Source organism: Calonectris borealis, chromosome 9 (assembly GCF_964195595.1).
Source record: "Calonectris borealis chromosome 9, bCalBor7.hap1.2, whole genome shotgun sequence".
Taxonomy (NCBI): domain Eukaryota; kingdom Metazoa; phylum Chordata; class Aves; order Procellariiformes; family Procellariidae; genus Calonectris; species Calonectris borealis.
The window spans coordinates 28,360,117-28,645,077 of record NC_134320.1 but is presented as its reverse complement, the minus strand read 5'-3'; the positions used below and the strand labels follow the sequence as shown (position 1 = coordinate 28,645,077).

Below are 284,961 nucleotides of genomic sequence, written 5' to 3'. Positions count from 1 at the left end.
CAAAATGCTGGCGGCACGCACGGGGACCATGGGGAATAAAAATGCCGAGGAAGCCCTGAAGCTGAGGAAGCAGTCGGTGCTTTCCCTGGGGAGCAGGGAGAGAGCCCTGAAGAGCTCCTCGGAAAGCGGGAAGGAGGGCCGAGCCCGGGCCGGGCAGCCGCAGCAGCGTGCCCGGCGGCTGGCTCTGCTGCGGGAGCTGGAGATGAACTGGTACCTGCGGGTCTGCGAGCTCTCCCAGGAGTACACCATCGCCTACACCACCGGGATGCCCCACAGGTACGTACCCCGCCGGGCCCAGGCAGCAGCAGTTTGCACTCCAGGAACTGGTGGTGGTGGTGACAATAACAATAGAAAGCTTTTTGGCTTTACGGGTCTGACTTTTCTGATTATTTGGGTTTTTTTTTTCCTGCACCACGATGGATGTGCATTACAGAGCTGAAAATTCTGCAAATTTGCTTCTTAGTTTCCTTTCTTAACTCCTTCGGCACAAACTGCATGTGGTTATTCAGCCTTATTTCTCACGAGCTGTTTTGTCCAAGTGACTGTAGTTTCGTTTGAATTTAGTTGAAAAGTTGCTGCTGTTGTGCAGGGGCTGTGTGGGTGACAGGCGCAAATGGCAGGACGGCCTTTGCTGGGTGCCGCTGGCCCCGGGTCCCCGTCTCCCCTTCCCTCCCTGGGAAGCGGGGGAATGACCCGCTCGGGAGGGGAAACCTGCAGCTGCCAAATTTCTCATTTCATCCGTCTTAAATGTCGCAGCCTCCAGAATCTGATCTTGCTCCTTTAAAAAAATATAAGGGGACCTTGGTATTAGTGGAAATTAGACGTGCGACTCTGTAATCTCCCGTGCTGAGTAAGACCCTTAATGAAATAGGGACCTAAATACGGATTGCCTGGCGTTGCTGTCTCAGTCCCGCCGTCCCCGAGGAGCAGCATCGTGGGGACGGGGCGGCTGCGCTCGCTCAGGGCGCTTTCGGGGACTGGCACAGGGAGGCTGTCTATTCAATTCACCTCGAGGGACGGGGCTGCTTCCGAAGGGGTTTCAGCATTTTGTCCGGCCCTACACAACTGCATCAGTAACAGCGGGGATTTCAGCTGAGAAGTCGGGCAAGATCTTCCCTAATCCCAGACAGACGGGGGACGCCTGAAACGCCTGGCACAAACCGAGATCCTGCAGACACGCTGGGATTAGAAATTAATAAAAATGTCCTTAGAATAAAAACTAGAAACAGGATAACTGAAAGGAAAACAAGATAAAACTACAAGAGGTGGAGCAAGTAGCTATTAAGCGCAGAAACGTCTAACGAGCACAGTGAAGGGAATGCGAGTGGGTCTGTAGACTACGACTGAGCAGTTCTTGGGCACGGTGCTCCTCGGCCCCGCCAGCCCCTGCTCGGGCACCTGCGGTGTTAAACGGCGCTGTAAAAGCAAAGCACTGGGAATAACTTTTGGGAAAACTAAGCTTCTAATGATGCTGATCTGTTCTAGCCCCTAAAACTCCAAACCAGTGAAACTCTTATGTCTGAAAAATTCAGAAAAGCTTGTGGAAATATTTCTCTGCCATTGGTTCACCTTGCATTATAGATGAGCAGAGAGCTGGATCCGACAGGAGGTAAAACAAAAGGGGGATTTATTTTAGGAGCCAGGGATGAGAGTGAATAAAGGGAGAATTCAGGAGTTCCAGGCGGAGGAACCGTGCTCAGATAAAGCGTGTTGCCGCAGACCTGTCCACGCCTGCTGCAAGGCTCAGCCTTCGGTGTTAGACTGCCGGGCAGGGAAACCACGGCTCCCAGGAGGCCGGCGTGGCTGCAGCCGCCGGGCGCCTTTCCCTCCATCGCGTGGGCTTGTGTTGCAAAGGGTCGGGCTTGAAAGCACCGCCTGCACCCCACCATTGAGGGTTCGACTGGGTCAGCACCGTGAGAAGAGGACCCCCGTCTTCGGGCAGCAGTGTGTCAGGGTACCACGGGGCTGGGGGGCCCTGGGGGGCAGGGCAGGACCCCTCCCACCGCCCCAGCCTGGGACATAGGGACATGGAGGTCCATTAGTGTCCTCAGGGCCCTGGCACAAGAGTTGCAGAGAAAGAATAACCGGGTAATCCGAACATCCATGCCAAACTCCCCTCTGTGACATTGAATTATAATCTTTTAAAATATGTTCTGGGTTTGGAATCAGCCTTTGTTTATCTGCTTTGAAAGATTTAAGGATTAGTTGAGTTCGTGATACATCCATCACTTGATTATTTAGCTTATTTTTCTAATGTATCAGGGATTGAAATGACATTCTGAAAATGGGTTGAGTTTTTAAAATAGAAGAGCCTCAGAGATCTGCCTCCATGGTGCGTGTCATACATTGTCACGGCGCGTCCGCTGTGAGCTGGTGTTGGCCAGAAAAGGTTACCATGGACCTCCTGGATGTTCTCTTGACCGGAGGGCGCTGGATGCCCTCCTGCACTGGCTTTGGTGATGCCGCGAAACCTGTGCTGTTTCTCCCATCGCCCCTCAGGGATGAAGACCCTGAGAACCAGAGACGTTTTGTTTGTTATTTAGCAGTGCTGAAATAACTCTTTGTTGGTTTGGTACATTTATTTTTAGGCATAGTGCTCAGACGTCTACCTGTGGCCGCGCCTGCTGGCGAGGCACCCGGTTCTGTGGAGCTGGAGGTTTTGTAGCGGCTGGTGGCATCTCGGGGGCTTTGCCGGCTCCCCTCCCGCAGCCCCGCTCCGTCCACGCACGGGCTCCTGCGGGGCACGCGGCCTCCCGAGGGCTGGCGCTCCTTCCCTGCCCCGGCTGCGGTGCCCATAGCGCATTCCTTTCTCAAGTATTTCCCTTGTCTGTTTGTTTTTAGGTTATTTTTTTCGTCTTGGCGTTTGACTGCTCCGTAGCCTTTGTTTTCTAATTAATTGTCGAAGCCCCAGGAGGCTGCAGATACTGGGGAAGTTTACAGAGCGGGTAACTTGAGCGGTGAGAGTTCACAATGGGCTGTGAGAAAACAGAATGTTTTAATGACTTGCCTAAGAGATGCTTGCAGCATTCATCTGCCCAGGCCAAGGCCTGAAATAAAGCCTGTGAGAATATTTGTTTTACGTTTATGGGCCTTGGATTGAATCCCAAACAAATATTTGTCATTATCTAAATATAAGACCTGGGAAACGGGGTCGGTGCTCTATTCCCACTGGCACCCTTGGAGCACTTGACCATTATAGGCTTCAGCAGATGAACCAAGATTGCTGATCTTGGCCAGAATCCATCCTGGGCATCAATTAAAATGAGCCAGTTGCAATAATATAAAGAATGGCGGGGAAAAAAATACTGCTCCGTAGCCCTGTGGTCCTCTTGGGCGACACAACCCAGCTCATACCGTCTCGTACTGGTGGGAGTGAGATGGCACCGGGCTCTCCTCTCGGCAGGCTGCAGGGTGGAAGCTCCTGAGGACCCCGCACTCCAGCATCTGCTGGGCACCCAGGGCCTCTCTTTGCAGCTCCGCGTGTGGACCATGCATTTGTACAAGCCCGCGGATATCCCACCCCACAAGCCAAGCCTGCAGAAGCCGAGCGAAGCGCTCCTGAAAGGTAAAAAGCAAAGTGCGGCTCCCAGAGCCTGCCCTCCGGCCGCGGGCTGGCCGGGGAAGCTGAGCCCAGCCGCCGAGCTGAAGCAGCTGGAGAAGTTCCTGCACCTGCACGGGCTGTCGCTGCAAGAGACCGTCCGAGCCGAGACGGGAATGAAGTACAGGTACTGCTGCGTGTCCCTTGCTGGGTACCTGGGGGCTGGCCGTCCCGCGGCGAACAGCCAAAACTACGGGAAACTTGGCCGAGCGACCTGTGCACACCTTCAGGCAGGCTTACAAAATCCGAAGACGTTGTCTGCTTCGGTAGCTTTTCTCCTCTAAGTTTTCCGAGCACCGTAAGAATCAGCACGACTTTGAGCAAAGCTAAATGCATGTGATCTATTCTCTTAAAACTTGGGATTTGATCTTTCTCTTCTAAACATTAGTTGTTTGTGTCTGTCTACTGAACAGCCTCTTTCAAATTTGGGTAAAAGTATTTACTCTTTCTGATGTTTTAATGAAAACTCATTTATTTACATGCATTAAAAGGATCACGGCTGAACAGCAAAACAGAAAACATGGAGAATAGAGGCGTTTTGACTGTGGCTGGTGCTTCCGTGTACTGTCTGTCCCTGCTCTGCCCTAAAACTGGAGCAAATGGGCTGAAAGCCCGAGAACCAAACTCTGGCTGCGTTCAGGCTGTGAAATACGCGGCCTGTGTGTTAGAAAGAGCGTGCGGGGAGAGGACCTCATCCGTGCAGGGAGCTGGGACAGCCTGGGGAAAGAGGGTGGAGGCTGGGGGACGAGGGGGGAAGCAGACATCGGTGTGCTTTGTCCAAGGGTTGTCGTTCTGGTTTGTTTCAAAAGAGATTCATTTTAAAAGGATGACATCTCCTGTGGAAAGGAGATACATTCTCTCTGCTTCTAATAAAAGAAAAATTTCTTCAAAATGTTTTCTTTCCTGAGAGATTGACTTTTGCCCATGGCCGGTCTGAGCTTAAAATTGAAATAAGACAACACGTTTACTAGTTTTATGGAAACAGCACAATTGTGTCACAGCTTTAGCCACTGGCCGGGGAAATTTGTTGTTGTTTGGAGACGCTGTCCAGGGAGGACCGAGTGTGTAAAAGAAGTGCTTTGGAGCCAGCATCAGAAGAAACGGCAAAGGGCTTCGTACCTCTGCTCTGCTGGCACCGGCTGGGAATCCTTGGAGCAAGCTGGGGTTACGCAGCTTGAAAGCCGATGTAAGTGAGTAGAGAACTGCGTGTCCGAGTGATGAAAAGGGAGAATGTCCAAAGGCAGTGGAACGGCATCCCAGGGATGCCGTGCTCCGAGCAGAGCTATGATAGAAGTAATCCCTGGCGTCACTCTGGGTTAGCAGGAGCGATGCTGTCCCTGAGCGAGATGCTCTGATTAACTGGGTTTTTCAGATCTGGCAGCTTGCCTCCCTTCTAATGAGAAGTTCTTTTGCTCCCCTTCTGATGATCCTAATCCCACGTGGCAGTCGCCTTTGAAATGGTTGGTTTTAGTACACACATGAAAAATCCCGTTTATCTTATTTCTCTGCTAATTCCGCACTATCTACGGTGTTGGTCCACTCCAGACATCGTTTAACAGGTACTGTGCCCTCGCTGAGAGGCACAAGTAATGTCGCAGTCACAGCGTGTTCCCATAAAGCAGTTACGATCTGGTGTCTAAAGTCTCCTCCGCAGGAGATTATCCTGCGGGCCGCCCTGATGGACAGACACCTCCCTGGAACTGAATCTGGCTGCTACGGAGTCAAAAATGCATTGGCCAAAACTCGCCGGCAATGTTCATCTCTGCTTGCTGCTGCACAGAAAATGAGCCCAGCCTGGAGGAGAAACCTGCAAAGAGGCTGGAGAGAAAACTTCTGTAGGGATGCACTGGAGACTGAGTTTTTAAGTCACAGAAAAATGTAATTAATGAGATATTCTGGGACTGTCTTCTGCTCCTGAGGTAGTTGGTGTTGGCCTTGAGGCTTTACCCAGTGCCAGGGACTGTGGTCGCGTGCTCAGCTCTAGCACGGGCGCTGTGCAAATCGCTTCATATAACTCTCTTTCTGGGTTTATAAAATGGAATGGTCTTCATTCGTCAGAGCCTTTAGTCATGGTAAAATAAAGCATACGCTTAATTTCTATTGAAGCTGATGGATTCAAGCATATGCTTAATTTTAAGTATGTGCATTTTTCATAGTTGACAGAAACAGCTATAAAATAGAGCGTTTCACATATATCATACCCAGGAGAAGGAGGACTTCTGCAGGAGAGAGGGCTGTGCAGAGGGCTCTGCTGCAGGGCGGCAGGGATTTTCCAGCAGTCATCACCTGCTGCTTTCTGTAGGTTTTTGCTCTTCTAGCTTTAGAAGTACAGAGGTTCTTCTAGTTTTATTGTGAGCTTGAACATTTTCTTTTCCAGCATGGCTTGTTTTGCCTTCCAGACATTTCTTCAGATATCCATAGGTCTAGTCTAAAGACAGCCCAGTAAAACCTCCTTTTTTATTAAGAGCTATTTAATTATGTGTGGAAAGTAATGAATTGTTAACAAGAAACACTTACTAAATACGCATAAGCTGGTTTATTTATAGGATGATTAGTTCTTTTTCCTTTTATTGCTTTAGCAAATACAGCTTAGTTCAGCCTATTACTGAATAACTGCAAGTGCAGCAGCACATGGGCTTCGTTTGTTCCTGACGACAATAGTATTTCTCTCAGATGAAACGCCATTTGCAAAGCCAATTTGGTGGCTTATTATCCAACGGGGTGTTTGTTGCACGGCTTCCTTCCGTACACACTTTGCTGGGGTTTGAGCTCTTAGAGACCAAACTGTGTGGGCTGGGTCTGTCCTCACGCTGGGAAGCTGTGACTGTAAAACTTATCAATATTCTGCTTGTGCGTGGCTAAAATAGTGTCTCTGTGCTTGGGCAGCTGCAGTTTGAGAGCCCGAAAGTGAAATGTTATAGGTATATAGGCAACTTTTGCAAAACATGCTGCTGGCAAATGTTGTAGGTGGAAAGAATTTATGGAGGTTATGGACTCCTGAGGCACTGCCGGATTAACCCACGCAGCAGCCTTCTGAGCTGGGGGTATAGTTTTCTATTCATATTTTACCTATTTTATATTTAGTTGTGGTTTTGTTCAGGGAGGGTGAATTCTTCCCACAGCACACGAGCCCCTGGCAAACTTGGTCCTTTGGAGCGAGCCCCCTGAGGCTGTCCTGCAGGAGCTCCGGCATCCCGAGAAAGCGCTGGGATGCTCTACCCACTTTATGTTGCTTTTGTTGGTTAAGCTAACTAAAAACTTGAAATTTAGGATTGTCACGCTGAAGCTCTTGTACGAAGACTGGCCAGAGGCAGAATGGGCGGCTTTTTCTTTTCTTTTCCGATTGCAAAGGGCAATGTCACTATCGCAGAGCGAGCGCTCAGCCGGTGCAGCACGGAGTGGGGCACGGTGACCGCGGGGAGGAGAGGGCACCTGCAAATCGTCAGAGACAAACTGGTGGTAAAACCCACCCTCACTCAGCTTTTCCTTTTTCCCCAAATCACTTGCAGTCTTGTCTGATGCGGGAGGAGGAGGAGGAGGTGGCTTGTGCTGGTGCACGGCAGGTGGAGGTGCTGGCAATAAAAGTATTGCTGTGACCAGATAGCCACTACCTCTTAATTCTGAAAAAGGAAAATGCTTACTGTGCTAAATACAGCAAGAGGAAATACCGGAGGGCTCTAGGGACAAACTGATGGCAAAAGGGCTGTGATTTGTGTCTCTAATTCGGTGTGTGTCTTACAGGGGTACAAGTCCGTGTCAGGAAAAGCAATAAGGGAGTGAAATACGCCGTCTGCAGCGCCAGAATGAATGCTGTTTTTCACCTACATTGTTATTTACTTTCTAAGTATTATTAGAGATCAAACACGCTAAACCTACTGGAAAGGCTCTCCAGTTTGGTAACCTCACTGAGGCAGTTACGGCGCTTGGGTAACAGGTTCAGATCCTGAAATAGCAGAAGGCTTTTGGTGAGCACCAAAAACCAGGGTTTTGTGGTGACCCCTGAGGGCACTGACCAGCACGGGCAAAAAGATAAAATACTCCTGCAGAAGAACTATTGCCGAAAAGTGTCCCCCATCCCTGAGTTATGTCAACTTGTGGTAGACACAAAGGCAGACACCATGTTAGAAAATGTAACGTGCTTAACAGTAAGATACTGGGGATTTTTATAAATTTCTGGGAGGTGACATTTCAAATCCTGCAGTCAGCGCTGGCCATCCCTTTCCAAAGCTGGGCTGCAGAAAGCAGAGGGCTCTGAGGGATGGGATTGTCCCTGCACCGCGTGATTAAACAGGCTTTTAGCTTAGGAAAAAGATGATTGACAGGGATTACAGCAGATGTGTTTAAAACCAGGAACAGCCTGTAGCAAGTAACTCACAGTCTCCCATAAGGCAGGAACCAGGGGGAATGCAAATGAAATTTCTGGGCAACAGGTTTAAAACACAGGAAACACTTTCCCCCCGTCTTGTAATGAAACTGGGGGACTCACTGTCATGGGATGCTTTGGGTGCTGAAAGTATGACCATGTTCAAAATGTTAATAGGTATCAGGCAAGGGCACCAAAAGCTATTAAATACAAAGGGGTGGATTTAACCTCTAGCACAGCAAATTTTTAAATGGCAGATGGCAGAAAGCCAAGATGGTACGTCGAGAACGGCGTCACTCTGTTTTTGTTCAGTTCCTTATAATCTTTTCTCAGCACCTGCTCCTGGGCATTGTCTGGGCTGTGTGGCTGATCCGCAGGGATGCTTTGCTTTGGGCCGGTACGGCTGTGCTTACGCTGTGCGATGAGCAGGGGGTGAGCAGGCAGATCGCACTCTTCAGCCCTCGTCCCTTCTTCTGCGGTCGTGTTGATATCCACAGATAGCCACAGGGCTACTACAGGGAGGGGAATTTGGGAATGATCACCTTGCCATAGCTGCTTTTCCAGGCTCCCTTGGTCAGGCTCACTTCATCCATCGAAGCTTTAAAATATCTAATCTTTAGATGGCAAAATCTATGAGGGCACTCGATGTGGTCCTATAATCCTGCACTGTAATCCTGTCCTAATCTGCTCAGTTCAGAGCACAGCTGCATTATATTTATTGGGATATAGCTTATAGTGTTAATGTTTTCCCTATTTCCTGTGCAGATTGATCTATAAAGCCGCATCCAGCTGCGTCCTTTTTTTAATAGCCAGCGTAATTTTTCAGAAGTGGGATTTTTTTACTTTTTTAGTCTGTTCAAATTGTAGTGCCTGCTAGCTAGTGCAATGGTGATGGCAGATATTCCCATGTCTATCCTTTTTCCAAATGATTTCAGTTTCCACTTGCTCCTCGATTTTTGTGTTATTTTTGTAGGGTTCTTCCCATACCATGCACTAATGGGGGAGGACGGGATGAAAACAGGGGACATGTGTGGGTTAGGATGTGAGCAGGGTGTCCGCATGTCAGTGTGGCATTTGTCGCGTGGTGTTTCCTCCTTGAAGTAAAAAATCCATTCTAGTCCTTCAGAAGAGTGGTCCCTATAGCCCGTGAGCAGCGTGAGCCCCATCTCCCCGGCTGGGTTTCAGCAGGAGGAGCTCTTTAGCTGCACGTACGGTGCTGGCTCCTGATGCTGCTGCTTGCTGCCTTGCACCGCCAGCGATACGCGTGTGCGTGCCTGCACACACGTGTACGTACACACGTATGTGCACACACGCTTCCTTTTGCAGGATAAAGTCCTCAACCAAGCCGTGTAAAAGCTCCGATTCAACCCGCTGGCACTTCCAGGGTTATTCGCACCTTTCTGTAGGAAGCTCCCCATGCCGCAGGTGCTTGGCTTGTGGGGAAGACAAAGCAAATTTTGTCCTCCCAGTTCAGCACCGCAGCAGTAAATCCCAGCGAACCCTCAGCTGCGTGCGGAGCAGCGGCTCCCGACGGTGCCTAGCAGGAATTTGCACGCTTGCTACTGCTTTTCACGCACCTTCTGCTCCTGTCAAACTCCAGCTTGAACGCCTGCGCTGCCAGATGCTGAATAAATCACCAGCTCCGTGGGCAGGGTGCTGCCTGCTGAGCCTGCTCTCCGCTCCCTGCCGCGGCATCGGCGGTGCAGAGCGTATCCAGCATCTCTCCAGGGGGCTGACTGGAAAGTTTGGGGTATTTATGGGTATATTTATACACAGGTTTGAAGTCTGCAGTCTGGGTGCGTGCCTTGGGATGAAACTCAGTCCATGCAGTCTTGGTTGAAACAGGTTTTTTCTGGGAGTCTTTGGGCTGACTTTGGGATCTGCTGAGATCGGGACCTCGCCGTACGTCGCACCGACACAAACTGCTGACGGGTGGATCGCTGGGGGGCTGAGTTTAGGAAAATCCCAGCTAAACCTCCTCTAGCGGCTGTCAGGTTGCTGGTTTGTCTCAAGGCTCCGTCCTGTAGGAAATGACCACAAACCCAGGCTCTGGCAAGGCTCTGAAGAGGTTAGCTTCAAGGCCAGGCTGAGAGCGGGCGTCTCCAGTGCTAACCGTGGCCTCTGCTTCGGCAATGCTGTCTCTGCGCTTGGCATCGCAGATGGCCACGGTTCAAGTGGAATAAAAATGGATTTTGGTCTTTAATACAAAGCCAATACTAATGCAATTGCAACTTTCTTGCTTTGCTTAATTGAAGTCAATACCCCAACGTGATGGCAGCTGCTCTTCCAACGTCTTTCTCCCTCCCTGCGGTTACTCCTCCTGCCCCGTCCCCATCCCTCCCACTGCAGGTCTCCCAGTACGAGCAGAAAATGCCCCTTTTCAGCCCCCACACCACAGGTCTGTAGCCCAGTCTGCACTTAGAGAATTCCCTTGATTTTCTCTCTTGATTATTAATCCTAGTTTATTTGATTATTAATAGTGAGTTTTCACTGCATTCAGAATTTGCAGGGTGTGCAAGCTTGGGGTAAAGAGGAAACTTTCCTGGAAATGCAATCGTTTGTCCAGTCTAGCAGATTCCAAAGGCAAAACATTCAGGATAAAAAGTGCCCTTCTGAGCCCTGGCGGTATGGGGAAGAATTTGGCAGAATGGAGAGGAAGCGTCTGAGAGGCGGCAAAGCTGCAACGTGATTCCAATCAAGCTGAATTTTGAGAGCGAGCTGCCGGGCACAGGGACCCCTCACCATCGGATTGCAGTTTTCTCCTCTTCCTCCGCATTACTCCAGCACCAGGACGTGGCGGCCAGCTCAGGGCAGCGGGTGGAGATGGAGGTTATGTTTGAGGCCAGCCTGAAGGAGGGGTACCGCTGCGGGCTGCCCCCGGCCCCAGCCTGCGGCCGCTTCCCGGGGCCGGCTGCAGTAGAGAACGCGGGAGGAACAAATCTCCCATGGGCAGAGCTGGAGGCGTGCCCGCCGCGGCGCTGGGGGGGAGCCCCCGGGGTTCTGCTCCCTACTTCCAGCCACGCTGGCTAGTGCCGTCCGCTGTGGAGTGCGAGGCGGAGCGGCAGCGCCTCAGGACGCCCCGTCGATCAGTGGCCCTCCTCTCCTCTGGTGCAAGCACGAAGGGGTTACCTGTGCTCCGGGAGGACCAGCACCACCCCTGCGCGCCCAGCAAGCGATGGAGCTCAGCAGGGCGATTTTTTGCACCAGTCTTTGAATCAGAAGTTGGTTTTTTTTACAGTTTAAGCAAGCCAAAATGATCAACTGAAATGTATTTTTATTATTCCGTGTTTTTCCCCGTACGGAGGTGACCACCCTTCTATTTCTGCAGCTGCCCGGCAGGCAGAGGCCCCGTGGCTGCGCGGGGGGGACTGCGGGCTGCGCTGGCTGCTGCTGCCGGGAGGGCCGACTGGAAAGGCAGCTTTTCCCAGGGCTCAGCTGCCCGCTGCAGGCCTGCTGCGGCCTGATAAGCTTTTTTTTTTAATTTTCAGTGTGCATTTTCAGAGTTGCTCGGCTTCATCCCCATGCCAGAAAGACTCCAGAAGACAACACAGCGTTTCCATAGTTCCAGTAGCACGGTTGCTATTTTTTTCCTGGGGTGTTTGTGAAGTACACGGGGGTACTTAGTGTGTCCAAATAGGCACGGTGGGGCTGTCAGGGGGAGCTGCTTATCCTGGCCTTGTAGGGGTATGCAGAACCCCCCAACAGCCCTTGGTTCCCCATCCCAGCTGGGGTGATAAAATGCACATTTTTTACCGCAGAAAAAGTCACCCCATAGACTGCAAGAGTAATTATTCTTTTCCTCTGAGGACCTAATGAGCGGTTATGCATTTGGCAATAAGTAACAATCCTTTTGCAAATCCTTTTGTTAATTAAATGGGCGCCATTCCAGTATGAAAGTGGTTGTTCAATACCGTTTGGGATATGCTCAGAGCTCAGGGACTACCTGCCTGGCCAACACTGGCCCTGGGAAGTACAGCGGATCCTTGGCTTGGAAGTGCTTGGCAGTGCTTGGAGCTCACCTGAAGACTTGACAGCGCCTTGCATTTAATTTACTAAAATGACGTTACGCTGCTCTGAGGTACATCGTGCTCCTGCCTTGGGTGCAAAAATAAAAGTTAAAAAGCCTTTGCAGAGGGCTCTGGAAGTGAAAAGAGCAGTATTTTTCCCCTTAGTCCAAAGGGAGCGGAGGGAAAATCAGGGAGCTGAAGTGTTCCCACAGTCTCTGGCTTTTTCCTGGCAGCAGGGTGCTCTGCCTGCACCCCTGGGCAAACACAAAATGGTCCCAAAGCCTGCTCCGGCACGGCCTCCTGGTGGGAGAAGTCACCCTGCTCAGGTACAAAGCAGATTCCAGAAGTCCTGAAATGATGATTTTTTTAACTAGCGATGTAGGCTAGTAACTAAGCCGTGGAGGAAGTGCTGACGCAACGGTTTTTGCTGTATCACATTCCCCGAAGAGGAGCCTGGCAGTGTGAAAAGGCAATGATAAAATTAATTGGACTGAAGATCAATTCTTAGTAACCCGCTGCATTTCAGCAAATGACATGGTTCTGGGTGATGCGATAATTCCCCTCAATGACTAACTCCAACAGAGGCCTCTCGTTATTCTGGGGGCGCTGGTCAATGTGAAGAGTTTTCTCTCCGAGGCAGGGAGGGAGGTCTTGTGCCAGTTTTGCTGGATGTAGCCGATGGGATTCTTACCCTGCGCCACTCGCTTTAGAAATGTTGTTGCAGCTGAAGGAGAGAATGTGAGGAGAAGAATTAAAATTCTTTTTAAAAAAAATACTATTTGGGAAGGTGAGATTTTAATAGTGCTTATTTTTCAGTATTGCTTTACGTAAGATAATCACTGATGGAGACACTCAGCTTTCATCTAGTTTGCGCACAAGAAGAGTGCAGGTCCCCACGCTGGCCAGAGAAGGATGCAGCTCCGGAGAAAGCCGAGGGTTCCCAGGGGAGTGGGATGTTTGCTGGGGGGGCATCCGTTGGAAGAAAGTTTTGCAAACAACGCAGTCTCCCGTAGCTCGTCTTTATTCTGACCCTCTGCCAGCTCATCTCAAAGAGTCAGAAGTTATTGCACGGCAATTAGTCATCCATCTGCTATCGCGCGTCCCGGAAAAGGGCAGAATGGACTTGTGTATTATTCAGCATCCAAGACCCAGGCCTTAGCAATATATTTCTTCATATAAGTTAATTTAGAGTTATAAGCTGTTACAAGTAATGCTTGGGTGATATTTGATGTGTATGGATAACAGAATAATATACGTAATTGCCTAAAATCTCCTATTCAATAAGCACAGGCAAGTTGGAAGAACATAGCTTGGGCTGAGCTTTATTTGGAATAAATATATCCGTCAGGTTAACCTGGGAAAAATCTGCATTTTCTGTACGTGTGATCTAGAATATGAGTACGGCAAAATGGAAACCCACTTGTTTGCCACGAGCTGCCAACCTCAGTGCGTTTCTCTAACTCTTCACCTTCCTTTAACTATTTTATATTTTTATGGTAGAAAAACTGGTTGCAGTTGAAAACATTTAGTTGTTAAGTGTTGAGCAACCTGCGGCCACGTGCTGTCCGGTATCCCTCAGCCTGGCACGGCAACCCCGAATGCCCGGGGATATCGGTGGGCTCCCCGGGACCACGCTGCTGCTGCGGGGGTGCGCCTGTCCCCGGGGCCTGGGATGCATTGCTCGGTACCCAGGACGCCCACATCAGGCACTCCCGCCTCGTCTGGGGGGAAAAAAACCAAGAAAACCTCTTGTACTGTGCAATGGAGCTTTGTGCAGCTCTAAGTGTTTTAATCATGTTTAATCCTGTTCAGTGTATTACAATACGTTAAAATAATGGTCGTTTCTGGAGCCCATCTTGTAAGCCACTGGCTTCCAGTCATCTGAGAAATGAAATAGATAACACAGAAAAATTAAATTACCTGGTTTGGAGCGGGGGGGCGGGCAGCTAATAGGGCGACAGGCAATATGCTGGTGGATGTTTTCCATCTGCGGGGATAAGTGACTGATTAATTGAATTGGGCACCTGGTAGGTTACATCCTCTTCGTGAGACATGGAAAGCTCTGGGTCTCAGTTTCAGTATTGATTCTTTCACATTATATTAAGCAACAATTTATTTGATATTATGTAGAGGTGGATAGCTATTGCAAAGCTCTTCGGTAGCGGATGGCTCCCTCGGTGCCCGGGGGCTGTACCGGGGGTGCTGGCAGCTCTCGGTGGGTGCAGCCGATGAGCATCCGCAGGGCTGGCGAGCGGGCGCCTTGGACACCCGGGGCGATTGAAAATTAGATGGGAGTTTGGTCATGAGTTCCTCGCGAGCGGATCTCTATATGATGTACAGAGTGCATACATCATATAGAAATGCACGCAAAAAAAACAAAAAAAGAAGGAGGGCTCTGAAACCGGCTGGGTTTAGGAAGTCGGAACGGGTGAATTTTCTCCTTTGCTGCTTGTCTTTAAAGCTCCATTTCTGCTGGGCGACCTGGCGCAGCCGTGGCGAGGCTGTAGCCGAGGGTTTCTGCTCTGGGGGCTCGGCTCCCGCTCGGGCAGGGCAGAAAACCTCGGCAGGGCTGAGGTTTATTACCCTGCTGGCATCTGGCTCAATTCTAATTAGAATTAAGCAAAGCTAGTGTATTTTTTATGTCAGTTTTGATTCATTTATCGTTCCATCACATCCTGAAGGGTCTGCAACGTGGGGACTATCCCTGCAGAAGAGCGGGGCAGCGTTTGCAGTTTCGCACAGCGTGCCTTCCTGGGGCTGGGACGGCGCTGCCTTGTTATACCCTGCCCTAAACACATTGCAGGCGTTGGCAGGGCCAGCAGCACGGATCCCTTTGCTCGTGCTCTTACGCTCCCAGTTTCGGTCCGGTCTGGGAGGATGGAGCCCTCGGAGCCCGGCCGGCGGGCGCAGGGCTGGAGCTGATCACAGATCTGTGCTCTCAGAGGCAGCCTGGGCTGGGCACTGCAGCCAGCCTGGCTGAAAACCTGCCAGAACGACACGTTTTAACTAAAAAACATTTAATGGGAATTTTGATCACTCTTCCTCAAGTCCAATTACAAATGCAAATTAAGTTTTTCTTGTGAAACCAGTTAAAATACGACAACTGTTTGCTAGATAAGCGCAGTGCTTTTGTTCTGCAGCTCATTTCCTTGCCAAGCTTCCAGCACTGTTATAAAAAATAAACATTCTTTGAGGGTTTAGATACGCCCTGAAAGAGCTACAAATCGCTGCGGGGTTCATTGCTGCTCCTTCAGACGGGACCACCCCTCAGCTGAGCCGGTGAGCGTCCCGCTGCAGCAGGGCCTCGGCTCTTAATTGAAATTAATACCACAGAAGCCCTTTTGGGAGATGCACCCTAACGCCAGCTCGCTCCTGGGCTCTTCTCCCCCCTCTCCTGGGTGGCAGCGCTCGTTATCTTGCCAGTGTCCATATCAGCCCAATTTATGGAGATGCAACAGAACTGCTGCAATCATAAGTAATTAGCCCAGCAGGAAACCTGTTTTCAAACAGCTATTGAGATGGGGTGAAATGACTGCGAGATGTGCGCAGGCTGTATTTATAATCAGAGCTTTTATGGCCCAATGAAACTTTTATTGGACCATAACACAGAATTTCCCTGAGTGTGTCCTGCTGTGCTGCGGAAGAATTATCGTGTGGAAATCTGAAAGCCAAGGATTTGTGACAGTATATTAAGATAATTCTCGTGAAGGCCAGTCTTGGAGACTACTGCCTAAAATGTCTCCGCTGGATTTTGGAAAGGCAGCTGTGGACAGACTGCGGTGGCTGTAGCGAGGTTAGATAAAATAAAGAAAGGCATTTTTCGGGTGGAAAAGCTCCAAGGGCAGAACTCTGCATTCCCCAGGCCCCGCTTCTGGAGCCCGATCCCGCTGTCACAGTGCTGCAGGCTGCGTGTTTAGTGCTCCCATGCAGCTTTCTGAAGTTTGGCTGATGCAATTACATTGCATGCAAAGTCCCGCTGAGCACCTGTCGAAACGTCCAACGTGGTTAAAACTCTATTGTGAACGCTGACATCATAATTTTAATGTGCCTCTAGCCTGGAAGCGGTGACTTTTTCTGTCCCGCTGCATCTCACCGGTCCCCGGTGCCGCTTTGGCCATGGGTGCAGGGTGCAGGGAGCAGAGGGGAAGCTGCCGGGGTAGAGGCAGCTACGGGGCGACGCAGCGGCTGGTGCGTGAGGGCTGTGCTGCGTTTTGCACCCAGGATCACCTTTGGTGACCTAGATTGCTGGTTAGCATGCAGGGATGGGGGTTTGTGTAGCTGGCCGCATGCGGTCGGTGTCCAGCTCTCCTCCGTATCGCAACCTGCAGCTGAACACCACAGCGTGTCTTCCACCGTGCGTGAATCTCCGCCTGAAAGAAGGTGAAAATGCACCCTAGTTATGTTGTGATTCACTGAGAACGTCCCGGGGTCGCTGCCCAGCTCTCGGCCCCTACGTGTTCTTGCAGATGTGCCAATCCCGCCTCCCTTGCAAAGGGAAAACCGGGTTATTTGGATTAAAGAGGAGCCGGGTAGCTGCCTGTCCTGGTTTGGGCTGGGATGGAGTTGATTTTCTTCCTATTAACTGGTATAGTGCTGTGTTTTGGATGTAGTGTGAGAATAATGTTGATGACACACTGATGTTTTGGTTGTTGCTAGGTAGTGTTTGCGCTAGTCAAGGACTTTTCATCTTCCCATGCCCTGCCAGATGTGCAGGGGGCGGGGAGGGAGCGTGGCCAGGGCAGCTGGCCCAGCTGGCCAATGGGCTATTCCATACCATATGACGTCATGCTCAGCATATAAGGCTGGATGAAGAGGAAGGAGGGGGGGCGTTCGCAGTGATGGCGTGCGCCTTCCCAAGTCACCGTTACGCGTGATGGAGCCCTGCTTTCCTGGCGATGGCTGAACACCTGCCTGCTGATGGGAGGTGGTGAATGAATTCCTTGTTTTGCTTTGCTTGCGTGCGCGGCTTTTGCTTTCCCTATTAAACTGTCTTTATCTCAACCCACGAGTTTTCTCACTTTTACTCTTCTGATTCTCTCCCCCATCCCACCCGGCGGAGGGGTGAGCGAGTGGCTGCGTGGTGCTCAGTGGCCGGCTGGGGTTAAACCACGACACTGCCGAGGTCCCTGCAGCGGTGAGGGGAGAGGTACGAGGCGCAGCCTTCCCGGGCGCCCACCCGCTCGGGCATGGAGCCGCAGTGCCTCGTCCCAGAGAGATCACTGGGATGCATTTGTTCTATCAGCACTCAAAATTTAAAAGACAATTTTATAAGAAATTAAGGCTCAGATTGAGAAATACTCAGGTGATTTATGTAAAGGATGAGATTTTATATAGATCAATGAAAATTTCCAGTTTACTTTTTTAGGTAGAAACATGAACTTTGCAGCTGGTGATGAAAAAAAGCATTTTCTTTTATAAGAAGCACTGAAAGGTTTTACTTGGTAAAGCATGAACGGCACAGGGATGGAGGCAGAGGCGATCTGCTCTACCTCTTACCCCACACTCACCAGCTGGCTTGGCCACATTGCCTGTGCAATGTCTGTTGTTTAATTAACATACGTGGCTATCACAAGTACAGCCTGCTGCTGAGGTCTGAGCACAGGAAAGGCATGAAATTAAGACCTGCCATCTTAAAAGATTGATAGAGCCTGCCAGATTTTATATGCAGCATATTGGTATTACCGAAAGTATAGGTTTACCTGGCAATCAGTTAAATTTAAAGAAATTAATAAGATGCTAATTGATATTTGTCCAGTGAAATGCTCTGCTTTGGTAGAAGGGCACGGCAGAGTAATTAGTGCAAATAGCCTATGGCTGCAGCCGTCAGGAAGCAAAGTCTCAAGCCAGACTCGGCATAAAGTTTCAAAGTTGCTTCACCAGAAGGTGAAGCAAAAAAAGCCGAAGAAGCAAACAGTGCGTTCAGCTTGAGCCGTGCCAGGGGCTGGGTGTGCATCCGCTCGAAATATTTCATCCAACCCAGACCGAAGGACCTTTATTTTTGTATTTTGGGCCACAGAAGCATCTTTTTCCCGCTCGTTACAGAAAGACCCGTGCTGCTGCCCAGCCCGGCAGCGGAGAGCCCCGTGCCGCGGCAGCCGGCGCTGCCCGCCCTGCCGGCGGGAGCACCGGGGAAGGGCTCGTCCATCACTCGCCCCGCTGCACGGCCCCAGCTCCCCTCGGTGCCTCCGCAGGGACCGGACCGGCTCTGAATGAAGTATTTTTTCCTTTTTGGAGGTTTCCATTCTGCTTGCCGCAGCGGTGCTCGTCATCCCGCCCCTGCAAGGTCCCGGGCAAAGACACAGACTGTTCGGGGCATTGAAACGTGTATTTGTGTGGGAGCCATAGAACATCTCCTGGCTTCTGCGCTTGCCTGGAGCATCCTGCTTGCTGTAGGTCTGCGTTTGGCTCTTGTCTTTATTTGGATGGATGCAGCGGCTCCTGGGATGGGGGCTAACGGGAACCACAGGAAAAGCAAAGCCAGCGTGGTCGTGAGTATCTGTGTTAAAACAGATTTGCTTGATGAAGCATTTTGAGCAAGTTATTTAATAGGCGATTGTCATCTTCCTCAGGGGGGAAATGCTTACGTAGGTCTTGGCAAATAGCTGCATCTCTAGCGGTTTGGTGGCAGTGGAGCGGCACGGAGAGCCTGGCCAGAGGCTCGAGGCTGAGCCTGAGCTGCCACCGCACCCCAGCACCGTCCTCTGCCGAGGCTGTCACGTACCTCTTGTTTTATAAGCTCAGGATTTTCATGATACAAAATTACGTTATTCTAATGTTTTGGTCTAGAAGTGATTATCTTGTTCAGGGAAATGAAATAAATCTCATATTTAAATACATGGTTTTCTGGCAGAGACTGTAACCCCTCCGAAGCTAAGCGGCTTGAGTTAATACGCTCTGCGGGATGTGCCAGTGCAGAACGTGACTGTCCCTTTCTGTCCCCTGCCTGGCCCTCCCCTGGCACCCGAGGGCATGGGCAGCCGTGGCAGCGGGGACGGTGACCAGGACCTGGGTGACAGTGACCTAGAGACATCCCCAGGACCAAGTCACACCATTCGGCAGTGCCGGCAGAGCCAGCTGCTGGCTGCAACGGGAACTCTCCAGACACGTATAGAACAAGATGTAAAAATACATTTTGAAATATCTGTGCCGAGCATGAGGATGCTGTATGTCCATCAGGGAGAGAAATAGTCCTGGTTTTGTCAATCTTGCTTTGAGCTCTGAAATGCAAAGCTGGGCTCCAAAAGCTTCGTCTGCGCTGTCAGGGCAGAGCCCAGTGGGTGCCACCACCAACGCTCCAGCCGCGTCCCCCAGTCCCATGGGGACACGGAGGAGGTCCTGGATGAGGCCCCACCATGGGGCACCTTGGTGTCAGCGATCCCATGGCTTGTGCCCCCAGATGACACTCTCTTTTCTGGGTATTTAACAACATTTATTTGTGATCTGTGATACTAACTCACTGATGAGATGTCTGGAAACTCTCTCAAAGGTAAATCTTGTGTCTGAGACAGCCTTGCAGCGGTTAGTTCAGCTAGTTATTACTTAGCTTTCTGACTTCCACCCCACGGATCAGCCCTGCCCTCCCTCCCTGAACCCGCGCCTGAGGGCAAGCCCAAGGGGGCCGCTCACGGCTGGGAGTCTGTGGGTCTGCTCTATGATTAACTGTTAATCATCTTTTAGAAAATATCATAAAGTAACTTTCTTTTCTCTGATATAATGCCTTCCATCCTCAAAGGAATGTGCTGTATAAGCGTTTATGAGCCATTAGATAAACGAACTGCAAAGAGATCGTCAGAAGCTATTCAACCTGTCACCTTGGCTGGCTGCCAGCTGCCCACCCAGCCGCTCTTGCACTCCCCCTCCTCAGCAGGATGGGTGGGGGAGAGAAAACCGTGGCGTGCCCCCACTCTCCCAGGTCACCGGAGAGGCTGTGGGGTCTCCAGCCTCGGAGCTACTCACACCCCAAGGGGAGGGGTCCTGGTCCAGGAGGTGGGCGAGAGGACCTCCGGAGGTGCCCCCACCCTCACCCCAGCCCTCCTGGGAGCCTGAGGGCAGATTTAGGAGTAGGGTGTGGGCAACCCCTGTGGACAATTTCCCACTGGCCTGTGCAGGGCTGGGGAAGGGACAGCGGGTGACCGCAGCCCCAGCCCTCGCCCACCCACCCACTCAGCGCTGCCACCCATGCACACCCCATGGGCACCCTCTCCCGTGGGTCTGCACCTGGGGCGTGTCCAAACCGCTGCTCACTGCCCCCCACCGCCCATCCTTCCCCAGGGCTGCTCTGCTGGGTGGCAGTGATGGGCAGGGGTCCTGGGGGTGACTCCAAACCACCCCCATCCCTCCCACCGCTCCGGTGAGCAGCTCACCAGCCCAGGGCTCCCGGGGCTGCCCCTGCCCTCAGGACCCAAAGCCAGCGCCCCGAGAGAGGTGGCACACGGCGGTGGGCACCGGCGAGCTACCGGCTCGGAGCCGGGCGCCCTGCTTCGCCTGCAGCCCCGACTGCAGCAAGGGACGGGGACGGTTTGGTTCAAAGACTTTGCGCTGCGACTTATTCGGCTGGCGAGGCTGGGGGGAGAGGGGATTAACCCTGGCACTGCTGCGCGCGTGGGTCTGCAGGCGGCGGCTGCGGGTGCCAGAAACACGGCATCAACGTGTTAACTCACTGGCACGCTGTAGCAGAGCGATTTTTCTCCCCCTCCCCCCCTTTTTTTCCCCCATAATTAGCCCATTTTAACATCGAACTGTTCCCCGCTGCAAGAGGTCCTCTCCTTGCTTAGCGATGCCGGCAGCTATTTTTGCGGGAGGCATCTGCCTGGAGCGCCTGCCCTCCCTCTGAGCACAAAGGAGGCCCGTTCCCATGCTTCCCGCAGGCTCCTGACGGGGCGATCCCGGGAGCCGCTGCAGAGCCGGGGCTGCGCCGCCCCCCGCGCCCGCTGCCAGCCCCGGCGCTCGGGCGGGCTGCCACGGGTGGGATGTAGCGGACTGCTGCATCTGGGCAACGGAGAGCCAATGGGTATTGCTGGTCCGTAGAGGCTGGCTGGCGAGTCGGTGGTTCTTCAGCCGGCAAGGCTGCCTGCTCAGCAGCTCGTGGTCCAGCGGGCGCTGGAGCCGGCGCTTGCAGCATGCCTGCATTGATTTAAAACCGGCAGCCAGAAGCAAGCCCGCATCCAGACAGAGCGGCGGCTGCTGCTGACGGTTCACCATGAAGGAACAGCTTTCTGTTTCCGAAAGCACCTGACTGGATGGATGCTTTTGTCTAAGCGGCAGCAAATATTGCAAGGGGAGATCTGAGAGCGAGCTGAAATCTGCTCTTGCGATTGCTTTGTCGAGTTCGGGGCTTCTCTCCTCCTGGCATCGCAGGGACGCAGCCCGGCTCTCCCGGAGACCCCCGCTGCCTCGGCTACTTCTGCGAGTTCAAGGTCGGCAGGTTTCCTCGGCAGCCTGCAGCCCAGCCTGCACCCCGCGGCCGGGGGCTCCGGCTGCCACCTGGGCGGTGGCTAAAGGTGTACCGAGGGCGCGATGCAAGTGTCCATCGCCTGCACAGAGCACAACTTGAAGAGTCGAAATGGTGAAGACAGACTCATCAGCAAGCAGAACACCACTACCCCGAACGTAGTGAATGCAGCCCGGGCAAAATTTCGGACAGTGGCTATTATCGCTCGCAGTTTGGGGACATTTACCCCTCAGCACCACATTTCATTAAAAGAATCCACCGCAAAGCAAACGGGCATGAAATATAGGTATGGTCACAGTATCATTCTTTGTTACCTTGCAGTGTAATAGCTCTTTACTTTGCCTCTAAAGAATTGCCTGCCTGGATGCATCTGATTTTGCAGAGGAGCTCTCTACTGAGGTTATTAATAGATTTTTAAACTTCTGCATAACCGAACAGCATTTGGGTGTTAATGTTTTTGCAGGCGTATGTATTTGTGATTTTATACAAAAAGCACTTGGCTAGATTATATGCAACATTGTGAATTTACATCAGTGGTGTTAAGGTGGTTTCTATTAAGGGCTCAATATAACTTATATTGGCACTAATGAGCAGAAAAATCAATTAGCAAAGCATGTTTGAGGCTGGACAGGAAAAGTTCATTTGCAGTATGTTGTACGGAGCAAAAGGAAGCATCTGCCTTGGGTACCATTTCATCATGGTGATCGCTTACTGACTTTTCACAGGGTTCACTTAGTGAAGATGAGATCAAAGCCAATTTTAGGTGAAATGCAGAAAAAAAAAATCATGGGCGTTCTTATAAAACGCCTCATGCATCTTACAGATTTCTATTCCTCCTAACCTAGGCAGGAAAAATAATGAACGGCTGTGACTTCGATCAGAAGTGCTCGGTGTGGGCAGCTGATAAGCTTCTCTGTCATGCCTCCCGCTGAAAATGAGAAGGATTTCTCTGACTTTGGCGGTTGGCTTTTGCCTGTCAGCCACTGATGGGTGACGTTATTGGGGCTGGGAGAAGGGAACAGCCTGGGGGTGCTCTGCACACCTCGCCCGAGGCAGAGCTGCCGCCTCCACGAGCAGCCCTGTGCAGGAGGGGTCTCGGGGGCGTGGGGAGGGCGGCGAGGGGCGCGGGGCAGCTTTAGCCGTGCTTGTTCCCAACCCACCACGGAACGGCCGATGCTCTGCGCAGCCAGCCGTACCCCCAGCTCTGGGGGAGCGGCGCGGGGCGAGGGTGCAGTTTTGCAGTTACGCTGATTTTACGGCCATCGGGACTGATGCAAAGCCAAGCTGGCCTTAGCACCCTTCCATGAAATTCAAGCGTGCGTGCAGCTCAGCACAGGGCTTGGTCTAGGCAATGATGTAGTTATAAAAATGTCCATATTAACTCTCCAGGAACCGCGTAGATGGGGCGTGTGGAAGCAGAGTGAACGGGATGCTCAGATGTAATTTGCTGTGAGTTGTTTGAAGGGCTGATAACTAACACGGAGGCTTTGGCTGAGTGGAAGCCCGGCCCTTCCGACTGCTTGTTCCTGTGGCTTGGCCATGACCAACTTTTAGCAGGAGCGTCGCACGCTCCCGCCGCTTGCTCCCTGGCACGGTGTCGGCAGCAGAAGCGGTCCGGGCGGCTCTCCCGTGGCGAGCCTGCGGCGAGAGCAGAAATGCTGATTAATATCTCCCGGAGCCAGGTCCCAGCCTGAGGGGGTGCTGGGGGGTGGCGTGGCGGGGCAGGCTCAGCGCTCGGGGGGGTCCCGGGCGGGCGGCGGTCCCTGGCTGCGGGGAGGGTGGTGTTTGGGGGATGGCAGCGGGTCCTGCCCGAAGAGAGGCAACTCTCAAAATCAATATAACTTGTCCTTTAACCAGATGCCCATGGCCTCCCGGCGGAGTAGGGGCCGGTGGAGCGGCGCCAGCTGGGAGCTCTCTGCGAGCCCGCTCCCCTCCTGCAGCCCTGTCCAAGCCGTTGCACCTCCCTGCACCTCCCTGCCTCAGTTTCCCCCGTAAGCACATCTGTGGGAGACGTGTCTTTGATCGTGTCATGCAGAGACATGACCTGTTACCAGCTCGTGGCTTCTGCTCGTTAGGCTTGCGGACACTGTGTACTAATTGTCAGCAGTTATCTCTGCTGATTTCCCGCAGGCGCCCGGTGCTATCAGTGTACCAACACGCCGGGTAATTGCAATTCTTTGCTGCCCACATGACACAAACGCTCCTGCAGCCTCCGAAGTTGGGCCTTTGTAAATCCTTTCTGGCTTCTCTCTGGATAAGGCTTCAGTACGGAGGGCTGAATTCTCCTGCGGAGTTCAGCACAGCCCTGACGCACCCCCGCCTCGGCTGCCCGAGACCTGGGGAATTACATCAGGAATAGCATCTCGTTTGTGACAAGGCCGGTGTTTTATCTTTATGACTAATCCCTGTTTCTGCTCCCAAATCTCTCCATATCTGGAGCTGATTTCTCCCCCAAGAGACGAAGTGAAGGGGAATTTGGAGGAAGAGCTGAGTAAACCTCCAGGCTCAGCTGCGATGCTGCTGAATTGAGATAACCTTTAGTTAGGGAAGACGCCTACCAACGGCGACGGAGCCGGTATTTTGTGGTCATCTCTGGGCCTGGTTCCTCAGTCCGAGGGAAATCCAGCGCCCGGAGAAGCCAAAGGCTTTTCCCAACGGCTGTAACGTAATCCTGTAAAGTCCTCAGCTCCCTTACGATTGAAGCTGAAGCCCTTCCCAATTAATTTTCTGCTTGAATTACGCCCCTGACGCTAAGCTATACAGCCTGTGCTGCTTAAAATGGCACGCTGGCTAAGCTGCCCCTTGTTTTACGCCGAAAATATGGATAGCTGCTCCCCCCGCAGACCCGAAGCGCTGCCCCGGGGCTCCCGCACCGCTCCCAGGACGCTTCCCGGCCCCGGCGCTGCCTGCCCGGCTGCCCGGTGCTCCCCGTGCCAGCGGGATGATGTGAAAGGGAGAGACAGCCCGTGACAGGGGTGGGGGCGGGAGAGGAGCCAGCTGGGGGGGCTTTTTGTCAAACGACGTGTTTCTGGACCCGTTCCAGCTCAGAAACCCAACTGGAATGTAAAAGGCAAAGTTTACGGGAATAAATATGTTCGTCGGGGAACATCTGCAAATATTAGGACTCAGGTGCGTTCCCGCGGCGTTCGCGTGAGCAAACCTCTGCTTTTCCTTCACTAAATCCCGTTTCGCCGCCTCCCTGTCGGATTGTGGCATCAGCCAGATGGGACCTCCCCAGACGTCACCTCTGCTGTCGCTGACAGCCTCCGCTGCCGCCTGCCCGCAGGAGGCAAACGGGGAGCGGGGCTGTTCCCTTTTATCCCTTTTAACGCTCCAGATCGGTCCCACTGGTGAGCCTGCCCAGATGCTCGGGGAGAATATTTGGGATCACTTCAAGTCTTTCCTTGAAAATGATGTAGTTGCAGTGCTTGGCTTGGAAAATTGCAATCTGCCGCACCGCTGCTGAAAACAAAGGATGCATTTTTGCGCAGCGTGGGAGGAGGGCTGGCAGGCTGGGTCTTCACCTGCTTTGGACCATCAGAAGGTCACAGCCTGGGTTCTTCTCTCTCCTAATTTGCCATATTTTTTTTTAATTTATTGTCAGCCCAATTCAAGCTGTCAGTAAAGTGGATCCAGCCCCAATCCTGGTGCGCGGGGCTATTTGGGATGTGCCACGGCTACCACAAAGAACAACTTCTCAAACTGAGACTTGTACCAGCCTCGTGCCAGCTCGCACTGGCAGCCTTGCCACCACGCACGCAGCAGGGCAAAGCCTGGCCCTGGAGCATCCCGGCTCCCCGCGAGCCTGCTCCGTGCCAGGGCAGGGAGCTCAGCCACATGGGGCTCGGGGCTCAGCTCCGGCTCCATCCGCTGCGCTGCCGATTCGGGGCCGTCAGCAGTTCAAAAATAGCCCTTTATGAGAGCTCTGCCTGCGTATGGGCACGAGGGACCCAATTTACAAAGCTCAACTATCTATTTGTGTTCATAAATAATTGATGGCGGCAGCTTTGACCATTAACTCCACCGCACACCTAAACAAAAAATTTTTTAACTGCAAAGGCAAGCTGGTGGAGTCAATAGTCCGTGCTCACCCTGCGGCCGGCATGGAGCCTGGGGCAAGGGCACCGTCCCCCAGAGGGGAAACCCATCCCTCCCGCCCGATGTGGGATGCCCAGCCCTGTCTCACAAGCCACTCATGGCCACCGTGCCCCTGCCACCGCAACGCTGGGGCTCCTGCCCGCGCCGCAGAGGTCCCTGAGGATGGGTGTCAGTAATGGCTAGCAGGGCTGTAAGGAGGCAGCGGTAACTGCAGCCCCTGCGGGGGGGCCAGCCTGGAAGCTCGTCCCTGCTCGGTCAGGTCTGCGTGGGGACCTGCCCTGCCGCCGGCGCCGGAGGGGAAATGGTGCTCGTTGCAGTCGCTGAGCACTGGACGTGCAAGGATTGCGTGTCGCATTTTGCAAGGTCTGGAGCAGCTTTAGCAACCAAAGACCTTTCCCGGCCGCCCGGGAGGTGCTGAGCTCTCCCCGGCATCCATGGTGCAGTGCTCAGCTACCTGCTCAGCACCAGCCGCTGCTCTGGAGGGCAAAGCACCGGCATGAACCCAAATGCACACGCAGGGTCTGGAGGAGACCAAGCTGGCCGGACGTGCGGTGCTGCTGCCTGTCCGCTCCTTCTGCCGGAGCAACGGGTACATCTCGAAACCGTCGGTGCCTGTGCTTACAGCAAGCCCGGTGCAGGGTGACCGGGTCAATCCTTTTCTTACTTGGGATTTTTTCTGGCTCGCTGCCTGGGTGCTGCTGCTTGCCAGGCTGCAGGCTGGGGGACCTTCCAGCGTCCCCGGTGGCACGGAGGCAGTGGCCTGGCCACACTCCAGCGGAGGTCATTACATCCTGCCGGCTAAAAACTCCTCTGCAGTTTGAAGGCTTTTTTTTTCACTGTGTGCCTGAAATTGTGGGTTCTTGTCGAAGCGCGTTAATAAAGAGCTGCTAATGCATTGCATCGCAGCGGTGGGTGTGTTTCTCCGGTGGGAGTCTCTCTTCCCCCTCCTGGAAAGGCGGCCGCGTGCTTGACTTAGCCAGGGTCAGAGCAGTGCTCCGTTGGCTCTGCACACCAATTACAGACATTAAAAGGCACAATAAAAATACTACGGCACAAAGAATTCCTCATCCCTGCCTAAAATAAATATCCACTGGCAAACATAATTAAGGTATGTAAGAGACATAAACTCTCAATCCTATGGTTGACTCAAACCTTACTAGTCCTTGCGGGTTGCAGGTCCCAGCCCGGAGGGGAGCGATGCTCCGGAGCACCTTCCCCCCCAGGGTCATCTGGGAAGGGAGAAATGCAGACCTGCTCCTGGGAAACATCCCGTAGCCATTCCCCCTCCCCGGAGAGGTTCCGGCAGAGCTGTCGAGCGCTTGCAGAGCAGGAGGAACCGCTGCCTGGGGGGGTCGGAGCCCCGCAGAGACCCAGAGCCATGTCTCAGACATGCGATTACCATCAGGGAAATGACTTTCACCTCCGTGATCCCGGCGGTTTCTTCCACTCCCTTGAACATACCCTGGGCGACCCGTGGGCTAGAAGCAAAAATTGCACTGCTTTTATTAAAGTGCAAATTTCTTAGTAGAAGCGTGGTGTTATTAACGCTAGAATTGCATTGCAAAGCACGCCCTGTATGCAGAGCCCTGTACCGCCCGTGCAAGCGTGGGCTTACAGGAGTCAAAAGCAAACTTCCAACCCGCCAGGTTTGGGAAAAACACACGGGTCAGTTTGGGCTGCAAGGTTAGTTTGGAAGACAAATTTCTTTGCAGTATTTCAGGACTTGTGTCTTCTTTTTCCTTGCATCATACTACAAGCATTAACCATAATAACTACCTCAAAGATTTAGGAATCCATGGTTTATTTAAGTCTTGCTGCAATTATGAGTAGTTTTAAGCACTCACATGCAAATGGCACAATTATTTTGATATAAAATTGCGTATTATTTCAGTAGCTCTCCACATCAGGTTGATTTTTATGGCTCATCGTCTCATCTTCATTTTATTGCTGTAAATTAAGACCAATCCAGTGAACAGAATGGATTTACACTGAATTCGCAACGCATTTTCCCCCAGGACTGTAGCTTGTAATGGCTACAAAGAGGCAGGAGTAACTCAAAGAAGGAGAAAAAGGAACCAGTTGAGTAAACAAAATCTGTGCTGATTTGTGCTGCTCTCAAATGCCTGATGGCTCTCCAGGAGTTTGCAGCTGCCGAGTAAGGCTGCGGGTTCGGTGTGGTCTGGAGTTTTCTCATCTCATTCCATTGATGCAAAAGCCATGTTTAACATTGCGATGTTAAAACCAGCAAAGTGAGCTTTAGATTTGAATACACATTTACTCACCGTGCAAACTCTAAAGATATGGTGGTGCATGGCGCTAGTCAAAGGTATGCTCGCTCCCTGGCTTTCGTGTTGTCGGTAAATGAAGACTTTGCAGATGTCTTGCTGAGTGTAGGCACTGAAAATGTATCTCCTCTTCCAGGTTCAGATAGAGCAAAGTCATCTTTTTTTTGAAGCAGACTGCCCCGAGGTGCCTGCCCGCTGAGCGTGGCTGCTTCCCAGCTCTGCGCTGGGGGCTTTGCTGCCGGGGGAGCGATGCCCAGCGCTGCCGTGGCTGCCCCGCTCCCCGGGCTGCACAAAGGGATTTCTTCCCCTCGGGGTTTCTCCTTCTCCCCTCTCTCCCCGGAGACCCAACCAGGCCAAGAACCTCCTATATCAACTTTAGTTGATTGAAAAATGGATTTTGAGTGTTATATCTAAGTATTCTAATATTCTTCATAAAAATGATTCTAACTTATTAGGCATTTTGAAAACATCTGTCCACCAGCTTAATTATATATCCTCCAGTGAGGATAATTATATCTCCTCCAGGCAGGGCAGTGCTGGCGTGTGCGTCAGCGCAGAGCGGCCACCGTTGTGCAGAGGACGGGTGTCAGCCCTTGGCACCATCTCGGCCCCGCTACGCCGTGACAGTCCCCACCTCCCCGGCACCCAAGGTCTTTCTCATCCCCCAGCGCCGTGTCCTCTGCTCCCCATGGAGCAAGGTCTGGGGATGCTGGATTGCTTGTCCCAGCCTCTGCGTCACGCTGGGGACAGGAACGCTGTCCTGCAGTGCTGGTGGTACTGGGGGGCACTGGGGAAGGTACAGCAACAAGCCGGGGCTCCGTCTGCCGTTGATTCCCACCCCCCATTTTAATCCCAAGAGAGAGCGATGAGCTAAGGAGAACAAGATTGAGTGCAAGGACAAATGGTGTTTTAAAGAGCACGCTTTTCATGTCGGTTTTGTTAAGCAGAAGCAAAATGATATTTTAAGGAAGCTTTTAAATAATGCAATCGTATTCTGGTGATGAGCTGCACAGCCTCTCGAAGCGCGCCAGCGGCCGAGCCGCGCAGGGCACGGGGCAGCCTGGGCGCTGTCCCCGTCACCGGTGGGTGGCTGCCACCGCACTGCTGCTCCCTGTGCCGCCCGGGCCCGGGGTGCGCTCTCCCGGGGCAGTGGCGGCTGGTGGCTGTCCCCTGGCATGAGGCCACATGTGGCGGCTCCCTGGCTCGTGGCGGTGGCTGAAGCAGGTTCCCGGCCGACCGGCTGCTGAAACTCACCCTGCTCCGCTCTGCTCGTCCCGAACCATTCCCCGCAGCGTGATATTTTCCATTTAAAATCTGCATGACAACATTAATCTAATGCTTAAATGGACGGAAGAAAAGATGTAATGCAGAAACACTGCTAATTTAATTACTTGTGAAGTGCACAGCTTAAGATATTTAAAATGTATTATTTTAGCATGGCTGCTTTGGCAAAATCCAATTTGAATTTTGAGCACGCTTATCTTTATTTTAGACTAACATTATAAAATGCCATCTGTAGAACATGTTTGTTAAGAAATTAATTCTCAGTAAGGAAAGAAGACGCTCTGCATGCGACTCGGTGTGAGCCCAGAGGTTAAAGCTGGGGTGACGCTTTCCCTGCTACAAGGGGACATCTCCCCTTTGCCTGGGGCTCAGCGCGTGCTGAGCAGCGTGGCAGGAGGGGGACGGCTCCGTCGAGCTGTTCCTACAGCTCCTGCTCCAGCAAAACTTCCACGTGTTTCAGTATTTGGAAAATATCCAACAAACCAAGTTCTGGCAGTGCTTGGTGGTGGGTAGACACCTGATGTAAAGTCAGTGGATAGTCTGGATGGATCTTGCTAATGCACAGAGGGATTTGGCTTCCACGTCCCTCATCCCACCCCTGTTCTTGGGGGTGGTCCAGGCGATGCTCCCCGTCACTCTGCAGGAGTGGGAGCCGTGTTTGGAGGGAGCCCTGGAGGGGCTCAGAGGTGTTTGCTCCTGAACAAACCCGTTTTAGAGCTGATCAGAAGCTGCCCTCTATCCGTGCCCTCCGCCGTAGTGCTCGCTGCATACCCCTGCGGCGGAGGCAGAGGATGAAGGAATACAGCCGCCCCGTGAGAGCGAGGTGGCCCTGGGCGTGCAGGAGGGATGGCAGCCTTTGGGGCAGGCTGTGCCCCGTCTGCCGGGTCCCTCCGGGCGCTGGTGGGACACGCAGCACTGCCGTCCTGCAGCGACGCCCCCGCTGCTCCCCGCAGAGCATCCCTGGTGGGAGATGCAGCATCGTCCCTTCAGCAAACCGAGACTTGCTCCTCACGGTATCCGAATGTATTAGAAATGTTTCTCGCACTACTTTTGTAGCCCAGTAAAACCCCCTGGCAGGCGGGGGGAGTGGGGAGCAGCGCCTGGTGTCCGAGATGCCTTGCCCGGGGTGGCTGGGTGCTCAGTAAGGGCTCTGCAGGCACCACGGTAAAGAGTTTTGGGGGCTATTTTCTGGCAAAGCTCTGCTCAGGGAACAAACAGAAATAATCAATGCGACACAGGGCTTGAGATGCAGAAGCAGCGTATTGAAAAATAAGGTCCTGAAGTTCCTGGAGGCCCTTTGTACGTGGCACCCTGGCGAGGTCCTGGTGCCTTGCCCGTAGCAGCTCCCAAAGAGGAAAGCTCCTGCGTGTTTGATGCCTAGTTTTTGCTTAAAGCACGCGACAGCGGCGTGAGAGTCCATTGCAGGGCCTGCCGGCAGCTTAAATTCAGCTGGACGCAATGCATCTGGAGACCCTCAGGTTCGGAAAATGAGATGGCCTCCTTGCACAGGAAGGGCAGGGGGGAGGTGATAGCCGGGCTGAGGCTGTCAGGATTGCCCGCGCGTCCGCCCAGCTCGCGCGCTGCTTGCGAAGGGGTTGTGTCAGTCATCATAAAAAATGTGCCCTGTACGTTAACAACAAGCTGCTTTAGAAATATTTTGGGTATGAAGTTATAAAACTTTTATGGCATACCTGTATTTTCCTCTTGGCATTACATTTGCCACGAAAACCAAGCGCTGCCTGGTCACAGCTTCAGCTGCACCGGCTGCAAAACTGTGCTGCGACCAATTTCAGAAGTGCTTAAAATCGGTCAAAAATGTCCTTTCTCTCTGAAGGGGCACAAGTCCCACACAGCGATTGAAACAAAAAATTCAGTTAGTTTTCACGGTGGTCTCCCTGCCTCAGCCTGCTTATTTTTAGAATAGTTCATGCAAATAGCTTTTACCTGAATATTCATGCAAGAACAAACTGCCCCCCAAAGCGAAAGGCTTCCCCCCCGGGGCGACCCTGCTGCGGGATGCTCCCGGCCGCAGACGGGGCAGACCTGCTTACGGCTGCGCTGAGCGCCCAGCGTTTGTCCCGCGCTGCTCACATCCCTTCCCGTTCGTTAGTCTGGTGATTTTCTCAGAATTCGCCTGTGGAGAAAATACGTGTTTTCCAGTTTCAGCTCATTCCAACACCTCAGCTTGGTGACTAATACTTTCCAAGGTGGGTCAACGGATGGGGAAGGGAAAAACAGTGACGGGGTTTTAAATTTTTTATTTTGCCTCTTTCAGTTTGAAGTAGTACCGAAATGAGAGCAACTGGCATCTATTATTTACGGCCCTATGGGACGTGCTGACTAGTGACAGTGTAGTCAGCACCCTACGCACAGGTATGATTTGGTTACTAATTTCCTACATGAATAAAGTGGAATCCACCTGGGCATCGTCACAGGGCCAGGCACAGGTTCCAGGTTTGCCGGGTCTCTGTGCAGCCCTCGGAGATCCGCAGCACGGCGGGGTTGGGTACCACTGAGGGGTGACTGGGGGAAGCAGTGGATTAACCCCTGCACAGATGCGATGGAGAGCTCCCTGGTCCTCTCTTATTTCTGGAAATAACTCGATTCATTCAAATCCTTTAGGAATTGCAAGATTTTTTTTTACAAGGTAACATTATTCCCTCAGACATTTGAAATTCTGCACTTTAAAAGCATCACTGCAGAATGACAGGTATTTTTTCTCTTCCTCTCCTTCGTCCTCGGGTCCCACGGCTGACGAAACGTGGTGGGGGCAGGAGAGCCGTGGGCTGTGCACCGTTCCAGGATGCGGTTGCTGGAATCGGGGCCCCCCCGGCAGAACGATTCCCCTGGGAACGCCAGCGCCAGCGCTGCCCCCGCTCCGGCTCCCCCACCCCGCGCTCCCCGCCGGGGCAGCTCTGCGAATAGAGATACGCAGCCGCTGACATGGCAGCAAACTCCCTGCCACCGTTTCTGTTCCGGCAAGAGGCCGCCCGGGCGGCGTGCGTCCCCGGGGGCCGGCTGCAGCCCGGGGCGTCGAGCGGCTCCGCTCCGGTGCCGGCAGCCAGCCGCCCGGCAGAATGCCTGCGGGCCGGGCTGGCCGGGAGCTTGGGCAGGAGGGAGGGAGTGGGCAGGAGCGTCGCATGCGGGAGCCTCATTCATGGCACGGATCCCACGCGGGGAGGCTGAGCACGCCGGCATGTCTGCCAGAGCCACGCGCGGCAGCCCCTGCGCTTGGCTGCGGCCCATCTATTTTGCCTTAATCTACATTTTAATGCGTCATCTGCAACTTTTCTGAGGATGCAGCCAAAAAAAATTCTGGGGAATTTCAGCCGAAGAGACCTCCTACGCAGCCGGTGGCCCTACGGGTAGGGGCGGTGAGTTGGAAAGTGCGAAGAGAGCCAAGAAATGGGGGCCAGGTGCCCTTTAGGCACCTGCTCGTCCCCTCGCAGCGTCTGCGCCTGGGCTGGCTGCCCCTCTGGCCACCGAGCCGGGGTTTCCGTCGCCCAGGACCCACCGCTGGGCTTCGCTGCTGTTGTTTCTCAGCTGATCAATACTGTCCTGTTTTGCCTCTGCAGCTATTCGCTAGTAATGGGGTTTTTTTCCTATTTTGTGTCATTGACCTAATACTTCACATCGCCGCTGCAGTGGTGGAGATAGTCACCGACTCCTCTCAAACCCCAATTTACTGCGGCGGGGACCACACGGCAGCCACCGCCGGCCACATCGCTGCAGAAACCTGGAGGGGAAGGAGGATGCTCAGAAGAGCGTCTGGGACGGTGTCATCCATCACTTCCACTCTGAAATAGCTTAGAAAAGCAGCGTTCCTCTTGGTGCACCTTCACCATGCTACCGCAGACGTGCATCATTCAAATCAAACCCTATTTTATTTTTATAACATCTTAGGTAGAAGAGATTACAAAGCAGCAAACATAAGCGCAGCCAAACACTGCAAGCGTAAGATTGAATGTTAAAGCAAATTTAAGAATGTATGTGCTCAACCAAGGAAATAAATCTGTGTTTTCGGCTCACTCAAGTATCTGTTGGGCCATCTACGGTGGTCCAGCTTCTGCTACAGCTTTGCATGGTCGTCTGTGCTTCTTATCATTTGAAAATAGAGTTAAAAATTTCCTGAGATTTGATGCTTTGCATAAATGTCAGTACTTCATCAGAGCCAGGAGTATCTGTCTTTGCCGCAGCTTTACAGCTTGAAGCTCTCCTTGACTCTTGCCCACGCAGGGAGCCTTTGCTCGGATGCGGTGCCTTGGTCTGAGCATCCGAAGGTCCCGTGGCCATGGGCTGTTGGGCGTGGGGACAGCCTGGCACCTTGGGTCCGACTTGCCGGGGGTGTCTCTGCCGGGTGGTTTTCCCAGAGGAAACCCCGCAGCCGCCCCCCGCCCCCCCTCGCAGCCTCCGTGCTGGCCCGACGTGCCTGGGTGGGGCGGCTCGGGTGGTCTTTCAACTCGTATTAGGGGGAAAGAACTTCCATTTAGAGACGGGGCATATTTCTGAGGGACAAACAGGAAGGCAGTTTGTATTAGAGTAAGGAAAGATACTGGGTAGGACTCTGGTTAAAAATCACCATTCCTGCTTTCCAAGGACTAAGCTGCAAACCCCACCCTGCAATAAACCCTCTTCCAGGCGGAACGCGATGCTGACTGGAAAGGGGGTTGAAAGCATCAGCAGAAAGCAGCGAAGGCGGCTGGTGATTGCGCCCATTTTTGTAGCGTTACCCAAACGAAGCGGGGGACAGCGGTTTGCGCCTGCCGTACCCCAGGCTTGTTGGGGGTGCGGGGGGTGCGCAGGTGTCCCAGCGGCACGCGGACCTTCCTCACTTTGTTATCTCTGCACGAGTAAATGGGTTTAAAATACATAAAACAGGGGAAAGCTACGATTCTGCATCACTGCAATTACTGCTAATACGGGCGGTAATTTAGTGGAAACTGCTGTGCGTGTTGTGAAGTGTTTTGTTCGCAAAATGGGAGGCAGAAACCATTATTTTTCTCTCTTCCCACCCACACCACTTAGAGACAAGCTCCTGCCATCGGAGCCTGCTGAGGGGCAGCCTCTGCTTGTCTAAAACCTGCAGGTCTTCTTGAGCTGATGAGGCAAAATGAAATCCAGCCTTAAAAGCAGGAAACCACCCCAGTTAATTACAGAAGAGAATTAACACCTCCATGTTGCCGCACCCTCAGTTCGCAGCAAGACTAGCCCGCACGGGGGGCTGTTGCAGCCCGATGAATCGTGACAGAAAGCATCTCCATGGCTCTGAGATGTTGGGAGGAGCTGAGCACCCTTCGGTGAAGCAGTTTGCATCTTGCCCCAGGGAGGCAGGGAGCTCCAGAGCCCGAGCAGATGCTGACGGGTCACCCGGAAACTTGTCAGGAGCGGGGAGAGGGTGTGTTTCTGCGGAGCACTCAGGAACGCGGCGTGTCTTTGCTACGCCCCGGCTGTACCCTCGCTGCTCTCTGGCTCGGCATCGCCAGGCCGAGGAGATGTCTGCCTGTGTGTCTTGGGAGAAGTTCAGAGGAGCAAAAGCCCTGCGATGTGGTGGGTGCTGGAGGGGCAGGTCTCTCCAACGTCGCAGCTCCGGGAGCGCCCGGGAGACGTGTCACCCCAAACTTCCGATGGTTTTGCACCAGGAAGGCTCGGAAAGGCTCAGTGACGGTGGAGAGGAGAGCTGGACGGGGCGGGAGGGGGATGGCCGCTCTCCTGCCTGTCCCCTCCCCTCCCTGCCGCCTCGCGCTGGGGGCACCCCGTGTCCTGGGGACCCCGCAGGTGTTCTCCTGGTGTGAGGGACAGCCCCTTCCCCGCGGGGCAGGGATGGGGGGTCCCACCCCGCCTTGCTGGCTACAAGCGGGGAAGTTCGGGGAGCCACAGCTGCCCCTCACTGCCCAGTTTAATGCAGGGGATGGGGTCGGGGTCTGCAGTCGCCACCAGCTCCCTTTGCTGAGGGGGTGCAGGGCGGCTCGCTCCGGTGTTTGGAGGGGGAGAGCAGCGGGGTGTGATAAGGAGGGTTCATTAACGTGGGAAGCAGCCGAACCGGTGAGGGTTTCGTATGGCACGAAGCAGGCAGAAGCGCGAAGGCTCCGAAGGCGAAGGACGTCGGGTGTGCTGCAGCGGGAGAGGGCAATTGGAAAGGGTCTCTGCTTTCGTCAGGTTTTTGTTGTTACTTGAAACAGCCCTCTTTTTTTCAGGGAACAGATTACATATTTTATTCATTTTCTGTGCAGAAAGGAACAGTTCTGGAGCACTAATGGGGATGTTTCTAAGCAACGTTGTTTTCCCACCACCAGCTTCGGGAACAGTGACTTTTTTTTTTTTACGTTTTTGTAGCAATAAGCCAAACTATCTGCAGTTTATATGCAGGAAAACCTTGTCGTGGTTTCCCCAGTCTTGCTTAATTGGATGGGTGGGGGGGCTGTATCACCGCCCCGGGGCTCACCCCCCACTCATGAGGGTGCGCGCAGGCGTGCGAGCAGGGCTGCGCCGTGCCCGGGGTGCCCCGACCCTCCTTTCTGGTGGTGGAGGTGGAGGACATCCATCAGGACACCTGCGGGCAGGTCTCTGCACCTGAAGATGCCGAAGCCTCTCCCAGGGGCTGGCTTTGTGCCCTTCCCGATTCCCTCTGCTCCGTTCAAAGCCCCTCTCTCCCCTCCCGCCTACTTCTCCCCATTTATTGCTCTCTGCATGTTTTTCGCACGCTGGAATTCTTAGAAATGCCTGGGGAGCACCGCGTTTTGCCTCCCCCTCACGCCTCCCTCGCGCCGAGGTTGGCATGGCCATGGGCACTGCGGCGTGGGCACCGGGGGCCGGCGGTGCCCCGCATGGAGGGCGAGCGATGCCCCCGTGGAGCCGGGACCCCCACCCACTGTCCCTCCCTGGAAGCCCCCAGGACTTGTGAAATGGGGTCCTGGGGGTCACCAGCCACCGGGGCCACTTTGGCAGGACCAGCCCACACAGGATCCGTCCCCTCAGTTTTGCATTTCTGGTAGAGGTTGGCTTCTGTGAGCAAAACCACCAACACAGAGCAATGAAACTGGGGTTGGAACAAGCAAAAACCAGATTATCTGATTTCTGTAGAGCTCTTCTGAGCCTGATGATTCTTCTGTGGGTGTGGAGTCGAAAATGTTTTAGTCATTGTATGTGTTATTGCAGAGATTTTATTTAAAACTTATGTTTTTCCTTAGAAAAATCTCTCACACTTTCTCTCTCTCATTCCTGATAGATAGGTAGATGGAGAGATGGATAAATGCATAGATGGATAGATAGATGGATAGATGGATAGGCACATAGATGGACGGATAGATAGATGGATAGATGGATAGATGGATGGATAGATGGATAGATGGATAGGCACATAGATGGATGGATAGATAGATGGATAGATGGATAGATGGATGGATAGATGGATAGATCAATAGGCAGATAGCTGGATAGATAGATGGGTGGATAGACAGGCAGATAGGATAGTTCTCCTGATCCCGTGGTACAGATGGGAATACTGGAAGCATTAAAGCTTAAAGCAGAGTTTGCTCAGTGCACCTCAGACTGAAGTAAAGCCGCTCGGCAGCTTCGTCTTCCAAGCAGCCCAACTGTCACTTAGTGCTTTAAAATCTTAAACTCTTTGCTTTCAGCCTCCACCAAACACGAGGCTGTTTTGGGGGTATTTCCAGGCTGGCTGGATGCAGGGTGGGGGGAACTGTCAGCACCCAGAGCTGAGCCCGGCTGGGATCCTGGCCGGGATCAGCTTTAGCTTCGCTAAAGCACAGTGCAGCAGGTAAGCTCAGCCTGGTGTCAGACACCGGGCGAAGTTTACCTCGTACGTGGAGGCAGATGGGTTTGGATTGAACAGGAGCCACGTCCCCTTCTGCAAACCAGCGGGGACCCGGTAGGGTTACGGAGGCAGAGGCCACTGCAGGTTCAGATGCCTGATGGTGCGGCAGCCCCGCAGCCCTGCCCGGCACCGGGAAGGGAAGATTTGGGCTGATTTGGGTGTGTGTTAATGGCAGTGACCAAACCCAAACTCTCTCCCCTCCGAGCGACGAAGGGTAGCAGCGAAGCAAATCTCCCACCTGGATAACCAGGATGTATTGTCTTATAATTGCTTTTTCCTTTGACAATAGGAGGAACCACTTGTGGGTTAATGAGTTGATTATGCAGCACAGGTGGCTCAGACCATAAATCCCTGCCGGGAGGGCAGTGGGTGCTGGCTCAGCCCTTGTGCAGGGGGCTTGTGAGGGGCCTCAGGCTGCTGTGCACTTCCAGCTGTGTGCGATGGGAAGCATCTGGTACCCGGGTGATGCTGTGCGTGGTGGGCTGGAAGGTTAATGGTGAGGGTTGTCTTAAAGAAGGGAATTACTCTTCCCCACTGCTTCTTGAAGGGTGAGGGGAATGGGTTTGCTCTGCACCAGGGCTGGGTGCTGGGGTAAGTGCTCTCTCCTGTCAGGGTACCTGGGGAGCTGGGTCTGTGTGGTTTTGGGGGCCCCCCCTTGCTGGATGTGGCTCTGGAGGGATGGGGGAAGCATCTGCCAGCAGTGACTGAGGGGTGCTCAGTGCTGCCTGGGCACGGGGGCTGAGCTCGGCGGCTGCTCGTGGTTCCCTGCAGCCCGGTGTAACGGCTGCCTCCAGCGCTGCAGCGTTTGCTGCCGTTGACAGGCTCTCTTACCGATTCCCCTACTCTAGAGTTAATTAAAAGTGAGTAATTACAATCACTTTCTGCCCTGTACTACAGGAGACAAATACCATTCCTGCCATATGGCACGGGCTGCTTTGTAGACACATTTTCTCCCCCGCCTTCTCCCCCTTTTCCTTTAATTAAAGAGTCTGTCAGCTCTGAAAATCCCCCAGACCCGACCGGGCACCGGTGTGCCGTGCCGCTGCCCGCACGGTGCCGGCGGCAGACGTGGCCTGTGGTGATGCTCTGCTGCTGGCGATGGGAGCCCCACCAGCGGTGTGGGAGGACGCGGGGGTCTCTGTGCACGGTTGTGGGGGCCCCCTCTACCCCAAAGCCTGTGGGAGGTACTCGGCACCCATGCAAACGTGGGGCTTCAAATGCAGGAGCGGAGTTAGGCACTTAATTAAAGCCCCGTCCTGCAGCCGCCTGGGCGCACGGAGCCCGGCTTGGGGTGGGTTCGGCTGCTGCTCGTCCCAGGGGAGACCGAGGTGCTCAGCCACAAAACGGGGACCTTCCCCTCTGCTCACCCAGGCGCCTCGCTGGAGGGGTGCGAGGTCTGGGGGTGTCGTGAGGGGTGCGGGGCTGTGCAGTTACGTGTTGCATCATCAGTGGCTAGCCATAAAAATGTCACCGTGGTGGGTTTTTTTAACCAAATCCTCTCTCTGGATACCTTCTGCCAGAGCCAAGCCTCGTCCTCTCAGAGCCCCCACGGCCCCGCTGCTCTCCGGCTTTCCTCTCATTTCTCACGGCTCCCCGGGATCCCCGCGCCCGCTCCTCCGGCAGCTCTCTGCTCCAGGCTCATCCCACCCCCCCGTTCACATCCCTCCTGGAACTCGCCTCTTCCCCAGGCCGGACAGCGGGACTCTGCTGCCGGGACAGCCGGCTCAGCCCCGCCGGGCTGCCCGCAACCCGGCTCCGAAGAGCAGGCAGGAGAGCACGGGGCAGGGCTGCGCATATATATATGCGCATATATTTATAATAAAAATGATATATTCCTTTTGGTCTTGTTCAGCTCTGACTGCACTGTCAGCACTTCAGAGGAAATAATTAAACTAAAAGTTACCATAAAAGCCGTTAGGGAGGCATTGGGTGAGTGCAGGAGGCAAGATGAGGACCGGGGAATTTTTCGGGTCGTTGGCACTCCTCGCTGCCGTACCCTGTGGTTCGGGGGGGGCTAGGCTGGGCATTGCTGGGTTAAGGCAAGGACTGTGCTGCTCATCTGCGTGCAACTTCACGTGAAAAGGTTTTCCTCAGCTTGGTGAGGCGAGCCCTTAACGACCATGGGATTAGAATTGGCCACCCCCCTTGTACCCCGTGGGTTAATTGGGACAGCAGCATCACAGGGAAAGACTTTTTTCAGCAGAAATGGTTTAGTGTTACTTAAAAAGCTGGCGTAAGCAGAGGAGATCTGGAAGAGGCTTGCAGATAGCTGCTCCAGGGAAAAGGCTTTCCTAACGGCATAACGGAGCGGAATAGAGGAAGTAAAAAGCTTTGGTTAAATACTGCGGAAACTTCCTAATAGGAAGAAAGAGTGGAGCGTGTCTGACAGGAGGAGCTGGCGGCTCCGGTGAGCAGGGCAATCGCTGCGGACGGCCAGAAGGGGCTGTCCCTGCGGCAGAGGAATGGCACCCTACACCTGGGCTGCACCCACATCTCTGCCGGGTTGGATTTTGCAAGGTGAGCCAAGCTGTTGTGTGTTAGAAAACAGGAAAAAAAACCATGTTAGGCTGTTGTGGCTTTGTCCTTTGTGCCCCTTTTCCTGCTCAGCCTGAGCCACCGTGTGCCCGTCTCTGCAAGCTCAGGGAGAGCCCGTGAAACCCCGACCTGTAGCAAGTTCCAGGTTTACTTTTATAGAGATATTCTTGTATTATGCTGTTATATGCAGATTTACGTTGATGAAGTGACACCCATGCATGCCCTGGGGCGCTGCTGCTGCATGGGGCAGTTGGGAAGGTTGCAGGGTAGCTTGAATAAGGCTTTTAAAAGCAAAACAGGTAACGAGGGGAAAACTTTCTAGCCCACTTGTAAGTCGTCTTTCTTCATCATTCGAAGAATGATTTCAGATTGCAGGTAGCCAGCAATGGTTTAGGATGTTATTCCCATCAAACGTCCTTCCTGAGAAGGAGTTAAATGGGTTTAGAATTGCTGCACAGTCAGATTATTCTCACTTTTCACTGCCAAATATTTATCTAAATTTTAAACCTTAGGTTCTTGTCTTTTTAACCAAAATTAACGTTTCAGACACAATCTAGTCTTCTTACATGGCCACATTACAAGCAAAAATCCCCTGGGAATGGATTTTCCCTCCTTTGTTCCCAAGAGTTGAAAAACTGTGATTTTTTTCCCCTGCATTTTTACTGTCAGGCTTTATCCCAGATGCCTCTCGTTGCTCTCATCACCCATCTGTATTTCTGCAGAATGCGTTAGTCCCCTCTTTTCCCTTTTTGTCACTTCTTGACTTCCTGATGCTGAACCAAAGAGCTCTTGAAGTCAAAAATTGCTGCCTTGGCCTTTCTTGGGCATGTCAAACCCTGGCTCCTCAGACACGTAACAAGCTCTTCTTACCCATCGTTCCAATCTGATACATCTCTCCCTAGCATTTTCCTTGGTTTTGCCCATAACTTTGCTCACAGCAAAGTGGCTAACAAGCAAAATGCTTTTATCCCCCCAGCTTTGGGGAACGGAAGGCTCTTGCAGCCATAGGGCTGGATCCAGGCTGTGCTCGTGGTGGCCGGTCCCCACGTCCCTGCACTGACCGGTAGCCCATAAGCACCCGTCTTGTTTAACCACTTGTTTCTAGCAAAATAATTAACTTGGGCTTATTCAGCATTGCAGTTGGGTCCAGAATCAAAGTATCTTTTCTGAGTAGAGTTTCTCCCATGCTTTAGACAACAAGCTGGGTGGTGGATTTTGGTTGTGTTTTTTCTCTCCATTTATAAATGTGTGGGACACAGGGAGCCACGCTTGGTCCCCAGCCTCCAGCCGGGGCTGGAGCCGCAGATAAGGAGCAGTGCATCTGCTGGAGGGAAGGGAGATGGGAATGGGAATTAGTCACCGAAGAGAATGTGAGCGCGCTTCGTGCCCCCGAGTCACAGGGACCCGGTAACTGCTGCCCAGGCAGAGGCTCCGCTCTTTGCTGCAGGCTGGGAGGAGGCGCGAGCAGTGGAGCACAGATTTTCCAGGTCTCTGTGCAGCTGAAATAACTCCCTCGCCTGCGGACCTGATGCCTGCTCAGCTGGGGCACTGCCTGCCAGGCAAAATCCCTACGACACTGGGGACTGCGGCTCCGAGCCTGAGGCTGATGGAGGAGGATGATGAAGGAGCAGGCGCAGTGTGTGTGCAACTCTCTCCACTAGCAAGAGAAAAGGAGAACTCGATTTTCTTGGTGAAGACCTGCCAGGCGGCAGAGGGCTCGGTGACAACTCTGCGGCTGTGCTGCCCGTTTGGGTCCCGCTGCTCGTGTCGCTCCGACCAGCGGGAAGGTGCCATTCCCGGCCGGCTGCGGGCTCCTGGCCTCAGCGGGCGCTGGGCTAACGCCTCCTTCCCAGCTTTTCCCCTCCAGGGCCGTTAGCACATGCTGCCCGGTTCTTTGCTGGCGTTTAGCAGCTGCAGCCGCTCCTGGAGGCTGCCGGTACGCGGATGCTGCCACGGATGCCGGCGTCTCGGAGCGGTGCTCCCCGCATCGCTGCCCGTCAAACACCGCCAAGACCCCGCGCTTCCTCGGGAAATGGATGTGCCCTCTGCTTGGAAAAGCCTAGTCAGGGGAAATGTCGTCCCTCCCCGCACGCTGTTTTGGTACCTCGGTGTATTTTTAACAACGTCGCTGAGTTGCAAGCTGTGTTTTCAATGAATCAGGCATTCATCTCCCGCGCTCGTTAACCCAGCGCAATCTGGCGAAGTCGCCGGTGCTGCGGGGACGGTTGTGTTAGCTCAAACTCCCGGCTGCGCAGGCAGGGAAAATGTCACCTTTGGTTTACGCCAGGAAAGAAGAGCTGTGTTAAACCAGCGTGCAAAGCTGGGCTCCTGGGGGCTTTGCGTCCCCATAACTTTTGCTGTCCCCTGCTTGGTGTGCTGGGCCCCTGGCACCGGGACAGGGCAATACCACCATGGCATGCTCGCCTGCTCCCTGGAGAAGGAAACTGGAAAGATTTAAAATGAAATTTAAAATACATCTTCCTTAGAGCTACAAAGAGCAGAAGCAGCGTGGTGCGTCCCTTCCCTTCACAAAGTAAGTTCGTGCTCTATGGTCTTCAGTGTGTGGGGGGGTGGCTATAAATGTCCTTTATTAAAGGTTTCAGTGACCCGGGTGCTTTCAGTGAGGTTTGCGCGGCTCCTGCCATGGGCATCGAGCGGGGCTGCCCGCTAAAACCCGCATCCTTCCTGCAGCAGGGGCTGCCCGCTCCCGTGCACCTTTCCCTGGCCCATCCCGTCCCCGTGGGAGGTTTCTGCAGCGGCCGGGCTTGGCTGCCTTTGGCTCTGCTCTGCCATAGCCCGGCTTTGGGCAGCACGCCCGCGCGGGAGCGTTCGGCTTCAGGCTTTGGTTTTAAAAGAATCCAGGGGCGAGGTGTTGAACACCTTTGGGTCTTGCTTGTGGTGCAAGTTTGGGATAAAGAAAACGAAGCTGGTTTCAGATTGGCAACTAGAAGCAGTTTGGAAGGTGCCACGGCAGGCTGCAGCGGAGGGACGGGGTCCTGGATCGGGCCGTGCCGAGCTGCGCGGCTGCAGGTCGCGTGGGCAGCCGGGTACGGCGGTGAGAACACTCTTGTGCTTCTCTGCGCGCGGCTGGCTTGGGCAGTGCTTTGTGGGGAGCGGTGCAATTGCTCCAGTTCTGCAAAGTGCAAGGGAAGCTGAATATCAGCGAGAGGAGAAGCAAGATAGCTGTGCTAATGAAGAAAAAAAAAAAAAAACACGTATAAGAGAGCTGATTTTTCATCAGCTGCTTCTAGGTTAGGCAAAGCGATCCTGAGAGACTGGAGGCTCCTGCAATGTCCTCTTTAATGGCTACTTCATCCCTCAGCAGCGCTGACTTCCAAATTGAAAAGAGCTTTTTTTTCTGCTGAAAGGGTGATTAGGGAGCGTCAGCATAAACCCCAGGAGCGGCGGTGCCAGGTACCGGGGGGGCGGGCTGGGCTGCGCGCTCTGTGCAGGAGAGGTCGGGGCTCAGCGATGGAATACGCGCACAGGACTTGGCCTAACGGCAGGGAACAGCACCGCGGGCGGTGTCGGGGTGTCGGGCACCACCGCTCGCAGATGCTCACGGCTGTCCGGGGGGGAGCCCCATCTCCTCCCCGCCCGGCATTAGCAAGTGCCGAATGAAGACGGCTGACCACGGCCATAACGCCGATCCGCGGACCCCCGTGGAAGGGAACCGCAGCCGCTGGGCCGTGCTCTGCCCTGGTAGCCGCGGGCACAGGCACTCCCACGGCGTTGCCCTGGGAGGATGCTCAGCCCACACCCGGCCAGGGCAGCCCACGACGACCTTCGGCTCCATCAGAGTCAGGGTTCACTCGTCTTGCCCTCCCGATCGCTACCCCCGGCACCGCTCCCAGCGCAGCCGTCCTGGGGGGTTGGCACGGGCTGCTGCCGGCTCAGCTGCTGGCGACTGGGCTGGGGAATTGCCTCAGACTTGGGAATTAGTGCAACGGGAGCACAAAGGGCTCCTACTGTCAGGTGACTTAGAAACCGACCGTTGGCTTTACTTGGCGATTTTGCAGCTTCTGGGCATGCGTGTGTGTAATATATCTACGCATATACATACACCTGGAAGCTGCGAAATAGGTATAAAGGTATACATATATATATCTTTTTGCTTGGTGGGTTTTTTGGGGGTGGGTTGGTTTTTTTCTTAGGGGGGTAGAGGACAACGGGGTCTCAAGAACTGTTGCTATTTCAGCCAAGTTACTGCTCTGCGGTAGGGCCAGTAAGCAGCTCGGCGGCTGCGTGCTTTTAAGCAGCACGAGGTCCGCACCGGGAGGCGAGCCATGCCGAGCAGGCCGAGATTTTAGCTGGTTTTGTGGCTCCGTGTGTTGCTGTGGCCGCTCTGCTCTCAGGCTGCCCACCCGTTGATTAGAGCGTGCAGTTGAGTGAAGGGCTCGCAGGCAAACGAGGGCTGAAAACGATGGGAGTAGCTGGGGGCTGCGACCCGGCGATGCTCCCCGGGCTGGACCGCGGGCTCAGGCAACCTCCTCATGAGCTGCCGAGCCGCTTCCGAGCTCATTTTGCAAGAGGGATCTTACACTGCAAAGCCTTGGCATTTTCAGTGTCGGCTTTTTACTATAGATGTAAGATTTTCCAAGTACCCAGCTCATGTGTATGCTAAGTAAATGGCAAAGACAGCTTTGGAAATTCAAACACAATATTTCTGCCCAGCTTTGCTAGTGGACCAGACTCTGCAAAGAGCTGGTTATCGCTTTCCGGAGGAAAAGCGGGTTCCCATGTGTGTATACTTTATCTCCCAGGTCACCAGCGCGTGGAGGGACAAGCCCCGACGTGGCTTTGTGGCATGGGGGGACGGGGGACCTGCCGGGAAGGAGGACAGGGACAGCCGGTACCTGGGCTGAGACCCTGCGACAGACCCCGCTGCTGGGGTGTGGGGTGCCCTATAAATGCACACAAACACCAGAGGGTTTCACTCACACGATGTGTATATATCTATGTATGCATTTGTATATGCATATATATATAAAAGGGGGTATATATAAAGCCTATGTGTGTGTGTATACATATTTATATCTATCTACAGCTCCATGGCCGAGCTGTGCTCTCGCAGCCATGTGCCTGCGCAGAGACAGAGCCAGACTTTGAAAGGCAACGAATAGCTCCGTGAGCAATAGGACTTAAAAAAACTCCTGTAGAAAATAAACGTCAGCTGTTTGGAAATGCACAGTAGCACTTGACTTCTCCGAAGAGCATTATGCAGCGGGTGGGCTGTCTCCAGAAGTAACGTGGAAATCCCAGTCCCCCGAGCCCGGGCTCCCCTCTCCTGCTGGCAGGGCTGCAGCTCTGCCTGGAGCGCGCAGGCAGCTGCCGGGTATTTGCCTTTTAACTTTCTGAGGGTTATGCTTTGTGCTGGTGAGCAGGGGACGATGGGCATCGTTTGTGCTATTCTGTGCGCGGACGGGTTTTGTTACGCAGGGGTCCAGCTGTGCTTCACTCAAAAAAAAAAAAAAAAAAAAAAAAAAAAAAAAAGGACAAAAAAAAAGAAAAGGGGGAAAAAAAAAAAATCAGCTCAGTGCCTGCCCCCACCGAGCTGTGGGGTCGTGGTGCTGGAAATGCAGCTCTAGCTTTTAAAATATCTACTCAAGGACAAATCCCTGGTTCTCCCTAAGTTTTTGTTCCCATTAGCAATGCTAAATTTTGGGTACAGCAGCGGCATTAGGGGGCCCTGGGGAGGGGCGGGAGGCTGGGTGCCCCTGCCGCCGGGGCTGCCGGCGCCGCTGGGGCTGGCTCCCCTGGCTTCCCCGGGGGTGCCTTCGGTTGCTCTCCCCCGCGGGAAATGGTGCCATATGAGCCAATACTTGAAATGGCCGCAAAACCAAGCGTGTAAAAAGAGAAGGAGCTGAAAGAGCAGGGCACGACCTGCTAATGTCGGGTGTTTTGTCCGGCCCCTTTCACCATGTGAGCAGGGCTTTTTTTTTTTTTATTTGGCTTTAAATAATTCATTAGGAATAGCAAAAAGTGCAGTGATTGTTCGCGGCGCTCGGCAGTGGAAGGTAGATAGATCGTCCCCAAATTATACCTTGATCTGGCAAAAAAATTGCACAGATCTGGCTGTAACGTAAAGGTTAAAGCAGGAGGGTATAATTAAAAGGGTATTTTGTACTGCAGCGATAGGTTTAAGTTAGGGTAGGGGTTTAATGTATGGCACATTTCATGGCCTCAGGGCTAATTATCTTGTCTCCAGCCTGGCTCTGGGAGGTGGGGAGAAGGGTGATAACTTTATTTCTCTTACGTTGCAAAGCAGAGGGGGTTGGGGATCGAGCTGCTGCCTGCCCTCGGGCTGGGAAGTCGCGGGGTGTTTGCTCACGGGGAATCCACGAGGCTGGGAGCCCCACGGTCACCAGAGCAGGGGTTTGCTGTGATGGGTGTGAATGTTCTGGCAAGTGTGAGGGTGAACGAAAAAAAAAATTGTGACGCTGAATAAGGTGAATGCGTTGATTGGTGTTACGACAGTGAATACCAAACGACGACGAAGGTGCAGGGAAGGCGTGTGCCTGATGCATGGGACCTCAAAGGACATCAGATGCGAGATACATCCGAATGTATTTGGGTTTATTCCCAGCCCCCCGAGTGCTCAGAGCTTCTCCCACAGCCCAGTGAGGCAGAGGGCGATGGCAGTGCATCCCCTGCTCCGAACTGGGCAGCTGGCACCCCCAGTGAGGGGACGTGCCCCTTTCGGGGGGGAAGGGGAGATTTGGACAAAAGCAGGGTCTTGTCTTCCCCGCCTGTGGCTCCCCACCGGGTTATTTAAGTTGTGTGTCCCTTGAGGGATTAACAATATTGTCTAATTATTTTCTTTTCCTTCTAGAAACCTTGGAAAATCTGGACTGAGAGTCTCGTGCCTGGGCCTGGGTGAGTAACCTGCGCAGCCGCACTTACTGCAGCCACGCTGCCCTGGGGTCGTGCACTGTATTTCAGCAAAATCGTGCGCTCCCTCAGAGCTGCCTCGCAGCAGAGGCAGAGCCCCTCGCCTGTGGGAACAACAGCCCTGTGCATCAGCCGAGGCGCTCGCCCGTGGCGTGGGGCGATGCTTTCCGCCCATAGCGCCCGGGTGGAACTGTAGGAGGGTTTATGGCATCAAATCCTCCTCGTACAGCCTGATCCCCGCGAGGGACAGCCGCAGAGACCACGTCTGAGGTGTCTGCGAATGCCCCCGAGAGCTTTAAGTGTCAGCGCGCCAGTCTCGGGGGACGGCAGTCTGCCTGGGCTGCGGGCAGAGTTTTATTTTCTTTTGTCCGGTGTGTGTTCCTTGTTATTTCTGTTCCATACTGATTTGAAAACCAAAGGATACCTTATCAATATTTTATCAAAAAGGGCATCTCCAAGCACTGCGGCACAGCTGTGCTGGCGCTGCAGGTCTGTAGCGATGCTGCGGTTCCCGCTGCGGTTCCTGCAGGCGTGAGCACGTTGCTGCTGGCCTTCAGCTGCCGGGTGGGAGTGGGTGCGGTGGGCTGGGCAACAACCGGTGGCTTTACTCGTGTGGGTAACTTCTTTGATGGCAGTTGAACTGCTCACGTGAAGAATGCTTCAAAGTACATATATATATTAAAAAAACCCAAACACTGTGGGAAGGAGGAGGCTGTTTTTCTCGCTGCGAGCACCTTCCCGTGGGGCCAGGCTGGGGCATCAGGAGCGTGAAGTCCCCGGGGATGCGCAGAGACCCCCAGGGATGGATGCTTAGCTCTGCCTTACGGGGGGTCCTTGTTCCCCCGGGGTCAGAGGTGCCGGCACGGGGAGGTGGAGGCACCGGCATGTCTCTGGGAAAGCGGTTGGGTGCTGGGCTCCCGTGCCGCTGCCTCAGGGGCAAGTGGGTGAAGGCAGGAGCAGGCAAGGACCTGGACTCTGCCTGCCTGGTGCCCGCTGTGGCGATGGGCACCCTGCCAGCCCCCGCTCGTCCCCAGCTGGTGCCAGTTGTGCTGGCAGGGCCGGTGCCCCAGGGGTTAGCTCATTTTTTCCAACACGCTTTGAGATTTGATTTTAAAATAGAGTGAAATGTGAAAGTCACCCTGTATCACAAGTCATATAAATAAGGCCTGTTCCTCCAAGAAGAGCTCTTCTGGTTAAAATAGATCCGGGCTTTGAAAGGAGTTGTCGTCTTGTTTAGTGCAGAGGTTTTATTTATCGTCCTTACAGTTTCACCAAGAGCTAATGTTGCGGTGGAGAAAAGCTATGGGAAGGAAGCAGCAGCAGGAAAAAAAACATTTTGCAGAGCTTTTCTTTAATTTCAAGCATGTGGAACTGCAGCAGCATCTAAATATATTGAGCCTTTGTGAGCGCAGCTGCGCGGGGTGAGCGGGGGCTGAGGACGGAGCAAGCGGCTGCCCGGGCAGGGGCAAGGCTGGGCGGGAGCTGCCGGGCATCAGATCGGAGCCGGGCACTGCAGCCTGTTCCAGAAGCAGGAGCCCTACAGCCCTGGGGCTGTGTGCGGGAGCTGGGGAGAGGAGAACTGGAAAGCCTGAAGTTCAGTTGCCACCTTCTCTTGAACGTACAGGTATTTCTCCTGCGGCACAGCTCGCCCTGCCCTCCCACGGCAGATCCGTCAGGTGCCTGCTTCGAGTGCCGGCTGGCATGACTTTTCTAAATAGCTTCTCTTTCGCAGTTCCCTGAAAGATAAATGTCTTTCCTTAAACTCTCTGCAGCATGAAAATCTAATTTAAGGTTTACTAAAGTTTCTGAAGACTCAGCAATCTTCCTTAAAAGCCTTCCAAAATCTCAGCAAGGTGGGAGTGTGCTTCATCCTGTAGCACAAAAAAGTAAGTGGAGAAAGACGCGAAGCGGGACAGAACTGGAAGGCAGGCGGTGCTAAGGCAATGCGTACCCTTTAATTACATCCTGCTTCTCCCAGCTCCCGCTCTTTAATTAATTCCTTTGCTGGGTGCTGCTTGCAGTGTGAAGTGCTGAGTGAGGCCGGAGGGGTGTGTTAGCAGCGTGTTTCACAAGCAAAGACATTTGGGAAGGGTTGCTGTGACGGTGGCTGAGCGCACGAGCATCGCTGCCGGGTCGGTGAACCCCCCGCTGGAGCCGGGACCATCCTGCTGGGCTGAGCATCCCGGTGCTGAGCCCTGCTCCGGGCTGGGCTTTCACCTCTTCCTTTGGGTGAGCTAGCGCCAGGCAAGGCTTTAACTGAGGAGTCTTAAGGGTCTAACCCTGGGCAGACGCACGGGCTGGCACGAGGCCCTTTCTGTGATGCTGGCTCTGAAATGAGATTGCAATGCAGGGGAAAAAATAAGGTCACGTTTTTCTTGTAGTTAATTTGGAGCAAATTCTGCCTGTGGAGGCTGCCTGTTGATTTTTAGAAAATATTGAGACAGCTTCCAACAAGGTGGTTAGCCCGGACTCCAAGGAAACGAGCAGCAGGATGAAACCAGCCATCCCAAACCCCAAAACCCAATTCAATATATAAAAAAGCGCAGAAGAAACTTTCCCAAACAAGCAGTTCCTGCAGCCCCCGGCGGGATACCCTGCGCTCGCAATTGGGTACAAAAATAGACATTTTGTGAGCAGGAAGGGGTCGGCAGCTGCCGCTGTTGCCGCTTGGTGCTTTGCCCTGGAGAAAAGCTTTTGCGAACCCAGCATGTAAGAGAACCCCAACACCAAACGTCCGCTGGCCCGGGACGACGGCGAAGGGCTGCGACTTGCAGCCAGGTACTCGCAGCGTGCAGGGCTGAGCGTTTGCCGGTCGCTCGCGCGCCAGACCCGACCCACGTGCCAGATCTCCATGTGGCATCGTCCTCGCCAGGAGCAAGCCAGGGATAATAAAATTGTACTGGCAGGAGGCAAAGCTTTGGCTTTCAGCAGCTTTTTCTGCAGAGGTGACACATCTGCTGGCAATGACATTATCGGGTGGTGAATTTTGCATCAGCAAATAACCCAGCAATAATCACACCTTGCTAGGCTCTGGGATGCGATGGAAATGGAGCCAAATCCAGTTTTAATACAGAAATTCCTCTGTCGAAGGTGAGGAGATCCAGCTGGGAAATTGCTTTCCAGCGCGAGGGAACGACGTGACGGGCGAGGGGCAGGAGCGGCAGGTCTGCTGCCACTGCCGGGCTGAGTCGTGGGGGACGCGTTTATAAACAGCGAATTGGGGTGGACAAGGGAAAGACGATGACTTGGTAAGGGGAAAAGCAATGATTAAAAAAAAAATCTTTCTCTAGTACATTTTTCTTCCGAAATGCTCCTGTTGGCTGAGGTTGTGAATCATCCTCGGTTGTTGCTTGAAATGCCAAGCGCACCTTGCGCTTTCTGGAGTGATTTTTATTTTAATGGGAGTGGAGCAGCGGGTGCCGTGCTGTGCCGCAGCCCCCGCGCTGTCCAGCCGCTTTGGGTGCGGGTGCCCACCACCACCCACACCGGCTGCCCCGGGGCGGGCGCGGGAGGGGGGCTCGTGTGCTGCCTTCCCCGCTCCCGGCTGGGATCTGACAGCACTTTAGAGATCACCTTGCTGAGCAAAAACTCACCTCCCTGGCTGGTTTTTGCAATTCTCGAGGAAAAAAAATACCCCAAGGATTCCCCACCCGTGTGGTCCCAGTGATGCTCGCTGGTCACGATCCCAGGCCCCTTGGGTCCCCCCCGCTGGGGTCTGGGAGCACGGGGGGAGACAGGCAGATCCAGGGCAGGTATACTCAGTCTTACATATATTTACTACTTATATTTAAAGAGATAAAATGCTCCTTATTCTTACGTGAGCCGTTGCCAGCTCGGACTGCTCTCCATGTGCCCAAACCTTGAGTATTTTGCCTCTCCGTTACGCTTTGCTGCTCGGTGAGGCACGGTTCGTGTTGTAAGGTCGTGGTCGCCTAAATTCAAGCGAGGATGTGCCGTCCGTCAAGTGCATAAATAATCCCTGTTCTTCTCACCTGTGCTGGGGACCTGTGTGCGTACTTAAGCAAAAAAAATCACTTTGGGATAAACAGTCTCAACACGTTTTTTCAGTAGAAATGCATTTTAATGTATTCCTATAAAAATAACACTTCTGAAGCTTTAGCACGGAAATCGGGCTTCAGTTGGATTTTTTTCATCTGCATAAAGAAGCTTAATGATAAGCTGAAACCTATTTTCATTTTTATCTTTATTGTGCAGGACCAGAGCATTTTACTCCAACGATAAGAGAAAGCACCTTTCCCGAGGTCTCTCCCCAGCAAGGCGTAGCAGGGGCAGGCGGGGGGCTGCCCACGGGGGGCTTTGGGCTCGGCGGGTGCTGCTGTCGCCCGATTATTGCCCTTACAGAGAGCAGAAGTAAATGCAAAATCAGTGAGAAATATGTGTGTTCTTTGCTCGTTTTTTATTTCGGTAGCATTAGCTGCGTTACGCCTTTCTGATCTGTGGAAATGTGGGTTTTCCAGAGCTTGGGCTGTTCTGCAGGAAATCAAGAGTTTCAGTTTAAATACACAGTAAACGCGCGTCTTAAAAATAACTTTATTTGTCCTCAAAGAAACGTGATGTATAAAAACAATTCCGATGAACCTTTTTTGAGGGAAAGAGCAAGATTCTCCCTACGGGGCCGACTCTTCTTGGTTTGTTTTTAACCAGGGACTGATCAAAGCAGCTCGAGCGTTAGCGGTGGGCACGCTCTTTGCTTTCTGACTCCTGCTCAGGGTTCATCTTCCACGCTGCGAGCGGTGAGCTGACCGACACTGTTTAATGAGGACGTGGGAGCGCGTATGTATCTGTTGCACCAGGCCAAGAGCAAGGGGGCAGGTGGGGAGCACTTAATTTTCCCCTCCTCAGCAGCATCAGAGCCCGACCCCTCCTGGCACAGCGCTCTCTCCTCCGTCTTGCCCAAATTGCATTAAATCTTCCAGCTCAGGGCCTGAACCCCTCTGCCCTCCTTATGGAGGGACAATATAAGGCAGAATTTTAAATTCTGGAGGATTTTGTGAGAGCCACGTGAGCTTTGACCCATCTATTAAATGAGTAACACATCATTTCATATGTAGCTGGCGTGTAGGTCTTGAAAAGCGCGGGGAAAAGTTGTGCTGTAGATCAAAGTGACGTCGTGACAAGCTGGCAAAAGGCAGAGGTAATGTCACAGCCGCCTCTTCTGCGTCGCAGCATCGCTTTCCATGGGGTGTTCTGTAAGGTCAGATAAGTAGGGCAGGAGCGACGTCTGCCAGGGTGAGTACGTGCTGTCTGATCAGCTTCCCCAGCTCACTGCCGTCTCTTTCTTCCAGTAGCTTAGGAAATACGTGTTCCTAGTATATATACATATAAAATATATATAGGAAATAATATTCCTATAGCTTAGGCATATCCAGTTAAATCCACACACTGTTTCCTCCGCAGGATATTTTTTTCTTTTTGAAGCAGTGGTCATAAAGAAATCATGCCCCAATTTTTTCCTAATAATAGACCAGAGTCTGCTGCTGAGTCTAAACCGCAGCTACCCTGAGCTAGCCGGCGCAAGCGCTGCTCATTGGCTGCGCGGTGTCAGTCATGGCTTTATGGAAAAGTTCCTGGGGAAAAGTCACTTTGGGTGGGTTTTAAATACTTCATGTCAATAGAAATACTTCCCTTTTTTTTTTTTTTCCTAATTTTGACTTGTGTGATGCTAAATGCTGAAGCACAAACTTAGGGAGAGTTTCATTCCCCAAATGACATGTTTCGGCAGCATCATAATTTTTTTCCAATTTGTCAAATTGAAGCTTTGGAAAACAGACTCGGTTTTGCAAAGACCTGCCCATTTCAATAAAACTGTGCACTTTGGCAGCACAGGATCTTACTGGCGCTTCCCCGAGCGGCTCCGTGTGCCAGTCTCGGGTCTGCCCGCCTGCCCCCAGCCCCGCTGGCCCCCCGGGAGAGGGGCCTCCGGTGCCTGCCCCGGTCCTGCTCGCTCGGGACGCCGCAGCCTCTGACCCGGATAACCCCCTTTTAAACCCGTCTAATCCCAAGGAGCCTGAATTCTGGTAGAGCGAATTTTTGTCGGCAAAAACCTCTCGTGCTAACATATTATTTTGTTTTTTCTAGGGACATGGGTGACTTTTGGAGGTCAAATCTCAGATGAGGTAAGTAATGCTTGGTGTAAGTATAATGCATGAAGTAAAACCCAATATGAGATATTTTTAAATGAAACCATGGCTACCGAAATGAGAGGAGCCTGTTTCTGTACGAGGAAATGGCAGAGATACTAGGCAAAGCAATACAAAGTTTGCACTTCTGCTACAAAAAACCTTAATTAATCTGACATTTCCAGAGATCAACTTCAAGGGGTAGATGTTTTTTTTATTAAAGCGATCTTCTTTTCCGTGCTGTTTGGAGCAATATTTCCGTCCTTACCATTGGCAGTGGCACCGTTCCTGGAGCAGAAACTGGAAACTATTTTTGCATCGCGTATGTAATCGGCAACAGTCATAAATACAGGCAGGGGCTCGGCTTACAAGGAGCTGCCGGATGATTTATTTTTTACATAATAAGATGAAACAAATGAAAATGAGCTTGGGTTTCCTACGCACTCTTGCCCGTACCAGATGGCTCTTAATCTCAGCTAACAATCCTCCCGGGTGCTGGGCAGCACGTGGGTTTCCCTGCGTCTCAGGTGCGCTGCGGCCGCTAGCCATCAAAAGCAGAGCCACCTCCGGGCGGCCTTCCCTCTAGTACTGTGGCAGAAACCCCAAAATAACTTTTGCAGAAGGAAAACGGCCCAGGAGTCTGAATTCAAAGGTTTTTTTGCTTTTTGGCTCGCTTGATCTTTGGTGGTATTTCTTCTGCTGACGGCGGATCACCGAGTTCGTTGCTCGCTCTTAGCGTTGCAGGCTGAAGCGAGATGACTTGTTTCAATTACGAATTTGCTCCCTGGCTCTCCTGCCCTCCTTGTTTAGAATAAGTCAATGCAAAGCGTTCATGCCTGGAAAAAGAGGACTTAAACGCAGCCCCATCCTTGGGGGATGCCCACCCTAAGGACGTTGGCCGGCCGCCCGTCCCCCCAGTGCTGCCAGCCCCCTCTGGGTGCAGAATCCCCCCCGGGGAGCAGCGGGGCTCGGGTGGGGATCACGTGAAGCGACCTGCAGGTGTTTAAGTACCTCGTGAAGTCTGCTGGTGAACGGCAGGACAGCCTGTCGGGTAGCCGAAAAAAAAAAAAATTAAACTCTTACCATGGAAATATCCTTCCTGTGTTAAACTCCACAGATATGCAGAGCATCTTCCATAACCCCATTAAATTCTTGGCTGCTTTCCTATTAGAAAGCCCAGGACTTTCCTATGAGAAGAGATTAATTCCTCCCAGGATGAGTCAAAGGGAAGTTGATGTACGTCTGTCTTTTGGTGCTGCTTGGGCCGGCGCGTGGACCCCTGGGTGCCCTGCCGGAGGGTCTCGCCCCCCGGGCAGGGGATGCTAACGCCCCTCCCAGCCCCGCTGAAGCCCCTTTGCTGCACCTTCAAGGGCTTTTCCCCGGCTGCTAGCCGCTCGGGACGCGGTCTGCCACCCCTCACCTCTCCCTCTGCTTCCCCGAGGTGGCCGAGCAGCTGATGACCATCGCCTACGAGAGCGGCGTCAACCTCTTCGACACGGCCGAGGTGTATGCAGCCGGCAAGTGAGTGCCCAGCGTCCCGCTCCGCTTTCCTGGGGCCCCTCCGCCTGGCTCTGCTCCTCCCGGTGTGGATAGGGCTCCGGTGGTGCCTGGGAATCCCCCTTCTCCCTGGGGGGGGCACAGAAAAACCTTTATTTTTGGAGCACTCCTTAAAAAAAAAAAAAAAAATCAAACCCAACCCCCTTTGCACCAGCTGAAGCCTGAAACGTATCGCTCGTGCCACTTGCCGTTGGCACAGGGAGAAAAATGTCCTGAATAAATGAAAAGTCAGCGCGCACCTTAATGGTGATGGTGACCTGTGCCAGCGGCAGCTCCCTGGCTGCGGCAGAGCTCACGCTCTTAGTGTTGCTGCAGGACTGGGGGGAAAAATATCCATCCGTAGTATATCTGACTTTGGCTGATTTATATGGCTTTGTGTTTGGTGTAAGAGGGGGACAGGGACAGGGACATCACCTCCCTGGTGTGGGGATGAGGTGGCTCTGCCTTCCCAGCGCAGGTTCAAGCAGACGTAGGGCACGGGGTGGGAGCGGGTGGACGAGATGCTTTGCACCGACGGAGGGGACCCGTCCCAGGGTCACCCGTGGAGGGCAGGGGAGAGCCGCCCAGCCGAGGGCGGCCGTCCAGGGGAGCCGGGGTAGGTGGCAGCCGCCGTGGCGTGCCTGGCGCGGGGCGTCCTCCTCCCCCCCTCACGCGGGGCTCCCTCTCTCGCGCAGGGCCGAGGTCATCCTGGGAAACATCCTGAAGAAGAAGGGCTGGAGGTACGGCACGGCGGGACGGCGCTCCCTGCCACCCGCCGCCGAGCGGGACCCCTGGGCGGAGGAGAATCCTTCTGGTTTTTAAAAATGACGCGCGTGAGGCGCTGCCGGCGCGGGCGCGGCAGCTGGCGGGTGCGAGGGCCGTGCACGGAGCAGCCGGCCAGGCTCCCGCGGCAGCCAGACCTTTCCAAAGTGCCGAATCAAAATGCTCTCCCGCGCTTTTGGGAGCGCGCCCCGGCTCCGTGAGGCTGCGATCGTCAGCCTGCGGTGCTGCCCCGGCGCTCGCACGAGACCATCGCCGCTGCGCGCAGCGCGGTTCACAGCTCCTGCGCGTATCCATCGCCTTTTCCGTGCGCGGTGTATGGAGATTATTTGTGTGTCGGCATCTTATCTGCGCGCATAGGAGCGTGCATTGAGAATGCAAAGCTGTGATGGGCCTTCATCTTGGGTAGCCTGGTAGGAGACGATACCTAATTTAAATGATGCACATTAGCATATGTTGTGTAGTTTTAAGAGCATTTACATAATCTTTAAAGACCTCCTGTGTGTGTCATATTCAGCCTTCAACTGAAGAGTGGGTCCTAGCGGTGCTCTCTCCAAAATCAGTATCCCCTGTGTTAGAGGGATGATAATTCTGTAAGAAACATTCTGGGTACTGTGGAAGAAAAAGAATTGAGTCTAGCAAAAGCTGGAGAAAATGTGTGTTGTGCATGTACATATCATGTAGTTATGCAGCAGGGTAGTTTGCAAATGATAAATCTTTGATTTAATATCACATGGGAATTTATAGATTAATTCAGTGAATGTATCACTCTTGAGTTTTAATAACTCTGGGAATACTGCATGATAACGAGAAGCACTGGACTTGGATACCGGGAGGGAATAGCGCTGTAGCCCTTGGTTAAGGGCTCTGGAGATTGCTTACTCCATAATTAAAAATCTGTCTTTTTTTTGGTCACTTCACTTGAATTAGCTTCGGCTTCCAGACACCAGGCTATGGTCACTGCCTGCCTGCAGCGGGCCTGAGGTGGGAGGAGAAGGGGCCAGCTGTGAAAAGGATTATAGCCATGGGAGCACCGCCGAGCCCGGGGGTGCTGGGCCGGGCACGGCCGCCGCTGCGGGAAGCCAGAGTGCGGCCGCGTGTCGACGGGCAGCATCCCGCTTGGTTACTTACACTGTAATTTTTTTTAACAATAATAATCTTTCTGTTCTGTTTGCAGGAGGTCCAGTCTGGTCATAACAACAAAGCTGTACTGGGGTGGAAAGTAAGTCTGACGGTTACTCGCAATGGTGTTTGCTGCGGCGTGCTTTTCCCTCTTACAGCCGTACAACCAGGTGGAGACGGATGGCACCTTGGGGGGTTGTTGCTGTCATTTCTGTTCTCCTCAGTTTGCCAAGTCTTTTAAGGAGAGGGAGCCTGGCAGAGGTGGCAGCAGGGGCCGGGTGCCGTGCCGGGTGTGCTCCCCCTCCGGGAGGGGTAACGGGCAGGGTGGAGGCTGCCTCGCCCCGAAATTGCAGCGAGTGTCCATGAAGGCTCGGTGCCGGGCGGTGGGCAGGGGCACAGCCCCCTCCCCGCGCTGCCTGGCCCCAGCAGCCCCCGCCGCCCTGCCAGCATCCCCACCCCTCCGCTCAGAGGTGCCGGGGGCGGTAGCTTTACAGCCAGGCAACATCCGCAGCGGGGCCGTACCACGTTCGGTGAAGTGGTGTCGCTCGTCCCAATGCTGTCATCTTTGAGACTGGGCGCCCAAGTGAGGTTCAGGGTCTCTCTGTTGTAACTTCATTTTTGGGATGTTTAAACCAGAATACAACAGGAGCGCTCCCCGATTGTTAGCACCTCAGGTCTCACAGCCGTGTGCCTGTTTTTCCTTTGCAGAGCTGAAACGGAAAGAGGGCTTTCGAGAAAACACATCATTGAAGGTATGTGTGGCACGGGCTGGGGTCTGGCCGTGCCTGGTGCCCTGGCACGGGCACGGCGGGCGCAACCAGGGCGAACGCTCTCCCCTGAGCCAGGTCTGCCCGGCCCCGGCGTCGTGGCTCCTCCGCACCAGCCCTGCGCCGGGCGGTTCCCAGGCTGTGAAGGGCCCAAAATGCACCGAAGGATTACTCTGGCTTTTCTCAAAAAGTGCGAGCAAACGCATTGCACACACAAAGCCTTCTCTGCCGCACCTCTAGGCAGCAATAACCTTTTGGTTTTTTGCTATAATAAGCCAAGCGTGTTGTCCTTGGCCGGCTGCGTGTGCGTCGCTTGCAGATTTATCGCTTATCTGCGGCAATCGGGGTTTGCCACGCCGGGGTTTCATCGCTCGCTGCCTCGCGCGGGTTCCCGTCAGCTTTGCACCGTTGTCCCCAAGAACGGCCCCGCTCCCGGCTGCCGCGAGAGGACGGGAGGCAGGAAGGCTCGGTGGGGCTGGAGCTGCCCTGCTGACAGCCCCAGCTCTTTCCCAGAGGGGCCGGGGCCGTGGGCGGCAGCGCGTGGGCGGCAGACGTGGCCGTGGGCTCCCTTGGCAGAGCAGGGAGGGATGGGGATGCGGGGCATGATATCAGGCGGCAGAAATAGCCTCTGGAGGGGTGCCAGGTCCCATCCGCGAGCAGCCGGCTGGGGCGGGCTGTGGTTTGCTCTCAGTGCTGCTTCTTCTCAGGTGCTCAATTTTTGTGTACGTTCCCTCGCTCCTTGCGTCCGGTCCCGCATCCCGCTGAGAGGGACATTGCCTTGCGCACAACCTTACTCACCCATCGGGATTTATTCACCCAGCTCTTTGCTGCGTCTAACGCATGCTCCTCATCTTCCTTCCGATTGCTTTTTTTGTTCTCTTGGATACATTATTGTTGGAGAGGGGGTGAGAGCACATACATTTTTCTATACGGACAAGTATGTTTCACCCAAACGGGCTCTTCCCAGAGGGCTGTTGGTGTCAGGTCAGACACCTGGGCGCAGCAACCACAGGCATAGTTATAACTTGCAGGACACAAATAGAGCAGCACCCATAAAAAGACACATTTCTCTCATATTAAGGATCAGCAGTGCCAGCCACGACCTTGTCCCCGCAAGAAGTCCCTGCCTGGGCTGGCTCCGGGCAGGGGCTGGAGCAGACCCCAAACCCCCCCCAGGAGGACCCTGGGGCTGACAGCCCCCTCGCCGTGCAGATCGCGAGCGGGTCCCAGACCCGAAAAGCAGCCAGCAGCACGGGGGCCTGGGTCTGTCTTCTACAGAAAACCTGAGTAAAAATAGCCCGGGTTTGGAGAAAAGCTGCGTGAAGCCGTGGAAGGGAGTTATTGGGGGTGCCCGGCTCCTCGGGGGGCCGGGAAGCCTCTGGGATGGAAGGGGAGCATCAGGCTTGGTACCTGTGCTTCAGGTCTCTGCGGAGGGATTCGCACCGCCCGCCCGTTTGACCCACTTCTGCCCGCCGCCGGGGAGGGGTGGGCAAAGCGTGGTCTCTGGGTGCCTGGGAGATGGCGTGCTGCCTGCCAAAGCCCGCGGGGCAGCGCAGGCTGCTCCTCGCTGGCCGCGCCGACGCTGGCCCAGCCCCAGGGGAGCAGCACCCTCCATAAACCAACACGCCACAAGGGCTGCAGCAATGAAAAGTGATTCTCTTTATTGCACTGTGTATGCTGGGGTAATTAGCCTCCTCTTTGATTTATGAGATAAACCCTAATTGTTTACAGTGGTGGTTAAGCTGATGTTTGCTGCCAAGACAAATTAGAAAAGAAAAATTCAGGCTCATCTATATTACTTGTGTGCCGTGGTGTCGGTAGATTGGTGGTGCCGGGGGGACCAGCCTGTTCACAGCGCACACCGCGGAACAGGCGGGAGCTGTGCTGTGATCTTTGCTTACCAGAAGGTAGCATCCGTCTGCGAAAAATCGCGTTTGCCCACCAGAAACGGCGGCTTTAACTTGCGTTTGGCCGTTTGCATGTTTTATCACCAGAATCTGCAACGGCCCCTTTGTCACAGCTTTCAACGGCCAGGATTTGTTCTGTACGCATTATAACATAGATTATGTGGAAAACATTACTACTATATTTACATTATCCACCCCTCGCCCGGGATGTCACTGCCACCCGCACCACAGCCTGGCTACCGCGGTCCCAAGCGGGCGAGGTGGGGTGAACGTGGTCATCAGCAGGCTGGGTGGGCAGAGCCGCCTCCTCCCCGCGGCGCGGGTTTGGTCCTCTTCCATCTCAAAGGAGCTACTTCTCAGTCATAAGGAGCATCAACGCAGCACGGTCGGTTTTGTCTCGTAATGACCGGCTCCGTATGTCTGGGATTGTCCTGGAAAGTTTTCATTATTTAGTATTTGCAGAATTCAGCTACATTAGGATACGACTTTCATATTAAGGTAATGCTGGAGAAGGTTTTGTAGCAACATTTTATCGAACTTCCATTTGAAGTTCCACCATGAGGTGGTGTCCCGGCCGCTGGTGGCACTAGACCCAGAGGTGCTCGGGAAGTTGCAGCCATGTCACAGGCGGTCCAAACCCATCCATTTGCCATTTCTGGTGGAGCTGCTTCATGAAATGATAGAAAAATACTGGCAGCAGTTGAAATAACTTCACAGAAAACATAGCAAATAACATTAAAGTCAACATTAGCTATTTTCTATAAATACATTTGGCAAAAATGGCCATTTATTTCATCTTGAAATTCAGAGAACGTTTTCAGACTGCTCTATTTTGGCTCATTCTTCATGAACATTCATAAAAACATTTTGTTCCTGGGAAGATTCATAGAAAATAAGCGTTAGAAATCCTCTTCTCTCTCTCTCACGCACATATATATGTGTGTGTGTGTGTGTATATATATATATGTAGGCTTTTGATGCCATTTCTGATCAGATCCTCACGGAGAAGCTGTTGAAGCCTGGGCAGTGCTGAACAGCAGCAGCAAAACGGTGCCTTGTCTTGCTCTGCAAAAGTCTTCCTGCCCTGCGCAATGCATTGGTGGGCACGGCTTGCGTACCCTGCAGAGAGGGTAAAGTGGTGTTTATCTGCTCGTCATGACATCTCCAACCGAGGGCCACCGTCCTCCCGTCCGGGCTGGCGTTTCTGGAAGGCCCCCCTGGGGCAGGGCTGCCTGAGGTGGGCCAGGACCGGGGCGACCTGCCCTGGCCTTGCAGAGAAAGGCTCTGTGGTGTGGTTTAGATTAAATTATCTCTGAGCAGAAGCGGAGCGCTGAAGTCGGTCCCTGGCAGCTGCCTCCTGACGGGCTGGGCACGGGCACGCTTGGTAACCGGTGTCTGTTCCGATCCAAATCTCAGCCTAATTAAAAATTAAAACAAATTCCCATGGAAGGGGGGAGCTCTGCATGTGGCCAAACTGGTGTTTTCTTAATATGGCTGGGCATAGATGTGGGAGAATGTTATGCAGTATCCTTCTCATACGCTACGTGGTTGTGTGTATATACAGTAGATATGTATATAAGTGTAACGAGCTCTGGTTTTCCTAATACGGGTTTGTACCTGTCAGCTCTGTGCCGCCGCACTCCCGCCTCTCCCTGACCGTGCAGGTTCTTGTCTCTGCTTTGCTGTTTCCAGGGCTAAAGGCTTCTCTCCAGAGGCTGCAGCTGGAGTACGTGGATGTCGTCTTCGCAAACCGGCCGGACAATAATACCCCCATGGAAGGTTGGTGGAAGCTTGAATTGAAGGTTTTAACGTGACTGATTCTGCCTTACAGGCTTAGACCGATGATGGTAGGAAATGAAAAACAATTTTTTTATTAAATAATCAATTGGGGCAGCTTAAATATGAAATACCTCATTCGTGATATCCTGGAGCCCTATATATTTACACTTCAATGAAATGAACTTGTATCTCTTGAAAGGAAATGCAAGTTTCCTTTATGTCCCAGTGGTGGCTTTAACGTTGGTTGTTTCTTTATTTCCTTTTCCCGATTCCTTCAGGTAAAGTGAATGTGTGTTTGCATTTAAGGCAGGTCTTTGTGTCAAATGAAACCTGTGTATCCCTACCCCTGGTGCAGTCAGCTCTAGAGAGGGGAGTGTGCCAGTGCCGCCGTCCCCATCCTTGTCCGCGTCCCCTGGGCTGCCCGGGTAGCACGGGCTTCTCCCAGCACCGAAACCCGGGCTGCGGTCCAAAAGTGGTCAGAAACAAGGAATAATTGGCCAACTTAGGGTTCGTTGCCCCAAGTGCATGAGCAGTGCAAGCTGAGATGTAGCGTCTCTGGTGGGCTTGGCCGAGGGGCCGTGCGAGGACACGGCCCCCGGGGCACGGCGGGGTCCCCCCGGGGCACGGCGGGGTCCCCCGGGCACGGAGAGCAGCGATGCTCTGCCCATGGCGGGGCTCAGCCTCGGCGCCGCAGCCACCCGCCCTCGGTCCTGGTGGGAACGGTCCTTCTTAAATGCAGCGAGGGGGGAACGCATTTAGGAACTTGCGAGAGCTGTGAGTATCTGTGCGCTTTAATTATGTTTCATTGCTGATAATTGTATGTTCATGTCTGGTACGTGGCCATACAGCCCGGTTATCCAGGAACCTTCATCAACGTGCTTTGGGGTCAGTGCCCTATTTAATGGGCACCAGTTCCCATTCCTTCTCTTTCCCCGTCGGAGTTAACACAGCCATTCACACTGTAGCAGAAGATTAGCTTCACAGCTAAATAAAAAATAGCAAGAAGAAAGACTTGCAGGCTGCGGAAGCTGTCATGGATGAGTACATGTAAATCAAACAAACCTGGAGCCTGACAGGCCCCTCCGAAGCTCCTGGCTTTGACTTTCAGCGGTCGTGACGCCTATTTTCGTGACGGATGCGGGGCTGTGTGGCCCGGCACAAGCCGTGGGTGGATGGCAGTACCGCTGCCCGGCTGCCCGGTGCCGGGGGTTCAGGGAACTGGCCTGGGATTTTGAGACCAGTGCAGGTTTTGTAGTAGCTGCCGAGGTCAAGGAACATGACATGTTGTATCTTGGAGGGAGAAACGACCTCTGCTCAGTCAGTTGTCCTCTAACGAGGCGGTGCAGAATATATTTCCCGAGCCCGCGCAGCACAGCTGATCTCAGGCGCTTACAGCTTTCAAGATGCTACAGATACTGCTAGCGGCGCTGGAGCTTGGCAGTAAGGTATAAACTGTGGTGCTTGGTGAGATTTTGAGCAGGGTGAAAAAAGGGACATTTTTATTATGAATGGTGTGGTGTTGATTCTTTCGATGTACTTCATGCTTTTTTTATGGTTCACCTACTAAGCCACTTCTATCCCAGAGCATCTGCTGAACCATCTGTCGGTTCTGCACTATCTGGCACGCACAGCAAGTGCTGAGCTACCTCCGCAAGACGCACAATCCCCGCTCCGTCTCCTTACGTGCCTGTGCTTTTCCCACGAGCAAATAGCCGCTTCCGATGGAGAGCGATTTGTAGGTAACCTCAAAACGTTCCTGCTTGCGCTGCCCATGCCAATGCGCGAGGGTCCTGCTCGAGCAAACAGCGTGGTTGTGTGCTGTGAGGTACAACCGAATAAATCAAAGGATTAACTTTGAATGTTCATTTTGTTTTCTTCGCTGCCGCATGCAGGCAGGGGGGGGTCTCTGTTAGCGCTCGGGGTGCTCCGTCTGCTGGGGCTCCTGTCTGCGGGCACCAGCAGGCAACGGGGCAGCAGTGCAGAAATACGCATCTGTTCCCCCCAGCCAGAGCAGAATCGCTTCCCGCGCCCCCAGGCTGCTCCCGTCCCTCGGGAGCTCGGGCCGCCTTAGGAGGCGTGGGTAAGGGAGATCTAATAGGAAGAGATGAGTTTAATACAGATTTCTTTATTGTAGGTGACTCTGGTCCCCAGAGCGGCAGGCAAAGCTTGCTTAATCTAAAAACCTGAAACGTATTTACCTTTCTCAACAGTCTCAGAGCAAATTAAAAAAGCTTTTCATCATAAAAGCAGTGCAATATTAGCTTCAAGGAACCTGAGATGAGTGCCCTGCGCAAAGCCCTTGGCATAGCGCTGCCGTCGGTCCGGCGGGTCCCTGGCCAGGACCGCCGTGCCCCCCCGCCCCTGCCCGGGCCTGGGCTCTGCCCTCGCTCGGTGCCCCCGGACGGGGACCGCGGGAGATGGGCGGTGGGAAGGACCCGTGCTCCTCCCGAATCTTGCGGGTCTCGTGCCTCGTGAGTCGGGCTGGAGAGCTGATGCCCCAAGGTGCTAGCAGGGGCTTTTTTTCATCCCAAGCGGCTTTTCCAGCAGACGAGCAGGGCAGCTCCGGCTGCGGGGAGGGAGGGTCCCCAGGGTCCCCTGCGGAGACCCCCCACCAGCACTGTGCCGGGGGACCGGGCGCCCGCTGCACGGCAGCCCCCAGCCCTGGCAAGCAGGTGGGGAAAGGGACATGGTTCCTATCAGGGAACTTTAAGCTGCTTCAAAATTATTATTACGCTGCTGGGGGCTGTTTTCCAGGTTTTGAAACATTCATTTATGTTTTAAAAAAAATCTCCCCTTCTTAAGTGCTGTCACTTCTGCCATCCCGCCGGCAGACTGGGCGGTCCGGGCATGTGCTCTTCATGCACTGTCTCATCGCACACCCATGGGAGCATCTCTGGTAAACAAGAAGATAGATATATTTATATATATATGTATTTTCTGAGTTGACTTCAGTTTTTCTTGAAAGGAGTAGATGTGGGAGAAATGAAAACAACTGCGGACCAAAATGTGTAAAAGGCGTATGATGAAATGCTTATCAAAATTCCTAAACAGTAGCGTGGCAAAAATAGAAAACTAAACCCAGTGAGCAGCCGGCGCTGCGCGGAGGGAGGGACGGCCGCCCCGCTGCCCGTCGCACGCAGCGCGCCTGCGGGAGCAGGGGAGCCGCTTGCTAACAGGGATTTTGTTGGACTAGTACATGCCCGAGAATAAAATGCTTAGAAATAGAGAAAAGTGTGGCTTTGGCCAAAATGAAGAAGGAAAAAAAAAAAGCCAATGATATCTGGCATTTGAACTCTACTCTTCATCAGGGGAAAAATTCCTCAAGCCAACGTCTCCCTGGAGAGGAGATCTCCCTTCTCAGTGGCACGGTGTCTCTCGTGCAGCCCGCCGAGGTTATAAATGGAGACTTCATCATCCCGAGCTGCTTGTCGCTGCCTGCAGCAGAAATCTCACAATAACGTCAAGATTGGCAGTGTAACCTCCCCTCTGCCAAGCTTTTTTTTCTTTCCATAAATAGGATGAGAATCCTCATGGTATAAAAGGCAGCTCATCTTGCTCTTGAGACAGCGATGCCCGCGGTCATTGTCCAAGCGCGAGCAGACGCGCATTACAAGGGATGTAATGGACACCCAGGGCTCCTGCGCCCAGCCCTGCCTCCGGCCGGAGTCGTTTCACCATAGTTTGCTGGGTCAGAAATTCACGGTGTAGGTGTGGACTGTCGGTTCCTTGCCGCTTTCCCAAGGGAAAAGCGCACTGGGATGCAGCAGCACCCGCTGCCTGCGAGGTGCCTTCTGCGGCACTGGCAGCGGTGGCTAAATACTATTTTCTTCTGCCTCTCAGAGTGAGTTTAGCCCATTTTTGGCCGTTTAAATGATGTGCTTTAGCGGCCAGCGTAGTGCCAGTGCCCTGGCAGCCGCTGCTCGGCTCCAAGGGGCAGGGAGTGCCGAAGCTCAGTAAGAAATATGAGTTTATTACTGCAGCTGGGGCAATTATTTGTGCTGTCATGGTTGCTCAGGAGGACTGTGTCCCTGGGGCTGCAGACCCCGCCAGTGCCCAGACCCTCCTGTCCTGGGGACCCCGCTCAGTCCCGGGGACCCCTCTCCATCCCCGGCTCCTCTTGCAGCAGCGGTGCAGTGGGCACTGCCTGGGCCCCCCGCGGTGCCATGTACCTGGCAGGCTGCTCCCGGGGAGAAATCAGGCTTGAAAATGAGTTGCAAACAGTAAGCAGGGGCTATTTGCCTTACAGCGTTAGCAAGGCATCCTGCCAGGCGCTGTAACCGCCTGGGCAACCATGCGGGATAGACCATTTTTTTCTCCTTTCCTTGCAAACTGAAGTTTATGATGGGTTTTCTCCCCCCGCCGCAGAAGGCTGCTCAGCAGAGGGCTGATGGACAGAAATCAAAGATCCTGTCCTGGCACATGGAGCCTCGCGGGCTTCCATCTTCCCAAGGGAAAACGAGGACCACGGGACCGCTGCGCTAAGGAGCTGTGCCGGGGTTTGCAGAGGCGCCGCCTGCCCCTCCCGCGGGCGGCGGGGCCCTCGGCGGAGCAGGGTTCAATTAGCCGGTGGTGTAATTTTATCCCCAGCATCCTAATACTCCTAGTAAAAAGAAGTTTGCTTTTAGTAAACAAATTTTTAAATAAATTTAATTTTTTAGTATATTTTTCGACTGTGCTGCCCTCTTGTGTTAAATTTTAAAAGAAATATTATCATAAGGCGGTGGTGGGTAATAGCCAGTTGGTGAAAGCAGTTTTTAAACAACTGCAGGATAAAATTCTTTACATTCGTCCTGTCAATGCTTTTTCACCCATGCTTGAGCAAGAGAACACAGCAGAAGTAGTGTTTAATGCAAAGGTGCTGAGGCTCGTTGGTGTCCTTGGCATTTGTGAGTGGCTTTGGGAGGAGTTGGTGCTGAAAAATTGGCCTCTGTGCAGTTCTCATACTTCTTTTTTCCCTGCTTTAGAAATTGTCCGAGCGATGACACATGTAATAAATCAAGGCATGGCGATGTACTGGGGAACGTCGCGCTGGAGCGCTATGGAGATCATGGTAAAGTTGATTTTTGGGAAACGCTGACGCTCGGTAATTCTGCGTCCAGGCTGCAGAGTCTGCCGAAAGCCGCCCTGGGAGCCGAACCACAGATGTGTCTGGGCTGCAGATGTTTGCGTTTTACTCCATCCAGCTTCTTTTCACCTAAAATAATTTTAAAACCAGAATGAGCCCAATGTTAATTAGGAGAAGACGGGCTGATCTAGTTGGTTTGGGTGCCTTGGCTCGTTTATTCAGGGTTTGTTTCTTTTGGGTTTTGTTTGGCTGACTCCAAGACTTTTGGCAAAGCGCCTGTTTGCCGTCCGTGCCCATGGCCACTGATGCCCTGTTCAAGACGTGGCTCCCGGCAGCAGCTCGGTGACCTGCGGGACCGTTGGAGCCGCTGCTGCGGTGGGAATGGTCCCCGCGCAAGGAGAAGCCCCGCGGGCGGCACCGCGCTGCACGCGTCAAGTCCAGGGGTGCAGATGGGAAATGTCCCCGCTCGGCTGTAGGGCTTTACCTGAAAAACCCCAGACTGGGGGAAGAGCGTCCCGACGGCTCATCCTTAACGCTGTGTCAGAAGGGCTTGTTGATGCCCAGAGAGCTGGTCGATGCCCCGTCCCTGGGAACGTTCAGGGTCAGGTTGGACGGGGCTCTGAGCACCCCGACCTGGTGGAAGATGTCCCCCTTGCAGGGGGGTTGGACTAGGTGACCTTTAATGGTCCCTTCCAACCCAAACCCTTCGGTGATTCTAAGAGATGCCAGGAGCATCCTGCTGGTCCCTGCTTTTTGCAGCGGGGTCAAAACACAATGAACAAGCTCGGCACAACCATCCCAGCTGGGAAGACGTTTGGCTTGTCGCTGCGCTGGCGCTGAAGCAGCTTTGGGCTGGAGGAGGCAGAAGGCGGGTGCGTGCTGTGCAGGGCAAGCAGGGATGGGGCTGCGTGGCCTCGCCAAGGGACAGCGAACCTTGAGTTCGTCGGCTCCTGTGTGCAGGGAGTGTTGGCTGGGAGGTTACGTCCCGCAAGGTGCTGCTACTTAATGAAGTATTTTACCTACTGATGTCTTTTCTCCAGGAAGCCTACTCCGTAGCCAGGCAGTTTAACATGATACCGCCCGTGTGTGAGCAAGCTGAATACCACCTTTTCCAAAGAGAGAAAGTGGAGGTTCAGCTGCCGGAGTTATACCACAAAATAGGTAAGACTGAGCCTGCTGTGCCTTCCGGCTGCTTCATTTGCAGAAAGAAACACAGAGCGGGCTGAGCTGGGGCTCTAGATGGGAGCAGCGCTCTCCTCCCTGGATCTGAAGGGGACAGACAAGTACCTATCCGATGACCTAAAAGAAAAACCAGCTTGCCGTGCCTCGGATAGAAAGAGGTGCTAATTGCCATGGCTGCTGCTTACTCTTGGAGCCTCAAGGCAGCATGGGCGCGGGCGATGCCTGGGCTGAGAAGCAGGAGTTCGGGTACTTTGCTGCAGCAGGAGCCAGGACGGGGCTGGAGGCTCTCGCAATAAGGATTTGGATGAATAAACTAGTCGGTGTCTTCCTTAAGGGCATCAGCAGCATCCTCCCAGAAGTCACCGCCTGAACATCACTGACAGCAGCAATAGAAACAAGCAGCAATTGTTTTGCTTTTTTTTTTTTTTTTAACTGAAAGTCCTATTTTTTGATACGACTCTGATTTCTCCCAGTCCCCTAAAATCCCCTTCTCTGCTTTCTCTGCAGGGGTCGGAGCAATGACGTGGTCTCCCCTAGCCTGTGGGATCATCTCAGGGAAATACGGCAACGGGGTCCCTGAAAGCTCAAGGGCTGCACTAAAGGTATTTTTTTGTTGCATGTTCGAGAAAAGTAGATGTGCTGTTTTTGTGAGGGCAGGAAAATAACAAACCATGAGAAGGCTGGCCTGTGTGCTGCTGTATCGATAGATCAGCTCGGTTTCTCTGGTAACTATGCTCCAAAGCGCGGGAGAATCTGGGTTATAAAGATGCTTCAGGTTCCCCTCCGCAGCGCGCCGATGGCTGCGAGCTTGGCGCTCCTGGCTGATGTTGACCGATACAGCTGCTGTGACTTCCAAACCTCCTGCCCAGGCGCAGCAGGTAAAACAGGCTGGGACGTCATTTTTCTGCCCACCCTTCCCTGGGCACCAGCCCAGCAGGCAGCAAGGGGTGGCAGGGGAGCTCAGCCCCGCAGCATCCCTGCAGGAGCCCCTCTGCAGGGCAGACCCCCGGCGCCCCGAACCTGTGGGTCCTCAGTGGTCCTGCCCTTTGCCGGGCAGGGCAGCAGCCCTCTCTAACAGGTTCAGCGTTGCGGTGCCACCACAGCGCTTGGGCTCTCCCACAATTATCCTGATTTTACTCCTATTGCGCGTTATGGGGTCTCCTCCCATATCGTGCCTGTGGCAGGCATATTATTTAACCGTTTGAAAAAGAGCAGAGCATTAAAATGTCACGGATTTGGGAAAAAAACCAACCAAACCGGTATTTGAGGCTCTGCATCAGCTGGTGGGCAAAAGCCAACGCTGCCTGACAAGTGCCAGCAGGCTGACGTAGGTCCCCGTGCTGGTTTTTGCTCAGCTTGGTGCTTTTTAAAGGAAAGATGCAGTCTACACCAACCTGCTTACAAAGGGCAGCATTTTCAAATGTGGTATTTCATGGCATTTGGGATTTTTTTCCAAAATAAAATATATTATTAACATTTGGTAAAAGCTAGCTAAGAAGGTAGCATTGCAGAGAGGGATTCAAGTTAAACTGATGAGAGTGAAGCTGAATCAAGTTTCAAGTCTGGAGCTGAAATCTCAGCTTCGTTTAATTAATTTTCTAATCTTGAACAGTAATAGTAAAGCTTGAACAAGATCAGATGTTCTCAATTTTGGGGTGGGGTGTCAAAATCTTCTCAAGTTGACTAATATTTCACTTTTTTCCACTCTGTGATGGGACCCAGTGGTCCAAAAACAAAAGCGAGGGGGTTCCAGGTTCCAGACGGAGCCCATCCGTTGCATAGAGCCAGAGACACAGACGTAGGCTCTCACAGGAGACATCCTGGTCCTGGCGTAATTGCTTCGGGTAGCAAAGCATTGTGTGACTCAGCCTCAATTACCTCCTGGGTTGGATATGGCTTTTTAAGAGCTGTCAATAATTGCCTTAAACTTTCCATGGTGGAAGATTTTGACTGATTGCAATGTAATTCATCTCCAGTGCTACCAGTGGCTGAAAGAGAAAATCATAAGCGAGGAAGGCAGAAAGCAGCAGGTGAAGCTGAAAGACCTGTCGCCCATCGCCGAGCGCCTCGGGTGCACGCTGCCTCAGCTGGCCGTCGGTAGGTGACGGGACGGGGGACGACGGTCCCTGCGCCTTCGCCCTTTGCTGTTCTCACAACCGCATCACCCAGCTCGCATCCTCGCGGTGCGAAGGGCAATGCTGCGGGGTGCAGACAGGGTGTTTGTGCCTTATGGGTTGCTGAGATGAGTGCAGGCGAAATCTTGTACCCGCCGCTGAAGGACAGGTACTCTGTTAGTGCCCCCGTCATTTGTTGACGCATCAGTGATGGTTGGGTAAATGGTAACGCAGAAAAAGACGTGTCGTCTTTCAAAAAGGACAAAGGATGGCTTGTCTTTGCCCGTATCTGTAGATCTATTTAGTATTTAAAACACTTAAATGATTATTTGCTATCGGGGGTTATGGAACAAAGTGCCAGAAACCCGGGAAGCCTGAAGATGGGCAATACATAGGAGAAGGCTAACGCATTTCAAGGAACACAGTAAAAGAACAAAAGAAAACAAACTATGCTTTAACTTTCAGTCAGCCCTGAAGTGGTCAGGCACTTGGAATAGATGATTGTTTTAAGTCCCTTCCAACTGAAATATTCTATTCTACTCCATTCTAAAACCCACTGTAGGACTCTAAATGCCACGTATTGCTTTTGAGGTAACCCCTGCTCCGTTACCCTCATACAAAAATAACACAGTTTGGGTTTTTTTTGAGGAGTAAAGTTAACAATTACTTAAACTGAGATTATTTCCAGCATCTTCATCAGGCTTTGGTTGACAAGAGGGCTAGTGTATTGTGGGCCGTCGGCAGGGGTCCAGCCCTGACCTGCCTGTTTCTCTGAACGGTCCCTCCCCGGGTGGAAGCCATCAGTTGTTTGGTGCGCTGGGCTGATGGACACAAGAGAATGCTACTTTTTAAAAAGAGACTTGTATTTTTTTTTTTTAAATATCATTGTACTGCTGAGAGCCAAGGCTGAAAAATACCACACGTCTGTTAGAAAAATGATCCCTGGTTCAAATAGCTAAGAGGTGAATCCCTGTGATTTGTGATAGGAAAAAACCAAACCCCACAATCACGACCACTGCTGGCCCAGGGTCAGGTGGGATGCTGGAAGATCTGCTATGTGGTTTGTTATCTGACCCGTGCATCTTCCTCCTGGTTGTACTGGAGGAGCAAAGTGAAGGTTGAGACAAAAAATGTCATTATTTTTCAAATAGAGATAGAAGCTCTGACAACCATTAGGATCTGGAGTAATGCCGTGTTGTGAAGCCCATGTTCCTGACCATCTTGTGACTTTATTCCCAGCATGGTGCCTGAGAAACGAGGGGGTGAGCTCCGTTCTTCTAGGATCTTCCAACCCAGAGCAGCTGATAGAGAACCTCGGAGCCATACAGGCAAGTGCAGGTGGTGGTGGCACCTCAACAGAGGTGGGGGGTTAGCTGCTGCCCCGCTCCCTTTGGGGGTAACACCAGCATACCTTGAGACTGGCACCCTCCTTCTCTTAGTATAGTTTTAATACTTTGTATTTGGTTTCAGGCATCTTCCAGTTCTAGTTAGGCACGTTAATTAGGCACCTATGGTGCGTCACCATGGCTTACCACCATTTGTGGTAGTTATAGCTGTATCCAGCAACAAGAGGGTGGCATCAGCAGGTTTAAAGTCGCTGAAAAAGTGAGCGACCTGATTCCAGGACATGTTGTGATATATTCTGCGCCAAGTCTTCCACAGGGCACATGCCACTTGCACCCACCTTAATTATTCTCTGTTGCTTTTCACAATAAAAGCTTCCTCTGATGTTCTCGCCACCAGCTCGCTTTCCACGGCAGCTGAGTATTATTGTGCATATAAAGTTTAAGAGCACTTCTGTGATTCTCTCACAGGGTAAAGACACTACAGTAGTTTTTCTTTTAAGGGAGAAAGGTATTAGATGAATGTTTAAATATCTGTCACACAAAAAACCAGAGGAAACATTATTTGATAAAATCTAGATTTAAATTTGGAAAAACCTCTCATGGGAGCTTGATTAAACAGCAGTTTTCTTCTACCCCTAGGTCCTTCCAAAGATGACATCCCATATTGTAAACGAAATAGATAATATTCTGGGAAATAAGCCCTACAGCAAGAAGGACTACAGATCATAATGCAATGCATGAATTACCTGGACTGCATGGTTTAAAAAGTGCTCTGTACAGCAGTACAGCCCCGAGTTAATAGCCGGTCATGAGAATCATTCAGCAGCTTGCTGCTCGGTGTCTACTGTCACTGGACCCTTCGAGATGTGTGCTGTTGCTACTAATCTGCAGTGAAATTTAAAAGCACAGTTGATCTCTCTTCTAACCAAGAATAATCTTGTATTTTCTTACCTTCGACTGAATTCATTAATTTTGACTTTACTCTTAGCACCTCATGCTTGTGCTGTGAAAAACACTTGTAAAGCAAAAAATAATTTATAACCTTCAGGTACTTGGTAATTAAAGAAGGATGTACAGATCTATTTTTTCAATGGAGAAAAGCCAGATACAACTTAAGGTTTTAATAAATCCACATTTGGGAAATCTCAACTATAAAGTTTCTTCAGGTTAACAGATAGAAGGGGCAAGCTCAAATTTTCTGTTTTCTTTTTTATGCTGAATATACGCTTTAGATTTTGTTTGTAGTTAAATAAAGGATGTAAGACAGAGAATTAGTTAGAAATTAGATAGCTCAACTCCAACTATACAATTATTTCAGCTGTGGAGTGCTCCTGGGAAGTATTTCTGAGTACAAGCCAGAAGAGCACAGTCAGAAAACCCAAACACGCATGTCAGGTTAATGAAAACAATGGCTGTTGCAAAATTCTAATTCTACATAAACCTTAAACCAAGAAATCCATGATAAAATATTGGGTTTTGCATCTATAGAAACCTGCCTCTACTTCTGCCTGCTTGTAGACATAGCTATTGCAAATTTCAATATTCATGAGCTTTTAAGGATGTAGATACCTATATATAATACATAGCTGCTGAAAAATACCAGAAAAAAATCAGGTACGTACTTCGGTGGAACGTCACATTTGCTTTAACTTGTTCTGGAATCGGGCATAAGTAAATGCATAGGATTTTTAAGACACATTTTAAACAGGTAGGTTTTTTTTGTGAGCATTTCATCCCTCTACAGAGTAAGCACTTATATATTAATTTGCCCATCTCAACAGCCACGTCATATTTTACCATGTTTGCTTTGTAAAACGCATCTATGATTTTGGTAAATGTTTCTCACTCGTATTGAATCGCATACTTTGGGCACATACTTCCGAGGGGCTACAGCTATGTACGGTATTTGTAGGACCCTTGTATTCTAGTCCCCTTAACTCCAGGGTATCTGCAGAGCGTGTGCAGCGTTCAGTGGGCCACGTGAACAGATATACCTCTACTTGAATTGTCTTCTCCTGTATTTAATCCAATGAGCTATGGTATGTGTAAATGAACTTAGCTGCTGTATATCCAGAAATGCAGTCTGACCTTGACTTCTGCTTGGACACAATAAAAGCATTTTGTGCATCTCATTTGATACGCAGAGACCTGTTACTAATAGTGAGACCGATTGTGAAACAGCAGTGGTTTACGTTGAAAACGGGTATGTATTGTTCTGCAGGGAAACACTAACCTGCAGCTGTACCCAGGCTGGGCAAGGGACAAGGACCTTGGGCCAGAGGAGCGGGTACAGCCGGGGAGCGAAGGTCTGGCTGCGCATCTCGGAGAAGGTACTTCCAGAAGTCAGTCTCCTAAGGCAGACATCAGTCCTACGTAACATTTTGGCCTGAAATAAACACAGCGTGAACATCCCCCCGACAGCTCACTGAAATCCCGCTGCAGTTCAGCCACCAGCCTCTCCAAAACGACCCTGGGCTGGTCAGTCACAGCTAGCTGGGGTGGACACCGCCTGCGAGGCACTTCTCACCTCCCCGGTGTTTATTACTTTCACTGCTCTGGGCCACATCCCCGAACTTTGCAGTATCAGCTGTGAAAATTAACTCTTTAAATATTTTAAAATCTGCTTCACAGGCAGCACAAAGACTTTGACCATTATACAGTTAACAGCTTTATTATTTTAACAGTATAATTATTTTCCCAGTAGCAGACTTCTCTTACCTCTGGAGGTATAATTTAATGTTCTCTCTTCCCCTTCTCAGATACATGGGAATCCAACAATGTGTTAAAAATATATTAATTCCCAACCTTTTTTTTTTTTTCATTGAAAACGAGGTGGCATTGTCCCTTACTTAGAGCAAAAGCTTAAAAGTCAGCTTGCCCAATGCTCTGAGGGCAATGGGATGCCAAGCAGTAGCCTAGCTTTAGGCTAACCTTCAGCATTATACTGAAGAAACTGGGTGCAGCTTGTAGTGGGGATTGCAAGGGAAAAAACAACTGATCAACCAACCTCAAAAGCAAACAAAATTCCAAAACAACAACAAAAAACCCCCAGCCTTTTCTGTGAAGATGCCCACAGAAAAGACCAGGCTTTCTGTAGAAAACAACCCAACCAACCAGCCCACCTTTTGCTTCAGGCTGTCAGTGCTGCAAAGTTCTCTCTCCAGAAAAATTCTGACACACACTATGCTCCAGGCCTCACCAAGCGTCAGTACCGAAAACTAAGGTAAGATGAAAAGCTGTTAATAAAAGACTCAGCAAACCGACAGCAATAGCAGAAGAAAGCGCTGCTTCAAATCGCTTTTCTCTAGACGGCAGACTTCTGGAAAATATGCCTGCCACTTTCTAAAATGCCCGGTAGGTCAGTCTTATCCCTACCAACGCTGACAAGTTAAATGAGTATATTAGCGTTGTCTGTTCACGTGTCTGAATTTAAGTTCTGTGTACTTTTGGTAGGAGCTGAGCAAATCACCAGTGGCCAGCAAAACAGCAACATCCAAGTCCTGTTGCTCACAGAGCAGTCAGCTTGGCCTCATGTTTGATTCTGACCATTTATAGAAGTTTGTTAGAATTTTGTTTTACATGTGCTAAATACTTAAACTAAAATAAATACAAATTATATCATTTATAATAAGTGATAGGCCAAGGAAAGTAAAATTATGCAAGCAATATGGAAAGGCTCCTTTCAGTAGCAAATAAGCAGGCAGAATCCACATATTTTGAGGGAAAAAATCAAGTTAATTTAAAGAATGTTAAATGACTGCTTCACTAATAGTGTGAAAAAAGCAAAAGGATTGTCTGATAAACCCATTATAAAAAGCCATTGTTTTGTTAAGCTGTGCCAGGAAAACTGGCAGGGTTTTTTTTTGTTTTCGGGTTTTTTTTGTATTTACGACTTTAGAGATGAATGAAAAAAAAAGTACATTCATACCACTTCTGAAGTATTTTTCTAGGAGATACTGTTTAGGTTTTGACCTGACTCCAAGCTACTTAAAAATGAGGAGTATTTCCAATGAAAACAATACATACGCTGACTTGCGGAAGACTCCTCTCTTCTGGAAGCGGAAAGAGTTGACAAACCTACACACACTGCTTGCCCATGAAAATACCCTTTTTTTTTAAATTGAGAATGGAAATACAAGGAATTAAATGACAAAAAAGCCTCCTTTTTATTAAAACTTTTCAAGTTACAATGATAAATGGTGGATTGTCACTTTTTACGATTAGCGAGTTTGGCTCTTACACCAAACTTAGAGGGGAATTGTGTTACAGGTTTTGAGTACAACCCTTTGTGCTGCTGTGTAGCAGTGCCTTACGGTGCACTTGTCTAGCAGCCTGTAGTACCATCACACCTATGCAGCGCTTCAGAATGGTTACGTCTGGTAACTGCTCAGATACCATTTCCTTTCATTGCTAAGTAAAAAAATTGATTAATTCAGTTATTGAATAATACCATGTAAAGATACCAAAAGTAAATATAATTCAATCATTTTGGATTCAAACCCTCCCCCCCATACTCTCAAGCAGTCACACTATAAAAAAATGTATTCCTATTCCACCCTTAAAATTTTGTATGGCAGTTGAACCCTCTCACAGAAATAAATTGCTGTGGATTTTTTTTGTCTACTTGGATCCTGTAGATAGCAGAGCAATCAGTCCAGATGAAGCACTTATAGAAAGAATATAGTTTCTGTAGGGAAAAGGTTAAGGATATACACTTATAAAGATACCACTTCTTTTGTACAGAACATTTAATAGAAGTTTTATGAAAAACAAGGAATTGAAATGGTCTCTGTAGGAGTTTTAAAATTGCAACATCATAACCTGAAATACAGCTAACAATCAAGGCTGTTTGCAGGATGCTAAAATGTACTTAACTTCAAAATTAAGACACCCATAAAGTTTAGCCTGTTCTCTTAGAAGTAGTTATAAATACTGTTAAATACTGCAGATCTTTAATTAACATATGCAGCCCTGATTGGCAATACTAATTTACTTAAGTAACAAAAAATTTTACTGTGCAGTTACTGAAACTAAACAATCCTGCAACGTAAGAGCACCTGGCAACTAACACTGATGCAGTGTTTCTGTAAGAACATGAGCTGTCTCCTCATTCCACAGTTACAACTGAAATGCCAAAGCTGTAACAATTTCTGTATATTGTCCAAGTGATATCCTTAAAACGTCTCGTATCAGACGTTAAACTTCTATGTAATTGGGAGATTTTTTTTTTTTTGTAAGCTCTATTTTTATGTTACAGTATTTCTAAGTTGAGGTACTACAATGAACTGCACATATCAAGAGTCATCTCACAACACACATGACAAATATAGCTACTAACGACAACAAATAGGAGTAGGACTCTGGTTGTTTCAAACGTGGTAATAAAGGATACACAGTGGGGTTGAAGTTCTTCAGCACGAAAAATGAAGCAATGATGACCAAGACCAGAAAGAGAGTATTGTTGTAGAAGATGGAAAAAGTTGTTGCTTCATAATCTGCAACTTCATTTTTCTTCCACAGAATTCTAGGAACAAGTAGAGACCTTATTTCAGGCACATTTGAATCAAAGCATATCCTGGCACACCCACCATTATGAAACAATTGATGCCCAGAAGTGTAGTAAACCACACACAGCTGCTCTTGTTATGGCCAGCTTCTAAAAGGCAGAGCGCAGCAAGAACTACCAGTCAACTCATTAGTTAAAGACAAAACCCTGCATATACTATGCACTTGTACACCTCAGTGACTTAAGCTTGTTTTCCTACCAGGCACATCAAACCTCACCCTTTATAAATAACACTTTTTGTGAGTTTGTATCTGTTAGACGCCACCAGCGTGCCTGGCAATTAGAAGGGAAGATATGGCTTTTTGCTCCAAAGAGCTGACAGTTCATGTCCTTGCGTCTTGTACATAAAGGGCACCTACTCCAATACTCAGTGCTTCCCGACACACTCGTTAGGCACAGCCTGGATATTAGCATGAGCTGTTCAATTGGAAATCTGCACACTGAGACATGCCCGTGATAACCACGAGGGGTAACAAGTACAACCAGTGATTAGCAGTGCAGCCCGGCAGTACATGGAAATGCTGTTCTGAAGGAACTTGCACGTCACTGTGCAAAATACATTGCGCTAGCCTGTCCTTAAGAAAAGGAGCTCTTCTTATTTCTGAGGCTTACTCTTCAGAGAGTTATTAGAAAGCCTGTAAATAGGTTGTTCTGCTTTGCAACTCAAGGGAGAGGTTGTCTTATAGGACCTCACTGATAAAGGTTTCAATGTTTGAGACCTTTCATTAATAACTTGCCTCAAAAAGGCTTTATAGATGAGCAAGAGCTGACAGTACAGCTTCTACTTACCAGAATACAGAAAAAACCAATGGCCAAGCAACAGTCCCTAATATCCTACCTAGAGCCTTAAAGGTACCAGGTAGTATTGCAACAAGGGAGAAAAGGAAGAGAACCAAGAGGATTACCTTTCATCCTTCTCCTTACGAGACATCTTCCTATTGTCTGCCTCAGACAGCTTGCGAGTAACTTCTTTGGAAACAGCGTCTTCTCTTTTCTGTGCTACTCTGTAAGAAACACCTTTTAAGTTGAAAAATGAAAACAAAAACCCCCGGGGTTATAGGAAGTTGCACTTACAGTGAAGAATAATATTTCGCTAAGACACTGAACAGTTTTGTCATAATCAAATTACTAAAAATATTAGTCAAATACAGTTTGTGGCAATACCCACTGAGAATGAAGGTAGTTTTGCTATTTCATTGTACACTTAGCTGACAAGGCTAGTCTAGTCCACAATTACAAGAGAGAGGACAGAAACCAATTAGGAGATAATTCTGTGTAAAACAAGTTTTGGAGTAATATTTCAGACATTCTTATTCATTAAAAAAATGTTGTAAGTGCTGGTTTTGTTAAATTATTTAATAATAAGTCCTACTGCAAATAGCCACCAAACTTACTTGTGTTTGAGAACAAACTTGACGTTCTTATATGCAAAAGCTACCAGATAGGTACTGATGAGGGTCATTACGCTATACAGGACGGCAGACTGAACGAGATCCATATGCCATATCCTCCAGTAAAGCCCTTAAAAGAAAAAAAAGACATTTTGAGTGGTTTCTTTCTCCATGAAAAATGTCCCCACAGGAGTCCTACGTAGCTTACTAGCGCTGTAATTTGGCTCTGCCAGGCCAAAGCTAATTCCTGCACAATCACTTGGGGGTCTCCAAACTGCATTAAAAATACTTTCGAACAGAGAAATCTGCTCTCCTTTTGGCTGAAAGGGGCCTTATGAGACCACATCAAACTCGGCTGAGAAGCAGCCCAGGGCAGACAGCTTGCCAGCTTCACGCAGCGCCGATGCTGACACGTCAGTGTTCCATCAGCAGCTCGTCCATCTTTACAAACCACACAACAACCACCCTGCCCGCTGTTCCAACCAGGGCCGGCTTCGAAGCTGGATCTAACACGGCACGGAGACAGCCAAGATAATCCCGCCTGGGGTCGGCCCGAAGCCGGGGGCAGGCCCGGGGCAAGGCGAGCCCCAGCAGCCCGGGGACCCCCACCCGCACCCGGCAGCGGGCCAGGAGCCCGAGGCGGGCTACGGGGAGCCCCTGCTTCCCCTCAGGGCCTGCCGCTCCCCCTCAGGGCCTGCCGCTCCCCCTCCCCTCCGGGCTCCCCGCCGCCCCCCCGGGCCTCCCCGCCGCTCACAGATGGGGATGGCGGAGACGATGAAGGCGTTGCCGAAGAAGAGCGCGGAGGACTTGGCGGAGAGGTTGCGGCTGAAGTCCTGCAGGAGCAGGTCCTCCTCCGACTGCTGCCGCCCGCCGGGGCCGCCCTTGGGAGCCATGGCGCGACGCGGGCCCTGGCACACTCAGCGCAACCACCACTGCTTCCGGGTCAGGCCGCCAGCGGGGCGGGGGCGGGCCCGTCCCACAGCACTTCCGGGGGGCGGTGGCGCGGACGTAAACGGCGGGAGGGCGCCGTCCCTCTTGGGCGCGAGGCCGTTGCGGCCGTTACGACCGTTATGGCCGTTACTCCCCCACCCGCTGCAGGCCCTGCGCTTCCCGGCCCCACCGGTCCCTCGCCCGCCCCGATGCGGAGTCCGCCCCCCGCGGCGGGGCTGCCCGGGGAGGCCGGCCGGCGCCGCGGCCCAGCGCACGGGAGGCCGCCGGCCTGCGGGAGCGCGGGCCCCGGTGGCTGAGGCAAGTGAGTACTCCTCGGGGACGCCGGAGGACGCGCTCCCTCCGGGGACGCCTGAAGCTGTAACGGTTTGACAATGTGCGCTCGCAGCCCAGAATGCCAACCGTGTCCGGGGCTGCATCACCAGCAGCGTGGCCAGCAGCCGCGGGAGGGGATGCTCCCCCTCTGCTCCGCTCTGGGGAGACCTGCAGGGCCGCGTCCAGCTCGGGGGTCCTCGGCACAAGAAGGACGTGGACCTGCTGGGGCGGGTCCAGGGAGGCCACCAAAATGGTCAGGGGGCTGGAACGTCTCTGCTCTGAGGAAAGGCTGAGAGTTGGGGTTGTTCAGCCTGGAGAAGAGAAGCTCCGGGGAGACCTTATTGCGGCCTTTCAGTACTTAAAGGGGGCTTATGGGAAAGATGGGGACAAGCTTTTTAGCAGGACTTGTTGCGACAGGACAAGGGGGGATGGTTTTAGACTAAAAGAGGGCAGATTCAGACCAGATATAGGGAAGAAATTGTTTACGCTGAAGGTGGTGAGGCACTGGCACAGGTTGCCTAGAGGTGGTCGATGCCCCATCCCTGGGAACCTTCCAGGTCAGGTTGGACGGGGCTCTGAGCACCCTGATGTGGTTGAAGATGTCCCTGCCCATGGGAGAGGGGTGGGACTAGATGACCTTTAAAGGTCCCTTCCAACCCAACTATTCTATGATTCTATGACTTGGGGAAGGAGCGAAGCACCACAGGGAGTTAGCGTATTTCCCCTTGTATTTCTCTTATCTGGAAAAAGCACAAACTCCAGCTCCCATAGAATTGGTACAATTGCTGAGATGTGTTTGTGTTCTTTTTTAAAACATTTAAGTGTAGTTATACTTTTTAAAAGCATTTCTCTATTGTTTTATCTTTGAGAAGTGTTCCCAAATCTCTCCCACACACACACACCAGCTTGGGAAGCCATAGAAAGTGGTCTGCATAGCTTTTTTAACGGTCCGTCTGCAGTTTGTGATAATAGCATATGGGAGCCCGCAGAAATCTTGGGGATTAACAGTAGTGTCTTGCTTGAAAGTGCGAAGGGCTTGCCGATGCGATACAGCTTTAGCGACGTTGCCCTGATGGCCTGGGGTGACTGTAGCACTCCTTGTCTCTTGAAACAGCGCTTTTTCCTTACTATTTGAAACTTTTTTGAGGAAACTTTATTTAACGAAGTGTGTATCTCTTTGAAATTTAATCAAAGTCATTCTTCCCACTTATTTCCCCCCAGTTACTAATATTCTTTGCTTGCAAGAAAAGATAGGAGGTGCAGGCAATGAGGAAGTGCTAGCTGGAAATGAAGTTATATGATCAAAAATCATAACTCATTATGATAGAGATTTATAAAACATGTAAGTGCAGTAGGACTCTACTGTTTGATCTTGTAATAAATTTCCAAGACCAAACTGAGAGTGGATTTTCATGATTCAAAGTGTATTGAACATAGCGTGCTGGCAGAACGATATCGCTAATGTCATATTATCTACAGGCAACTATGGGAGCTGCGCTTCTGCTAGCGAGGCCTTCCTTCTTGGCTTGGAAATACGTCAACAGCAGGGATTCCCAAGCTGGGTTACCCGACACATCAGCTGATCGGATGAAGCGCAGGAGCTCTGAGTCCCAGCAGAAACACCTGTGAGTACTGATCGCAGCGTTGGCAGCCGTGCCTGTGCGCGGAAGGCGGGCCTGCGGCTCCCGGCCGCCAGGGACCCGGCCTTCCCCCCTCATCCACCGGGCAGTGGTACCCGTGCCACAGGTCACGTACCAGGGATGGGTATTCCATTGCTGGGAAACGTGTGTCCTACGGGATTCGTAATCAGCAGGGGTGTCTCCCTATAGCTGCAGTTAACTGGCATATATGGCTTTCCTCTAGATATTACCGTAGGCATTGTCCTTCATAGAGGCTTTTAATGCTGTTGAGTGGTTGGTGATGGCTCCCACACCTCATCAGATTATAATATTGTTGAGCTGTATTTTCTCCATTTCTAAATATTTCTGTGCTGTCTTAAAATGGAAAAATTATGATTTTTTTTTTTTTAATAAGGAATTCTGACTTTTTAAATGAAAAATAATTTTCTCTGCAGAAATCATTGAAGTCATCAGCGATGTTTTAGTGGATTGTTACTTCAAAGTTTTTAAGTACCTAAAGATGCATGTGTGTGTTTCACTGTTCTTGCAAATATGCCTGACTTTCACCAATTTATTTATTTTTGATGAGTATCTGTTACGTGAAACACATGGATACCTCTTCCTCCTAATGACTCTGTTCCTTGTGCCCTGCATCTCTGGGTTGTATTAACCTGTTCTGAAATGGCTTCAGCCGTTTCTGGCTTCTGCTGGCGGGAAATGCTGTTTGCCCGGTAGATGGCATTCTGAAACCTGGTACTCCCAACAGGAGTGGAGAGCAGTCTTGGTTTCTTTGTATAACATGTTAAAACTAAATGCGTAGTAGGTAACATCACTATTTGATCAATGTTACCAATCATAAGAATTTTCTTACTAAAGACCGTTGTTAGAGTTGTATAAAGTAGTTGGAAATTGCGGGAAAGATTAAGTTTAAGATTACATCTGAATCTTGAAACAATCACTGACTCTGTTCTTGCACAGATTTCTTCCTTCTGCTGATCTGGGTAAATTTGTTTTCTGTTGTGGTGGAATGTAATTAAGTCTAACTTTTTGTTCTTGGTTTGGGTTTACATGGGAAGGATGCTGTCGTTTTGGAACAAAATCTGCCTGGTAACCATCTGTCTCTCCATTAAGAAGCAGCATGACATTGTTTTAGGCAGTGAAATGATGAAGGATTTTGTTGAAAAAACAAATGAACACTTTTCTTTTTTAAAAATCCTGGCACTGGCAAAGTATAACTTTAAGCAGAACACTGCATACAACGAAATGTCACTGAAGCTGCATATTCACTTTAAGTATGTCATAGTTGCTTCCCCAAAAGTAAATTGGGCCACCGATTCCTGTCAAAACAATTCAAGTTTTTGTTTAAGTGCCTAAATCTGCATTGTGCTGACTGCATCTTGTCTGAATCCTCATTCAGAAGCCATTGGGAACATAAGGCATCAAAACAGAGGAACAATGGCTCCATGACCCAAAACCAAAAGCTCTCCTGATAATAGAAATATTAATGCTGTTATCTTTGTAACTTATGAAGTATGTTTCTTGCCAAATTTCTTTCTAAAACACAGAAGCAGTGATAAATATTCTGGAAATACACGGATTATCTTTACTCCTCTTGCTTTTTCTCTAAACCTCTAAATTGGACCAAGCTGAAAATTTTAAATGAGGGCAGTGGTATTTCCCAGCAGGATTTGTTTTGTCTATTTTATTGTTATCACTTATCTGTGTAAAGAATAGACTCCAAAACACGCTTATGTTGGGTTGGAAGGTGGAATGTCCAAGGCAGGTGATTAACAGTAAATAAGTCTGCTCTTTAGCAAAGTTTTATTGGTCATCTTCTGTGCTAATATGAATCTTAGTATCCCAAGGTCTAAGAATGGTTTTCATTAGTATGACTATCTTACCAAAAAAACCCTAATGAGTCCATAACTTATTACTAGGGTTTTTTCAGTTGGTTAACTTGTGCCATCTCTTCCTTTAGGTGTCGAAATCTTAAAAGAATCCCTAATGTGCAGAAGGGGAAATTCCTGTAAGACGGCACAGACAGGGAGCAACCTCAGGTGGGTCAAGAACAGAACCAGAAAGCTGCTGTGGTGGCTCTTTCAGTCACTGTGACAGCGCCAGGAATAGGTGCCCTGGGACTGAAGAGCTATGAGTCCTTGTAGCTCCAGTAGCAAACAGCAATACGGAGTTCTGGCCCGGTAACAGTTCCTTTTCTCCCGCATGTCTCCAACAGGTCGGTGCAGGAATACCTAGGATGTAACTGATGTCTGGACTGCGTGTGGGGTGGGAGGAGCTGGGCATTCCTAAGGTGGATGCCAGAGATTATGTAGCTGTACTTATGTAGCCAACAGTCTTGAACATCTTGATTATTATTGGTCATTGGTTAGTAACTTTCTGAACATTTGTTTATTTCTCTCTCTCCCTCTTTTTATTTATGCATTCCATCAAATTAGTATATTACAGAATCTTGTGTAGCAGTTCATAGAATCATAGAATCATGAAGGTTGGAAAAGACCTCTAAGATCATCGAGTCCAACCGTCAACCCACCACCACCATGCCTACTAAACCATGTCCCTAAGCGCAACATCTACACGTCTTTTAAATACTTCCAGGGATGGTGACTCCACCACTTCCCTGGGCAGCCTGTTGTTTCAAACTACATTTGCTGTGTTTTCTTCATGTTGCGTACAGTGACCTTTCTGTCAGATTCTGATTACACTTGCCCAGCTATGCCCACCTATACCCTTGGGAACACACAGAGATTGTTTCTGCAAGTAAGACTTCTCAGCAGTACTGAAAATTCTGTATTGCTTTGAGCTACAGTTCCTTCTTGGCATAGCTCTGCTGAAAAGGTTACAAGCTCTTACAGCTTGATGGTTTATATGGTCCTTCTAGTCTAGTTCAAAGGTTCTTGGTAACTGGTTTTTAGCTTGCAAAACCTGTGGAAAAAAATCCCTTGAGATTAATACATTGCGTGTGAACAGACCAAATAGGACCATTTTTGCTGTCATGTAGTGTTAATATTAGGACATTCCAGTATTTCTTACGGCTAAGTGAATTGCTGTGTTGTTAGTTACCATGGTAGCTGATGTCTTGGTTAACAGAAGAATTCTTAAAAACCTTCAGATGGAAATGTGTCTTTTTCAGAATAGTGATCACTGTCACATTCTAACAGTAACAGTTGTATCAAAAAGAAATACTGACTGGCAGGAGTCCCACAGAAAATAATATTTGTGATTAAAATACATGCCACCCCAGTGGTGATTATAGCTGATCTCTGTGTTGTTGTACAATTCATGTTTGTAAAAGTAATGTAGAACATCGTGTGCTGTGTGGAATTACAGTGCACACCCTTAATATCTCTGTAACAAAACAAAGGTTCTCAACATGGACTTTGATACACCCTCTCTGTTCTTTGCTTTTATAACATTAGTTTGTCAGAGTCAATCTTCAGAGATACGTTTAAGAGATACCTGATATTTCAAAATTGTTTATTTCAGCCGGGTATAGAATGTAAGACAGCAATGAGTCCAGCTGTCTTTCAGAAAAGGGGAGTCTCATTTCTTTGATGTTGACTCCAGATGCTTGCACATGGTTTTTTCCAATAGTACCAGTTGTGTATATTCTGTTATACTTGGGGGTGTGTCTGTTTTCCTCTTTTTAAGTTAGTCTAAAAAGGATATTGTGCCTTCGGCCTCGTATCGGTGTTTACCCTGGATTTATTGTTTTACTGTGCAGTCTCCTGCATATTTTTCAGTTCATTATCTATATGCAAGTACTATATGGATTTTAGTTTAAATCATACCACAGCCAGAGGAATGATCCCACTCCTATGAAAATACCTGTTTATTTTCCATATGCAACTACATTGTGAACCTACATCCAAAGCTAAAGCACATACGTGGCTGACCTTGCAGCCATTAATTTTCCTGCCTACTTACCAACCATTCTGTTTTCGTTTGCTTCTCTAAAAAGGTTTTTGTTAAGCACTGAAACAATATCTATTATTTGCTTTCGGTAACCATTTCACTGCCAAGTCCTCTGGGGGTGATCGCTTCCTTTTGCCCTTATTTAATTGTTCTAGCTGAACCATTTCACTTCACGTATGTGGAAGACCTCTGTTGTTTTAACTTAAGTAATGTCTACTCTGTTATTTTAACTTAAGTGATTCACTGAAATTGAGAATATTTCCTAGTAGTGTAGATACAGCCTAAAAAGTTCGTGACTGAGACTTAATCTTGCAGTTGTCTGTTGCAATTCTCGGGGGAAATTGTGTATTCTCCTCATTCTGGCTAGCAGAAATCTGGACAGATTTCTTTCCATGTTTCCTCTCACATCCCCCCACCTCCTCCCCAACACTTGTTAGTTGGAAAATAAATTCCATAGTTTTGAAAACTGCTAGGTTTTCACATTCGCATCTAAATCTAAATTCAAACTAACTCTCAATGGCATTCATTCCAGAGTCAGTGGATTAAACTATGTCCAAGAATTAAATTAGAGCAGAGCAAAAGCTTCACTACAGTTAAGATTGAAAAACCCCTCTTTGTTCAGAATTGAATTCTTCTCATATTCTGAAATCCCCGTGTTTACTTGGATATATTGAAATTTATCATGCAGTAAGGGATTAGTGTTCTGAGTTTTGGATCAGCTGCTAGGGCACTGTTGAAATACAAAAGAAAAGCCTTCTTTGAATAAATATGCATGATGCTCATAAACTGAGTGGCTTCTGCTATCTTTGCGTGAACTAGGTGGATGAGAAGCTTTCCAATTCTTCTGTGTGCTGTGCTTTTTTTGAAGCATTCTGTGGTGTCTAAGGTTTAAAATTGGAGACATAATCTGGCTGTATTATTTTTCAGCCAAATCAGTTCCTCGATGTGGTTTAGAATGTAGCCCCCAAAAGAACACAGCTGGAGGGGCAGTCTGGGCGTTGGTAAGGAATGGCACTGTCTTGAACCAGTGTTTGTTTCCAGAGAGTTTTGAGAGAATAGCTTTCTTATCCGAGTATGGATTTGGGAAGAATCTGTGACTCTGTAAGGGAAAGAGAATGTCCGAGTTACGAAAAGGGAAGATCGTTGCAATAATCATTGAGGTGAACAAAGTAGAGTACATTATCCAGTGCCATTGCTTCATGAGCTGTTCTCTTTTATCTTCTGAGGACATTGCATTGAAATAATAAATTGCTATGCTCACCTTTAATTTCTAAAAGCTGGAATTTGCTGGATTTCTGTGACGCGTGCTGTATCTGACGGGAACTCAGTGTAGCATATGTGACCCATTTTTGGTGTCTTGAAATGGTCTCATCTGCTCCAGTTTCCTCCTTTAGCATTTTTAAAGTTTTGGTTGATAGGTTCTTCTGCATGTAGACCAAATGATTGAAATAATTTCTGTAAATAGATTTTCAAGGGGCTGGTTTGCTCAGCATTTTTTCCAGATAGAGTATGGAACTGACCACACTTTTTAAAAGCAATATCAAATGCAATATTTGGAAAATAACTAAACTCTACAGGTAAGAATGAAGCTAATAGTCAATATTTGGGGCATCTGTTTCTCTAACAGGTCTCGTCTCAAGGTCTCGTTCCCGTGTTGCTTTGAGATCTGCAGGCATATCCCGCAGATCATCCAAATAAAAGCTTCTGAAAGCAGGAAATGCAAAATTACGGTGTTTCATTTCATCCTCTTGCGTGTCTTTCACTTTTTATTCTGGTCAAGCACAAAATCCCCTGTTTTGGGTCCTATGGAGGTTGTGCAGACTGGCGCTGCACATGTATGCTTTCCAGCCAGATGTGATCCGAGGATGGCAGTCAAGCCATTTGTTGTGTGGAGGCCACTGAGGAACTGTAACTTTCACCTGCTCAGGAGGACTCTTGATGGCTGTGCCACCTATCGTGGAGGTACTGTAAGCTTTCTTACAGGTCACACTGGCCTTTTATGATGTGGTGGAGAAATACAGCGTGAAAGGGAGCCTGGAAGCTGTGTCATTAATGCTTCAGCACAAGGGCTGCACTAGGAGAGACTGAGGAAGTTGAATGAATGAGCCTTTAATGTAAGCAGACCTACCAAATTGCATTTTGTGTGAGTGGAAGACAGTTGCTAGGCAGCAGGATAGCGAAATGAGCTAAGGGTGTGACTTGAGGCGGTGAAGCACTGGTGTAGGGCCCAGGTTTGTTGCTCCCTGTGATGGTATATTTAGGCAGAAAGGATGCCAGGCAATCAGAAACAATCACTTTAATGTGGGGTAGTCAGCTTGTGTCTCTTTAACAGCACGCAGATTATAAGCAGTTCACATGTAGTCCCCACACTAGGGATATATCAGGTGATCTGCAGTGGGATTATGCCGGTCCGATTCAGCAGTCTGAATCCCTGCTGGCGGGAGGAAGTCAGGCAGATGGGATTTCTGAGTGCGAAATGTATCATCCTGGCACCCACCCACCCACTACTGCTCCACCCCTTAGCAGCATAGGGGGATCTCATGGTGGTTGGTGTCACTTTCCACTTGTGAGTTGTCTCTGGGGGTTTCCCATTCCTGCAGCTTTGAGGTTGGTAAACGTCTTCTGGATCTTGGCCATAGGGAATTTTAGCCTATAATGTGTAGTCAGAAGAGTTGGCCGTCCATGTGCTGATGGCTCCTAAAATGCTAATACCTAAAGTAAGAAGGATGAACTAGAAGCTGAAGTATCATGTGAAGAATGTTTATATGAGTGAATAAAAAGGGGTATTTCTGACTACTTCATCTTTTGAATGGTTATTTGTAATCGTATGTAACACAGACTAGTCTTGGACATTGCAAACATTTGAATTCATCATGGTAATACCCATTTCCCTATCATGGTCTGTACAGGATGAAGTACATAGGAATCATACCCAGCCAGCTGTAGAACTTTAGGTAATGGTTGAGCTCAGGGATACTTAATAAAAAGTCTGGAGATGAGAAGAAATCCGATTAATACTAATACTGAGGATTCTGTAAGAGTCAGGCTGGGTGTAGCAGTGCTAGCACTGAGAAGGGCATCACTTCCTAGCTGGAACAGAAAGCTCTCACAGGATATCTGTTGCAAGGAAGCAAGGTGCAGGGATGTGCAGGCGTGCTCTGCAGCAGCAGCGTTGGATCCAGGGAGTCTGGTGTGGAGCTAGACCTGATGAGTAGGACAGGAGCCAGGCTAACTATGGACGGCCACTCAGGTGTCTGCAGTGGTCTAGTTCTTCTCCAGGTTGGATCTGCTGAGCTTAAAGTAAAGCCCATGTTACAGGAAAGCAGTTCAAAACTTCTGTGGCACAGCTGTACGGAACTGCTCTTAGCAGCAGTATGCCTGTGGTGATCTTGAACATGGTGCAGATTTGAGCTAGCTCTGGATAGTTCATTTATTTCATGCCATATTGGAATAGATTGGAGATTTATCCATCCACAGAACACAGAATTAGCTTTGTGTTTTCTAGCTAGCCAATCATGGCTAGACTCAACTTGGATCTGTATGTTAGAGGAAATTCTTCCAAGGTATGTTTTTTCCCTAATTTAAAAAACCTTAGGAAATGTAAAGGAAAAAAATCTTCATGAACAGAATTAATATAGGAAGGCAGTATCCTACACCCTTCTGGAATGCTGAATTCAGCAACACACAGATTGCTGAATTCTAGAAATAAAGCATTTATAGTGTACTCCCACACACTAATTCTTCCGTAAAGAAATAATCTTCCAAATGCATATTCTCATTCTAAAACGTAGAGCAGAGCATCTCTCCTACTCAGTTACTTAAGGCTATTTCAGACAAAGAACACCTGCTGAATATAGCAATCATTTTGCTGTTTTCTGCATGATATTATCTAACGCTGTGGTTTTATTTATGTGTTCTGCAGACTGTATCCATCCAGCTGCTCACAATATCCACAGCAGGGAGGCTTTGGGAGTCAACAGTGAGGCAAACCGTATGCCATGCAGTACTGAAGGAAGACACGCAGGGTTTCTAAAGCAATGTGTGCGTCTCTTCTAGTTGGTTGCTTACATATGTATTAGGCAAAATGAAGGACTCATCCCATTTTCTTCCAGATGGTTTTGTATCGTTAATCAGGTTTAGAACTTTACTGTGTTGCTACAGCTGATCTGGAACTATGCCTAGCCCATTGGATGCACGTAATATGTTTGTGAATAATTTCCAGGAGGCACAATCAAGTTTGAGGATTTGAACATTAACAATAATGTTAAGTTAATGTTAAGTCTGAGCTTCAGACTTTTGTTCTTCATCACCTGCATCTTAGAAGAAACATGTTTTGTTGAATTTAGTGTTAATTTCTTCCGTTCATTTATTTTATTTTTAATTTAAGATGTGAATGCTGCTATTTTCCTCCTTGCTGTTTGAATCATGCAGAGCTTGAGAAAAAAGGGCAGTCAAATTTATAATACCTCTCCCTTTTATATTGTAAGATTTGACCTTTTCAAGGGATGTCCACCGAGATCTTCGTTCACACCTTCAACTTTTCAAGGGTGTTGCAGGTCTCTGTAGAATCAGTGTTTTACTGGGCAACTAAAGCTCTAATGAAGGTTTGCTATAGTGAGCAGCGCTCAGCTGTTTTTTCAGATGTAAAATATTACGGTACTGTTACCTTCCAGGTGTCCCTTTATAATTTGTTGGAATCTTTGGTTGAAGAATGGACATTACTTGCGTGTAGGTAGTAAACTACCTGTCTGTTAGTTAGAACTAGCTATTAATTTTAGAACTGTTTAAATTTTAGTTGGCCAACGCTGCATTGTTAAGGAACATTCCCATTCTGTTTAGTTTAAATAGGAGTCAGCTAAAGGAGTAAAAACAAAGCACTGCCATCCACACATTACTACTCGCCTTACCACACACTACTACCTTACCAGGATCCATGCGTTCCAGAATCATCAGCGTTTAAGAATTAACCTTCAAAAAAATCTCACAAGTTACTTTGTATTGCTCATATTAGTTAAGGATGCATGGTAAGTGTTGCCTTGGCCTTAGCTAAATCTACGTGGCTTGTACTGATTTAAGAGACTTCCACAAGAGGGGGCACCAGTTCAACAAAATCCCGTATAATCCAAATGAGCGTGTCCCCATTGTGGGTGTATTTCCTATCATTTTATGTATTAACTCGTGTATCTAAATCAACTTCAAAATTGGACGGATGCTTTAATCAGTTTAATGTCCCAGAGTGTCTCTCTGGTCTGTAACAGATACATGAATGGATATGTGATACTTTGTGGGTGAGCAAGTCAGGAAGTTTAATTTTGAACAAGAGGCACTGTTTCCAGAAGTCGCGTTCACTGATGAAAGGCTGTCTTCAGACTCCAGGCACAAAATGCTATTTAGACTTTTGGGTTTTTTAGTGTACTGAAATGTGTTACCTGTTCCTAATTTATGCCTGATGCCCTGCATGTGCTCACTACGTGCATTTTAAGAGTAAGGTTTTGGGATTGGTTGTTTTGTTTTGTTTTTGTTTTTTTTAGTTCAGAAGCATCATTAATTTTCCTCTCAAACTGGTACAACACGATAGTACAGCTGCAGAAGAAAACTCCACCTAGAAAGATGACTTCTTGAGAGACTGCTGACTTGAGTATGACTGATACAATTTTTTTCTGTTTCTATTTTGTGATAAAATTATTTGTTTCATAAGATAGATGGGAACTCTTAGTAACGCTTCAGCTTAAGTTGTATAATGTTACTGTACTGATATGCTAAAAGCATTAAAGTGTTCTGCTACATGTGTAGGCCAAAGTTCAAGGTCCATTCCTCTAAGACTGCAGTCCTAGGATAGTAAGATACCTCTGCAGAAATGATTAATTCTAACAAATTTTCCAGGAAAAGGGCCCGCTTTTGGATCATGTGTTCCCTGTCCAAATATGTGAATCATAAATCACTTACAGAGATAAGATTATCGGATAGTCAGCAAAATAGCTAGAAGTGTGGTGATACTCGTATGTGTAATATGAGATTTTTTTTTTCTGAGAAATGCTGTTTTTGCCAAACTTTCAGATTTTATACATAAGAGGAACAATGGTGTGCTTTTAGAACCTTTAATTACTGGTACAAGAGATTAAAAGAAGGTGAATTTGAGACCAAGGAAATTACTATTTTTTTGTTACTGCTAGCTGCAAATGTCAAAGTTGTGTCTGGATTCAAAAGGTTTTATTTACTATATTGATGAATTGGAACTACTCTAGGTTTTTTTTTTGAGCAGTGTAAAAGAGAAGAATATGAGGTTTTACTAAAAAATCAGCACCACACAGGAAATATATCATTTGACTAGCAAGAAGATTTTTATTTTAAAGACTATAAACTAGCCACCTTCCTCCATTTACACCAGTTCTAGATTATCATGTGTAAGCAGATGAGGGTGTTTTGTCATTTTTGTTGTTTTTTTGATTTTTTTTTCTCTTGCTTGTGGATAGTACCAGAAGAATAATCTGTCTTTATATTTTTCTGAAAAACACTGTGGTTTTAGGTCATTGCTGTCCTCCAAAGAGTCAAATACATCTCCCAGTCAGATACATGATACTACTTAGTTATCTAAGATTCCTGGCTATATCTGATAGCAGTAGGGCACAAGGAGGAACAGTCATTACTATAGTTATTTACTTACTGATCATTTTGCTCTGGATATAATGGCATTTTCAGAAGCAATTCTTCATTCTGACAGTGTATGGAAGTCAGCCATTTTTAAAAACATAGATAGACCACACAGATGTCCCCCAGCAAAGTAGGGTCCCAGCTTCTTCTCTAGGCTATGGCATGAAGCATTTGCCACTCCCAGGAGGTCCTCCTTCTGACCTGAAGTTGTATGTACTAGCCTGGCCAAAGTTCGGTCAGTGTTGAGTGTTTCCAGTGGAGGGAGACTTTAATTAATAGAAAATTTAATCTCGGCATGTTTGGACCTTGAAATTTCTGCCCTCCTACTCTTCAGGAGAGACCAAAGGGAGGCGTAAGCCCACCAGGTGTCACTGCAGCAAAGGCTACCGGAATACAGGTAAACCTGTGCTGCCCTCCTCTCTTCGTTAGTGAAAACTGGCTTGCATTATTTCACCGTCATATAAACACAGCAAGCACTTCTTTCACTTCTTAAAAAAACCCAATTAAAATTACCAGTCTTAGTATTAAGAGGGAGGATAGACATATGCACAGAAATTAAAAATTATTAATATTTAATTATGCATCTTGCAAGGGAGAAAAAAGAAATCTATATATAATAGGTTGACATATCATATTATGAAAAATGGACTATTGCAAAAGTCTAATACGTGTGGAAGAGTTAGCACATCTTGATAACAGGGTGAACTGATCAGAGATTCTCTTTTCCCACCTGTAAACTTTTAAAAAATGTCTGCATCATTGACATTTCTTTTCCCTTGGTACTTACCTAACCTGACTTGCTGGCACATGTCCATGTCAGAACAAGGATAGGGGTTGAAAAGTTACTTGAAAGTGATTAGGATTTGTCATCAAGCATTGGTATGGAAAAGAACCATCTCTTTGGTTAATTTTAAGGCATTACAGTAAAAATTAGCTACATAGATTAATTCCTGAGTTTCATATTGATTTCTGTAATAAATATACATCTTTTGTTCAGTACGGTAAAACATTAATAGATTGATTTTCTACTGCTAAATCAAAGCCAGAAATTTAGTATTTTTACTAAAATAAAGATGGTATAACTTCGTAGTCTGTTTCCTACTGCAGATAATGATAATTATTCAGTAGGTTAAGAATAACAACTTTCATTCCTTTTTCTTATTTTCAGCTTTCATGTCTGCTGCTACATAGCAAAGAAAGAGGCATATACATTTGTATGTTCTCTTTGACTTTGAAGTGCTAAATGGTTGATCCAATGTGTCAAGTGCTGTTGTGTGAGTCAAGGGACCTGTGTCATCTTCCAGTTGCCACTGACCTGTTGCTTAACCTTGGATATGTCTCATTTTGTATTTTTGCTTAATTGCTATAGCAGAAAATTAAGATTAAGGAAATATTAATATAATTATATTGCATAATAATGATAATATTAAGACAAAAAAGCCTGGAACTGTAGATTTCAGTATTTTATGTAGTAATAATATGTACTGATTTCTTTACTTCTATGTAGTGGAAAATCCAGTGCTAAAAGCAATTTAAAAAAAAATGTTATGTAGTGATTGATGAAATTGGAGAAACAATAGAGAAGTTCTTGGAGGAAACTCTCATGCTACTGGAGTCAACTTCATTCTCATCTTGATTTGCTGCATAAGTGAGGTAAATTTAGACATACAGAGTATAAGCACATTGGGAACAGTAGCACTGAGATTCCTCACAAGAGGCATTTTTTTGATGCCTTGAAATCAATGAAGACCGCCTAAGAACAGTGTTACATGTAATCTCAAAATAAGTTAACTTCCAACCAGTATAACTTTCTGTAAGCATGAGTTTCAGTCATGCAACTTCTGTGTTGAGTAGCAAGATCTTGGAATGATAGCAGTGGTTTTGTGATTATCATACTATCAATTAAATGAATTATCATACTATCAATGAAAAGTAGTCTTTCAGTACTGATGGATTTTCTTGGTGACCTTGAATCGCTTCTTCTGGAAAGGCTGCCTTACTTTCTGGAAATGCGCCTTAGATACTGTGGAAGGGTGTGTGCCACATAACACCACGTAACATCCTGCCTTTTCCTTTCAGTAGTTTCAATGTTCACCTGCTCCATAACTGAGAAAACGAAAATGTAAACGTGTTGAAAGTTTTGGACAGTTGACTGTACTAGATAGTGCGGTTCAGAAAGATATCCTCAAGGCAGGGAAGTATTTTTAGCTGCACTAACTTCTTTTCCTGGTTACAAAGAATCAGGAGAAAAAGGTTTTAAAACATGTTGGTCTATATACTGCATTGGTTTTGCTGACAAAAACGTCAATCCACAACATCCCCAAAACTGCGTTTGCAGGGATTCTTAATCTTTAATGAGAGGGCTTCCCCACACCCACTGCTAGCCACCACCAACAGTTTTTTCCTCTGATTCGATGGCAGAAGATCTTTTAACATAGCTCAGTTTCACCTTTACGTGACGAGAACCATAGCTTTTTCCCCATGTGTTACTGCAAGTGGGCACGTCTAGTATCACCATGGCCTTCTTTTTTAACTTTCCTTCAGGAACCTTTACTTCTCCTTGAAAAGTAAGTTGATAGTAGTTTCTAATTGTTTCTTCCACAATGTGTACCTTAAAGGGAGTGCTTCATTAGAGCAGCCTAACAAAGGTCGTGAAGAGGCAGTTTGCAAGGTAATGGCATCCTGAGAACATGTGAAATGCAACGGAAAAGGTTAGACTTTGATTTCTGGGTCTCTATATTAATTGGGTTATATTGGAACCTTCTTACCGCTACCTGATTTTAAAATGGTGGTATATACCACTCTTAAACGTGTTAGGAGGGGAGAAGTTGTAGAAGATGGAGAATGTGGCGTCTAACAGCTTTCTTTTCTGCTGGATTGTCTGGCAGAAATACATTGAGCTAAAATAAGAGCTTGTGGCTGTGACTGTTCCTCTCCCTTCTCCTTCTTGCTGAAAATGCAGAGAGCAAGAGTCTATGCAAGATTTGGGATTGAATGGCTTCAGAGGAGCCGAGATGATGCAGCACACCTTTTGTGTGCTGCCTTGTTCCACAGCATCGTTCCAGTTCCCACCGACATTTGTTAACTTCACGTCGTATAACATCAGAAAAAGACAGTTAACCTTCCTGTAATGGGATGTGTTTTAAGAAGTTAAGAATGTTCATTGTGCAAGTATTGAGGTAAAAAAGGACGTCTTGTTTCTGTCACTAGAAAAAAATGTGTTGGAGCCTGAGAACTTTTTTTTTAGCATGAACATTTAAGTCAAAGACATTTCCCTTCTTTCATCAGCAAATAAGTGAAGTGTGCATACTGATTATTCCATTATTTGCAAGTCAGAATTGTAAATTACTGCATTCACTCTGATGCAGTTTACCATCTGAAAGAAATAATTAAAGCTTTCTTTTTCTTGCTTAAGATTTAAACGTGTATTTAAAAATGAGATCATACTTTCATGGTGGTCATAGTTTCTTTATATATTTGTGTGGGGTAGCCTCAGAAATGGGTGTATGATCTGCTGGTGTGCCATGATGTATTTCGTTTAATTATACACTTGTTTTGAGAAGGATGGTTATTCCAGGCCTCCTTCTTTCCTCAGTTACATCCTTACAATCCCACTGCCGTGGGAGTTGTGCGTACCTTAGTGTGTAGTTCAGCCATACGTGCTACTTATTTATATCTCATGCATGAAATAAACTATTCCAAACAGATAATTTCTGTTCTGGTAATAGAAGATAAATGCAAGTGTGTATACAGTTCTTTCTCACTAAATGAGGATATGACACATTGCCAGTCACCGTGCTTGGTAAAGCTCTTGTTTTGTTGAGTCCAGACAGGGTGTAAGGCTGTGTCTGATGTTTCAGACACTCAAGAGTTCAATTAATTTACAGATGATAATTTGTTTTCAGCTCCTGTAGATACAGATGCCTTCTTTACTCAGCCTCTATTGTGTCATTCTATAAGAAGTCAGCTCCAACTGCACGAAGCTCAATTTTTGTAATTTGTTTGTAGAAATGGCATATTCTCCCTGCATTATAAACGCAGCTGTGCAGCATTTTCAAAATGCACTGTAAAGCTTATGTCATCTTAAAATGACAGTTTCTTTCCAGATGCCTGTATTCTCTGTATACGTGATTTCATAAAATCACTGAGCATTTATATACATAAGGGATGAAAGACTGGCTTTATTTAAAAAGAAAACAGAAATAATGTAATAGGTGTTCCATCAACATAAATTTTACCTTCTGAAGTTATTTACCTCTTTAGAAGTTATTTCATCTGGCCGCATTAGTGATGCGGATGCACTTAATTCTGGTGGTGTCGAGTCCGTGTGAATTGATGGACATGTCCTATCGGAATTACTACAGCGCTGCAAGCATGTGATTCACCGGGGAAGCGTCCCAGGCCGTCACCCCAGCAGCTGAACTAACCCGTCGTGCCCTCACACACGCACAGCGTGCAGCCAGAAGATGAGGGCACGCTGATGGCTTTTGGACAAAAGAAAGTTAACTATGCTCTTAACGAATTCCGCCTATAAAATATGCCATGTAAATAAATAGTAACTTACTGTAATTCATTATATTTGCGGGTTTTTGTGCTTTCTTTTTCAGAGTGTGTCACAGGCAGTAATGAGTACCGGCCCAAATCCTGGCAGCCCCGTGCGAGAAGGGGCTGAGCTCACGCCGTGTAGATACAGAAAATGAGTCACGGTGACTTTGTTCCAGGATGGGCTTCTGGCTTGTTTCTTAGTCATTAATTAGTGTTCCTCGGGTAACTTGTACCGTGAACTCGGCAACGCTTGGAAGTTGAGAGTGCTGTCTTTGGCTTTAGTGAGGGCTGTTGATTCCAGCCTGCTGCGTGACTGTTAAGCTGCAAGGGCTGACATCTCGCATGTTCTCGGAAGCAGCTCCCTCCTGGCGTGCAGGCACACACGCACGCCCGTGCCTGCCACTGGCCTGTTACTGGTTGGTTTTCGCCTGAGGAAGCCCTCCTTGGTCGGGCGCTGGGGCTCGCAAGGTTTGCGGAGCGGAAACAACGCCTTATGCGTGGTAAATCAAACGCGAAGGAATTTCTTATCCCTTTGCTGTTGGGCGTCATCTAGTCACCGCGCTTTCAGTTCTCGCTGGTGTCACAAGTGAGATGTGGCCTCAGTGGGGACTTCAGGCACGCGAAGGGACACGTTGGCTGTCACGCCTGTGGGAACAGGGCACGCCTCAGCCCGGCCGGCCCTGTCTCCCTCCCGCAGCCCCCGGCGGCCGGGGCAGGGCCGCAGCCCGGGCGGGCGGGGGCCGGCTGCCGGCGGGGGGAGGCTGCCGGGGCGGAGGGGGCGGGCCGCCTTCCCGGCACAGGCGGCGCGGAGCAGCTGCGCCGCCGCCTCAGAGCTCCTCCCCGGGCCGCGCAGCTGCCTGCCGAGCGCTCTCGGGAAGCGATATTTAAAACAGCGAGGAGAACATGTGAGGAGCAGAGGGAGCTGCGGGGCGGGACGGGCGCCGTGCCACCTACCGCTGGGCGGGCAGGGCGGCCCTCAGCCCGGGCTGCCGCTCCCCGCAGCGCCGGGGCTCGGCTCCGGCGGCTCCGACCTCCCTCCCCTGCCCGCGCCGCCGTCTCTTGGTAACCCCGAAGGCAACTGGAGAAACAGCCCGGGACCTGCCGCCTAAGGCGCGGGCCCTGCTGCGTTTTTAAGGTGGAAATACCGGCCTGCGAGCGCCCGGCTGCAGCAGGCAGTTAATTTATCTTTTTTCCCCCAGCAGAAGGCTGGTCTTGTTCTGAAGGTGTCCTCAAACCGGGAGAAAACGCAGGAGTCTCGCTCGAGGGGAGCCAGAGCCGGTAGGTTTCAGCGGGGGAGCGCTGCGGGGGGAACCCGGGGAGAGTTGCCGGGCGGTCTGTCCGTCAGGGCTTGCTCGCCCTTGTTCTCGTCGGGTTCTGCGTTGGGGCTGCTGCTTGTCTTTTTTTTAAACTCTTACTTGTTTTAGGACCACTAGACTTGCTTTCTTCAGCAAAGGAAAAGGAGGTGTGGTTCGCGTGAGGCGGCTAAGTGCTTAGGGACTGAAATCTCTCACCAAGAGATCTTCCTCTGTTGAAATACATTGTGCAAATATAGCATTGCTCTTGGTGCTTGTTAATGTTGTTTCTAAATAACAGCGACTGGTTTGGGATGTTAAAATGCTGAAATAGAAATGCCAACAAGTTCTGATACTCTTCATTCCCACTGCTTTCTATGTTTAGAGTTGTTGGGGGATCCAACTCTATACAGTAAGGCAGTTCTTTAAAAATAGCAGCAAAACTTAAATGATAATCAAGTGAGCAATAACAATATTGAGGTAGCATTAAAGAGACGGCTGAAAATGACCAGAAGTCACTTATTTAGCTCCTCAGCACAGCAGGACCCCTCCAACCCTGGGACACCGTCCTGCATATCGCAGGGGCTGTTAAACCTGGGCACGGTGAAGTGAAGCATCTGATTCCTTTTGGAGTTGAGGATTCTTAAACCTCTGAAGTTACTTGAAGGTTTAAGGTACCTTTGATGGTTTAGAAAGAGAATTGCCTGGTATGTCTGTGGAAGAATAACAGAGATACCAATAATTTTGGAGTTTGGCAACAAATCCAGTTCCTTTAAATTTAATCTAAAAAGGGGAAACTGGAGAGGTACAACTTCTTTTCTTTTTCCTGGTGATCCTGACATGCTGTTTCCCAGAGTAATGCAAAAACCTGATAAATGAATGTTCCAAAATAAGGAAGACTCAGTGAGAAATCTTCCAGAGCAAATCATCAGTAGTAAGAAATTATTGGCAAATTTTATCTGTTTTCTGGGATTTTGTTTTGTCGTGAGAAGTTACTTTGCCTGGAATGCATTTATCCAGGAAGTAATCCTTAATGTGCTCCACTCTAAGCTTTGAGGCTATGTGTGAGGAGATTGAAGAGGGTTTAATTAAATGTAATCAAATATTACAAGATTCCTGATTAAAAGGTACAGCGCTTGCTTTCTGGTGACGTACGAGACATACTATTTATTTGTACTTTAGAAAAAAATATTTTTTCATCTTGCAAATAATTGAATTTTTCTCTCTTCCTGAGTAACTAGCACCCCTTTGTTTTCTTCACTGCCCGGTTTTAATTCTTGTTGACTAGCCTTGCGAGAGGCAAATGAGCTTGGTGTGTCACAGCAGGGTGACGGAGTGCAGCCTGTGCGTCTGAGTCAGAGTGTGAGAGAGTGTGTGGGCATGTGAGGATGGCTGTGTGTGAAGTGGGAGTGTCTGGACATGTATGAGACTGGCGGTGTCAGATGCGTCGCAGGAGGAACAGGGTGTAAGCACTTGAATTCCTGTGTCTAAAAAACCAAGGATTAAATCCTGGCCCCTGCTGAAGTCAGTAGGAAGTTTGCCGTTCGTTTAAGTGAAGCCAGCAGTGCTCTGACGATGCTGCTGGGTGGATGTGTGAGATTGTATGAGGGAAGATGTATATGAATGGAATGGGAATGCGTACGTCTGCCCATTTATCTGGTGGAAGAGGAAATGGTGCATGAATGTTTAAAGTGTGGTGGGAACATTCAGGGCTGTATGTCTGCTAAGGCTTCTGTTTTCAGGTCTGTGTGTGAGGGAGGCAGAAAAATGAACAACGCAGTGTTCACTTTTGTGGAATATAATGAACTAAAGTGCTGTTTATTACTAAACAGCATCACAAGGAAGAGGGCATCAGACCATCCCCCTTTCCTGCCCCCCCCCGGGACTGTGTGTGCGTGCCTGAGTGTCTCTGAGATTTCATGTGTGAGAAGACGATGAGCGTGTGTTTGGGATTAATTAGCCTGAGTTTAGCTTGTTTCATGCTTTACGTGCCTAGGGGCTACCCACAGTCACAGAGAGGGGAGGAGTTTGCTGTTGCTGGCTCGAAATCCTCTCCAGGGGTGATCTTGTTCGTGTCAACCATGAGCAATTAGAGAGATTAACTGTCTTGTTTTCCTTTCTGCCCTAGATTGATTCTTGTGAGGCTCTGGGACATTTGAAAGTGATTTGGAGAGAGCAAAGTCTGTGTCTGATGGACACCGAACCAAAGCCAGCGTGTGTTGTGCAGCAGGCTCACTGCCCAGGAATGAAGTGCCCTCCTTCGGAGGACTTTCCTCCTCAGATAAGACTGTCTGAAAAGATACCACCAGTGAAGCCTTGCTTCAAGAAGAAGCAGCAAGTGCAGAAGAGACTGGACACAGAAACTCTCCGGGCTTTGCGGCCAATCTTCACCAGTTTGCTGGGAGCTGGGACCTTGGATAGAGTCTTTGTGCCCCGAGGCCAAGGTGGCGGTCATAGTGATTTATGTGAACCTGCTGTGAAAAAGACTCTGGACCTCGGTACTTCTTGCCCCCAACCAGAAAGCAACGTGACTGTGCTGATGCCAGCAGCTCCAGATGTGCAGAGTCAGCTGCCAGTAGCTCATCCTTCTCCTGCGCATCCTGAGCAGGATGTCCGATCAGGAGAGCAAGGCTTCTCACCAGAAACTACTCCTGGAACTGCTGCCGATAATAGTAATGAATCGTTCCAGGATCGTCCTTTGCACCCAACTGCTAGTGATGGTGCAGCTTGTCCTTTGTTCCCAGACAAGATTCTGGAAAGCTACACATCTGGCTTATTCCAAGAGAATAGCTGTCCGATGCAATACGATTTGAACCCAAGCAATAAATTCAGTGCTGGGATATTCCAGGATAAAAGTGAAGAAGCTTCTCTTGATCTGGTATTTGAGCTCTTGAACCAGCTGCAATATCACACCCATCAGGAAGATGGAATAGAAATCTGTGTGGATTTTCTCCAGGGCACTTGTGTTTATGGCAATGATTGTCCCAAACATCACACAGTCTTGCCTTACCATTGGCAAGTGAGAAGGACAGCGACCCAGAGTTGGCAAAGTGTGACCAATGATTCCCAGGAGCATCTGGAGAGACTCTACTGCAACCCTGACAATGATAGGATCAAAGTGAAATATCGGTAGGTAACCGAATTTACTCCCTTACTAGCAAAGCCAAGGGTGCTTAACTGAGCAGTGGTACAGAAATGTAACAGAATGTGTGTTCTTTTTTCCTGATGTTTTGTATACAAGTGTTTTATAAACCCAGTGATGATGTTACCTGAATAATATCCAAGAAGTTTGCCACAACAGAAAATTCTTGCACACCTATTAAAACTGCTGTCTATCATCTGGGAAGTATTCTTTGAAGCTGAAAGACTTGAAGTGTGTGAAATAAGAAAACTTCAGTTCTGTAGAAATTGAGAGAGTTGACAGAGGCTGTTGTGTAACATTGTACTTGTTCTTGACATTCCTAATTAGTCTTTTCTCTGTATTAGAAAAAGTGGCAGCACGAATGAGCCTTTGAAGGGATTGGAACAGGAATGATACAGCAGTTGCTTTCTGTCCCTGTGAATCCAGATTGACTTTATGCACTCCAAGCACAGTTTTCATGATTACATTGTAAGCAACTAAAATCAGATAGGTACTCTGTTAAGTCCTTTGACTGGAAATTTCATAGAGTTGCTAATATATGGTGATGTTTCAGCTAATTCGCTATGAACAACCTGAGCAATACCTTCAGAAATGCTGATCATCTATTTAAGTTGTCATCTAAAAATGTTAAACCTTTTATTAGAAGTTACTGTCTCCTCTATGCATTTTATCTATTCATTTTCTGAAATTAGAAAACAACTTTAAGTTTTCCTGGTTATGTTGTCGATTTAGGCTTGATCCTGCACCCTGACAGCTAACCCAAAACTTCTTCAACTTTTATAATGCAGGTTCCATTTTGAATAGTAGTGGGGAGTGCTGATGTTTACGAGTTCATCAGATCTATATAGTCCATGTTTGTATGAGCGCAGGGTGTAGGCTGCTCTTTTTTTTTTTTCTGGAGGAAACATACAATGCAGATTTCTCATATCTTATCTGCCCTGCCATAATCTGTAAGCCTGCTGCAACTCATTCTAGTCGTAGTCAGTTCAAAGTGATGCTTCTGCAGTTGCGTAGTAAAAACTTCAGACTGCCTTTGCCATCTGAGTCCTTGTGGATTTGTTCTCCCCGCCTCTTCTTCCTTCCACTTCTTGAAGAAGTATATCCCTTCTTCTTTAACGTTTTAATTTTCATTTACTATGCTGAGATTTCTCATTAGGCATCAGAGACCCAAGGTAATGCTTAAAGTCAATGTGAGTCTTTACTTTCACCTGACTGGACATTGGATTAGGCACTAAAACTCAGGCTCCATCAGCCTACGAATTCATCCTTTTTACTGAAGACAATTCCAGAATATAGATACCCCACACTGAAAATGAAAGTGAAGTAGGAAATAAGAATTATATGTAATAGGGAATAATCATATTTTATAGAATTGTCTTGAAAAAATATGCCAGTCTGTTTTAAAAAAAAAAAAAATCTTGTAACTGCATAGCAAATAAAATTTGCTGTATTTTACAACAGAGAAACTTCCATTTTTCCCAAGTATTTTAAATGATTTCTGAAAACAAAACAGCAAATGTAGAAATAAGACAAACCCTTGCAAGTAATTTAAATTTGAGCTCAGTGCAAATGAGCAAAAAGTTTTCTTTTTGAAGCCTGTATCACGGAATCCATTGCTACACACATGATCTACATGTTCTAAATGATGGAGTTAAGAATGATTAATTTTAAAAGAAACAGTGCTTCATAATTGCTGAGTCATGTCCAGCCTGTAAAATTGGCTGAATAGCGTTGTCCGCCTTTACACTTACTTTGCAGGTTTCCAGTCTGGTGGGTATTTTGGTCTCTTGGTACACAGAGTTTCTGTCTGTCTGAAGCGGCCGGGAAGAAACTGAAGGGGTGCGTTGCCAGACACGTGACGTTCTGTTAACTGTGGATGAAGTCAGAGAAACAGCGTGATCTCAGACACCCCAGGTGTGCTGGGCCAGGGCTCTGCTGCTGGCTCTGCAGGCAGCGGGAAGCCCTGCTGCCGCAGTGGAGGCAGATTCTTTGAACACAAACTAGATTTCATCTTGTTGAGTTGAACTGGCTACTCGGTGAGCGTCTGCCTAACTGTTCTCTTCAGGTAAAAGTAGTCTACTGAGACTAAAATCATTTTAAACAGCAGTATTTTCTAACAAAATTCTCTTTCAAGCTGGTAATTCTGTAGCCTGTACTCTTCTCCCTGCTCTTAAAAGACGACATGAAGATCTTTGCTTCATCAGCTACAAAATCATGCCCCAATGCAAGGTTGGATGACTGTTGTAAATTTATAACATTCGCTTACCATGGAATGACAAATCGGCAAGTTCTGTAACTCTTCTATGTATTTCATCCCTTGGAAGAGCTTTGTATTTGTGGACGAGTATCAGTGAGAACCGAGGAGTGAAACTTTAAGACTAGAGCTTCTGATTTCAAACACTGAATCTGATACGCATTGAAACTTAGACTTCACATGCTTTTGAATTAGGTTTTTCAAGTGGGGGGTAAATGTTTTACTCTGTACTGTCGCTAGTTTCTTCTTACGCAACATCATCTTGTATCAGAAGAACCTGCTAAGCCTTTCGATGTGGACTGCTTGGACTCAGTGTGACTCTTCATGGAGTTCACCGGTGGTCACTGCAACCTGGCTTCCCTTATGTTCCTGGGCGATGTTGTGTCTCCTGGCAACAAGATGCAGATAGCAGCCTGTTGAACCTTGCCGAGAGGCTCGCAAACATGCTAGAACAGCTCATCGTTCACATGGTTACCGCATTATTTGGCTAAAGCTATTAATCTCTTGTGGTCAGACTAGCTTTACAGGCCTATCTATACAGATTGCATACAGCAAGGAAATGTCTGTTCAGCAGTTTGCATGTCCAAGAAAGGCCGTGCAGAAGCCAGCCTGACAACCAGTGGGTGGTAGTTGTTTATTCTCCTTTCTTTTAAACACAGTTTATATGGCATAGTAAGTAATCGTTACAGTCTGCGTGCGTAATATTGCCATTGTGTGCTGCTCCCAGAAAGTTGGGCTGTTCAAGAAAGTGTTGGGCTATTGGCTCGATTAGAGAATAAGCTCTAAATTCAAATATGATGTTCTTCAAGTAGCTATTTATATAAATCTTTCTTCATCTTAATGTTATTGAGATGGGTAATGTAAAATATACGTTCAGTTGTTGTCTTTCACCTAAGGGAACATGATCTTAAAGCAGGAGAAGTGGTAAACCTTGTTTAGTTACTTCTTTGTAATATGACTGCCTCAGATACTCATTACAGTTTGGCCTCAAACTGAATATAAAACTTTATCATAAATTATTTATATTTTTGCTTTCTTAAGTCCATCAAGTATTTAGAGCCAAATACCACGCTATCTAAACAAATGGAGGAATATGAATTTAAGCAGGTTAAAATACTTAGAAGCACTCAGTTTTCTTCATAGATGTGAGAAGAGGCCCTGGAGAAGTTCCAGCTTGCAGCTAAGTATTTGAGAGAACAATGCCAAGTACTGCTTTCCAGCGTGAGAGTACCCAAGCTGGGATATTTTAAGATGCTCTTTAGTAAGGGGAAATATTTGGCTGCAGAACTGAGCAGGTTTCCCCCCCACACACACACCTGTCCAATCATGCATATGGTGCTTTTCAAAATAAGCAACATCATTACTGATTACACGAGGATTTGTTTAAAACAACTCTGCAGTTCCTGACCCATCAGTTCCCCCTCTTTGGCTGAAAATTCCACCCCTTCTCTTGGCAAAGAGACATCCCTGTGTGCCATGGGAACTGCAGCCACTGTTCCACTACGTGTACCTCGGCATATCCCAACTCACGTGAAGCAACACCTTCTCATAGTTGCTTTGATTTCTTTCCCCGCCCCCCCCCCGTAATTCCTGTAAGTTCTATGAAATGGCTCCTTCTAGCTAGAAGAGAAAGGCCAAAATGAAATGGCTCCAGTCAGGGAGAAGCAGGTGGACCTCCAAAGGTACATATTCTGCCTGGGAGCAGTTGACTAATTACTCTGTATACATGCATGGTACTTGGATGAAGTCAGAGTAAATACTGTGTGTTCTCCAGTGGGGTGGTCAATGGGCATATGGAGGCACCTGGGAAGGAAAGGTGAGGACAAAAATAAGTGTAAAGGAGACTAGCTTTCCTTCGTTCTTGTGTTCATGGGATAACTTGTTTCTCTGATGCTGTTAGAATATGCTTATATGATTTTTAAGTCATATAGAGCACAGTGGAAGCATTTCAGTCGTTCAAGGAGTTCTGCATGCCGTCTGACCAATTGAATAGTTAAATTTAGGAAGTTATCTTTCTGATCTGCACAGCTGCCACAGCGTATGAGATAACTCATGTGTTATTGATAACACCGGAGATGAGAAAACAGCTGAAATTCACTGGGCCTGGCGATTTTGTGTGTGATGTGTCTTGAATGTATGCAGCTGAATGGTTTTGAACTTCTTTTAATTCCTTGCTAGAAGGAATGCAAGACAGAGACTCTAAATAAAAAGCATGTGAAGTGATTTTAGAAGTGTTTGCCTTGTGCTTTATAATAGTATGCTTCAATGAATTCCTGTTTGCTCCACTTTATAGTATCATTTACATATGAAATAAAACTAATTGGCTTCTAGCTCTACAAATCTAGGGAAGTTAGAAGTGTTACGCTGAGCTGCCGTAGGAATCGGCAATCACTCATATATCCCTTTTCTCGTTTCACGTCAATAAACAGATTACAGTTTTGGAAACAGCTGTCACCTGGCTTCAGGTTGAGGTCAGTCTGTTCCCTGTGTACTCACGGTAATAAAACAGTCCTTTCTGAAACAAAGATTTAGAATTGGTGAAAGAGATTGCTCAGAAGAGTGGCTCACAGGTAATCCAGCAGGCACAGTGTTGGAGCATTGTCTGCCTGCCTGTTTCGGTGAGGATGAGGAACAGAAAGAGTCTGTTACAATTATTTGCTTAGCAGGGGCGGTGATCGTGAAGTTCCTTCCTAGCTGGTACACGTATTTGTTGAAATCAGTAGGGATTTGAGCTGAATGATTGCAAAATTTGGTACTTGTAGTCAAATGTATAAATGGATGGAACATTCAGAGACTGAAACATCCAGAATTGGTGGTCACCAGTGCGTGTTGGACTTGTATGTGTACAAGTCCATCCTATGTAAAGCACTGATGAAACTGATGCAGTTTCATTATTTATCGTAAGTCTCAGAGGTATTTTAAGTCCTGAGGTTGGATAGAATTCTAAAGAAAAAAGCAGCAGGCATGTCTGTGCAGAACATTTTTGAAAAATGGGACTTCAGAGTCCATCTAAGTGCTTTAGAAAGTGTTTGTATTGCAGCTTTGTGAAAGCAAATGCCTCTCTCGTGACGTGAAAACCCTGTCCTGTATCAGCTCTGTTGCCACTCAGAGCTGTGCTTGTGCTGTCTCTAGAACATCTGCCGATACAAAAATTTAAGCTAACAAACAAAACCCTCTGCAAAATGTATCCTCATCTGGTGTGGGTAGGAGACCTTTGAAACCAGCAATCTACCTCAGGCAAGGACATCCATGTTTATCCTCTACTGCAAATAGAAGATGCAACTTGGATTTGAATTATGAAATATGGTACATGCAGTAATCCTTGGAAGATCTGAATGCGTTTGACATCCTCATTGCTACAGACTTTTAGAACTTAACAGTAGTTCACACCAAAGGACCATTTTAACCCAGTACCTCATGTCCAAAAATGGCCAACAGTGGGTTTCTTGGGAAGAGCAGAACAAAACAAACATACTCCTCAGCACAGCCTCTTATCTTCCAGCAGTCATGCCTCAATGGCTTCCTCATCCAGAGATGGTATCTGTCTGTGAGGGAGCTCGGTGGATTTTTTTTTTTTTTCTTCTTCCCCTGCCAGAAGGGCTCTCGGGCCAGGCTTTCATCTAAGCTATATATATATCTGGACCAGTATCCCAGCAGTTGTTTCAGATTTACAAACATGCAAGTCAGGCTAGACCCTCGCACTGTGAAAATTACAGAAGATTGCTTTTCAGGCACCCCCAGTCACCAAGTGTAAAGGCAAGAAAACCTGCCTTTAAAAAATAGATGTAGGAAAAGCAGTAAAGCTACTACTATGTTGATAGACTATTTTTTTTTCTCTGATGATGGAGCCTTTTAAGTGTAGAGGTAGATCTTTCTGCGGCACCTTTCTCAGTTTCTGAGTCTTTCTCGCTGTACACCTCCTGCATGGCTTACAGTCCCAGCAGAGAGAAGCAGCGTGACATGATGGGGGAGCAAATGAAGTCAAATACGAAACTAATTTCCTGCCCTGTCACTGCTGCCCCTCTCTTCAGTTTGAGAATGATGAGATACTGATAAGATCAAGACTGTGGGATCGTGTTTATCAGCTTGTTTTTGTTCTTGCCCTGGTGCGAAGTATTGCTTCTGTGAGGGAGGGTTCCTGTTTTCTTTTCATACGCCTTATAGCAATAACTAGGATTTGGCTGCATTTTTGTTGCTGTATTGTGAAGAATGTCCCTTCATGAGTGTTACCTGGGCCCTTGCTTACTATGGTCGGTATTGGTTTTGATGGGAGCAAATTTTGGCTGCTGTTGTCCAAGATCTGACGTTCCTATTTCAAACTGCCAGTACCTCTGCTTAGAAAGAAAGGTCTTATTGAGAGGATGTACTTGAAGTTCAGTTTCATACTGTGGAGTTTAAACACTTGGTCCCTCACCCAAAACTGGACTGCAGCCTGCAACTTCAGACAACTTTTTGCTACAAATAAGATGAAATATTGCCGATTTTGCGTCACCAGAAAGCGTAAATGGCTGACTTGTATCTCCTACAGTTCCTGAGTTAGATTTGACTAATCTTTCAACCTTAAGTACAAGAGGTTTTCATACCTGTTTGGATCGTTTAAGCTCATTTGTTCCCCTGAGCGGCTTTCAGGTTGTTGCTATTGCAGAGAGGAACTGGCTTAGTCATAGAGAGAAAATCAACAGTTTCATCACCTAAGTGGTGGTTAGCTCTCAGTCTTGCTGTGTATCACAGCTGTTCTGATGGGAACCGAGTTTCATTTCCTGTACAGACCTTTGTTGATCGCTAGGTTTCTTTTTTTTCTGAACCCTGTTTGCAGTAAGACTCATGACATAGAGCTGAACTTAGGAGAAGAGTTCGAAATCACACGCATTTTCACAGCATTTAGAAAAAATATTTCTCCTAGTCATCTATTTGTACATAACATCTAGCGAACATTTGTCCTATGGAATGGGAAGAGCACAGAAGATTCAGACATTAGACTGATGTTCTTCAGAAGAATACAAGGAAGAGTGAGCCCAAATATACTTATTTTAGCAGGCGACATTCACCTCACAGGAGACTTCAATGTTGTAACTTGCTAGTCGAGGTACCTCCTCCGTTCAGTGTCCTGAAGAGATTGTCTTTGTGTTATTTTTGCATAGTTAGGGTACAGAGAAAGTGTAACTTATTCGGGGAACCAGGTTCTGCTATTGAGAGCACTTGTGGAATTTTATTTTGAACTGTGCTGTTGTACAGCACCGAATTTGGGGTTGTGTTCTGTAGTCTTCAGAGAGTTCGATATGCTCATTCTTTCAGTGCAAATAATTCCACTGAACTGCTTTATTTTATAAATAGAGACCTTTATTTGGTTAGACGGTGAAGAGAAGTTCGTAAGAAATCTCTGTTCCCACCTCTGTTACAGATTCTCTGTGGGACTTTGGAGTCTGCCTTAGTCTCTCTCTGCATCTGTCTTTCCCGGGAAAAATGGGGATAGTAATTTTCTACCTCAGAAGCAAGATGAGGCAAAGTTTTGTGGTGTTTGCAGAGAGGTTCAATAAATTTTTGTGTAGAAAAAGCGTTGTTTTTATTAATGGTTTCAAGCTGTACTGAAGGCTGTTCCTGCTGCGTGATGAAAAGAGGCAGTGGGAGTAACACTTGCCCCACCAAGGTATTTGAATACACGTCCTGCTTTCCCAAACCTCTGACAACCTGCAGCCTTCATCATCTCCTCCCTGCTCTTCTCCAGACTGATATTTCCAGGTAGAGACTTCAAAGTCCATGAGTAACAACGCTAGATTTTTTTTATCGTGTTAGCTACAAAACTCCCCTTTTCCTTAACACAAACTGCCCTAGAAAAGTGTAAAGAGCGACGGACCCCGCTGACAGAGCTCGTCCTTTGGAGGCGGTGCAGAGGAGGGGGTGGGATGGGTCTGTTTCACAAGATTGTAATTCCTGGGTTTGTGTGTCTGTGTTCTGCCTCTGTCGTCGTCATAGCACCCACCGTTTCATCGCCATCGTACGTGAGCATCTCCCGGGGGTGCAGTTAGCAGTGCAGCCACGTGCCCGTGCTGCGTTACGCCTCCTCTCACGCTCCCTTCGGGGCACAGAACAAGGCAATGTGTGCCTTGCTGGTTTATCGTTGGTTTTTCCCTCTCCCAATCTATATGTTCTCCATAATCTATACGTGACGGAGTATACCCTTTACTTTAGATAGCGTACGCTGCACCTCAGAAGCAGTAAATCATTATATGTACTGAAGATAAAGTGATATTATGCTAAAGAACATTTCAGATGTAGCTTTGAGCATCTCGCATTCATACTGTTCTTGAACCCTAAATTTGGGGTCTTTCGCCTATATTTAGGCCTCGAGCAGTTGAGAAGTACAGTTGTCACATTTGCTTTCATCACTGGTGTCTTAAAGCTGAAGCCAGGAATGTAATCACGCAATCACTTGCTGTAATCACAATTCATTTTTTTTCATGGCTTTGCATTATGTAAGTAGTAATAGGCTTTTTAATATACAGAGGAAGTGCTTTAACTGAAGAGCTATTATTAAACAACTTTGCTAAATATATTTTAGGATTTCAGAGCTTAAAAGCCAGTAAATGTTGTAATTTGGAAAAGTTAATACTTCTGAATAGAGAAATACACTGTTAAAGAATGTAAATGAGCATTGGAATAATATATATTTTATGCGAGTCAAGGTTTTTTGCAAAAGAGTATTTTTCCTTATTCCCAATGTTATAATTAGGAAAAAAAAATCAGGTAGGCTTTTGGGCATGTAGTGTATTTTTCAGATGCAGTCACTTAAATAAATGCATTTGTCGAAAATTTTCAGCTGTATACAATGATGCAGTGTTATTCTGCATGGTTTATTGTTAGGTAGAAAACGTGTGGAGTTTAAAAGTTTTTAGTTAAAGTTTGAGGGAAAAAAACCCAACTGTTGTGTAGATTTTAAGGTGTTTATATATTTTTGTCTCTTAATTTTCCATTAAAATTAATGGGAAGTAGCATTCTAAACACTTTACCAACTTGGACAATAAAAATACCATTTTTAAAGCATCCCTAATTTAACAGAAGTTTGAGTTTCAGGAAAATTCTGCTATGTTGCACCCTGAAACTGCTGAACCTTTCCCTATTCGCAGCTAAGGGAAATGGGTTGAAGATACCACACCAAGAAGTATCTCAACCATGTTCTTTCTTCAAGAAATCGTTAGAGAGAGCTTTTTTGGGTTCTGAACTGCAGCTCTTATTCTGAGGGAAACTTGAGGTAAACCCAGGTAGTCGGTGTCCCCATCTTTAGTTGCAGAGTGATGGTTTGTATTCAACGAGCTGAAAGCCAGGCTCGGTGTGCGGGAGCTTTGAGAGCTGCGAACGGTGGGTTGCTCAGAAGCGCTGTGACCTTTTCAGTCAGACAGACTGAGCGGTTCTGTTTAGGAAAGGGAAAACAAGAACACTCAATGTGTTGTGTCGTACACAGACTTTCAAGAAGAACGTTTGAAGGGGTGGTAATCAGCTGTTTCGGTGCTCGCTGCCTGGGTTCTTGTTGCAGCCAATTGTCAGCGTGAGTCAATGAGCAACGGCCATCCTGTCCTTCTCGGTTTGCTTACAGGGGAGGGGGATCTGATAAAGAAAAGGCAGAAACAGCGGGCTACAAAAATGTAAAAAATTCCAAACAGCAGACAATCGTTACATTTTTCAGTACTGAGAAATAATTTGGCACATTCTATACAGGTTTTGCAGAAAAATGTTTAGCTTTCAGAGAAGCTATTTCGCCTGTAAGCTGTCATTAGCTGTCAGCCTTATAAATCTTAAACAGCTTCTTATGAGATCTGTAGCTGCACACTTAGCTGTGCACAGATTTTGTTTGTTGTAGGAGAAAACTTACCGCAATTTGGAATTGTGTGTGAAGCTTTCATATTGTTACAGCACTTCTAGAAGAAAGCCATGTAAAAACCTTACAGTTCCCCCCTGTTCTGCAGCTAGAACACGTCTGCACACAAATACCCTTCTTTGCGTATGCACTGTCAACCCGGAGGTCTGGGAGTTCGTCCTGAAGATCTGCTTGCTCTGCAATAAAAGCAGGAGGAAAAGCAGTCTCATACTGCCTTCATCTCGGAAAGTGTTTTGCCTTCCACAGGGTCCCTCCCGTTGCATTACTTTGATTCTCCTTGCTCTGCTACAGAGCTATGTGTGTCTGTTGGAGACTGGATTTTAACACAGTTAAGCCCGTATTAGAAATACCTAAGTCACGTATCGGAAGCCAGCCATGTTTCAAGGGCCTGTGGAATTTGTTTTCCAGTCTTCAAAATTTTACAGACCATTATCTTTTTAGGGTATTAGCCAGTATGTGATTACTTTTAAAAGACTTTCACCATGCTAGTGGATAATCTTTATCGTGTTTAGAGTGTATGTTGATTTTCGGATTCTCTTTACTTTGCACTGCATTAGCATAGAACTACTGCGAGCATTTTTTCATTATCGGTTGTAACTATAACACATGCAACATGTGAAGTTATAGTAAAATTAAATAATCCTCTGGGTTTTACTACCTTTAAAATAAAATAATTTTCTCATGAAGAAAAGGTTTTCCATTTCTTTGCACTTTCTTGGAGGTCATAGATCTTTGGAGTAGGGAGCACCGTGTTATGGTGTTTGAGTTGAAAAGAGATTGAAGTGAGAATGAATGCTCGAATTGTGAGGTTTTGTATTGAGAAATATCTTTTTGGGTATTTGTTTCATATAATACGCAGCACAGTGTCTGGGGGTCTTGATTCAGGACTTGGATTTGTAGGTGCAACATCACCCTGGAACAGTGCGTCCAACTCCTCACTCCAAACGGATAATATAAACAGCATCAATCACTAAATGCGCTTTTCTCAAAAATGACAGCTTTATTAGGCACTGAAATTCAGAATGGTAAGACTACGTTTTGATAAGAAAAAGCAAATGTCCCTAAAGCAGCATTAAAAATACATTCATGAAGAAATTCACTCAAAAAATCATGCTTATGGCGCTGCCTGCAAATACTATAAATAATAACACAGCTGGTATTTCAGAGAGATGATTTCCTCATGATTTCACACTTTGTTTTCAAATAAAGTAGATTGTAGCTTGTTGTTGTGGAACAAAATGACTACATACCAGGAAGGTGGGGTGATCTGTTACTAGTTTTTTCACTCCAGAAAGCGTGTGTATTTTTTTAAGCCTTATGTTTACTTTCAGTCCCTTTCTACTGGTCATTTGTTTCGCTTAGTGCTGGTTTTCCTTCTGACTAGATCTGTCTTGTATCACTTGCATCTGACGTTTGCCTTGAGCTATTGTTACCTGCCTTTTTGTGAGCCGCCCGTGCAGCAGCCGCTGATGCGGTGGGCTGGGGGAGGTCAGCCTTAATTAGTATATCCAGCTTCTCGCGGTGGGCTGCAGCTTGGGTGGGAAGGCACGGGTTATTAAAATACACCTCCTACACAGAATAGCTGTTTCCCTCCTGTACTCATACTCTAACCGTAGTGATTTGGTGCGCCGCTGACGCAAGTAGGGAACACGCTGTTAAACCTTCCACGGATTGGGTGTGATAGTGTCGTCTTGACAAAATTTTCATCTTAATTAGTGTGGTTCTGTGACAGTTTCTAGAGAACCGTGTGCAGGGAACTGGCAAGATGTTCCTTGTAGGTAGTCAGTTCTCGGCGTAAAGGGGAAGAAAGCTGGCCGGAGCCGTTCCCTCCGCAGGCAGGTCTGCTCTGGCAGGGGCAGCCGCCCTGGGTGAGTTGTCCCTGAAATGAGGGGGACAAAACCCGCGCTGGTTGGGCATCGGTCTGGGGGTGCTGGGGGAGTTGCAAAAAGAATGATTTTTGTGTCTAAAGAATTTTAAAAGTAGCTCATGGAGTTTGATTTGATTTTTGGGACTATTCTGTATCTTTTCTTTAAGTCTATATGAACACTTAATTGAAAACAAAGAGAGCTATCTAAATTTGCCCAAACAGCAGTGGATCAGGTCCCCTGATTGTGAGCCCGTAGGAGCAGACACATTGGCTTCTCGTCTATGTCAGGAAAGCGCTTAATACTTCAAACTAGCCTTAGCACTTCACAGACCCAAATGCAATTAATTGATGATGATAAACACTAAGAACAGCTATGCACCTGTACCTCCTGTTGAGAAATGCAGGATCATTCCTGCTGATCATAATTTTTTGAAGTGGGAACTCTTCAGTAGTTTTCTGTGAAAGTAGTATAATAAAACTCTTCAGCTACTGTACCAGTAAGAGTGTGAAATAAGTAGCAAAGTTGCAGCCATTCCCAAGCAAATCAGTATCCATAAAACCATATAGATGTTTAGAATAGCTGTCACTTGATGTGGCAAATTTCAGATACAGTACTTCGATGTCTATGCTATTAATGTGCCAAGTTTTAAAAATAAACTGTAGATTTCAAGTATCGGCTTGATTTATGTTTACTGTTAAGAATTCAAAGACAGTATTTTATATAGTCTCAAAAGCTGCATTTCCAGTTGCCAAAGGTTAGTAACTGTTAATGAATAGCAGTAAGCTGACAATTTGTAAAGAGATCATGAAAGTAGAAAACTAATTATGTAAACAGCATTATTTTGGAAATATGTTAATCCCAGTTCTAAAAAAGTTACTTTTGTAGGGAATTAATATTACTGTGATTTCTTTCCATTTCTATGAATTTCTTAAGTTCTTGATTGCTAATAAACCAGTGATTGTCTAATGGTCAGCAGAGCTTTAGAACTCCATGCTTTACTTGAGAATTTTCTTTAATTTGATGTCTCTCTCTTGACACTAATGAAACAGCATTAGAAACTGTTTGCTGAGCCATTCCACAGTCACTATTAAACATGGCTTTGTAAAGTGTAGAGGAACTGCACTTTTATTTTCTCTTTTAGATAAAGAGTATACTCTGGTTCTTAATCTGTGGCCCCCTGATGTTGTTAGGTCCTTTTGAAAGCGCCAGTCACTTTACGTGAAATGCCATATTAGCGTTGATTTTTGTAGCAGCAATATAGCTACTCGAAAAAAAGCAGTATTCCTGAGTGTAGGCTCCATAATTGTGAAATCACGTTTCCTTTTCATATTGTGCTAGTTCTCTTCTGCTGCACGTGATGAAAGATACTCGAACTCTGGTGGATTGGCAGCAGATGCTCCTCATCTGGAGCCATTTACATTTTCTTTTCTTCCCTGAAGCACTAACTTTCACAAGAATAACCTTTTGAATAGTATGTGGCTGCTTCATCAAATATGGTTGTGTGATGTATTTACTTAGTATGCTCCAAATGTCAAGGATATGTATGTGGATTTTGGTACAATTCATGCGTGCTGAATAAATACCACTGGACGAGGAAGACTGCTGGGTTTGAGTTTTTGTCTTTCCGTACTGAAGACCATGTTTTTTCCACCACTGTCCACGGAAACTGTTGAAGAGTTCCTTTGCCCTCGCAGCTCTTCGCGCTTGCTCCTGTGTTGTGCCCGCTTCAAACTCGCGGGACACCCTGATGGTCACAGGGCTGTAGGACCTGGGCACAGCCGGACCGAGGGTGTCCCTGCGGAGGACTATGCCACCTGTAGTTCTGACTGTCTGCTTTGTTATCTCTGAATGATCTTTTTAAAATGGATGACAAAAGGTGAGAATTCATTGGTTTTCTTGTTCTTTCCAGGGGACATGAGTTTTGGGTGGATTTGAATGTTATGAAATTATATGAAACTGTTGAGTTCGACCAAATGCGGCGGCTGTCCACACCTTCCTGCCCCAGCTCCAGCTCCAACTACTACACGGTCTGGAAGTACTTCTGCAGGGACCACTTTGGCTGGAGAGAATACTCTGAGGTATTTAACATGTTCCAGAATCCTGCTTTTGGGTTATAACGCAAAACTCTGTGTACAGTATATACTATAAACTATATATACATTTTCAGTCTGTTTCCTCTTCAAACGTTCAGGACAGTTACTTAGGGTTATTGTTGAGAAAGATAATCAAAAGGTCAGTGTTGAACTGAAAAAGCAATAAAAGGAGAACTCTGCTCTGCTGGACTGCACCTTGAATTATCCCTGAAAACATCGGAGACACAGAGGCTGACCAAATTGTCAAATATCGGACCAAACTGGCCCACGTCAGTACCAAGAAGGTCCTTTCTAATCCCTAGAAAGCTGGTTCTAGGACAGAGGGGACAGCTTTCTGTAACCTTAATGCCACTGCCATTTAGCTTTTCAGTTTTTAGTTTATTTACCTGTCCCCAAAGGCGTCGCAGCGCAGGACGCGAGCCTCCAGTCTCTGGATCCAGCCCTGTGCTGTCGCGTAGGCTGCACTGCGCACTGCTGCCAGCCCCTGCTCCTTGGCGGCCTTTTCCTAAATGTCTACGTTGAATCTGTTCACCGATGGTTTATGCACACTCGTTCTAGTGTCACCGCTGCCCTTTGGTCTTTCACAGCCACAGGTTTCCATATCAGGTTTTAAATGGGCCTTCTCTCTTCCAACCCTGTAACCCCAGTTAAGGCACAAAAGTCATACCCACTGTCAAACAGGATTGTGCTAGACAAAACCAGAATACTTCTGTTCATTCAAGTAAGCTCTCCGGTAAGCCTTTTAAATACCTGCGGTAGTTAAGAGCTCATCTTTGGCTGGCCAGAGCTGTACATCATATTTTGAATAAAACCTCATCAGTGTCTTACAATTTTGGCAGTACCAGAAATACCTCCACCAGTGTAAACTAGATCACGTTCATCTTTTTCATGTGTCATGCTGACTTTATAAGCACGGTAGGAAGCTTAAGGCGGAGCACTGTATACAGTTTGGGGCTTTGCAAATGAAAAGAATTGCAAGAACTGGAGAGAGTCTGGAAGAAGGCACCACAAATAACAAGAATTTTAGGGTGTTTGACCTGGGAGGAGAAGTTGAAATAATTGGGTTTCTCTAGCGTAGAAAAGAAAAAAAAAAGATGAGAATATATTAATATATAAGAGATTATTCTACAGCAGACTTCTGCTTTTCACATTCAGTGGGCAAAGACAAAAAGTAAGTTGTGGCAAGGGAGGGTTAGGTCAGATATTGGGAATAACATTTGATATGTAAAAATATGATAGCATCGGCACCAACTACGCAGGAAAGTTGCAAAACCTGCCTTGCTGGCAGATCTTGCAAACAGGTAACGGAACATTTTTCAGCGATCTAAACGTACTTGTGCCTCAGAGCAGGGGAAAGAGAGGAGAGGGGAAGGGTGTAGAGGGAGGGATTCTTTGAGGTCTCTGGCAAAAATGTTAATTTTTGAACATGTAATTTATCATGTGCATGTTTTTGTTTTCTTAACTTCCTTGAAACAGCCTGTTGTAAGATTGATAGAAGAAGCCAGCTGCCGGGGTCTGAAAGAGGTTCGGTTTGTTACCTGGCATAATCAGTATATCTTAAACATCAAAGATGGATTCCAGCAAAATGCGTGTTTCAGAAGAGAAATCAAGAGGAGACCCCTTCTTCGCTCATGCATTGTGCTGATGCCATTTTTACAGTACGTATTCCAGCAAAATCGAAACTTTGCATTTGTTCGTCATGTTGTTCTGTCCCTGAGAATTGTATTCCTTAAGTTGTGACAAGGAAACAGGCATCACTGGGTAGAAAAATCGGAATAATAAAAAATCTTAGTCATGTTGGCAGCTCTCGCTTGCCACTTTTCAAGATAAATATTATCTGAGGAACTCCTTACAGCTAGGCTCTGTTTGTTGCTTAAAGGTTATAATGTACCTTGTGGATCGCAGAACATCAGCAGCACAGATGTACTTCAGGTTTGCCAAAGTATTGTCCAGCTTTCAGCATCTCACCGGCTGTGGTGATTGCCAGGCTATCAGTTCTAGGTCCCATAAAAATGAGCATTCAAAAATAGTGTATAATTGCCAAGCACAATTAAAGCATGCCTTGTTTTTATTGCCATCTCAACTGGGGGCGAACACGCTCGCCCATCAAAGGCAGAGCAAGGAAGGTGTTGCATTGTAGTGATTTTTGATTACAACTCATAAAAATGCCATTTTTGTGATCTCACCAGCACAGCTGGAAGCATAATTGTCAGAGTTCAGTAGTTAGGAACATATTGTCCTGTTGGCAAAGGGGTGGAAGTCATTAGTCTGACTGGCAGCTTGGCATGCTGGGCCAATCAAAGGAGCTTCAACTGCCGCGGCAGGGCTAGGGTGCTCATTAGTTGCAGAGTTGTTGCTGCATCTAGTTGCGAGGTGAACGTGAATTTGGTCCGAGCCTCAAAACACGTGGTGGCTAGAAACATTTTTAGATACGGTTTTACAGGAAGGAAACCCAAAATTCTTAAAGAGATACTGGGAGGATGCAGGTAAAAAGACCAAGCGTGGACTTTCTGGTTATAGCAATTCTGATTATCATCTTAATGAAAAATAAGTATTTCGGGTATTCTCCTGATGTTTTGCTACCAGTGACTACTTTACTACAGTGTAAGTCTATAATTTTGAGATCTGCTAAAATAACGCAATTCCCACTAATTTTTTAGTGGACCCTTGAGGGTTCTACACTCATGAGGACTTGACCGTAACTATTCATGCCAGCTACCAAATCTATAAACTAAGCTCTGAAATTTCTGTTGTTCTGCAGTAACCTCATTCTTTATTTTCTTTACCTAAAGACCTTGTAATGCTTACTTAAAAATCCACTAATTCTTAGCAAAGAACAAAAGAATATTTTAAATATTTATGGGAGCTGTCCTTAAGAAGTCAGTGTTTGCCTCCACTCATCACACAATGCTGCCTGAGATTTTTTAGTTCCCCCACTACCTGCTTAAATCTGTTATAAAATTGGGAAAGAATGCTTGAATAGAAACTGTGGGAAGTGGGCGATAGTGGTTGACAAATGTTGACTTTTTAATGCCTTCCCTTGTGTAATAAATGCTTACAAATAATGTACAGTAGTCAGAAGAAATGAACAAAGTACACCGAAGGATTGCAGCATTTTTATTGTGTTTGATGTCTTACTCATTAATCCATAACTTACTGTTAATCTGTGCTTGGTCTTCCAGTCCAAGTGTGAGCGAATGAGGTTCTACAGTAATATTTTTTACCCATTGACTTTAGAAGGAAAAAAAATATTAAATGCACACTGCAATATTGCGGACCGCTATTTTAATAATCATTAGAAAAAATCCATCTTCTGGGTTTCTGTTAAACTATTAATAAACAGTGAGAAGAATTTTGAGTTGGAGTCAAATCCATGCAAATAAAGTGAGGTCTCTTTTTAGCTTTGAACAGCAGATGAAAGCCATGTGAACACTTTTGTGAAGAGTATGTCTGCTCTGGAAAGTGTGAGTGGTGGTACAGTTTACTGTCTCTCTGATCCAAATCAAATGTACCAATTTAAAAATAGACTTCCCCCCCACACACACTTTTTTCCTAGACCTGAAAAGCTCAACCTGCAATCAGAAAATCACGTTAAATTATTTCTGGGTCACACAGAAAAAATCCCACACAGTTCTTTCAGGCTCATATATCACTAGCATTAAACGTTCTGAAAGGCAACCTTAATTGACGTTTCTGTAGGTAAGATGTGAATAGCAGTAGAATTCTTACTTATCTAGATAATTATGTTGGCGCTGCAGAGAAGAGCAGGCTAACGAGCAAGGACAATCAGAAGTTGCTCTGATTGTGTTTCGGTACCTTGAGGACAGATTGGCTGGCTGCAGAGGTCACAACTACGCGGCTTTTCAGGCAGCATCGTGCCTGAGCAAAAGAAGATTGATTCCTGAAGAGTCACTGGAGAAAATGGCTTTGCCTTTAGCAAAGCTTTGGGAGTTTGCTCCCCAGTGAACTTTCTTGAACAAAGGCAGCGTAGGGACTCGGGTTGGCCTGTCACTCCTGTGTGAAATCCAGTTGCGTATACGTGGGGAGGCAGGATTTGGCCTTGGATGTTGTCAGACCTCAGCTTGCCCAAGATGAGTACACAAAGGATTCGCTTTCCCCATTTCCCAGTCAGAACAGGTTTTCTCCTTATGCCTTGGCAGCGATATGTTATCAGAACACAAGTGACCTGAGAAATTTCATGAACTTTAATGTTCATTAAACTCTAATTTAATGAAATCTAATTTAAGGTCGTCTGTGGGGTTTAGAGACAAGCTTCACCTTGTGTCTTTCCAGCCAGCCAGCGACTTCGTAGTCTTTTCTAACAAGAGCTGCCTACCTCGGAGTGCTCCTTACCTGTTTGCAATCATTGTGGTTGTTCCTGGAGTCAATAGCAGCTTTGCCTATAAAAATACTTTGGTAAAATACTCATCTGGTGAAATTTTGAGATAGTTCCATATATTCTTGCAACTGAAAGGGAACCCCATCAGCTTGCAGGAGCGGAAGAGCTGTGTACTTGAAGTGTGAAAACCAGAGCCTGAACTGCAAGCTTCACATGTTGAGCGTATTTTCACTGACGTAAGAGAGAACTCCAGTAAGCGAGGATTATTCAGTTGAGTAAGGCTTGCTTGTTCAGATTATAAGCAGGTGAGCTTAAGCCACAAATGCCACACTCTTTATCTAAATTTAGCAGCTTCAAGAGTGTGAAAAATTCCACAGAGGTGCAGGTATTTATTAAGAGCAAAGTCTTGCCACACCACAGTTGGTGTCCTCAACTGGATTTTACTGGTGTCTGTTCTTTTTCTGGCACCCGCGCTGCTTTCCTGCCACGGCAGCAGCTCCCCTCCTTCACCGCTCCCTGGCTTCTTACCTGGCAGCATTCCCAGGAGGAGGGGCCGCTCTGTCGCATGAAAATAAGCAACTGCAAATGCAAATCTACATCTGGCCTGTGCAAATGAAAATAAGAGAGCCTTCCTCAGCCCGACACTGGGTAGTACTGAAAACATAGCATCTCCTCTTCTACATAATGCAGTGAAATATCTGCAAGTTTTGCCTATAAAATGTTATGAGTTGGGGTTATTCATTATTCATACTGTACAAGAAAGTATATGTTTCTGCTCCTTATATTCTAAGGAAATAGGTCAAATGTTGCCACATTACTTGTCTTTTCTTATTCTGTATGTTAAAATCACTAATGGTTTATAGCTAACATACAAAATAATTGTATTTGGTAGCGTTCTGCCTGTCTGCAGTTTATAACCCCATCCCAGAATGTGAATAATGACGACAGTAGGCTTTTAAACACCACCAAGCTGTAAGATTTCCCTACGTGGAACGGCATCCCTGAAAGTCAAGATTTTGTTACTAGTCTGCATGGCTGGAGGAGTTCTTAAAATAGCAGAAATAGCCAGCATGATTGTTTTAAACAAGCATGAAAGATGCGTAAATTGTTACAGAACTGAAGAGCAGCAATTGCTTAAGATACGTCGGTGATGAAATAAATGCGATTAGAAACTCTCCTGTTTGTGAATGTTTCAGCACACTTTTTCTCCTTCCCCAACTAGGACCTTAGGTGGCAACTCTCCAGTACCCTCTCCATCAGCAGAACCAGCTTCCTCACATGTCTTATCTCCAACTGCTGTTACCTCTCCAAACTTCTACCCCGAAACCTGGATTAGTATGGATCCATCTCAGGACTTCATCCAAGTGCCTGTTCTGAAGGAAGATAAAAGCTATAGAACCATTTATAACCTGTTTCACAAGACTGTGCCAGAGACCAAATATAAAATTTTGAAAATTCTGAGAGTGCAAAATCAGTTTCTTTGGGAGAAATACAAAAGGTAAGATAATGCACATGCCCTTCTTTTACAATGATGGAAGAATACCTTAAAATATGAGATTTGGGCTGCAAAGGATAAATTGATCATTAAGTAGAATACATAAACTCCAGGTTTTCTGAAGAAAAGGAGCATCTTCAGTTGAACAACTTTATCTGAAAAATACTGAAAAATATCTTCTCCTGAAAATTCCTATGTAAGAGGTTTAATAAACTATTGGTAACTTCTGTAAAATGTATCTTCACAGAAGCTTCAAAATAAATCTAGGGTATCTAGTTGAAAAATCTTTCAGTTCACTTCCAAGCCAAATCAGGAGGCGTTGTTTTCATCAAATAGTCTCTGTATTGAAGAGAGCCATTAGTGCCGTGGTTCCCCAGAACGTGGCGAGCCAGGGTCTTACAGTGGTCGCGCAAAGATGAACTCCTCTGTCAGTCAGTCCGTCCCACTCACACCAAAGACGCTGCGTCTGAAAGTTACCACCCAGAGACCACTCCGGAACTGATAGGAAGTGAGGTTTGTGGATTCTCTCTCCCTTCCCAAGAAATGCAGAATCTCGAGGGATGGGCTGTGTGAGCAGAGACTGACTTTCTTACAGTATTCGTGCTGGTCTAGAGCATCTTCGCCTCCCTGTCTCTCAGTAATTCCTCTCTGTGGCCTCTTCTGAAGCTGTAGGGGGATTTAATTTTTGCACAGCCCTTGTTTTCACCCTGAGGAAGATTTCCTTCCACATCCAAGGTGAAATGCAGGCAAAGATAAGCAGGCACTTCTCAAGCTGCTTTGCCTTTGCTGCTGTGCAGGTGACAGAGCTCTGCCTGCAGCAGTATCAGCTCAGGTCCTTTCAAAAATACTGATTTCACACAAAAGCTTTATTTGAAAGTGGAAGACCCACTCTGCTAGCCATATGGAAATGTTCTCGTATCTCCTCTCGCAGCTCTACTATTCCAGAGGGTAATACTGATACTTTAAGAGCTGTAGTGAAAACTGCTTTTCCCTTGCAGATCTGCAACGAATACTCATCTTCACTTTCCGTTTTCTATTCCAGGAAAAAGGAATATATGTCAAAAAAAATGACGGGGCTTGACAGGATAATGAACGAAAGGCATTTGTTCCATGGCACCTCCCAGGACGTGGTGGATGGAATCTGCAAGCACAACTTCGACCCGCGCGTCTGTGGGAAGCATGCCACCATGTTTGGACAGGGCAGCTACTTTGCCAGAAAAGCAAGCTATTCCCATAACTTTTCCAAAAGGTCACCCAAAGGAGTTCATTACATGTTCCTGGCGAAAGTACTGACGGGGAGGTACACGGTGGGCAACCACACCATGAGGAGACCTCCACCGGTGAACCCCGGCAGCATTACCAGCGACCTCTATGACTCTTGTGTGGACAATTACTTTGAGCCTCAGATTTTTGTCATTTTTAACGATGATCAGAGCTACCCCTATTTTATTATCCAATATGAAGAAGTTAGCAACACTGTCTCCATTTGAAAACTTGTGCTGCTAAATTATTCATTTTAATAAACTCTCTTATCTGGTAGCAGTTTTTGTGGAAAAAAAATTTGGACGTTGCAGAACTGATTAAATTACTTGCTTGGAAGGAGCTAAATCTCAAAATATAGAAAAGAAGATCTGAAGTGACCAATTGTGCACTTGCTGTTTGATTATGTATGTGCAAATTGTAAATATTTTTCCATTGTTTATAGTTGGAAATCTGTGCCTTTTGTTATAAAACACTGTTTATTTATGTTAGTAAATATTCATGTTTAAAAATGTGTGTGTGTGTATAATTTCAGTTGCATTCTGTGCGTATTAGAGGGGCTAGAAAATTGCTTATGCCCTGATCTCGAAATCTTGAGGATGGCCATTTCTACGTAATCAGAACCAGATCATTTTCATGCCAAGTATATTAAATAAGAGATTCTCCCAACCACTATTTTTTATTACTATATTTCAGAAAGATTGGGGGAGATGACAGAGCTAACATTCTGCTCATACTTTGGATTGTTACACAGGACCACACAAATAAATACATCATTTTCTAAAATCAGCCCTAAGTAAAATTAGGGAGAGGTTGGTACGGCACACAGCCCCTGAGGGCTGAAAGCCGGGTGGCTTCCCAGCAGCTTATGGGACATCCAGGTCACCCCTTTCTGCCACTGTGGCGGGGGTGGGAAGGCCACCGGGCAGCCAGGTCTGTGCGCAGCCGGGCACGTGCCACCGGTGCCCGGTCCTGCCAAGGGGGATAGCTCTGGGGAACGGGTTTCTTGGAAAAGAAACCTTGAACAAAGCCTCTTTTTGATGAGGTTTTAAATCTGATCAAGGATGAAAATTTGTGTTAATGTCACTTCATGAGGCTGATATTAAATGAATTTTAAAATGATTGATACATCAAAGTAATTGTCAACACGTAATACTCATTTAATCAGGGTATCTGGGTTTTCCGGGCAGCTCTGCTCGGCCCGGTGCTCTTCAGGATCTGCAGCAGGATGCAGGAGAAGCAAGCCGTGGCTGGTGTTTGCAGCTGCCCAAGCCAGCCGGGGGGGTGGAACAGGCGGGCCGCCCGATCCCAGCTCCCGCATTGCTTGGGAGGACGCGCTCTTCCCAGCAACGCGTGCTGCGAGGCACCTGGGCAAGTTTACGTCTTTGTGTCCCGAAGGGGGGAAGAGGGAGGGCGCGTGGAGCGGAATTAGGGAGCAGAAACCTGCACTGGGGTGACGTGGCACGGGAAGACCTGGCAGTGGCCAGGAGCGGCCCCAGCAGTAGCCAACGCCGCGGGCGCGCGGCACGGCTGCCGGAGCTGGCGCTTGCGGAGGTTTGGGGGGCTCCCACCTGCGACAGCGCAGCGTTTCGTGGGACAGCTGGAATCCTTGCACCAGGGCTTTTTCTCTAGCTATGCTTTATGAAAAAACCAGTCTCTAAAGTGGGATCGGAAGTAATTTCAGAACTCCGATTTAAGATTCAGGAAAAGTTCAGTGAAGAATAATTACCTCCACCCCAAACCTGGGCGGGTTTTGTGTTCTCGGCTCAGTCTGTTCTTCTCTGAGTCGTCTCTGAAGCGATGGCACGGTGGCGCCCACCCACACGCTCACCAGCCACCGGGCCATCGCGGGAGCCGGCTCAGCTACTGGCTGTCGCCTCGGCCCATCCCACCAAAGCCATTAGGAGCTGGTCACGGGCACGCTCGGGTCCCTGCCACCTCCCCACGGCTGTGACAGGCTGGCTGCCATTACGAAATTCTAGTTATATGGCAAGCGACATAGTTTATAGCTCAGGGAGATTAACTTTGACGCTTTTAATTGCTCACCTCAAGTACCTGAGATGCCCTGTCCTCATTAGGATCCTTACGACGCGTTAGGTGTCTCATTATAAAACCTACTCTGGCTTTATTAGCGCAGGCGTGGCCCAGGAGGTGCTCGGGAAGCTCTGGTGGCCCCGGTACCTCTGCCAGCCCACGGAGCAGGTCTGGTGGGTCTCTGGGATGGGATGGGACGGGATGGGATGGGAGCTCCAGACTCAGTGCTCTTTGCGTCTGCGGCTCAGCAGCCAACCTTCGTCAGCTGAGCCCGGAGCTGCGCGTTTGTGATAACCTGCTCGGTGTCCACTTTCTCTCTGGGGCCTAATAAAAACGTGTTTTGCCATGGGAGAGAATTATTTACTGCCACCAGCACTCCCGCTTGTTTCTGTCCCACTGGATCCCTCCTCATTACCTGTAGTAGCTCAAACCAGCTGGTGGCTGAGAAGAGGGGAGGATCCAGGCAGCTGGTTCCAGTTAACTCCCAATCTCCTCTGAGGCTCTTGGCAGCGCAGGGGAGAGCTCAAATTTGAGGGGGTTTGTGCTGGAGGAGGAGATGCTGGCAAGGTGGGATGGGAGCTACCAGCGGGGTGTGCAACACGGAGGAGCTGGTCGGGCCGTGGCTTGCCTCCCCAGAGAGGACTTCGGAAAGGTAAGGGGGTTTGTGGAGGAAGGGCTTGTGGCTGACGACGAAGTAAAGCTGTCTCCTTTTAAAAGCTGCTAAACCTTCTGGCTTGCCTTCCCTCCTTTCCGATGATAATCAGGCTTTCCTGCGGGAGCTAAAGCCACGGCCCGGCAGCCCCGCTGCCGCGAGGCGCTGGCGTGCTCACGTCCCTGTTTGGTGCGGAATTGGGGGGGAAAGGTGGAACCCCCGGTCGCTCGTGCGCCCTGTGGGTGAGCGCTGCCCGCCTTGTGAGCACGGCCGCCGCGGCACAGGCACCCCTCGGCCCTGTCCCTGCCCCCCGGGGGCGCGGGGCACCCTCCTGGGGGGGCTGGGGCCGGAGCGGCTGCGGCAGCGCTTACAGTCGCGCCGGCGTGTGCGTGTCTTGGAAGTGTCGTGGCACTGGGTGCTGAAGGTGCTTCAGAACGGAGACTTAGGGTTTACTTAAGGACAAAGATTTTGAATAAGGGTCGGCGTTCTCGTGGCTGCTGTGTTCCCCCATCAAAGGCTTCTGGCCAGTTTGAGACCCGGATGGGCGGGATCGGTGTGGGAGGTGGGACTGCTGCGGGAGGGGGGAAACGCGTCCGCCGGGGCGGGCGCGCCGGGGGCTGCAAAGTCTCGCGCTGGCGGTCGGAGGCTTCCCTCCATTCTCAAGCCATCGTCGGGGAAATCGGTTGTATTTTTTCCTCGGATGTCATCATGGGGTTTTGGTCTTCTGGGACCTCCTCCGCCACGCTGGTTTGCTGCCAGCCGTTTGCTCCAGCCGGCGGGATGCTCCCGCAGCCCCGCGCTCGCTGCCCACCGGTGCTCCCCGGATGGTTTTCCTGAATCTTCACCTTTTTAGACTTTCCTCACGAGCGCATTGAGAGGGCTGCGGGGATGGGTGGTAACGAGCCCCGGCGACATGCTGCTGACGTGTATTGAAATGTATTGAAAATATTTATGTTGTTCCCATGCCAACCTCTTCCAAGTGCCTAAACCATCCTGCAAAGGCTTATCAAATTAGCGGCTCCTCCACACCCGGTGCGCAGTGACGTGGTCCTGTGCAGAGGGCACAGGACCCGATTTCCCCTTTTGTGCCCGTGTAAGTCTGGCCCCGAAGCTCGTGTTGCTGCCGCCGTTGGGAGCCCGGCCGGTCACGGGGATGTGCCGGCCGAAATTCGGCACGGCTGGTCCGCAGCAGCGGAGGACGGGCAGAGGCGTGCTGTGCCACCGCGTGCTGCCGATGCAACCCTCCGGTGTCCGTCCCGGGGCTAGTGGAGGATCACTCTTGGCTTCCAACGGGGCAGGACCTGGGCAGGAGCGATGGAGCTGAGTGGGCGTCAGGGCAGAGCCGGGCAGGAACAGAGCGTGCCCCTAATCACCGAGCCGGCTGTTAATTGCCTCCTCGTGCATCATCGTGGCTCCTGCCGTAGCACCGGTTGCTCAAGGGGCGTCTCAGCAGAGTACTCTGAGAACCGTGATTGCTAAACCCTGCTCCGAGCTGCCCCTGAGAGCAACATCAGGAGAGAACGGGCTGGTCCCAGCCTCGCGGATGGGAGCGTTCGCGCTCGCGCAGGGGGGCTGCTGCGATTCTCCCTCTGTGTGTGTTTATGTGTTAAAACTGTACAGAAACGTAACTGAAGTGAAACCCTCACGCAGCCGGTCTATTTTAATGCCTGTCACCAGATTTCCCACCCCTCCCGCTTCCCCTTACCATTTGTTATCCAACTCTGGTTTTGCCTGTGCCAGCGCGCAGTGGGGCAGGATCTGTCCCCGTCCGTGGGTGCGCAGCACCCTGCGCAGGGCTGCGCCGCCGCTGCCCAGCGGGTCTGGGGGTATGAATAGGGATTTACTACAGTATGAACAAATAACAGCGTTTTCTTGCCCTGCTTTTGGTGGCGTCGTCGTCAAGAATTCGAAGATGAAACTAGGTGAAAATGAGTATTTGTGATAAAGGTCTGGCTGTGTCATTACTGAAATTGCAGGTGATGACGCGTGCGTTGGGCAAAGCCACGTCCTTGCGAAAAGCCGATCTGCGCGACTGGTGGCGGGGACGGGGCTGGCAGTGGCGATCGCGTGTGCCGAGAGGGACCTGCCGGGCTGCGCTCGGCGTTCCCAGATCCCTGGCTGTGAGACGCGGGGTTACCCTGGGCACCCCGCGGGGCTCCGCTCACTTACACGCGTACGTGGGGACCCTGCCAGGGTCGTGCTCCCACCCGCCGGAGGCAGCAGTTCGAGCGCTGACTTGGGCGACGGTGGAAGATGGGGTCACATCTGCTTTGGTCGCCGGCGGCGCCTGGGCACGGCGAGCGATGGCAGAGGGCTTTGTCGTGAAACAAACTGTCCTGGGCAGGAGGGTAAAGGCGCCTCGGTGACCAGGAGGAAGGAACAGCTCGAGCGTGTGCTGCCTTGGAAGCTGGGCAGAGGTCTGGAGGCTGCTCCTCAAGGAGACCCTTAAGTGCCAGCTGCCCGAGGGGCTGCGTGAGGACAGCCGGAGCGTTGTGATCCCCTTCCCACGCTGCAGACACGCTGCTCACCGACAGCAGCCGCCCTCCTGACGGAGCCTCGAGCCTGGCTGGGCTGTAAAACGCCCCATCAGGGACCCCCCGTGCGTCTGCTTTGGCCTCTCTATCTTCTGCAAGTGATGTTTGGGGCTGTCAGGCTTCTCGATTTCTTCAAAGAATAATAATCTTGGAGCGGGAGATGCTTCCCGTTCGCCCCCTTACAGGCGCTTGAGCAGTGCGGCGCAGCCCTCGCACCTCGGGGCATAGCCGCTGTTGGGGCAGCTCTGCGGAGGTGTTTGGGGAAGTGGTCTGAAGAAACGCGGTAACAGCGGGTGATCGTAGTGGGAAGGTCCCTCAGGAGGTGTCCTTCAAGTGGGAAGGAACCTCGGGAGGTGTCTAGACCAACCTCTTGCTCAAAGCAGGGTCAGCTCCGAGGTCAGACCAGGTAGTTCAGGGCTCCACCGAGCCTGCTCTTGAAAACCTGCAAGGGTGGAGGTTGCACAGCTTCCCAGGCGACCTGCTCCACCACCCACACTTTTTACCTCCTTGTGGGGTAGAAAAATCTCCTTGTGACCAGGGTGACACCGCCCATGATTGCATGCTTCGGCTTCGGGTGTCCATATGTTGCAATCATTTTATATAATTTCCAAACTTGTTGCAGGGGAATTTAGAAGTGGTAGCGTGGAAGAGAATGTGGAGCTGTCCTCCAAGACTGCGTTCCTGGGCAGCGTTATGTCCGTTACCTTCCCGGAGAAGCAAGGGGCGATGGATATGAGACGAAAGCGTTCGTTAACCAAAGGCATAGGGAGCTCAGCCAGTCTCGGGGTGGTGTGAACCCAACAGGTTATGGCACAGAGCTGCTCTCCGGCAGCTTGCTAAGGCCTTTCCTTTCTCAGCCCTGGCAAAAGACTCTTTCCTCTCAGCTTTGCCGAGAAAGGCAGAGCGAGACAAGGCCAGGAGAACACTTTGCCAGTGTCAGTGTCACGGCAGGGTGGTCGCGGTTCCCTTCTGCTGGAGGAGAATTCCACGCCGCCGGCTCCGAGGCTGACAGCTCGCGCGATGGGCTACTGAAAACCAGGCTTTGGGTCAGGAGGCTTCGACAAAGCGTAAAGCACGATGAGCCTTTTTGCTTCCTGGTATCAAACCCCCTAGTAGCGCACACAACTTGGGGTTTGAGATTTTGGGTTGGTTTTTTCTTTTAACGTGGAAATCTGAGGTTCTCGCACAGTATTGGGAACGGGGTTACAGAAGTAGGGAGCATCTCTGGCTGCCGCTGGGGTTCCTCCATCGCTGGCAGTCCACGGTGTCATCGCCACACTAACATCACAGCAACCGAAAACATCCTCTCCATTAATTTTTTCTTCTCCTATGGCTACAAAGTCTGTTTTTACGAGAATATTTTCCCATAGACTGGACAACAAATGTCAGGTTGACCTAAGGGCTGTTCTTTCCTCAATTTCCTTCGGGCTCCCTTTTCCCCAGCTAGCTGGGTACAAGTTGTTTCAAGCGTAATTAGACTATTATAAATCATCCGCTTTTTCTTCTTTTCTTCCACAAGGAGCACATTCTCCTGCATTGATACACGCTTGGGTTTGTTTTGTCTGTCCGACCTTGTGCAATCCTCATACCCCTGCAGCTGAGCGGCGCAAAAGCGTCCCCTCCCCAGGAGCGAATCTGCAGCCTCCCTCCCAGCAGTGTTTTGAAGAGGAATCCATCGCACAACCCCGTATCACGGGTGCCTGGACCTGCAGCCGCTCCGGGATGGGCTCGTGGTAGCACATGGGCTCAGGTCAGCGGAGATGACCTACTGCTGCCCACGCGGGCAGGGGATGGACCTGTGGGCCTGCTCTGAGGCCAGGTCTCGGATCGGCTTGGAGAGCGAACGTCTCTTTTTGTCCATCCCGGTCAACGCTGGGGAAGTTCCTAACCATTTTCACTGCCGTTACCCGTGGTGCGGCATCCCAGGGCCGTGCCCGGCTGTACCTCCGTGCTGTGGTGGCTCCTCAAGGGACCCTCTGCCGGCTTCCCCCGCCGCTGCCCGGGCACGTGGGTGGGAAAGCGATTTTCCTCTGCCCAGAGCAGGCTCAGCCCGCGGCCGCAGTGCGGACATGGCCTTCGGGCTCCTGCCGGCACCGTCTTAAATACGGGGCCTCTTCTGTACCTCCACACCCTTCCCAGAGGAGGGGAAGGGGCTGTGAGAGAGGGGACAGGTCTGAACCAAAAACATGCCCAGGACCTTCTGGGTGCCGGCGGGGGAGATGCTGCCTCTGGTTACTCGCACACAAATACCCTCTCGGCATCGCCTGGCTGGATATGTCTTAGCGGGTGAAAGTAAAAAGCTGCAGCCAACAGAGCTCAACACCGAGCCGATGCTCGCGGGGAGCGAAGCGAAGGAGGAGACGAATGAGGAGGAAAGGAGAAGTGATTTAAGAAAAGTGAGAATTGGTTTCGGAGGAGGAGGAGGAAGGGAGGGCGAAAGGAGCAGGAACAGAAACGGGGGAAGGGATGCCAAGAAGCACTCAAGGAGATGCCCAGCGGGGAAAAAACACAACTAGAAAGTGAGAGAGGGAGAGGGGAAGCATAAGGGAATGGAAACGAAGGTGCCGATGGCAAGAAATCATCGACAGTCAGAAAAATAAGGGTACGCAAAACCCGCAGAAATCCAGCCCCCAGGTGCGGTTGTTATGGGTGCTTTATCGCGAGTGGGTGCCTCTGCAAAACCAGGTGCTGCTTTACATGTTCCCCTGGGCTTTGGGGTCTCCCCCCTCCGCCTCCAGCAGGTCGATGCCGGGGGGGGTCACTAGCAGGGGTACGGCCCGTGGGGGTCTCGCGGGGGCCTGGCTGCCCTTAACGCTCTTGCAAAGACGTCAGCTCTGCGAAGGGGCAGGCAGTCGTCCTGCTCTCCTCGCACCCTCTAGCAGGTGTTTAATCGCTCTGTTGGGTTTCGCAGTCAGAACCCCTTCGGTGTCCCCTCCTGGGGGGGTCTGGCTGGGTGGGACCTGCTGCCCCGCGGCTCTTTGGGTGACCAGGGAGCGACGGGCAGGAGTGTGGGGCTGTAAACACCCGCCGCCGAGTGACGGAGGGCAGGGCTCTCGAAAGGGCAGGTAATTCCTTTTTTTTTTTTTTTTTTATTTCCACTTATCTTTTGGTGCCGTGTTGGAGGATGCAAATACGCCCTCGGCCCCTGAACGCGGATGCAGCTGCTGGAACTGTTCATGCACACAGTTTCTGAAGTGACCGCTGGCTTTCACGGTCTTGTGATGAAGGGGGAGCTGCGTGTTTGGAAAGACTGGGCAGGACTTGGGGGGCACCCATAAAGCATCTGTGGGTTTTGTTCAGTTTTTGGGGAGGGGGATCCTGAAAAATCTTGTGATTTAGCCTGGATTTAAAAGCTAATGAATTAAGTTAAATTATACCCGCTCTACCTGGATAAAGCCACGCTCTTGTTACCAAACCCTTTGTGAAAGCCGGTGCCGGCGGACTGCCGTGCCGGGGACCGCACTGCCCTTCCGCACGCTGCGGCTTTCGGTGGAGCTGATGGGGGCTGCAGGCAGGGCAGGGCAGGGCCAGGGCTGTGTTTCATGCACCCAGACAATTTCTGAGCTCTCTCATGCCGGTAGCTTCTTGAAACGGTGACTAAGCCCATAGCAGAGCACTGGGTGACAGATTAACGCTTTATGGGTTTATTGCTGCCATGCACTCCGGGTGGAAAATTTGCACGTACCCACCTTCCGCTCTTTGCTCCAAACACTGAGCGGTCACCGGGGCTTTTAGGTGCTTTTCCCAAGTCAGGCTCACCCCTACATCCCTGTCCTCAGGAGCCGAGTGATGTTAAAGTGGCGACGAGGGAGCAGCCACCCACACGAGCGTACTGACTGCTGCGATCCGCCCAGCCCTGGCAGCGGTGGCCGGGGGCTCGGCGACAGGCAGCTCTGCCGGGGCTGCGCCGGGGGCAGACGGAGGGGAGCACCCCCCGAGACGGGACCGCGGCTCACGGGCTTTGCGTGGGGTTGGCCGGCAACAGGGTGCAACCGGGGCAAGGCTGGGACCTGATTTCTCACATTGCCCTTAGTGCCGCCTACGCTGATGTCTCGTCCAGCACCCGAGCCACGGCGTGTTGCGTTGTGCTGTCAGGGCTGATTGCTCCTGTTGTTTCCTCTTGGGGCTGCTCCTGAAACAAAAATGTAAACCATTGTTTCAAAAAAGTTCTATATTTCCTGTTACTTGGAAAATAAGCTTAAAAAAATCACTAGTGATGAGTATGTGATCTGAGCACAAAGTCTGACGGGCTGAGCCCTTGCCTGCGGGCTTGGAACAGAAATAAAACCAGGCTGGGGTGGCACTTTCTCCGTGCCGCAGATGTTCAGGGCGCTCGGCGCTCCCCTTTCGTTAACGTCCATCCTAAACGAAGGCTCTTGCGGGGCACGCTTGCTTTGGGGTTGGTTTCGGAGGGCCAGCTCCTTCTTCCCTTCCCGCCAGCAGCGAGGCTCCGCACGGAGTGCCCTGGGATGCCCTGGGATGCCCTGGGATGCCCTGGGATGCCCTCCACCGGTGCTGGGCTGCTGCGCTCCCAATGGGCTTCCCGGTGCCCCCTGGGGCGAAGGGGAGGCAGGCGAAGTCTCGTTTGGGTGCATTCTGGTTTATTATCTTCATATCTAGCTGATCCTATAACATAACACAGAAGTATAAAAATTGAGGCCGTAACTTTTCCAAAAGCAGTCATGAATTTCCTCCGCACGTCCTCTGCCGCTTCTACAACACCCACTCGGTGCAAAACCTCAGCCCTCCTTCACGTGTCGAACGGGACGTGTCGAGATGCCTCTGAAGTCACACAAAACCACGCACCAGGTTTCCGAAAGCAGCGGAACGAAGGAGCTGCTCCATTCTCTGGTTCCCACCAAGGGCTGCAGCGGGGGGTGGCCCCGGCTGGCCCGCGGTGCCGGGGCAAAGCCAGGAGCAGGTACCCGGGGCGCGCATCGGCTGCGCCGGTCGCTGCCGCCCTGGCAGGAGCCGCAGACCCGTGCTCGGGCTGTGCTGCCCTGGGAGCAGGGGGAGGCGGGGTGCAGAAAGGAGCCCCCTCCCCTGGCCAGCGCCGGCTCCAGGGGGGATCCAAGGTCCTTCTCGCTGCTTTGGCGAGGCAGCTGGGCCGGAGAACCGCAGCCCAGCGAGTGGCAAATCTGCGCGTGGGATGCGCAGATACCTCTGTTCCTGCTTTTTTTGGAAGGCCAGGCCTCCTGCGAGAGGAAATGGAAATCGTGAAGCCACTGCCCGGAGTGGTTCCTGCTAATATTTTTCCATGGAGTGAAACTGGAAATTACTTTTTAGAAAAATACAGGGTGATTTGCCCGAGTATTTTTGCTCTGCAAAAATACCTCATGGTAATCAACAGCATCCTCACTAGGGAACAAAAATAAGCACATTGCTAAGGATGAGCTGACGCTTATTCCTCCTGGCGTAGCAATAAGAAGCTGACCGGGTTCCAGCCGCGTTGCCCAAATCCAGAGAGTTTCACTGGTGTAACTGCCGGTGCCCCTCGCTTAGCAGAAGACTACAGGTAAACGGGTGAAGGTGAGGGTGGGACGGGCACCCTCCAGCTGTGAGCGCCTGCGGGGGCAGCCGCTTGCGGTGGTGCTGAGAGGGTCACGATGCTGGGCCAGCGGCCGGGGAGCCCCGCGGGGCTGGTGCCCAGAGCCTGTCGAGCGCAGCCCTGAGCACTCTCATTAAATTACGGCTATTCTCTCTCCTTCCTTACCTGGAAGAGGGCTTCAGCCTTGCAGCAAGCCTTCACCTGGATCGCTTGGTCTGGCTGGCAGCTCTGCCCTGCGCGGGAGCAGTGAGAGCAGCTTCACTGCCACAGAACCAGGGCTGGGAAAAGACCTCTGTGCCTGCGCCGAGGCTTGCGAATTCGCCCTGATTAAAGTCAGCCCAGCACATTTCTGAAATCCTTCAGAGCAGAATGGCCAGCGCAGTCGCTACCGAGCCTGACGACAAGCCTAACTGTTCTTTGAAAGGTAAACCTGTAATTACGTGTCCTTCCCGCAGCAGTCACAGGCACTTCATACCCCTCCCTTTGCAGCAGCTTCTTACATGCTTCGGGAGTGCTGTCACGCCGTGCCGCCGGCTTATCTGCCGCGGTGCCCGGGGGTCCCCCCCGGCCCTGCTCCCCTGCCCTCCTCCGCCTTGCCCCAAACCGGGCCGTGCCTTCCGTCATGGCCGCTGCCCCGGCGCGGGGTCCCACGGGGCTGAGAGCAACGGCAGGGTTATTGCACGCATCCTTCAGCAGTGCTTCTGCACAGCCAAGCTGGTATTTGCTATTTTGGGTTTTTTGTTTCTTGGGTTGGTTTGGTTGGTTTGTTTGGTTTTTGCGTGGGTTTTTTGTTTGTTTGTGTTTTTTGTTAGGTTGGTTTTTGTTTTGTTTTTTGTTTTTTTTTTTTTTTTTTAAAAGCTGCCATTATCAACTTGATTGCACAGGAACCGCTTTTCCAGCGAGCAGCGGGCTCCCCCGGCCGCGCTCGCAAGCAACCCCGGCCCCCGAGGTCCAGCCCTCTGCCCGGGATGGGGGGCCGCGGCGGGTTCGTGTGCACAGGCCACCGCGCTGCGGGAGGGCGCGTGCTCACCCGCAGCTGGGCTTCAAATGCATAATTTAAATTTAATAAGGGTGCTTACTAATTAAATATCAACAGGTTATTTAAAAACAGCTTTATTGGAGATTAGCAGCTGAGGAGTGATATCCCCATTTAAATAAACCGGGGCTGCTCGGGTTGTGGGTTTTTGTTGGTGTTTTTTTTTTGTTTTGGTGGTTTTTTTTGGTTTTTTTTTTTGTTGTTTTTTGTTTTTTTAAGCTTGGAGAGCACGTGAAAACCTCTTGTTTGGCCCAGATGGGCTCTGCTAAGGACCTCGTGGCTTTGCCTTTTTGTTGCTCAGCCCCGCGTTGTCGCCCGGGGCGGGCAGAGCGCAGCGGTGGAAGTCGGCGTGTCTCCCCCAGACCCCTGCCCTGCTCCTGCTCGTGTCCCCGAGCAGCGGGCAGCCTGTCCCTCCAATCCATCGCTCCCCAGTTAAACCTGGCATCCAGGCAAGGGCTGGAGACGATGCGCTGAGGGTGCTGCCAGCCCCGCGCACACCCTGCTCCATCACCCTCCCTCCGTCCCGACCTCATCCAGGGTCTGGCACACGCTCACGAGTGGCACCACGCTGGACTCTGCCGCTTGCCTCCTTCCACGGACGGCTCTGCGAAAGCCAGACGGTGCTGGGTAGCAAGGGCCCTGCTTTTGGGCCCTTACTCGTGCTGCTGGGCAGGCGCTCACCTGAGCGCTCCCTGCTCAAGCAGTGGGTTTGGGATGTGAGGAGGGGGCCCACAGCCCACGCCTCCCACCCGGGACACACACACCCGGCGGCAGCGGCCGGGGAGCCCTTCCCCTCCACCAGCAATCCAGGTCTGCGTGCAAGCCCCATCTGCAAATCGGCCCTGCCATAGACCGGCACCGATTTAATCCAGCCCCAGCCAGCTCCAGCAAAGCACCCTGCGCCGTAATTGCTCTCCTGCAGATTGCACCCGGCGCCTTGTTTACTCTTCCTTAAATAGCTCCTGTTGAACACTGCTTATGGAGCAAAACCCAAACGGGGTATTACCAAAGAGCTGTCAAAACAGTCCTCAAATTGAAAGATATGTATACGAAGTAGTTCTGCTGCCAGTCCCCTTAAATTACAGCTTCCACACCTGCAATTTTTGGTAAACATTCTAATGCATTTCTTTACACATGGGCGTTAAAGCAGCAAAACCTGCCTTAGCTCTACGTACAGACGTCTTGTTCTCATCGTGGTTTGCGTGTCCAAAGTGCCCCGTGAAAGCAGCCGCTGGCCTCGGCACCCGACGCCCGGTACGAACGGCTGTCCTGGATGGCCGCAGCGCTGCCGCTGGTGCTGGTCTCTGCCCTGCCAGCAGATGCTCAGGGGAGCGGAGCAGAAGCCAGGAGAGTATAAAACCTTCTTGAGATCATGTCCAGTGAAGGATCTCTGAGTCTTCTGTGGTCTTTCACGGCTCACCCTCCCGTGGCCTACCCGGCAGCCACGAGGACCACGTGCCTTGCTGGCGACAGAAAGCCGGGCAGCGCAGGGGCTCGCCGGCCTTCGAGCATCTTCCATCCGCGCAGGTGGCCGAAGTGCAGCGGGCGTTGACACTGGGCACCTCGCTTCTCCCGTGCTGTTCTTTGTTTTGAATGGTGCAGTTGTTTTCCTGAGTTTTCTCATGGAAAGCCACGGGAAGCAGCATGCTGGCAGGCAGGCTCCACCGATTCCCTGCAGAACCTTGTCAAACCCTCTCTGCAGGGGTTTTCCCTCTCTGCTTCATGTCAGATACGCTGGGCTATAGGACTGTGCGCGTTTCCACCTCTCTCCTCCATCTTCACAGTTTCCCAACTTTTGCGGTTTCTCAACTATGGGAAATAAAAGATGGACGGTCTTATTTGATTGAAAAAATTGATTCTGGATTTTTCAGACAGCTGAATACCCAGAACCTGTGACGGTGCCTCCCCCTCCTGCCAGCCACCAATGCAGCCACGCGCAACCCTTTCACAGTAACTTGCCTGTGGGTCAGCTTAATCGCAAGAGTTGGAGCGAGTGGCCAGGGGGATCTGCAGAGCCCTCCTGAGCGCAACTCCTCTCGTTCAAAGGAACACTTGCAGAAAAAAGGGGAGATTTTGAATTCGGAGGGTCACAGTGGCGGGGCCAGATTTCGCTTGCTGCGTTCATGTGAGTAGCTGCAGTGAAATCGGAGTGCTGTGATACGCGATTGATAGATTATTTTGGATTAGTTGCAGGGGGGTACGCAATATTTAAAGCTAACAGGGCCTAAACCGGCTTTGATAAAACCGCCACAGTCCGGCAATGCTGTGCGGACTGCTCCAAAGCCACTCTGCGTTTTGAGGCTGGGCTGGGAGAGGTGTGAGTTTACAGCCTCCCAAACGCTGCAGCTGAGCCGCCACACAAAATCTTGAAAAACATGCTGGTAGGCTTCCAGGATCCCTCGAGGCTACCCCTGAATCGTTAACAGGGCTGTGATTAGGCTTGGCAGCCACTCCAAAGTGCAGAAACAATCTTAAGCACCGATTCTCATGGCTGGAGAAGTAAGAAATGTGAACTCGGGCCAGAGAGCGGCAGAGCCGGCGTGCACCGTGGCGGCAAGGGTGAGGAGAACAAGAGCAAGTGCTCTGTCTCCAGGAAAGAAAAGCAATTCACTTGCCACCTGTGCAAAGGGTCTGGCTGCTTCAGCAGAGCCTGGGCTCACTGCTGAAACATCCCCGCGGAAGCTGGGCTGGGAGCTCGTGTCTGACAAGCGTTGCTCTGCAGGGCGCTGGCTGTTCCCTGCGTGACGGCCGTGTTGCTGCCGACGTGCGGCTTTCCTCCTCCGACGTCCAGAGAAGCCCGAGTTCCTGGGACTGCGCTGCTTCGGCCGCGCTGCCCGGAGCAGGAGGCTCCTCTTGGTGCGGCTTGGCTGGTCCTCCTTCTTCCAGCCAGAAACGGCCGGGGAGAGGGGAGAGACAGAGCTGGGAAAGGGGCTGAGAGCAAAGCTGCCGTGACGCAGGCCTGGCACGCAGGGGAGGAGGTGGGCTCCCCAGGGCTGTCCCGGGCAGCCGGGGTGTGCCCTGCAAATGTCTTTATCGCTAGCTCTTCTCTTTTTGCTCCGAAGATCGTTCTTCATGTTGAAAGGCCTTTCCCAATGCCCAGCTTTTGCAGAGGTGCCGCATCCCCCCCAGCGCCCGGTGTGGCTTTGCCCACGTGGGCATTGCGGAGGGGGAGTCTCCCAGGTAGGCTTGTTCGGCTCTGACGGGGCAGCTCAGACGTGCCTGGAACAAGGCTTACAGGTACCTGTGACCCTTTTCATTTAAAAGCAATGCAGCCCTGTTGATGCCACTAACCTTTAGTAGCAAATCCTCTTCTTCAATGGTCTTCCCAGCGGGCACAGCACAACACGGGGTAGCTGCGCTCGCATTTGCAAGATTGTTCTTGCCAGAGCTGCCTCCCAGCTCTCTGCTTCCAGCCTCTGGGCTCTTCTGGCCGGACTTGTGTACATCATGTGTTCGCTTTGTACATCTGCTAAGTTATTTCTGCCTGTGGTCTCCAACCACCAGACTATCACAAACTCCTCAAACCTTGCTGTATCCAAGGTGCAGCTGATCTGGTCAGGAAGATGGAAAACAGAGGTCCAGAGAGCATAAATAGCTTCTTACGTGATCATATGTATTTTTTGGCCAGTACAAGAGACCAAACTCCATTTCTAAACTAGTGTCCCCATTGGCGGACTGTCCTGCCCTCTCTGGGGCTGTGGATGCTCTGTACTTAGAAGAATTCAACCCCACGTGTTTAGATCTGGAAAAGAAATATGTGAATGTAGTCCCTTGTTAGAGATGGCTGTGGTCACACCACTCAAGGCTAGAGTTTCGTGATCTAGTCCTTATTTTCCTTTTGGTTGTTGGGGCAACTTCTTTATGGACCCGTGCAAAGGGACTCTCCTTCCCTGTCCCCTCTATAGGCGATTCCTGTTTGGAAGATGTTAGTATGTGACCCCAAAAAAGGCTCCAGGAGAGGAACTAATGGCTGCCTGTCAGTGCCTGCAGCTCTTGTGCTGCCAATGTCAAAGTCTAGTCCAGCTTTCACTGGACTTGCAGAACTTGCCCATGTGGCCAGACCTTGGTGTACGGGCCAGCTCAGCTTTCAGCAGCATCTCTGCTCACTGCCCATCAGTGAAATTCTTGCCTCTTTCCTTTTAGAAAGAGCGGTCTTACTGTCCAGCTGCACAGATGTCCAAGGAGCACCAAAATTTACTCCCTGCTGGACAATATGTATTCGCCTTCATCCAAATGATAAAAAAAACCCCAAACCCTGGTGCTTAGAGAGAGGGAGCAGTGCCAATACCTCCATAAGCAGCCAGCCTGGAGCTGCTGTCCTCTTGCATGAACTTGAATGTGTAGCGAAATTTCCCGGGAAAGCAGCCTGGAGGAAGAGTATTTGGGCTTGTGGTACCCAAATAGGAGAGCGCAGTATCAGTCTCGTGCCAGAAGACGGGTAGTCTGATGTACCGACACGGATAGCAAGATGAATTCACACCCGCCGAAAATAACTTCATAAAGCTAAAGTCACTGTAAAATTAGGAGGAATAACTGTATACCTTCAGAGACCCTGTGTGCTCGTCCATATGAGCAGCCCCTGGAAACAAGGCTTTGTAATAAACACAGGGGAAGGGCTCTTGGCCAGACTCTTGCACAATGTCATTCTTTGGTGCTTGTTACCTGCAGCTTCGGTTAGGACCGAGCCTATCACAGCCATAAAGAAGCAGTAGCAGCAATTTTATCAGCCCTAGGAAAGGGTATCTCAGGGAGCACAGAGAGGAGACACGTACCTCTAGAAATCCAGACCTACCCTCAAAACCTAAAGAATTCACCAAATTTGGGATCTTCAGTTCTAGAGCTACTTTGTATGGGGATCGGCTGGACTACCTCCCGTCGGTTTGTTTTAGAAGAAGGGTAAAAATTTAAACAGCTGTGATAATGTTGTGGATCAGGCCTAGGTTTGTGAGGCATTTTATGTTCTTCCCTTCATGGCAAAAAAGGTAAAGCCTGATACTTAAATGCAATGATATTTCAGTACAGTAGACTTACAGGATTTCTTTTGTTTCTCATGCCAAGACAAACCACGTACAGATGTGTAAGAACCAGGACCTCCTTCAGAAAAGTCCTAAACAAGTAAGTTTTATGCAGGAGTTCATACTGCTGCCCACCAGGACAGGTTTTATTGAAAGTATCCTTACAGAGTGCCTGTCGTGCCAGGTTGCACGAAGGACGGGCTAAGGAAATTCTGCAGTAAATACCACCATGGAGTCAAATTCCTGTTTATTTCCCATGAACTCAGTATTTGCATAGTCAGACCAAATGGCTTTAATTTTCATTCGGATGTAACAATGAGGCCAACACACCAACCGACGCCTTCTCCAGATAATCTCTACCTGTAATCTGCTGAAGTCAGAAGACTCCTGCTGACGGAGACGTTTCAGGTGCTTTCCCTCTCGTTCCTGCACATTTTCCAGAGCATTAAGCATGTGAAGCAGATTTTAGAAACGTTCGATAAAACTGCAGAAGTGTTTATAGGAGTCTACATTTTTTACCACATTCTGGAGGCCATTATAATACACAAAAACGAATAATTATTGCAAGCAGCACACCAGTTAAATGACGAATATTGTTTTGCATTAAAAGCACACCATGTGTCCTAGCCCGGCTGGCTGGCCGGTTCCTAGCCTCAGTTGACCAGCTGTACCTACCAAACGTCGCTGCTTGCTTTTCATCACCTCAGATCTTCAGCGTAAGCCCTAAAATGCTGAGACAGCCGAACAAGCAGCGAGCCATGGAGCGAACTCCGCTTAACCTTCCTCGGTCGCTCGCCACCACATCTGACCTCTGCGCTGGAGGTGCTGGAATTCTTCCTGCCGCCCCGCTCTCGCACAGGACTTCCTTGTGAACGAGCTGTTGGGGGGGCAGGTTTAATTTACTGCTTGAGTTGTGAAATCTTCTTTAGAAGTATTGGAGATTTCTTGTTCTGTCGCCAAGTGATATTTATGCAGCTTGATAAAATTTCTGGAGCGTGCAGGAGGTACGTGCTGGGACGCCGAGTGCTGCACGGGGCAGGTGTTAATTAGCAGCGCTGTCAGGTCCTATATCAGCACCCAAATAGCTGATTGAAAGGAAAAGACGTCCAAAGACAGGCGTTCATATTGCTCTTTCATAAGCCGTGGGTAACTGGTTGTGCTTCTGGGAACCAGTTGTTCCCCTGTTATCTCCCGCTGGGCACGGCAGAGGCAGGCACGGACGGCGGCAGCTCCTCCCGGGGGGACGCGGCCCCGTCCCCCCCACTCAGCACAGGGGCTTGCGAGCGGCCGCTGTCCTGCCAGCGCTCGGCCGGGGCCGAGGAGGGGTTGGGAAACTTGGCTCAGCGATTTATGCGTCTTTTGTTTTTAAAAGGGGATGAATCTAGGCCTGAAACACAGGCGGTGGAAACTTCTCAGTCGTCGCAGTGGCTTTATGCAAATAAAAGCTGTTCCAGCGGAGCGCTGCTGTACCCCGGCTGCGAGGGCTGCGTTCGGTGAGCCCTGCGCGCCGCAACGTGTGCGTAAAGGAGAGGATTGCCTGCTTTCCCCCTTGCACATACAGCCTCCCGAACCTCTCGCTGCCCTCACTGCCCTTCTTCGAGCATCTTTCGGTGTCGCTCTCAGGGAAGAGGCTGAATCTACCTGCACACCCCTCTTAGAAGGGGCGCGGGCCGGTGCCCCTCTGCCCAGCTGCTGGGGACGATGTGCGGGATGCAGGCGGTGGCGGCTGCCCCAGCCCAGGGTCTCGGGGCACCGGCACCTCGCAGGGAGCAGCTGCCTGCTGAGAGCAGCCGTGCGGAGACATTTCTGTTTGGGCAGATGCTCACGCCGAGGGAGAATGAAGGAGTAGCAACAGTTTTAGCCGAGAACAGAAGCACCAAAAAGGCTCTTGAATGCTCCCGTCTCCTGTTTGCCTCCCCTGGCTGTGACTAACAGATGCTCGAACCCTTCTCTTTAGTTGGCACTTAAAATCTGTCTTGAAGGAAGACTAAAACTGTTGCCAGCTGCACCTAGGCAAGGGTTTGCTATAATCCCAGTGCTGCTACGGACCTGCTGCTAATTCTGCTTTAATATCCAGTGGGCCCAGCTCATGTGTGCATAGAATGGAGCTACCTCGAGGAGGCACGTGCCGCCAAGTCTCCTCACTGTGGGGCCAGAATGCAAACCATCGCTGGTGGCAGCGAGGGGCTGCAAGAGCCAGCGCCACGGCTCTCGCTTCAGGCTCACTCGACACCACACGGAGTTCATCTGCCCTCCCCAGATGTCTCCATTTCTGCTCGCGGAGCTTATTACAACACGAGAACTCGGCGTGTGAGTTGTTCAGATTGTTCCTTCTGATACGCTGGGTCTTGCCTGTGACTTCCCTGCAATTCATGCGCTGGCCTATTGCTCAACGAGCTGCTCTGCTCCGTCCTGCCGAGCTCTTGCCGAATCGCTTGCGGTACAGACTTTGCTGCCTTGCTCTTCGCTTCATCTTCTAGGTTGAGCCTTAACAGAAGAGCGAGGAAGCGCCGTCGTTAGGCTGGCTGCTCTTTCCAGGGTGGTGCCTGGCTGTTTCTCTTTCTTCTTTTTTCCCTCTCTCTCTCACGCACACAGCATTTATTTGGCAGCCAGGCTTCACCTCTCCCCTACAGCCTGCATGCTTTGCTAAGAGCGTCTCACGAGGGGCTGTATCAAAAGCTGCAAGAGCTCTCAATAAATGATTTTTCACTGGTAACACTTCAGAAGTGCAGTGACAGCTGAAGTAAGCACGACTAAATGTACAAATGCTTCAATAGGTTGTCCTTACCCATTAACTCCTCTTCACAGGGAACGTTGCCTGCTGCCCAGAGCGTAAGCTGGACGACAGGCTCGGGCAGGATTACAACCAACGCTGAATGCAAACCCTGGGGAGGACAGGAATAAGGTACAAGCGAGGGCCAGCAGGGCTGAGCTCCCCTGCGGAGCCAGTCAACCCCACAGCCCAGGAGCGCAAAGTTCAGCGTGAGCTTGCTCTGGGCGTCTCAGCCGAGGGGCAGGGAGCGGGGAGCGTGGTGAGGCAGAGAGGAGCACGGCTGCGGCTGCAAGACACCTTGGTGCCTCTAACGACTGAAATTCTCATCACCTCCAACCTCTCCCTGCAGTGGACAACTCCAGGATGCAAACACGGAAAACGCAGTAGGACATCTACCTGACTCTAATGGATGTGGTGTCAAAATACCACGCTCCTGCTTCAGCTACAAGCTCGGCAGCTTCTCCAGCCTGGCTTGGAAGCGCAACACGAGCATCAGCTTCTCCCGTGAGCTCTGTGTTCCTTAGGTTTGTGTTGCAAACATCTGGCAGGCTTTTGTTTGTTTGTTTTGTTTGTTTGTTCCACACTTGCACACATTTTAGTCATTTCTGCCATGCTCTGAACGTGCTGCCGTGGACGCTGCGGGGGGAAGCCACGGCACCCTGCAGGAAGTGAGTCTAGCCAGGGCGAATCTGTGCTTGCTTTAGGAGGGAAGTCGGGAAGAATGAATATTTGCCCTGTGGCATCAATTTCCTGCCTAGCATTCTCCAAAACGCAGCTGGAAAACGCCCAGGAACACAGATGTATATATGTGGGCCTGGCACCCTCCTGGCAGGGGTGAGAAGGAAAGCCTTTGGTCTTTCCCTCTGCTTGTCATAGACCTTCTTCCCTAGCCCCGGCCGCTGCCCCCCTCCAAAATTCCCAGAATCTTCACTTTGCTGGAGCGCTCCTCTCCTCCAGAAATACGAATTCATTATTCAATTTAAGGTACCATATGGGCCCATGTGGAAAAATGCAGATTCTGCCTCAGGAGACCAAGTGATGCAATCGACTGGGTCAGCAAGATGCGTGCGAGGGAGGCTGGCTGCACGACAGCTCCCGGGCCGGCCGCGCAGCCAGCAGCTCCTCTGCCAGCGCTTAAAAAGCCTCACTCAGCTTGTCAGGACACCTCCGAACTACTTGACCTTTGTAACGATAGTGAACTTTAACAATTTCCTTTACGAGTCTGATGCATGGTAATTCAGCGCCATGTCCGCTGCTGACGTCCTTCGGTAGGAGTTGGTGGGATTAGAGGACAGGGGAATATCATTCATTAGTCGTAGGGAATTGCCTCTTGTTGCTGGGTAGCTTCAATAACAACAAACCAAACTGGTTGATTTTAAATGTGCCTCACCTAAGAATGAAATTCTGTTGTGGATTTCACGTAAATGGCTTTTGATGCTCAAGTTTTGCATGTGTCATGAGTACGGGTTTGCTTGAGCATGAACTGCTTTAGCAGGCAGCTGCGGTCTTGGGGGTCTTGCTGGGCAGCGAGCACGGACCTGGTGCCTCCCGCACGGCTTGAGAAGACCCATCTGTGTGCTCTGCTAACCAGGAGAGTTCGCAGCACGTGCTGAGTCTCCTTCACAACAGGGTGCTGGATTATAGCCACTCCATTTGCTGTTTCAATAGGTAGCATCTGAATCCTGTTCTTTGAAATGACGCTGCTTGCACACGAGGTTTCTAATGAAACGCTGCGTTGTCTCGGCCCTCGCAGATCAAAGAAGAATTGGCCCCTTCCCAGGCATTTCTCGTGCCCCTCTGACGGCGCCGAGCAGAACATTGCCTCTTCCAGCTCCTTCCCACGTGGGCAAACATCAGCTAACGAAAGCTGGCTTCTTAATGTGACCCAAAACAAAACTTCTCAGTCCATGTTTTTGCTTTCCTTCTCATGAAACTTATTCAAGAAAGACTTTCTTTGTCACTTCACAAAATGTTTGCAGTTATTGGTTCTGGTTATGGAAACACTTTATTTGAATAGTTATGGGAACAAATTTCAGCCTACGGCTTGGTTCAGCTCCAGTCACCTCCCAGCAGCGCTGAAGCTGCTCTGGCTGGGTCCGGAGGCACTGGTTAGATCTCCTCCAGCGCTGAAGTAAAAGGTGAAAATTGACAACTTTCTGGGATCTGGCCCTTTCGAGTAGAGGGAAAGGGGGGCTGCAAGGTCCTGTGAAGGCTCCACGTTCACCCAGCAGTAAGGTCTCAGCTGCTGCTCAGTCCCTCACCATGCACACCACGTCATTGCTGTCGTGTTTGCAGTAGGGACTGTAATAACAGCATGGCAGCAGTTCTTCTTGAGGAGGAAGGACAGGAAAGACTACGAAGGTTGTCTTGGGAAGGAATAACGACTGAAAAGAGTTGTATTATGGTAACAGCCAGAGGACGGCGAGCCCGCAGTGGAAGGCAGTGTGCAACCAGTAAGATGATCTTTGCCCTAAGAGGCTCAGAGTGCGGCTGAGGGAAGAGCTCTCGATGGACGTGCGAGCACGGGGGAGGATTAGCTGGGTAACAGCACAGATTGCACGGATTAGCTACACTAGCACAAGGCTATGGGGGCAGCGGGGGGAGTGCCACGTCCGCGATGAGCCTTTCTGATAGCTCTTGACATTGCTCTCCCTCCTCTCTCGCCCTGGAGCAGCCTGGCTGTAGCTGGCCATCTTTGGCACGCAAAGCAATGGGTGCCAAGACTGCAAGACTCCCAACACCCTCCAGCATCTTGCATCATTAGCTGAGATTTTTTTCTGATTTCATCAGTTGTGCAGGTCTGAGCCAGAAGCGTATTTAAATCTTATTTACAGTTCAAGTACATGCTGAAAGTTAAGCAGATGCTAAGTGCTCCCCTGATACAGGGTGCTAGTAGTGGGTTTGGGTTTCATTTTTCTTTTTGTATTAAATCGTGCACTGTTATGGCATAAATAATGTGACTGAATTTATTTGGCAATCTTTTCGTCTGCAGTGTATCTTGTGGCTTTTGAGGGGAGGTAAAGCAAAAATAGCTATAGGTATTGTACTAAATAAGGCTGTCACCAACCCCAGCTGTGGAACAGGGTATCATTACCTGTCTGGACAAATAAGTAGATTTTTCTGTCTTCTAGGGTACATTTTCCCTTTGCTGTGCCTCTGAAAGGTCAATTAACATTAATGGGAGTTGTATATACACACCCATGGAGACCAGACCCTTACAGGAGGACCTCGTTAGCTCTTTCTGACTGTGGCTTTCATTCTGAGTTGCTAAATTTTATGGATTAGCAAGAATGCTAAAAAATATGGAAAAGCAATCCTGGATATTGCCATACCAAAGTGCTTACTTAATGAATTTTAACAAGTCAGGTTCGAGAATGAATTGGTAGGTCCATGTATAACTAGACCTCTGGAAAAACTATACAAAGGCAATCTGATCAGCCAGCTGTATAAATATCCCACTGCATGGTCCTGACCTCTTCCACTCAGACAGTATAATTCCCTGAGAAACTCTGTTTCCAAGGGAAAACACTAGAAATTCTCATAAACTTGGCTTTCTCAACCTGCCAAAGAAGAGGCGTTTGCAAAGGGAGTCACGCATAGGAGAACGCCCAGAGGACCTCCTTGGGACAATAATGCTACAAGGATTGCTCATCTCCTGGGACAACGCTGCGATTCCTAACCATCCTCCATCCTCGAGCAAACTGAGCTGGTATTTTTAAGGACACTGTGTATTTAAGACAACTATGAGAAACCTGCAGCCTCTGACATCATTTCTCTAGCCTAGGGATGCCTGATTTTTCCCACGTTATGGTGGGATAACATTAGATGTGTTTTCATGTGCGGTCTCCCAATGGTATTTGAAGGGCCCTCAGCAAGGAAAGATTCTTCCCCGTTTCTTCTTCTCCCGCGGGTTTGAGGGAATGTAATTGCAAGAGGAAGGCTGGTTCAGCAGTGAAGCTGTTTCTCATCCCTGCCTTACCATACACACCCTGCACCCCGCCGTGCACCCTGGAGTGAGGGGCCTGGCTTGTATCGGAACAAACACTACGTATTTGCCGGTCAAACAGTGGAGTATGCGAACTCAACGCGTACCAATGTGGATAAATTGTCAGGATCATGGGAAAAATGAAGACCGTTGAAAAGGAATGATGATACCATTATAAAGCACACGGAGGTTGGGAAGTCACCCTCCTTTTTAAAGAAGCGAGTTTTGAAAATCTTAAACAAATGTAGGATTTAAATAGAAAAATGTCCCTGTGCAGTAGCAATCGTTTCATCCAGCTGGAATTCCACCACAAACTCTGCCTCCTGTTGCTGGTCTCCAGCACACGACGTGTTATCTTCTGCTACGTGATGCCTTCCTCGCAGAACGCCTGCTTACAGGAGGCAATTGCTGGGGTACCTGAGGCAGTAGACAACCCCGCTAAATTCAACTCATTACTTCTTTAAAATGAAAGAAAGCTGGCATTTGTGGGGAATTGTCGAAGGCCTGGGAAGTCTCAGGACTATCCGGATACTCTCTTTCCTTCCCTGCAGTCATCTTCAAAAGTATTTCTGTTCTTTTCTGCTCCTCCATGGAATATTTTTTCATTCTTGAATTGATGATTTGTCCTTTATGATGTTTCTGTGTGAGGATTTACATGTCCTCCAGTGAGGCACAGAAATAAAAAGCTGAATTCTGACAGCCATGCAGCCTGGATTATGTATCTCTGAGTTGCCATGATTTTTCTCCTGACTGCTCACCCTGAGCATCCACTTATCTCCACCTGCATCTCTGTTCTGCACCAGACAGGTCTCACTGAACTAGGCTCGCCGCCGGACAAGACCTAATTCATTGTGCTTCCTCCAAAGAACAGACTAAACACTGGCTCTGGGGGAACTGCACCGATTTCACTAATTTGCTTTTGAAACCCGGTTACCTTAAATTGCGCTATGCCCTGGTTGGGGCTTACTTGCATTTGTATCTGTAGTACGCTGATTTAGCTCGGAAAAAGCTCTGATTAGTGTGTCAGCTGGCGCAAAGTGCAAGGGCTGAGTGCAGGGATGCCCAGGGAGGTGGGAGACAGTGACGCCTCCGAATACACTTGGGAAAAGAGGAAGGGGAGAGTTAGACCTCCAGGGGAAACTCTGAGAGGGAGGACAGGAAGATCCATGAGAAAACCGAGCGAAGAAGGGACCTGGGGTGTCTTCTTTATCCTGTCTGTCCACGGCCCATCAGTCCTCTCCCTGCCTGTCCTCACTTCCCAAGTCAGTGGAGAGTGGCCTCGTTTGCCTCGCCGTTTACCAAGGACAGGGCTGCAGCAGAAACCACGCCAAGCAGAGAGAAGAGGCTCCTGCAGCCGTCCCACACGAGCCACCAGGCTATTTTGATACTCTCATCTCGCCTTTTAGGGCCTATCATTTTCGAATTAGCTCTTGGGGTTGAATTCAGCATTCTTTCTTTCAAAAAAGCAAGCAACAAAAAGACAAGGTTTTCTCATCTGTTTTTATTGTTGTTTCCAGTCCAGCTCTTTCATGCTATTTTTAGAATCCTGTGTTTTAATGCTGTGGCATGAATTGCTGGGATTTCCCTTTGCTAATATAAAATAGATGATCTGCACTTTGGTATTAGCAGTCAGCCAGGAAATCCATGCCTGGTGCCAAGAATGGGCCTTCTTTCATAAATCCGTATTTGTTTTAATTTCCTTTTGCAGCAATGACATGCCAGATCAGCTGCGTTGGTTTCTTGACGTACTATGTAGTGCCATATAACACAACAGGCTTAAATGGAAATGAGAGACCAGATTTGTCTCTATTTGTCATCATATTCACTGATGATACACACAGCTGGGAAACGATGGTTTTCAAGAAATCAGGGAAGGGACTATTTTCTGATCCCTATAAAGAAGAACTGGCAGAAGGCAGTCGTTCTACAGGGAGCTTTAAATGTCTGAAAACATAAACGATGAATCTTGTATGTCTAATTGCCTTTAACACCTTGACAGAACTATCTTTTACTGATCATACATTTATTACAAGGCAAGGAAGCTGTAATCAAGTAGGCTGAAATCAACCGAAGGATCCAGAGATCCGGATCCTCTTCCAGCTCTGCCGCTGTCTGAGCAACCCGCCTCTGTTTTGCTGTGAAATGGGAATCATTCCGTTGATCCACTTTTTGTGCAGCCTGTGAAGGAAAAAGGCTCGGTATAAATAACTTGTAATTATGCTTCTCTCTGGATCAGAGTTAATTTCCAAAACACTCATGTCCTGTTGCTACTGTGGCTGGTCTCTTCGTCTCAGCCAGGAAGGTATTACGTGGTAAGGATTACGTGAAGCAATTTTTTAACTTCTATTTTTAAGACTTCTGAAAGGCGATACGTAAATACTAGTCATTGCCATCCTTAAAATAAACAAAATGGCAGCTCCGGGCACTTTGACATTCCTGGCTAGCAGGGAACACGCGCACTGCGGGGAATGCAGAGCCGCAGCGTGAGTGGCCTGGCACTGCTCTGTACAGCTCGCTTTCAGCCAGGTGAAGGTTCCCGGTGCATCGTGCCAGCTCTCTGGCACAGCTCCCTCAGACTGCCTCACAAAAATACAGCTCGTGCAGATGTGGTCCAGCAAGGGCTGTGACAGCCAGTTCCTGGAACAGGGGTCAAAAGGGCTGTAGTTTATCTCACTGGGATGAACTCCCTTCTCCGGGGGACAAAGTTCGGCAGAGCTGTTCAGAGCAGCCGTCTGCCCTGTGCTCGGGCGGGAAGCGCTCACTGGTCACCAGCAAGTGCCGCTCCAGGGGAGCTGGGATCTCTGGGGTAACCTGTTAAAACACACTGGCAAATCAAGCCAGGCGATTTGTGTACCACTGGCAATGCACGCAGAGTGTGAGGCAGCAGCCTATGAACAGATTATTAGAGACTAAATTCACCTCACAAGCAGATCCCCGGAGGCTAATGAAGGCCCCGCGAGTACTCTGGCACAAACGCCTGAGCGGTCCTCACCGCCCTGTGCTGCAGGATGGTAACGCACAGGAATGTGCACGTGAATAAGCAGGTCACAGGAAGCGGCACCAGAAAGCAAGGCACAAACGCGGCAGTAGCAGCAGGTATGGTATTTGATTTACTCCGCCGCAGTTTGGCCCGCAGTGGTGCGCTGCCTCTGGCTCTGTACCTTGGAGCTATGGCCAGTGCCTCGCGTAAGGATCTTCCCTTGGCATGCTATGAGCCACAAGTCAGGCTGGAGGTAAAGGTGAGCTCGGCCTCGCTTGCTTTGTTGTGCTAAAGCTGACCACATGGGACACAGCAGGCAAGCGCTTTGAGCTGCTAGAGGAAGACGTTCAATGATCCTCCAGATGCGGATAAAGATGATGGTTAGGGGCATGTTACACACATTCTTGGATTGCTGAGTACTAGACCTTATTCACTCGCAAGACTGTATTTCCATAGGCAGACTCGTATTAGGAGACAAGTCCTGTTGATGCCACTGCTGTCCCAGCCAGTGAGAGGTCCAAATGCCACCCCTGCATTTGCTTTCAAGGTCACCTGCTTCCAGGATTTCCTCTGCAGTCAGTGCCAGGCTGCCTTGACCAGAAACTGCTACTCTCGCCCGATCCCCAGTCCTGGGCTTAGTCACTTCCAGCCACTGGTTCTGCTTCCTGCCCCGCTGCTGCCGAGGCCTCTTCTAATTGTGAAACCAGTGGTTAACATCGTGCCCAGCAGTGAGCAAGCACTCCCATCCCACTGCCGCGTGCAGGCCACCCGCCTGAGGCAGCCTTGCCTCCTTGACTGCATTAATGCCTGCAACACGCCCGGGCGAAGCAGCAACACTTGATAGCTAAGGAGTTGCACAAGAAAGCAGCAGAGTCACTTGCCCAGGGTGTCTGAGGAATAGAAATTGAATGTAGACCTCCCACCTGCTTCTGCTTCTACCTACCAGAAATCCTCTTCTTGTGATGGGGAAAAGGCTGTTCCCTGAGAAGATGTACTTCTCAATGCAGAAGGCATCCCCTGTGCTGTATGGTTTGTTTCTTTCCCAGCTCCCATCCTGCCCACTTCAGGGATGATGCATCTTACAGAAGTCAGGCATTTTTAGCAGAGGGTCCTCATCTGTAAAACAAACGGGAGCCAGAGCTCAGCATTAAAACAAAACCTCCACCCTTTAGTACCACCGATAACTCAGCTGGGCTTTCCGCAGGCAGGTTTATGACACGGCAGGCATGGCAGGACAGCTCAGGCAAACAACCACCCCAGGGCAGTGGGTAAGCCAGAGCTGGGGCTGCATTCTTTTGGGGCAGGGACTGCTCTTATCGTTACGTTTTTAGAGCACCAAGTACTGTGGACCTTAATCCTGATGGGGCCTCTAGGCGTGACAGCTATCTAAATATTTAATGTGCCTTTAATCTTGGGGTGGGGAATGTGACTTGTGTCCCCAACAGGAAGTGCTGATCCTCCGTTTGTGTGACTGTGTCATTGTTGTACTTAAAGATACTGTGCTGAGTATCTACTACAGTATCAACTAAGATACTGTAAAGTGTACTCAAAGGGATATTGCACAAAGAGCAAACAGCAGCATGCTTTTATTCTGCAGGCACTAATCCCAGCTCAGCAAGTAAAACACCGCAGAACTCCCAAAATCGCAGAGCCTTTGAGTCATATCTGACTTGGATCCTAGAAAGGGGGGTTCTGCTGTTTAGCGTGGTGCCCTCCTGCAGAGGAATGGTAAGAAGGAAGAGCGCAAGGACGGCGGGACACATTCTGTCCTGGTGAGCTGATCCCAGCCCGCTGGGCTGCCAGGCACCTCAAACCCTGCTGAGGGAAGTGGGAAGTGGCCTTCACCCATTCGCCAGCAGCTGGTTCGTTTGGCCAGAGAAGGCTTTCTGCACACCTCGCGGAAAAAAACCACAGCCTTTTCTCTCACATTTGGAAAGAAAGGCCATCAGGTAAAGATCAGGAAGCTTACATTTTTGTGTAATTTTGTATTCTACAGGGAAGAAAACCATTGACCGTGAAAAGAGCCTGTAAACTGTAGGATGCAAGATTTGTTCTTCTCCGTGGCTTTCCTGTGGCTAAGGACATGACTAATCCCCTGTGACAGCCCCGTGCTTGGAGCCTGCTGCTCTTACTGGTGCAGCTGGGGACTCTGTCGCTTTTCACCATCACAACATGAAATGAAAACTCTTTTGCAATGAAATTGTTTCTGCAATGAAATGGAGGATCACTAAAGCACTTGCCTTTGGTTTTAAGCCATGAGCTACCGCACTTTACGATGGACCCAGAAAGTGTGGCAGCACCCTCTTAGTCACTCTGGTGGAACCGCAGTTCAAGCCTGACTTCCCAGCGATGTTCAGTCTTGCACATGTACTGATGAAATATAGGTTGTACCTTGCTGTTCCGGATTCCCTGGGGAGCAATTTCACCCCCATGACATATCCGGGCAACCTTCCAATCTGCCCTCACTTGTACCTCAGTAGCTGCAGCCTCAGTGGGCTTTCAGCAAAGAGGCGGCCATGGCTACATCTCAGCCCACCGCGATGCAGCCTCCTGCACCGCAGCATCCTGCAGGGTCCCATGCCAGCTCCATACCTGCCAGGGAGCCTTGTTATTTCAGACCATAAAAAAGCTCTGGCAAGTTTTATCGCCATGGCATGTCAGTGTGGCTTGAAAATTGTAGCTACAGTTCACCAGAGATGGGTGCAAAGCTACTGGTGAAATGTTATGTAAACAGGAAGAAAATATGCCTGTTCCCTTAGTGACTCCATAGTGACAGGGAAATGCTGTCCAGTTTCACAATCATCTCTTTCCTCTTATGGGTCAAGTTTTATTCGCCGGCTCTCCTGACTAAGCCTACTGCTGTCAGGTGAGTAAGGCAAGCTGGATTCAGCCCTCAGCAGCAGTTTGCTCTGGACATCATGACGTGTCTCTGCCTCCGCACTGCCCACCTCCTGCTTCTCCCCAGAGACCAGCTGCTAGGCAGCTAAAATGTACACCATGGGCACCAAGCTCTGGTAAACAGCTGGACGTTAACCTGTCGTGAACCTCACCTAGGGGTGACGCAGTGTAGAAGTCAGACAGCAGAACTAAGGTCACTCCACACACTGCACCTCTCTTGGAGCCTAGCAAAGGGCACGCTGCTGGTGAAGGGCCGCAGCCCAAGGCCGGCACTAGGTATGCTCTTAGCAGGAACGATGAACAGCTCTTTGTGTGTACCTCTGATAACATACTGTAGTCTCCACTCGTGCTCCCAAACATCTCAACAGTCTGGGTCTTCTGCTGACAACTGCCAAAATCTTCAATAGCTTTTTTCAGGACAAATGGCAAAGAAACCTAGAGCTTTTAAAGCAAGTATTTTGTCTAAAATTTCCTTTCTTAAACCATTTAGGATAATTACAAGTAGCAAACAGATTACATAAATCATGACTTGCTGACAGATAATTCACAGGAATGGGAGCTAAATCAATGCAATGAATTGTGGTGCTGAGCAGGTCATCACGCTCTTCTTACGTGCTGCAGGAGACCTGAAGCAACCACCTTGTAACTTCTGCTGATTTCTATTCCAGGCCTCTCATAAACCAGCTTGCACAATGACGGTGATGCCTGCCACAGTTCATTCAACTACATGAGCTCTCACGAGCTGCCAGTTCAGCCAGCATCAGAGCAGCGATGCAATGCCGGTTACCGTAGGTGGCCACAGGCCATGACTGCTGAGCTCACTTTTGCTCAGTGCATTTGCTGATGGCAGTGCAGTTGGTTGTAACAGTGCACAGGGGTAAGGGAGCAGAATCAAGCCAAACTCACTTGGCCATCATCTGCTCCAGTACCTGTCTTTAGATCTCAGAAATAATCATTTTTGCACTTCAGTAAATGTTACCTATATTTTGGGTAACAAAAATACAGGCTCCCATTTTGGTTGGGGTCATGACCTTGCCCCATTTGAAGTCAATAAGTTTAACTGATGAGTATAAGAGGAAACAGGTTCTAAAGCAGAGCAGGAAGAATCTTATTCTATCTTATTTTCATCCGAGTTCCACACACAAAGGTATAAGGATATGGCTGTATTTTAAGAACAAGGTTGTAGCAACAGCATACAATCAACATACACATGGTGTTATCTTATGGTGGGAGATAAATTTAAATTGTCAGGCCATGCCACGGAAATGCAACATTTGCATTTTACTATCAGGATGTGCCAGGACATTACACTGCAATCGCAAATCATGAGGTAATAACGTGGAGGAAGGAGTAACCTAATCTACTGCAAAGTACTGTATGCTGTTTAGTATTTTAAAAGGGTGCCCGTAACATCAGGAGATGGGGTGGAGCCCAAAAAAACCTCCAGAACTGTGTCAACAGTAGATATCATAACACAATTTCAGGGCTTGCAAACCCAGACTCTCCTGAATATTCCTTATTCATACGGATAATCCCATTCCTTTCATTGTAGGCTGGGAGACTGATGCATTGCTTTTGCATGCTGGATCTCAGAATGATACACACATACTGATCTTGCCTCCTAGATTCAAGACAGCCTCACCATCCTCCTTGGTATGCTCCATCCTCTAAACACCCAGGCTTCCTTAATTTGTTTTTTCTCTTTATCTTTTCCTGTTTCACCATGACTCCATAGTTCCTTCATCATTGCTTGATATTTCTTCCAGTAGCTCACTAGGACTGTAAGTAACATCTGTCTTGTTTCATCCATTCTCACCCTCTTTCAATGTGTGCAGTTTCTATTTTGGCAGGATTTTCAGGGTTTCTTTTTTAAAGCCAACAGTATAAACGTTTTCCTCCCTACAGATTGTGTGTTTAAATTAGGAAAAAGCAGATCACTCTACTCGTGGATGGGAGGAAGGGGAAAGATTTATGGGGTTTCTGAGTTCCCATGGGAGTTTCCTAGCAGGCCCCTGGGAAACTGCTGAGTCCTGCACAGATGAACCTCACCCTTATGGTAAAAGTTCTGTTTTGCCCGAGGAGCCATCAGAAGTGCCACCATCCTCATCGTCCTGGAGCATTAGGTAATCTTTTAGATATGCTGAGCCCAGGCCCTTGAATGCCTTAAAGATACAGAACAAAACCTTGAACCCTTCTGCGCCGATCTCCCAGAGGTTTGGGCTTTTGCTTGGTCATTTCCTTCCCAGATCACGTCCTGCTAGCTGGCTGTCTGTGCCCTCTTGCCCTTCGTGCCCGTTCCTAACCGCTTGACTGCTGAAGCTGCCCCTATGCTCTGTATTCCTTTCTCACTTCTGCCTCATATCTGTGATGCTTTTCCTGGCACCCTTCCCAAGCTCTCTTGCTGCCAACTCAGACTCAGTATGAGCTTCTTGTATTACCTTTCAAATCCTTTTCTATCGTGGCAAATAAACCCAGTGTCCTCCACACATAACTCCTGATACTATCCGTGACAGCTTTTCACTTCTGGCACTCAGCTGCTGTTTAATCATACAGATTCCTTCTCTGATTCACCTTGTGTTCTTGCGGCCAAAATCTTGACTTTGATTTGGCAATGTCATAACAGGAGCACTGGGATCTCCTCCCTTATGATCTGACTCCTGTCTCACATGCCCCACTGTCATTAGCACGCTCCTGTTTCACTCTGCTATTTGGGTTGGCACCACGGCACCTTCGGAGTCCAGTACCATCACCTCACCTCTCCTTTCTGCTCATACTGCCAGTACCCTGCTCCTTTATGCTTTTCCTGATTTTATCATTTTCACGCTGCTTTGGAGTTTCTACGCCACTGCTGTCCCTTTGCACACAACGACCCGCCTGACCTTGACTCCCAGGTAGCCCTCACGTTCAGATCCCTCCTCCAAACATCCTTCCACCAAGACTGCTCTCCCACCACAGTCTCGTCCTTGTGACATTTGCAAAGGGGGGGGGCAGAGCAAACCAAACAAATCTAGCAAACAATACAGCTTGAAAACAGGAACTAACACGATGTGCATGCAGAACCAGAAATAACCTCGCTGCCATACGCCGTGCAAGCCCTGTCCTTCCCTTGACCCCTCCCTCTGCACGTCTCCTGCCATCTCTCCTCCTCGTGTCAGCCTCTGCTGCGGGCCCCAGCACCGGGACCCCTCCTGCTCTGCCGCAAAGCCCCCACGTACCTACGGCACTGCAGGTCTGAGCGATAAGCGCTTGAGCTCTGCTCCTCCCTAGCAAAGCAACAAGAACCGCCAGCAGCTTCCCAGAGGAGTTATGTTCAGACAACACTGCAAAACCACTTCCCTGCACTGGTCTTTGTATTGAACAAATGAAAGGACAGCCTAAAACAAGAGGGTTAGTATAAAAGTATGATTTCTGTTTTTCCCAGGAAGCGTTGCAGGTGCCGGCACACCTATTCACCCTCACACGCACACCCCGGACAGTCCTGCTTCGTGTGAAGAGGGTGTTTGTGTTTATTAGCCTTTTTCCCTAGCTGCCCACTGGCACGGACTTTGCTCCTCCGGGCTGGGATTTCTAAGCAGCGGGAGGCTTTCCACGTGTGTTTGAGAAGGTACAAAGCCTGCCGGAAAACAATGGAAATAGCTGGCTTACGACTGCTGCGTGTCACGCACTCATTTCTTGCCCGTTCGTTTGTCCTTGGAGCTGCTTGCACTGCCTGGAACCTGATCTCGAGCGGTCCCGGTCATTCCGGCTGGCACGCACACCGGCCTGCCGCCACGCCACGTGGGTGAGACATGGCCGGACTCCGGCCCCGGCCTCCCTGCCCTGCGGGAGCTGGAGGCCTGCGGGCAGGGGCAGACAGACGCCTCTCAGCCCACCGGAGTCCCGAGCCACCCCTGAAGTGCAGACCAGGGCGCAGGGGCCATGACAGAGTGGGGATTTCGCGGGAGGGGGCTTCCTGCAGGGGGGAAATGGTCGCTTCAGAGCGGAGCGTGGCAGGAGCAGCCTCGCCCAGGCTGTGGTTCCCCTCAGGGCCCCGTGCCCTCCGGGCTGGCAGCAGCACAGTGCCTGCCAGGTTCTCCTTGCCTCCACGACAGGCTCTTCTCACCCCCCAGGACAGGATCTCCTCAGCCCCCCTAAGGGCTAGATCTCCTCAGCCCCTCCAAAGGCTAGATCTCCTCAGCTCCCCCCCCTCAGGACTGGATCTCCTCAGCCCCCCCAAGGGCTAGATCTCCTCAGCTCCCCCCCCCCCCCCGGACTGGATCTCCCTCAGCTCCCCCCCCCCCCCCCCCCGGACTGGATCTCCTCAGCCCCTCCAAGGGCTAGATCTCCTCAGCTCCCCCCCCCTCAGGACTGGATCTCCTCAGCCCCCCCATGACAGGCTCTCCTTAGCCCCCCTAAGGGCTAGATCTCCTCAGCTCCCCCTCTCAGGATTGGATCTCCTTAGCCCCCCCAAGGGCTAGATCTCCTCAGCTCCCCCCCCCCGGACTGGATCTCCTCAGCCCCCCCAAGGGCTAGATCTCCTCAGCTCCCCCCCCCGGACTGGATCTCCTCAGCCCCCCCAAGGGCTAGATCTCCTCTGCTCCCCCTCTCAGGATTGGATCTCCTTAGCCCCCCCAAGGGCTAGATCTCCTCAGCTCCCCCCCCCCGGACTGGATCTCCTCAGCCCCCCCAAGGGCTAGATCTCCTCAGCTCCCCCCCCCCGGACTGGATCTCCTCAGCCCCCCCAAGGGCTAGATCTCCTCAGCTCCCCCCCCCCGGACTGGATCTCCTCAGCCCCCCCAAGGGCTAGATCTCCTCAGCTCCCCCCCCCCGGACTGGATCTCCTCAGCCCCCCCAAGGGCTAGATCTCCTCAGCTCCCCTCAGCCCCCCAGGACTGGATCACCTCACCCCCCCACACCCCCAGCACAGGCTCCCCTCAGTGGGCGCAGCCGGGGGCTGGGAGGGAGCAGTCACCGCTCCACCGCCCTCCCTGCATCTCCCTGCCGCTGCGTGACGGCCGCCTTCCCGCCCCCCCCCGCAGCGCCGCGGTGATCCGCGCTGATCTCATCGCCGCGCCGCACGACACCCTTCCCCGGCACGTTAGGCGGCCATCGCGTGAGAGGCGCTGGGCGCCCGGCCCGCCGCCCCCCCGCCGCCGCCGCCGCCATCACGCAGGGGGAACATATGCCGGCAAGGCGCGGCCGGGCGCCCCCCCGCCCCGCTCTCCGCGCCGATCAAAGGCGCTGCCTTCCCCGTCTCGCTGTTAATGCCGCTCTTAATTAAATACCTCCGCGGGAGGCGAGCCGCCCTTCACACGCAATCCCTCCCCCCTCCCCCCCCCGCCGGGGTGAGCCCCGCTGCCAGCCCGCTGGCACCGCGTGAGGTGGGTGCAGCGCGCTGGGAACCCCTGTACTTTGTATTTCATTTATTTTTAAATCCCCAGCTCTTCATTCTGACCTTTGAGCGTTTGCGATGGGCGAGTTAATGTTTGCTTTGCGCTGCAGGGCGATGATTTGGGTGACATTCCCATGCCACCCCCCCCCCCCCTTTCCGCGCGAGACACCCTATCTGCATCCCACTCCCCTTATCCCCGACCTCGCGTTGGATCACGAAGAGGTTAAAGGAGGTGGTGTGTGTGGGGGGGGAAGCTGGGGCATGCGGCTCTGGTTGCTGCCAAACCGGGGATTAACGATGCAGCGCAGCACGGAGGTCGGCACGCAACGTGGAGCCGGTCACGCCGGCGACACACGCGAAGGCGGGGGGGGGCAGCCACCCGCGGGACCACGCTGCAAAGCTTGGGGGGGGGGCGAGGGAGGGCCCGGTGCCCTCCCTCGCCCCTCCGGCTTTGCATTCCTATATCATTGCAACAGCTCCTACTCATGCAATTTTCCTTTTTTCCAATAAAATTCACTATCTTCTTCAATAGCAAGCCCCCCCCGCCCCTTGCCCGCACGCAGCTTACTCCACCAAAAAACCCCTATTCCCTATTCAGCTGCTCGGTACTGCTCTGAAAAACATTACTGATGCTTTGCCCTACAGGGAGCTGCCCCAGAGACTGAACCTTTGCAGCTAAGAGCGAGTCATGCATAAATTAAATCAGGTTAACAAGGCTGGTGGAAGGTCGCCTCATTTTTCACGATGGCCTCTTTGCAGTTTTTAGTGGCTGTCCCTAAATTTTTTTTTTTGGGATTGTATCTTTTTGTATAAGGCTTGTAGGGAATGCTTTGGGCATATAGGAATTGCTTTGGGCATACAGAAAATTCTTTGGGCATATAGGAAATTCTTTGGGCATATAGGACTTGCTTTGGGCTGCAGAAAATTCTTAGAGCGTATAGGAAATTCTTTGGGCATATAGGAATTGCTTTGGGCAGGCTGGAAATCGGCTTTGGGAGGTGAGCAGCCCTGCTGCGCTCATGGCCCCTCATCCGCAGCATCACACGTCTGCGCCAGGTTCAGGCGGAGAGAGACGCAGGCTGTGCCGGCTTCCTTGCTGGGGGTGGTGGGGACGAAGCAGATGGCCGTTGCGGCACGGCTGATGGGATGCGATAAAACTGAGTCTCACGGCAACTCAGTTTTCTGGCCTGCGTGGAAGGGGCTGCACGTAAAATAACCAGCGATGAAAAGGAGAGGGGGCAGAACATGAAATTAATTCCCTTGAAACGGGGTTTTACTGAAAACTCCCGATTCTCACATCTTTTCCTGATTCATTTGTTTTTATTGCTTCGCTGTGAACTCAAGTGGATTTCATTGAGAGCTGGCAGCGCAAACCCGGTTCACGCGGAGGTTGAGCACATGCCTGGGGTTTGACATGTAACTGACCCAGGCGCGAGGGGCGGTTTTGGGGCGACAGCTCACATGAAACAAAGGCTTTGCAGTGAAGCCGGGGCGGATTTATGCCGTTTTCCTCCCCCTGCAGAGCCAGCTCCAGCCCTGGCAATGCAGCTCCTCCCATTCCTAGTTATTAATTTTAAATCGGGCCGGTTCGTTACGCCGGGGCTCGGGGGGGTGGGGGCGATCTGGGGCACCGCAGACCCTCAGCCCCCCCCCCCAAACTCCGCCGGCTTTGAGCGGGCCCCGGCCGAGGGCGCGCGCCCGGGCCACGTGACGCGCACGCGCGGGGCTGTGCGCCGTTGCCGTGGTTACGGAGGAAGCCGCGGTAAGAAAATGGCCGCCCCGGCTGCCTTCCCTCACCCCGCTTCCCTCCCGCTGCCCCGGGCTCGGGGGAATGGGAGGGAAATGGCCGCCCCGCTGCCTTCCCTCGTCCCCGGGGCGGGTCGTGCTGTCGCCCCCGCTTCCCTCGCCCCCGCCGCGGCCTGCGCGCCGCGACCTCTCCCCGGGTTCCGCCGCTACCGGCGGGTACGGCCTGTGCCCGAGCAGGCAGTGCGGGCGTGGGGAGGCTGCGCGGGGCTGGCCTGGGCCGCGTGTAGCGTGCGTGTGCTTGCATTTCCGCGCGTGGGCCAGAGGAGACGTGCGGCCCCGTTGCTGACGGCAGGTTCTGACCCTGTGACCTCTGGCAGACCCCACCGCAGAGTTTCGGGAGGCCATGGAGCAGCACATCCCCATTCACGCGCTGCCCGAGGAGATTCGAAAGGTATGAAACAGTGGAAGTACAAAAAAGCCCAACGTTTGGAGACCAGACACTACGCTTACTTAGCGATATTTCACTGGTCTTTGAACACTGGTACATTATCTGGTACATTTTGGTCCTGGTTTTAGATTGGGTGTGTTCTAGGTTTTGTCATTATACATGAAGTGTAATTACATGCTAGTGCTATAGGAACGCTGTAGGGGAACATACTCGTTCTGTAATGGTGGTGTCACTGGTAGGTGAGTTTCAAATTTTACCCCATACGGCATGTTTTGTTGCCATAAGTTTGGAATGACTGCAGAGCATAACACTTAATTGTTCCAAAGGAGCGTCAATACAAATAGGAACAGAACATTGCCCTTCATCTTTTCTTGTGTCTTCTCTTTGTGTGTGGGGCTGTTCTTTTGTTTGAGAGACAGATTATTACCAATGTAACAATGCTGCTATTTATATGGGTTAACTTACGAGGAGGCTTCATATATGCAGGGATGCACACAAGTGGAACACGAGTCACTTTTTGTAACACTATGAAGTTTTTACTTTGGCAATAAAACACTCTACTGTCCTCATTTTTTGGTATGCATCTAATAATCAACAAGTAATTTAAAAGTTTTATGTGCTCAGGACGCAGCCTGGAGAAATTCTCCCTGGAATAGTCCAGGAAACTGTTGAGAATTTCTGAGCCATCAATGATGATTTCTGAGAATTCAAAGATGGGTAAGATAGCCAAAGCAAGGAAAAAAGGAATACTTCCCCTTAAAGAAGGGAAGGGGAAGAACCTGGGAAATTTACAGGCTTATTAGCAGCTGTTTTGGTAGCAGGAAAGATACCAGATATGTTTGTTTATTTAAAAATTATTTTGCAAGCATCAACAGGATAAGGTGTTCAGCAAAAAACAGTGGAAGTCTCTCAGAAAAACAGTTGTGCCAAATTGTTGGATGAAGTACATCAGGGAATTGTTGTTGATCTAGTACTGCTCAATATTTCCATTAATGACTTGAGGCTGTAGTTTGGTGGCACTTCAGCTGCCTGTCTTTCATTTGGATCAGTTCCTGATCTGAGTGCTACACGTATGCTAGCTCAAGGAGGAAGCAGGTGTGAGTGCAGGCACAAACTGGGAACAGAAAGGGAGTGATGTTATTTCTTTCAGTAGGAGTGTCAGTGTCGTCTGCTTTTCATTGAGCTAGGATCTTAGATTACAATAAGAAATACACTGATGCCAGTCTGGGAGGGGTTGTGAGCACTCTGGGAACAGCATTAAACTTAGTATTTTTAGTAAGAATAAGAATATTTTAAAAGAGTAAGTCCAGTGCATCAATACAAAATACACAGTAACTGATTAAGCTTCCTTGTTACTTGCCAGACCTAACACTGAGGTCTATAATCAGGTCATAAGCAGAATAATATTAACAAGGTGATGTTATAAAGAATGCAAGTATTAAATGTATTAGTTTAATTGCATGTAAAACTTGGGCCGTTATTCCTCCGTTCAGGGCTGTTGAGGTATCAGTTCTGAGCTGCAGGCTTTAAGAAAAATAATGCGACTGATGGAAATGTAGAAAAATGCAAAAATAGTAAAGAGCTTAAAAATCCTGTTGTTCTGTGAAAGGGTAATAGAGCTGGGTTCTATTTCTAGAAAATATGTGAGGGCACAGTAACAGTATTCACATGTGTAGGAAGATGGTGGTTGTCCTTCGTCTCCAGCTGCAAACTAATCTTATCCTCACCTTTCTGGACTTGCTTTGGTTGAATGTTATGGAACTCTAGATGTAGGGGTAGCTGAGCACTGGAGCAGCTCACCCAGGGGAGTTGTGGAATTCCTGCAGTGGTACTGGGGGGGACAAGTAAAGCAAGCTTTTGCTTTGGAGTGGAGCACTGGGCAGGCAATCCCTTGAGATCTCTTTCAGATCTGCAATACACCTTTAACAAAAAGATCTATATGCAGAATGCACATCAGTACTTCTAGATATATACATGAATAGGCTTATGTTCCAGTCCCATCCTACCCTGTCACCTCAGTGTGAGATGTGTGAGTTCTAAGGCAACGACAGCCCAAGATTTTGGGATCAGTTAAGTGTCAGGATTTTACATATCCTTTGCTGCTGTTTGTCTCTTCACTCAGCTGACTTGCATTGTAGTTGCAGTATAGTTACAAGAAACGGAGCTTGGTTACAAGTCATTCTCACAATTTCCTGTCTTGTATTTTCTACCTTTTATGTACACGTGTTCTTATTCCCTTCACATTCTCTGCTTCTTGGATTTTATAGCATCTCTTTTGGAATCTTTCTTTTACATTGCTCCTAACATACGCAGAATGTGTGCCAGCTGTAGATTGCTCTGCCAAACTGAGCACATGCTCCCAACATGCAGCTTGCAGGCCAAAGGAACATGTGTGTCTGGAGGGAGTATGTTAAGCATTGTGATTTCAGCTGCAGAATGAAGAATATTCACTTGCTAGGTCCCGTTTTGAGTTGGCTTGCTGGAGGTTGGGTTGTAGTGCTGACAACGGATGAAGCAGCTGTCTCAAAAGAAAGGATGCAGACCAGAGCTCTCATCATTCCTCTCCTCCGCGCACCTAGTGGATGGAGCTTCACAAGCTGCTTATCAATACTTGGAGCAGTGACATAGCTGCCTCCAAAATTGCACTCTTCTAGAGGATAGTACGGAGAGGGAAAGGGGAAGGGAGCATCTTGTGCCAACCTGGAACAGACTGTTCTGCAGACTGTTCTCCTGCCAGAGTCTGCCAGAGAGGAAGACCTGTTAAAGTAAAGCCATGGATGTCATGGCAGAAGTTGATGTAAATTGACCATTTGCAGACTGGATCCAGTAGGTGTTGCCCACTATGTTTATTAAGTTTTAAAGGAAGTTTTAATCTAGAGGGGAAGAGATTTCTTGGTATTTTGTTAATGGAATGACAGATGTGAAGGGACTTTGGATCTTTGGGTTCTGATCAATTTTGCCTTAGAGAGTCATGTAAGAATTTTACATGGCCCTGCTTCTCTCTTTCTCTCTCATTCCATCTACTGCTCTCATACCTCTTTCACACAATATGCATTGCAAGATGGGTGCTAAATGGAAAAAAAACCCCAACAGGTAAATAAACATCCACATGTCTGTTATTAAAGCTTACAGGGTTTTTTTTGTATTTACAGTTGCATACTTAATAGGAACTAATTATTAGTAAAGATCTAAATCATGGTTTGTTTCTAAAAAAATAAAAAAACCCCTAGAGTTGTGAATTTGCCTGTTAGCAGTTTGGTTACGTCACTGAGGTTTGTGAGTGTTAAAAGTCAGCAGGAGTCATTTTTCCCTGCAAGTTTCGAAGGAAGCTATGCCACATGGAGCGGTGGTGACGGCAATGTGGAGAACAGCTGCTGCTGTTTTGGCAGGAGACATAGGAGAATTGGTAACTTCCCAGGAAAGAAATAACCATGTCAGTCAATGGCAAAGTCCAAGCCATCTGTGACAGTTCTTGGGGAGGGTATTCTCTGGTTCTTAGCTTTATTTTAGGGACAGTTGTACACTTCTGGGAGGTGGTATTTGCAAATGTGGTGTGCCAGGTAGCAGGTGTTTTAGCTAAATGAGTAAGTTGGTTGGTCTGCCTCAGTAGAACCCTACATTTTCTTGTAAGTGTACTGTCACAGGACTGTAGAAAGAACTTTGCAGAGATTGCTGGCTTGTAATGCCTACTTCTTCATGTATTTACATGTCTTAAGGTTTATGCCATCAAACTCAGTCTGAGAGGTATCATAGACCACCAAACAGTAAAAAAGAAGTTAGTGTTTCTTTACTCCAATGTTATGGGTGTGTATTTTGGGGGAGTTCTCTTTTTGTTGTTTGGGGTCTTTCTGGGTTGGTTTGTTTTGGGGTTTTTTTCCTCAAGAGAGAAGAAGATTATCATATGGCACCCTGTTAGTTGTCTGTTGCTAGTGGTAGACAAATCTTTTATATGCTTGTGAACTTATAAAAGTTCTGTTTGTTTCAGCATTGTTGTTCATTTAATATAAGTAGATGGGAACATGCAGTTTTGCCCTGAAGATCTTACTGAAGTGGGAAACAAAACAGCAGCCACCTACATAAGACAATAAAATGACACCCTGACTCCTCAAAGTACCAAACAAAAAGTTATATTTAATTTTATATTTTATTTGGCAAACAAATAACCTTTGCTTAGCATAAATCATAAATTAATTGAGCACAAGATACCCTTACAGATTAGTAGTTCTCTCACGCTAGGAGCTTAAGAAAGCAAGCAGAGCAGGAACTTTGAAGCTGTGTTATACATCAGTACAGAACGTTCCGTGGTATCTGACCATCCACAAAACATCATGTACGTCACTAGTAGCAAATGGTTACTCATTAGATTTGCCATGTGTGCTATAAGTTGAGCACATTATGGTATCTTTATGAGCACGTTATGTTATCTTCAGTTTTTCTTGCTGTGTTTGAACCTGGGGTTATTTTTTGTAATAGGTTCTTACATAGTTCCAGTTGTGTTAATTAGCTAAAGGATCTGTCCTGTCCACCAAGACTAGCTTTGTAGAAGGGAACAACATAGCTATGTAATTAGTACTTACAATATCAATATGGATTTAGAAGCAGCAGCATTTCCATTCATGCCTTCCATATGAGCATAGTAGTATCTACATGTAGAATGGCAGGAGGTCTTTTCAGAGTCCTGTTGTCATGTACCTTATGAATGCTTCTTAAGATGATGTTCATGAGTTGCCCCACTGAGATTTTCAGCATTTGGCTGTAGAATTTTTAACTTTTAGATTTGGTTGGGATGACAAGCTCTGGCTATGTGAATGTTCTGAGTGGTTGTAATATGCTTTGGAAATGTTAGAAAATACCTGCTTATTTTTGGTATAAGCCCACGTTACAGCCTAAAGAGATGGAAAGCTCTCAACAGTGAACTGGTTAGCCACAGACCCATAGTTGGTTTGGGAAAACCAGTTCCCAGGCAGTAAAGGCAGCCTGCTTTGTTACCACTGTGCATTGTGGTATCAGAGGATTTGTGAAAGCAGATCTTCTGAACTTGGGTAATGATCTTCCGTTCCTAATGTGAGAATTCTGGAGTCACTGGTGGTCACCTAGGGCAGCAAAGGATTTTGATCTCTTGCTATACTAATAAGGCTAGGGCTGTATTCACTGTATTCAAGCTTTTCTCATTATTCAGGCTTTTCTGTACTCTTTCTGCAACTGGCATCCAAGTATGCTGCTAGGAATTGGAGGGATTGCAGTATCTCTTGCATCTCACGCAGTTGGGTTATAGCTAGGAGGGGCTTCCCAACTGTTGCAACTACAGCTGCAAAAAGTCAGTATTGTCAGGCAAAGATGTGGTTAACAATGGGCTAAATTATCTTTTGTCTGCGCAGGCATCTTTTTTTGCCATCTACTGCAGTTTAGTTTATAAGAACTCTCTGCTCTGTATTGCACTGGAGAGCTGGAGTGTGCCGTAACACATCCTGAAACAGCTTATGAGTACCAGTAAGGTCTGCATGGCCTGTTGGACATGTGTTAGATATTTGCCTGGCTTGTGTGAGTATGTGCAGTTACTAGCAGTGCAACACAGTCTTTTACGATTCATTAGTCTGCTTTACTCACAGGCAGGAAAAAATTAAAGCTACCTGAAATCTGAGTATTATTTCCTGTCGTGACAAACTGATTATTTCAGGGCATGTTTCAAATGAAACTTTAGAGAGCAGGACATTCTGTTTTTAATAGAAGCCTATTTCTACACTATTCATATGTATTCAAAGCAAGTACTGTGATTTTTATTTTGCAACTGCTATTTTATGGAAGTTGAGCAAATAATTATGTATGCAGCATGGCTTAGCATTACAATCTGTATTACTTTCTGACTAGATGCTGACTGAAAACTTGACTCATAATAAACTTTTTTTAAAGAACTGAAGTTTCTGCTGAGACTCTTAAAAATCGTTCTTTGAATAATAAAAAAGATCAATTTCAATCAAATAAATCTTCAGTTTTGCATATACAGCAGAAGACACTACTTTCTTCCTAGAATATCAGTTGGGCGGTTTGAGTAATGGCTTGTTTTTGTGTAATAGGGATTGGCTAGTTCGTCAGGAGAGGGACAAACAGCGTGAGAGAAATGAAAGTAGTATGAGAGAGGACGAGTAAAATAAAAATAAATTAGATTCAGATAATAAGGTGGAATCAAGTAGAGGTAGAATAAACCAATCAATATACAGAAATATTTAAGAGCACCCAGCTGCAGCGTAAGGATTTATTTCTTTTTCTTGAGTTTTATGTATTGTTTTGCTACAAATGTAGTTTGGAGAAATACAGGGGGTTTTGTTATTTGGCCAGTCCTTAAAGCAGTCTCAGTTCTGACAGACCAACTGGGGAGGGAGCAAGAGCTGTTATTACTGCGTTATGTGCTTGAGGAGCAAAGAGAATGGCGAGTGCTGCAGTTCCCTTAGGCTCTCCCTCCCCTGCACTGTAAAATTAATGTACAAGGAGTACGTCTGTGCTCGTGGCTCTATGTTTTTATTTCAGTGATGCACAGAAACATATTCAAAGCTTTTTAAAAGAATCTCATTAATTGGAGGCTTATGTTCTGGCTTTTAAGAGTCATGGCTATTTATTAGCTGCTTGTAACAGACTATTTCTAGCATAAGTGATCCATATGCTGGATGTTGTAATACCAAGGCACTGCTAAGTGAGAAAGTAGATTATTTTTCTTTTAACAAGAATTTAGCTCTTTATCGTGGTAATTTTTGCAGGTGAAATCTGAAATATCAGAGGAGAAGAATAGCAGTGCACACGCTGACGCTCCCTGTAGTTATTTGGTCAAGTTGAAATTATATAAATTCCTGTCTTGTCATTCAAAAGGCTAAAAATGGTTCAGACCACCAAAGTGATTTTTTCCTTTTTTCTCTTATAACTTGTGCTCTACAGATGCTTACGGACCTGAGTCAGGCAGATGTAATTTGAGTGACTATCCATCTTGGCTCAGTTCTCCACTTGCCCTTGGTAGCTAAAGAAATCTATGTAACCATGGAATAATATTAGTTCTTCCAAAACCGAATGCAGCTCTGAGTTGAAACTACTCCCACAGATGCTGTAGTGGAACAGCTGCTGGAATATCACAGCTAGAAATGCTACCTTGCAATATGGTTTGTTCGGGACATAGCTCTTGTCCTTTCTTATAGCATCTGGTGTAATGTGTATCAGAACTGTAGCTCAAAATCTTATGGATCAAATATCTTCCTAGTTCAAGCACTTTGTCCTCAGTAAGTTTGTTTTTCTTTTTATGTTGTTATCATGCACGCAGTACTGTTGTGCTAACTCAAATAGCAGGGTTTTTCTGGTATCTCTCTGTTGCCTTTTAAAGTCCTGTTTGCCCTGAGTTTCCCTGTCCAGGCTGACCAAAACCACAATGCTAAAATTACCTTGTTTTGTTTTTTTTTTATTCCTAATTAATTTTTTTCTATTCACTGCTTATTCTCACTGCTAAGGACATACACTGTCCCCTTTCTAGTTAGAGCTCTGATACCTTCCTTTTCTATTCCTTGCAAACTCTGCTTTTCCCTTGATTTTTTTTCTGCTTTGCATTTGAGAAGATGACAACAGTCTTTTGATCAAATGTAAATAGTGAAATATGGAATCTGAAAACATAAGTCATTGTGTATGTAATACACATTCTTAGCGGTTACACAGTGATAATATTATTCCAGAAAAGGTAGCTTTGTAAGCATAAGAACTAATGAAAATTTGATTCCTACAGATTTTTGTGTAATGGTTGATCAACTTTGGTGTCTAAGATACAAGGTCTAATGGAATCTTTTCTGCTGGACAGACCATTTATAAGGTGCTCTCCTATATGGATTATCTGATAAGGACTGTGCTCACACTCCAGAGTTTTCTTCAGCAGGGAACTTACGAAGTCTTTATTGCTTACCTGGTTGTCTAAAACTTTTAGACACAAATATTTCTGCCCTCAGTGTCAGAATTGCTTATAAATGACCAAACATTCTGGTTCACAAACTATCGAAGGGTGACAATAGAGAAATACACACATAGATGAAGTAATGTTTTTCTCTTGGAAACTGTGCAAAACCCCAAAACTTTTAATTTGTAAGTAGTCTTCAAAGCTATAAAATGCTTTCTGGCTCTGACCTTTAAATTGGTGTAGCCCTAAGATAGCTTTGTCATTATTTTGGCTGAATGAAATCAGGATCTACAGCTTGACAGCATTTCTCTGTACCTATCTGTGTGAAGCTTCAGTAACTTCTGAAAAATGTCCAACCAGCTTGGGAATTTCAGGAGATATTTTAAGTATCAACGAGGAGAACTCGGGTTGTGATGTTGACAATGCAAGAGAGAGGGGGGAAGAAAAAAAGAAAAAGAAAAAAGAGAAAGTCCTGCTTGTCATTTGACCACTATGGGCATGAGAGAGGAATCTTGGATTTAGGATGAGAATTCAGATTAGTACGGCCCTTGCTCTAACCAATTCAGGCCTTGCTCTTTGGAGCTATTCACTTTCAACTGGGTCCTGTTAATTTTCTAGGCATATTGGGCGTACATGTGCTGGATTTAAATCAGTTAGCTTGCTTATTGGTGTTAATCTACTGCAGCATGGAATTTAGTTTGGGCTAGCTTGCCTGTTGAGCATCACCCAACCCATGCCAAATTCATTACTGGTATTAGGATCTTGCTACTTACACTACAGATAGATATTTTAAAACTAGTTCAATCTATATACAGTATATTGCAGTGGTTGCAGGATAATTGTGCATGTACAGAAGCAAGGTTCTGATTAAAAGACAGAACTTGCTTTCCTTACTGCAGTAATATAAAGCCCTCGGGCTTTCCTGTGGTTTTTCGACTTTAAATACTTTTTAAATACTTTTTAAATACTTTAAAAATCTAACCTGATTGGAATTCCTTTCAAGTTTTTACTTCAGCTGAGGAATGGACGTGAAGAAGAATGGGACCCATTTCCCGCTACGTCCAGATAGATAATATTTATTGTCCTATGACTTCATTTATTTTTAAGTTCAGTAACAAAACTGAATTTGAAAACTAAAAAGTTTTAGTACTTGCATAAAACATTTTAAGTTCAGGACCCCAATTGTTTTGTTTTTAATCCTAGTACCCAGTGAAATTTCTATAACTGTTTATTTGAAAGACAGCAGTGGTGGTGCTGCATGAGAGCACAATGTTCTTTTTGGGATAAGAGCCCCCCTCCTGTGCTCCATATAACAGCTCATTTTGTCCTTTTTCAATATAGTAATTTTAGTGCTTTGGAACTTTATGGTAGTTATCCTGAACAACAGTTTCATATTTCCAAGCACAGTTTGCAGCTGCCAGGAAAAATAAACTTGCATTTTCAGCTCATTCAGAGCGACTGTAACTAGGGGTATTTTAAACTGGGGCAAAACTAAGAAATTGGAAAATAAATCTTGGCCTGGTACTTCTAGAGCATCCTGAAAGATTATTTTTATCAAGATATATTTAAAGTGCTAACGATTATTGAATCATGGGATAATGAATCTTTAATTTATGATTTTTGAAAGCTGTTTTTTCTTGTAAGTGTGATTTCTTTGAATTTATCCCAGTGTCTTAAAATGACTTTTTTTTCTTCTTCTGTAACACAAGGGATTCTTACATTTTTTGACTTAAACTGTTTGCAGTTTTCCAGCTTTCTGATTTTCGTAAGTTGTTGTGTTAAAATCCTTGTAACAGTTGATAATTGCAAGAAGGATTAAAGTGTATTTTAAGCTCTCAGTACACAAACACGCAACTGCTTTTCCAGCTGCCACCTATTTTCCATCTTTCATGTCTCCAAGCTTACCAATACCTTTTTATATTTGTTGCATTGAGGTTGTCTCTTTAGCTGTATTATGGGTGTCCTCTGATCTAGTCTTAATTCTAACCATCTCCTCTCAAATGCATTTATGCTGTGACCCAAGAACAGGGTAAAACCTGTCCTGTTCAGGGACCTGTGATCTGTGCTGGTAAGCAGATGCTTACATGTCCCCTTCTGAAGTATCAGACCTTCTTGGGTTGGTCTGGCTGATTCATTTACTCGAGATCCATTTCTTGTGCAGCTTCAGTTTTGCATCACTTGTAAACTGCACATTTTTTTCTGGCAGCGAAAATGATTAAAATACACAGGAATAACTGATACACTGAGTAATAAGTACGTATCAAAGTTAGAGCACATCTATTTGTTCATATTTATGAAGTCTTGCTTACTGCAAAGTTTAGTAATTTGATCACTTACAAAAGTATGTTTCTCAATTTAAGAAACGGTCTTTCAATTAGATGTGTATTACGTACTCTGTATTTTTTTTAATCAGTGATGAATACTTCATGCCTAATAAATGGGTTACGTTTTCCACAACACTCAAGTGCCATGGACACTACATCATAATAATTAGTCCCTTACTCATTTGAATTATTTTTGTAAAGATTGCTGGGTTACATCATTCTGTTCACTTTCCACTTTTCATCTTGCCTACTTCAATTGGCTATGAGTTGTCAAAAAACCACAGTAAATAACATTTTTCTGGCTCAGGTGATCATAAATTCATTAAGGAGATAACTCTGTAAACCACAGCATTTTATTCTAAATTAATACATCAAACACAATTCAGAGGTACTGCAGTTTAGAATTCCAGTGGGAGTTCCCACATAGTAAATTGCATAGTTAATATATCTTGTGAAGTTTCCAGTAAGTGAAAGTACTGCTATAGCTTGATTTCATTTTGCTAATGTAGAATTTTGTCTTTATTATTTGTTGAAGCAGTAACATCATCTGATCATAAATGCTCCAGAGCAGTAAACGGTTTAAACTATTCAGATTTATTATTATTACTTAGAGTCATTCAGGGTTTTTTTTGTTCAACTTGTTTCTTACAAACAATCTTATAATTTTATCTTTTTCTAGATGTCCCGGGATGAGACAGTGTGTAAATACTGTGGAGTCAGCTATTTGATACTTCATGAATTTAAGGTGATGGAAGAAAAAGTAAAAGCAATGGAAAAGGAGATTAAATTTTATGAAGGAAGTATAGAACGGGAAAAAGGACTTCAAGCAGAATTGCAGACTCTTTACCAAGACCTTGAACACTATCGAGCTGACAGCGAATCAAAAACAGAAAGGTCAGAGCATATTATCTAGTCTGATGTTATTCTCGTCTATGTGTATTAGGTAATTTCATTCCAAAGAAGTTTAAAATACAAATAAGATTTGTCTTTCTTTTATCAGATGTAACATATATACTGTAATACTTGATTTAAATCATCTTTCATAGTATTCTCTGGAAGCAAGTTTTAAATTCCTTAATAGTTTAGAAACAGTCAATACATTTAAAGTGAAAGAAAGGCCAGAAGGCATTTCGGAGGTATTTCCCCTGCACACACTCCCGAAGGGAAATGATCAAATATTTCATCTTATCATTTTGTAATAAAATTGTAATATTTTAAATGAAATTCCACAGCATCGGGAGTTTCACAGTTCTGAAGTTTTTACTTATTGTCTCATAGTAATATGGTAAAGAATTACCAGCGTTCTTACCCTGACAAGCTTACAGTTCACTCTCTGAAGGGATGATACAGACTACTAAAGCAATTATGAAAATCTTGGGTACTGCTTGTGGCATTGTTCCTCAGAAACAGGAGTTTGCAAATGCTTACTGGCAGATATGTAAAGGTCCCAATTAAAGGGGGAGTTTTGTACTCTTAAGAACTCCAGTAGTTAACACTAGACCTCAGAGCCACGTTTATATTTTTAGGGCACAATGATTAGAACCTTCAAGTGTGTTCTCTTTCAGCTCATACTTACAGGCTTTTGTTGTGTTCTGCTTCTTTATCACATCATGATAACTTTAAACTTAAAACAGGAAGTCATACTTTGAAAATATTTGTCCTTTTGATGGGCCTACAGCACAGCTTTGGTTCCTAAACCTTCAGATTGGTACACCAAATATAAAAGTTCATTTTGGGGTAGACATGAGACAACAGAGCACAAAAGGAAAGTTTCAAAGGCTTTTTTCCCCTCTGCCCGCCCTTCATTCATCATTTCTAATATTTTTCCTGTTCTTTGGGTTTGCAGTAAAGGGTGCAAAGGTAGCTATACCCAAACTAGCTTTAAAATACACGGCTGATTCATGTACTGTAAGTGGCATTCCTGAGGCAGTCCAGACAGCAGCAGTGGCTGCAGAACCTGGTGTCCACCTGTGTTAGGTTTTGTGCCACCATAATTAGAGTGCCATCGGGTTCTCAACCATGAACTTCAAGCTAGCTTGTTAGTTTTGATTTGTCCATCCTCAGCGGTTATTTATAATGTATAAAGAACTTGGACTGAGAGGGAAATTGTTGCAGTCAATACGAACTTTCAATGATATAATTAGCATTATGGGTGGGTTTTTTAGTCTTATTTTTGCCATAGGATTTCTGACCTGATATTTCTGGTTCTTAATTAACCTTCTGTTACTTTTATGCTGTTTTATGACACCATGACAACATAACAGATTTCATAATAACAAATTGTATCTTTTCTGCACTGTTCCGTGAAAGAAATACAAATGTTTTGGCCTCTTCCAGACCTGAAGCCCTGCAGAACTGCCCTTCCTTTTTTTCCCTCTTGTCTTCTACTCTTCATAGTCAGATTTAACATGGATACTATCTGCTGGTTTTCTGTATCCTAATTTTCTATCCTCATATTTTGGAATCTATTGTTATAGTCCACTGATTGTTTACAGTAGGACTATAAACACTGATATTTATAGTTGGCTAATAAAAGATACTTTATAAAAATGCAGTTGCTAAAGTTGACTACTGATAGAATAACGTGGTACAAACACGGATATCAGAAAATTCGTGGCAATTTCTTGCTCATCTGAATAAAACTGTTTGTCGGAAGCTTTTTGTAAAAATGAGATTATAATTTTAGTTATCAGCTCAGTCATTTTGATTCTGAAGACCCCCAATAGGGGTGTTTCTTGCATGACTGACTCATACCTAGTAGCAAGTGATCTAGAACTGATAACATGGGGCATTTTGAGTATTAAGGTGCTCTCAAAAGATTGGGCTGGAATGCTTTGGAACCACTACAGAAGAAACAACTATAGCTTGTCTACAGGTGAAGCACTGAAATCCATTTACGTTTTTTTTTGCGAATCACTCAAATACTGTTAAGAATTTAACATTACTATTAATGGATTTAGTTAGGCTTGTGTTTGGTAATATTACTAGTAGAAGATTCATTTTAAAACGCAAGTTCACACAAAGTTGAACAAAGTGCACATATCTTGTAGATCACTCTACTCTTATTGTTTCTTGCAATATTTTTTTCATTTGAACTGAACATCCTCCATCCACCCAATAGTCCATGTTTTCTTTGGTTTAACATCATAATTTTGAAGAGTGCATTTGCTCCTTGTTCCTTTAACGGCTCTGGGTGGCAGTTATGGTGGCAATATTCAGTGTGTTAGCAATTGCAGTGACAGCACATACTTCTTGTTGAGGATCATTTGCCAGAGGTAAACTTAAAATTTTCTTTTAGCTGACTTCTTGTAGTAAAGCTGGAAGAGTTAATAAAAATTTTATCTCTGCATTTTTTTCCCCTAAGGCTCGACTTGATTTAAAGCCTGCTGAAATCAAGTGGAATACTTTCAGTAGGCTTTCATTCAGGCCATAAATCAACTATTGTGTCTTGTTAAGTAACTTGTCTAAATATTCTTTATCTCCTCTTTACTATCTTGGGCCTCTCTTGTTACCTTGTGCTGTTGGCATAAACTAACTATTCAACATACTATCTTCTGGTTCTCACAAGGTTGACAAATCATTCCTCCCAAACTGCAAATGTTTATCAGAAGCCAAATATGCCTTTTTCTTAATCTCTGGTAGACCAAGAGATTTAATCTTTCTTGTTAGTTGCAGACTGTTTCATTTTTGTATTCCTTTTAGGTTAAAGTATTGCTATTGTTTGTATCTGTGGTTAACCTTGAAAGCCACCTGGGAACCTGAGTTTTTTGCAGAAATTAGCTACCTACCCGTTGGGATCTTGTCAGAAGAAGGGGAACCTAACCATCATGCAGTTAACTACACTGATTTGATTTAGCTATTCAAGTCTTATTCCGTGTTAAAATCGCTTTAATTCCAGAATACTTGCATGAGAGCTATTCCTGAAGGGCTGTGGCTAGCTTGAAATATCAATGCCAGTCAATACACGTGCCGACTGTGTAGGCTGCGCAGCTGGGACTGCGTTGTGCTCTGTGCCGCTGGCTCTTCTCCTACGAGATGCTGGCTACTGCTGCAAGAGCAATGATTCATGGTTAGTTAAGCTGAAAGACTGGTGTGTTGTTTGACTAACCGTTTTTGGTCTGTTACCTATTTAAACATGTTAGTAACAGGCACTTTCATTGGGGGCTTACTTCTCTAATGCATTGGAGATACAAGTATGATTGGATTTAGCCATGTCTCTGTGTGGGACCCCCCGGATTCCTGGAGTCCCTATTGCTGAGCTCATTAACAGGTTTTCTCTGGCAGTGTCTCTTGATATTTGTGACACTGTATGTGATGCTGTATTTGTGGTGCGAATTTTGATAATTCTCGCAACATCCAATATAAGAAATGTAAAATAGATTTAAATACTAAAGATGCTTTTTAAAGTATAGTAGTGCTGAATATCATGAGCGTGACAAGGAGAAAAAAACTTTTATGATGTTTAGACATGTGAAGAGGTGTATAGATACCACTTACCAAGTCCTCTCTCAAAGATCCCTTGTAAATAGATTCCTGAAAACTTTTTTACAAATCTAGCAGGAGGGGTTACTTATTGGTTACTACCATGAGACTTATGCTCCTGAGTCATGCATGTACATGTTGAAAATTTTATCCATAAATAATAAAATCTTAAAAATAATGTAAACCTAACATTTTAACTTGTGGAAACGGTGTTTTTCCATATTTTTGCTTTTTTTTTTTGTGTGTTTTCTTGAGTTTGTTAGTTCCTACCACAATGGCAAAACTTAATACCATGGAAGATGCTTTGTTGTTGAATTTGCCTAAAATAAATCTTCCTTTTTGCAACATGATTGCTAAGGAAAGCAACAGCAACTGGCTTGGTGAAGTCTAAACTTGTAATAAAACACTAAAGTGACTGGGCAGTGATAACAGCACACTGCTCTACCCTTAGATATCAACCTACACAGCAGTTTGGTAGAAATGACGTGTGGTTTCTTGTCCTAGGAGACTGAAAAGACTGGAAATGGGGAGTGGTACATGCTTTAAGAACTGTGTCATCATTTTAAAAATAGGTTTTGAAGGGAAAGAACACAAGGCAAAAAGGTCACTTTAATAGATTTCTTTTCTTTTTTTAATATGACTATTTCTGTAGAATATTTAGTGATAAAGTAGAATTGAGTTGGTGTAAAAAATCGCTGAGAGCCAAATCTGGATGAAATAAACGAAGAGGTAAAGAACTAACCTCTCCTTTTCTGAGTGTGGTTTAGGGCATACAGTCGGTTATTCTTATTATATACCATCATATGTAGGTAACTTGGGAGATTGCATATCTTTTGACTATTTTAGAAAGCATGACTGATGAACAAAACATTATAACCACTGCAGCACTGTGATGTATTTTCAGAATTATATTGGTGTATCATCTAACACATAAGAAGAAATCAGTTCATAAAGTAGTAAATGAGTGTTCTTCATCATGCTACAGATGTTCTGTGCGAGTCTCAGGTGTGTGCTCCTTCAGCAGCTGCTTGGAAAAGTAAATACAACAAGCTGCCAAGAGATACCAGCTGGGCATGGGGTTCAGTGAGTCCCTGGGTTTCGCACTCATCATTTCCCAGCAAAGGGAAATAATGTAGTGGTTTTTCATTGTAGGGAGAATATAGAGCACATAAGTGCTGGAATTTTTCTGGCTCTTTATGCATTTAATTCTACTTTTAGGTAGCTCAAGTTTCATTGTTTAGAAGTGCACAAGAGCTGGTTTTGTACTTGGAAGCGTGAGTTTTCTGGAGACAGGATATGAAGTTTACTAAGAAATAGCACCTTCAACTTTTTTATTGAATCTGTTTTGTAAATAACATAACAGTACGTACTTCTCTAATTAGCTACATGATAATTTCAGGGTGTACTTATTAACCAGGAAAAAGCAGAATTTTGTATAATGCCAAAGTGTGTTAATATGTTCTTTTTAATAGTTGCAAACTGATCTGTATATTTTACCCTGATGGTGTCATTATGATGACTCAATATGGCTCAGGCTTGTGCAGAAAGCCAGCAAAACGCCTAACAGAGTTTGTGGGACCCGGGTCCTGTGTTCACCCTCTGTACAGCAGTGAACTTCACTACTTAAAAAAAAAACCACTGACAAATCTTGTCACAGTCTCAGAAAGCCAATCGGCACAGTGCCTTGGGGAAATAATCTCTCGCTGTTAGATTCTTATGTAAAGTATGTTGAAGCCAGTGTCTTCCCAATAGGATACATGCTTTTTGCTACTGACGAGCGATAGCTCAGTCCCACTCTTGATGTGTTAAAATGGTGGTTGTTCTAGTTTTGACAAGGTTTTTTCTATTAATATGATTAAGTGCCAAGATTGATTATTAACAAACAAGACAAATTTGTTCACAGAGATAGTTCAGAAGAGTGATTCATGAGGTGCAAAACTCTGCAATAATGCTCAACCTTCTCCCAAATTCCTGATAAAATGAACTTTCTTCTGGTGAAACAAAATTCCTTATCTGGAAGGGGCTGAAACAGCAGTCAGTGGAAAATGCAAAAGGCAACATGAAATCTGCATTTTGGCTCCCATGCATACTTTTCATGTATATTTCATTAAAAATATTTTCATATTTAATAGGTAAAATTAAAATTTAAAGTTACATTTAAAAAGTTACCACAGTTTTTGGCATCTGAGAATGGTGCCACATAGTGCAAAAATGGCCTTGAGAGGTGTTTACTGACAAGGAAGCTCCAGCAAAGATTCCGCGTAAGTCCGCACGTGCCGCCATGAATGGCTAAGTTTTCTCAGGGAAGTAAAAGTAGTTCATCTCCCTCAGTGCAGGTTTTTGCGTTAGGCACGTATTTCAGTTCTTTCTCTGCTTATTGTTTGAACAGTTTATATGCTACACTTCTCTGTTATACCCTTGCGTGCTTCCAACACTAAGTCCCTGCGCAGCATCACGTACAATGGCAAAGGCCATATTTACCCATTTACTAGGGAAAGAGATCAACAGGTCGTTGTATAACTTAACTCATTGTGGACGGCACAACTGCATATGAGAGATCAAAGTCATGCTTATGTATTATTTTACTGTAACCTGGTTATGATATTCATAAATTGTCAGAGAATTGAATTTGTGTTTAATATCCTGTATTGCATGGTAGATGTAAGAAAATGGTTTGATGCACATTTGTTTAGGTTTTTTCCCTTTCCTCTAATGGGTGGTCATTTATTTGTTCACACTATAAGCTCAAGTTAAAACTTTCAATTGCTTGGGTATAGTGAATTACTATCCATTTTGTGACCACTGGTTAAAAGCAAGAAAGTTTTTAATGACCCATCAAGAAGTTTTTAATAAAGCAATTTTTCATGCCTCCGTTTACCTCCACTTTATAATTTAAGGTGAGATTTGTAAGCTTAACCCGCAGCTGTATAATTATTCTGGGCATAACTGCAAAGCCTTAAACAGTTTCATTCAGTCCATACTCAGACAGAATGTCTCGCTGAAATCCACAGGGGTTCTGCTTTATCTGCATTTATCTTTAGAAATGAGATTCAAAAGCTTTGTGGTTATTTACTGAAGAAGGTTAATGTATTGTGTGCATGTGCATACAGGACAAGGTGTTATGTTCTGGAGTTCTCTATGGCCTCAGAGCAATGAAACTTGGATGGGACCAGAGAGAGAACACAGGCTAATCCTTGAATACTGAGACACCTATTGTCTCTTCTGTTTTTGACTTCCTCTTGCACTTGACTCTCCTTTTAAGACTGCAAAATGGGAAGGTGGCTACCCAGAGAAAAATCTGGGGTAAGCTCTTTTGACATGGCTGTGTTCTGAAGGCTTCTCTAGTAAAGGGAAGAGGTGAGTATGGGATGGATGAAGGTCGCTTGCTAATCTAGATCACTGGGCTCGGTGGATTTGGAGGTCAGGGAGCCTCTCATCAGAGGGAAAATACAGAAAAAGAGATTTCATGTTTGGCAAGAAAGAAGCAGTGAAAAGATGGGTTTACTCGGATTGTGACTGTTTTAGAATTCAGGGGGAAAATTTAGTTTCCACTTCCATTCAAAGATGTAATAATGTATGTAACAGAGTTGGCTTAATCAGCAAGACACTTGTCTAGTTTGGAAAAAAATGATGTTTTTGAAACATTTTGAAAAAAACACATAAAATGACATATATTTGTATTATGTTAGGGAAACACAATGTATTGTCTTACTTCATATAATATATGGTCTCTACTGTACCTGCAAATCTAGAAACCAAGATGATTTCTGCTTGGGAAGTATACTCAAACATACACCTTGGGAAACTTCTGTTTGAATTTGCTGGTGCAAATTTGTAATATAAGTAAAAAGTCACCTATAAATTTGCCTTGGCGTCATTTCTTTTTTTTATGCAATTATCAAATTACTCATAACTGTAATCTCATTTTTTTAAACTGAATCAGTGTAACTCCACTGACTTCTAAGAAGTTATTCCTGAGTTGCAGTGCTCTGACAGTACTGAGTATGACTGCTATGACTGAGATTGTGTAAATTGTAATTACTGTAGAAGGTGGATTGGTAGCTCCGGGAAATTAAATCTTGGGTTTCTTCAAAAATAAATTTTGAAGTGGTTGTGACAAGGCAGTCATCTTTCTATCATTGTTTTCCAGACCTGTTCCAGAGATTTACCTTTGCTGGAGCAAAAATTATCCAAGCTGTCTTCACAATACATTTTATATTTCTGCTGAGATAATAAAGAAAGATAACAATTAATGCAAGTTTTGAAATGACTGTCAGCCTACATGAGACTTGATAGAGACTTTCACAAAAAGCCTCTTGATTGGTTGTCAGAGATAATTTTCATTTGCTGTCAAATTGGGCCGTATGGTAACCTGCAATCAACAGGTGAATGATTCTGTAGTGGCACATGAAAACTATTAAATAGTCTTGTCTTAACTTGAATAGTCTGTGCTGAACAGAATATAAAAAAAGACAATTATGAAGAAGTTTGTGGATGATATGTGCAGTGAGTTTCAGACTGTGCAATTTTATACATATTCTATCCCAATTTATGAATGAATACTCAGCTTCTTCAAAGGGATGCAAACTGACTTGTCTGTTGGAAGGAATGCAACATGCTGAAATAAAAATGAGCAACTAGGGGCTCTGAGCAGGTCCTAGAGTTTCATGGAGCTGAAAATACTGTAGTGACACTTTTTTAATTGACAGTATGTTCCAGCCTCCTCTGTGCATACTGTCCCTGCTGACTCCAGGCAACTGGGGATGCAGTTGCTCATTCAAGCGTAAATGGGTCCTACCAAGACTCGTAAAGGAGCTGTGTACCACGTAGTCTGTAAAGATAGGGTTATTTCTTCAGATCTTCTGTGAAACGCAAGGTCTTAAATTCGAACAACCATGATAATTGCTCTTGTCATTACTTTTAGGACAATGAGTATATTTGTTTGCTGGCAAGAATCCCTTGCAACTACTTCTTTATTTTCTCATGCTATTCTTTTAGTTGTCAGCACTAGTAGTTAACATGTTATAATTCAACTCCCGCTCTGGGCAGGCTTCCTCTGGTATTCACTAAGAAAGTATGCCAGCTACAAAGATAGGATGTTAATTTTCACAGTTCATGTGAACTATAGGACAGAGGACGAGATCACTATGTTCTCACAATTCTCTCTTCATGCCAGCATTTAATGATCCATTTAACTTTTTCCTTTGTGCTAAATATCACCAAAATAACATGTTTATTTTTCTTCCTTCTTATGGCGATGATAGTAGACGGAGTGCAACTGTCTTGCCTTCTCCACCTGTTCTTTTGTGTGCGAATGACCAGAACATACTGCTAATGTCCCTTTGCAGTCTGAGGCTGCAATTCTGTGCTAACCTCATTATAGCAGATCTCTGGAATGGAAAGAGTAAGAAAATGTGTCTGTACTTATTTGCAAGTTTCCTTTTTAAACAAAAAGATCTTCAAATACTGCCCGTTCTGGAATGAGTAAGAATAGAAAATGAGCATCCAGTTTTCCATGGATCCCAAAGTTTTGATTTGCTATTGTTCAATGATAATCACTGCTTTTTTTTGCTCAAGGTATAGTTAACAGAATATATCATCTGCAAAAGTAGCATTGAATTTATGTGACTGTTAAGGGGATGGTCATTTCCTCATTAATCAGTGACACCAATCTGATTCTGCTCCCAAGTGCAATCAGACTTTATTCTCTCCCCTCCTGCCGTCCACCTCCCAAAAAATTTACAGGTAGGTATGGGTAAATTTTCCTAGCAAGGTAATGCCAGAAATTTCTTCAATTTTTTTATAACTTTTATCTTTTTTTTTCCAGTGATCACAGTTGAGCCCAAACAACTTGCTTTTTAACTACCAGATGTTCAGTTTTCGTTTTGGCAGAGCTCTACAGATGCCAGTTTCTTTATCAGGACTAATATTTTTTTTAAAATTTGCATTTTGGTGCAAATGTGTTACAGATGATCTATCTGGTAACAGTAACTAATGCACATTAATATGATGGCTAAATTTTTTCTTTTTTTTTTACTAAAAATCATTCTCATTTTCTTTTGCTTTTAAAATGGAAGCAAAGGCTGATGTAACGCTTCTGCCATCCTTTGATTTTGTAAAATATTTGTCGATGCAAATATATTATTTATTTACTCGTGACAATGAGTCACCAGTAGACAAATATATTTACTCTGCTTGCAGTAGGCTAACAATAAGTGTTGAAAGCTTACAAAGGGACTGTTTTTAACAGTTGCATATCATTGTAGTTGTACTTTCGGGGATAGAAGAATATATTAGAAAGGTTCCCTACAGCTAACAGAAAAGAAAAAAGTTGTACTGTAAATTGGTGGTCATGTGCTGTGTAGTATTCTTTCTGCGCATGTAACACAGGAAGGGAAATGGATTCAACTGTCTGTTATCCTGTACGGTTCCATTCATTTAATTACAATTATGGGAATAAGTCCCGAGTTGTTGAAAGAACAACGTTTAAAAGGTATTTATTTACACTGTGATAGCTGTGCTTGAAAAATAAACAGGTCAGAAGCACTGCTGTAATGAAGAAGTTCAAAAGGTAAATTTTAGAGGCAAAGAAAAACTCGCAGGTCCGCCGTCTGCTTCTTTGGACTGGGTGGCTGTGTCTGTTGTGGCTTAGAGTCCAGCACGAAGGTGGGCCGTATCCTAAGCAGGCAGGAGACCAGCACGTGCAACTGTGCTCAGCTGTGCAGTGATGGAGAGCTCCCTGTGCTTCCCACCCTCCTCTTCCTCTCCTGTGAGCTGGTGATGGTGGGAAAAGAAATACTGGTGGGTTCTCCTGTGTCTCATCATGGGACTGTTTTTTTCAAAATACACGTACAAAACTTGAAGTGATTAAAATGAGAAGATTGTTCAGCATCTCTGCATGCTTCCAGGTGACTGCAGGAATCGTGCCGGGCCGCAGTCTCCGCTATACCTGGTGTGGGGGAATGGGCTAAGCCGGCTGTGGAGCAGGCAGTCTGGCTGCCAACTGCAAGAGTGGGGCTGTGAGAGCGGGAAATCCCATAAATGGGGAAAGCCCCGCCGGATCAGCCTCATCTGATGAGGTGTCTGGTTTCGTTCCCCCTTTTTCTGGGTGGGAAGCACTGTGGAGACAGAGCGAAGCCCCAGCCCTGTCTCCCCAGCTGGGTGATGCTGCTGTGTGGCTGAGGCGGGGGCTGGTTAAGCAGCACTGTCTGGCTGTGAAACAAGCTGTTAGTCCGCAGCGGTGAAAGAATGTCTTTTCCCTACTTTATAGTTATGCGTCTTGAGTTGAATATTCTTGTACATGACCACGAGCATGTATCATCTGTCTCTGATCACTTTTCCTCCGGCACAGACATTCTACTTCTGCAATGTCATAATTTCATTTAAATAAGCATAATTGAAGCACAGATGTGACAAATGTTAATTTGCATTTTTAATAGGAGGGAGGGTACACAATGTATTTGTGAGTCCTGATAACAGTAAGCTTTTCTTTCCCAATCCCAGATTTAGGATCTTTTTTGGTGTCAGAATTGAAGTAAAATGCTGAAAGTTGTCACCTGCACTGTAATTTAAAAAGCCATTACGTGCTGTTGTGATGAAGCACACTCCATACCTAGGAGAAGGAAGCACGAAAAGACTTTTCAATCTATTCAAGGCAAATACTTACAGAGGGTGTTGTGACAGTGTCTCCTTCGATCCTCTTCTGTAAGATGATTGCTTGCAGGCGTCCCGAGGGGCGTTAGGAGAGGGAGGGGAACCCGAGGGGAGCTGAGGCTTTGGCAGGAGCCTGACACCCAGCCAGGATTTGTCAGGTAGAGCCACCAAATCACAGCCTTCCCGCTCTGTCTGGTGGTCAACAATGTCCTGAGCCCCAAATCTGTTGGGTGTGTTTTTTTTTTTTTCTCAAAAGAAAGGCGGGAAGTAAAGAAAATAAATGCATGTTCTCTCTGGCATATTGTGGGTCAAGCTGTGAATGTGGAAACCTAGCTCTAGTCCAGAACTTCCTGCCATCTCCTTAAGTCTTCCTTAAGAAAAATGTGGGAAAATAATCTTACTACCTTGACATTTTTGATCATTTTGATGCTAATGTCATTGCCTGAGTACATAGAGGTGACATCTGGTGGAAACATTTTTTTGTGAAAAGTTTCTCTTTAGCTCTTTAAAATGCCATTGTCAAGCTACAGAGGCCTAAATTCCAGTTGGTATAAAAATAATGGACAGGAATATATTTTACATGTGTATTTTTTATTGTTATTTGCTGAGCACCATTAATTAATTCAGCACTGCAGAAGTACAGTTTCATGAACATGAGTGTGAAACTCAGGGCAAAGGGAAACGAGAGTGACTAATTGGGATTAATTTTTGCAAATGTCTGAAATTAAGAAATAGATAAACAACCCGAATGAAAAAAAAAAATACGGTAACAGTAACCAAATATTTAGTATTTGCTGTTAGTTGACTTTAGACAATTTCTTTTTCAGCTTAGGTGAGCTCTCCATTACCCTTTCCTGCACGTCCTTGCAGTCGTGTGTAGAACCTACACAGCTCTTTGTGGTACCCTGCATCACCCTGCTGGGACAGGGTACTTACCTTTTAGGTGTAGTAGCCCCTAAGCTGGGTACCCAAGTTAAACTTTAAGCTGAGATTTTCATAATGGCATATGTTTTTTGGGGGATGAGTGAGTTCTGTGTTGCATCTGTGAATGAACACTGGATTCTTAAGATATTTATATAGCATTGCATATGAGCTTATATTGGACATATAAATTTCCACATTATTTTACAAATGTATTATGAGTATTACTTTGAAAGAGTTGCTGAAGTGGCTCATACAATAGCCAGAAGATTAAATTCTCTCCATTTGGAGATCTGATACCTCAATCTGAAATATGTGATTATCATCTCTGAAAAGACTTTCAGCATGTTTTTAATTTAAAGCTGAAACAAAAGTTAGAGGTTGGTTAGTAGTGCAAATAATATTTTCTGATTATTTTATTTACATCTATAGAATAAAAAACCTAATAGTGGAACTTAAAAACAAGGAAGATGAAATAAAAAATGTGAAGGAAGATTTGCGGTATTTCCAAGAGGAAAAGGAAACTGCCTATAAACAATCACAAGTGCTCAGGTAAGAACCCAAAAAGAAACGCTGATGTTGTGCCTCCTGTGAACATGTACACGCTTTCAACAGTCAGTTGAGAGGATTCAGTGGAGATGCAGGTGCAGGCAGGGACAATACTGTGAGTGAGAAGAGTGTTTATTGCTTTTCCAGAATATAGTGAGATGCTATAGTGTTAGCAGATGTAACTGGAAAATATCACGGTTGATTGCTGATGTTATTAGCAACAGGGTAAGTTCTTCACAAATTTAAAAGTATTAATTAACACCTAAAAGCAAGTGTGTACCACTTGCTTGTAATGCATTGGAAATACAGTATTTATTACATATATTGTTTATAAAGAGTCAACATAAGCTTCGACATACAGTCATTTAAACATGATTACTCTGATTTCTCAATAAAAAGTGATTGTACAATTGTCTGTACAATTTTCTTCGTTTATACATATAAGTTCTAAATCAACATTTAGAAGGGAGAAACTTATTATAAATATATTAAATATGCAGTATATTTCATACACTAAATTATTGTAACCCAGTATAGTATAGAACATCATATAACAGAAAAGTAGTTATCAAGTTTACTTTAGTTCCCAAGTTTACTAATAGTATTTTGTCATTTAAAAAATGTATGTCTGGTATTATTTTTCTGTCTTGCAGAAATACATTGGAACACCATTGCTCAACTCTGAGCAAGGCCGTCTCACTGTTTCCTTTTATTAGAAGTGAACTAGACAGTATTAAAGAAGTCATCTCCAGTAACCTAGAGAACTGGGCTGCCATGAAAGAAGAGATTTTTTTACAAATAAAAACTGTTAGCAAAGAAGCTTTGACAGGTAAATCATCTTGCAATAATTTTGGGCAAGGTAAAATATTTTTTGGTAGTTGAGTGTAATGCAGTAAATTAGAAGGTAAAATTAATTAGATAATTTCTAATTCTGACATTAACTTGTCCAGATCCAAAGTATTAGAAGACCCTATCTACTGCTGTGGCACCATGTGAACTGAGTTGAACTCAGTCCAGTTCCTATTGGATTAGTGTGCTTGGACCAATTGTTCAGTTAGCCACGTCAGACTGAAATGGAAGTAATATAAATACGTACCATGATTTGAAACATAAATAATATATTTGTGATCATATGATCCCATATACTCCATGAGTATATGGATATGATTGCAACACAAAGACTTGGAGATATTTTAATTTGCCGTGTGTCTCCTATTGCCAGTTTTTCACAGATGCTCACATACCAACACGATACTATATGGCAATGGTATAGTATCCTTTTGTGGAGCTGCTTGAGGGTCCTGCAGTGCTGCCTCCTCATCCCCTGGGCAGGCTGCACCTCTTCCCTTGAGCAACCTACTGGTGTATACGTGCGGTTGCCTTGAATGCGTGAGCCACTGCATACGAGCCAACCTGCACCCAACATGTAGCAAGTACTCCCTCCTTCCATTTCTGAATAAGAACAAGTAATACTCTAATATAGCTGTCTTTATCTGAGGGGTCTTTGGGATTGAAAGGGGCATGGAGCAGCCCATGGGCTGAGAATAATTCGCTTGGCCCACAGCCTGCTTCCTGCTCAGACAAGGGCAGCCTTCAGGAAAAGAGAAGCTGGGAGCAAGTCACAACCGATGGCTTGTTCATGAAGGTCGTGCCCAGCCCTCAGGCTGGCGGTCATACTTGAAAACTCGGATTTATTCTTGAATACAATTTTTTCTCTGCCTCAGTTAAGAGATTAGTTTTGCTGAAAAAAGTGTGCAGTAGTGTAATTACAGACTGTACCATCCAGAGCATCCAAACAGCCCCTGTGTTGACTTTTGCAACTTTAGTGGTCTTTGGACATAATTTTCATATACATATTCCTTTCCTCATAGTTTTTTTTGTGCTCTGTGTGTATGAGTTGATGAGCCACTATTTGCTCTGGAGGTTAGTTTTATTAGGGTTATAAGGTAGCGAAGAAGTAGGTGAGTTGACGTCACGCTTTCTGTCCTTGTGAGAAGGAGTATAACGGCATGGAGGGCGATGTGCATCTCCCAAATCACTCTGCTGGTGAAGCCATGTGAACTTCAGTGCAAATTCACAGCTTAAGTGAAACCTGTGTGCGCAGAGTATCTCAGAAAATATGTAGCTTCATTTTAAATAATAGCTCCCCAGTAGCCTGTGCTTCCTGTGAAATTAGAAGTAATTTTTAATGTTTTCAATGATTGCTTTGTTCAGACTGGGAAGAAATAAGTGGGGCAGCTGTGCCGCACGAGCAAGTAGGCACGCATCCCACTGAGACAGCGCCTGGGTCCGAACAGAGAGTTCAGGGCGTCCTGAGCCCAGGCAGCAGAAAGCCCAGAAGGGAGGGCTCTTGCCTGCTGAAGATGAGCGTGACTGGAAAATCACTCTTTAGTATTCCGTTTTTGTAAGAACAATTAATTTAAATGTCAGTGTCAATATCACACATTTTGATTCATGACTTCATCTCCTAATTAGACTGAGCACAGAAAGTATTGTATGTCCCTAAAGATTCCTCTCTTCCTGTGCTCATTCTCTGCCTACTTATTACTAATAAAGGGAATATGAGCATGCATTTCTGCAAACATCTTCAGGTTCAAAGAGAGTTATAACATTTTAAGGCTTCTTTTCTGGATTATCTCTTGTTTTATTTGTTGTAATACTGCAAATATATAGAATATTGAAGCGGAAGTGCAGCCTTTCAGGTTCTTTTAATAATTATACATACCATTATACACACTATGTATCCCCGACTGCATTCAACAATATCCCCTTGAGAACAGTGCCACAATGTGAATATTATATACATCCTTAAATCTAGCTTTCTAAATCAAAGCAATTTAGTCATGCATAATATTTTTTTTTTTTGGCCTGTGAGTGCCATTCAAAAGCTTTTATGTTCCGTTTTATGAGTTGTTCATTATTAACATATGGTAACATTAATATATAGTAATTTTTCGTTTATTTTACCTTACTGTTTTTGCAACAATATTTTTAGAACTTGTTTTCCATTCAGATTTTGAGAAGAAAAATGTTACATGAGGTGCTACTCTTTATGCCTAGACCGGTTTGCTTGGTTAGTTTGAAAACAGCTTATAAAAACCCTTGTATATGTATATTATTTAGCCTTGGTTAATTAATGGCAAGTAGAAAGAAGAATAAGAACTCAAAATCTTTTGGTATTTACATCATTTAGTCTAACAATAAATTGATTTAAGTGTGGAATAGTTGGGAAAGATTGTAGGTAATGAAAATATTTGCACCACAGAAAGAATTTAAAATTTGCACGTGGGCAGCATATAAAACATATGTGATAGGTGACTTGACAATAGAATTAGAGTTCATCTAACTTGAACATTGTCATTTTTAATGTAAATAAAAGTGATATAAGTTCTTTGGACAACTGAACACTTAAGGATGTAGTTGGAGAAGGCATAGAAAAGAATTGCAACTATTTTTGGAAATGTTCAAATGCACTCATCAAGGATAACTGAACTCAGAAAAAAATATGAAAATGTAGGAGACCCACTGTACCTCACCCATGATTTACTTATTTACCTTGCAGTAAAAACTACCTGGGAAACTTCCTTGGGACTGCTGCTCTTCCATGTTGAAGAGCTGATAAAAGATAGTGACAAAGCCTATCTTTTATATAATGAAGATGCGCTTTGTGATTAATTTAACAGCAGTAATCACCTAAAGAGTGAGAAAATGTACTACACAAGCCCAAGCATCTTCTGAACCAAAAGTTTCAAACTGAGCTTTAGCAGAAGCTAACTCCCTTGATATCTTCTCAAATTAATTTCAAAATGAGTGTCGTGGTTTAACCCCAACCAGCAAGTAAGCCCCATACAGCTGTTTGCTCACTCCCCCCTGGTGGGTGGGGGAGAGAATGGGAAAGGTAGAAGTGAGAAGACTCGTGAGTTGAGATAAAGACAGTTTAATAGGGAAAGCAAAAGCTGTGCACGCAAGCAAAGCAAAACAAGGAGTTCATTCGCTACTTCCCATGGGCAGGCAGGTGTTCCGCTATCCCCAGGAGCGCAGGGCTCCATCACATGTAACGGTTACTTGGGAAGACAAACGCCATCAGTCTGAATGTCCCCCTCTTCCTTCTTCTTCCCCCAGCTTTATATACTGAGCATGACGTCATATGGTATGGAATACCCCATTGGCCAGTTGGGTCAACTGTCCTGGCTATGCTCCCTCTCAGCTTCTTGTGCACCTGGCCGAGCATGGGAAGCTTAAAAGTCCTTGACTAGTGTAAACACTACTTGGCAACAACTAAAACATCAGTGTGTTATCAACATTATTCTCATACTAAATCCAAAACACAGCACTATACCAGCTACAGGAAGAAAATTAACTCTGTCCCAGCCTGTATTAACTCTGTCCCAGCCTCTGTATTTTAATTTGATTTTGAGATCTTAGAGGAAATACGTATTATTGCTTTAGAATAAAATTTGTATTATTTGTCAATAATATGTGTTTGACTAAATACAAGTTATCTGCGTAAAGAGATATTGCACAAGGCACTTCTTTTGGCCCTCTACATTCTCAGCAGAAGTGTTGCTAATGTACGTGGCTTACACTGACCCATACCCAAACTAGGGTTACAGAATGCTGAAGTCCTGAGGTTGTAAATCAGGTGTAATACTTCTTAGTGAAGAAGATAAATTTGACCACAGTCTATATTTTTTTTTCTTTCCTCCTCAGAAATACCCAAATTGAATCAAAGATTAGCAAAATCCCAGAGGGAGAATGAATGCCTCCAAGAAAAGGTGAAACACCTGACGCTGGTGGCCGACACAGTTGAGCTGAAAAGTCAACAGCTTCAAACTTCACTTCAGCAAGGGAACGAGCTACAAAGCAGGTGCCGTGAACTACAAAAGGAAACATTAGGTAAGAGAATTTCGACATTTCAAGCAAACTTCCAAATAAAATGAAATGTAAAAGATTTTTTTTAAAAGCATGTAAGTTGTGGCTGTTACTGTGAAAGCACTCAACAGCTCAACTCAGGCCTGAATAAAATGTGGATGTTGTGCAGTCAGAAAAGACAGTATGTCATTCTGAGGAGTCCGTTACCCTGCTGGGAACATGAGTCAGCTGAGTGGGGGGGGGGGAAGTGAAGGAAGGGAGGAAAACAAGGAAGATGGTGGTAATACAATGGTGCTGTTAGTTGACAATCTTGTGTAAAACATCAGGGAGAAGGCTCTGAGATTAAAATTAAAAGAAATGCTCTCATTTTGAGTGGAAGGCCAGGAAGGATTTTTGGCTATCAGCAACAGAACTGAAAAGTAAGTCAGGCTAAGCCAGTCTCTTTTCTCATAGATTCATTAAACTTGAGACTGTCTAATGATTTGCCCTCAAAAATCTAGAGAGTCCTCTTGAAAACTGTAAGAGCAGTGATAGCACTTGAAATTATAATGTCTTGTGAGCTCTGTTGAGACAATAACTCATTACAAAAAGATTATTTATATTAGTATCTCTTGACTCTCTTTTCTCTTTAAAGCAGTATTACATTCATAGTGCTGGCTCAGAGATGTTTTAAGACCTTGAAAACATATAGAGGTTGTGCTGTTCCGGGCACAGTTTTGAGTCATCAAATTGGCACAGCAATTACCATGCTGCCTTATGCACAGTATGTAATGTCAAATTTAAAGCAGTAGGTCTCAGTGCTAGTCACGATGAAGGAAGTTCACTGATCCTTCAATACCAGTGATAATATCAAATGTGAAACTGCAAAGTAGAAGACTGCAGATACCACCCAATGAGTTACCAACCCACATTGCTGAGAACAGTCGTTATTTTTGTCACTGTATAACAATACTGTTACGAAAGCTCCAGCAGCGATGTGTTTGAATGGTAGAAATGAGCGGATAACTCTATATCGTTTTCCAGACAGTGTCCATATAAGAAATAGACTTAATATGTCTTCCTTTTTGTGGTATTTATTCAAAAAACTAACTTTGAATGAATGCAAAATCAGTTAGATTTTGCTCTGACAAGATTCTTCTGTGGACTACTTACAGCATCCACTTTTGGTTTTTTTTCCTTGGGGAGTTGCTAAGTGTTCCAGTATCTCAAAAACTTGCCCGTGACATTTTTCGGTAGGGTCATTGATTGTAGCTACCTCTTGTTACTTAGTCCTCTGTTCAGAGTAAACTCTGGCAGGCAGGATTTGGGGAGAGGGTTGCCTTAAAAGTGTTTGGCTGTCAGTCATTAGCCACAGTATCTCATTCTGAAGACCTGAGTAAATGGAAAGAAATGCATCAATTCCAATTAAATTGCCTTTTTCAAGACAATCTTGAACATACTGTTGGACAGTGTAAAAAATTGTACCTTTTTGTTTGGCTTGTATGTAAAATCGCTAGGAGAGATTTTTTAGGAAACGTGAAATAAAATGCTGGTAGGACATAAATGGTATCTGCTGTGTTAATTGTTTGCAAAAAAAGTAAACAATCTCTATTATATGTACATTTTTATATATATGTATACATATAAAATATATATTATGTATTTGAGACAAGAGCCTGAGTAAAAAAATATAATAAAAAAGCCAAAATTCCAAATAAGCTCAAGATAACATCACTAGAAAAGATAAAATTGAAGGAATTAACTAGTTGCATTGGTTAACTAAATCACGCTGCTTGTCCCAACAGTATAATGTTGACTGTGACTTCTCACGGTTTACTTGAAACTTGTTTGGAAAAGATGCTAAAAATATCTTATCCTCTATCTTCTCAAAAGACAAGTGTGTTTCTCCTCCATTAAGAGATTCTTGTTTTATCCAAATAATCTGTGTACGTGTATAACCGCCAGGTTTGACTATTACAATGCCACAGTCCAAAATTTGGAAATTACATACTTTAGAATATTCTGTGTGTTTTGCTTCTTAATGTTCACTTTCTGTCTTTACTTACATTAAAGTAACCCTAGAGATTGAGCTGAGAGGCTCTTACTGTACTAGGAATCACTCAAGCGGATAGTATCACTCAAAAGAAGATAGCCAAGGTGCCTGGCTCAAAAACAGCATGAGTGCCGCAGATCCTGCAGTAGAACCTACAGCAATGATTTATTGCTGTTGATGAAGCTTTCTTTTCTCTGCTAGTAGGGTAGCACTTACGGAAAGAAAGCTTGTTTGCTCTTTAGTGTGGTCTTGTGCCATGCAAAGAAACTGTCTGAAAGTTCATTTGTACAGCAATCTGGATATTTTACTAGAAGTGCTGATAATTGCAGTGATTCATATGCCACTTTGAGGACGATTGTCACAGATGCCCTGTTCAGAAGCCATGCACCGATGTTTTGGCACGTGCTTGTTACATGCTTATGTAGTGTCATGTTGTGGTCACACTGTTGCATTCTTTAAGAAACAGTAGACATAAAACGCTCATTTTGCCCTAATGCTTGGCTTTCTTCTGTGTTCATTATTACTGGGAAACTTGTTTCCACGTTCTTTTTAGAAATATCTTATCCTCTATCTTTGTATAAATAGACACAAGTGGTCATAAGTCATAAGCAGTTACATCATTTATTATTTGCCTTTCTCTAGAAATCTGAGTTTCTGCAGTTTTCAGAATGGGTCTACTACCTGGCTGCCTTGAGGAAAACATAATTACGTTTGACATGCATTTTTTAGGTGGAAAAATTAATCAAAATAAAACAATCTCAATGCAAAAAATAGCTCCTTCTCAAGTATACTTTGACGTTTCATTTGTGTTGAAAAGTGGTTTAATTGTTTTATACTAAATAAAAAAACCTTGTGAGTAGCACAAGTTAAGTTGTCTGCTGGTGTGCAGACTGCTGTAGTTCCTTCCTTAGTGTAAGCACGAAGAACAGTTCTTCGTACAATTTCCAGAACTGTAGATTTTACTTTTTATAAGATGCCATGTTCAATATAACTCAGATAATTTTACGCATTACTGAGTTAAACTTTTCTGGTGAAGTGGCTGTATGTGGGCATGTGAAGCTGTCTGTGAATTCAGTGGTAGTTCACGTGCATTCTTGGGAGCTGGAATGTTGGCACTCGCTGCTGTTGTAGAAAGTCTAAAGTCCATTTAATTCAGTATTCTGTCCTCACCGCTGAAAAACACAGCGTGGCTCAAAGGAAGGAGCAAGAACTCTAGAATAGCAATTATAGGATAATCTATCTTCCTTAGGTGCCTCATCTTGATCTAAGAGGTCCTTGAGCCTAATAAGACAATCTTTTAAGCTTTGAAATATGTGGTTTAATATCATTACATAAGATACTTGTATCGTTACATTTATGCTGATATGAAAATTACCCTTAGTTAGAGTTCCCTTTTTGGTTTTGTTAAGCTGTTTACTTCGGAGGTTCCCGTAAACAATGAGTTCATAGTTTGTTCATGTGCATTGTAAAAATACACTTTCTTTTTCAGTTTTTCCCACCTTTAACTCCATGGAGAATTGTCTTATTCTTATGTTAGAAGACCAAAGAAAGATGCTCACAGTCTGTGATTTTTTTTTTTTTTTTTTTTTAAAAAAAAAAAAGATTACTCAGTGTGTTATATATTTTTGTGATGCTTGCATGGCTTTGTGGCCCATCGTCTCAAAATCTGAATTTACTTCCCTAAGTTGACATGTTGCATCGGACCAGCACATCAAGCACTTACATCTAGGTTCTAATTTCTTACCTTTAATTGATATGCATAACTTAGGGCAGTAACTGTAGTATATATTTGAGTACCACATCATGAGCAGGTTCAGACTAGCTCACATAGAGCATCTCTACTTTATGTGCTGAAAAAATCTGAGCTTACAAAGAAGTGCCTGTTCTAGAGGCCCTATTCCAGTCTGTGGATCATCGTGCCCATTTTCTTTTTTTAAAATTTTGCTGTATAAGAAAACCAAGATTGTTCAACATGTCCTATAAGATGACCACTGTTTTCAGTGGTTTAGAATATTACCAAACTTAACTGATGAATGCTTTTTGAATATTAATTCCAGTAAAAATGGTCATAGCTTTCACAAGGGTGGGATGGCTGGAAAAGTCATTGGATTTTATGTTTAAGTCTTACGCTGCAAAAATTTTGTTGAAAACCCCATGAACCTTCTGTTCTCTGAAAAAGGACTTTGAAGACAGGAGGTTTGACAGTTTTCTTGACATAGAGAACCAAGTTAAACTGACTTCTCAGCCTTTGAATAGATATTTGTTGGTGTGGTGGCTAAACTCTCTGTGTTTTCGGTTTACAAGTCTCCAGAATACAAGGGCTGGGCAGCACCTTCCCAAGCCTTGCTTGTTCCTGTGGCGCTGGGCAACAGGACAGAAGACAAGGAGGTTGTCTCTTCTGTGCGCCCAGTGCTGTGCCTGCCGAGTGCCCTGGCCACTGGGGAAGGGAACAGCCGGGAGGGGGCAGAGACCGGTGCGGGAGTGCATAGGTTAGGACATTGGGACAGGGATATCGGGGAACTTGGCTCTCCAGCTGCTCTGTAAATGAGCTGTAAATGCCAGTCCTGAATAGCTAGAGTTCTTTCATCCTGTATGGCGACAGACGCAGGAATACTGTGGGAAAAAAACCCAGTATGCAATTATATCCTGAACGAGTATTTCATAATGCATAGTTAATAAAGCATGAAAAAACAGCTGATATTTTTATATGTTTGACTGCAGCACTTACCACAATCGCTAGTGCAGTTTTTGAGTGTTGCACTGTATGTATCTTATCATAGAACCATAGAACGGTTTGGGTTGGAAGGAACCTTAAAGATCATCTAGTTCCAACCCCCCTGCCATGGGCAGGGACACCTTCCACTAGACCAGGTTGCTCAAAGCCCCATCCAACCTGGTCTTGAACACTTCCAGGGATGGGGCATCCACAACTTCTCTGGGCAACCTGTTCCAGTGCCTCACCACCCTCATAGTGAAGAATTTCTTTCTTATATCTAATCTAAATCTACCCTCTTTCAGTTTAAAGCCATTACCCTTGTCCTATCACCACATGCCCTTGTAAAAAGTCCCCCTCCAGCTTTCTTGTAGGCCCTCTTCAGGTACTGAAGGCTGCTATAAGGTCTCCCCGGAGCCTTCTCTTCTCCAGGCTGAACAACCCCAACCCTCTCAGCCTGTCTTCATAGGAGAGGTGCTCCAGCCCTCTGATCACCTTCGTGGCCTCCTCTGGACTCGCTCCAACAGGTCCATGTCCTTCTTGTGTTGGGGGCCCCAGAGCTGGACGCAGTACTGCAGGTGGGGTCTCACGAGAGCAGAGTAGAGGGGGAGCATCCCCTTCCTCGACCTGCTGGTCACGCTGCTTTGATGCAGCCCAGGACACTGTTGGCTTTCTGGGCTGCCACCCCACATTGCTGGGCTTGAGCTTCTGATCAACCAATACCCCCAAGTCCTTCTTCTCAGGGCTGCTCTCGATCCATTCTCCGCCCAGCCTGTATTTGTGCTTGGGATTGCCCTGACCCATGTGCATCCTACCCTGCACACCGTCGTTCTTCAGTGAGAAGCATGATTAGAGCCGTTTCCTTTTTTGCTTGAGTCCCAAAGTCTACTGTCCCATTCTCATTTTGAATCATCCCAAAATCTAGGGACATTGCAGGGTGTTCTGGAATAGTGTTCACAGAAGGAAACTGGAGCGATGTGCTAACAGAAATAACTTGTTATGGTGGCTGGGAAAAGGGTGCTCTCAGCAGTGCATGTCGAGAAAGAGCTAACGAGCAGGTGGATGGAGTCAGCGTCCTTCATTTCTCCTGCAGCCAGGGAAGTGCAGCTTTCTCCAGGCTTTGTGCTGTGCAAGGAGATGATGACTACAAAACGCTGTGTGGTTAAACACAGCAGGTACAGAAGGAAAAACAAAAGAGCTTTTCTTTTTTCCCTCTGGCCTGGTTCCAGATGATTCTTAAGATTAACAATGGTTTGTTGCGTTGGGTGTCCTCATCTGAGCAACAGCTCCCGTGTACTTCTCAGGCACTTCAGTTCTAGTTTCTATTCTTCTATGCCAGTGAATCAGGGGAGTGTACAGAGTGCGCTTTCAACGGTGTCTAGCGTTTCACTGGAGCAGATCAAAGGTGTCAATAGCAATGGGACTGCAAACTGTCCTTTCCCACTGCTGTCGTGGCTTCTCAGTCTTGCACACACCACAGCTCACTTTCACCTCCATACCATCACCAGGAGCTAATGATGTTTTTACCAAGAGAAAAGTTGATGAAAATGTCCTCTTTGCCTGCTTCTGATGGAAAATTTTACTCTGTCCCCTAAATCCTGTGGATTTATATCTGTATCAACCCTGCTGGTGGATTTTGTTTCTACATTTTTGCATTTTCCGTTCCACATTTATGGGTTAAGAAGTTACACGTTGTAGTTTCTGTAGTGATGGGGTCAAATCCCCCTCTGATGGCTGGGCATCTGAGCCTGTAACTGGTGCCACATTGGTGGGTATGCCTCCTTTTGCCTTTATTTCTTCCATTCTGCCTTGGGAGCCTCTGGGCGTGAAGAGTGGTCACTGACTTTTCTTCCAAACAGTATTAACAAGACTTGCATATCATCTAGGAAGCTTGTTGACCTCTATAGGAAATTGCAAAGTAAAAACATATTAATCAGCAATCCAGGTGGTGAGTATCACATCTCTACTGGAAAACTTACTAACTTTCCAAAATTACTCTTTTTGTCCAGAATCCTCCTCCAAGTTAATTTGGGGAGGATGTTTATGATTCAGCTCTCACCAGTTATGTTGTTCTTGGAATTCAGCTTTAATGTGAGCAACTACAGAGTTCTGCTTTTGATGAGAGAAAAAACTTGGGATTTATTGAACTAAATTATCATTTTTCACTTTGATATGACATAACTGAAAGTGAAGGCATGACTCTTGAAAGAAGCCTAAAATGTTAGAATATTCTGAAGAAGTTTTATCCATGCTTACATCTTTATTAATTTTTTTCCACTGCTAGCATTGATAGGAGACCTAGCCAAGAGCTGTTGTCTATGTTTTTGTCTTTTTTTCCCGTCCACTTCAAAGGAATATTTTGGAAGCTGCTTATTGATGTTTATAAAGAGATTTTAAAATTTACAGTGCTCTACAGAGCTACGCCTACCCTCAAGAAGTCTGTGAAGTGCACTGCTACATTATCTCTCCTTTAAATATGTTTCCAGAGAAGAGGGATTAAAAAAAAAAATGCATATGTAATGGGTTCATTGAAAGTTATCTCAGTGGTTAGTGTGACTGGGTGGATTCTCGGGCATTTCGGCAGTGTAATACTTGAGCAGAAGGGTCACTGTGACCGCCTCTCATCATGCTGTGCTGCTTGACTCACTATTTACTTATTTTGCACGTCAGGTTTCTTTTTTAAACTACGTATAATAAAAACTTGAAATAGCAGACATTTTGTCAAGAAAACACAAATAGAACATCGTATATGGAATTCATACAGAATATTAGGGCTTGGCTAAATCTTAATGAACAGCTAAAATATCAGCTAAGCAGGTTGATGTTTTATGTGAGCCATTTTAAAATTTATTTTTATGAATAAAAGAAGTAGCAGTTACTTCATAATAAATCAGTTATTAAGAAACAATAAAATGTTTGATGTGGATATCCAGAAGGAGATTTCAAGGCAGAAAGACTGCTAGCTCAGGCATTTTTATTCTACCCGTCCTGAATAGATCAGTAAAACACAAATCCATACGCATTTGAAGAGGTTTGTCTATATGGAACACGTTGCTGGATTGGGGTAGTAAAGCCGGCTAATGCACTGGTGATAAAAATGTTCTCTTTGAAATACAAAACATTATTTTCTTCATGAAACAAGCATCAAATATTATATGAGTTTGCCATTGTATTAAAATAAATTAGTAGCAACAAACAACACTTTTTTTTTTTTTGCCTCATTTGATCTCAGTGAAAATCAATTCCAATTAGCTGGATTTACACCGTATAAAGTCAGTGTGTAGGAAATCAGCCAGATCTAGAGTGTCCATCGTTTGGTGGGGGTGTGTGGTTTTTTTTTTTGTTTTAATTTGTTTTTTGTTTGTGTTTTTTTTCCCTCACAAAGTACTTTGAAGCTAATGTCCCTCTTTGGTACTGAAATAGTTCAGTGCTCCAGGAAAAAAAACCTACCGGGATTTGTGATTTACATGTTTCGAAAGGATTTTCCCTTCTGCACCCAATATTTTGAAGATTCTTCTTTTGTGTATTTATCATAGAATTGTAAATTATTGAATATATCATATGATAGCAGTCATTTGCAAGAGCTGAAACTAAGCATTAGTTTCTGCTATTGTTTCTTTTTTCTTGTGCTTCTCATGACTTTATGAAAATTATCTTTGTGAGTTACGTTTTGCCAAAGAGGTGAATTTGATTGCTGGTTTCGTACCACTTTTCAGAGTCACAATGCATCACCCAGTTAGCTAGAGATGACAGGTCTTGAAAAATCCTCAGTGCAGGGTAAGGTCTGGTGAATAATTGTCTGATCAAATAGAGTCACAAAAAAAAAAAATCAATAATGCCATGTGAAGAGCTGCAATAGCATGTGCTCCTAAAGGAGAGGAGCTGATATCTCTGCTTTCATTTTTAGTACCAGCCAAATCCTTTCCTCCACTTAATCACAGATATAGAATAATTTTTCTTCACAAAGTCATTGCAGTTTTTGTATAGCCCATTTAGAGTTACAGGTTTACCTCTCTATGGGTTTAAATTGCTGGCTATGCACATGAAATCTCTCTTTTAAATCTTTTGATGCTACTGCTTCATAGGCTACTTAAGTTACTAAATATAAACTTAGCAGTGGTCTGCTGACATAGTAAGAGTAATGAGAGATGATTGAAAAATGCAGGCAGCTGTAGGAGTAGCTGGGTAGTTTGAGTGGGTATGTTCGCACTCTTCATGGAAAGAAGGAGCAGTATTTTCATCTACATGAAGTGTCTTTAATGACACTTTAAAGACCGCTTTGAAGAGCTTTGAAAATCCAAAGAGAGAATAGTTTCCTGTAGTTTTAGGTAGGCTGCAGTTCAAATATCCACTATTCATACTACAAGTACTGTTGAAATATTTTTTTTTTAATTAATTCCAGCTGCAGTACTAAGAATTTGAAGGGTGAGATCTGGGGAATGCAGTGTTGGTGTTTGAACAGAATGTGACAAATGTGTTAGACGAAGCAATGGCTCATTAGCGCTTTTCAGCAGTCTTTTACAGTGGAAAAGGAAACAGATGAATACGATGGAAAGAACAGCATCCTAGTTCTCTTCAACTAGGTGTTGGGATAATGCTGTATTTGAGTATGATTTAGTTACAGAAGGGCCCCACTTTGTTTCTTGAGGAGAAGCAGGAATCCATGTTAAAGGAAATATATTTATTGTATTTTGTTTCATCTGCTTGGCCTGCACACTGAGAAAAAAAAAAATCTGTCTCCAAGGAAAATTAAGGTCAGAAGCTCCATTTTCTCATCTTCAGTTTTCTCAGCCAATAGGTAAGTGACAGTATTTCAAATCAATTTTAATACATAGGAGAAGCAGGTCTGTAGGAACAATTCTGACATATCCCAATTAGATTGAGTTCAAAAAGGCAGGAACGTATGCAGAAAATTCAGGCCTAAGGACCAAATCCTTTGATGCCCGAGTCCTGGCCATGGCTGAACAAGTACCACGTAAGCACGGAACCCTGGCCATGGCTGAACAAATACCACGTAAGCACGGAACCCTGGCCATGGCTGAACAAATACCACGTAAGCAATCCCTCTGACTGCAGAAGTGTTTGTAACATGTCACTTGGGGAGTAGGGGGAGAGAGAGGGGAGTGGGGTTTGCTGAGATAGTGTCGTTTCTCGTCATAAGAAGTGCTTCATAAGGTCTTGGAAAAGATTGCTGTCATGTTTGCATGGTGTATGCAGTGGCTGGCTTATTCTTTTGAGGGCACTGAGGGTGTCCTGGATTTGTACCACTCAAAAGTATTTAGAATCTGGTCCCTTCTCTTGCTTTTTCTATACTTGTTTTATATACAAACATGAAAGAACTAACATACTAGGTCAGACCAGAGGTCCAGAAAGCCCAGTCCTGGCAGTGGTCAGCAACATATGCCGGGGGAGATAAGAAACAGGCACTCCTTTTTCTGGCACATCCTCCCAGTTCCTGGCAGCTTTTAGTGATTTAGAGACTTCCTGGTGGCACTGGTCAGGTCTCCAGAAAGGATGTAGATCTATACGGCTGGAGTCCATCCCTGGGCTCCTTCCAGACAGGCTTGTGCTTGTGAGTCACAAATAAAAATAAGTACTTTCTCGTGTATACAAAAAATAATTTATCTTAGAGAATATAGTACATGAAATATTATAAATAAAAATAAATAGTTCTGTTCTGTGTGTGCAAGGACTTTGAGTATATTTAGTTCACTTCTTTGGTCTCCTTAGAAACATACAATGAGGCAAATTATTCCTAGTGTGACACATTAATTTTTCATGTATATTTCATATTTCTCACTGCTTCTCTACTATGCTTTTTAAATAAATGTACTTAAAAGTATCTATGTTAACTGTACATCCTAATTTGGTCTAGCATTAATGTTCTAAGAAAATTTAAATATTTTTACCCCTTTTGACACAGCTCATCAACCAGTATTCAGGGCCTTCTTGGTTGCTCCCTACAGGGAGTTGTTTTTTAATAGGTTTTAAAGAATACCTGCAAGCTCCTATTTTCCAGAATACCAGAGAAATTAAGTAACAGGAGCTGGGTTCCAGTCTGTCCCGGCCAGGGATCTGTGCAGCTCTCTCCATTTCTATCTCCTGACCGTCTTCTAGGTTCAAGCTACTGGTGTTTTCCTGACCCCTTGGACTCTCTGTTTCTTTCTGCCTGTCCCTGTAATGTTGCTGGGCTGTATTTGCCCTGCTCCCCTTCTGCCTCACTTCCCTTACAGCAATATCGTGGCTCCTGCGTTTGAGTTTCTGTTCCAGCCAGTCTCTTCTGTGCCTGAAAGAGCATAACTGCTGCTCACCGTTTCCCAAATGAAGGACATTTCTCACACCCGCCAGCCTCGGGGAGGTTTCGTTCAGTACGCCAGCATGACAAATATTATCTTGATCTGAGGTAATAGAGGGAGTGTCTCACAGGGTGCTTGTGTTCATGTATATCTGGACTAAGTCCCTGAAGAAGATTGATCCTAAAATGAGATTAATTGGACAAAGGAAACCGTATCATGGCAAGAGCCGGGCTGGTCCCGGCTGGCCGAGGGGACCCAACGGTCTGGGAGTGCCTGGAGGGGGGAGAGGAAGGTGGTGGGTCCAAACTCTCCTGGGGAGTGGCAGGGGGTAAGGCAGGGGACACCGGCCACAGCTTTGGAGCCTGGGAGCTTCGGGATGGACGTTGAGAGAAGGTTTTTCGGCAGAGGGTGGTGCAGCGCAGGAGGAGGCTGTCCAGAGGCTGGGGGAGTCTCCAGCCTTGGGGGTCTGCAAGACTCAGCTGAATAAACCCATGGATAACCTAGTCTGGTTTTGTCAGCAGTACTGTTCTGGGCAGAAGGTTGAACTATGCAACCCCCAGAGGTCCCTTCCAGCCATCCTCTCTGTGAGTCTGTACCTGGCTGAATAATGATGAGAATTTCATAAAGCTTGCTAAAATAAAAAATATTTTAATCTGTGATTCTTCTGCAAGTAGTTGACTACTGCTGGCACATACGCACTGAGACTGGGTATTTCTCGTCAGCAGGATTGGAGGGCAGCACGTGCAGCCTACACAGCCTTTCTGCTTCTCGGTGAGAGCGTGAATGGGACTGCCCCAGTGGCTTTTTCTCATCAGTGACTGGTATGATGAGTCAGAGCTTGTCTTGTTTAAACCAAACTATCTGCCAGTTGTTCCGCAAACCGTGCTTAAATAAAGGGAAAATGAAACTACTTTCTCCCTGTGCTGTTTTCTATGGGCTATAGCGATGTGTTAGAAGTAGCAAATCCACTTGTTTGCAATCCCCAGGCAGGTAGTAAGAAATGCACTGTATTTCTGAAATTGGAAGCCGATAAACTTTGTAGACATGCATTTATTCTTAGGTAGGCACAGTCATTTTAGGCCAGAGACTTAGTGCTACAGAACAGATTCATACCATGACTGGCATTGACCTAAATAGAGCTGTGCTGTTGAGTTTCTGTCCGCCAGCAGCTGAGCTGGTGCTGCTAAGGCAAAAGGGTCTTAAGTAATGACTGGGGTCTGCGTGTCTTCAATGGCGATAGCTATTTGAGCTGTGCATATTAACCTCTCTAGAGTCTTAACTTCCAGCAAACAGTCTTCCTTTTCTTACACATGTATAAAACACTGAGCTTTTATTTAGATGAGACCAAAATTTTCAGAAGGTATCTTGGATTTTTTGTAGGTTTTGCAGGAAAAGTAGAAAATTACACGGTTCTATCACGCGTTCTTCTGAACTGATATCACTGTGAATCTGTTACGAATTAGCTGCAGAATTGATGGCTTCCAGAAGAGTGGCTGCTCACCCAATGTGAATGTAGTTCACCGTGCCTTTTTTTTTTTTCCTTCACTGAAAACTTTACCAGTCGTTGCTATTTACAAAGCAGGAACTGGAGCCCTTCATTCAGCACCGTGCCGTTGGCCGGGCAGCTGGAGAGGATGCGAACTGGGTGGCTAAATTCCTGAAACCCATTTCTGGGCAGACTCTGTGCTCAGTGTTTTGCAGACACTATGGGCTGCATCTATGGGAATTCGCCCAAATAAGAGGAAACAGTCAGCAACTTTGGTTCTTTTTCTTTGGTTCTTCATGTCTTTTCTTTGTGCATGTTCTGTGCTGTGCCCCCTCGGTCTGTGCCCTTATCACAACAGCCTCACTTTATGATACTGCTAAAACACAGAGGTGTAGGGGAGGCAGTCTCTGCCTTAGTCACCTTTTGTCCCTGTTTGAAGGCAGGGCTGATCGCATGTGCTGCTGAAAGGTTACTGTTGACTGTTTATGACTACGGTAAGATACATTGTGAATCACAAAGGTAAGTAAAATTAAACATGAATGATATTGAGATGGATTTGGACTGAAGATTCTTTAAAATGTGGTACTGCTTAAAGCTTTAAAATAATTATCAGTATTACAAAGGGTGAATACTTTTTGTTGGTTTTGCATATTTAGCAATAAGCTTTATTTTCATTACTGGAGAACACTTTTACATAAGCACTTGAATACGTTTTTCTTTATTCATCAAGTTTTCAGGATAAGTTTCCATTTGTATTACCATTCTCCTTATTAGTTTCCTCATTTTTGCTATGTGTTTCAAACTTGATTGAAATCTGTATTATTTAGTCTCTGTGGGCGTGGGTCTGATCCCTCAGACTTTCTGCTAACCAGCTCCTGTTGACTTTGGTGGGAACTCTCTCTAGAGAAGACTTGCAGAAACCAGCCGTATAATTGAATCCATCTACTCCTTCATGAAAAACTCCTGTCCAATGCTCAGTCATTATGAAAACTTCTCAAAACAAATTGAGTAAAAGAAGAAACAGAGCTGAAAGAGACCACCCAAAGTACTAGAACGAAAATAAGCATTATCCCTCTCCTTTTCCTTTATTCCAGAACTTGTGTCCATGCTCCCACATCTAGGAAGAGGAAAAAAGACCGCAGTTTAACAATTGCCAGAGGTCTTCTATAATAACAATTTTAAAAAAAATTGTCAAAAAGAGATGTTTTTGAAAAACTTCTCTGTAATAACCATCCCCACGTGAAGGAAAGCAAAGGGCTCTCCTTTTTGTGGTGTTTATCTACAGTAATTTGGTCTTAATCTGTTTTAACAAAGCAGTCACATTGCAGAAGAACTTGCTGTTGTCAATGTTAGATTGTTCCCACATGTTCCGTGTAACATCTGCTTAGTGTGTGAAGCCAAAGTTTCCCCTTTTTCTGTAGGCATTCAGAGCCATTTACTTCATAAGCCAATGTCAGAATGAATGACAGGAAATTAAAGTTATTTATTTAGCTTTGGAAAAGTGTACAGAACAATGCATTACTGAAGAATGCCCAGTTGAAGAAACGGAAGTAAACGAAAGTAACTGCAGGTGGTCTAATCTGTTCTCCGTGTACTTGGCCACGACTTCCCGTTCGTAGAGAAGGTGAAGATGCCAGCTCTGAGCAGCAAACCTCGCAGCTTGGTCCGGTGTCTATTGTGCAGTTTTTTGATGCAGATAACAGGATTTAGATAACATAGTGACTGCGTGGCTTTGATTACAATGGGAGTTTGTCAGAGAAGTCTTTAAAACAGCTGAGAGGAAGTTTTGGCAAGAACACTGTCACACAAACATGATTTTTAAATAGTTGTAAGTTGTCAGTGATTTATCTCTACGGGTTCTGTTCAACAGCAAGCATGGATGCTTGGTGGCTCATTCCCAGGAAACTGAGGGAAAACGTGGTTGGCTTTCCAGTCACAAAACTGAAACAGTGAGAGGATACTGAGAGATTATAAACTACTGGTTCCCAGTGTTTTTGACAAGCAGTTAACCTATCCTCACCATTTATTGTGGTCATTCGCTGCTATCAAAGTTTGGGCACTGTTGACAATAGCTCTGTGGAAGAGCTTCAGATCACCTTCCATCAATTTGAGGAGCACAGTCAAACCAAAGCACCTGGGGGCTTGGTATCACAGGACGAATGGCAGAGACAAACAGGGGTAAATGCAGGATAGCGTTTATTTAGTAAACATTATTCCAAGTGTAGTCAGCATCCAGTGCATCAGAACAGGGGTGCTGGGAAGAGCAGCATGAAGAGCTGGGAATGTCCCCTAATCCAAGTAGGAAAAGAGAAGGTACCTGTCTCAATCTCTTCTTTTCCTCTAGGAGTCGAGGTCAGCAATCTTCAAATCCTTTTTTAGTGCTGAATGCTAGTCCTTGGTCGTACCCAGCTTTGAAGGGGCACTATAAGGAATACTGAGAAACGGTAGAATCTGAAACAATTTGATTTTTTTCAGGAAAAGTCCTTTCCAATGCCTTCAAAGCTGCTAATTGCTTAACTCACTGCACAGGAAAACATACAGTCATAATGGGTTAAGGAGGGATGGGGAGAGCAGATGAAAAAATGTTGAACCAAGTTTTAGCTGAATAGTTTGCAGCAAAGTTGTGTGTGCTATTAAATAGGATGACTGCCGCTGAGCACAGTGGTCAGGGAGGTGATGTTTGGAGCAATGCCGCTTTAGAGGTGACTGTTTCTTCTTCACCTCAAGCTTCTCCTAGCTCAGCTGTTGCTGCACTGTGCTGTGTTTTACGGTGGGAGCATATTCTCTGTCTGCTGCTGCTAAGACTGGTGTTTTTGACAGCCTTCCTGAGAGGTCTTGGCTCTCCCCCAGCTGACTGCGTGCCCGTACAAGTGGAACCGCACAGATCCTTGCTGTTCTCCTGACTGTCTCTGTACAGAACCTACGCTTTGCCTCTGGGGAAACGGGGCAGGGACTGGTCTGCGGAGGTAATAAATGCCACTTGGAACGGAGTGCGAAGGAAGTTTAACTTAACTTTTGCCAGACCATAGCTTGATTTATGTGCAAGGCTTAATTTAACTGTTGCCAGACCTTTTCACTTTCCATTTCTTTTCAATATTGTTGTGGGAAAACGGTCTTCACCACAGAGCTAGAAGTATCTTCTTCCTATATGATGAAGAGGTCGGTCTCTATGGATTTCTGAGACTTCTTTTGTCTAAATGCCAACGTATGGTGCTCTCAGGTAGAACTGTATCCAGTTGCTCCTTTCGATTCTTTAAGTTTCTGAAAGGCTGATGTAAATGGTTAGTATTCTGTACTAACTGAATATAGATAGCAGTTAATTGTTAGTGATAGGTAACAGTAAATATGGGTGAATTATTATCTATACTTATGATGTCCTTCTCCTTTTAATATATGTAATTTCCAGAATGCCCAGAATGTCAACTGTGTCTGCATGTGTTTGTAGTTCATCTTGTTTTGAAGTTTTGTGGAGTACTTCCCTCTTGAGAAATTAAAATATAGTATGACGGTATTCTGTGAAAGACAATTTCTGGAATATAGTGGAGGATTAGTTTATACCGATCTAGCTACACTTATATAGTTTTTGCATTAATTCATTCCTGTCTTCAAAGAGAAAAAATTTGCCTGGTGAAAGTTCAGTGCAAATAACCTCTTGTTTATATATTTTATGAAATGGGAAAAAGAACTTCTGAGTTGTATCTAGTTTGACAGAAATCAGAAAGTTGCTAATAACTCATAGAAATGTACTTGGGCATGCCTTGCTAGTGCAGGGGACCTCCTGCATCTGTTGGATACCAAAAGGTCCTTTTGACAGTTTTATGAGGAATGCCAAGGAGATGAGCAGGCAACGATTCACCTGGAAATAGTTATCATCATTTACCTCCAAATCTTCTCGAATAATTCACTTGAACAACAGATGCCAGAAATTATTGGAAAGCCAGTAACATAAATAATTTAGATGTTTCTAAGCAGCCCTAATTTCTAGGTAAGTTTTTGCCTCCTGTATGATACTGTGCAAGGTGTTTTGTGAATGCCTGAATAATGTATATATTAAAAGACAGCAAATATTCACTCCATTCAAACTTCAGGAACTTATTTCACATTAGTCAAATAGACATTGCAACAGAATATATATAGAAGTAACCTTAAGTTGTTAATTCTAGTTTTTTGTAATTATAAGGGTTTTTTTTTAGTTGCAATACTGTTGTATCAATTCCTTTAAACAAATTTATCAGTAAGTTTAAAAATGTTTATATTTCATAATTTTCTTCTCTTTCTAGACCATTTATTGATGAAAAACTCTGGGGAATGGAAAACATACATGAATATTCATGTTTTTTTATATTATGCAAATAATGTCAAGTGTAGAAATGCTTGTCAGTCTCTTGTGATCACACTGAAAAAATGAGAGTGCTGGTTGCAGATTCCCCAGCTTCACATAATTCTTTCTACAGCTTTGAACTAAAATATTTTTCACGAAAATGTATTTTATACAAAGAAAAACGTAAGATGATCTTTGTATTTTTTAAATAGTTTCAGCACACAAGTATGATGACTAGTCTCTTCTTCCTTCCCATGCCGCATCCTCAGGGAAGAGCCACGGGTGAGCTAGATACCAAAGGGTTCCTGGGCAACCTCCAGCTTTCCTGGTCCAAGCTCACATGCAGACAGCCCGACAGTGCCCGCTCATTACTGTGGTCCCTTTTCCTCCACCCACATTAGCAGCACTTTATGAAAAAGTACAGTCACAGAATCGTAAGGTCATTTTAGAGATGAAACCACTCTGCTGCTACTACCGGAAGTTTTATTTTCTAAGTGTCTTTTTTTTTTTTTTAAGAGTCTTCCGAGAAATTATCTTAGTGTCATTTGTGTATTCGTTTCTTCAGTAGCATCAGTGAGAAGAGTTTGGGGGTTTGCGTTCTTCTGCTGATTAATGCAGAAGTACTGGCGCATCCATAAAATTGGCAAAAATAAAGGTAAGCTTGTATTTTTGTCTGGCTGGTGATTACGGACATATTTTTATTTACATAGTGGGCTTTCCTGATTCTGAATTATTTTTTGAGGACAATCAGTCACCCAGTGATAGGCAAAGCTCTTAAATAGGGACTAAAAATCCCATATTCTTTAGGGGAAAAGCAATTGGAGCAAATTTACATTACCTTTTCAAAATGAAGTGAATTTTCGCATACATTTGGCTGCTCCATTCACTACTGTGTTCCTTCGCCATAGTGGTGACTTATTTATAAAGCATCACCGGCTATACTTTGGGGTAAAAGAGGCAGATGATTTGGTTGATAAAAAGTTGGTATTGCTGGAGACCTGGAAAGCAACATGAGAAAATAGACTATTTCAGATATAATCGTCCCTGGAATGGAAAATAGAGTACAGAAGGCAAACGATGAAGCAGAGTCTTTGAGGGGGGAAAAAAGAAATAATTTACCCTCCAGGCTGGAGAGGGTTGGCTGTGCTTCCCACCGCGGCCCTGGCTGTGCTGAAAGGGGCTGCTTTTCCCATTGGAAAGCATTTCAGTCTGAGTTTTTCTCTCAGAGCTTTCACCTGTACTTCCAGATGATAAATTACTTGCATAATCTCAAGAATACTGTTTTTTTTTAGAAACAGCGTATCGTTATGGACTCTTGGATTTCCAAATCTGGGACAGGAAAAATTCCATGTGAATTGCCATTTGCCATTTTTCAATACAATTTGGCAATCTTAACATTTTATGAGTTAATACCCTGTCCAGGTCCATTCGCTTCTGTCAGTCAGGGCTTGTAATGAGCAGCGCTTTGTGTGAATCCATTCTCATTTATTAAAAGGCTTTTTTTCTTGAATATCTGCTTACATTCTTCTGTTTGCTCATTTAATTATGTGGACTCTGACTGATGTGAATCAGAGTAGAAGCTGTTTCGATGTTGAAAGATTAGTGACGTGGCAATGTCTCTAGACAATGGCAAAAATGAATGCAGCAGGACTGCATTAATATTTTTGCGTCTGAAATGGATAAACACAATGGCAATGGTATGTTATACAAAAATGTATTTTATCTGTTTTGTTGTCTGTAGCAAGTGGTATAGAAGGTGCTTCTATAATTAACTTCCACTGACTTTTGCAAGGGCTTCGTCAAGCCCAAAGAAATTTTAACTTTCTCTTAAAAAAGCTCTTTATGAATGCTGATAGCTTGGGAATGTATCTGACAGGTAGTGTGCACTTGACCCTATATAATTCTCTCCCTGATTTTTTTGTTGTAGTCTGAGATAATAAACAGCTTTCCTTTTCCCTTTATTGAAAATATGGAATCTTTCACGTAGCAGGATTTAGGCAGATAAGGTGTGACGTGGGAGATCGCTGGCAGGCAATCACACTCCGGGATTATTCGTCATCATGATAGTTGCTGGAAATGACTGAAATAGGAACGTAGGAAAAGTTACAAAAATTCGGTGAATTCTGATGTCACAAATGATAAATGTAATAACAGGAATCACAGTTAGATTTGGTTTCTTGGAGGATATATCAGGGAGCTTTGAAGATGGAGAGGTTGGACTCTCTTTGTAGCTGTTCACCTTCAGAGAGGAAGTCAGCTCATCTAGTTTGCTGTTGCATTTTGAGGGAAAATGTTGCTTTTTCTTCCACTTCTAGATTTGTTGCAATGTTCTATCATACATTTTTTTCCACGTAGTTTATGATGCTGCCTTTTTTGTAGAAACAACTTTGATTTCTGGACATTCTTACGTTTTCTTGAAAGCCAGCTCTCCTTGTTCATGAGCTTATTTAGATATGCTCATTAAGATGAGAATCAAATTAAGGTATGTGCTGTTACGTCAGTTTATAGGGCTTCAAATCTTGAAGTTATGACTATACTTAGGATTTCTCTTTAGACAAATGGATAACATTAGGCCACAGACAAAACTAGATGAGGTTTCTTTGATATATAACTGTTTGAGAAGGTTGAGAAGTTTGAATTATTTGTTATTATGTTCTTTGAGATAAAATGGTCTAATACATGTCACTAAGGGATTTTAAATCAGCTTTTAAAATTAGTTTGCACTGTAAGCCAGCAAGCAGTTTTAGTTGCAAATGGTGAGAATGTTCTCACCAGCCTGTATTTTTGCACAGTACCTGCTTGTTACCTGCCTGCAACAAAATGCGTGGGTGCTGTGCTGCAGGTGCAAACGGACGGCTGCCTGTCCTGCAAAGCCGTGTTCGAAGAGACCCAGCTTACTCAGAGGATTGAAAGCTAATAAATCAAAAGCATTACATTATCTGCTGGGAGTAAATTTGTCACTTTTTCATTTACATGAGACTGTGCAGAAGGAGAGATATTTAACAGTTCTTTGATCTTTGCTCAGTATTTTCTTTGGAAGTTTTTTTCCAAGTGGAAAAAAAAAAAAAGATAATTAAACTAATTGTACAGATGAAGAGAACTGGGATATATACCAGAAAAAAGGCAATGGCTGATTGAAACTGATAGGTGATGTGTTCTGAAAGATAAACGTTTAGCTAAGAGAGTCTAAGACAAAATATATAGTACCATTAAGTCAGTGTCAATGTTTTATATGAAGTAGCATTAGCAGGTTATTTTCAGGTCCGCCTTCCTGCATGCTTTTGCTCTCAGCATTATGTACAAACAGTATGATTTAAAGCATTTCATGTTTACATTTAGTTGAATTTGATGTTTCCTTGTAGGATAAAAAAACCCAAACAAACAAAAAACAGCTTCTTGCTCTAAAGCCATACTCTGTATGAGTAGAAATTGGAAGGCTGTTCTGAACTGAAGTGTACAGAGATGCAACAGCATTCCAACCTTTTCAATAAAAGTAATTTGTTATTCTTAAGAAAATATAAACAACTGGCTTATACGGTTTTGAAGCAGTGAGAGATCAATTCAAATATTACAAATCGTAAACCTGCACTTTTCACAGATGGCCATTTTGCGTTGTTCAGAGGCAGAGCTGTGATGTGCTGCTGTGCCTGTTCGAGGTGGGAGGGAGGAGCTACATATCTGAGATGCAAATAAAACACAATATGTATGAAAGTGAGTTATTTTAGTATAAATACAGACATGGAACCCGTGTTTTTGTTTTCAGATTTAACAAACCAAGTAGAGACAATTGGACTGAAGCTGCAGAAAGTAACAGCCGAGATGGACCACTACAAAAAGCTGTTAATGTAAGATTTCTGTTTGCTTGATTGTTTTGCCTGCGCATAAAGCTGTAAGAGACCACTTTTGTTCAGAAAGCGCTGCTTGTCATGATGATTTGAGAAGGTTATGACCAACAGAGAAAATATTTTATCTTCATATTAAACGGTCCGTATTTCTAACCACCTGACTGAGCGTGTCTGTCTGTGGAAGCAGGGCTTTCTTCCTCCAGCTCCTCCACTGTTTAGTGATACAGCAAAGAGGAGGGTTAAGTCAGCTCAATCTGACGCTTCAATTAACACACAACTGTAGGATAAATTTTGTGAAATACACTTAACTTCTGGACTAAAAATGTATGTGGAAAGTAGTATTTCACATTGTAGGTTTGGGATGGACGGAAGGATGCAATAAAGCTAATCAGAAACTTTAGTATTAATCAGTGACTGATTTTTTTATTTGCTCCAGTGCCCCACGCCCCCAATGTAAATTTGCTGTGACTTTTCCCCATGCACCAGTATGCTACCGCGGTTTGTAATTTTACTGTGTTGTGCCTATGGTTTCAAGTAAGAGTATGCAAAACCTAAATTAATAGAGCAAAAATAGAATGTCATCAGATACTTGTCGGAGCTAACTAAAGCCCGATGACTGAAAAGAGAGCACTCGCATAGAGAGCAGAACTCGGCTTGCTCCATCTCCAGCTCACCCAGAAGGAGCGGTGCCCGGTCCCGCTTTCAGACGCCGCTGCTGTTGCAGCCCACACATTAAGGGGAGAGCAGAAATGAGTCCTCTATCAAAACTTGAGGAAACAAGAAAAAAGATGCACCTCTTCTTAACTGTTGTTGTGCTATTGCACGCTGTTCTCCTGGGTTAATGTTTTAATGGCCAAGGAAGGGCCGTGCAGTGGAGTTGCCACGTTCCTGGTGCCCCAAGGCTGCCCTCCGTTGACTTTTGTGGGAGCAGTATCGGGCACCCAGAATTGGGCCAGGCGACCTCCAGGGTCCCATCCAGATGCAGCGGTGCTCAGTGGGACCTGTGTCGTCACCTCTAAAAGCTGCGGGATCTGGGATCTGAATGCTTTCCTGTATTTAAAATCCTTGTTGCTTGCATATAGCGTAGAAAATCCTTCAGAAATAGCAGTGCTTTATAATTCACTTTACAAGACTTTATAATTCACTACTGAAAATAAAAACTACTGTTTCAAATATTAAGCTTAAGAGTAGTGAACTAGTACTGCCAGTCTCAAGACCAGCTGTCATCGGTCTTTTTGTGTGTTTTCCTGAAATTTAAACAAGAATTCATTCTTTTATGATGTGTACTTTCTTTTTTTTTTTCCTATATTCAGAGGGTCTGAACATAACGAAGTTGCAAATATTTGGAATGCTTAGCAACAAAGTATTTTAATGATAATACAAGTATTGAGTATGAAAAAAAGATTTAATGAACACAGTTAAATAAACAGTAAAGGGTTTCCAAATGTAATATTAAAATTTCAATGTAATATGGTTACAATTTAATAAAATAACATATTCTATATCTGTTTAAATGTAAATATGAAGCTTAACCATGGTTATTAATTGGTGAAATGATGACATAATGACAAGAAACCTGTAAAGTTTCCAGCCCTCTTACCTACTAAATTGTTATTTCTTCATTTTTATTCATATCTTACCTGAAACTTTCATCGGTGTTGCAAGATCTCACTTTCTTGTTCGCAACATTAAACTGGTGATCCTAGGTTAGGCTGAGATTATGTTGGAAGGGTAACTTCCAATTACTTAAAAATGTTAGCTAGAACTAACAGAACTTTTTGTTGTCTGCCTTTTAACTGAATTAGAAAATGCAAGTTAGATAACATGTCAATAAACCTGATGTTCAGGTTACTGCATGAGTCAAGGCTAGCATTTCTTTGGACAAATACACATTTTTGTAATGTTTTCTTAGGGTGAAATCAACGGAACTTGATGTCTGTCAAAATGAACTGAAAAAAATGAAATATGAAAATGGAATTTCTGAGTCAAGGTAAATGCTGAAATTATATGTCATAACATAACATAGAGATTTCTGAGCAGTGAGAGCAAAAAATTTATTTTATTATTTTAATGCAGCTTTTATACAATAATTTTTTTCTGGTTTTAGTTTCTATTTTTGTGTTCACGTCACTAGATTTAACTTAATAAAGAATATATAGCTTTTTTTCTAATATTTTATTTTCCAGGTACAAATAATTTCTGTCTATTTAGTATATGTCTGTGAATAAGAATATAGTAGCAGCGATGCTGATACTTTCTTATTTCATCTGTAGACTTACGAAAGAGCTCAAGGAAAAGGAGGAATGTCTTCTAATTTGCCAACAAGTATGCAAACATTTACAGGAAGAGGTGGCTGAGAGAGAAAGGAAAGAAGAAGATCAAAAAAGAAGAACTGGTCGATCAGAAAGTGAGCTGGAAGCACTTAAAGCTCTTCTTAGACAAACAGAGGAAGAGGTGGTGATGTTGAAAAAAGAAAGGTAATCGGAGCTGAGTCACCATGGGTAATCTCCTGTGACTGTACGTTCAGCCTCGATTGTCTTTTTGGAAATCTATTGAAAATGAAACATTCCTCTTCTGCCAGCTCCTCAACCTCTCTCACTGTTACCGAAAGGACAGATAGATTCTGTAAGGCACCAGAGGTGGTTTGTGCCGGTTGGGATGCGGGAGGAGAGGCGGCAGAACGAGGAGTGTGGCTATGGCACTGGGCAGACTGGGAGAGACCTGCTGGTCCCAGCTGTGTGTTCTGAAGTCACTGCTTTGCCTGTGTGCTCGGGACAGTCCTGCCCTGCTACTGCCCTGCTACTGCCCTCTCTCATCTCCTGCTTTTAGGGCAAAACTCTGAAAGGCTTGGCAGCCCTGAGCTCATGTCCTCAAATTTGGGAATTCATTGGATGGATTTTTTAAATTATTACAGTATAGACAAAACTTGAATGAAAAAGAAAAAAGCCTATTAAAAAAAAAAAAAAAGGAGAAAAAAATCCTTGCTTTGCAGTCCAGGGCTTCAGCTCAAGCTTAATTAAAACACCCATTTATTGCAGTTGTTACAGCTGCTATTTGTTATGTGAGGCTTGTAGAGCAAAAGCCCTGGAGAATTTAAATTCTTGTAACTTACATTATTAGCAACTTGCAAACCGTAACAATGCTATAAATATTACAATATGCCAGGTTACTGGATATGGTCTAGTATTTGGTGAAGTATTTGGTGAAGTGTATGGACAACTTCCCGCCAGTAAATTTTCAGTTACTGATAAATTAGCTTGTCTTTTATTGGCAAAATAGAAAGTGCTGTCCTCTAATTAAGACATGGCAGTACGTTATTGGTTTGATTTGTGTACAATGGAAAAGGTATTCAGAGAAGTGGCTTTTGGAGAAGATAAGCATTTTTTGAGAGTGATGTACACCAAGAGGCATTAAGCTGTTTTCATATTTAAAGGGTTTGAATATTCCCTGTCCTCTAGTACTTGCATGAAAAGATATTACATGTTAATTTAAGAATATTTCCCTTCTACTTAAACCCCAGATACATGAGTTGTTCCAGGTGGTACGTTGCTAATAATCTAAGTTACAAGAATTTAAACTCTCCAGGGCTTTTGCTCTACAAGCCTCACATAACAAACATAACTCGGTGGTTTTAATTCAAAACCTATTACACTTGTTTAATTAATGATAGTAAGATTCCGAGTTCATTAAATACGACAAGTTTTGAATATTGTAACAGTTTTTCAGTGTTCTTCAAAATTTGACCTGAGAAATATTAAAAATATTATGAGGTTTAAATATGTGTATGTGGAAGAAAGATCAGCTATAGTATTTTTTTTAAAACATAAAATTCATAAAGCATGTGATGGCATTATGCAAATGCTAAGTAGTGATTACTGCTGTGCCTCTGGGCTCCAGGCAGGATTGCTGGGCTTATTGCACAGAATACTAAACAAAGAGGAAAAGATGAGCTTTTGCCACAGAGGACTTAATTGCAAGAAAATGGCATACCACCAATCTGGGCAGAGCACATATTTACATACGAGTTTTTGTGGTTTCTAGGGAGTTAATGCTGATTTCTCATCAGAACAGAACAGAGCAGCTGCAGGAAACATTAAGACAGAAGATGCGGAATGAAGATAACTGGAGGGAAAAGGTAATACTGGATGTGCAGTTGGCACCCTTTCGATTTCTTCTTTTTTTTTTTTCAGCTGTAGTCAGCTGTCACGAATGAGTACAGTGAGCCAGATACCTATCTCCTCAAGTGCAAACATGTCAATAGTATTCTTTGTACAAGAGGTTTTAATGGGTGATCTCTCTACATGGGTTGGAACTGAACGCAGAAAGTATTTAGTATGAGCGTTTACAGCCTTGGCAGATGTTCAGGTTTGATCCGGACTTCCCAGGTTTCAGAGTATTTGCAAAGTGCCTGTGTTAGGAGTGCAGTCCCCTGAAAGCCCGGGTGTGAGGGGGAGGACTGAGCCCACTGAACCTCTGATCTTCCAAGCTCGGTGCTTGCCACGAGTGCTCTGCAGGAGGGGGTGCAACAGGAAAAGCCCAGTCTCATGGGCTGTTGTCCTACACAAGCTCCAAGGAGGTGAACATGCAGAGCCCACCCTGTTCTGTGTGCAACAGTCCAGGTTATAGACCCTGAACCACAATTCTGCATGGGGGAGCGCATCAGTGCCTGGATTTGTTTCCTGATGCATCTGGCAGAGAAGCATAGGAAAGCACATATTTAATATTGAAGTAGTTTCCCAGTAAAAACAAGGTTGTACGTTGTTGACAAGATGGAGAAAGCGCAGAGCCTTCCTGCTTGCAGGTTAGGTGAACTGAAACCGAAGATTGCTATTTGTAAAACAAATCTATAAAGTAAGTAATAAGCAGATGAGCAAAAATGTCCTTTCCTCAGAAGACAAGTATTTGCAAACCAAAACAAACAAGCTGTTGTGGCATAGTGATTCTGGAGCTATCAGTTGTCGAACAGCAAAAGGCAGCGGAGTTGTTAGCCGTACAGCTGCAAGGAGGGCGAGAGGTGTGTGGATAGCCTGCTTGGCACTTAGGGCAGTTATGAACGCAGGATACACGTTCATGCCATCCCTGGGACGATTCTCTCACTCGTGGCCATAGGCAAGTGAAGAGGTAACATGACAGTTTTATCCTTTCCAAGTCCTCTGTGAACATGGAATTTGTTGTTAATATGAACCCATCATTCCCACTGGTGTCAGGACAAGTTCCCACATGTATGGAGAGGAAGATGACACCCCCAAATTAGCAGTGTCATCTAGCTCAAGATCTGAAGTACTTGGAACAAGCATTGATTTCAGCCTGGGGGCGCAGGGAAGCTTGTGCAACCGGGGTTCAGGGTACGTGTGCCCCTCCAAGCAGTCTCCCTGCCGAGCGGCTGAGAGGCACCTTGTTCTGCCTGGCCCGGCAGGCTCTGCGTGCCCGCAGGCTGAGCAAACAGCTCAGTGGGAGGTGGGTATTGGCTTGGTGAGCGCGCGGCTGATGACAGCATGGGAACCTCAGCAGAAGGTAGGGAGTGCTGGCTGTCAGCTGCAACGGGGGGCTAGGGGAGGGGGCTAAGGAGCGTGGTGGGTAGGTGGAGGAGCGTGGTTAGACTGGGGAATTGGGAAGGGAGACGTGGTGGCAGAAAGAAGGCATGTGACTTCTCCATTCGCTTGAGCTGCGGGTCCTCACAATAAAAAAGAGCTAAAGGAGTTGCACAGTGAAAGTCCCAGAGCTAGAACAGACCTCTAGGGTGCAAAAGGCTTCTGCTCTTTCTGCTGACCTCTAGGATCACCAGTTCCTTTCAGAGAGTTGCATCTCTGCCAAATAGGCTCCTGCTAATGACTTTGATGGGTTTTTTTACTTGCCTTCCCTTCAAATCAGAGCAGTATGAAAATAAAGACTTCAGTGAAATTTACTGTGAAAATACCTCTGTATTTCATTGGAAAAGACCTGACACTCCTACGACTTGGCTTCTCCGTGAAATGGCCCATCCTTTGTTATTTTAATTTATTAACTCTTACAAAAGCCTGCAAAGCCACTTTCATACACCTTGCCACCTAGGCACTTTCGGTAATTGGACAATGGTTCCTTTCACAGTGAGGAGGAAGGGGAAGGTGGGAGGGAGAATGATACACCTTCCATACATGCATCCTCCTTTATACGTGCCCATTTTTCCTTTAATGGAGTGAAGGAAAAAAGAAATTAAGTAGAGGCTACAGATGAGAAGGATGGTTGACATACAGCCAGAAGGACACCCCGAACTCAGGGGGTAACTGGCTTGGTTGGAGAAAGAGATTAGGTCTAGTCCTGGTCCATGGACGTAGGGTGCAACGTTACGAAAATGGCTCAGACGCAGGGCAGCACACCCAGCTGCGCACCCGCCCTCAGAGCACCTCGCCGTAGCCGTGCCGGTGGTGTACGCGTTGCACGGGTCTGTTCCACAAGCATAAACTCCTGTTAACGTGTGTTTTCTTCTTAGAAGCGTTTCCCACCACTAGCTGCATCTTTAATGGGTGTTATTACATTCTACAAAGTTAGGTTATAACTTGTGGGTTGTCTTTTAGTGTGTACTTTGGTTTGGGGTCTTCTGTGGAAAAATATTTTCAGCTGATTTAAAAGATAAATGTGTATGCCCACTGTATGTGCTGATTGGATAGGTTTCTTAGCTAATTGCACAGCTGGTTGGAACGTGGCAACGTTACAGCTCCTCGTTTATACTGGGCTTCGAGCAGCCTCACTGCGTAACAGCAATCTCGGGCGTCGGGACCTTTGGCTCTGCTCTGCGGGACAGATCGCTTTTTCATGTAGTTCTGGGTCATGCTGTGAAGTTCTGAGCTGGAGACTCTAACTGGGATTAGAGAGTCCAGCTGCCAGTCTCTTCCAGTGGGATTTGGAAAGCTGTTTATCATAAACAACTGTGAGCATGTAAACTTTGTTTTAATCTGCAACTTTTTCACGTGAGCACCAAAAAGCCCCCAAACTGAATATAAGAAATAAAAAAAAAAAAAAAAAGCTGTGAAGGAAAAATTGAAAATAGTGTTGAACAATAACTCTAACTTTTCTGATTTAAGCCTTACATAATTGGTGACTAAAATTACTGTCTTTTTTCTTTTTTGGTTCAGTACGTGATAAGTGCCTGAAAGCTTTATTTAGTCTCAGGAAAATTTTTGGACTACTAGCAATTAGGATCAGTTACATTTCTTTTAAAACTTCTTAACCTCTCTGTCGCAGGATATAATTTTAGAATGAGGTCACACTGTCTGCATAATCACAATGTATTGTTCAACCTGGCATTAAAAGAAGATAAAGACTGCTACTAGTAAGAGAGAGCAATTACAGCTTTGGTATCACAGCCATTAAAATGCAGTGAACGTCAAGTGCTCTACAAAGGTTCTCATCAGACAAAAGAATCAGAAATGTGACAAAGTGACAAAGTTATCTTTTCCTTGGGTCAGTGTGCCATTGCATAAGTATAAAGTGTTCCAGTTTTCTATTTAAAATACAGATAAACCTCAAATTGTTTTAATGGAACAAAAAAAAAATCTCTCTTTTACAAAAGATTTTAAGATTGATGTAAACATTTGTTTTATGGATTTTTTAAAATATTAATTAATGAGGGGCATGTAAGTGGTTTGAAAGCAATTAGTAGCCATTATGCCTTCTTTGAAGATCAACTGCCATTTTATTTCCCATTCTGGTTATCAGCTTTATTAGCTTCAAGTGTTAAAAGTGAAAAATGCTTGTATAATCTTCAAAATGAGCTCAGTTTTTTATACTGCCTTTATTTTTTTTAGTCTTTGTAATCAAGTAGCCTCCAACATATGATCTGCTTCTGTAATAATATGTAGAGTTAATAAATTTGTTTTCTACGATTAGAATCCTAACTCCCATATCTAATAGTGTAGAAGAGATATTTATAATAATAATGATAATAGTCTACTTTACAAATATACCAGTTTTAAGCTAAAACTTAGTGGGGTATTTGTGCCTATTCCATGCCCAGAATTGGGTATATTTTGATTTTAAAAAGAATAAAAATATTTCCAGTTTATCTTTTACCCAAAAAGAGTTAGGGGGATTTGTTATACTTTTGCTCATAATTAGTATGTGAAATTAGATAATTGTAATTGAGTTCATTCTGGGCTTTTCTGCTTTTAATAATTTTAAGTAATGTTTAAGTAATGTGCATGTTTAATGTGCTCTTCCTATTCTTTCAGCGTGTTATGAATAAGTCCATTAGAATTCAGCCTGCAGAAATATAATATTAGCATACTGGTTTAGGAAAAATATTTTTCAAAATATAGCCTTAAAGTGTTTCCTCCAGAATCCAGGCTTTTATTTTCAGGAAATTATGGCTGAATTTTCAAATTTGCATTTATAATATTAAATATGTGAGATGCCTTAAAGACGGGGATATTTTACCCAGAATTTGCAATTCTCTCACTTTCGTTTCTCCGCTTTTTTGTCCAGAGCTTGTCCCACATACATACCGTCAGTCAGTGTTGTCCGGACCCTAAAACGAGCTGGAGCTGCTCCTTGCTGTCCTTGAGCCGTGGCGCCTTGCTGCTCCCTCTACCTCTCCTTGCGGTGGGGCCAGCACGGCGGCTGCGTGCCATCGGCACCGGGCGATGCTTGGAGAGGCGGGCATCCCGCTGGTGCCTCGCTGAGAGGTTCTGGGGAGGCTCCTCTACATGCTGCCTCCCCTAGGCTTCTGATACTTACAGCAGATTTAGGGGGAGGGGGACACGTGGTAAAATGGGTATGCGGTGCTAACGTGCACTGCCCTTCTAAATTGCAAGATAGCACGCGTGGAGTATGCGTCATCTGAGCGTGGTCCCTGGGAGCAGGCAGACAAACATTTTGTATGGTAAGTTGCTGTTCACTGACAAGGCTGAGTGGCAGAGCATGAATAAAAATGATTTTATAACAGAGAGTTAACATCTTTGTATTTTAATATTGAGCTTATGGCCTATTTTTAGCACAGTAGATGTCATTTACTGTGAAATGTATCATTTTGCTGCACTTGAAAATAATAACGAGCTGAGTTTTACCTCCAGAGCAAATTCTTCCAGCAAAACAATCATTATTTTAAGAACTGGCTAAGGATTTTGTAATTTAGTGTTTTCATAGTGATTTAGCATGAAGTTCAGCTCTCTAAATTTAGGCATCTAGCACCACTTGAGACACCATGGGGCTTGCGAGACATCTTCCCGGGGCTGCCGGGTGTGACTCGGCCCTGATGCTCTGCGGAGCAGGAGCCGTCCACGCCGCCGTCAGCCAGCGGGAAGCGGGAGCTTTCCCTCGCCAGGCTCCAACGGTTGCGATCGTTTTGTGTTTGTTCCGCGTGCAAAATCTCAGTCTGCCAAATGTCACATCACTTCATTTATAGCCGTGTGGAATGTGAAAAATATTTTAAGATACGTTGCTGCATATTGTTAAAAACCACTGTTCCCTAGATGGAAATTGATCTGGCTAAAGGTGAAGCACGACACAAAGAAGCAATTCTTAAAGTCAAGGAAGAAGCGAGAGTGGAACTAGACATTGAAAGACAAAAACAGCAAGAACTCATCACGAAATATCAGAGAGATCACGAAGAGCTCCAGAAGAAGGTGTGTAACACTCAAGAGAAAAGTTTTGTGGCAGTAGATAACGTAAACCTCTGAGCAATAGTATGTGAAGGAATAAAACCTTCTTTATGTGTAGTCCTGTATCTAGATGATACAATATTTTTTACCCAGTCTTAGTATATGGTATATGTTTCTTTTTTTTTTAATGGAACAGGCTAAAAAGTAACTATTCTAGTTAAAGTTAAATGGTGTGTAAGTTCTTCCTTTTCTCACATTTTCTCTAGCCAGAGTTCATCTATGTCCGTAGACTGTAGTTGTTAATTATTTTTAAACTGACATAATCATTTTTTAAAAGCTTTGGGTTGTTTCAGACTGTGACAAGTTGTCACAAAACCATCCACGCTGTTTTTTCACTTCCCAAATTAATTCAGCACCGATGGGGTAAGGTCCAGTGGCCAGTTAACTGCTTTCTTGTCTGTATTGGTGGTTGCATCACATGCAGTTGGCTGTTCCCAGCTACCCAGACCTACCTGAAGTTTTATATAGAAATTGAAAACGGTACCTGTAACCTTAGTTTTCAAAAGATTTGACACATTTCTTGAGAATTCTGGAAAAATCAAAGATATTTGATTAAATTATATTGTTATTTAAAATTTGTTACATTACACAGTATTTTAAAGAGCTGAAAATGACAGTTTGACTTAGTTCACTTTACAAATATCTGACTATGATTTAAAAACCCTGAAGAAATACTGGCTTGCTGTAAAGAAGTTAAGTTTTTCCATTTTTACCTCTATTTCTCTGTTTGATCTTGGACATACTAGTTAATCTCTCTCTTCTGAGTGAGTTTTGATTAATTTACAGCTCTCTGATATCCTTTGAGGATATTAGTAAATTCAAAGTGGTTTTTTTTTTGTCTCTGAGGATATGTATATTTGCATTTGTATTTTTTTTTCCTGAAGGCAACATTTGTCTGATACTTAATTCTAGATATCTAAAGACATCCACTGAATGTAGACTAATGCAATTTTTGCTTAATCCAATGCAGATACCAGGATTAATATCCAGTGCCACCAACAGCTTAAGGATGGAGACAGAAATTCTTGAAAAGAAGCTACAAGATGCCCAGATCAAACTTGCAGAGAAAGATGAAGATAAGGAAAAAGAAATTCAGAGCCTTAAAAGACTAATTACTGAACTTGAATTTCAGCTGACGATGGAAAAGAACAATAATGAATCATTTCTGGATAATATGAGGAAAGAAATTAAACACAAGTCAGATGAACTGGAAAAATTAACCCAGGAGAGGACACAGCTGATTCACAATTTGAGTCAAGTTCAAGAGGAGGTAGGAACATGACCGAGGAAATACCTTGCTATTTTTACATGTGTTCTCTAAAATAATTTCTAAAAGCATCTATATTTCAGACCCTGTTATGTACTGGTTTAAAAACCATTGAAATTAAAAGATTTGTAAAACAAGTCCATCATAATTTCATAAATACAATGTACCGCAAAACATGTGAAATTTTTAATTCAGCAAGCACTTAAACTAGTGTTTTATTTTAAAAATATTTTTTTTTTCAGGTCCTGCAAGACATTTATTTGTTAGTCACTAGCCTCACATCATGCTACATAAACATGAGTAAACAATAAAGCATCTTTCATGTTTTTAAAGTAGAAGACATGGACATTTCTCATTCTTTGAACAGGACAGCAGCAATCCTCCCAGTAATCTTACTTATTTTGGAAATCATTTGTAAGAAAAAAACTTCATACTGTCAAGAGGAAGGAGAGTGGACACGGTCCTGTTCTGAATGGCTTCTGGGGCAGAGATTGCATCTTTTAATGTGGGAGTGTGTGTGTGCATCCTGCCGTGCTAATGGGGATGTATCCCACCTCCCACCAGTAAATCCACTTTCTGTAACACAGGAGTGCATAAAAATTAATCAAATGTGAAGAGAAATTTGGCTGGTGGATATTCTTACGACAAGCATTTGCTGAATGTTTGGAATATAATGGGAAGGGAGGGGAGAGAGCTGTACTGCTCCATGAGAAATGTGAAAACCGTGAAGTCAGGGACTGTAGATAAGATTAGACTGGAATGTCCAAAGTAATTAAGTGGCAGAAAAAAATTAGTAAACAGTGAAAGTAAACTCCAAAATGAATTAGGGCTTGGGTTGATATTTATTTCTTCCTTGAAAAAGGTTCAGAAACACTGTGTTAGTGAAATTAGAATGATGTTGGCAGTCGTTCTGTCCTGTACCTATGGAAAAAGCTCTTGGACAGGCATGCACTCTTCAAGTATTGGTGGGGAGCTTCAGCAGAGTAAGGAACACACTGTTATCCTCAATCGTGAGATTCCACCAGCTCTGCTTTGTTCTTAGTTTTCCCCACTCTGAAGCAGAGTTCCTCCTCTAATATAATTTTATTAGGAAATGAGGAGATGAGAGTAGTTGAAAATCGAAACTGGTTTTAAGATAAACTTTGCACCACAATACTTTCTCAGATTTGCAGGTAACGCTTTCCAGGTAATTTCATGGACTATCAGTGACCATCTGAGTGGCAGGGAAAGTAATGTCTAACTTCCTTTCATTAAGCTGTCTGCAGAGTTAGGTATTCAGAGAATAAGTTATTTTGGATATTTACATCTCTCCCACTTCTACCTCTGCATGTAGTTATGTTCCTTCTCCAACAGCTCCTTCGCTTGCAGTTGGCACAGAGGTTAGACAGCCTGAGCAGAACTTCTGTGTTTCCACTCTACATCCGCTACAGATGCTTTGACCAAAGTAAAATTTTAAAATGTAAAAAAATCGGTCAACAAAGGACTTTTCATTTCTCCATCATTTTTCAAGTTTTGATGGGAACACACAGGCAAAAATTTAATAGTTTTAGTAACCTCTTCTTGGCTAAACAGAGCTTACCACCTTTCACTTTAGTGGGAACAGACTTCTGTGCTCTGACTTTACTAACACCAGTATTCGCTCTTCAAAATGTCAAAAAAGTGCTATTGAGATTATCTTTCTTCCACATTTTCTTCCTTGTATACACCCACTGTCACAATCACACAGAGAATTTCAAATACCAATGTTTGTCCTCACTTCAAGGTGATATGTGATCTGACCCGGCATACAGCTCATACTTCCAGCACTAAAGAGGTTTTACATAGAAATGTTTGTGTCGGGGCAATGGGGTTGTGCATGACAGTGTTCTCCATTTGACTCCACCATCACTCTCTGTGTTGGAGACTGCCTTGCTGATTGCTTCCTTTCCGTTCTCATGGACCTCCTGTGTCAGCAACAATTGCTTCCTTAGAAGAACAAAAAAGTGGATATTTTCTGCTTGTATTAGTACTTTCAGTAGTTCTGACTTTTATGAATCAATTCAGTGATGCTGTCCCTTGTGTTTTATTTACTTTTTGTTTCAGCTGGAAACTAGGAAAATTAGCATCACAAATAACTTGTACATAATATACTAACTCGGGGACTTGTGTGAGATGGAAACAGTTTCGGTTGTCTGCTCAAGGCCCAGTACCAGTAACTTCCCATTTAGGTATCAGTAATCACAGTGCAAAGTTTGTGAAAACCGCTAGACTGAAAATCATTTATCCCAGTTATTTGGGAAATAATGATCAATGAAGAATGCCATCACAAAAGAAATCAGTGCACAATTATTTAAACTACAGAGGAGGATAACTTCTTGAACATCTTATCATAACGAAGTGGCGCAGTAATACTCAACCCCTGTACGTTGCTTTTTCCTTTCCCAGAGCAGAATTCCCAGTTTCCTCCTAGTTGGAGGATGGGCAGGAGATCAGAAGCAACTTCTGATAACTTACCTCATATTTTCCACTGTCTCCTGAGGGAATGAAGGGTGTGTAAACGCTGATGTATGTGCTTTGAGTGACTTTCAGAGAAACCAAAATATGGGGAAGTATTGAAGGATTTGTGTGCGTCAGTACCCGCCGGCCACCCCTGCCTGAAGCCTGGGGAGCTGAATAGGCACAGTTTTTGACTAATGGCATTTTGTAAAGCCAGCGTTTGTTTCTGTTTGCAGAACACTCTTCTCCAGGAGACGGTGCGTAGAGAGTGTGAGGAACGCTATGAGCTGACTGCAGCTTTGACTCAAGCCAGGGAACAAGTACTGGAACTAAAAAAGCTCAGTGGAAACTTCCCGTTATCGCTGTGTTCCCTGACTCAGGGCAGCCTAACCTCCTCTGCTGCCCTGCTCGCTGATTACGGACAGAAAAGCCGCACGAGCCCCGGCGCTGGGAAGGAAATCAATCTCTCCGGACAGTTTGGTATTTCAAGAGCTGCTAAGGCACCCACCTCCGGTAAGCGTAACAGCAGCGGCAGTGTGGGCTTGCCGGCTCTAACCCCACCGCATCCTCCAAGAGGAAGGGCGGCTTCGCTGAATGAGCCCAGGAGCAGGATTGCCGCAGTTATAAGACGACAACTGAGTCAGCTCTGACAGCGACATACGCATGCATAGCACATGGGAAACCATTCCAGTGCATCGAATGACCATTTACTTGTGGAGCCCTGGGGTCAAATCTTAGCCGATGCAATTCATGCATTTCTACAACTAAAAATTAAGTTAAACTTTTATATATTTTTGGTGCGATAATGTTTCTGTCCATTGCATATCAATGTAATTAAATGCTACCTACATTTCAAGATGAGAAAAGTAAAAAAAAGGAAATATTGTCTCTCCAAGAGGAGCACATCTTCAATAGGTGTAATTAAAATAATTGCCAATTTCAAATACTGTTTTCCCTAACCACTTTGTTGGAATTTTCCTATTTTGTGTGTTCTCCCATGTAACTTAATTGCTCGTTTCTGGTGTAAAAATGTGATTTGTTGAGTTAGAATAAGATTTTTGCCATTATTTAATTCAGTAGTGTTATATTTGCAAATAATTGTGCTTAGGTCAGTGAGACTCGCTAGTTGTGGAGTATATATCATTCAGCATGAAAATGTGGCAAATCTGTGCGCTCAGTAGACTAGTCGTTGGCAGGGACATAGCTTCATCTGTGTGCGAGTCTTCAAGCTGTGCTAATTAACAAGGCGTTGAAGATTTAATACATTTTGTCCAAAAGGTGCTTGCCTCTTGAATTTCATCAGAAAAGTGTCTTTGTTAAGCATGATTTTTAGCTTCAAAGCAGACACGCTTGAGTTCTCTATAAAATTGTTACACGGGAGGATCGATATTTTTATTTTGCTGCTTGATACCTGGAACCGTGGTTTGTTTTGGAGCATAAAAAGCCCAGACGAGTCTAGGTTGTCTCTGCCAGCGTGCAGACGCTGCAGAAGTAGCTGCTCTTCGAACGCGGCAGGTCTGCTGTTGGGGCAGTTTGTCAGCGTGGGGCGCCGGGTGGCCCAGTGAAACAGCGATGGGCAGCACAGACACGGTCTGAGATTTTAGTTACTGTGTCACCAGATACTCGAGTTTTTTGGTCAGATAAGCCCAAACAGGGCCAGTTTGGTGATAGTAACAAGTTCTGGCAACAGCGCAGCAGCCATCAGACAAGGAGAGGCGATGAAGCAGGCCCAGGTCAGCCTGGCAAGTCCCCTGGGCAGAGGTAGAGCTACTACACAGACCCATCTGAGGCAAGGGCTGGGGCCAGGGCAGGAGCGGGGGCTGAGCTCCCGGGCCAGGGCAGCAGCCCCAGGCACAGGGGCAGTTCAGACCTGCTGGTGGCCCCGGTGCCCCGAGAGCCATCCTCTTGAAAGACCGCTGTTCATCTTCTTCTAAGACCATCAGCTATGACTTGGACTGAACCTCCACGGGAGGTAAGTTAGCGGGGAGCATTTTGGAGACTGTCAGAGCATGCGTATGAACAGCTGGACGACTGAAATTGCCTGCTCCTGTTTAATTTTGGGGACTGGGCTTGCTCTTCACTTGGAGTCACGGAGTTGCTTCTTCACAGGACGCTACTTGTAAACCCAAATACGTTTATAATCGCACCATGAACCTTGACCTTCTTGTTATTTGAGTGATGAGATAGTCCTATATGTGACATGTCTTCAATGCTGGAGAAAATCAGAAAAGCTTTGTTGAATCCAATGGCATAATGGGGAATTAATTTTATTCAATAAAATCAGTGGAAGAAATTGCCATTGTAGATTTAGCATCTGGAGCTAGATTTTAAAATGCACTTTGACTTATTCAACTTCTGTTCCCGCTGAAACCATTAATAAGCCTTACCTGATTTCAGTGGTAGCAGAGTTTATCCAAAAGCTCAAAAATCCTCTATTCTCAAATTCCAAAAGCAACAAAAGATCAGTATTATAGAAGTTACGCTGGTGGCTGCTGCAGCATAGAGATGGCGTGGGCACGCTGCAGTCGCCTGGCAGATTGAACGGACCTGGGCTGGCGGTCTGTTACGCACTGACCTCAGAGAAACGGCTAACAAAACCCAGCTGACTGGGGTGCTTTAGAATCAAACACGAATACCGTCCCCAGGAGAGCGTAGACGCAGCTTGGTGGAGGTCTGAGCCTGACAATTCGCCTTGCAGCTTTCCTCAGCCTTGGCGTAGCAGGCGGCCTGATGGCTGCTGTCAGTTCGGGCAGCTTGCCTTCCCCGATGCAGAAGAGCCCGGCTGCAGCTGCTGACCCAAGCACGTGCTGATAGGCAGTTCCCTCCCATTGCTCGGTGGAGGCTTGTCTGGTTTTACTAAAGTGGGATTGTGCTCAATACTGACTAATTAATTGGGCGATGGCAACAGTGAGTCTTAAGCACAACCAAGATACCTGGGAAACAGCGGGAACTGTCTATGGACCTGCTGACTTCGCTCAGTTACGGGTATTTTCTTAAAGGTGCTGAAAATTGGAAATGTCAAAGATTGTGAAAGCAATTCCACTGCAACGCAAGCCTCAGGAAATTCATTTTTCAGTAATTCCACAAATGCAGAAAGAAAGGGATGGGGGGTACTCCCGAAGCCTGTTTGGAGGATGGCGGGATGGTCCCGTCTCTGGTCGGTGGTGATGCTGAGTTTCTTTTTTGTGTTTAGGAAAGGTCCTGACTTCTTTGAGCTTGAAAACTGTTCTTCCGCTGTCCGCCCAGAGTCTTTCTGAGCTGAAGTAGTAGATTTTCATTGAGGCAGTTCTTAAAATGATGAGCTCCGGAGCTCTATTACATAGACTTTCGTAAAATTTTAAATGAACTTCAGTTGTATTTTACAGTCTTATGAGAATTTTTAAATTATTTAATCCAGTAGATGCTATTACATAATTTTACGCCCTTGTATAGCTGTGGAACAGGCGTCACGGTGAACCCCGCGGTAGCCGATGTCATAATCTGGAGTTCAACGCTGGAATGTGTATGTCGAAGAAGAGGTGGGATGTTCACCCGTGGACCGCGCTGCTGGCTGGAGATCACCACTGCGCAGTAACGTCTCCGTGCCTAAAGCAAAGCCAGAGCACAGGTATGGAAAGCAGCCTGTCCCCGTGTAATTCTTACCTTCGGTAATAGAGTATATCCCCAGTCCGTGGCGGCCATTCCCCCCTTGTGCTGCTGGGGCTGTTGCAAACAGGTCACATTCAAAATCTGGGCTCTTGGCCACTGCTTCGGTGTTTATGTTCTGTAGCAGCAGCGGTAGTAAAGAGTGACTGTGTGGTCATAAATTGTAAAGAAAGGAATAGCACGTAAAATAATGAGAGCAGTCACAGAAATAATGATTCTAGCATGAGGGAGCGTATAAATCATGGATCCAAACCAAGTCAAGAACAAATATTTCCCTCATTTCCCCTCCCTCACAGAAACTCAGAACTCCTGCTGCTAAGCAATAAGCAAAATATATAAATGTCAGGAAAACTGTTACCAGCTTTTAAAAACAATTAAATTAATTTCACATAGTCAAGGAAAGTTTACAGAGTATTTCTCGTAGTGGGATGAAACGCGCTAGCAGAAAGTACCACGGAGAATGTAGACGCCTAATTTTATCACCACATTTTTAGGAAATAAAACTTCCTGGAGGCAATGCGTCGTGTAGAAGCGGTGTTATTTATGAATGGGTTTTTCGTATGCTGGACCTTGCACTCTAGGACTCATGGCACAAGGGAATACTAAAAAAATCTCCAAGCTTGAAACAAATCTGCCTCTGTGGGATCCTGACCCGCTGGCTGTAGGCAGCAAGCCATCTTTTCCCTTCTCAAGGTTACAAGGAAAGGTCCCATGGCAACGGGTTGTCTTGTTCTTGCCTAATGCAAAGGCTTCTGTTTTCTTCCTTGACAGAGCTGATATTGTTGCCTGATCAAGAATAGTAGCTTGTACAGTCCTAAATCTTTCCATAAAGTATTAATTCCGCTAGCAGGCTGCCAGTTTGCATACTGGGGTATCCAATGCACTAATACACTATTACCAAATTTATCCATGTATTTTTATCCAGTAGTCTTCACTTCCAGAGCAGTTTCAAATATTTAGTGTCTTACTATAAACCGGAGAGAGTCTACGCTCCACGGCTGAGCACAGCCCGTGAGTAGTGGGGGGAAGCAGAAGTCTGGGTGCAGGCTGCGAGGGGACTGCCGTCACACGCGTGGGTTTGCGGGTGGGAAAAGGAGACCGTGGCCGGGTCGGTGTCCCGCGAGGCTGAGCTGGGCGTTGCGGGCTGTGCTGGCCAGCGCTGCCCCACCCTTGCCCTCTCCAGCCTGCCCACCTTGCCAACACCGATTCCTCTGGGCATGAAAATAAGAGTCAGTTATATTGGTCTGATGCTTTAGAGAAGGCTTCATGTAAGCATCAAACATCATTTGTGGTTTGGCCAACTGTCTCTTGAGTGCAAAACCATCACTATTGACGGGGAGAGCACATATATCTGTGTGTGTGATGGGAGCGGAGGTACTGGGCACTACCCAAAGCCAAGGTGGGACAGGGCAAGTGAAGCCATCGCAGTGTTTCTGGCATACAAAGCAAAGGAAGAGTCCTTTTGCGATGCCTCAAGCTTCTGCATGGGCTTTCTGGATGCTCCTTTTAAGCTGCTGTCCCATTCTGTGTTCACTGGGGAGAGCTCCCCAGCCTCGGGCCAGGCCTTTGCTGTGCCCCGTCCCCGCAGAAGGTGCGGATGGGATAAGCTGAAGATGGAGTTTCTGGCTTGCAGGCCTTACACAAGCAGTGTGTATCCGCGGTGGTGCTTAGCTGCCGTAGCAGAACGAGGGAGCAATTTTTGGACAACTGCAACATAGGGGTTGTCCTCGCCTTGCCAAAGGCTTGCGCCCCAGGAGATAAAACCAGATGGACATGGCCAATATAGTCTAGAGGCGGAAAGCTTTGAACAGGGGACATCCTGCAAGACAGTAGGACAGGAGCTCTTCTGGGGATAGACCTTGGTGCAAGCTGTGCCTTGGCTGCATCTCAGAAGGAACTTGCCGGTTCACTCTGGAAGAGGAGCAGGAACGAACAGAAAAGGCTGATCAAGTACCTACACGTAGCCTGGTCTCTCAGGAGAGCGGGACCCGCAGCAGATGGGGGAGCCATTGGAAGCAGCCAGCATGCAGACTTGCCTTGGGAAAGCCAAACCTAACTCAAGTGTTGACGAGCATCAGGGCCACGGTACGCACAGCGAGAGCCAGGCGTGTTATTTCAAGCACATGTCACAAGCGCAAATCGATGGCTGTTGGACAAGAAACGGCTGGCATCCAGCCCGCGGGAAGCTCGGGCAGCAGAGCCTGGGCTTTCCCCAGACGCGCTCCCTGTCCCAGGTCACTCGCTGGAGCAGCAATCGGATTTAAAGCAGTCAGTCTGCACCTCATTGTGGGTCATCACTTTTCCACTACAAGTTGCCCAGAATTTCTGTGTTCTCCACAGATAATAGTGCAGAAAGAGTCAAATCCACGTCTGGTGACACGGAGCTGTCTTGCCGCTCCTTTGACAGGAGGTGAAATTATTGCTTGCCATATGTATCAAAGCGCTTGCCATATGTATGATGGATATAAGTGCTTGCCATATGTATCAAACTTTTATTCCTAGTAGGGTATTACAAAATAAAGCAGTGATGTGCCTCATGTATTAAAAATGATAAATAGATCTTTAACTGAGTTGGTGTGTATGATCTGGGATCCCAGCCTGTGGCTTGCATATGGAGTTTTTCCATGAAGGAAGAAATTAGACTTAGAAAAAAGCATCTTAGTATCTTAGCAGCATTAAAAGTCTATGAAAATAGAAACTAGAGCCAGACCCAATGCCGTATATCATTAAAATGTATTAATCAGAAAAAAAGATAGACTGTCTCTCTTTTCATTTAAAGAAACGGTTGTGCTGCGAGATACTCTTTGCTTTAAATTCTTGATTTGGCGCCCAGCATTTTATAACTGGTTTCCTTTAAAGCCTGCAGAAGCACTGGACATTTTTAATACAAAAGAAAGAGCAGAAGAATGAAATTGGGGAAATTTCCTCTCTCAGACAAAACCCACACATGTTTATTTTTAGTTATTTAAAATGGGGACTTATTTACATAAATAAGATTTGATGTTTGATTTAATCTTTAATTGTTACAGGTGGTTAAGTGTATTCTACTGAAGAAAGAATAAACTCCATATGCAACTGTAATGACGTGAAACAATATAACCGAATATGCTTAGCACTTATGTGGGGTTTTTTCATCCTCAAAGCATAGTACAAAATTAATTTTGATAGGATAATAAAAAGGATACTGCAGAAGATTAATGTTGAAGAGATTTTAACACCGGAAATATAATTTGTGTGATGGAAAATATGAGCATCTGGCATTGCACTGTGAACTGTTCCCAGATAATGAAAAAAAACCTTCCAAGCAAGCTTGGCCAGTTCCCGCAGACTGTTTTCGCTTGTCTCTCCAGAGATACCCTCTATCTTCTGAAACCACCGTGCGACAAACGTTCCCTCCTTGCAGTTCTCCATCTGGAGCCTTGAATTAAGGTCAGTGCCAGGATGTGACTCTGTTTCTTCCCAGGAAGCCAAAGGAGGAGCACTGAGCAGCCTACCAAAGTAGAACCTTCTGTTCTGCCTAAGTGGATCTCATGGCATTATAACCGTGCAGCGAAACCAAGGGCATCCCATCAGCGCCTCACTGGCAAAAGCAAGTGCTACCTTGAGGTGAACTGGGTAATGTCGATCACACCAGCCTGTTACGATTTGCTTTACACCCGTTTAAATGGACAGGCCTTCACGGTGTGCTTCCCATGGGAAAGTCCATAAAAGAATCCTTAGAACTTTTAAAAAATTCTGCTTTTAAAAAGTATTAAGATAAAACGTGTCTACAATGCGTATTATACCTTGTCCCCATACCTTTTGTGAGAGAGGAAGCCCTTTTTGTGTGCTCCACGGCTCTTGTCCTGCGCTGAAGCAGGCTTCAGCAATTTGTTTAACACACGGGCAGTTTCAGGTCTCTCTGAAGAAAGCTTTAACGAGGCTTCTCTGTAAATCGCTGTCTCCAAGAAGTGACTCCCAGCTGCTGGGCTCCGTGGTGGGGGAGCGTGAGCTGCCTTTGGTACCTCGCAGCACTCTGCAGGGACGCGAGGTTTGCTCTGGAGCAGCAAACTCCTTGGGGCTTGGCACAGCGAGGGTTTGCGGAATCAAAGCAGAATTGGGCAGCCAGGTGGGAGCTGAGGCAGGGAGTGGAGGCTGAGCTGGAATAAAGGCTGCGGTGTCCGTGAGAGGTGGAGAGGAGCTCGGAGGGAGCATCGTGCTGTGGTGGGGCGAGCCCTGCGCGCCTTCCGCCCCGGCCACGTGCGGGGCTGCGGCTGCGGGTACATCACTCCGCACCAACACCCTAAAACTGAAAGCGGAGCGCAGGCGACAGCAGGCTAGCAACACCATGGCATTACCAGACTTGGGTGTTACAGGGTGTGGGTTGCACTGTGCACGTCGCCTGCGTTCTTTGCCTTGTTACTGCGGGTTTGCACATGACCAGCCCCTGCGAGGTCCGTGAATTGCAGGTTTTACACGGCTGCACCACGGAACTGCTGCGTCTTCGCCTTGCAGGCCATAGCAAGTGACATTTTGAAATGCAGTGCTGATCTGTGCGCGGGGCAGCTCTGAAATACGGCACAGGGAGAGAAACGAAAGCGGTTCGTTGTCCCTACGCAACCGTTTGTCTGCTTGTGTCAGCATGTCCCCATTTCCATAGGTCATGATTAAACAGATATTCTGCTTAGTTTTTTATTTATCCTCTATTTGTTTAGTCACACACTAAACAAAATTAAGAACAAAATGGATGTGCTAATGCAGAAGCTGTTTCTGTTGTGACGCTTGTCTAATTGCACCAGAAAATGTCGCTGTCTCGGGTCTGAACGCTGCACCAGCCTCTTCAAAAATCAGATTTCACTATTATCTTTTTGTGTGAGTCATAACCTAACATACTAGGGGATAAAAGAGCAGCCCCAGATCACGCTGCAGGTACCATCTATTTCTTACTCTGCTGTTACCTGCGCATGTTCGTTGAATAGGGTGTGGAGTGATGCTGGCTGCTCTGAAAGCTGTGTGGATTTTTATATCTCCTAAAAGTCAATCGATTTCTAAATGTCAGGAACATACAAGTGATGACACAGAGCCGTTTTAGCCTATAAAACCTGGTTTTGCTGGTTCCTCAAACCCACAAATTTACAGGAAATGGTTTGTTTCAGGGAGCCTCCTATTCCAAAAAGATGTTGAATGTTTTTGAAGTTGATAGAATACCCTGTTTTGACACTGCTGAATGTTGAATTTATGTTTTATTCAGTTTGGAATTCAATTAGTGACTTAATTATGGGAAAATCCAATTATGATAAAAACCAAAAGAAGTTGGAATTCAAACCGAAAGTTGAAATGTACAGGCTTTCGCTTCAGCAAACCCGGAAAGTTTCACTTTTCGTTTTGTTTGTGGAAATCTTAAACCCTCCCAGGGCAGGAAAACGATATCTGGTGTGACTCAGTGCTGAAAACCCGCCTTGGCCGTCGCACAAGACGCAGAGCGTTGCACGCGGTGGGTGCAGCGGCGACAGCAGATGCGGACGGAGCCTGCTTCGGGCACGTGCCCTGGTGTCGATGCTGCGGCGCGCGCTGGCTACCGCTGGAAATGCTTCAAAGCTTCTGAATTCATTGATGTAAGAGTTAAAGAACAATTTGGTATGAATAAGAAGTTGATTGCTGTGCACACGAAGAAAGCCAGCTGCAGTCAGCGGTGTGTAAAAGGTCTTTAATGATGCAAATAACTTTTGGACAAAGTACAAAAGAAGATAATTAAGCAGCTAGGTCAGAGCATGGCAGCATACGTTTGTAAGAGGCCCCTTCATGGTCTGTTTTGGAAGCAGTTTGCTCTAGGCACAAACACAAACATGCAGACAACTTGAGGTCCAGCCCTTTTTCATACCTATTATAAAAACAAAACCAAACCAAAAATGGGAATAAATGGGGTATTAGTACTGGGCTTTGTACTTCTTGTTGCTTAGGCTGTAGTTTAGCCAGGATGCCATGCTAACATCCCTGGCGAGTTTAAATTTAGACGTGGTGAAAAGCCCAGGTGATGTGGGGTGTGCTCCGAGGAGTTGTGGGTTTCAAAGGGAACCCTGAGGTTAGTGACCAGCTCGGACAGGGCTGGTCTTAAATATCATTCAAGGTGAAACCCGACGTCCTGACCCAGCCACAGGTAGGTCAGCACAAAGCTTTGATTTGCAGAATTGCGGCTCATGGGGCCGCATCTGCAGGGGGTGGGGGGGCCTGGCCAGAAATGATGTCTCCATTATAACGGTACGGTGTTTTGTCAACACAGCCCAATGATGTTAAGAGTCTGAAGAGGAGAAGCAGCCAAGAGCTCGGGGTGACCTTGCTCAGCAGAACGCCTGTGGAAGCCGCTTCAGTCCAGGTTTCCTTCTCCAGCCGCGGGTGTGGGCACCCTGTGCGTAAGGGAGGCTGGGCTGATTTCTGGCGGGATGCACCCTTCCCTGCCCAGGTGGGAATCTGCATCGGCCCGCCGCAGGAACCGGTGAGCGCTCGGGGAATCACAACCAGCTCAGCAGCTGGTACCCTGGCGGCATTTCTCTAAGGGGCTCATCCCTGCTCTCTTCATCCCAGCATCCCTGAGCAGTCGTTAGCAGACTGCTGGTGAAATTCATCCTCTGCAAGTCTCAGGAGGGGGAAAATACATCACTTAGCAGGTCCTTCACTGCCGCCTTAGCTGTGCTAATGCAAGCGTCTGGGTAAGTGGTTTTTGCTGTAACAGAGCAGAAAAGCAAGCTGGGGATGTCTGTGTTCTTCAGCTTACTTCGGTGGTTTACTGTAGTATTTGACCTTGTCACTGGCAGTTTGGTGACTTTAGGCAGCTTGCTTAGCAGTCAGTTCTAAAGTCAATGCAATCGGCATTAGTTAGTTATTACCTAATTATTATCTTCAGCAATGGATTTCATGTGCAAAGTATTTTTTCTTGGTGCCTGAGTTTTAAAAGCTGATGTCTGTCCTGTACCTGCCCCATTTGCTGTGGGTACAGTCAAGCAGTAAGCACTGAAACTGCAGAGTCTTGGTTCTGCATTTTTGCACCCAGAAATGGCTAAATTTGTCATAGAACCAGAGAATCAGAGCATCGTTTAGGTTGGAAAAGACCTTTAAGGTTATCAAGTCCAACGGATAACCTAGCGCTGCCAAGTCCACCACTAAACCATGTCCCCAAGTGCTACATCTACACGTCTTTTAAATACCTCCATGGTGACTCAACCACTTCCCTGGGCAGCCTGTTCCAATGCTTGACAACCCTTTCGGTGAAGACATTTTTCCTAATATCCAACCTAAACCTCCCCTGGCGCAACTTGAGGCCGTCTCCTCTCGTCCCATCGCTTGTAACTTGGGAGAAGAGACCGACCCCCACCTCGCTACAACCTCCTTTCAGGTAGTTGTAGAGCGCGATGAGGTCTCTCCTCAGCCTCCTCTTCTCCAGGCTGAACAACCCAAGCCTGTGGCGTTGCCTGGGGTTGTTGTGGCTGAAGTGCAGGACCCGGCACTTGGCCTTGTTGAACCTCATACATTGGCCTCGGCCCATCGATCCAGCCTGTCCAGGTCCCTCTGCAGAGCCTTCCTACCCTCCAGCAGATCAACACTCCCGCCCAACTTGGTGTCATCTGCAAACTGACTGAGGGAGCACTCGATCCCCTCGTCCAGATCGTTGATAAAGATATTGAACAGGACTGGCCCCAAAACTGAGCCCTGGGGAACACCGCTCGTGACCGGCCGCCAACTGGATTTAACTCCGTTGACCACAACTCTCTGGGCCCGGCCGTCCAGCCAGTTTTTTACCCAGCGAAGAGTGCACCTGTCTAGGCCGTGAGCCGCCAGCTTCTCTAGGAGAATGCTGTGGGAGACAGTGTCAAAGGCTTTACTGAAGTCCAGGCAGACCCCATCCACAGCCTGTCCCTCGTCCACCAGGCGGGTCACCTGGTCATGGAAGGAGATCAGGTTGGTCAAGCAGGACCTGCCTTCCATGAACCCGTGCTGGCTGGGCCTGATCCCCTGGTTGTCCTGTTCGTGCCGTGCGATGGCACTCAAGGTGATCTGCTCCATAACCTTCCCCGGCACCGAGGCCAGGCTGAGAGGCCTGTAGTTCCCCGGATCCTCCTCCCGACCCTTCTTGTAGATGGGCGTCACATTTGGTACCCTCCAGTCCAGGCCCTCCCTGGTTAGCCAGGACTGCTGGTAAATGCGTGAGGAGCCCTGGCCGCGGCAGCAGGACGCGTCTGCCTTCCTCCCGGGGCTGCGAGGCGGAGGCTCAATCTGGATTTATGGAGCTCAGTGTTCTCCCCTGCCTGTCACCCAGCCAAGAGGGAAATCCTCGCTGCGCCTTGTCGCTGGCTGGCTGAAGCTGGCTGGCGGGACCGCGGCCGCGGTTTGGTGCTAGGTTAGCCTGCAGCAACACAGCTGCCTGCTGGTTCTTCTCATTTTTTTTAAAAAAGTAAACTTGCAAACCGGGGACGAAGGGCCGCATGCAACAACAGCTGCTGTACAGCGAGAAGACCCCGAAACAACGCTTTGGGAAATGTCAGCGTCACCGATCGGCTCCAATCTCGGTGCCGTGTCCCCAGCTGACAGAAAGAGAGGTGCCTTGTCCCGTCTGTTTTGCCCAACGTCTTGGGTGGTGCCATGGGTGAACGGGCTTCGGATGCGCGTCATGGTTCGCCTGCGCCCGCAGCGGGGCAGAGATGAGGCCGGAGAGCACGGTCTGCTGGCGCCGGTGTCTCGCTCTGCTGCCCCGCCTCAGGCTTTGCTGGGGAGGTCTGAGCACTCCTGTCGCCCCGGGGGGTCCCAAGCCCCTTGCGGCAGCCCCGGGCCAGCAGGCGATGGTGCGGGGGCGGAGGCTCCGCCAGCTCTCTGCTGTTGCCACCAGAAAGTTGTTGTCGTTGCGTTGCTTACTGCAGCTATGGCTACGGGTAAATATTTTGTATGTGGGCACCTCTGGCGTTGGCTAAGCAAAACAAATCCCGAGTGGCTGAATTGCCGTAGCAGGGCAGTTGGTCGTGTGGGTGTACCCGGAGTGAGATAAGAGGATCTGCGAGGTGAAGGACTCCAGGTTATCTGGGGCCGAGTACCAAAACTGGGAAGCTTGTGTCTTTTGCTAGCATTGTTTCTTCTCTCCTTTTTCTTCCAGCGTGGCACAGACGGCGCAGTTGCAGAGGATTGATGCAAACAGGTCACCTCTCCACCCTTCGCCGCCCAGACAGCAGTTCCTTCCTTCTCCTCCTCTCCCCGTCGGTCTGCCGTGAGTCACCACCTTCTGCCTCCCGTGATCCATCTTTCCCCGCAGCGTTGTCCGCTCCCGCGTGGACACGCTCACACGCACACAGCTCCATAGGGTGAGCTGGAGGGTCTGGGGGGATGCAGCGCTGAGCCCCCCCGCAGCCCGGGCGCTGCTGCGGGCAGTGCTGGCACGGGGCTGGAGTTGCCGAATGATGCACATAGACACAAAAGTGAGTTGCCATTTCAACATAATATCAGGAGATGTGACTCATGGCCGGAACATCTGGTAGCCCTCCCCGTGCAGGGTGGCGGGGTGCCCTGCGTGGGGCTGGCGTCCCCCTGCCCCCAGCTGCCCCTCCGCCGAGACCTCCAGGGCAGGTCTGTAATGCCGGAGCCACCCCGTTCCGTGGGGTTGCTTGATAATTGAATTTATAAGGGCATGCGCGGCCGGTGGGTATTTCTGGCTTCTTCAGGCTCTGCGGTCCTCGCTGTGCCCTGCACTGCCTGCCACGATGCAGCCCTGCAGCTTTTCCCCTGACTGTGGTCGAGGAGTCGCAGCGTCGCAGAAAAATATCGGTGCTGTTTCTTGCCAAAAAACCACAGATAATTGTTAGCTTTTTTTTAAAGCAGGCTGCAGAAGAATTGCTCTCATCAATGTTTAGGAGGTGGCAGGAGGGTGTTCAGAGGGTGCGATGGGGCTTTTGTAGCTGTGTCTTCTCGCCCGTCTGTGTAGCATAGAACTGCAATGCCTCTCACCCCATCACGCAGACGCTAACGAGCAAACGATCGTTTCTGCGGGGCCCAGACAGTTGGTTCTGCTCTCAGCACTTTCTCAGACTCGCTGGGACCCTGCTCAGCCCCGTAACTGCAGTGCGCTTTGGATCAGGCATTTCCGTGAGTACTCTGTTGCTGTGAAAAGAGCACGACGTCATGCCAGGAGAAAGAATTTGAGGCCAAGTTTCTGATGTTTTTCGTGTAAAACTGATTGTTCATTCAGGGCCATGCATCCAGCTGTTACGTGAGTGTCCACGGTTTTTCACAGCACCCCAACCCACACCTTTGTTTTACAAAGATAAGATGGAGCCCACACATCTGCAGCTTAATTAGGGTGGGTAGCTGGAAGTAGGTCATGCGTGGTGACAGCACTTAGTTTACATACAACCAGAAAATATGTCCCGTGAGTGCCACCAGACTTGTATGTGTGATGAAGACCATTCCCTCGGTTTCCTCATCAACTATAGCAGGTCAGGCTACTGATTTCCTTTTTCTGAATTTAGGTGGGTATCCCGCGTTTGAAGTCCTCAACGGCCGCAGCAGGCTGGTCGCTGTGGTGCGTTAGTGCAGAGGTTGCCTGGCTTTGTCTGCGTGAGGCGCAGACGGAAGGTGGTTTGCCCGAGGTGTCTTTGCGGCCATCTCCAGGCACCACGCTGCCTTCTTTTATCTACGGCGGGGCGTGTCCGCGGATCAGGAGTACTCGGACACTATGGTGACAGGCACAGAGTAAAAACTGAGGGTGGTAACCATCAGCGGAAGGGTGGAATAATGCAGGGTGGTCCACGATGGGAGTAATGGGATGACATTTAGCGAAGGAAAGTTTCAGTGCAACACAGAGGAAAATGTCCTCACGTGGAGTTGTGTTAGCCGCGGAAGATCTCAGGGGGGAGCGTGGAGCCCCTGTGCTTGAGTCATTCAAAGGGGACAGGAAAAAAGCTGTGGAAAACCCACGGTCAGGAGCAGCCCTGCGCTGGCAGGAGCTGATGAACCGTATGACCTAAATGGTATTTTCCGTCTCCCAGTTTACCTGACATGGACAGTGATTTACTTTGGCCTGCCACCACTTTACTACAATGAATAATACCCAGCTGGCGAGTTCCTGCTTTGAGCTCTGGGTGAAGAGCCCTTGAAGAAATCTGGTGGTCGCAGGGGCACTAAGAGGCCTGAGGATCCGCTGCAAGAGCAGCAGCTTTTCCTCTGCTGATGGGGTTGGTTTGAGGGCCGCGCTCTCTGTCCTGCCCAACGTCCTTGTCAATGAAACGGGTCCCTGAGAAATAAAACAACCGAAAGCATTAGTAACATGTGGCTTGCCCTCTCTTGACTTATGAGATCACTCCTTTCCCACGTCCAGATCAGCTGAGGAGCACTTAATTGGCAGCAGAAAATGTAGATGAAACATACCCCCAACGCTGGATTTTGCAAATTCCTCCTGTTGGGCTCAAATCGCACGTGATGAGGAGGGTGGGCGTCAGGGCGATGGCACGCGGAGCGGTGGACGGGGCGGTGGAGCCTGTCTCCGGGTGAGGAAGCTCCTCAGAAACCCGACGCTGGCCCTGCTTTCTGAACACCCGTTTTCATGAATCATTGGCTTTTATGGAAATCCGTTTCAGCGTCCAGTTATCCAGCTGTTTCCTGTGTATGGGAAGCGTTGTGCTAGCTGCAATATTTGTTTTAAGTTACCAGGACTGAGTGGTCATTTTAATCATCATGAAGTTCTGAACAAAGAACCACATGTTGCGTTTTGGGAAAAAAGGACCCAAAAAAGGATCATCAGCAACAGCTGAAAGAGGTCAGATGTGGAGAGTGATTTATGGGTGCTGTGGGTGTAACCAAGTAGCAATATTGCCTCAGTGCTTTCATAGATCAGCAGTTGCCGACTTCATTATATTTGCCGATGCCTTTTTTGGTTTTTGTTTTTGCAGATTCCTTCTAAAAATAACAGCAGCACCACCTTCCAGGGTAATGGAAGCAGTTACTCGAGCTAGAATGAAATGGTAATTCATCTGCTAAAACTGGACACAGGCAGCGGTTCGATTTTTCGTTCTTGTGCTATAAAACAATAGGATAAAAAGTTGCTTCTGAAGACCAGGCTTTTCTATGAATTCGTATGCATAGAAATTCATAGAAATCCCTTCCTCTGGCTATCTTTGGGCAAGGATGTCACGAACCTACTGTGCATCCATCTGACAAGGAAACGGCCCTTTGCCCGAAGGACTCTGTGTGGGAAGAAGAGCTGTACGCATATTGCCTGGCTCCCGGGTGCACCGTCTGTGCAAGGGCTGCAGGAACGGAGGCACGGGAATCCACGGATGCGTAGGGGCATGCGGAAGGTCTGCAGAACATCCTCTCGCCACGATCACAGCCCAAGTCACGTTTCACGTACTAAGCATTAAATCTACAGAAACGACTGAAAAGCCAGCACCGTAGATGACCGGGGAGAGCACAAGCCTCGGCAGGCTCCTGAAACAGGAGAGGGTGCGTGAAGGAGATGTGCAGAGTACAAGAAACCAGACTACAGCGCAGATCCCGAACGGCAAAAGTCTCCAGTGATCCCTCTTAGCCTGACCCAGGGAAAATGATTCCTGGACCTTAAACCTCACGGTCAGCGTAACCCTGAGAGCGTGAGCAGGGCACAGCGATCGTGGCTGGCCCTTCCCACCCAAAGCCCTGCCTTCAGCTGTGGGTGACCTCCGTGTCTGGTCGGGGACGTTGCTTAAAGTAACGCATCCAGGGCTGAAACTTCATTTCTGGCCTTGTGGTAATCAGCAAAAGCATAATTAAGCAAGGTGCAAACAAATGCCGTTAGCAATGATCGTGTCTCCTTTTCCATACCCTATCCTTTCCCCCGTAGACAACCCGGACGTACAGAAGACTTCAGTGACGTTGCTAACACCAGCGCCGCACCTTCCTCGTCGCACAGGCCCTACCTGAAACCAATTTGTGTGACAAGCACTGGGATGCAGATCGCCTACTAACCCCCATGAAAAAAGAGTCTGACATCAGGTCACTTTGCTCCCTAGGATTTAGTGTGGCATCAGATAATTTTCATTTTCACCCAATTCTCCTGCAACAAGAAGTATGTTCAAACATGCCCTCAGACGTATGCACATGTCCTCGTGCAATGGCCTGAATGCTCTTTTATGCCACATATTTTTTTATTGTCTCGGTAAATCCGAGACTAACTTACCCGCTTGGTCTCCCTCGGCGTGTGCCGTTGTGCTGTCTGTCTCCAGGCTCTTCCAGGGCCCGAGCCTGGGAGCGACAGAGGGTTTCCCAGCCGAGGGGCTCTGCGTTGAAAGGACATCCTGCCATTTATTCATCTGCCACCGCTTCGGCTGGGCAGCCCTCAGGACGTCGTGCAAAGGGAGCTGATTTGCTGTAATTTTCATCAATAGTCTGCGAGTTTTTCTGTCCCAGGGCTGGACGAATGTGAGTTTAATAAGATGAGTCGTGGCTAGGAAAACAGCATCCCCCAGTTAAAATGAGGGGGGTTGTTCTCCTCTTTCCGCCTGATTTTATCCTTGTGTCTAACAAGTCTCTGCATGTGGAAGGAGAGCCTAAAGGGCAATCCAGTATCTTGGCATCGCTTAGTAGCCTCCTGGTACAACGTGGTGAGGAACGTATGAGAAAATGTGATGAAGCTGGAGAAGATGTAATGAAACTGTTGTGACAGCCCTTGCAATCACGCGGGTCACATGGATCGCTGGCTGGCGTCGTGCTGGTGCTTTTCCACCGCGTTATCCTGATGAACTCATAAATCTGAGCGCAGGAGGTGCTCGGAGACTGCAACCTGGTTTTAGCCTTACGAGATGAAAACATTCAATATAAAGGCTGAAAGTCCACATTACTTACCCAGAAATGTAGGTGAGGATGAGGCAAGAAGTATCCAGAAAACGTCTGATCTGAGGAAAACAGTGTATTTTTCAAGTAGCTCCCTTGGGGGCTCGGGAAAGGAGAGAGCTCCTGGAGAGATCGTCTTTCCTTAGAAGACTCTCCAAATTTGCTCGCTCCACACCATTTCATTTCATACAGCTCAGGTTGGAGAGCGAGGAGATAGAAATTTCCCCTTGAAAAGCTGGAAGCCCTGGAAACCTGCCTTCTCTGCACGCGGGGCGAGATGCAGCAGCCCCTGCCGCCCCGCTCCCGTCCCCCAAGGCGGGCGGTTCAGCGATGGCTGAGCCTGGGTCGTCCTTGGGTGAGGAAGCCCAGAAGATGCTGTCGCACCATTTACCTCTGCGTTCATTTTGTTGCCATGGAGTTGCTCACATCGTTGCCTTTGCTTACATCGTATTAACAGCTGTTTCTAGTTCATATTTTTCTACGCTGAGAATTTTACTTACAACCACCCCGGCCCTACTCACCCCGTCGCGGTGTCACCCTGTCCTCTTTTGGGCGATCTCTTTGTCAAGAAGGGCATCCCGACCCCTTTTGCCCGTCTCTGCCTGCGGCAGAGCCAGGGTGGGGGCTCAGGTGAGAAATTGTTCTCTTAACATCAGAGCAGTTATCGGCAACCCTCCCTTCACTTGCCACGCAGGAATCAAAAATATTTGGGTCTCACTCCCAAAGCCAGGGTCCCAGATCCTATTAGGTACCTACATGAAAGGAACTGGTTTTCGGAAATATATTCCCCACAGAGCTCAGTGAAATCCCTGGAAGCTACAGCTGCTCGGCTTTTCTGAATATCAGGCCACTTAATTTTGGTATCTAAATGTGGATTAAGCAGCCCTGACTGCAGCCAGCCAAGCCCAAAGCTCTGCCCAGGCCGTCGCGGCTGCCACTTTCCCTTCAGCCACTGAAGTGCTACTGGCACGTCTCCGAACATGACGAACGGTACTCAGTTCTCCAGCCCCGCCCTGGGACCTCATCCTGCTCATTTTAAGGCTACAGCAAGACCCATCCCGTGAGGAACCCTGCCTGCGCAGCGCTGGGCATCGCCACACGGGCTGCAGGGCGCGGGGCTGCCGACGGGCAGCTGCGACGTTTGTAGAGGCACCCGTGGAGGAGCAGAGCTGCCACCCTTACCAGCCACCGGGACTTCAGTGCAAAGGAATACATCGCTTTTGGCCCAGATCCCGAAAGGTATTTTGGTGCCCACCTCTTCCTGAAACACCTACAACGCTATCGACGCTCAGCAGATTTTGTAAAGCTCACGAAGTACCTAAAGCTGCAGGCTGGCAGGTACAGAGGCTGCGGAAAGGGCCCAGCGCCTGGGTTCGGGGAGGACCCCAGGAGCTCGTGTCCGGCTGGGAGCCGCTCCCAGGGAGCTGGAAGCCCCTCCAGAGAAATTTCTTTACTGAAAGAGTGGTCAGGCCTTGGAACAGGCTGCCCAGGGAAGTGGTGGAGTCACCGTCCCTGGAGGTATTTAAAAGACGTGTAGATGAGGCCCTTAGGGACATGGTGTAGTGGGCATGGTGGTGGTGGGTTGACGGTTGGACACAATGATCTTAGAGGTCTTTTCCAACCTTTATGATTCTGTGATTCTATGATTCTATTCTATGATTCAGTCTCCAGTCACCTCTCTGCCTTTCGGTACCCAACCCTTTTTTTGCCAACCTTTCAAAAAACCCGGCAGCTTCCTAAACTCTCTTGAAAACGGGACCTCACTTGTCTGTAGTGCACATGGGTGTGCTGGGGCGAACCACGGCCTCTGAGAACTTGCTCTGAGTGCGTCCCCGTGCCCAGCGCCGCTTCCAGGGGATGCAGAGCATCCCGCAGGCAGGGGTTAAAGCGGAGGTACGGCGGGGCATCGGGGGCCGTTACCCCAGGAATCCCCGAGCACAGCTTCTTAAAAGCTCTCACACATGGTGGGGGTTTGAAAAGGGTGGATGGGGATCACATTTCCCGACATGGCTCGCTGGCCTGAGGAGCGCTGGCGAAGCACAGTTGCAAGGTCAGCGCCTGCCAGCGTCTGCGGCCAGCACTTGTACTTGGCTGTCGAGGACGTGCACGGGGCGGAGGGGAAGGGTGTTCGGTCCTGCCTTTGTGTTTTCAGCTCTGGTATCTGTGTTGTTGGCTTTGCTGTTGCCAGGGGAACCCACGAGTAGTTATAAAACAATAAACAGCCCCAAGCCATATTGTGTCAATTAATGTAACTAGACATATTTCCTCAAATAAGAACCATATGTTAGAGATAACATCTTTGTTTGTTGCTTGCGGTTTCCTTGATGGCAAACTACTGTGCTATAATCCTTTAGCGACCAACTCGTTTATAAAATTGTTGTGGATGAAAATAAGAAATACCGAGAGTGCTTGCTTGGGGCTGGGCTCGCCCAGGGCTCCGAGTCCCCGGAGAGGCACCCGCGGGGGGCGGCAGGAGGATGCTCTTCGCCCGGAGAGCACGTATTTTATTCTCTTGAAAGGGACGCCTGTGATAGCGCTGGTCCAGTTTGTTCTCCTTAGTCTTCTGTCAGCCTTACGTGTGTCGTCAGGCCAGGTGTCTTCTCAGCACAGGGCGTAAATTTGGAAACCGTCAGTTGGAGTAAGATGCTTAAGGTTGTTTTTTTTTTTTTTTCAAAATCATAGAATGGTTCTTAAAGATCATCTAGTTCCAACCCCCCTGCCATGGGCAGGGACACCTCCACTAGACCAGGTTGCTCAAAGCCCCATCCAACCTGGTCTTGAACACTTCCAGGGATGGGGCATCCACAACTTCTCTGGGCAACCTGTTCCAGTGCCTCACCACCCTCATAGTGAAGAATTTCTTCCCAATATCTAATCTAAATCTACCCTCTTTCAGTTTAAAGCCATTACCCTTGTCCTGTCACCACATGCCCTTGTAAAAAGTCCCCCTCCAGCTTTCTTGTAGGCCCTCTTCAGGTACTGAAGGCTGCTATAAGGTCTCCCCGGAGCCTTCTCTTCTCCAGGCTGAACAACCCCAACCCTCTCAGCCTGTCTTCATAGGAGAGGTGCTCCAGCCCTCTGATCACCTTCGTGGCCTCCTCTGGACTCGCTCCAACAGGTCCATGTCCTTCTTGTGTTGGGGGCCCCAGAGCTGGACGCAGTACTGCAGGTGGGGTCTCACGAGAGCAGAGTAGAGGGGGAGCATCCCCTTCCTCGACCTGCTGGTCACGCTGCTTTGATGCAGCCCAGGACACTGTTGGCTTTCTGGGCTGCAAGCCCACATTGCCGGGTCATGTTGAGCTTCTGATCAACCAGCACCCCCAAGTCCTTCTTCTCAGGGCTGCTCTCGATCCATTCTCCGCCCAGCCTGTATTTGTGCTTGGGATTGCCCCGACCCATGTGCAGGACCTTGCACTTGGCCTCGTTGAACTTCATGAGGTTCGCACGGGCCCACCTCTCCAGCCTGCCAAGGTCCCTCTGGATGGCATCCCTTCCCTCCAGCGCGTCGACCGCACCACACAGCTTGGTGGTGTTGGCAAACCTGTGGCATATAAAAGCTTACAGGCTTTGAACCACACTTCAGCTCCTCAGCCTCTACACCACTTTAAAGTGGGACTTAAAGCTGGCTGTGACAGGCATTGGGCACCTAACTCCCGCCGAAATCAATACAAACCTGAGGATCCCAAGGCACGCAGGTGTTTTAGAGAGCTGCACCGCTTCACTGAATGGATGTATTTGAATCTGTGCAAGCCCTGAAGTAGATTCACTTGGTTTAAGATCATTTTGCTATTGATTTCCTCCCTTGATTCCTTATCAGCACAGGGCACGTGCCACTCGGCTGCCCAGGACCTGCCCTACCTCAACTGGATCAACTCTGGTTTGGCAAACGGGCGCAGCCTCTGCCCCGCTCACGTGGACGTTTGCTGCAGCAGAGAGAAACCCTTTAACGACGGGATTTGTAAGACCACAAAAACGCACAGGAGACAGGAGAACTTAATTATTCTTTCCATGATATTGTTTTTCACTTGGCTATCACGGCTCTCAGAAGGGAACAGCAGTATCAGCCTAATAATTCTGCCTTGGTCAATCCCTTATGGTATTTACACAGCAGCTGTGCAATAGTTGGTGGGTAAATATCATTTCTTTGATCAATGCTTGCTTACGGCACTCGGGAGCTGCTTCAGGCTGCTGTTTGCGAAGGATGTGCCGGTTGGCATCCCCACCACGCCGCGGTGCCCGCACCCTCAGCTGGCTCTGTGCAAGCGCACTTGGGCTGTTTGGCTCCCTGCAAGCCCTAGCACTTAGTCGGCTAAGTGAACAATTTTTACCTCGGGGGGAAAAAGGCTCAAATTGCAGTTGTATATGGTTTTTTCCTACCAAATTAAAAAAAGGTTGGCTTAAAGCCAGGCATAGCAGCAGTGGCACAGTCTGTAGAGCAGGCAGAGCCCGCACAGGTTGCACACAGCTAAAATGGGTATGAATTTTGCCTTCCAATTAGCTGACAAGTTCAGGCCATTTGCCCTACTCACCAAACGTCCGCGCTCCTGCAGATGTATTTTGCTTTCACAAGGACTCAGCAGAGAGCGTATGTATGATTTTTTTTTAACATCAAGGCAAAGGGACTCGCGCCTCGTGCTTTGCCATAAGCTCACGCCCTTGCCCCCCCAGACCCCCACTCTCACCTGGGCATCCGGGGGGCAAAATTTCGGCTGGGGTGAGCAGGAGCTGTGTACAGAAACCCTCGAGCTGCGGGAAGGCCGGAGCCCCCGGCCGTCCCACGGGCACCGGTGTGGGCAGCCACCCCACGGCACAGACGAGCCGAGCACAACGATGGGACGTGTCTTGGTTTGAACAGTCAATGCTTTCCTGCAGTATTTGTACTAATACGTTAATCAGATCTCGCACGCAGCCTCTCATTGTATCGTGCGCTCTGTCTTTGTACAGTAACTAACTGACTGCAGCGACTCCATCAGCCTCAGGGATCACCGCCTGTGTGCCTGCGCTTGTGATGTGATTTTGGAGGATGCCTGAACGAAGCAGCGATGATCGCTGTGTGATTTCAAATTGAAACTTGATGACAAATTGATTATTGTTGAAACAGAAGGAGCGTGGTGAGCGTAGCCACACACAGCCCCACATGGCCCCCCTCACGCAGCCCCATCCATGGGCGAGGGGCTCCGGGAGGCTCCGAGCAGCCGTGCGCCAGCGGGCGCTTAGCCTTGGCCCTCTTCTTGCCAGAAGCAGAAAAACTAAAGGTGCGATTTGGTAAAGCCAATCTGAAATCCCTGCCCTGGGGGTGTCTGCTCCGATGACGCCCGTCATTCCCATCAGACTTCATCTGCTGCCTGCGCATGCATCAAGGTTGAACTGTGCTGCGCAACGTGCATCGAGTGAAATCGATGGGAACGGCAGCTCAGCAGGGCCGTGGGATACGGAGACGCCTTGGAGGGCTTTTCCGCCTGACTCCTGCAAATCTGCAGGAGCTTTTAAGCTTCTAAACCAGCGTGACCCAAAGCAACCTAAATCCATCACCTCCTGCTTCAAACCACTTTAAATATATATTTACCTGAGAGATGCCCACCAGGGTAATTAAGTCGACGTTCATTGGCTTCATGTGGAGGTTTTCTCATGTACAGGAGCCTGAATGAGCTTGGGCTGCGGCGCGTAAACCCCATTTTAACTTAATTGACTTTCCATGGCTGTGGCTGCCATTGGCCTTTTAGGGGTAATTCAAGCCGGTGCACCTCAGTTGTTGCAGAGCTGCGTGCGGATGCTTTTACACTGATCTTAACCTGGTCAATAGGGGGGTATCTCACTCATCTGGTGGTTGATGCCCTCCCTCAAGGCTGCCCACCCGCCAGCAGCTCCGCTGCTCACAGCAGCTTGACTTCGGGTGCTCATCTGAGCATTTGACCCCGACTGCTGGAGCTGCTCTGCCCGTGTCACCCGCAGGGCTCAGCCGCCACTGCCCCCGGGGCAGGGCACCCGTCCCCTCCTTTCCTTCTGGTCCGTTTTGGTGCGTTCAGCAGCACCGCGGCATGAGCCCGGCTCCAGCAGAGCCTCTGCGTGCGTGCGTGCATGTGCGTGCATGCATGCGTGAGTGGGTGCACGCAAAGGGATGCTCGTGTCCGCTTTGCAATACTTCCACCTACAGAATAAAACCCAGAACGGCAGCGGAGCAGCCAGCAGCAGCCCTGGGAGCCGATGGGTGCACAGCATCCCGGGGGGGCCCAGCTTTGGGGGACTGGGACAAACCAGAGGACGTCTGCAGGGGTGGTCGTGAGCCCCTTGTTCTCTCCAGTAAACCTGTGAAGAGGGATTCTCTTTCCTGAGACAAAATGCTAATTTTTGCAATTTTTTTTCCTTCCACTGGAATATGAAGACTTTTTTTTTCAGGCCAGCTTTTCTAATTTTAACAACTTTTTTTTTTTTTCCCAAAATGCCCCGCTGGGCTGTGGCCAGGCAGGAGATGGGAATGGAAAGCTGCTTCCTTTACAGAAGTGTTTTTTCCTAAGCGGGGTGTAATCACCGGTGCTCCGCTGTGACAACACCCGAGCGCTGTGCGGGTGCACGCCGGCCCCACTGCAGAAAGGGGAGCGCGGGGCACAGGGCGGCCGTAGCAGGTTCGGTTCCTGCCCCAAAGAGCTTGCAAGCAACAAGCTTGTGCTTTGGAGGAGGGAGAGCAACAAGGAGCTCAGACAGGAGAGCCGTGGACTTGGCAGCTTGCGGATTGGGCTGATGTGAAATGATGGATTTCACCAACTTTTCCTGGCAGGAGCAGTGACCTGAAAGGTCATCTTTCCCAGAAAGATTTCCCAGAAAAGGGACCCTTATCGCTGTCATTAACAGCACCGCGCCCGCTGCCACTAACCTGTGGTTTTTGGGGGTGGCTAAAGCCCTGATGAGTACTCGTTGGATTGATTTCCATCAAGAATATTCTTAAATTGTTCACTATTTTTTTCCTTCTCAAACCATCCAAAGCTTTTGGTCCACGTACATCCTTCCAACGTCTGTAACAAAGCTGAAAGTGAAGGACAGTCACAACAGTTTGAATTTATTCACTTGAAGTATTTGCATCATTTTGTTGAAAAATTAGTCAAAACATTTTAACAAAATCCTTTTTCTGAGGAAAAGCAATTCTGAGGGCGAGACCAACCCAGCCAAACCCCTGCGCCCAAGGAGAACCAGTCGGCTGGAACATTTCCCACCAGTTCCTGTGGGTCTCTCTAGGGGTCTCAGGTTTTCAAGGTTCGGTGGCAGCACCTTATTTCTATCACAGTATTTCTAACAGTGGCTGCAGCATCAGGCGATGCAGGAATACTCTATTTCCCAGGAAACTGTCCCCATTGCAGCACACTGCAGCAGGGGCAAGCGCTGCGGGTGCCACACTTCGTCCCAGACGCTGGCAGGTGTCACTACCATCCCCGAGCTCCTACCTGCCAAGCTCTTCTTAACACCCTGCTTTGCTCTCCCATGGTCTCCTTTCACTTTGGGTTGCAGATCAGCCTGGGCAGCTCGAGGCTTTCACAGCCGCTTGCTGTTAAAGCCATTTTTTTTTGGACGTGTCCAAGCCGCAGGGCTGTGGCTTGGGGCGATGCATAGCTCCTGTTCCTGCCGCACCACGGCTGCCATCTGCCACTTCGCCAGGATGGCGTCCGCTCTGTGGGCGTTAAGCAAGCATTTGCCCGCGGCCATCTGGGTACGACGGCGCAGCCCCAGCAACCTTCCTGCCTGCTGGCAGCAGCAGCAGGCAGTGCCCCGGAGACAGCCATCGCCGAAAATACTGGAAATACCTTTCATTGCGCTTCCTCTGCTCGCTCCATCGCTGGCTTCTTTGGCGTCCCGGTACTTCCATCCGTGCTGGTGAGAGAACAAGCACAGTAAATCAGGCATAAAGGGATGGGGCAGAGGGAAACGGGTGCTGTACTGCGGCACGCCCAGCCAGGAAAGCCACTGCATTCCCACCAGCACGTGGGGTTTCAGCGAGCAGTGGGTATTACAGAGTCTGTTTTTACCATAAAAGCATTTCCACTGTGAAGGGTAAACGTTTGAACACGGTCTCACTATGCAAACGTGCCACATACCGCTGTGCAGAATAAAGCCCGTGGAGATGACAATGAGCTCGGTCAGAAACAAAAGATCTGTGCAGGGGGCTCAAACCCTGGCTCGTTTCTCAAATACATCTCTCTGCTCTCTCCGCCGCCAGGCGCGGCTGCCTGGGTCCGTAGCGAAGGCAGAGCAGCGGGCTGTGGGCAGGAGCTGCACTGAGGCACTGCTGCCTCGGGCGCTTCTGCATTCGGATGTCAACGGTGGGTCACCAAAGCCACCACATCCTTCAGAGATAAGTTAATGAAGGGTTCCCATAAGTGACTCAAGCACGCGGAAGACAGTGAAGAATTTAAAAATAACGAGCCTTAAATACTCAAGTACTGAAATGTATCAGTGTAGCCTCAAGTCAGCCTCAAGCGACTCCTGGAGGTCGATATAGATGCTTAAAGGTCAAACAGCACTTTCAAATGATTAATTTTTGTGATTTGGAGTTTAATGAACACATAAGGACACTTCAAAGTCTTGGGAGAGACATATGAGATCCAGTTGTAAAAATACTGCAGCACTTCCCTTAAAATAGGCTCTGGCTGATGCGTCAGGGTGGTGTTGATGGTTACTCTGGACCTAGCGCTGGCGTGCGACACAGCAGAGCGAGGCCCTGATGCCAATCCGCTCCCGGCACACCACTCAGTTCCTCAGCCTTCCAGCACGACCTGCGTGGCGCACACTGACTGCTGCGAGCAAGCTGGCACCTTCACTTTGTCACTGCTTTTGTCCCCTGCTGCAGCCGATGGCACAGTAAGACTGGGGGAGCAGCTTTCCTCCTGTCTCATCAAGCCAAAGAGACTTTGGGATAAGGCCATGGGATAAGGCAATGGCGGGGAAGCTCTTGCTCAGGTGCGGCTCAGCCGGAGCCAGGACGGTCAGACCCTGGGTGCCCAGGGGCCAGGGCAGCTCAGCAGCCCCAGCTGGCTCCTGGGTACAGCCTGGTCACCAGCTGTAACCGTACTGTCACGTATTTAAGCTGTTGCTTGCCCAGAAGCTTTCTTCTTGACAAGTCCTCCAGGTAATGGGACATTAGGAGGGCTCCAGCCCTTCAGGACCATTTCGGACTGCTCCACCTGCTACCCAAGGACCACAGACCACCGCCTGGGAAACAAGCAACTCGCTCCCGAGTTGTGCTGCTTGTCACTCAGACCCCCAGCACACCTTCTCCTCTTTACAGCACTGACCCGACATACTTGCCCTTCGAGAAATACCTGCTGCTTTTGTTTCAGTAACCAAAACCATTTATTTTATGGCCTGTCGTTGGCAAGGCCGTTGCATGGTTAAGGCCACCATCCATAAAGCTGGCTGAAGACATCTTTTTTCCCATGGAAGAACCAACACTGAACTTCTTGCTAGCTGACTGCACGCTCACGGTGTAAGCAATCTGCAGCAGATGGTGTCTAGACGTTTCACATCACCAGATGTTCCAGCTTTACATGGAAGTTAACTTCTGCTCTTTAGCTCCGGAGCGAGGGGCACTGGAAGCACAGAAGGGTAATTAGTGCTTACACACACACAAATACAGAGGCTGAGCCCTCTTCAAGTTTCGCTCCGATACACAAACTCCGATGTTCAACAGAGCTTGAGCCAGTTGTGCTGCTACTTCAAAACCGGGTTTTTATCACTGCCTTAGACTATCTAAATACTTGTATCTAAGGAAAAAAGCTACCTTAATTTCCATAGCAACAAATAATTTTTCCTGAAAGCAACAAGCACATGAAATACCATTACTGCAAATCAAAAAAACACACAGAGGTAACCAAGAAACAGAGGAAGACATTTGTCTTTTCCCTCTTCAAAAAAATCTCTTCACTTTTTCTATTTCTAGAGAACAGATGTAGATCAGGCCTGGCAGGATGCTGGGTAGCTGCTTACAAGAATGTACCAGTGAAGCTTTAGCTCAACCACACTTTTTCTTTCCTTTTTGAGGTCTGCAGAATTTGTGGCCAGAGACTGGCACCTGCTCCTGGGGTAGCACAGGACGCCGGACCCGTTTCAGTCCGTTTGGCCTCAAGCTTTGCCCTCTGCCACACTGCAGGTGAACGTACCCAGCCAGGTCACCTTCAGCCAGAAGGTGAGAAGCACTTCAGGAGAGCAAACGCCTTTTTAAGCTGCATTAGCAGTCTTCACACCCAAAGGGGCTCCAGGTTAGCACTTAAAGCTTGCAAGGAAGGACAGCAAGCACCCTTAGGCTTAAGATTTTGTTATGACCTGAGCAGCAACAGAAGGAATCAAAAGCAGCACACCTGACATGTTTAAGCCAGAGGACAGTGTGACCCTTCAACCAACTGCGGCAGCAGCGCAGCCACAGGGGGGCAGCTCTGCTGGCGGATTTGCCCCAGGGAGCTCAGCTAAAGGCTGTGTAAGCGTTACACTTGCAAGAGGATCCTTCCCTCTACTGCCATCGTCCCGCCAGCAGTAATGAAGTAAGGGAAATAATCCCAAAGCCTGATCTCTCTAGGCGTGTTGTCATTTGTCCTGCTTTGTACTTGCAGCACAACCAGGCCAAAGGAGAACAGCAACAACAGCAACTCATCGGCTTCTGCCAGAAGCCGCTGCAGGAGACGGGCAGGGAAGAAATCCCCACCTCCCCGGGGGAAGCAGAGAGGAAAGCTGGGCACCAGAAGCCCATCTGCAGCTGGTGAAGTGCAGCTCTTTCACAGCTTCACCCCCATCAGCTGAGAGTCCATGCTCAGTTATTCCAACTGCTGCACCTCTGTCAGAAGGGGAGCTGGCTTCCCAGCTGCCTCCCCTGGGAAGGACACCAGCTTCTAAAGCTTTCATTTGCAATAGAAGCACATCAACATCCCACACGTCCCGTTAATCTGCAATGGTCAAAGTGACAGCATTTAAGAAAATTAAGTTCAGTTTCAATATATCTGACATACAACAGGCAGTAAAAAAAAAAGCTTTATATTTTATTTCTTGTAAAAATCTTTTAACACATGCAGACTAAAACCAGTGTAAGAAAGTATCCACCATCGTTTAAACAAATAACTATACTTAAATATAAGTGTCTGCAATTGACTTGTATAAAAATAAGGTACATTTTGCTTTTTTACAGAAATCCATTCTCCAGTTCTCATATCGATAAACAATACACAACTCTAATACATACAATTTAACCTGATCGTTGTTTTCCATCAATCTGATACTGCTAAGGTATTATGTGCAAAAGTTGGTAACAGTTTCTTTCCCAAAAGAAAAATCTTCTACATGTTTTAGAAAATCAGATATTGGGTTTAAATTAATCAAATCCTAATCGGTGCCTTTGTTCTCAAATAAAGAGTCCATTTACTGTATTATATACAGGCTTAACTAGAATCTGGTGCAGGTGCAAACCTCAGCGCCTGTGCCTGCTGTGTCCTGACCGGCCGCTGCCATGGTGTTTGCCTTTGTGAGATCTCTCGAAGGAGCGGGATCTCTCGCGCCGGTCTCTGTGGTGTCCCCGCTCGTGCCTGTGCTTCTTGGCAGCATCGGAATGATCCCTGGATTTGCTCTGCGAACGCGAACGAGATTTTTTCCTTTTGTGACCGTGTCTATTTGCACTCTTCAACTCTTCCCTGCTATGCTTGGTCTTCAGGTGTGGCGAGCCGTGATTGTGGTGTCGGCGAGGGCTGCCACTGTGGCTGCGGGACCTGCTTCTCGATCTTGAGCTGTATGTCCCAGACAGGCTCCGCCTATTATTGTAGCTTACAGGAAAGTGTTAAAAAGTTAAAACAAGTCTTCCACACGGAGGAAAATAAAAAAAAAAAATAAATCAATGCTTAGGAACTTCCAAGTTACTGGAAGAAATCAGAGACTATTTCTCCCACAGGGATAACTGATGAATGATAGTGACCGCCCCAGAACGTGCTTTTGAGTTGAGTTCCTTTGAAAACAAAAAGCCAAAACCAAACCCAGAATGCAGCGCCTTCCATAATTTTTCGCCCTGGTCAAGAATCTTCCCCTCAACACCAGATTGCAAATTGGTTCTTGCCTTTTTTCCTTCAATGATTTGAGAGTCAACAATACTTAGGGGAACTCTTCATTGAGATCCAAGTTGGCAGTTTCCAACTTGGATGCCAGTCTGAAGATTCTTTAAAAATGTATCCGTAATGCCAGCAGCTAACACTGCATCACCCCGCACAGTTCCCCCTCCTCCCCAGTCAGAGAAGAGAGGCAGAGTACTGAAGGGCCAGTCATGCAACACTGACAGAAGACACATCCTCCCACGCATTTGGAAGAAAGGCAGAACACTTGAAACTGGCTCCTGTAGCACTTCTCGCTGCTTCAACAAGGACTGAGTTCTGAGAGACTGCTCTCATTTATAACGGATTCCTTGTGAAGATCATCAAACAGGGTAAGACTACCTTACACTCACTCCATCATAGACTCATCGTGTACACGTGCAGTTAGGATAGTCTTAAGCTTCCATTTTACAGCAAAGCTTTTACAGCTTGAACTATTAACAGCACAGTTACCAACAGAATTGCTTCATGTCAAGAACTGAGAGCCTGAAGCCAGACCCAACTCTCACACTTTTGCTGGCCAGCAGTTAGAAGCTTGTGCTAAGCACCTACAAGCTACTTGGAGTGGCCCTACTTCTTAGGAGTGAAAAACCCTGCTGAAACATCCCAGAGAACCAATTATGATGAAAAAGACAACCCCCCCAAAAACCCCTGCCCCTTCCCTGCAACCCCCCACCGACCAAACAAAAATCCACTACTTACTGCCGCCTAGGAGTGTGAGATCGAGACCTTGACTTTGTTCTTGACCTAGATCGACTAGCACTTCTGCTGCTTCTACTTCTCTTGCTTTCTTTTCTCATGCTTGGGGGGGAGAAAAAAAAAAATAAGGTGACACTTCTGAGCTACTCATTACTTCCACAAAGTAGCTCAAAAAGTAGTTCACTGTACTTCAGCTGAAGAAACCGTTTTTGCAGAAGTCTTCTCTTCATCAGGAAGAGATTTTTACCTACCCATTGTAAGGGCTCTTTGAAGCTTGCTGCCTCTCTTCTGGCTCTTTTTTAATGGTTTTGGTATTCAGAGATACTGGAGTCTTCTCTTCAGTTTTTACTTCTCTCGGGGAAGCTAAGAATTAAATTTAAATTCAAAATTAGGTTTTTATTCATAGACTTTGTAATAAACATATTTTATCCTTTACACACTGCTACCGATATTAGCACAAAATGTAAATATGAACTCAATAGCTACTATTTCATTCCATCTTTCCATTTATAGTATAGTCCTAGAAGAGAACACTGGAGTGCAATGCCCGTGGGGAGATGCATAGTAGTTTAAAGCCAACTGCCGGTGGGGGGGAGAAGAACACTGTGACCTTCAAGCCAAGCAGCCAGGCTCATCTGAGATTTCGCCCACCAGGGCCCAAGGGGTACAAAATAAAGGCTGCCCTTATGGCCCACAAATGCATAACTTAAATTGTTACCTTGACAGTTAATTTCCAATACTATAGAAAGAATTAAGACTGAACAGCAAAATCAGATTTCATTTTTATATTAGTGATACAAATATAATGAATAACATTTAGTTTAGAAGTCAATCTGTCCCTACAGTCAGCTGATACAGCCCAGAGATGGATTCACCTTTTCACAGAAGGACTACTACGCAAGAACGATGCATTTTTATCTGGCCTGCTGACAGTAAAGCAGAGGTGCTGCATTATGACTTACACTGCAGCTTCCTAGCTCAATAGGGTTCAGAGGTTTCATGTAAAAATAGAGAAAGGCAGAATTCTGTCAGAAGCTTTCCCTCAGTTTGTTAGCTAGTAAGAAGTCTTCCAAAACCCCACCAGAGGTCCTGCTTTCACTCAAACTCTTCTAACCTAGGATCCCACTTCACAGAAATAAGAAAAAGCTTTCATTGTTTAGTGAGAAATTTACACTTGCCAGCTCAAAGACCTCTGGAAACTCAGATGTATTGTTCTTAAGGAGGAATAACTGCTACAAATATTGCTTTCTCAGAATATGTTCTTAAGTTCCTGAAGAGGCCATGTAGCACACAAGGGTCTTTACCCACCATCACTGGACCAATACTCATGATAGCCTTTACATTTTGTTGGTAGTTTACAGATCAATAGCAGCATTAAGAGGTAAAAGCACTAAGACAAAACTGTCTGTTCTCTGCATCATTAGAGTTCAGACAGATTTATTGGCCGGTTCAAGATACGCGTTACAACAATTTATTCACTCTAATGCCAAGACAGCACTGTGACCTGCCCTTCTCCGTTTCCTGACGGCAAGCTGTCTTCCTTCACTGCACTTGAACAGCTACATTAAAGAAAAGCAATTTTCAGATACCTGCTGCAAAAGGAACCATGAAGGCTATTGCAACACCCCCCCAACAGATTAAATCCAGAGAGTCTCTCTTCACAACACAGTAATATACAACAAACTCCTGGGTCTAGACATTTTCATAACATAATTATCTCAAGGGTGCATATTATTAACATATCACTCTCCCATCTGTGGAAGTATGGAGTAAGGCATCCCGTTTCCCTTTGATCTGCTATTTCAAGGTACTGAAGCTGGTTTTAAAATTTGTGTTTTAAAAAAAGAAAGATTTGTCTTGCTTACTTCTGTGAGAAAGCCTAAATTGTCTAACAGGTCAAGAAGCAAACCTGCATTTTTTTGAACACCTTGCGACATGGATTTAGAAGACTTATCAAGTAGCATTATGCAAGTTTCTGTTCCGAAAACTTACATGGTTTGGATGCAGGAGAAAAGCCACCCAGTGTTGAGAGTGCTGGAGTTCCATCCGGATTTAAACCTTTTGCTTTCAGTTTAGCTTCCTGTAGTGCCATTTTCCTCTTTTCTACTTCTTTATCCAGGAATTCATAATTGGGCTGTTAAAGTAAAAATGTGGTAAGAATCTGAATTCCTATTTTCATCTCATTTCTGAAAAATACTCAATTATCTTTTAATCATCTGTCCAGTAATGTGACTAACTTCCATAATTCGTTCTCACACTCCCCTCAGGAGAAGCCACACAGCAGAGCCTACCCAATGAGTAGATTTGTATGCAGGTGTTCCCAAACACACTTAAGACAACCATGAGACAGCTCAAGCTGCACTGAACACTGCGCAGGAAAAACAAACGTCTCAAAGTTACCTTCTTTCTGGTATAGAGCTTAAGCGTTGTTAAACATATCTCCTGAATCTCCTCTTCTGTGGTGCCAAAGAGCAAGAACCAGTGAGGACGGGTAGGTAGTGGAATCTGAAAATAAAACAACTGAAAGCTTAATAATAGAGATTAGAGACCAAGCTTTTGTTTTAAATATTTTCATTAATTTTCTTGAAACCAAATTACTAGCAAGAAAAGGCAAAACTAACTAAAGACAGATGAACACTCACCTGCAGAGCTCTAGCAGCGAGATAAATGCAAGCACATGCTATGGTCTCTGGCTGAAAGCGAACAAACACATTTGTTCGAAGGCTGTCATTCATGTAATTCCTAAAAAAAAAAAAAAAAAGAAAATTTATGAAAGGTTAGATCTCAGCTTTACGTCTTTTTATTTAGAGAATAACAATACTGGAGACTCAATTGACTTTATTATTTTTTCTGTTATTATATTAAACACTTAGTTTCTTTTGAACCATTGTATTTGATGTTTACATTTGTTACTTCTGTAACAAAGTTTGCACCATTGCCATTGTTTTGAAACCCCAATGCAAGTAATAGTATGTAATGGCTACTTCCTAGGTAGGTACGTTGAGTTACACCATGAAGTGTCCATTCAGTTAACAATCTAACAAGTACTTTTTACCTGTCCAGCTGTTTGCTTTAAACCAATGTTCTTGTATTTAAAAATCAATATGCTTAAAACTCAAATGCAAGCATGAAAGCATGGTATAGTTTTAACCTACCATTTTCCAGAGGCTAGATGCAACCTATAAAGTTCATAAAGCATTGCATTTAAATCCTATGTGTGCCTTGAGTCACATAACTTCATCCAGAGAGAGAAGCATCCAATTTGCTCACTGAGTGTTGGAAAAAGACCTGCAAGTTAATAATGGGTCTCTCACTTCACTAAGCTACTCTTCTTCCACCACAGTGGCGCTGCCAAGCAATACATGCCCAGAGATACATTTAAATAGCAGAGACCTCCATCGATTTTCTAAGTTACTGAGCTACAGGAGAGAAACGAACAGCAGTCAGTAAGTATTGACTCTATAGAAAACCATGCCCAATATGGCTTCTAAGTGAACATGCTGCATGCACTGTAATTTTCTTTTTTGAAGTCAAGTTTAGCCAAATGCTAAATCAACCACATAAATGTTGGCAGAAAGCCTACCCCATGTGCCCTTTAAATACACTACAGTATACAGTAGCTAGGCAACAAATACATTTAGCAACATTTTTAACAGTTACTTCTAAAAGCAAATATACAAATCCTTTCGACACCCAGACAGAACTAGAAGATGCTGCCCGATGGATATGGACCACTTCAGTGAATCTCGGATGAGAGCTTGCACTGGGTTGGCTGGAGAGAAGGGCAGCCAAACAGGCCATCCCCAGGTCATGGGCTGAGGTGCAGAGGGCAGAGCTCTATGACTTACCATCATGGACTACCCTTTAATTAAAGAGTAGAAAAAAGAACAAAGTTAAATTGAGTTCTCCATTACTATCGTGGAATCAAGCCATGAAAATAGTAAGCAGAAACAAGCACTAAAATATTTTAAAAGTATGTATTTGTGTAATAACTTATACCTCATTGCTTTGCATATGGATCATCAGGCTTGTTATTTCTGCTACTATTTTCCTGGCTAGGAAAAGAATGGAAAATAACAACTTACCAGGCTGTCTGTACCAGGGTTTGATTACGTTCACATTCTAAGACTTGTAAATACATAACAATGATCTGAGGAATAAGGGGGAGGGGGGGAAAAAAAACAGACTCAGTTTTAACATATAAACCAACATTAAGAAGTAACTACGTATAGCCAAACAGTATTCCAAAACAATGGTCTCTCCTTTCCTAAGCATACACTGTAAGCTCACGTCATCCAACCATGTTCAGACAATTCTTTATTTTACTGCTTTTCTATGATTTTCAAGACCAGTCACCTTTAATATTTCCCAAGGAAGCAATTTCTACCGAAGTCAGTATGACTATGTGCCCAAGCACTCTAGCAAAAGTACTAATGATAACTACTAAGGAATAAAGAGAAGAAATCAGGTCATTTTTACACCTGCGTTTCTCGTCCCACAGCTCACATCAAGGTGGAATAATATTCATAATCATATTATTTTTGATAACTCACCTTATGTGGATGCTTGACATGAACACAAAATCCCAACTCCTTCAGTACCCTCCTTTCTGCTTTGATTACTTGATTTTTGGTGTTTATGTAGTTCTGATCAAGTATCAGGGGGCTTGGAGTCCTATAGTTTGCAAGAAATAAAATCAAAACTGTTTTGCATATCCAAAAATAGCAGCATCTCTGTTTTCCCTTCCAACCAACTAATGGCAACAGAAACCGGTTTTCAACTCCTGCAAGCAAGTTTAAGCATTAATCTTGTGCTGTCCAAGTTTAGATAAACTAGTTTAGTTTCTGCTTTTTGAGTAGCTACAGATTAAATGGCCAAGAGGAAAAAAAAAAATCTTTTGCTACTGTGTATGCAAACTATGCTGGTCCAGCTGCTGGAACGGAAGTCAACTTTACAGTGAAGATCGCAAAGAACCTTTACACTTCATGACAGAGGTGGCGGAAGGAGTGTGATACAGCTACCTTTCCTAGGTAGGACTTCAAAGCAGAAGTAAGCTAGAACACGCTTTTTTACTGATATTAAAGTAGCAAGCTTGTACTTTGTAAATTGCAGTTTCCTATGCACTGGAAGACATCTTCAGAGAACAAGACGACCCTTCTACTGTGATATATGAAAACCCTAGTAAGGCAAAGAATTTAACCTCTGAAATGTGGGTATCATGTCAATTCTGCTATTTGCATTTGCAAAACAAGAGCTCATTTCACAAAGAAAGATTCTTAAATCCAGCACTGTCAAGTCCTAATTCCTTCCAAATCCAACACCTGAACTCTCCATTATTTTTAAATTTTTAACTAAAATAACTTGCTGTATGCGCTAGCATCATACTCCATTTTGTATTCTTTTCTTTGTCCGTGCTTAGACTTGACCTTTCAACATTCCACACTGTGTATTTTAATCCACTTCCTCCTAAAGACAGACCAGCTTTTTCACTGTTTGTAATATGCCTCACGTATTCCACATGCTTTCCAACGCAGAAGAATGGATTTACAACTAACTACGCTCAAATAAACCACAGTCTGTTTACATGATAAACCTAGAACACCCCAAGGACCGGTGACAAATTTATTTTACAATACGTTCAAAAGAAAAAAAAAGTAACATGAAGTGGATTCAAAACACAGCTTCTGTTTTATCAGACAAAATATTTCACTACTAACTTGTCTTTTTTGATTCTATGCAAGTGGATCAAGTGGATCACACTTCTCTTTCCTGATAGGTCAAAGAGTAGAAAAAATCCTCAAAAAACCTCGGTTTCCACCCCAGGAACAAAGGGTCAATTTAATTACAAGGCTAGCCGAAGGGCTTCCCAACTTCAATAATCCACAATTTATGCTAAGACTTTGGCAGTCACCTGGAAGGATGCTTATTACCATTGGTCGAAGGATACAACAAGCCATCCACTTCACTAATAAAAGCATCACGTTGTACAACCAGGCACTTGAAGCGTGAGCTCCCCCTGCTCTTCCCACGGGGCTGAGAAGCAGCTCCCAGGAGCTTTGAAATGAACTACTGCAGCTTCTTGGTGCCAAGAAGGACCTACAATTCAAGTACAAGCCTTACTACTTCTGTCTCCTAAAAAAAAAAATGCAACGTTTTCCATGTTACATAAAAGTATCTTCTCTAGTTAAGGGTAGCTCTCACTCATCAGGGCAAGTTTACAAAGTGTGTGATTTCAGCTACTCTAAATATGACCCAGTCAGAATATGTATTTTTTTTCATAAATTAACTAGAAGAGAAAAACTTTTAAAGTTTCTTTAAGTTAATACTTCAGTAGAGAGGCTATGATTTCATCTGAACAAACACTACAAAGGCTGTCTGAACACAATGCTCTGGAGGGGGAGACTGGAAGAACCAAGCTGAAGTTCTTCAAACCAGTGAAACTGATTCACTTTCCATTGATTTCAACTAACTATACTGGGTTTTATAATAACATTTCTTCAATATTGCTTTACACAACTTTATCTAGAGATCACTGGCATTAACAGGATCTGCAAGGCATCATTCAGAGCGAGTTTAGGTGTCCAGGCTCAGCTTATCTTGTTAGAAGAACACTTCATCAGAGGTGACAAATCTTGGATGAAACCGTTAGGGCAGCTATGACTTCCAGTCTAAAAAAAAAAAATCAACAGCGGGACAACATAACTGCATGGGATCATCCAACAACCTGCCATAGGATTACTATCTTCCACATGTCTTTGCATTCTCTTAAAGCTATGTAAGAAGTCAGTATTATGAAAACACAACAAGGTAGCTAGAAGTGCAACAGGGAAGACTGTGAGCCTTACTGCATTTTAAGTTTTCACTGTTCTTCTACAGGGCCATAGGATCAGCACAAACCGTTCATACTTTGGTTGTACATGTTCAACAGCAAAGCAACAGGAAACTCAAAATTAAGACGCTCGAAAGTGTGCTTTTCTCTGTTGTCCCACGTTACTCCGGTCACTTATGACACACAAGTTCTAGAGATCTACATATCTAAGGAAGCCATGAAAAACGTCAGTTTATCCAGACAGTATTTCCAGAAATAGAAAGACAAATGCAGCCTTTTATCCACTTACGCAAAAATAAAGATCTGCAGAAGACTTTACTGCACCTTATTACTGGCAAAAGTCAGGCTCCCCACTGTATTAACATTTACCAATTTAGTACTTTTGCCATAAACTCCAAAGTGTTGATATGCGCTGGAAAACTTCTTAGCTTTCCTACTGAGAAAAGAAAAAAGAGGAACTTTGCTACTGCATTTGCTGCACTTAGTTCTCAGTCCAAGAAGTGATCATTTTAGATCCAAGTAACAAACCAGAGAAAAACAATTTATAAGCTTATATATAAAATATAAGCCTCAAGCCCTATATAGCCAAATAGTATTACAAATTCTTACTTTGAATCTGTTCTTACAGATCAGCACTAGAGCTCCAGGCAAGACTTTAGACTTAAGAACAGAGAGCACACAGTGCCCGTTCTGGAAACTCAATCCAACACTTAGTCGCAAAACTTCGTCGGGATTTAGAGATTGCGTAACAACCCAAAAGATTAACACACACTGTAATGTGTTTGTAACAATAAATAAATTACAAATATCCTTTTTTAAAATCCCTCTGACACATGAAACCTAAGTTCTCGACACAGCTACAGCTTCATTTGATGTAATATTAAAGTTTGAGGTCTTTGGAATGTCTAGTGTTTTGGAGGAAAAGTGCCCTGCATGTATTTTTGTTCATAATGCAAAAAGTACTTCTGACAAGTACAGCATAACATCAGCATCTCGTTTCAAAGACCAGATCTCTCTTATGCCAGTTGAGAAGAGAGTTCTGTATTTGTCTCCAACATGGTAAATACAAGCACCGTAGATGTATAGAACAGTTTGAAGAACACTAAGTAGTGTGTATTATTAATACAGGCCACTTCCAACACACCTGCATGAACCTGTTTGCTGCAACAGAAGTAAGGAACAGCTGACTGAGCATCTCAAACCAACATTTGTGAGATTACATCATGACAGGAGTCGCATTTGGTTCCAGTCTCATTAGGACCTTCTGCAGCTTTCAGGCACATTGAAGATAAATAAAATCAACTTCAAACTACATTCTACATGTTAAACAATTGTTGCACTTCACTCAGAACACAGATGTTTCAGCACACAATTTTTTAAAAAGCAGTATTTTCATAATACGAGCTTTTCTCCATGCACACAAACATTTTTTACATGCAGTACTACATGACATATGCTCGTGAAAGATCCAAAAGAAAATATGCTTGTCCAAAACACTTTTTTAGCTTTTTCTTACTTCTCAATAATAGAAATACCACCTAGCAGTAACTCAGTTGACTACAGGTCTTACAAAAAGAAAATTCCAATGCAATTCCCAGTTCTGCAAACAGGTACATATAAGGGACTGCTTACATAATAATTTATATAAATAGCTTTACAAATTCAAGACTTCCGTATCCTTGTGAAGGCATGTTTTACTATGAATTCAAACTGCAATTATACAGAGCCAGAAAGTGGAACTAAGAACCCAAAACGGTTTAAGAAAGAAAGCAAGCCTACTCAAACTACTCAAACTTCATGTGCAGGTTAAGAGCTTCAGTTAACAGAAATACTAGACTAGAGGTGAAAAGAAAGTACAGCAGCCTAACTGATTGTTTCAGTTCTGGGTTGTGTGTGAGAAACTAACTACAGCCTAAGTGTTAGCTTCAGATAAAAAAAAAAGATTAAGCTAGTATTCTAAAAACCTGGACAGCAAAGAAAAAAGCTTATAACAAGATACAGGAGTTCTTCCAAATGGTTCACCAGCGGCCAACCTGTTAGTCCCCCGATTCCAGTGACCTATTCTCAGAGCACTGGCTTCTCCTTGGGGATTTTCGATACTTCACTCACTGTTGCCATGACGACAGCTTCATCTTTATGTACCACTCCACATCACCCAGGCTTTGGTAAATGTAGCTGGTCGCTGTATAGTCGGTTGCAAGGGAAAAAAGAGTTGAAGTTAATAACGTGTACAGATTATGTAATTGTAATCTTGTAAAAAGTACAGAAAAATGTTTACATCCTGCTTGTTAAAAAAAAGAAAAAAAGAAAAAAAAACAGGCAAGCCTGAATGTCAGACTTCAGCATTTTTAAGATTTATTTCATGCAGATTCACTCAGAATCTCAGAGCAACAATACCCATTTCTCCAGAAAATAATGGGTAGAAGTGCACGATTTCTCTCGACATGATGCATTTTAGACACCATGTAACATGCACAAGTGACATTCTGATTTGGAACAGGCTAGCTGGAAAGATTTAAGTTCACAGGTTAAGTTCAGTTTCTCTGATCCTTCGCACAGCACAAAGAAACACCTAATTTATATTCTCATTGCAAAGAAAAGCATTGCATATGATTAATTAACCTTCACTGTCTGGATCAAGGCCAAAACATTAAGAATCACTGAACCAGCTTCAATAATTCCAATAACCAGACTCCCTTATCGTAACTGTGGTAAGAAACAATACCACCGAATTCACATTCAGCATAACTTCACAGAACTCTCTCAGGGCCATCAGGGATAACTTTAAAAAAAAAAAAAACAAAAACACAAAGCTAAATTCCGAAGTATAACACTGAATCACTCTTATCTAAAACTAACTAGGAAAACATGAGCACAAGGCAGTAAAAGCAGAAGTTTTAGATGCAACAGAAGCATAACCAGGATAAATACACCAAGAAACAGCCGGTTTCCCTAAGGGATTTCTACTCTACTTCTCAGAAAAGGTGACACAACACTAAAGTTTAAATTGCTGCTGTAACTTGGTGATACAGAGCCTAGAAATGAAAGTGTGAATTTAAGAATCTAGCTGAAAACAAAATCCTTTTGTAACTATGGACTACCTTACACTTCAAGCAATCAGCCACTAAAAGTAAAGCTACTTCATCACAGCTGACGTCTCCAATCTCACAGACCACAATTCTGCTGCATGACAGAGTTAAAGAAATTTTGCATTTAATAGCAACTTAGAAAACTCCTTTCCTTCAACCATTCCTTGTTCCTTCCAATCAAGTCAATTTGCTTTACACACGAAAACATACATGGCTTTACACGCAAAAAAGCAGCATTAGGCACTCACAACTGAGAGCAGCTCTACAACTTGAGCAGACAATTATCCAGATCTGCACACAGATCAGGTAAGCTTACACTCCAACTTCACCGACACAAGCACACGGTACCATGAAAAACACAAGTCTCATTTTTGGCAATCAAAGACGCCTTCAGCTTCCAAGACTCAATTACACATTCCTTGTTGAAGTGGCGTCATTAAAGCTGCAAACACTGTAGGCTAAACCATATTTTTTCCCAGGTACTTTCTAAAATTGTTTTTTTTTCTAAAAGGTAATACTATCATCACTGGGAAGAGTTCAGCTTTCACCTTTAGTTAACTGATACTTTATTGACACCATAACCACAGTTAGACAGCTACATACTGACAAGATGAAAGCATTAAGACTACTGAACATGGTTAAAAGTCTGGAGAATATGCAGCAGCCCACTAATTAGCTACTCATACCTAAGACTACCTTTCGAGAACTACAACACACCAAAAACCAATTAGCAATAAACCTAAAACTACAACCACAGACCTAAAGCTAGAAACAATACTCATGACTTGTAGCTATACAAATAACGAAAACGGGTCTACCAAGTAATCAAAAGTAACGGTAGAAGAAGTCAGCATTGAACTGTACTGCCTACATAGCAGCCAATGAGCTCTCCCTTCTCAATTTTACGTCGTTGAACTTAGCCTGGAAAAATACTGTGAATTGAAAACTGCAGTGTACATTAGTGACAACAGATGCTTATGTTCATAACGAAGCTAATCTTACCTTTTTGCTCTTAACTGACGCAAATGATGAAATACATTGATCACGTCCCTTATACGACGAGGCGCCTCTTCGATTTTGGATGCGAGATTGATGCAGGCCATAGCAACAATCTGAAAGGAAGCCCCGTTTCCGTAAGGAAATGATTTTTAACCCCGATAAGACTCGAGTTATACAACTAAAAAAAACTCGTGGCCTAAAGGCTCGAGGAGAGCAGCCTGTTTGGCGTGTGGCTGGCCAAATTCGCTGGTCGCCCAGAACAGCGCCTAGCGCGCTCCTCCTCCTCCCCCCTTCCGCGCCCCCCCCACCTGCCCTCGCTTCCCCGCCAGGCCGTGCCGCGCTCACCTCGAAGCTGTGCTTGACGAACGACTTCGAATAGAAGAACCGATGAAACAGCACCTGTCCCGTCGCCATCGCCACCTACGAAGGCAAAAGGAGGGAGGAAGAAGAGGGAGCGGGAGTCAGTCACCGGGCCCAGCCGCCGCCGCCATTTTGTGTCAGGCACCAGCTGGCGCCGCCGCCCCCCCGCGCGGCCGCCTCACACGCCCTTCCCGCCGCGCCACAATGGCGGCGCCCTCCCTCCTTCCCCCCCGCCGCGGCCTGACCGCCCCGGCAAGGCGCCGGGACGCGCACCCACCTGCGGCAGGCGGAGGAGGATGCCGGCCGCCTGGATGAGCTCGCAGCCCAGGATGCGCAGGTCGGTCTCGCACTGCAGGTCCAGGCCGTCCTGCATGGAGGGAGTGGGCGAGAGGCGCTCCTCGGGGATCAGCGAATGGTCGATGGTGAGCGACACCTCCGAGTAGAGCCGGTCGCCGATGAGGATGCCCGGGGGGGCGGGAGCCGGCGGGGCGGCAACGGTGGTGGCGGCAGCGGCGGCAGCGGGGGGGGCCGGGTGTGTGGCGGAGGAGGCCATGATGGCGGAGCTCGTCCGCACCCGGAGCCGGCCACGCACAGACTAGCGCGGCCCGGCGCTGTGACGCAGCACACCGCGGCGCCTGCGCGCGGCACGCCGGGAAAAAAAAGTCCGCCGGCCCCGCCCCGCCCCGCCCCGCCCCGCCCCGCCCGCCCCGCCCGCCAACGATCGCTGCTGCCCCGGCGGGGCCCGGGGACCGAGAGCCGGCCGGCGCTGCCCCGCTCCCTGGAAACGAACGGTGCGGGGGCTGAACCCGCCCCGTCCCGATCGCTGGGGCAGGAGAACGAGGCGGGCGCGGCCCCGGCTGGCTGTCCCCGGGAGCGGACCTCGCCCGGGCGTCGGTGGCCGCCTCGGGTGAGCTGTCCCCCGCCTGAAAATCCGCTTCGGCAAGCGAGGAAGGAAATGAGGACACGCGTGGGCCCGTGGGGAGGAAACGGCTCCACCGCAGCTGCCCCGGGTCTGACTGCGCTGCGGATGGAGGAGAACGGGGCGGGGGGCTGCCTTACTCATTTTTTTACAGCATTTTCCACTGCAAAAGGTTTTTAAAACAGTGAAAAATAACTCACTGCGCTGTACGCTTCGCAGCAGCAGCAGAGGAAAAGGAAATCACGCTGGTGAAACTGCGTTTTAAAGACCATACAGGTTCACTGGTTCGTGCCCTGGACGCAAGCTCAGCGTGGAGCTGCGGTTGGGCTTTCGGCGCTTGCAATACGTCACACAGGCAAAAAACCCCATAAAATTGAGTAAGAAAATAAACAGGACGGCCGTGGTGCAATACTGACACAAGGTGAGCTGTGCATTTCCAGACTGGAAGGATACTCCAGCAAAAAGTCACCTTCCACTTTATTAATGAAGAAAAAAAAAGGTTAAAGCCGTTATCACGTAAGGCTGCATGGTAGCTCCGGTGATTCCTGATTACAGGCGCACCACATACGTGTTTATTTCCAGTAAGAGAGTGTTTGAGAGCTGGAAACGGTCCTGTTTCAGTGGGCTAGGATGTTGTTACTGTAATAAATGTTTCCATTGCAATCTTACACGCTGCCTGAAAAAGAGTATTCTGACAAAACGCAGATCCTTTGGTTACAATCCTGTAAACCGCATCAATAAGGCACCGGTGCTTAACCACCCTCCCCAACTCCCAATGTCTTATTTGGAAGAAAAGCCGTCATGGTGTTCCGGCCGGGGCAGCTCGGCTGCCCTCCCCCTCGGTCACCGGCTGTCCCCGTTCCTGAGGAAGGGGCTGGAAACGGCCCCTCTGCGGTCCGGGACACTCGGGAGAGACAGCACGAGGGTGCGCTAACCGTCCCCCGCTGAGGAGACTGCGAGGCGGCCCCGACGTTCGGTAAAGCGGGTGCCTACCCTGCGTCGGCCGGTGGGGCGGCTGCCATCACCTCAGCGCAGACCCGGGGGAGGGGGACACGCGCCGCTGCCTCCGACGCCCGACCACCGCGGCGGCGGTGTCGGAGGCCCCACAGCGACTCCCGCCCGGCTATGGCAACCACCCCGGGACGCGGCGACCGGGAAATTCCCGCCGCTTGCGTCACTTCTCGGAACTGCCTCACCACGCCCCGCTGGCCATATCCCTCCGCGCGGCTGCGCGCGCCCTGGCCGGGACTAACTCCCCGCGGCCGAAACTGCATGCGAACTGGAGGGCAAATCCCGCCCCGGCGGACATCATCAGAATCTGATTGGCTCGCTCGGCCTGAGTGGCAGAGCCCCCGCTCGGCCCCCGTCCGCCATGTTGTATGGGGGGGCTGGGTGCCGTCCCCTCACCCGCCCGTGTCCTCGGGTGTCCCCGCCGGGCACAGCGCTGCCTGGCACGCCTGGGGCCTGGCGGCAGCCGCTCCCCTCAGCCGCGGGTTTGAGCTGGCTCTGTGGGCAGGCGAAGCCGGCCGGTATCTCCGCGGCGGGCAGGACGGGGCTGGGGTTCCTGTGGAGATCCGGCGCCTTTTCCCGCCGGTAGCGCGGCGCTGCCGCCGCCTCCACAGGGCCCCTGTCTGGAGAAGGGGATAAGGCCGGGCCCGCCGGCTCAGGGGCTGTCTGGAGCAGGGACTAGCTTTCCTCAAGGGTCCCTCTGAGCTCTCCTCTGCCTGGGCACATCCCCTGGTTTCTACTCTTGCTTTCCCAGGCTAGAAGGGCCCAATGTCCTGCATGTTCGCAGCAATGTGTTGTAACCCCGCTCTTATGAGCCAGCGTGCCTGATAGCTGACTGGCCTGATCCAGCAGCAACTCACCAAACAGCTGTGGGACTGCAAAGCAAGAAAAGAGACTGTGACTGTGCTGCAGCAGGGGATATCTCAAAGAGGAAAGCTCAGGGCCCACAGGATTTGCTAGCGGGGACACGCTTGCTATTAGCCACGATAATTTCATGCGTGCCCGTGGGACACCTGTCAGTTACATGGGCTCATCAGTGCCATTTTGACCTTGTGGGACAGGCTGAGAGCTCTGCAGGGAGGGTAAGGTTGCAGTGCTGCAGGGGACAGAGGAAAGATTTACTATTTTTTTCCATTGGTTGTCGAGGATGAGCAAACCAGATCGGAGCAGAGGGCTTGCAGGACGTGAAGTTGCCTAACCCCCATGGAATCAGGCCAGGTTGCAGTATAATCATTAATTGAGCAAAGGGTCAGAGTAGTTCACTGCTGCCAGGGTTTGTTGTGCTAAGAGAGCCTAAGATAAAAGCATTTGTCATTGTAGAGAGACACAAATCCAAGATTTTTAATCAGGGACAAGAAAAATCAGTGCAGAAGCCTGGTCTGCCAGGCTTTCACGGGATCGGCCTTGCTGAAGGAGGCTGTGGCGCATGTGGACTGGTCTGCTCTTCCCCAGAGCAGCCAGCATGGGATGCAGAGTGGCTGGGTGCGGCGCCTCGTTTTGTGTCACGGTTACAATGATTAGTCAAACTTTCCTAGTTTTACAGGCAAGTCTTTTAGAAAGATCACCAAGTCCACAGTACACAATGTTTGCTTTTTAGCCTTCCTTTCCGTTTATAGTTTGGGGTTTGAGAGCCAGTCTGTAACTATCACTGAAATAGTCCTTTTTATAGAAATAGAGCATTTAATTGGGAGGTGCTGTACTTGCAGGTTCGTGACTCAGCAGGGGTTCTAGTTAGTTGGAAGGGTTAGTGTGCTCACCCTATTTTCCTGGTCCTTTCACAAGCTCCCTCCCTTTAGCCGTGTACTGTACAGTCACTGAGATTTTAAAGACAATTTTACATAGATTTAAAAAAACCCACCACCAACCTGGAACATCACCGGCCTTTTAGAAAACCTGCAACAGTTTTCTGTGTTACATTAACACAGCCAAGAAAAGTCCAGCGAACCCACAATGCCAGTGCTAAGCATCTCTGCAATGGCAAAAGCAATTTACAATCCATTGAAGGTACTGAAGATTAAAGAAATAGTAATAAAAAGGGGAGCTGGGAAAAAATTGCCGTGGTTGGCTCTGTTCTCTAATCCTCAAATTATTCTGAAGGTGACAATACCAGGTTCCTTGGTATTTACAGAAGGCAAACAGCTCTTTCCGTTTTCATAGCAGTTAGCAATGTGTGCCAAACGGGCTGGAAAAAAGGAAAAACGAGTCATGAAAGCCGCAGGTGTCACTCATTGCAGTGGAATTTGCCCACCTTTTTTTTTTTTTTTCCACGCACACACCCATCATGTATTAGTCTTAATTTGCTCCGGTTTTCCAGGTTACACTTTGATATTCTAAAAAGCTGAAGAGAAGCGTATTTGCTTTCCTTAGGTAGCTCAACCTGCCCGGACCATTCTTACCAATTCTTGATGTTTTTCATGTGTGTATTTTTCAATTCAATAAAGTTGAGCAATGCGTTGTCCCCTCAGCTGTTACGCAATTGGAAGTCTTAGCTATGCCAGAAAGGTTTGCTGTAGAATGTTCAAAAATAAAGAGTGCAAACAGCCTGCAATAGCCAGTGAGCTGGTACCTGATGTCTCCAAACTGGTAAACACGGAGTTACATTAATGTTTTATTTTGCAACACAATCCACAGGAGGTGGTGCCCACACTAGTGGTCCCCTTGCTGTAGAAGCGTGTCCAGATGTGCACAGTAGGCAACTTAAACCTGTTAACGAAGCGGCATAATAAGTTTATGCTTTGTTGCCAGGATGCAGTATACTGCTGGAAAACAATGGCAGTCAGTAGTTGCTGGTTGAGTCGTGAACGTGATTGCATTAACGAGCCTAATTCTCTTGCGCCCTTTGGCCTGGAACGGTACAGTTCATGGAAGCTCTTTAAGTCAACTGGCGTTAAACTGGACACTAAAATACGTGTGTTTGGTGTCATATGTTCACGCATAATAGCCTACGATCGTGTACAGCAGTTGCAACGTTGGTGTCCAAGTAGATTTGCCGTCGGTGCCATGTTGCCTCCAGCCTTTCATGATCGTTCTTCCTCACCTTCCGTAGCACCTGCAGCTGCTCAGACTCCCACACTGAACAGCGCAGGGCTGCCGGCAGGCACTGTCGCAGCGCGAGCCCCGCTGCTGGCCCTTCGGGAGGGAACAGTTCCCCAGCTCGCCCAAGCAGGTGAGCGCACTTGGGACGGGGATATAGCGGTGTATCACGTCTTCCGAATCTGTGGTGTCTGTCCTGCGCCCATACCTTTGCGCGTTTCTGCATCATCTGGCAGCGCTGTTTCATTCTTCCAGGCTTCTGACTGCAGTTACAGACTCCAAAGCTGAGTGATAAACTGCATCGGCAGAGGATGGCTGAGCTGAAAAGAAGGTAGTGCCAGCTTCTGAGTGAGCCTCCTGGAAAGGGAGTTTTAGGATATCCTAAAACCTCTCTCCTAGTGGGTAATTAGACCACCTCAGTGCCTAAAATCCCCTGAGGATTTTACAGGTTTGTCAGCAAATGTTTCAAAAAGATGACACAAGAACAGGTTCTTAGCAAAGAACTGCAAATTGCAACGTGCAATTATCTTAACAGAATAGAAAGAATTTGTTTGGAAAAATAAGAACCTGTGATGACAGAAGAATCTAATTTCCTTAAGCAATGACAGACGTCAGTATGTAAGAAACAATATGATAGGAAGTTAGGCAGTAAAATATTTTGACATGAGCTGATATCTGAAACTTTCTGCTGTCATATCAAATAGACCAGACTAAGGGAACGGAGACTATTGTTAGATCAATTTACTCATTGCATTCAACTAATCTTTTACTTTGGAGATTTTAGAAAGGTTTTTTTTTTTTTTAATCAAATCATTTCAGAGATTGACTTCAATTCTTCATGCTGAATCTGATAAATTAACCAAGACTCTAGAATTATCTGCCATCTCAGTGATAAAAATACGTGTTATCAGCTCTGATAGGACTTCTGATTGCAAGTAAACTTCCAGTACAGGTTGAATACTGGGTTTGCATTGATATAAACGGGTTTGCACCGAAAGACTTGGCAGTGAAATTTACTCAGGCTGGAGAAATTTTACTCTGTCAAATTATGACTTGAGGAGGAATTAGTTAGGTACTTCTATAAAAGATTTAAAGAGACTCCAATTTTGGACTCTAAATTAACAGCTCAGAGAAACAATGAAGATTTTTTTGCCAGGAAAGGTTGGACCAAATGATCCTTGGGGTCCCTTCCAGCCTCGTATTCTGGTATTCTATGATTATTTGAAATCGTTCCCAGAGGGTGATTTCTTTAAACTCTCACTCACTGGTTTTGAAAGAGAAAAGAGGAATTCAATAGTGTAAGTTACATCCGGCAGTTTTTACCATGAATAACCTGGTGTGAAACCAGAAGTGTAATTAGGAATACAACCTTTTATATAAGTGTTTCTCTGTTTCACGTTAACTGATTCTTTACCTTCCGCTCCCTAAATGTCTCACTGGGTTGGTTTCAGTGGCATTCCTCCGCATTCCTCCTGGCATTACTCATTTCTTGCTTACTCCAGTGAAGCTACAGCTGGTGACTGGCTTTAAGTCTTTATCAAGAAAAGATTAAAACATTGTTCCCGTGTGAAAACAAACCTTTTTTTTCAAGGATGCTGTCATCTAGAATGTAAAAATATGCTGCTGAACTGGAATATTTGTGTTCCTCAAACCTTGTACTCAAGATACAGTATTTGTTGCCTTTTGCTTTCTCAGTAAAGCTGCGTTTCTGTAAAAGTGTTGTATAGATTTTTCAGAAGACTCTAGTGCAGGCTCTGCAGCATTTGGATGCTAATTGAAGCCTGTCTCTCTCATTTTTTGAGTTTATGGACTTGGGGCTTCGCGTTTCCCATCACAATACACACTAATTGCTTAGCGTTCAATCAAAAGAAGTATAAGGCATTTGGAAAATAAGTCTAAATAAAGAATGCTCACCGTGTATTAAAATCGGGAAGCTTTTCCTATAGACTGATGTTCACCAGCTCACCTATTTGCAAACAGTAGTTTGATGCATTTCCAAATTGAACATCATGTTTAAAGTCATTTTAGTTCAAACATGTTTTCCAACACATTTAAAACTCAAGCCTGTTTTTCTCATTGGTATTCTTGAATACATTGGTATTCAAGAAAACGTGTGTGGAATTTGATTTATCAGACCTTATCGTGGTCAGACAATGATACGGCAGCAGAAGTCATATTCAGATGCAGATTAGCGAGAGCCCATTTCATCTGCACACAACTTATGTGCCTTAAGTAAACTGGTTTGAGAAACAGAAAATGATAAATGTGTCCAGCTACAACTGACACTTGAAGTTAATGCACCGGCCTTTAAACCGCAATAGGCAACTTCTGAGAAAAGGCAGGGCTGGCAGCAGCAGTGCCGTCACCGCAAGGACAGGCCAGTCCTTCCTCCTCCGGGGCAAGGTTGCTGTTCCCATAAGCAGGAGGCAGGTGAACCCTAACCTTGTTCAATAGCACCTCGAGGTGGAAAAGGCTGTGCATGTTTGGTCCAACAGCTCCGAGTCTGGCAGAGGGATGGGACAGCGGCTGACTGGACAGTGATGCCTTAAACCATGGCGACTTTATGCCTTAACACTTGCCGGTCCATGTCTCTAAATGTCCCAATGGCCAAAATGTGAAGATAATGACCTTTAAGGCTAGAACCCTGTGCTTCAGCATCTCGCGGGGCTGGATGCAAGAAGCTTAGCAGGCTTAGGTCTTCCCCAGGTCATGTTTGTCTACGACATGGACCTCGTGTGGTCACGAGCAGCTGGAGTTATGTGTAAAATGCAGGCAGGCATATCTGAGAGGGTATAATGATTGCTTTGCAGTAGTGTAGATAATTACACAAAATGTGTGACAGTGATACTATGATGTCTCTGCTGCCAAGTGGTTCTGAGAAGCAGGTGGTTTCTGCTGTACCTCATGTTTGACTCAGCACTATTAGGTAATACCCAAAAATGTGAGGGGTATTACATGAAAAAACAGGCTATTTCATGTCCTGAGGTGTGCTGCAGCAGGAGCAGAGAGCGAGCTCTGCTCTCCCCGTTCCTCGGGGCCTGTCCCCGGAGGGTCAGTAATGCCGCCAGCCAGCTTTGGGAACGCGGGAAGGGCACAGCCAGGCTTGATGTTATCCACACAGGCTGGTCATCACACACTTTAAAGAAGAGATATGCTCTGCATACGTACCTATACAAACACCTGCCTCAGATCCGCCCTGGGGAAATTACCATGGGTCTGATAGTATTTCCATCTGGAGGTAAGAAAACTGGGAAAATAGCAAATGAGAGAGAATGATATTGAGCGTGGGACAGATTCCCCAAACTCACAGCACAGCCCCTTGCCTCAGCGAGAGGCTCTTGCACCCTGCGCCGTCATCATGGTGAAAGACCTGAACTGGGAACGTGCCCGAGTTTGTCGTTCGTGTGCAGTCCTCCGGTGCCGGCCCTCCTTGTGCGCAGATGTGGTTCTCGCAAATATATCACAGCGGAACAGGTTTGTAGCTGTACGCGTACCAACAAGGAGGTGCAGGGTTACGGCGTTAACCTGGAATAAGTCACAGCAGAGCCGCTAGCACAGGGTGTGAACAGAAGCAAGCACCGATGGGATGGAAAAGAACAGGCTGTATCCTGAAAGGCACACATCAGAGAGACAGATTTAGTTCTGGTTCACGCAGGAGGATATTTGTCACTACGGGGAGAGGCCTGAATTATTTTTAGGGCTTGCATCATGAGTCTGCAGCTTTAAAGGACAGAAAAAGAAAGATGAGGCTAGCTCATCTGGTGAGCGCTTACCCCGCTCTCGTGGAGCAGAGCCATGCGCACGCAGCCCCGGGAAGCCGAGGCGCGCGTGTCGGTGCACGCAAGCCACCATGTGCTGCTGCAAGTGCAATGTCTGGTTTTATTGTTACTAGCTGTGACGCCTGTAGTCTGCAAACCCCAGCATCGCACGTGCTGTCCTCATCCCGAGCCATGCAAGCAGCGGTGTAACTAGCAGACTGAGCCCGTTAGATTGCATTAGCAGCTCTGGTCCAGCCGCAGCGAGACGCTCCGGTCTGGCAGCCACCTTGTTCCGCAGCAGGAGGGAGAGGTGACTTTCCCAGCCCGGCTGCAGCGTGGCCATCAGCCCGGCCGGGCTCCTTGGGCACAGTGAGGCTGTGGAGCGCGTTTGCGAGCCCGAGAGAGGCTCCGTGCTACGGCAGCGAGCGCGCCAGGGCCGCAGGACCACATCCTGCTGCAGGGGATGCGGCTGGGGGGGTGGCCGTCTCCCGAAACATTATCTGATAGACTGCAGGAGCAGCTGCAGAGTCTAGAAAACATCGAGCTGCAATCAGCCAGCAGTTTCACCAGGTGTTTCCCCTACAGACAAAGATATAGTCAGTACAGAAATGCTTCATCTCATGTAAATATCAAGCAAATCTTTCACCGCTTCACCCATTTGCATATTTGTATTTGCTGAACTGTGGATCAGCACAAAATGAGTATAAGGCAGGGTTAGTGGTAGCACTCTGCACGCCTGGCCTCGGGTGCACGCAGGAGTTACCAGAAAGGGCTCTCGGGCTGTTCAACACTTCTCTGAAAGGGGTGCGGGGGTTACCTGAGGGGTTGCACACCCGTCTCTGCTCTGTGGCTGCTTTTTTTGCAGCAAGAACTTCTGCTGCTCCGTTAGCCTGAGGAGGAGTCCTTTTTGTATGTAATATAAAAAGCTGCTTTTAATATTGAACAAATTGTTATTACCGCTAGCATCCAAGTATTAAAATAGTGGTTGGTGAACAGGGGAGAGCATAGAGCAGAGAGGCAGCAGTGCTGGGGGTGAGTTAAACATGTCAGCTGGACGACTTCTTTCACTGTAGGAATTGCTGTAATGGCCTTGCAAGCTGTTCAAGCGTTTCTTCATGGTTTTGCAAGCTTTTTCTGCCTTTAAAGCATTTTCCAGTGTCTTACCTCGAGAGGTCTTTTATTCTATTTTTTCCTCCGCAGAGAATGATTCAAAGCAGAAAGATCAGGTCCATCAGGTCCCTGCCTCTTCATCTCTGCTCCTCTGTCAGGGACATTATTTCTCCTACAGCATCTAAGGGAAATTTCTACTGAGCTCTGAGTCAGTGGCAAATTTCCCACTGATTGCAGTAAAGCGTGAAATTATGTCCTTGTGGGCATAGTGGGGCAGCTGAGAAAAATAGCGCAGCCTCTTAGAGTTTATATATCACGTTGCCAAAAGTAACTCACTGGATAAAGTGGAAACTTATTAGAAAGACACCTTTAGCACTCCTGACAGAAGGAGATGGTGCTAAATATGCTGCTGTTCATTGCAGCTCGTGATCCGAGCTGTGCGAAAGCTCACGTTGTAGCTCACGATCCAAGAATGTGAAAGAGGTTTTAATAATATATCTTGCTCGTGGTTATTGGACAAGCTTCACTATGCTCTGTGAGGTTAACTATAAGCAGAAATTTTATTCCTTTAGCTATTTACCAGTAGTGAATTTGCCGTGGCTTTGTTTATCTAAGACAACTGTATCTGTGGGCTTCTGTAAGCGGTTGCTTGCCATCTAGCGGGTTGATGCGATTTTGCAGAAAAGCGTTAGGCCGGTTATTTTTGTGTCATCCCCCATCAGGCACGGCAGGACAGGCGGAGGAGGGATGCTGAGGTACCAAGAGCCTCACTAGCAAAGGGAGAGGAAATTAAATTGATAATATACGGGCAAGATTTTCCTTACTGATATAACCAACAGCGATATTAAATACGTGCAGATATTGCCATTGATAGACCACAAGTCATTTGCAAATAAAAGAAACTGATAATTTGAAATAATTAGTTGTAGCTGTCATCAATAAGCTCTCTGTCCCCATAGTGCTGAGAGAAAACTGGCATATAAATGTAGAAAGGGTGTACGTTGCCAGGGTGTACTGACATATGAATGTAGACTGGGATACCAATATCCCAGAATATTTTAAGTACCAGTTAATTAGAAACAAGGGAAGACTTGAAAATTTATGTTAGCAGGTCATTTGTGAGTGAAGGTGGACACATCTTGTTCAATGATTGAATAAATAGGGGTTTCTACCATTAGAAGCAAAGTTCCCCCATGCTGTACAGTACCATATATTAGAGTAAGGCTTTTGTTTAATGTAATTCTCCTTGTAGTCAATGTAATTGAATAATTCTGTCAACTTATTTTTGGAACAGATCACAGTCTGAACTAGGAGATTCTTAAAGATGCGCTAAGCCTTATCTAGTTTCTGGAAAGACTGACAATATAATTTGCTAGTATTTCCCTAAATTAATAAAAAATGGGTTTTGGCAAGTATATGTAATAATAATACTTGGGTATCAAATATCAAACCCCTTCATCCCTCCCCCCTCTTTTCTTTTTTGTTTTAAATACAGGCATGTTCTGACGCAGCAGCAGATATTCTGCATGTGTTGCAAGGATTGCTGTGCAAGAGAGCCTGGAGATGCCTCGGTGCCGGACTGGACCTCTGACGCGCTCCAAGGGGGCTGCAGCCCAGCGCCGGTCCCTGAAGCACCCCCACTGAGTGTGGGAAGGGGGCGGCCAGGCACCCCGGGGCCGGGGCCAGCGGGCACCCCAGCGAGGGACTGCCGCGGCCAGGACGCAGTACCCTGCAGCGTGCCAGCAAGAAGCCCTGGGCGTACAGGCAAGTCCCAGGTCCCCTTCCTCTTTGCAATTTATTCACAGCTGGTATCAAGCATCCTCCCAGCCCTGACCCCTCCGACAGCCCCGCGTGTCCCTTCTTCCCGCAGAGCGAGCAGGGCTCGCTCCCCAGCAGTCATGCACCCAGAGGAGGGTTGGGTGCCCCTCTGGGATCCACCGCTAGAGAAGGTGCTCGGGACAGGCTCCGTCTTCACTTTCGTTCCTCTCGGATGGAGCTGCACCAGAGACAGCGCTCCAGGAGCCCGCTGACGTGGTAGGGGGAGTTCAGCCCACCGGACTGCCTGGAGTGGGTCCGAAGTACCCCCTCAGCAGGTGTACCGAGAACATCAGTTCTCAGCACCCAGTCCCCATTACGAGCATTACATGCGTGCTAGTGCAGACATGGGCAGAGATATGTGGCATCACTGGGGCAGAAAGGCTAGAGAAGGGCAGAGGAGTGAGGGGGGGAACCCTGTACTTGCTTCTAAGCACGTCTTGTGCCTTCTCCAGTGACCGCCTCGGAAGCAGCTCGACACGGAGAGCTCCAGCAGGAGAAGCAAGCGCTCCCCGTTCCTTCCTTCATCTGTCCACATACACCAAACTGGGCACAAGCAGAAAGGTTTGGCTTGAACCATCACTGTTTGTTAGAACGAGGGTAAGGCAGAAAAGCAGCAGCCTGCTCTTTACCCCTGTGCAGGCGGCCCACTGACAGCGTCCCTCTGCGTTCAGAGGGATAAAGGCGCTGCCTTGAAGTATCAGGCTATTTTCTTGTGCAGCCCTTGTGTCCACAGGCAGTTCGGTTTGTTCTGTGCTAGACAGTTTGCCATACGCAGTTATCCTATTCCATTGCCAATGGAGCAGTCTCTGCAGGGCCCTTGCCTAGACTTCAAGTGAAAGAAATACTTTACAGCAAATTACTGAAGAAAAGCTTTATTATAGGGCCTTTTACCCAGCAGGAGGCAGCACTTTACTACAAAACCAACCAAAACTTAGGAACATTTGTGTTCGACCTTAGGTAAAACTAGATTTTGAAGTGAATTGAACTGAAAAAAAAAATCAAAGTAACACCCATCATCTTATGCCTGTCTCCAGTAGCTTTGATAGAGGTTTGTTTGATAGAAGTTACAAGCGGATCCTGCAGTACTAATCCTCCACCTAAGCAGGGGAGGGTGGCAGAAGGTGCTGAGCCAGCTACGTGGAGAGGGTGGAAAGCTCAGAGATCCTTAGAAGGGAAATTCCACATTTATCCTGCATTAGTTGCAAATAGGACTGTATTAATAATGGATTATGTCAGATTCGAAATTTGCAAGTTTTGATTTTGTGGCCCTTTTGTCCCTGGGGATACACTGTAGAGAGAAGGGGGCTTGATCACCCATGGAGAAATGCTGTTCTGGGGAGACATCTCCGAGCAAGGGCTTTGCAATGCAAATGCTACTTCAGGACATTGTGTTGCAAGAATCATGACAAGAAAACATCACTGTTTTTATACATTGCACAGCCTGTCTCAGAAACTATGGAAAGCATGTGTACTTTTAGGTTCAAGTATGCAAGTATTACCAGCAGAGTTGGAAGAAAGACTTTTGGACTTTCTTTTGAAGCAGAACAAGACTCATGCTGACTCTACACTCTTGAAAAATGCCAGGCGTCTGCTTTGGTGTTACAGTGTAGCCCAGAGAAGTGATCAGTGTAACTCAATTGTTCCCTTTTAAGCCTATTTGCATACATCATTCTTAAAAGAAAATTCACAGTTTACTGTAATTATAATTTTTACTGCACTGGACCTTAATAGAAGACCTAAATAATTCAATCAGCTGAAAGCATCAGAATCTCACCCACTTACCTGGATTCTCCCATGTCCACACCACATCAAGAAAACCAATACATGATTTCCGATGAGATGCATTTCACAGGCTGTCCTCCCCCAAATATTTGCTTCTTCCCTCTAGTGACTCTGGAGCAGAACGAGGCCTCCCCTAAAGGTCTTTGCTCCTTTGAAGTAACTCGCCATGCACTGAAAGCTCAATGCATAGCATGGCTAAAAACCAGCTGCCGCACACTCCCGCTTCCCTTGTGCGGCCAGAACACCACCTACCGCCGCTTAGAGCCCCCTGAGGGGCTGGGGTCAGCCGCGCTAGCCCCTCTCTAACTCCGGACCAGATCAGAGCAAACATCCACACTGCTCGGCGTCCTGCTCCCAGCGGCGGTGGGACTCTTTCTAGAGTCCGAGACCAAAGCAGGCCACATGATGGCTTTCTTCGGGTGACCATCCGCCTTCCAGCAAATTCAGGATCTTCATGGACCAGAGCTGATGACCTTATACTTTTGGGTGGGCTTTTCCTGCTGGACATTTTTGGTCTGTGAGCCTGCATGAAATTTCACCCTCCGGCACGCCATGTGGCAAGGAAGCCCTGGGCCACCACCTTATCCACAACACCAACAAACCCTGCTCACGCTCTCCATGCCCCCAGCTGCCCCGGCCGCCCATTTTATAGCTCTCTGCCACCTGCAGCTTATTACCTAAACCCAGCAGCTGGTTCTCTGAGCTCTGTAAGCCCAGGCACTCACCTCTATAGACCCACCTCAAGTTCAGTTGCTCCTTAGGAGGTGAGAAAACCCGGTTTGCTTGATCGTTAATGGGAACCTTCCAGACCGTTTTGGCAAAGCCCAGCTGACCACTTTGCAATGCTGTTTTTCCCAAGTCACATTTTGGGATGCGGCTGTGATTAACAGAGCAGTGTCCTGCGTAAGCTCATGCATCAGGCCAAATAAATTAATGATGTCTCCAATGGGCCATCTCTGGGCCTGTCGGATTTTAGCCTGCCTAAACAATCTGTTAACATTTAACAAGCTGCTGAAATCCACTGGTGGACAAGAGGCATTTCTGGCATTTTTAGATTTCATGTCAGGCTGTATTTGTTAACCCAAAATGCAGTCATCAAAACAATACGCATATATCTAGACCTTTCCTAAAATTACCAGACCCGGCGGGAAATGCAGTGAATCCATAGTGGTTTTTGACATTCTCTGCAGGAGGCAACTTGTTCCACCAGCAGCCTCGGGTCCGTAGTAAAGAACTTAGCGGTGCCTATGCCTCTTGATGATTTACGACGTACACAGAGACACACTCCATCTAGTCACATCCCGCTGAGGCTTTGCTCGTCGTTTTCGTACTCAGAATTACATGAAGGTCCATGGAACTTCTTCCTTCCCTCTATCCTCTCTCTTTTATCTCACTTACCTCCTACCGCTTCATACCTGTCACAGTGCTGCTCCGGGGGACACCTGAGATTACTCGGGTCCTAGAAGCAGGGAACCTCTACTACGGGGACACTTTATCCCATGGAGACTGTAAAGTTGGTAGAAAGGAGCTGGAGAATTCAAACCACCGGTATAGTGGGAACCTCTCGCGGGCTGGTGGGTCACACAAACTGCCATCAACACTTCAGGCGAAGCTGCACGCCGTGGACCAGTGTGAACTTTGCTTATTGCCGGTGCCCTTGCTGTCACCTGCCTGCTTGGCGGTGCCTTCTGAAAAGCTACATGGCAGTGGCTTCTTTCAGATCTGTCCTCAAGATCCTCCCTACCCAATAAACAGACAATGTCTGCATATAAATAGGCATCTCTGCCAACGGATTTGCTCTGGCGAGCCTGATCTGTCCTGAAACAAATAGGGGACCCCTACGTCGCACTTTAATCCCACGTGTTCAGGTGCTCACTTTCTCATTGCCTCCATTAATCACAATCCAATCTTTTAGATGGAAAGAACAGAGATGAACTTTTTCAAAGAAAAATGAAAAGAGGAGTGCACTAGAGAAAGTGACTGATACAGATGCAGAAGTGGAAAGAAAGGTCTTGCTATACTGATATTAGAGCCACGGATTTAAAGAAAGGAAGATTGAAAGGAAGAGGCAAAGTATAGTACACCCAAAGCCCTCAAATGCCGCTCACAGCCGTTCATCTGGTTGAGGCCCTTGGGTAAGGCCAGCTTTACAGCACTGCAGCTGACAGTATTTTAACTGAGATGGATGCACATGGTGAATTCTTCAGGAGCCGTGAACGTTTAGCTGCCTTGAGGGGAAAAAAGACCTATTTTGCTCGTATTTTAATGGACTTGTGGTCTCGTTTGCTATTACATGGATGGTATGAGACTCTGTGCTGCTCCTTCTGACTGGAAGGGTCGGAAGAAATTAACAATGGAAACGTCCTGAGGATCCTGTCGCATTTAAGTGCTTAGATACAAGTTCAGATTTCCGATAAGCCTAATGATCTTGAGTCATCTTCCCTTTGACTCTTCTGCCCTGACTCAAGGAGCTCACATACCAGCTCCCATTTGCCTGCCACGCTTGCTGTGCACGCCTCAAAAAGCTTTCATAGTGCCTGCTGGGCTCGTGTGTAAGGAAAAGGAGGCAGAAACCTCAGTGCTGGGCAGCTGAATTACTTAGGTGCTTTCCAGTGCCTTCATGCTGCCATTAGAAGACTTGCAGATGAGGACATTGAAACGATCAAGCAACACATAATTAAACAGTGGAACTCGTAGCCACAGGATGCTGTGGAGGCCAAGAGTATGGATGGCTTTAAAAAGGATTGGGCAAAATCTCATTATTGAACGTAGTGTTCGGGAAGAAGCATCTGGTGTTAGAGGTCCCTGAAGCGTCTGCTGGTGATAGCAAAGAGGATGGTGCAGAGAGGGGGTCACCTCGATATTTGTCTTCTCCTACGTTCTCCTTAAGCATCTGCTACTGGTTGCTGTCAGAGGCAAGATGCTGGGCAGCTGGCTTTCGTCTGAGACCATTGATCCACCCCTACAGTTAACAGGCTTATGGGCTTTATAGTTTAGTACCAGTACTGATATTTTACACATGGGTTTTATTTCTCATTTCATAATAGTATGTACAACAGGCTGTCGATAAAATTGTAATGTTTTCCATCATCCTTCCCCACCCCCATTGCATTGCCCTTGTCAAAGACAATCAGAGCAGCGGGAGGCTGCGAGTGAGAAAGTGAGCTGCTGTGAATATGGAGAGCTAATAGATAGCAGAAAGGGAAGCCCAAAAGCAGAAAGAAGCTTTTTGAAGAGGGCAACTGCGTTTCACATGCATTCTCCTTAGTGATTAAATGGACTGGGATACAGCCAGATGTGAAGCACCCAACAGAGCTGAAACAGTTTGCAAAAAGTAGTTTTGAATACTCAGCTTCTATTCAATTTGCTGCTTTTTGTTTACCCAAAAAAGCATCTGGAGGGCTGCAAGGTGTTTACCAAGCTATTGATGAATTCTGGCTGGAATAACTTTGCACAGGACAAATGTTTCTCCCTAGCCAACATTCACTATCTTGGTTTTTTTCCCCTGTCTGTCAGCATCAGCCATTCTGTCAGGAAGCAGAAGCAAGAGCAAGTGGCCAGTAGCACGTTCAGCAAAGTGAAGAGCATCAAGTAATTTGTCCCCTAAAATTATCAGACATGTTCAAGGTAGTGGCAGGTACCCTGCACTGGGCTCTAAGCAATTCTGCCACCCACAGTGCTCCTAGCGTCCGAATGACTTTGGCTGATGCAGCGAGATGAAGGCGGCTCCTGTGGCCCCTTCTTGCTGCTCCCACCTCGCGGGAAGAAAGGTGCTTCCTAACCTATTCCCATTGCCCCGTGAAGCACCGCAGGGCTCGGATGGCTCTAGCCTTGGTATAAACCCAGCGGGACCCCTCGGTGGTGCGTCAGGGAGCTCTGCCGGGGCTCGGGGCTCAGCCGTTTGTGGGGGTGTTCTCGGTGGCGCGGACGACAGGACAGAGGTTTGCAGGTAAGCCAGTGCTTAGGTTTCGGACACGCATCTTCCAAAGTACCCAAGCCCCAGGACTTGGGGGTAGATTTTTTTAGTTTTTTCAGAGGTCTTGTGATATTTTAGACACATAATTTACCTCTTTTATTAACGTAAGGCACTGCCTGGTCCATCATCTGGACCGCCAGCAGTGGAGCAGGAGAACTATGGAGCTCCTCTGAAGTCCTGTTTGTCCTACTGATGGAAATCTCAAACTGGCTGCGCCCGATTATCCTAGAGACATATCGTGCTGGATCCAGATCTGCAAGGCATATGGTGAAAACACAGTGAACCCGATATGTACAACCTCCGGCAGAGAGCCAATGTAGCAGTCACAGTCCCGTACACACATGGGATGTGTTTAGATAGCGCCTTTGATTCTTTGTAGTTTGGGTTGTAGTCAGTGTTTTGAAGATACACCTCGTAGGTGTTAGTGGACAGCGTGCTTCCACCATTTCTCTAATGCTGATGTTGGTGCTGGTCACTTGCTGGTTGGGCAGTGGGATGCAGAGGGACTTCGTCGAACCAGCGGCCACGGCAGGTTAGCTAAAGCATGGCCGGAGTGAAAGGGACTCTGGTTTTTTGTTTCCTTCTGAATTCCTGATCTATTTTAGATTCTCTTCTTCCCTTCAGAAGAGGAGAGCGGCCGTACTGGGCTGCCGAGGGGCAGCGTGAGAGCAGGACGCTCGCACAGCCTGCCCGTCCCTGCGGCGCGCGTAACTGAACATCAGCAGCACCCGCATTCGGAGAGCACTGCGGGTCCTAACGAAACTTAACGAGCCGAGGAAAACAAAACAGGCGGATCCTACACATTAAACCCAACACAGAACTGTGAATGTTTCAGCAACAGGAACGAGACATCACTAACGTCTGACAAAGGTAAGAGAGCAGAACTGAGACCACCTAGAGGGGAAGACTTTCATGATCCATCAGATGGGAAAGCGGAGCCTGGCAGGCTGCGCGAGTGCGCGGCCAGGATTCGGCGCTGCCCTCGGCGTGGCGCTGGGCCATCCGAAACCCGGCGGTGGCTTCTCCGTGTCAGAACTGAGGCACAGTCATGGACAGCTGGAAAAACATACTCGCTGTTGCCTAAACACCACCTGCATTGAAGCAAAGGATCTTCACACTTGCCTTCTTCAAAGGAAAAACAACACCACTTGCCACGAATGTTTTCCCTTGGGCTGGAAGCCCCAGACCACAACCAGGCAGAGACCTCTGGTTGCAGATCTGTTTTGCACCTTGTGACACATGGCCTTCTACTGTTGTTTACTCTTAAATAGAGAGTCATTCCACCAAACACAGGTTTGTAGCCATTGACAAGAGTGTTACATGGTAATGCAAAGTTATCTTTTACAAAAAATACGTAAAAACAAAGGACCCTCTTACAGACACACATGTTTTCCATGAATAACTGCCAGTAACAAGAAAACAGGTTTTTTTGCTCCTAACCTGGAGGCGTTGCGTCCCTTCTGTGATGCTGCTGCTTTAGTGATCTTTAACCACACACTGCACAGCAAAAGCAGGGAAGAGGCAGCTGCTCAGCACCACCCCGGGGGTGTCCGTGGGCTGCAATGCCACCGACCTCAACGAGCGATCTTCTCTGAGGCTTGCTGCCAGCAAAAGCATTGCCTGGTTTGTAAGGACGCCCTAGACTCCAGTTTCCTCATGCTTTATCTGCAAGACAGACAGAAATCGCATGTCCAGGTTGATTTCCCTGTTGAGGAGGAGCCAGAAGTAGTGAAGGGCAGGAGGTGGAGGGCAGAGATCAGCGGGCAAAACTTGGCTCTTAAACAATAGCTATTGCTTAAACATATCGGTACTTCTGTCCTAAAAAAGCCAAGTGATTTCAGTGTGTACTAAAGGTTGCAATTAATTAAATGCCAGGATTACCTTCTGAATGCCTTATATCCACAGAAAATGAACAGGGCAGTTGTACTAGAGTACCTGCATTTATAGAAGCGAATAAACCTACATCTTTTGATGTCCTGAGGTCGTGTGAAAGCTGTCAGGGGTCCCTGGGCCAGGGGGATGCCCCGGTGGGGCCGGGACCGGGACGGGCTCCTACAGCATCGCTGGGGCAGGACGGAGGCCCCGGGCTGGGCTGCGGTCCTGGGCAGGGGCAGGGGTGGGGGGCCGGGGGGCTGGCCAGGGACATCCAGGTCCTGACACGACCAACCCCAACACAAACGATTTAGAAATCTCGAGGTCATTTCAGTGAAGCAGTCAAATGAATGAAGTCTGATTTTGCTTCTTTCTTCACCTAATTAGACAACGGGGAGATTTATGCTATAATTGAGCCAACTCAATGTTGCTGTAATTTGACATCTAATTAATCAATGTCCAGTTCCTCTGCAGGTGCAATATAAATACTTCCTAACTGGTGCAGGCATGTTTCTATTAAAAAAAAACCAAACAAACCCCATAAAATTTGTTTATTTCCTGCTCCCTCCTACCATTTCAGCATGAAAAGCCGGCTGGAGAGGAGTCACTGCCCCAAAGCAGGAGAAGCGACGTTGCAGGGTGGCCACATCCCGCGGGTCCCCGGGGCGGCTGCCGCGCGAGCCAGCCCCGGTGCACGTTGCTCAAGCCACGGGCGATGCTTGATGCCGGTAGGAGTGAGAGAAGCAGCTTTTCTCACCAAAACACTCCTCGCTGCAAAGCCGGTGCCTGAGGTTTGTCTGTGGGGAGGGAAGGGTTCGTGTTTCTGCAGCTGGACAAGTCCAGGGATCATAGGAAGCTGTGACGGTAACGGCACGACAGGCAACGATCGGAGCAAAATTCTGGCCCTATTAGAGTTAACAGGAGTTTTGCATTTGACCTCAGTGGGGCCAAGGATTTTACCCGAGGAGCATTAGTCATCAGTATCAAGATGAATTAGAGGACTTGTCAACAAGAAGCAGGCAAGGTTATTCCCAGGGGCTGCTGAGCTCAGAATCGGAAAAGCTGGAAAAATAATGTCCAGCTTATTCCATTTATACCCACAACGCATGCGACGCTTGTGTGCAATACCTAAGCATTTATCGCCTGTTTTATTCTGTTCCTGTCAAACACGCTGGGGAACTCTTTGTTCGGGGAGGTGGGAGGGAACTGTGGGGTAAAATTTCCTTGGAAAACTTCCCAGAACTGGGCTCAGCTCTCATAAACAAGTCCTGGGAAGGCAGTTTCGGTGTACAACCTATGGTTCATATTTCTAGGAAATACTGTCAAGCGGAGCTACTAACGGCCCCATGGAAGCGGACACGGCTTGGAGAGCTTACAGCCCGGCGAGCCCTGCGGGCGCGCTCCCGCAGCACTGCCTTGGGAATTGTCGTGCGGTTGTTTTTGAGGATGTGATCCACTTGAGACTTAGGAAACACAGCAAAAATGTCCAGAATTTTAATTTGAATTTTCAAGCACAGGCAGTTTAGCTCTGAGGGGGAAGGTGACAATTTAGTAAGGAGGTTTGTGGGAGACGGCTGCTGTTTGTCATCTGACTCCAGCAGGGATGATCCTGCCGTCCCGGCACAGAAATACCCGTTTGGGCGGTAAAAACTGACCAGCACAGCGTAGGTGTCAAGTGATCAGAAACAGCTGCTGGCAAAAACCTCACAAGAAGGAATACAAGAATTTTTCAGGGAATAATAGAACAAATATATTTGAAACGAAGAATGATTTGCTTGTGAGCAACAGAAAAAATAGATGTAGTAGTTAAATTTGTTAGAGAAATCAGTGATTACATATAATTTCCTGGCTAAATATCATTAATCTTCACATTTATCTTACAAACCTTTTACCGTGGAACTACCTCGTTCTTCACGTTCCCCTGAGCTGTTGGGACCGCTGGAGTTACTGGTGACGCAGCCTGGCCTGGGCAGCAGCCGTAAGCAGCAGCGTGAGCTGCTCGTTGTCCCCGCTGTGCCGCCAGCTCCCCCTGGCCGGGGCTGGATGCAGCAGAGATGAGCCAGGAGAAACCAGTCCTTGCTGCTCCTTCCCTGCAGCCACGGGCAGTCATAGAATCACAGAATCACAGAATCATTAAGGTTGGAAAAGACCTCTAAGATCATCGTGTCCAACCATCAACCCAACCCCCCATGCCCACTACACCATGTCCCTAAGGGCCTCATCTACATGTCTTTTAAATACCTCCAGGGATGGTGACTCCACCACTTCCCTGGGCAGCCTGTTCCAAGGCCTGACCACTCTTTCAGTAAAGAAATTTCTCCTAATGTTCAATCTAAACCTCCCTTGGCGCAACTTGAGGCCGTTTCCTCTCGTCCTATCGCTGTTACTTGGGAGAAGAGACCAACCCCCACCTGGCTACAACCTCCTTTCAGGTAGTTGTAGAGCGCGATGAGGTCTCCCCTCAGCCTCCTCTTCTCCAGGCTGAACATCCCCAGTTCCCTCAGCCGCTCCCCATCAGACTTGTGCTCCAAACAAGTCAAACCATGCAAGACACGAGTGGGAAATTGGAAGGTAATAAATCTATAATATCTGTATCTGGAGAGGAGAGAAGACGAAGGAGGGAGCCAGCAGCAGGAGGGGTCCTGCACTTTGCACATCTCAGGTGCAGCTGCTGCAGCCGGCAAACGGGCGCTTGTGGTCCCTGCTCCGAGCCAGGCAGGGCAGGGGTCAGTCCTCGCGATCGGGTGGGTGTCTCGGTACAGGAGTCCGCACAGGGGCACGGGTCTGCGCAGGGGAGACTCGCCTCAGGCTCACGGAGATGCCAACACCCATAACCAACACAAGCACAGGAAGAGAGGTGGTCATGACAGCACAGTTTTGAAGGAAGGAGGGGGAAGAGATTTTCCCCAGAGAAAGTTTTCCACAGCAGCTCATCACACTGCTTACAGAGAAGTCCACTCTTTGCTCTTCTCTTAGCAGTCATCACAGGAGGAAAAACGCGTGCAGCTGCACCCCCCCAGCGTGGCAAGGCGCCGGGGGCCACGCAGTGCCGCAGCAGAGCTGCCCGGGCTGTTTTAGAAGCAGCTATGGTAGCTGCTGATACATTTTTGGCAATCCTCTTGCCCCGCTATAGATCATAGAATAATTTATACTGGAAGAGACCTTGGGGGGTCATCCAGTCCACCCCCCAGCAGAGCTTCGCTCCAGTATTACACCGGTCAATGCTTTAAGCAACTGCAGGCTGTTGCCATTGCGCACAGCTGGAAGGAGGCTCATCCCGCCGCTGGACACCCCACTCTGCTCCACCCGCGAGCGGGAGAGCGGCTCCCCGCGCTGCGTTAGCCCGCGGACGGGGCCCACGCTCCTCTCCTCGCCGCAGAAGTGCTACGTGACGCGGCTGGTCTATAGCCCGCGAGGTGCGAGCCAGCTCTTCTGTGCCAAAACCCTCAGCTTGTTCCCCTTCGTCGTCGTATCGTCAGACGGGCGAAGAAGTGATGGTGAAGTACCAGTTGTGCTGGAGTGTAACGTGAGGCCACACACTCGCCCAGGCTTGGATTCCTCAAAGATACATGTGATGTGGCACAGAAATCGTGGTGGACGTCAACTCTTCCAGGAAAAAGTGGATTATTTTCCTTACAGAAAAATGTTCATAGAAGCTG

At 47.0% G+C, this 284,961-nt stretch overlaps 5 protein-coding genes across 23 annotated transcripts; 3 read left to right on the top strand and 2 right to left on the bottom strand.

Annotated features, from left to right (window-relative positions):
• Positions 1-20,968: 20,968 nt before the first annotated feature.
• On the top strand, positions 20,969-72,995 carry KCNAB1 (potassium voltage-gated channel subfamily A regulatory beta subunit 1). The gene is made up of 14 exons (XM_075157509.1): positions 20,969-21,705; positions 46,288-46,331; positions 52,446-52,483; positions 53,928-54,007; positions 54,718-54,762; positions 55,980-56,024; positions 56,633-56,676; positions 60,291-60,377; positions 65,342-65,427; positions 66,483-66,603; positions 67,132-67,226; positions 68,601-68,721; positions 69,978-70,066; positions 70,724-72,995. The coding sequence occupies exons 1-14, from the start codon at positions 21,485-21,487 to the stop codon at positions 70,811-70,813; spliced, it is 1,206 nt and encodes a 401-aa protein (XP_075013610.1). The 5' UTR covers positions 20,969-21,484; the 3' UTR covers positions 70,814-72,995.
• A 1,231-nt stretch (positions 72,996-74,226) lies between these two features.
• Positions 74,227-78,015, bottom strand: SSR3 (signal sequence receptor subunit 3). Its single transcript, XM_075157512.1, has 5 exons — positions 77,796-78,015; positions 77,045-77,171; positions 76,556-76,654; positions 75,477-75,608; positions 74,227-74,771 (listed from the first exon to the last, which is right to left on the bottom strand). Exons 1-5 carry the CDS (start codon positions 77,932-77,934, stop codon positions 74,705-74,707), a joined length of 564 nt encoding a protein of 187 aa, XP_075013613.1. The 5' UTR covers positions 77,935-78,015; the 3' UTR covers positions 74,227-74,704.
• Positions 78,016-79,839: 1,824 nt separating this feature from the next.
• Positions 79,840-121,179, top strand: TIPARP (TCDD inducible poly(ADP-ribose) polymerase). 5 transcript variants are annotated; one of them, XM_075157504.1, is made up of 8 exons: positions 79,840-79,929; positions 81,902-81,980; positions 96,252-96,327; positions 98,470-99,470; positions 113,388-113,556; positions 115,048-115,229; positions 119,133-119,408; positions 120,448-121,179. In XM_075157504.1, the coding sequence occupies exons 4-8, from the start codon at positions 98,533-98,535 to the stop codon at positions 120,893-120,895; spliced, it is 2,013 nt and encodes a 670-aa protein (XP_075013605.1). In that variant the 5' UTR covers positions 79,840-79,929; positions 81,902-81,980; positions 96,252-96,327; positions 98,470-98,532; the 3' UTR covers positions 120,896-121,179. The 5 variants fall into 5 exon arrangements, with proteins under 5 accessions (XP_075013605.1, XP_075013604.1, XP_075013606.1 ...); XM_075157503.1 differs by having other exon boundaries at positions 96,249-96,327; XM_075157505.1 differs by lacking the exon at positions 96,252-96,327.
• A 36,034-nt stretch (positions 121,180-157,213) lies between these two features.
• On the top strand, positions 157,214-222,756 carry LEKR1 (leucine, glutamate and lysine rich 1). Its single transcript, XM_075157500.1, has 13 exons — positions 157,214-157,253; positions 157,615-157,688; positions 168,610-168,824; positions 181,419-181,538; positions 182,189-182,364; positions 186,246-186,431; positions 207,019-207,100; positions 209,013-209,090; positions 209,374-209,577; positions 211,142-211,235; positions 216,547-216,699; positions 217,706-218,005; positions 220,714-222,756. Exons 2-13 carry the CDS (start codon positions 157,641-157,643, stop codon positions 221,125-221,127), a joined length of 2,070 nt encoding a protein of 689 aa, XP_075013601.1. The 5' UTR covers positions 157,214-157,253; positions 157,615-157,640; the 3' UTR covers positions 221,128-222,756.
• Positions 222,757-240,596: 17,840 nt separating this feature from the next.
• CCNL1 (cyclin L1) lies at positions 240,597-262,664 on the bottom strand. 15 transcript variants are annotated; one of them, XR_012674718.1, is made up of 18 exons: positions 262,304-262,649; positions 262,012-262,086; positions 261,670-261,779; positions 255,303-255,423; positions 254,835-254,899; positions 253,392-253,491; positions 253,150-253,254; positions 252,742-252,883; positions 251,001-251,112; positions 250,753-250,851; positions 249,383-249,732; positions 247,926-248,865; positions 246,028-247,518; positions 245,737-245,803; positions 245,380-245,603; positions 244,815-244,964; positions 243,510-243,735; positions 240,597-242,809 (listed from the first exon to the last, which is right to left on the bottom strand). XR_012674718.1 is itself a non-coding variant. In XM_075157507.1 (11 exons), the coding sequence occupies exons 1-11, from the start codon at positions 262,577-262,579 to the stop codon at positions 249,384-249,386; spliced, it is 1,554 nt and encodes a 517-aa protein (XP_075013608.1). In that variant the 5' UTR covers positions 262,580-262,664; the 3' UTR covers positions 248,938-249,383. The 15 variants fall into 15 exon arrangements, 1 of the variants encoding a protein (XP_075013608.1); XR_012674726.1 differs by having other exon boundaries at positions 247,252-247,518; XR_012674717.1 differs by having other exon boundaries at positions 245,737-247,518.
• Positions 262,665-284,961: the final 22,297 nt, after the last annotated feature.

Excerpts from the sequence above, each read along its gene's own strand:
- KCNAB1 (XM_075157509.1), top strand. The coding sequence starts at position 21,485 with ATGCAAGTGTCCATCGCCTGCACAGAGCACAACTTGAAGAGTCGAAAT. Across the intron at positions 56,025-56,632 it reads AAGCTGTACTGGGGTGGAAA|AGCTGAAACGGAAAGAGGGC; the intron begins GTAAGTCTGACG and ends TTTCCTTTGCAG. Across the intron at positions 68,722-69,977 it reads GCTGCCTCAGCTGGCCGTCG|CATGGTGCCTGAGAAACGAG; the intron begins GTAGGTGACGGG and ends CTTTATTCCCAG.
- SSR3 (XM_075157512.1), bottom strand. The coding sequence starts at position 77,934 with ATGGCTCCCAAGGGCGGCCCCGGCGGGCGGCAGCAGTCGGAGGAGGAC. Across the intron at positions 76,655-77,044 it reads AAGTTTGTTCTCAAACACAA|AGTAGCACAGAAAAGAGAAG; the intron begins GTAAGTTTGGTG and ends TGTTTCTTACAG. Across the intron at positions 74,772-75,476 it reads AAGAACTTCAACCCCACTGT|AAACTATATTCTTTCTATAA; the intron begins GTATCCTTTATT and ends TTTTCCCTACAG.
- TIPARP (XM_075157505.1), top strand. The coding sequence starts at position 98,533 with ATGGACACCGAACCAAAGCCAGCGTGTGTTGTGCAGCAGGCTCACTGC. Across the intron at positions 99,471-113,387 it reads AGGATCAAAGTGAAATATCG|GGGACATGAGTTTTGGGTGG; the intron begins GTAGGTAACCGA and ends TGTTCTTTCCAG. Across the intron at positions 119,409-120,447 it reads CTTTGGGAGAAATACAAAAG|GAAAAAGGAATATATGTCAA; the intron begins GTAAGATAATGC and ends TTTCTATTCCAG.
- LEKR1 (XM_075157500.1), top strand. The coding sequence starts at position 157,641 with ATGGAGCAGCACATCCCCATTCACGCGCTGCCCGAGGAGATTCGAAAG. Across the intron at positions 181,539-182,188 it reads AAACAATCACAAGTGCTCAG|AAATACATTGGAACACCATT; the intron begins GTAAGAACCCAA and ends TCTGTCTTGCAG. Across the intron at positions 207,101-209,012 it reads CACTACAAAAAGCTGTTAAT|GGTGAAATCAACGGAACTTG; the intron begins GTAAGATTTCTG and ends ATGTTTTCTTAG.
- CCNL1 (XM_075157507.1), bottom strand. The coding sequence starts at position 262,579 with ATGGCCTCCTCCGCCACACACCCGGCCCCCCCCGCTGCCGCCGCTGCC. Across the intron at positions 261,780-262,011 it reads TCGTCAAGCACAGCTTCGAG|ATTGTTGCTATGGCCTGCAT; the intron begins GTGAGCGCGGCA and ends GCTTCCTTTCAG. Across the intron at positions 255,424-261,669 it reads CGTCAGTTAAGAGCAAAAAG|GACTCCAAGCCCCCTGATAC; the intron begins GTAAGATTAGCT and ends TGCAAACTATAG.